At 39.8% G+C, this 288,358-nt stretch overlaps 5 protein-coding genes across 15 annotated transcripts; 2 read left to right on the top strand and 3 right to left on the bottom strand.

Annotated features, from left to right (window-relative positions):
• Nucleotides 1-26,296: 26,296 nt before the first annotated feature.
• usp46 (ubiquitin specific peptidase 46) lies at nt 26,297-41,093 on the bottom strand. 2 transcript variants are annotated; one of them, XR_003271239.2, is made up of 10 exons: nt 40,680-41,093; nt 35,944-36,024; nt 35,348-35,561; nt 32,950-33,188; nt 32,396-32,472; nt 32,211-32,294; nt 31,932-32,129; nt 28,776-28,854; nt 28,478-28,685; nt 26,297-28,380 (listed from the first exon to the last, which is right to left on the bottom strand). XR_003271239.2 is itself a non-coding variant. In XM_026159230.2 (9 exons), the coding sequence occupies exons 1-9, from the start codon at nt 40,713-40,715 to the stop codon at nt 28,584-28,586; spliced, it is 1,110 nt and encodes a 369-aa protein (XP_026015015.1). In that variant the 5' UTR covers nt 40,716-41,092; the 3' UTR covers nt 26,297-28,583. The 2 variants fall into 2 exon arrangements, 1 of the variants encoding a protein (XP_026015015.1); XM_026159230.2 differs by having other exon boundaries at nt 26,297-28,685; nt 40,680-41,092.
• Nucleotides 41,094-58,973: 17,880 nt separating this feature from the next.
• rasl11b (RAS-like, family 11, member B) lies at nt 58,974-61,311 on the top strand. The gene is made up of 4 exons (XM_026158723.2): nt 58,974-59,311; nt 59,403-59,459; nt 59,558-59,634; nt 60,103-61,311. The coding sequence occupies exons 1-4, from the start codon at nt 59,197-59,199 to the stop codon at nt 60,598-60,600; spliced, it is 747 nt and encodes a 248-aa protein (XP_026014508.1). The 5' UTR covers nt 58,974-59,196; the 3' UTR covers nt 60,601-61,311.
• Nucleotides 61,312-62,240: 929 nt separating this feature from the next.
• scfd2 (sec1 family domain containing 2) lies at nt 62,241-162,592 on the bottom strand. The gene is made up of 9 exons (XM_026158720.2): nt 161,779-162,592; nt 160,181-160,349; nt 150,226-150,350; nt 142,968-143,143; nt 113,517-113,814; nt 79,357-79,502; nt 70,938-71,072; nt 66,209-66,328; nt 62,241-62,549 (listed from the first exon to the last, which is right to left on the bottom strand). The coding sequence occupies exons 1-9, from the start codon at nt 162,590-162,592 to the stop codon at nt 62,457-62,459; spliced, it is 2,076 nt and encodes a 691-aa protein (XP_026014505.2). The 3' UTR covers nt 62,241-62,456.
• A 154-nt stretch (nt 162,593-162,746) lies between these two features.
• Nucleotides 162,747-186,787, top strand: fip1l1a (FIP1 like 1a (S. cerevisiae)). Of its 5 annotated transcripts, none has more exons than XM_080297926.1 (13): nt 162,747-162,886; nt 163,200-163,276; nt 164,626-164,663; nt 165,152-165,247; nt 165,348-165,445; nt 165,592-165,677; nt 167,982-168,078; nt 168,376-168,484; nt 171,657-171,693; nt 174,659-174,699; nt 175,145-175,316; nt 186,421-186,537; nt 186,632-186,787. In XM_080297926.1, the coding sequence occupies exons 2-13, from the start codon at nt 163,224-163,226 to the stop codon at nt 186,747-186,749; spliced, it is 1,062 nt and encodes a 353-aa protein (XP_080154052.1). In that variant the 5' UTR covers nt 162,747-162,886; nt 163,200-163,223; the 3' UTR covers nt 186,750-186,787. The 5 variants fall into 5 exon arrangements, with proteins under 5 accessions (XP_080154052.1, XP_080154054.1, XP_080154050.1 ...); XM_080297928.1 differs by having other exon boundaries at nt 165,176-165,247; nt 186,629-186,781; XM_080297924.1 differs by having other exon boundaries at nt 186,629-186,781.
• Nucleotides 186,788-187,080: 293 nt separating this feature from the next.
• lnx1 (ligand of numb-protein X 1) lies at nt 187,081-221,336 on the bottom strand. 6 transcript variants are annotated; one of them, XM_026158714.2, is made up of 11 exons: nt 221,027-221,336; nt 215,675-216,188; nt 198,361-198,614; nt 196,152-196,307; nt 194,229-194,437; nt 193,739-194,152; nt 192,836-192,970; nt 190,247-190,424; nt 188,916-189,162; nt 188,185-188,343; nt 187,081-188,079 (listed from the first exon to the last, which is right to left on the bottom strand). In XM_026158714.2, exons 2-11 carry the CDS (start codon nt 216,127-216,129, stop codon nt 187,944-187,946), a joined length of 2,343 nt encoding a protein of 780 aa, XP_026014499.1. In that variant the 5' UTR covers nt 216,130-216,188; nt 221,027-221,336; the 3' UTR covers nt 187,081-187,943. The 6 variants fall into 6 exon arrangements, with proteins under 6 accessions (XP_026014499.1, XP_026014501.1, XP_026014500.1 ...); XM_026158716.2 differs by having other exon boundaries at nt 188,916-189,123; XM_026158715.2 differs by having other exon boundaries at nt 198,367-198,614.
• Nucleotides 221,337-288,358: the final 67,022 nt, after the last annotated feature.

Here is a 288,358-nt window from a genome sequence, read left to right as displayed (position 1 = left end):
CTATAATTTAGCAGAAATACTATGTTAGGCACAAATCCTATAAAAAGCAGAAATACTATAATTTAGCAGAAATACTGTATTTAGCACAAGTACCGAAAAGTACCAGAAATACTATGATTTAGCAGAATAGTAATAACTTATTGAAACACAAATGCACAGAGGGACACACAAACACAGGCTCTAATCCAGTCAACCAGTCTAACTATATTCAATTTAAATCCTACAATGACATGCTGCCAAATAAGGGCAGGGTCCTCTCTCTCCCACTAAACACACACACACACACACACACACACACACACACACACACAGAGGGAGAGAGCTGCCAAATTTAAATCCACCAATCAGAGTGGCTGTTTACGTTTTCCCGCCAAAACAGGTGCATCTTTTTACACACGCAGCAGCACAGAGAGGCACAGGATTATTGCAGCCTATTTCTCATAGTGAGGACTCCCCTCAAACAAATGACCATAATTTCCTAACCGTAGGGGCTAGAGCGGTCATTCTTACACTGTTTTGTTCAGAAGAGATGGGGGAATCTTCCAGTGTTAACAGTTTATCATTAAAATGTGAATTTTTAGAGATATATGACATGGATGACTTGTTGACTTAGAAGCCACGAATTCCCCAATATGCAAATATGAATGCCTGAGACCACATATATGATTGGCTGGCTGGGAAGCCGTGCAGGCCCTGATTTGTGGATTTGAATTCCTCAGCCCTCAGATATGATTGGCTGGCTTAGAAGCCATGAAGGCCCCAATATGCAAATTTGAATGCCTCAGGACACATATATGATTGGCTGGGAAGCCGTGCAGGCCTTGATTTGAAAATTTGAATTTCTCAGTCCTCACAGAGGATTGGCTGCCTGGGGACCTGGCAGAAATATATAGAAATACTATGATTAAGCATAAATACTACATTTAGTAGAAATACTATGTTTTAGCACAAATACTATAAAAAGCAGAAATACTATAATTTAGCAGAAATACTATATTAAGCACAAATCCTATAAAAAGCAGAAATAGGATGATTAAGCATAAACACTACATTTAGTAGAAATACTATGTTTGAGCAAAAGTACTATAAAAAGCAGAAATACTATATTAGGCACAAATCCCATAAAAAGCAGAAATAGTATGATTAAGCATAAATACTACATTTAGTAGAAATACTATGTTTTAGCACAAATAGTATAAAAAGCAGAAATATTGTAATTTAGCAGAAATACTATATTAGGCACAAATCTTATAAAATAGCAGAAATAGTATTATTTAGCACAATAGTAATAAGTTAAACAGAAAAATTGGAAAAGCAAAATGGACAGCTGAAAAAATGCTGAACATGCTGAGGGTCCCTCAAATATACTTGTTAAATGAAAAAATCAGCAAAAAAATGCACAGGGAGAGAGAAGTAAGTTTCTAGGTCAGCCTGGGAGCTGCTGAATTTGAATCCACCAATCAGAGAGCCTGTGTACTTTTTCCCGCCAAAACATGTGCCTCTTTTTACACACGCAGCACAGAGAGGCACAGGATTATTGCAGCCTATTTCTCATAGTGAGGACTCCCCTCAAACAAATGACCATAATTTCCAAACCGTAGGGGCTAGAGCGGTCATTCTTACACCGTTTTGTTCAGAAGAGATGGGGGAATCTTCCAGTGTTTACAATTTATCATTAAAATATGAATTATTAAAGATATTTGACTTGTAATGCACCATAACTGAGTAGAGCGAAGCAAAAACTGCCTTGACTTGCCCTCAAACAACGCTTTCTAACTCGAAATCTATTTGGAGTATCGATATCATTCTTTCACCGTAAGAGACAGCAGGCTTTGGTGAACAATCATGGAAATTTTCAGGTCTCTGTGGAAATCCAACAAAAAGTTATGACGAGAGAAAAAAGTGGTTCATTTCCACAGTTTGAAATCTGAAGAAATCTGAGCGAAGGACGAATTTCCTACCCTCAAACAAGTCCAACTCATTTCAGAACGGTAATAGGTGAGAAAGAAATTCTTGAATTGTGAGCGTCAGGGGTGTCTGAAGATATTCGGGGACAAGCCTCATGTCTTAACTTTGCTTCGTTAAGGAGATATGACGATTCGAATATGCCTCTCATTACAGAAATCCAGCAGTGATTTTGAACAAGCTCTCCATTCACTTTATATGGAGAGTTTTCTGACCTTGTGTTAGTCTGAGGAGATTTGCAAAAATTCTATAAATCCCACAACAATGATGGTGACATTTTCTGAAAGCCAGCAAAAATACCTACGTTTTGATGTATAATTTGTGGAAGTTGAGTGAAAATTGAGCAAGTAGCAGGAAGTTGTTCGGACATGAAGTGAAAATTGCAAAACCTTCAGTGGCACACTGGAAGCCAAGAGCATAGCAACCATAACAACACATGTATTTTGTGAAAAATCACAATTTTGCAACTCAAAACTTTAAGAGGCATAAAAGTAAAACAGTAGAAGATTTGAAAAAGCTGAATCATACCTGAATAGCCAAATAATTTGTGAACATTTTAAAATTTGAATGGTTGTTCTAGGTGAAAATATGAGGAAGTAGTTAAGTTTCAAAAACAGGCAAAATTTAGCAGAATTGCAGAAGTTTCCCATTCATTTCAATGGGACAAATTAAAGGAAAAAAGCTTAATATTTTAAAAAGTATAATAGTTAAAAATAGCAAAAATCATAGCAGGAATTAGCAAAAATAGCTGAATAGTTTAAAGTTTGAACGGTGAAAATAGCACAAAAATTGTGGAAGTAGTTAAACGGCGAAAAGTGTACGGAAGCAACTAGAATAATAACTAGAAAAATTTGCATTTCCTGCGAAAATGCAGTGTGGATGCTTAAAGCTGAAGCTGTATGCAAAAAGTAGCTGAAAAAGCTGAAAAGTTGCAGAAATTGTAAAAACTTTGCAGAAGCAAAAGAAGTTTGCTAAAATGGAATAACTTAGCAGAACTGCAATATCTTAGAGGAAACATAATACTTGGCAGAAATACAATAGCATAGCAGAATTTAGCAGAAATATTGTAACTTACCAGAAACATGATAACTTCTCAAAAATACAAGAATTTAGGAGAAATAGTATAAGATAACAGAAAGAATATATTTAGCCAAAAATACTTAAACATTACAGAAACACTATGATTTAGAAAAATAGTACAACAGAGCAGAAATATTGTGATTTACCAGAGACACTGTGATGAACTATGAATATTGTAATTTTAAATTGAGACTATGTTTTAGCACAAATATTATAATTTGGCAGAAATACTATAATTTAGCAGAAATACTATATTAAGCACAAATCCTATAAAAAGCAGAAATGGTATGATTAAGCACAAATACTACATTTAGTAGAAATACTTTGTTTTAGCACAAATCCCATAAAAAGCAGAAATACTGTACTGTGATTTAGTAGAAAAACTATAATTAATCAGAAATACTAAATTTAGCAGAAATACTATAAAAGCAGAAATAGTATATTAAGCACAAATCTTATAAAATAGCAGAAACAGTATGATTTAGCACAATAGTAATAACTTAAACAGAAAAACTGGAAAAGCAAAATGGACAGCTGAAAAAATGCTGAACATGCTGAGGGTCCCTCAAATATACTTGTTAAATGAAAAAAATTAGCAAAAAAATCTATAACAGCCACACAATCACAAATATGTACACATAAGGAAACACACATGCACAGAGAGACACACTACCAAGATCAAATTCAGTCACCCAGTCTAAATATATTAAATTAGAATCTTAGAATGAGATCATCCCATTAAAAGGCTTTCTCTCTCTCTCTCTCTCTCTCTCTCTCTCTCTCTGTCACACACAGACACACACACACACACAGACACACAGGGAGAGAGAAGTAAGTTTCTAGGTCAGCCTGGGAGCTGCTGAATTTGAATCCACCAATCAGAGTGCCTGTTTACGTTTTCCCGCCAAAAGAGGTGCACCTTTTTACACACGCAGGCACAGAGAGGCACAGGATTATTGCAGCCTACTTTTCATAGTGACGACTCCCCTCAAACAAATGACCATAATTTCCTAACCGTAGGGGCTAGAGCGGTCATTCTTACACCGTTTTGTTCAGAAGAGATGGGGGAATCTTCCAGTGTTAACAATTTATCATTAAAATATGAATTATTAAAGATATTTGACTTGTAATGCAGCATAACTGAGTAGAGCGAAGCAAAAACTGCCTTGACTTGCCCTCAAACAACGGTTTGTAACTTGAAATCTGTTTGGAGTATCGATATCATTCTTTCACCGTAAGAGACAGCAGGCTTTGGTGAACAATCATGGAAATTTTCAGGTCGCTGTGGAAATCCAACAAAAAGTTATGACGAGAGAAAAAAGTGGTTCATTTCCAGACTTTGAAATCTGAAGAAATCTGAGCGAAGGACGAATTTCCTACCCTCAAACAAGTCCAACTCATTTCAGAACGGTAATAGGTGAGAAAGAAATTCTTGAATTGTGAGCGTCAGGAGTGTCTGAAGATATACCGGGACAAGCCTCATGTCTTAACTTTGCTTCGTTAAGGAGATATGACGATTCGAATATGCCTCTCATTACAGAAATGCAGCGGTGATTTTGAACAAGCTCTCCATTGACTTTATATGGACAGTTTTCTGACCTTGTGTTAGTCTGAGGAGATTTGCGAAAGTTCTATGAATACCACAACAATGATAGTGACATTTTCTGAAAGCCAGCAAAAATGCCTACGTTTTGATGTATAATTTGTGGAAGTTGAGTGAAAATTGAGCAAGTAGCAGGAAGTTGTTCGGACATGAAGAGAAAATTGCAAAACCTTCAGTGGCACACTGGAAGCCAAGAGCATAGCAACCATAACAACGCATGTATTTTGTGAAAAATCACAATTTTGCAACTCAAAACTTTAAGAGGCATAAAAGTAAAACAGTAAAAGATTTGAAAAAGCTGAATCATACCTGAATAGCCCAATAATTTGTGAACATTTTAAAGTTTGAATGGTTGTTCTAGGTGAAAGTATGAGGAAGTAGTTAAGTTTCAAAAACAAGCAAAATTTAGCAGAATTTTGGAAGATTTCCATTCATTTCAATGGGACAAATTAAAGGAAAAAAGTGGAATATTTTAAAAAGTATAATAGTTAAAAATAGCAAAAATCATAGCAGAAATTAGCAAAAATAGTTGAATAGTTTAAAATTTGAACGGTGAAAATCGGCTGAAAATTGTGGAAGTAGTTTAATGGCGAAAAGTGTACGGAAACACCCAGAATAATAATAATAATAATAATAATAATAACTAGAAAAATTTGCATTTCCTGCGAAAATGCAGTGTGGATGCTTAAAGCTGAAGCTGTATGCAAAAAGTAGCTGAAAAAGCTGAAAAGTTGCAGAAATTGTAAAAACTTTGCAGAAGCAAAAGAAGTTTGCTAAAATGGAATAACTTAGCAGAACTGCAATATCTTAGAGGAAACATAATACTTGGCAGAAATACAATAGCATAGCAGAATTTAGCAGAAATATTGTAACTTACCAGAAACATGATAACTTCTCAAAAATACAAGAATTTAGGAGAAATAGTATAAGATAACAGAAAGAATATATTTAGCCAAAAATACTTAAACATTACAGAAACACTATGATTTAGAAAAATAGTACAACAGAGCAGAAATATTGTGATTTACCAGAGACACTGTGATGAACTATGAATATTGTAATTTTAAATTGAGACTATGTTTTAGCACAAATATTATAATTTGGCAGAAATACTATAATTTAGCAGAAATACTATATTAAGCACAAATCCTATAAAAAGCAGAAATGGTATGATTTAGCAGAAATACTGTATTTAGCACAAGTACCGAAAAGTACCAGAAATACTATGATTTAGCAGAATAGTAATAACTTATTGAAACACAAATGCACAGAGGGACACACAAACACAGGCTCTAATCCAGTCAACCAGTTTAACTATGTTCAATTTAAATCCTACAATGACATGCTGTCAAATAAGGGCAGGGTCCTCTCTCTCCCACTAAACACACACACACACACACACACACACACACACACACACACACACACACACACACACACACACACACACACACACACACAGGGAGAGAAGACTAAGTTTCTAGGTCAGCCTGGGAGCTGCTGAATTTGAATCCACCAATCAGAGAGGCTGTTTACGTTTTCCCGCCAAAACAGGTGCATCTGTTTACACACGCAGCAGCACAGAGAGGCACAGGATTATTGCAGCCTATTTCTCATAGTGAGGACTCCCCTCAAACAAATGAAAATAATTTCCTAACCGTAGGGGCTAGAGCGGTCATTCTTACACTGTTTTGTTCAGAAGAGATGGGGGAATCTTCCAGTGTTAACAATTTATCATTAAAATGTGAATTTTTAGAGATATATGACATGGATGACTTGTTGACTTAGAAGCCACGAATTCCCCAATATGCAAATTTGAATGCCTGAGACCACATATGTGATTGGCTGGCTGGGAAGCCGTGCAGGCCCTGATTTGTGGATTTGAATTCCTCAGCCCTCAGATATGATTGGCTGGCTTAGAAGCCACGAAGGCCCCAATATGCAAATTTGAATGCCTCAGGACACTTATTTGATTGGCTGGGAAACTGTGCAGGCCCTGATTTGAAAATTTGAATGTCTCAGTCCTCACAGAGGATTGGCTGCCTGGGGACCTGGCAGAAATATATAGAAATACTATTATTAAGCATAAATACTACATTTAGTAGAAATACTATGTTTTAGCACAAATATTATAAAAAGAAGAAAAACTATAATTTAGCAGAAATACTATATTAAGCACAAATCCTATGAAAAGCAGAAACAGTATGATTTAGCAGAAATACTGTATTTAGCACAAGTACCGAAAAGTACCAGAAATACTATGATTTAGCAGAATAGTAATAACTTATTGAAACACAAATGCACAGAGGGACACACAAACACAGGCTCTAATCCAGTCAACCAGTCTAACTATGTTCAATTTAAATCCTACAATGACATGCTGTCAAATAAGGGCAGGGTCCTCTCTCTCCCACTAAACACACACACACACACACACACACACACACACACACACACACACACACACACACACACACACACACACACACACACACAGGGAGAGAGGACTAAGTTTCTAGGTCAGCCTGGGAGCTGCTGAATTTGAATCCACCAATCAGAGAGGCTGTTTACGTTTTCCCGCCAAAACAGGTGCATCTTTTTACACACGCAGCACAGAGACATAGACCTGCTTCTTTCAGTTTATTTCACATAGTGAGGATTCCCCTCAAACAAATGACCATAATTTCCTAACCATAGGGGCTAGAGCGGTCATTCTTACACCGTTTTGTTCAGAAGAGATGGGGGAATCTTCAAGTGTTGACAATTTATCATTAAAATATGAATTTTTAGAGATATATGACATGGATGACTTGTTGACTTAGAAGCCACGAATTCCCCAATATGCAAATTTGAATACCTGGAGCCCACATACATGATTGGCTGGCTGGGAAGCTGTGCAGGCCCTGATTTGTGGATTTGAATTCCTCAGCCCTCAGATATGATTGGCTGGCTTAGAAGCCATGAAGGCCCCAATATGCAAATTTGAATGCCTCAGGACACATATATGATTGGCTGGGAAACTGTGCAGGCCCTGATTTGAAAATTTGAATGTCTCAGTCCTCACAGAGGATTGGCTGCCTGGGGACCTGGCAGAAATATATAGAAATACTATGATTAAGCATAAATACTACATTTAGTAGAAATATTATGTTTTAGCACAAATACTATAAAAAGCAGAAATACTATAATTTAGCAGAAATACTATATTAAGCACAAATCCTATAAAAAGCAGAAATAGGATGATTAAGCATAAACACTACATTTAGTAGAAATACTATGTTTGAGCAAAAATCCTATAAAAAGCAGAAATACTATATTAGGCACAAATCCCATAAAAAGCAGAAATAGTATGATTAAGCATAAATACTACATTTAGTAGAAATACTATGTTTTAGCACAAATAGTATAAAAAGCAGAAATATTGTAATTTAGCAGAAATACTATATTAGGCACAAATCTTATAAAATAGCAGAAATAGTATTATTTAGCACAATAGTAATAAGTTAAACAGAAAAATTGGAAAAGCAAAATGGACAGCTGAAAAAATGCTGAACATGCTCAGGGTCCCTCAAATATACTTGTTAAATGAAAAAATCAGCAAAAAAATGCACAGGGAGAGAGAAGTAAGTTTCTAGGTCAGCCTGGGAGCTGCTGAATTTGAATCCACCAATCAGAGAGCCTGTGTACTTTTTCCCGCCAAAACATGTGCCTCTTTTTACACACGCAGCACAGAGAGGCACAGGATTATTGCAGCCTATTTCTCATAGTGAGGACTCCCCTCAAACAAATGAAAATAATTTCCTAACCGTAGGGGCTAGAGCGGTCATTCTTACACCGTTTTGTTCAGAAGACATGGGGGAATCTTCCAGTGTTTACAATTTATCATTAAAATATGAATTATTAAAGATATTTGACTTCTAATGCACCATAACTGAGTAGAGCGAAGCAAAAACTGCCTTGACTTGCCCTCAAACAACGCTTTCTAACTCTAAATCTATTTGGAGTATCGATATCATTCTTTCACCGTAAGAGACAGCAGGGTTTGGTGAACAATCATGGAAATTTTCAGGTCTCTGTGGAAATCCAACAAAAAGTTATGACGAGAGAAAAAAGTGGTTCATTTCCACAGTTTGAAATCTGAAGAAATCTGAGCGAAGGACAAATTTCCTACCCTCAAACAAGTCCAACTCATTTCAGAACGGTAATAGGTGAGAAAATAATTCTTGAATTGTGAGCGTCACGAGTGTCTGAAGATATACCGGGACAAGCCTCATGTCTTAACTTTGCTTCGTTAAGGAGATATGACGATTCGAATATGCCTCTCATTACAGAAATGCAGCGGTGATTTTGAACAAACTCTCCATTGACTTTATATGGAGAGTTTTCTGACCTTGTGTTAGTCTGAGGAGATTTGCGAAAGTTCTATGAATACCACAACAATGATAGTGACATTTTCTGAAAGCCAGCAAAAATACCTACGTTTTGATGTATAATTTGTGGAAGTTGAGTGAAAATTGAGCAAGTAGCAGGAAGTTGTTCGGACATGAAGTGAAAATTGCAAAACCTTCAGTGGCACACTGGAAGCCAAGAGCATAGCAACCATAACAACACATGTATTTTGTGAAAAATCACAATTTTGCAACTCAAAACTTTAAGAGGCATAAAAGTAAAACAGTAAAAGATTTGAAAAAGCTGATTCATACCTGAATAGCCCAATAATTTGTGAACATTTTAAAATTTGAATGGTTGTTCTAGGTGAAAGTATGAGGAAGTAGTTAAGTTTCAAAAACAAGCAAATTTTAGCAGAATTGCTGAAGTTTCCCATTCATTTCAATGGGACAAATTAAAGGAAAAAAGCTTAATATTTTAAAAAGTATAATAGCAAAAAATAGCAAAAGTCATAGCCGGAAAGAGCAAAAATAGCAGAATAGTTTAAAATTTGAACGGTGAAAATCGGCTGAAAATTGTGGAAGTAGTTCTACGGCGAAAAGTGTACGGAAGCAACTTGAAGAATAATAATAACTAGAAAAATTTGCATTTCCTGCGAAAATGCTGTGTGGATGCCTTAACGCTGAAGATGTCTGCTGAAAAAAGCTGAAAAAGTTGAAAAAACAAAAAACTCTTTCTCACAAAGAAGAGGTGGAGAGACTGACAATTGTGCTGAAATGAGCAGAAGAGGCTCAGAATTGTGCTGATAAGAGGTGGAAAGGCTGAAGACTTTGCAGAAAAGAGGTGAATCAGAAGAATTTCTGCTGAAAAGAGGTAAAGAAGCAAAAAGATGAGCTGAAAAGAGGTGTAGAAGCAGAAGTGCTTGCTGCAGATGGCTGTATGTGTAATGACACACTGGAGAGTGTCAAGAAAGCAGAGCGCATGCAAGCAGGGAACATGTGTAGCAACTGTCACAGGTAGGATTCGAACTTCTGCCACCGGGTCTCACGGCAGCTGCCCTACCCTCTGAGCCAAACGAGTTCTGGTCACAAGCAAAGATATGATGAGACGGAAAATGTGCACTGTGGAGCAGAAGCTCAAATTAGCAGAAAAGAGGTGAAGAGGAAGAACTTTGTTGTGAAATGAGGTAAAGAAACTGAAATCTGTGCTTAAAACAAGTGAAAAAGCTGAACTCTGAAATCCTGCTAAAACAGCACAAGAGGCTGATATTTTTCAGCTACTCATTGAGCCAAACTGGTTCTCACGTAACTGAAAAAAGGTGGAAAAGCTTCAAATTCTAATGAAAACAGCAGAAGAGGCAGAGATTTGTGCTGATAAGAGGTGAAAATGCTGAACCAATCAGAGGTACTGCTTCTGTCTGCTTCATCAGGCTGTGTACTTGTATGTATTTCTGCCATAGACTGTTAACAAGAATCTGAGGTCCATATTAGAAAAGCTGCTAAAATTATTAAACTTTGCAGAATTGTAATAAATTATCAATATGAATTACCGGTCTGTGATAGTGTATAAATTTGTAGTTAAAAAAAAACATGTGGGCCAAAGTGGAATCGAACCCATAACCTTTGGTCTGAAGAGCCGTGTCATTACCAATCGCGGCGCCTCTAAGGGGGCAGGGCGCCTCGAAAAAAAGGGTGATGAGGAGTCAGAATTAGATCGCGGTGAGATGCGAAAAACGCCGTTTTTTGGAGTTACAAAACGTTGTGTAACTCAAAAACTAGGTGGGATAGAAGCATAATTCTTGCACTGGGTGAATCAGCGGACTTTGGTGTACTTTGACTGCGATTTACATAGCTCTTTGTATATCCGTCGCGGAGATATGACGAGAGAAGAAACGGCTTCATTTTTGGAGTTTGAAAAATGAGAGGAGGACATATTTCCACCCCTCAAACATGTTTTTGTGTTGTTATAGCACAAATACTATAACAACGCAGAAATACTATGACTTAGTAGTAATACTATAACATAACAGTTCAATGTTCTTGCACAAATACCACAATATGGCAGAAACACTATGTTTTAGCACAAATACTGTGATTTGGTATAAATACTACGATTTGGCACACATACTATATTCCGCAGATACACTATAACATAACAGATATTCTACGACTTAGTAGTAATACTATAACATAACAGAATTATTAATTGGGCACAAATACCACGATTTGGCAAAAATACTATGATTGGGTACAAATACTATGATTTGGCAATAATACTGCATTTTAACACAACTACTGATATTTGATTGAAATACTATGATTTAGAAGAAATACTATTACTCCATACAAATACGATGCTTTGGGACAAATACTATGTTTTGGTTCCAATACTATGATGTGCAACAAATACTATGATTTGGCACAAGTACTATGATTTAGTACAAATACTATGATTTGGCAGAAATACTATGCCTTAGTAGTAATACTATAACATAAGAGATATACTATGGTTTTGCAGACATACTATGTTTTTGCACAAATACCATGATTTGGCACAAATGCTATGATTTAGCAGAAATACTATGATTGGGTACAAATACTATGATTTGGCAATAATACTGCGTTTTAACAACAACTACTGAGATTTGATTGAAATACTATGATTTAGAAAAAATACTATGACTCCATACAAATACGATGCTTTGGCACAAATACTATGATTTGGCACAAGTACTATCATTTAGTACAAATACTATGATTGGGCAGAAGTACTATGTTTCAGTACAAATACTATGATTTAGCAGAAATACTATGTTTTAACATAAATACTATCTTTTGGCAGAAATTCCTGCTAAAAAGGACTATTTCTGCTTTTTAGCAGAAATACTGTAATTTGGCATAAATACTATAATTTGGGATAAATACTATGATTTGGCACATATAATATATTCAGCACATATATTATAAAATAACAGAAATATTATGATTTGGCCTCAAAACCATAATTTTGCACAAATACCATGATTTTTGCAAAAATACTATGAATTAGCAGAAATACTATGATTTAGCAGAAGTACTAAGATGTAGTAGAAGTACTTTGCTTTAGCAGAAATACTATGATTGAGGAGTAATACTTAAACATAGGAGAAATACTGATACACAGACACACATACATAGACAGTAAAGGGAACAGGAGCTGTGGAGAGTCTGGGCTTGGTATATGTAGGTCAGTTAAATTAGCTGCACCTGCTGTAGTCAGCCCTTACACACACAGACACAGAGAGAGGTGTGAGTTTTCTTCAGTGTATTTCTGACATTCAGGATTCCCCTCGAACAAATGGCCATAATTTCCTAACCGTAGAGGCTAGAACGGTCATTCAGACATCGTTTTGTTCAGAAGAGATGGGGGAATCTTCAGGTCTTCATAATTCAGAGATAAAATATAAATTATTAAAGATATATGACTTGTAATACATTGTAACTGAGTAGAGGCGAAGCAAAAACTGCCTTGACTTGCTCTCAAACAACCTTTGGTTACTCTAAATCTATATGGAGCATCAAAATCATTCTTTCACCGTAAGAAACAGCAGGCTTTGGTGAACAGTCATGGAAATTTTCAGGGCTCTGTGGAAATCCATCAAAAAGATATGATGAGAGAAAAAAGTGCCTCATTTCCAGAGTTTGAAATCTGATGAAATCTGAGCGAGGGACAAATTTCCTTCCCTCAAACAAGTCTAACTCATCTCAGAACGGTAATAGGTGAGAAAATAATTCTTGAATTGTGAGCATCAGGAGTGTCTGAAGATATATCGGGACAAGCCTTATGTCTTAACTTTGCTTCGTTAAGGAGATATGACGATTCGAATATGCCTCTCATTACAGAAATCAAGCGGTGATTTTGAACAAGCTCTCCATTGACTTTCTATGGAGAGTTTTGCGACTTTGTGTTGGTCTGAGGAGATTTGCCAAAATTCTATAAACCCCACAACAATGATAGTGACATTTTCGGAAACCCAGCAAAAATACCTACGTTTTGATGTATAATTTGTGGAAGTTGAGTGAAGATTGAGCAAGTAGCAAGAAGTTGTTCGGACATGAAGAGAAGACTGCAAAACCTTCAGTGGCAGACTGGAAGCCAAGTGCATAGCAACCATAACAACGCATGTATTTTGTGAAAAATCACAATTTTGCAACTGAAAACTTTAAGAGGCATAAAGGTAAAACGGTAAAAGATTTGAAAAAGCTGAATCATACCTGAATAGCCCAATAATTTGAGAACATTTTAAAGTTTGAATGGTTGTTCTACGTGAAAATATGAGGAAGTAGTTAAGTTTCAGAAACAAGCAAATTTTAGCAGAATTGCAGAAGTTTCCCATTCATTTCAATGGGACAAATTAAGCTTAATGTTTTAAAAAGTATAATAGTGAAAAATACCAAAAGACATAGCAGGAATTAGCAGAAATAGCAGAATATTTTAAAATTTGAACGGTGAAAATCGGCTGAAAATTGTGGAAGTAGTTAAGTGCCAAAAAGTGTACGGAAGTCCCAAGAGGAACTCAATAGTGTGGATGCTTAAAGCATCCACACAATAAAGAATAAAGAGAAACAGGAACTCAATAGTGTGGATGCTTAAAGCATCCACACAATAAAGAATAAAGAGAAACAGGAACTCTATAGTGTGGATGCTTAAAGCATCCACACAATAATAAAGAATAAAGAGAAACAGGAACTCAATAGTGTGGATGCTTAAAGCATCCACACAATAATAATAATAATAATAATAAAGAATAAAGAGAAACAGGAACTCTATAGTGTGGATGCTTAAAGCATCCACACAATAATTGTTGCTTCTCAGAGTTCAAGGCCACGTAAAATGCTGCCGTTAGACCTTGAGCCACATTTTTTTTTTAAATGTCGGGAAAAATGACTCACAGAAAAATGTCTAGTGATGAAATGTGTACCTGCTATATTTGATGGCACCACTAGATGGCAGTTAGACACTATAAAATACTGACGGTTAAACTGTGGCGGACAAGAAATATTGGGGTCCTCTAGTAAGGTGAAAATAATAATTCTGTAGTGTTAAAAGTTTTACACTGAGCCATATATACTTAAAGAATATATCAACACACTGACACATTTTACAGCCTTGGGTAATACATACATTGCAGTGTAAACATTGCAGTATTGTAGATGGTTGAGTTGCAGCTATAGATGCTTTGCATTTAATCTTTCAACGTGTTAATGTGTCAGCTTGCAATTAGAAGCAGTGAACAACAGTCGAGTGTTTGCCTCTGAGTTCTTATGGATATAGAGTGAAGTCATTAAACAGTCATTGAATTATTACTGTACTTGAACAGGGGGCTTACACTGCATTCACTGCAGTGCTGAATGCACAATGATAAATAATCTTCTCACTTACGGGGATCTCCTCAGTTAACATGAGCTTCCTAATTGCACCAGTGGGATAAACATGTTCCAGCTCATCTCCTCTGATATAGACATTCTTGTCTGCTTGGGGCCTCTGAAGTAACACAAGTCTGTGTGGTGTCCAGGACCTCCTCACCCCCCATATTCCCAACTGTTCTCCATAGTCGGTCACAGAGAAAGAGCAGCAAGATGGGAAAAATAGAAGAGAAACAAATACTAATATTTGCTTGGCTACAAACACAATCCGCTCTTTGTTACCGGTCTGCCACCGACATTTGCTTGTCCTAGATTAAACCTGCAAAACATACTCTCAGACAATGTGAAGTGAAACGCTTCTATTTGTGTCCTTGTGCGTCTGAACCCGAGACTTCTGCCTTGTTTATTTTTGTGTTGTGCGCTTTATATTTGTGGCCTCATTTCTACTAAATTATCTTAATGACCTTGAATGGACTGTAGCCATATTTGAGCTCTTCTGGCGGCATTTCAATGGCTGAGAAAAAAAAAAAAGTAAAATAAATGATAAAAATTCATAACTGAAAGGCTTGAAACCCCTCTGCTTTGAAAATGTTGGAATGAAAATTATTCACATTTTAACAGTCTCAATGCCACTCTGCACGTGCTTGAGAAGCTTTTCCCTTGAACAAGCTGTCGCTCATCATTTGTCTGCATAAACAAAAATGCGCTGCAAATCAGGACAAAAATGCCACGTGACAAAAAATAGCAACAGGACAATAACATAGAGATGCAATTTTAGGTTTGAGGGTTTTTTTCTCCTACTTTACATTTCAAAAAGCCCTTTCATGGACAGTAAACTTGTTTTGTTTGACTGCACTGTTTTCAAAACCCCATTTGCACATCATTCTTTGCAGTATTTCTCTGTGGCACATGCTACTGAAGCCTTCAGTGCTCTCATTTACAAGCAGGGAGACATGAAGTGCAAAATATAACTGTTGGGTATTTGGGTCAAAGAATGATTCATGCACTGTTCTGTATTAAGTAGTGTGTCAACACACCTACAATGCTGATAAAAATAACAAAACCGCTTTCCCAGAGATCACTTAAAACTAAACCCACACAAACTATTTACAGTTTGTGTTCAGCATTATATGTAGAATCTCTTCTGTTGTTTGTGTTTCCAGAAATGACTCAAAGACTATTTTTCATCATTTTCCATGAAATAGGGAACGTTTTTCTTCTCTTGATTTCTTCAGTAAAAGTGGTCCATCAGAGTTCCTGCTAATATGACTAGTGGCATCATTCATCAGTGACAACTGACCAAAATTCTGGGTGAGATCCTATCTGTTTACTCTAACTACTTCAAGTTCCTTAAAATGGCATGAAGGAAATTGTTTATGGATGTTTGTCATGCTCTTAAATCATGCGTGCTTTGCCATCAGATAAGGGTTTGCTACAAGTAAAAGACTGTTACTCCACCCAGATGCTTGGAGTTTAACTAGGCAGCTCTAATTTTCTTACATACTGCACAATGAGCATTTTGAATTCAAGAAAATTAACAAATTTCTAACAAAACAACCAAACAAATAACCCCCCCCCCCCCCCCCCCCCTCTAAAAAGAACATATCAGATGTTGGTATACACTATGGGGACAAAAGCACTGGGAAACCTTGGCCGTTAACATCCATGAAGCTCCATGCATGCAGTTATGTGTTTATCAGGCTCTGATGAATACGTGTGACTCTGATTTCTATAGTTAAAACTTGCAACACTTATGCAACTGTGTCAACTTAGTTTTTAAGGTTGCGCAGATAAGGAGGCAGCTTGGATCTGATCAGACTGCCGGTAATGCTCTTACATCACCACATCATTTAGTGATGTGGTGGTTAGAAATGATCTGATCTCAAACCGTTCCATAACTGCTCCCACTGCCTGCAGGCCTTCGGTGATGCGCTGAAGATTTCTCCTCTGTTCACCTCTTCTTCTCTCCCCCTTGTTTATTCTCTCTGTTAGTTTCAGCCATGTCCTGTTTATCGTCTCTTTAAGCAGTTTTCTGGGGGTTTTTTTGTTATTCGCAGCACAGCAGATGGATGACCTCACTAAAAGTGGATTCATGTTTCTGATCTACACTGTAGGTACACTGCAATCTGACTTGCACCTTCCTGGAAACGCAACAGCATATCATGTAGATGCAGCCCACAACCACTGTGATTTCAAGTTTGGTAGTGTCATTTTCTCCTGTGAATTCTTCCTCTCCATCCCCACATTGTGCTTGGTAATACTGTGGTTCTCTTTATAAGATTATAAGTCCTTAAACTTACAGTTTAAAGCACTTGGAGGTGGCTCTTGCGGTGAACTGGTCCTGTATAAATAAAACAGAATTGAAAGTAAGTTGAAAACTAGGTCACGGGACAACAGAGGCAAGAGTTTATGGATGAATGATAAAGTGAGTGTGTGCTGATGAGGGCAGCTCTGGCTCCCATTAAAAGTTTGTGTACAAATGAATCAAGACTCTAAGAAATCCCAAAGTTACGCATAAACTGTTGTGAAGAGCGGAAAGCTCTTTTTTTCATTATTGTTGCACATCAGTTCAGTTAGTGCTGGGCGACTCCTTCAGCTATACTGATCAATTTAAATGTAGATTTTTAGTCTTTAATGTCTTCTGTGAGGTATATAAGGGAACGTGGACAGAAAACTGGAAGTTGCTGAGGCCTGTTTTGGGAATTTTCATCAATCTACTATTATTAGAGTACTCCACCAATGAGGTTATTTTAGTCATTTTTTTGATATAGTTGCTACCTAAAACAGCCGTGACTAAGGACTTAAGATTGCGCTGCATGGTTGCTTTCCAGTTAAGTGTAAATCAGGGTGTGCACTGTTATTTTCTGGTATTTAAGGGAAGTTGTGATATTCATTACAAAAAAAGGTGTATACACAGGAAGAAGGTTTGGATGAATGAAGATTAAGATACAATAAAAACATGTAAGTGTAAAACTAAAAGTTTGAAAGTTAAATTTAGTGTGAACAGGAGGGCTGAACACATGATGTGATGTAAAATGCTGAACAAAAGACCACGAATCTCAAAAAAGAAACCTGTCGAAAAGCAACTTTCAAAGCAATGTTTTATCGCGTCTTCTGGGAAACACAGTAATAAAAAGCTTGTGTAATAACTGCTGATCCTTTATAAAATTGCAAATTGTATCCTTTTTGTTTACAGACAGTGAAAAGAAAGCTGTTACCGCTTGCTTCCGTTACACTGACAAGCTCATTTCTTCCATTTCTGGGAAGACGTTGAAGGTCTCTCAAAATGTGCTGATAATCAAGACACTGTCATTTGTGTGTGTCCATGTGGGTGTGTGCATCCTTTTGTTCAGCTCTCTGTAGGAGGTGAAGTGTTTCCCAGAAGTGGCCGGGATCTTTTCGTAGAATCTGTGAGAGGTATCACGTCGGAGACCTCATGCGGGGTTTCGCCGCATCTTCTCCTCTAAATCTTACATCAAATTACAGGAAAAGACAAACACCCTCAGTCACCCCTTGTTTTTGTTTTGCCTCATATAAAAGCCAGTGGTTTCATAACAGGAAAGTCCACAGGCAGGCTGTACGATAACACTGATGGTCACTGATGCCACAAGTTCTACAGGTTTGTTAGGAACAGGGTCACTTTGGGTGCTTATACTATCCCATTAGATCATCTATGAGTTTTCCTATTGACAGCCTTTGTGTAGTCCTAAACTGGATGTCACATAACATCCTTGCTGATGCATCCCATCTAATGGCTAAACTGATTCTGCCATCAGGTGGTTCCCTACTGAACAATATTCTTTCTTTTATTTCAAAATTCAAAGAAAGAACTGTTACTTCTATTGGACCTTAAAGATCTCAGAGACTTGTAGTCCAATGAAATACTCGGGGTGGGATTACCTTGGCCTCTAGCAACACTGTGAGGAACCTTGGGGTCATTTTTGACCAGCATATGCCCTTCAGTGTGCACATTAAACAGATATCAAGGGCTGTCTTCTTTGATCTGATCAATTCTGCTATAATTAAAAACTTCCTGCCTTTCCAGAGTGATGCTGAAAACTAGTTACATCTAGACTGTTCTGAAATCTCCCTGAAATCCTTCAGCTGATTCAAAACACTGCTCTCCAAGAAGGAGAAATCTTATCGCTCTCATATTAGCTTTTTCAAGCCTGACTTGAATTTGAAATTCTTCTTCTCAGATAAAAGAAAACGCTGAATAACCAGGCCCCATCATATCTTAAAGACCTGATGGTATCACATTGTCCCAATAGAGCACTTAGCTCTCAGACTGCAGGTTTACCTGTGGTTAAAACCTTTTCTAAAAGTTACAGGGAAGACAGAATCTTTAGCTGTCAGGCTGGAACAGCTCCCAGTGAGACAGACACTTACTGTACTTTCAAAATTCAAACTTTATTTTATAGGCCAGATCACTGACTCTGAACTATCCCTTACTTATCCTGTTATAGGCTCAGACTGCAAGAGAACTTTATAACTTTATATATGCATACACATACATACTTGTTTTTAGTTGTTGTTCAATTGAGAACTGTACAGAATTCAGCTTCAGGTTCTAGGTAGAGGACTAATACATCAAACTTCACGTATTTATATACATCTTTATGTTTTTAAAATGAAATATAGCTATACAAAATGTGTATGCGTGATTATTTTTTGCTTATCAGAGGGAACATAATCTTTTTTGGAACAGGAAGGGATTATTTCCCTCTACAAATTACATATATATCTTTGTACTATCTACATGTGACTCCTATTATATAATGAGGATTATGGACACAGGCTGCCCACAAACAAAATTATTCTAAATCATTTATCATTTCTCTTGTATGAGTAGTTCATGTAATTTATCTGTTAGTCTGATATGCAGTGGGCTCTTCCTATGCGCATATTATATAATTATGCATAATTAAATAATTTGTGATTCACCTGTGTCCTTTGAAGCTCCGCAAAGGAGAAATGATGACGCACATACAACACAGAACAAAGGCTGCAAGAAACAATGATCAGCTTGAGTGGGTTTCAGCGTGAAAAAATAAATACTGTATCTATTTATTTAGTTTTGTTAAAGTGGATGCTTTTTAAAAGTTTTCTCTCCCTCTGTTCTGGATATTTTTGCTCTGTTTCAAACAAAAATTCCTTGGATGAGAGCAGGTTAATAAGAAGAGAACAACATCAATCTTCAGTCTGTTTAAGGAGTATTTTTTAAAATAGCCTCACTACATGTAGGTAGATCTGCTCAGTTGTTCCCTAACAAAGTATGTAATCAGCCAGTCACAACAATTCAGCACATTTAGGCAGGGTCAAGACAACCTGCTGAAGTGCTGAAACCTGCTGAAACTGAGCATCAGAATGGAAAAGAAAGGGCATTTAAGTGAGTTTAAGTGAATGTGGCATGATTGTTGGTGTTCTGAGCATTTCAAACTGTTGATCTGTTGATTTTTCCACAAAAACATTTCTACGATTTACAGAGAATGTCCTGAAAAAGAGAAATTGACCAGTAAGTGGTAGTGAGTGGGTGAAAATGTTTTGTCTTGTTGATGGCCAGAGGAGATATTGCCAGACGGCTTCGAGCCTATAGGAAGGTAAGAGTAACTAAAATAACTGTTTGTTACAAGCAGGAGAGCTTTAAAGAACACGTTAAACCTTGATGCAGGGCTACAGTAGCATATCACTTGGAGTGTCATAGGAAGGTGAGGCTAAAGTTCACACCAAAACTGGAGAACAGAAGATTGGAAAGATTCTGCATTATTTGGATAGAATGGTCAAAATCTGTTATGAATGGATAAACCATTGTTTAAATGGCACAGCCTGGCTGAATATGGTTGCTGATCACGTCCGTACCTTTATGACCACAGTGTTCAATGCCTGACTGAGTGGGATAACGAGTCGTGTGTCACAAACCTCAAATCATCTCAAACTGGTTTTCTACAATCAGTTCACTGTACTCACGTGTCCTCAGCAGTCTCCAGATCTCAATCCAGAAGATCAGCTTCGGGATGTGGTGAAACAGGAATGTTTTCAGGACCTTGTTCAGTCTTTGCCACGAAGTATTAAAGCAGTTCTGAAGGTAAAAGCTCTGTACATAAAAGTGGACTGAGTATTACTCTCTGAGACGGCTTTTAAGCCCTGAAAATAACAATTTCTTACCATGTCTCTATTTTTAAAAATAATCTACGCTTTTTACCATCGAAATTGCTTCTTTTCAAAAGATTTCATGGTTTTAAAGGTTTTATGCTTCCGCAGACAAAACCGAGAAGAAATGAAACCAGGATTGAACAGGACATATCTATGTGACTTTCTTTAAAATGGAGAAATCAATTCCTTAACATTAATCCTATGATTAATTTAAAGAATATAGATGGATAGATGTGATGCTGGCTCAAAGACACTCACTTTAAGTGCTAATTGTGCTGTTTATCACAGAGCATGCAGTGACTTTCTGTGTAAAGAGTGAGAAGGCTGAAAATGTGATTTTCTGCAGTTCTCCTCCTGTTGCTGATTTCTGTCACCTGTCAGATTTGTTTAACACATTTGCTGAGAGCTGTGACAACAAAGTAAACAGTACTGAAGCAGAGGAGGATTTTGATCACCACCTGTGAGAAGACCCTGGAGGTAATAATAGCAGGACTGCAATCTCTCCAAAAGCATTGCAGTTTAACTTTCACTATTTACTTAGCTTCTAGCTTTTAGCTGCTGGAGCAGAGCTGTTGAGCAACACATCAGCCTCCAGACAGGAAGAGAGGGTCAACACGGTAGTCCCAGAAAGTCTGGAAAGGCTGGTTTGTTGAAGGCACGGTGGGTGGCAGGAACTACCATTAATTTCTTAATGCCTTTTTTGGCCAGTAGATAGTTTCTCAGCAAATAACGACTATTAGACAGTCTTAAAAACAGAAGGCATCACTACCAAGGCAGCAGCGTGTTCTTTTATGGCTTTTGCCACCGCTTTAGTGCAATGTGGACTGTTTCAGCATTACAGGAGGAATGGTGTGGATGTGTTTGCTGTGGTGCGAGCAGGAATTCTCATTTGTCTTGCACAGATTGAGCAGCACTTTTCACTGCTTTGTCTCAGGAAAGAAGCTGCAGAGAGGTGTTTGCATGGCTCCTCAGTTTCATACCCCCATTAGTTTCTCGCGGAAAAGTCATGCAGTTACTTTGACACAAATATGAAAAGTTTCCACTTTCTGAGTCAGTGTGCTAATTTGCTTTACACCTCATTTTAAAGTCATTTACTCTCTTTCTCACTAATGCTTTCTGCGTCCAGGCTGCGTTTGTTATAAAAACACAACTGATGCCATTTTTGAAGGTTGCCAGCACATTCTGAAAAGGCCACCTACCACGCATATGACTAAAACTGATGTACGATTTGTTGAACTTCATTTCTACTGAACAAAATTTTGTAGTTTTAGAAAAGGTTCAGTGTCACCGGCTCATTGTTTCCTGGCTGTTATCAACTTTCATATTTAGACTTTCAAATAGTAGGTTACTGAAATTATCAGTATTTTATGGAGATTTTCATAGCAACCTCTGGACTGGTGTAATGTATAGTGCTTCAAAATTCTCTCAAGTTTCTGTCGTTCAGATTGTTCATTTGCTATATTAACAGTTTTTAGCTGTTACTGATTAAATCTGATTTTTGTTTGATGAGAAAAATGAAATAACCAAACTCTTAAAGGGCTTAATATGAGACTCTATGAGAGTTGTTGTGAGTGACCATCTAGCACAGAAGAATGTGAACAACCAGCACAAAAGAAAGCATCAATTTTAGTTTTTAATTAAAACATTTTTAAAATTTTTTAGCTCAAATTATGCACTAAATCAAAATAAATGTCAAACAGCCTTGAGACCAGTTTAAAAAAGAAAGAGCTTTTTGTCCTCAAGGATTCATAAACACCATCTAATATATTATGTAACAAATAGGCTGCATTTGTAGAAAAGCCCTTTATTATGCCTTTATTATTTTTGTATGTGTTGTAGTATTACGCTGCAAATGAATTTGCTGCTCTGCATCAAGTCACCACAAAATAATCAGTAAGCGCCTACATGTCATACCGTGGCAAGATAATCTCTGGAAAATAAGAAAGTTTATTAATCCCATTGGGGGAAATGTGCACGGCTGGATAAATTCTTGTACAGGCAGAAGTTATTTCAGGTGATCCTAAATGTAAAACAAACACTTGGAATTTAATGGGTATGTGCCAGTGGGAAATGACAAGCAGAGGTATGAGGTAAGCCAATTAAACTAATTAACAATAGCAATAGAATGTGGCAAGTGGACACAGATTAAGACAATTAGTATCATGTAGTCAGGATTGTGAGACGACTACATCTGGAACTGTACACCAACGGTTATGAAATACACAATTTCAAAAAGCCGTTAAGGAGACTTATCCCGCTAATTTTCTGCTCCCTGCTATTGTTCTTAGACTCTACTATAGCAGCTTTGCATGATTCATGGTGAAAATAATCCGTATTTATCTTATACTTTGATGCAAAACTGACACTATATTGCCAAAAGTATTTTCTCGTCTCGTCTGCCTTCACACATGTATGAACTTTGGTAGCAACCTATTCTTAATCCATAGGTTTTAATATGATGTCAGGCCACCAAAACCAAAAGGAAAGAGACATCCCAAAAACGGTTCCCACAAAGTTGGGAGGATGAAATTGTCCAAAATGTCTTGGTATGCTAAATCATAAGAATTCCTTTCACAGGAACCGAGGGGCTGAGTTAAACTCCTGAAAAACAACCCCACACCTTAATCTTCCGTCCACAAAACTTTATACTTAGCACAATGCAGTCAGACAAGTACCGTTCTCCTGGCAACCACCAAACCCAGACTCGCCACACGGAGAAGCGTGATTTAATGACTGGACTTGGTGCATCCTGAAAACAACCCATTCTTTGAAAAATGTTTGTAGAAGCCGTCTGCATGCCTAGGTGCTTTATTTTATATACCTGTGGCCATAAAAGTGATTCGTTTGGATGAGTGAGTGAATACTTTTGACAATATAGCGTAGTTTGTCTTTTAGTTCCATTCAGCTTAAGCAAACTTGTATCGATTGGTCAACCTTAACAAACTGAAGACTTGAACAGCAGGTGGGTGGAGGTGTCATGCTTACAACCAGAGCTGTATGCATAAGATTATTGAAAAATTGAGCAAAACTGAGCATTTAAACCAGTCTGAACCCTGAGCTTTGAAGGAATACCCGTCTCTCTGTTTATCTGTCGCATTAAATGTCTGAGAACCTCAAGTCCACACCAATTCAACAGAGGTGAATACACAGTTAGCTTATTAATATCAGTGTGTCATATCTAATAAAATACAAATGTCAAACATTTTATATAAAAGTTAGGCAACTGTGACACATTAGGCTGAACAAGTTAAACACAGGTAAATGCTGCAGCTGTCTCCTGTGTTTCCTCGTTGGATGCAGACTCACTGAAAGCAGGTAGGGAGGCAGAAGGAAACAAGTGAAAATATAAACAGAGAGAAGACTGTGCCAGACTGCTGACAGCAGCTGTACTTTGCCTCCCGAGGGATTAGCTGAGATTTCAGGGTGACTGAGAGGACACTGAGCTGATAGCTGGTTAGACAAGCGCACTGTCTAATTTTCAAAGAAAACCAAAACAAACAGGAAGTTTCGTTCAGACTAAGATATGATGTGGACAGAGCCGGCTACTGTAGAGGTGATGAGTGATCTACCCAATTAGTTTTTTCTTCTGATAAATATGTGGTATACAGGCCCATTGATCTCCGGGCTTATCTCATCGTTCATACAAACTGTTATCAGTTCTGTGGTCTCATATTAAATTATCACGTAGTAACAAATTTAAAGATGATCCTAATATTTTGCTAGATGGTAATTGCCATACCGCGCCATCGGCCCCTCTGGCCATCAGCAGTAGGCAGTAGGTGAAGTGTCTTGCCCAAGGACACAACGACCAAGACTGTCTGAGCCGGGGCTCGAACCAGCAACCTTCCAATTACAAAACAAACTGCCAACTCTTAAGCCACGATAATAGGTATGTCTAAGTAGCCTAAAGGGAATAAGTGCTTGAAAAAAGTGCTTGTATGAATGGGTGAATGGGGCAAGTAAAAAGCTCTTTGAGTGCATTTAGTATTATGACACCAGAGGAGATTTATTTTCCTCTCCTTCTGTAGAAATAACCGTATTTGTTTTGCATGTTTGTCCACCACTCTCGAACATTTGCTTGCTGAAATATTGAACCATGTCTTCCATGCAATAGCCATTCAGGTTCAAGATGTTTGGAGCTGTTATGCATATGCTGCCAGTCTGAAGCCTCTCCAGAACATTTTAGTCAGATTCAGCTGAGCCGAATCCATGACACTATACCTTTGTTCTGAGGTAGTCATAGATTTACAAGTGTGTACAGAAGTATGATCTTGCTGACTGTTTTTATTTGCCCATCTTTGCAACAATACTATTGCTCTGGTGTTATATTTATCCAGTTCAAATGACCTGAACTCTTGTGATATCTTGTGACACTTGTAATACAATACTGTAATATTTTATTTATGTTAATTCCAGACATCTTTTTTTCCTGAAACAACCTACCTGAAGTGGGATTGGTGCATGGGAAATGAGTGGGATGTTTACTGAGATGTGACTCAGAGTGTTTATTTTGTTATCGCGGCAAACGGGGTTAAGGTTTTTGATATCGTTAGCGTGCGTAAGTGTCATTCTGTGTGTAAACACGATAGCCCGAAATGTTTTGAATCAATTCTGATAAAACTTTGTAGAAGCGTAGAGTGGGGTCATGTTAACAGTCCGTTAAAAATGGCCTTACATCCAACAAGGTCTTCAAGTTCAATGTGATGATTTATTGGTCAAAGATTGTAGATTTTTGTCATAGCTTGACAAAGATTTTATCAAACTATGATCCTTACAAGTGTGGTGTGTGTTGTCAACATATAGAAATTACCATGTAAAGATTTGATTTTACATTTGACCTCTCCTTAAGGGTTGATTAATTGAGCCGAATGTGAAAATGCTAATGATATTTAGAAAAAAATTAAAACTTGTTTACTTACTTACTGCTTGTATTTATGTTAAGAACATATAGGCCTACAGGGAGTGATATATGGGGATTCTAAATACAGTATTACGCAGGACCTCTGACCTCTTCTTCAAGGTCAGATAAGGTCAAACTTTTTTTTAGTTCAAAATTTTATAAAATATCTGATCTTTAAAACTCTGCTTGAAATTCTAGTGCCGTTGTCTTGTCAACATGGAAGAAATATATCTGTATGTGGGAATCCTAAATATCATGTCACACTGGACCGCTAATCTCAGTTTTACATTTCATATGCCTCTCTTTCAAGTTGATGAGTTGCCTATTTAGAAATATATTGTAGTGTGTTATATAATAGGCTCAAGTTATGTATGTCAAGTTATGTAAGAATTGATATTAATCATCCATTACCCAACCCTACATACTGTTATAGTGTAATGAAAGTAAAGATTTTACTGCACTACAAACTTATTAAAGTACATTTTAAAAAGAACTAAGAGGACATAAATAAATACAAAATTAAATACTATTACCTTTAAAGTAAATACTGACCAAAGAGCGAGCCATCTTACAGGAAGTGTGTGCTCTCTGGGTGCTTCTTGTTATAGCCTTTATGAATGCCTTATTTCTACCTCTGACAAATCATACAATTTAAGCATTTTCTAAAATAAAAACAAAACCTAAATAAGCAAACATACTCAGGAAATCCAAGTAAACTTAAGAATGGAATAAAAACTGATAAGGACTGGTCAGCTGACACGTATAGTGATGCAACAGAAGAATAAAACCAAACAATTCATAAACATTGTTGATAGCAATTTTTATTGAACAGAAGAAACTAACTCAAAGTGAGTGTGTTAGACTGTGGTTCATCATGTTAAAGCATTGAAGCTCATCATCGTCTAATAAAGTGCACTTTCAGTTAACTGCCAAACGGAGAGTCATCTCCTTCCCTCACACAAGTTCAGTCAGGTCCCACACGGTGCAGGACTCTCTGCACCTCAGCTCTTCTTGGTAGAACACCATCACAGTAAGATACATGAGACCAAGTGCAATGACTGAAAATCTCAGTAAGGGCGAGTGCATAAGTGTTAATGGAAGATCAGCACGTGAAAGAGTCTCTCTCATCACATCCGGGTCTGAAAAGTCTGCTATTCCAGCCACCGTTTTCTGCCCTGGCTCAGTTTAACCCAGTCGTTATCATAAAGCAGCAGATGGTGGCTTCTGCTCAGTACTCTGATTATGTAATCATGATTGTAAAACAGCACAGTATTTCTTTATTAACGGTTAACGCTAAGCTAAAATCTTTGCCATGAGCGTCTCTACATTATCAGATCTCAACTTTAAAAAAATATTTAGCTATTCCCAGAAGTGTTTCTCTACATAATATATATGTACAGCTGCATCTTTACAAAGAAAATAATGTTCTGTTAAAGACTGTTGCAAGGTCAGACTCCAGTTTTGGCACGTGTTCGTCATGACTTCACCCAGAAAACAGACTACGTGGATGAGACAGCAGAAACGAGCGCATTCAACACGCCTCTCATGTACAAACACAGACACTAACCTAACATAAATCCTATTCCTACGTCTTATTTATAACGAGATGTATTTGCAATGGTGATTCCCTCGGATGTGGAGCAAACAGGAATGTTGTTCACATGAAAACAAAGTGTTTGATGTTGCGCTCGAGAAAAAAGCGCCAGAGAGATCATTTACAGTACTGGGGATATCGTATCAATCACCATTAAATTTGAAGAGATTTTCAGGATTGCAGTGTGCTACATCAGACACGCACACATCATCAAAGTCAGAGACAGATTAAAAGGAAAATGCCTAAGCCATAATTCACCATAGAAATGGAAAAGAAAGGACAATGCAGTCCAAGGTTGCAAAGGGACACATAACAGAGGGGGAAAAACCAAACCAAACAGCACATCTACTACTCACAATTAAATGTACTGTATTTTAATCTCACCAGGAAACGTCACACTGGATACTTTCACCTCATATTGCACCGTTTTAGCTTTTTCAGTCGAAAGATTAGGCAGTAATGGGTCGTGTCTCTCTTGCGTCAAGTTAATCTCTTATTCCACATGTAAAATACAAAATTAAACCTAGCTTCTTTTTTTTTTTTTTTAACCTGTCCTATCAACTTGTGCGTTTCATGCACTTTATCCTTAACAGCCAGAGCTTAAACATACAGTATAAGCTCTCAAAAGAGCCTTTCACTTAATTACATTACTACTTTGTTACCAGCATTTCATATAAAAGTAATAAATATACAGAGTTCAATAAATTGGGGCGTTCCATGTGAATAACGTATAAAGATTCAGTGGATTTAAGTGAAAACAGCAGGAATTTTTTTTCCCCAATGTGTAGTGTTATGCGTGTAGTGTTTAAGTACTGATTGCTTCTGGTCAGACTAACAGGACAAAATAAAATCTACTACCGTCAACAGCTGACAGCTTTATATTTAGGTAGTTTAAAGCTTGCGAGTTCTCTCCAATTAGTGTTCAGATATTGCTTGAGAAATTAGAAATGCGTGAAATCTCTCAATGCGTATTATACAGTGTTTGTCTCCATCTTCATACATTTCTCATGCACCCACTAAAGACATAAATACACCGAAGCTCAGTTAAGGAAGGGGAATAGCCCTAATGGAAGGAAGTATGATTGGGTGGCACATCATGGAAGTAGATCTTATACATAATGTAGATCTTATAAAAATGATAAAGTACAATTTCTGAAACTGTCTATATGTGCACCAAATCCTTCCTGGTTGAGAACACCAAGTGGCTGCTTGATGCAATACCTTTTCCTCCCCGATCATGCTGTTGAGCATTTTTGCTTTTCATATTAAAGTGCAGTCCAAATGCAGGTGGCTAAAAGACAAGAATCAAAATAAAGAGAGTGACAGAGAAAAGAAATAGACGAGGTAAAACCCAGAGGGTGAGACTGGGGCAGAGGATTGGCACATACTTCAGAGAGGTCTGACTTGAGGAGGAGCAGGATGGGATGGAGATGAAGAGTCTGTTAGGCTGAAGTTTAAAAAACAAAACAAAGTCCTTCCTATCCTTCTCCAGCGTCACTCCCTGGATTGGTAGAAGAGGATGTATCCCGACTCAGAGTTCTTCGAGATATCTGAGGTAAGACCGTAAAACTCCTCAATGGCCTGGGCATCAATTTTCTGCACAACAGAGGTAAGATGAGATTAAATGGCAGTGCAAACAAACAGAGGAGTCAAGGAACAAATAGGCCAACACTAACAGTCACGCACCTCCACAATGTCATCATCAAACAGCAGCCAGAAGCCATGACTCTTCACTATAGTGATGTAATGACCTCGATTTGGGCCGCTGAGGAGACAAAAGACAAACATTGAAATCGTTAACTCTGCCCACGCGTACTTCCTCCTGTCGTTTGCACAAAATTAACCACAACTGGCCACACGTGCACTCACTGCCATTTAATAGTGATTTGGGACTTGGGAAATTCTGAGCAGCAACTTTATGTGGTTTGAGAGCTAATACCTTAAATCTGTGAAGATCTTGTAATAATATGAAGGAAGTGACTGCTCTTGGCCAGGTGCAACCACCACTTTTCAATTCATTTCTATTTATATAGTGCAAAATCACAACAACAGTCGCCTCAAGGCGCTCTATATTGTAAGGTAGACCCTACAATAACACACGCAGAGAAAAACCCAACAATCGTATGGCCCCCTATGAGCAAGCACTTTGGCGACAGTGGGAAGGAAAAACTCCCTTTTAACAGGAAGAAACCTCCAGCAGTACCAGGCTCAGGGAGGGGCGGGGCCATCTGCTGCCACTGGTTGGGGTGAGAGAAGGAAGACAGAATAAAAGGCATGCTAATCTTTTAGGACACATTCACGCCAAGTTTTAAAGTGTTACACTGTCCAGTTTGATCGGAGTAACAGGAACAAATTCAGTCTTTACAGACGCAACAAATTTTAAATGCACTCGACAAAGTGTGCACTTCTACAAAGAGGAAGGAGAGAGCTGGTGACGCAAAGATTATAAAAGATGGACATAGGCACTGTGATGTAAGGAAGTCAGATTTTATTGCCTCAGTGTTAACATTTTGACCATCACTTAGTTTTCTGGAAAAAGAAGTGGTTCAGTTACCAGACAATCTGAACTTTGTGCGCCACAATCTGGTGGTGAAGCCCAGCAGAGAGTTCCCATTTACAGCTGCCTTTGTGGACAACCACCTGCCAATTAAAGCAGCTACACCCACAATATTGCAAACAAGAAGACTTGACAGATTTTAAATTATTAAATTATGCAAGGTCCTTAACAGCTGCTGAAGAGGAAATTCGTTGCAGGGTGCAAAACTGTTTCTGTACAAGGCTGTAAACATGTTTACATCTGCTGTTCACTCCGATCAGCTGAGCAGCTGTTGCTCTTGGTCCCTAAACTAGCCGAGCTTTCTCTATTGTGGTCCTGAAGCTTTGGAATGATCCTCCTCTTCACATTAGGCAATCTACTTCAGTGGTGGTCTTTAAATCCAGGTTAAAAACTCGTTTTTATTTGCTGGCTTTGGACTCAGTGGATAACTGACACTGCTAATGCTTTGTTATTTTATTTATTATTCTTATTTTGCTTTTTTTTTTATTGTTTTTATTTCTCGTGTACAGCACTTTGGTTGGCCATATGTTGTTTTTAAAGTGCTATATAAATAAAATTATGGTATGTTGTGAAACTGAGGATTTGGAATGGGAGCCTATGGGACTGACTCAGTTTTAGTTTTTACTTCATATTTCACTTTTCAACTTGTGCTGGTTGAAAATTATGGCTGGGCCATATCATACCGTTCACGGTAATACCGATATAATGTTGGGCAACAATAAGAAAATGAAATATCGCGATAGAATATGGGTAAAACACGCATGCGCAGTGCCTTTGTTTTCATACGCATATGGCAGAAAAAGCATGGTGGAGAATGAGAAGGGTGAAAGCGGGTCGTTGAATGAAACGGATGAACCAGAACTGGTTTGTAAAAATGCTGCAACTTCAGTGGTGTGGAACTGGTTTAGCTTTCGTCACAACAAAGCACTATTTTTGGTAGAGCATGCTAGCGGGCCGTCGTTATTACCGCGTTTTTTGGAAAATACCACACACCTTAAATCAATCCTTTGATTTTTCTGAAAATCGGCAGTGCCCCTTATAATCCCGTGTGCCTTATGTTTGAATTCTGGTTGTGTTTACTGACCTCGAAACGATTTTATGTACACGGCGCTCGAAAATCTGTCAAATGTTTTAGTGTGACTTTGCTAAGCTACGAACCCGCACAGCTTGATGGATTGTCGGAGCATTACGGCTATCGTAGGCAGGAGCCTCACGGAGTGATACGTACTGTGCTTCAACATAATATTACCGTATTGTGTGTGTATAACCTCTTTTTAAGATTTATGGATATTACACATGGTTATCCTGAGGATCTGTCGGCCAATTTCCACTGGAAATGCCTTTTGGTTAAACTGTCAGCAAGGAATTTGCATTTTCACTGTTAAATTGTATATAACTTTAATGCACATAAAAAACAGCTGCTTGTTTAAGTTAAAATACATTGATGGTTTTTTTGCACTAATAAATTTGTGGAGTTGTAAAGTATTTTGTCTAGTGTCAATTATATCGTCAGCAGACTTCTTTTTTTTTTTTATAAATAAATACTTTATCTTAGAAGTATTTTAATTTTAAAATGCAAAGTATGCTTTTTAAAATAAAAACCTATTAGTGTGGATTTACCCAGAGACCTGAAGCCTGAACTATAACACAGGATGTGGGACTTAGCGAGGTAACTGCAGGTTTAACCCCTGATTTTCAGAAAGATGGTTCACTTTTTACTGAGGTACATCTCTGTGGTCATTTGTGTTGCAGATGTACCCAGCTCTGTAGAAGGTTACGCTGGCAATAAGCGATCAACAGGCATGAAATCACCTCCTACTGACCAATTGATTCACCAGAAAATAACATCATGATTCCTGGAAGATCCCTCAAACGTCTGAGCGAGGATGTCAGCAGGGTCTAAAGTTTTTCAGCAGTTTCTAAAGTCTCTGTCTTTCTCTGATGACGCAGATTGGGAAAGCCTAGGTTGACTTACGAAGCTCTTTGAGTAACTGCTTAGCCTGATTGCTAACGTTGGGGCAGGTGAAGCCAGATAAGGAAAAATATCCTGGCAATGTTGAATTTGTTTCATAGTGCGGGGTTCTCGTTCCACTGCCTTTATGGGTCAGCTGAAAAAATGTAAAGTCTGATCAGTGAGTTGGTAGAGGCTTAAAAAAATGAACAGTGTTATTTTTTTAAATTCCAAAACATGACACAATAACAGCCTTACATATCTACTTTTACCAGGTGTGACAAGATCCATCACACGTACTTTTGCTATATGTATAATAATCAGTATACTATACCTTCCACAGTGCACCACCACAGCTACTAGATCATACATGCGATCCAGGTTGACTGCATCCCCAGACGTGTTAAAGAGACGGAGTTCTAATGGGAAAACCACCCGATAGGACAGCTTGGTGTAGCGGTGCAGCTGCTCCATGTACTTAAACCTCTTGAGGTGTAGTGCCAGGATCATAGGAAGTTTCTTCACACGCATCCTGCAGTGAAGAATACATGCTTAGGAAGGAGCCTTTCTGCAGGAACATAACACTGGTGGTCAAACGGAGTGCTTTACTGACCGTTTCTGTGCTTCCTGCTTGCTGCAGCATGTCTCACAGTAGTATTTGTATTCACTGCACAAAGTCTCTGTGTTACTAAAGTCCCTGGAGGAACAAGCAGACCACAGGAGGCTCAATTACTGAGTCTCACTCACACCAAAGGGAATATGTCAGCTCCGTCTGAATGTATAATAAATCAATACTACCTGAGACAGTGTGTTATTGATGTGTTCTGCTCTACATCCACAGAAAGATCCAGAAAATCCTCATCTTTGCTGCTCACCTGTCAGACAGCGAGAGACACCGATGTAACTCATCTGTTGTTACACTGACAGAGTCAGTGAGACTAAGCCTGCTGTTCTGTGACAGAACAGCCACCCACTCACACCTACACACACTCAGCCAGTCTTTGAAATGCTTATTTGACTGAATGGCTTTTGTCTCTGCACCCTGCATCGCCTTGGTGTTTTGCAGGGGTTGTTCTGGGGAACCTGTTTCACTCCTTGCCCTCAAAAAAGGTGAGGACAAAACCTCAGACGGCCCTGACGTAAACCGGGTGGTCAGAGCTCCTCAGAAGCTCTCACTGATTCTCTTTTTTTTTTTCTTCCCATGTCTCTCAGCACCTTTGCAAAGAGCTAATCCCCTTTTCAGACTTATTCAGGTGAGATCTCTTGTTCGTGCACCAGCAAATCCATTACCAGATAGCACAAACTACCTCTCTAATAAACTCACGGTGTAGAAAATCCAGGAGCATACATACTGTTTCACAGTTGAGGCAGCGCGTCTCATTGGTCAGTGTGCCTTGAAAGATATCGTGAACCCACGTGGGCTCCGTCTTGTTCTCCGTCTCAGCCTCGGTGGTGACGGCGGTGCCATTGTTCTTGAGGCGCCCGTTCTGCTTTTCCTGCTTTTTCTCCTCTTGCAGAATATCAGCCACGGTGTTCAGCAGGTAGTTGAGGAATTCGTGTGCATCTTGTTGCATGTAGTTGTCAAACAGATCTGGAAGGAGACAGAGATAAATGCATACAACTTCAACTTCCTGCAGAAATAAATAGAAATACATAATATTTCTACCACAATGGGCCTACAGGAGGCTGTTATTTAAACCTATGCATCAATTTAAACATCTGAAAGCTTAATAGATCAGTGCTACAGATAAAGGACTGGACCACAGCTATTCAATGAGCCCCCTAAAAAAAGGACCAATAAGGTTGTAACTGTTACCATAAAGCAGGCGCTTGGGAGAAGCAGCTAGCCTAGATCTGTATATATTAACAAAATTTGCCCTAAGCCATCTCTAAAGCTAGCTTTTTAGCAAATTAAACCTTATTTTAAAAAATACGTTTCTGGAGCACGTTGCTCCTAACCCCTCAAAATATACTTTTTTTCTATAGAATACAGTAAAAACTGTGCACCAGTATAGATAAAGAAGTGGTAGACCAGTATCGACTGGTTCTTTCTATGTTACATCAGGGGAAGTAACAGCTGTTGTAGTTCTGAAAACTACAGGTGTGTTTAATAACAGTAATAACTGCTGGTTCATTGGCACAAGCAGAAAACAGCTGTCATTACAGTGATTTGTTACACCTGCATTACTCTCACTGCGATGCTGCACTTTGAAAATGTCTGCCTTGACATGTTGTAAGTAAAATCAGCAGGGTTTATTTATAATAAAAACATCCATACACATTCTTTGTTTTAACAGATCTGTATATAAAGGGGGAAATGAGAAGGGAATGGTGGCGGCTGCCGAGGGGGAAGAAAAAAAAAAAAAAAAAGCGTCCAGAGATGAGCCAGCTGACCAAAGCTGGGTCTCAACAGAGATTGCATTGTTCATGCACATAAAGAGCTTCCTCAATATGGACAGCAGTGAACAGTCAGCCTTTCTGTCAGCTCTACTCTGAATGACCTTACCACCAACACGCACCTGCCTTTCACTTCAAATATTCAGACTGTAATGTAGCTCAAAAGCACACTAAACTAAACCACAGCACTCAGCTCTCCATTTATGGACACGTGTGTGTGAAAGGATCCACATGACGGACACTTAAGTCATTCTTCAACACACTGTCTTAATGTTTTGAGCATATAAATTTTGACAAGAAAAATTACTCTTCTGAGAAATTATTAATGCGAGACTCTTCTTCCAGTAATCCAGCACATAACACCAGAACACTAAAACTGGGACACCTCAATGGGATTAACCCCTTTTTATTTATTTATTTATTTTTAAACAGCACCAGTGGCAGGCCCATTTTACAAGCACTCTATAAATGACAGTAACTCAGTTACCATTTGTGCTAGAGACACAATTCAAACGGTTTCAGGAAGAAGAAAAAGTGACCTTTAAGGGGATATTTGGCGTTTCATGGCAGCACAAAGCATTCACAAAGCACTGCTGTCTGAACACAGGAAGAAAAATCAGCTCGGCACAGAGATTACCATGTGCTTTTCATATTACTGTAACTCCTCAACTATTTTGAGCTAAAGAGAAAATTTGAACGGTTCCTGAAAGATCAGAAGTACTTTGTAACTTTTACAACCAAAATTGCAAAATAAGTCTAAGCAGCCTGTATGACACAAGGTTCATAAACGATTAACTGAGATGAGATCCAAGTGCCCTTAAACCCTGTATTATCAGAATATGGGGGTACTTGTTGCTTTGGGGAAGTGACAAATTAATTAGCAAATATTTATAAGGTGCTTCTCTGCAAATTAGCCAAGTACTTTGTGAACAATAACTAAAAAATATGCTGAGCTGCCTCTCCAGTGAGGTTTTCATCCCAGGAACAAACTCCAACTGGGCTGACGGTAGTCCTTGTTCAGACAGGAAGGGTTGGCGGACTTTGAAAAGTAGATCTTGAGGACTGTCCACTACTTAATCAAGAGTACATCTGGACATACATATAGAAGAATAAAGTGTTTATGCAATTCTTGGCAATCGGGAAAAAACCAAAAACAAACACACAAAAAAACCAAACATATGTTTATATTTTTTACCACAAGGTCCATTATCCAAAATATAAGGTTCGTGTAACTTCCTGCCACTGTAGATGGCGTAGACCTCACAGTTCTTATTCTTTTTCTGTGTTCATACAATTCCAGCACATGATATAACAAAGGCCGACTGTAAAACTTTCATTATGATGTATGCTCACCGTTCTCCTTCCGTAGGCGGGAGATGAATTTCTTGGGCGGTATGACGCCAACTTTTTTCTTCTGCGTGGCAATGGAGTGGAAGAGGTCAGCCAGGCACGTGAGCAGGTTCTCCTTCTTTTTCTGCTGGGCTTTGTACGCCAGCACATTCTCCCGGAAAGGCCGGCAGAAGTACAGAGCCTGGAGCACTGAGTTACAGTAACACGTGTTTCCAAACTGAGGGAGAAAACCACAGGGAGACATCGACACAAAACCGTGATGAGGAAGCGATTTAAAACAAGGACTCGAATATTTCTTTTAGATTATCTGTTAATAGCTCGTGGAAAAACGCCAGTGTGTTCTATTGTTGTTATCCATTTGGCAGACACAGTGTCTAGAGCGTTGAGAAACTTGTGTGTTTACATAAATGTCTCATTAAGGAAACAGAACATCCCCGTTTGGCCAAGAGTCTCACAAACAACATTGTTACCTCGAATACCCGCTGACCAGCCGAGGACATGACTCACTGCGGTCCCGTGGCATTTTGTTTTGAAAAATGACACCACTGTTGTTTGGCAATGGCTTTTGTTAATGCAAGCGAGGATTTAGTGATACTCACATTGACCAATCCGAAGTAGTGTTCGTTGATTGGGAATTGCTCCGGGCCGATGTCTTTCTCCAGAGCAGAGGCATTGGTGCCCTGAGAGGACAAAACACGAGACGCTCTGTCATCGTAATCATCTCATATTCCATTTGAATCATTTCAGTAGATTTCAGTGACAGACTTATTTGCTTAGTCCGGTGTGTGAATATACAGGCAAATGAATATGGAAATGATGCATAGTCAAGGGCCAGGAGCAGCTATACATCTGCAGCTATGAGGCAAAACAAAACTGACTTTTTCTGTAATTAATAAAATTATTATTTCTGGAATATGTAAAGATCTCAATTTTCTGCAGAAAGCACACACTTCTGCACATCTTGCTTCCTTTCGTCAGAACAACAAGTCATGTCAATGTAGAAAACGGATATAGTCTAAACAGGTAGACCCGTATCAAAAGTCGGGACTCTTGCTGCACCCAATTGCTGAGACAGAGCACTTATCTCTTGTCAGAGCTCAAAGCTTTTTCAAATGAATCACAGCTTTGTTGAGTGAACACAGCAGACAATTTAGGTTGGGGAAGGCTTTGACTTCTAATGACTGTCATTTCTCATCTGTCAAAGCAAACAATGGATACCCGTCTGTCCGGCTTACCACTTCCAGTCTCCAATGTTTTGGGAGACATGCAGGTCCCAGGAGAGACGAATTACCAAGGAGAATCCACACATGAAATATCACATCCAACCTTTACTGACATCTGAAACCACACTTTGAAATTTGAGCTCCTCCTGATAACAGGAAGCGGGCAGTGGTATTGTTAATTTAGAAAGGAATAAATTCTTAAAGGAGACATATTATGCTCCTTTCTACATATTTTTTTGATTAAGGCAGAAGCTTGAAATAACAATTATTCATCTAACACTGAAGGTGCACTGTTGCTTCACAGCAAGAAGGTTCCTAATTTGAACCTGTTGCCCTGCATGTGTGCAGTCTACATGTTCTCCTTACTCCTGCACGAGTTTTCTCCAGGTACTTCGGCTTCCTTCCACAGTCCAAAAACGTGCAATTTAGGTTAGTCGGTGTTAAGAAAAATCCATGGATACTAATAATAATAATAATGATAATATAATGACTGGTGCAATACACTGCAGCATTTTATCGGCCCATATCCATCAGTGCGTCCTTAACTTGTAACATCTCGATTAGATTACTTAGTTAAGATTATTTAATAAATAGGGTTAGGGACCTACTGACTGGGGGATGCGCCGATCTGATATTTCGATCAGGATAAAAAAAAATTATTATTATTATTATTTTTTTTAAATTCACATGATGATGGCTTCCCTGTGAACTGCTTGTTCCTGCTTTATGTTTGGTGAAACATTTGTTGGGAGGCTTTCACTAGTGTAGTTATATATTAGGGATGCAACAATACTCGTATCGGTATTGAACCGTTCGGTATGCATATGTATCGAACAATACAAAATTTTTTATTTATTTTATCAACTTTTCTTCTGACGATGCTGTCTGTGTTGAGCGCTCAGTGAATCTGTGTTCGACTACTCCGCCTAGGCTGCACTGTTGAGTGCAGATCCACTAAGCGCAGAGTAAGCTAGCAAGACAGAAGCTAAGCTCGAAATTGAACCTCCCCCACCTTCATTCAGATCTGGCGTTTGGAACTATCTTGGTTTTCATGTGAAGCATGACCCTGATGGTAAGCGCGTCATGGACAAAATTAAAACAGTATGTCGGATGTGCCACGCAATGCTCAATTGGTGGGAACTAGTGCGTTAGCGCAGTTAGCTTGTTAACGTGTTGACGCCGTCCAGCCCCACGCACGGGGCGATCCGCGGTAACTCGTTAACGGAGATTTGCTGCGTTATGGCGTTAATGTCATTTTAACGAGATTAACGCTGACAGCACTAGTGGGAACACAACGAATATCACTGCACATCACCTGATGGACAACATCTCCCACCCCATGCAGCAGACTGTGACAGCACTGAGCAGCTCCTTCAGTGGGAGACTGCGGCACCCACGGTGTGGGACGGAGAGATTTCGCAGGTCTTTCCTCCCCACTGCTGTCAGACTCCATAATAAAGACTTTAACTGATCAAGCACACACATCCATACATATGCAATAATACTAAGTGCAATAATCCTTTCTGTCATCGTTGTATTTTTACTCAGTTGTATATAGTATTTGTATTCTATTTTTATCTTATTGTATATTTATTTTATTTTATTCTACTGTATATAGTATTTTATTTTATTCTATTCTGTACAGTTGTGTACTGTATTTATTCTTATTGTATTCTAATTTTTGCCTCATAACTTTTGCACTGTCCACTTCCTGCTGTGACAAAACAAATTTCCCACGTGTGGGACTAATAAAGGTTATCTTATCTTATCTACGCCGACATCATCCTAAATTCAAATTTTTCAAATTCAAATTTTATTTGTCACGTACACAGTCATACACAGTACGATATGTAGTGAAATGCTTGGACAACTGCTCGTGACCTAAAGAAAACAAAAAAGGAAAAGGCTATGAATAAGATAGGAAATAAATATGAAAAATTAAAAAGGGTAAATTTAACTAGGAAGGAATAGAATATAAATTAAGGTTAAAAATGAAATAACTGTACAACACAAATTAGAATGAAGGGTAAATTTAACTGGGAAGAATAAGATAAAGATAAATATATAAATTAAAGTTGAAAATAAAATAACTGTACAACAAAATACACAATACACAATATAGAACTATATAAGAATGTATGAAGAAATCTAAATCTAAATAAATATATACACAATAACAGCAGCTGTACAAGTATTAACCGGAAATGAAGAATATAGTGACCAGTGTCGTGCAAAACCAAAGTCCAGAAAGTCCAGTGTGTGTGTAAGAACTGTATGTGTGGGTCAGTGCAAAGACAAGTGGAAGCAGACAAAAACAACAAGCACGCATGCTACAAACTTTACCCGAGTCATTTAGACAGCCGTTAGCATATGATTCTCCGTATGGGGACCTGGTATGTTTAATATGCTGCTGAGAATATAGCCCAGAAGAAGCGTATAGTATAGCTTTTATTTTGGAAAGAGACATTTCTCTGTAAACTCTCTTTTCCAAAGATGAGTGATTTCTCGATCAGATAGATTTATTTTTTTTATTTTAGCAACATTACATTTAAAAACCGCATTTGGTTTCACTGAAATATACAGAGGCTGCTGGAGGCTTCCCATGAGTGTTTCTTCTTCACTCACCTCTTTTCACTCAGTGTATTTATACAGCACTGTTCATTTACCCATGTCTTATTATTAATCTCAGCTCTCTCTTTCACAATGTGTCTTTTGTCTTGTCTTCCTCCCCACACCCCTCAACAAGTTGTGGCAGATGGCTGCCCTTCCATGAGCCTGCTCCTGCTAGAGGGTTTTTTTTTCCTGTTAAAGGGGAGTTTTTCCTTCCCATTGTCACCAAGTGCTCATACTGTCTTTGCCTTACAATATAAAGTGCCTTGAGGTGTCTGTTATTGTAATTTGGTGCTCTATAAATAATACTGAACTATAGATATGGATATGGATATGGATAGATAGATAGATAGATAGATAGATAGATAGATAGATAGATAGATAGATAGATAGATAGATAGATAGATAGATAGATAGAAAATATATATAGAAACAAAAGAAAAACACCACACATCCTGATGAGATATGGATTAATATATCAGTCTGTGCAATCTAAGAACTCTAGCAGCTCTGACTGACACTGCAGGCTTTTCACATTAGCATCTAGTCTAAATAAAGCAAAGGCCACTGGCATTAGGCAGAGCCGTTTAAGTCTGTTCTTACCCACTCTTCACTGCCCCTGAACACACCAGGAGCACAGATTAGTGCAGATTCCTGCTCTATGCTACCAGGATGTAACCGGTCCTTTGCTGCAGCACCACATTATGCAATCACACCAAGCTGTCAAAGGCAGCACGCTCCCCCATCCCTCTTGTCAATCACCGGTGACAACTATACAAACTGTACATTGTGTTGTCTCGCCAGGATGCAACACACAATGCAAACGCTCCACGTGTTCTGGGAATCCATCCTACCTGACAAACCATCCTACCCATTGTTTCTGCGTATGGGCACAACACAAATTTAAGTGGCGAACCGTCCTACCTTTGTGAATGTGACCTACAAGCATATTTTAACAGCTAAAATTAAGTGGCAAATCGTCCTACCTTTGTTAATAAGATCTAGAAACATACTCTGATGGGTAAAATGAAGTGCCAAACCATGCTACCTTTGTGAATGTGACCTACAAACATACTTTAACGGGTAAAATGAAGTGGCAAACCGTCCTGGCTATATGAATATAAGCTACAGCATACTGTGATGGGCAAAGTTAAGTGGCAAACCATCATACCTAGTTAAATTTGTGGTGGAATTACTCTGTGACAGCAGAAATGTGCATAAACTACTTATGGTAGGACGTTTTGCCAAAGGAGGATGGTTTGTCAGAACACTGGCAAGCTTCAGCGTGCAAAGGTGCACAAAAGGGGCCCTGTCTGAGCGACAACTAACTAAAGTATGGGGCCACGATTTAAACTACTGTGTATACTCGTTTTAAAAAAACCCCTGCAGTGTGCACATTCTCTGGGTGCAGGTGGGAGGCGACTCATCACACACACACACAGGTTCAGCACAGTGCCTGCAAGCGGATCGATATCAACACGGAAAAGCAGCGAGTTACTCACCATATTACAAATGGAGGCGATGTTTCTGACAGTCATTTAGTTTACAGTGTCCCCTTCACCGCCATCTTTATAAAATAAACATAGCAAGGCGACGCTGAGCAATGAAGTTAATTCGCAGTCGCGGCTGGAGGCCAGACTGCAACCTCAAGCGTCAGAAAGCAGGCAGAGAGACACGGAGCACCATGCAGCCGGCACGGAGCTGAGGGGGACTCTCAGTGTGGACACGGCTGCATCCTCGCGCACATATCGAACACCCCTCAGCTGGAAAACGACAGTGCACGAGGAGACAGGCGAAAGTTGCAGGCAGCAGGTTGTTAGCAACGTCTAGGAAACGAGCCTGCTGTGTGAGGAAGCACTACAGTCCCGCCCACCAAGGGAAACCCCCGGACCTGATTGGTCCGGATTTAACCGAATTGATTGACGTGATTGAAGAGCCATATGCAGACATGCACAGTGGCGTTTAAGTGAGCCGCAACCAATCATCTGCGATGATTTTGAGCAGGGATTTGTAGTTCGTTTTGTGATTTATGAAATTTAAAAGGACTGAAGGGTTTATGCAAAAAGCCTTCTGGTGACATAAAAACATATATTAGGCTTTATAACACATACAAGTAATTCCCCCATAGAGAAGTGGTGTGAGGCAAAAAAATATGTTTTCAGGTCTAAAACCAGCAGCTTTTTTTTGCTATATGACACCTTTTGCTGCTGTCAATACTAGGGGTGCAACGATACACAAAATTCACGGTTCGGTTCGATACTTTGGTGTCACGGTTCGATATTTTTTCGATACAAAAAATGTTCATGCCTTTTTTAATTTGCCATTTATTAAAATTATAAATATATATTTTAACTCAGAAGTACAGTTTTTAAATGTAATGTTGCTGAAACAACATAATAATAATAAAAATAAATCTATCCGATCGAGAAATCACTCATCTTTGGAAAAGAGAGTTTATTACAGAGAAATGGCTCTTTCCAAAATAAAAGCTATACTATACGCTTCTTCTGGGCTATATTCTCAGCAGAATATTAAACATACCAGGTCCCCATATGGAGAATCATGTGCTAACGGCTGTCTAAATGACTCGGGTAAAGTTTGTAGCATGCGTGCTTGTTGTTTTTGTCTGCTTCCATTTGTCTTTGCACTAGGATGATGTCGGCGTAAATGTGCAGTGATATTCGTTGTGTTCCCACTAGTGCTGTCAGCGTTAATCTCGTTAAAATGACATTAACGCCATAACGCAGCAAATCTCCGTTAACGAGTTACCGTGGATCGCCCCGTGCGTGGGGCTGGACGGCATCAACACGTTAACAAGCTAACTGCACTAACGCACTAGCTCCCACCAATTGAGCATTGCGTGGCACATCCAACATACTGTTTTAATTTTGTCCATGACGCGCTTACCATCAGGGTCATGCTTCACATGAAAACCAAGATAGTTCCAAACGCCAGATCTGAATGAGGGTGGGGGAGGTTCAATTTCGGCTAGCGTTGAGGCAGTTGCCATGTTGCACCGAGCTTAGCTTCTGTCTTGCTAGCTTGCGCTGCGCTCAGTGGATCTGCACTCGACAGTGCAGCCTAGGCGGAGTAGTCGAACGCAGATCCACTGAGCGCTCAACACAGACAGCATTGTCAGAAGAAAAGTTGATAAAATAAATAAAAAATGTTGTATTGTTCGATACATATGCGTACCGAACCGAAAGCACTGTATCGAACAGTTCAATATCGATACGAGTATTGTTGCACCCCTAGTCAATACATATGTTTTAAGAGTAGTCGCTGTAGCTCAGAAGCTAGAGTGGTTTGCAAAAGGTCAGTGGTTTGATTCCTGCCTCATCTGGTCTGCATGTCCAAGTATCCTTGAGCAAGTTACTGAACCCCGAGTTGTCCCAGATGCATCCACCAGTGTGTGAGTTAGTTAAAAGTACTTAAGCATAGAAAGAAAATTATGAATGGGTAAAGACACTGAATTTGATTCCATTTCAATGCAATTTGACATTATAATATTAGAGAGAAAACCCAAACAATCAGATATGTATCTATGATCAAGCAACGGTGAGAAGGAAAAGGTCAATTTTAACAGGAAGAAACCTGCAGCAGGACCAGTGTCAGGGTGGAGCAGCCATCTGCTGTGTCCTGTGGAAAGGAGCCAGAGTTCATGAATTACTAATGATTACATACAGTACTGGTGTATAAACACACGGGGAGTAAAGAAGACATCCCCATTGCATCAAGAAAAGTACCTTAGCAGCCTAAACCTATTGCAGCGTAACTTAGTGATGGTTCTGGGTCACCTGATCTAGCCTTTACTATATACTTTATCAAAAAGGAAAGTTTTAAGTTTAATCTTAAAAGTAGACAGCATGTTTGTCATTTCCAAAGAAGAGGGACCTGATAGCTGAAGTTAGTGCAGCCTAGAAGCAATAAATGCATGGACCAGCTTTTCAGCATCAATTTGAGACAGACTGTTTCTAAATATTAGAGATATTGTGCAAATGAATAAAGGGAGTTCTTTATATTTGTGCAATATAGAAGCCGTAAGAGATCATTATGTACAACATTCACTAGTACTGTTTCTGTGCTATGATGAATTTTAAATCCTGATTAAAATGCTTCAAATAAACTGTTCCTTTGGAAATGATCAGTTAAAAGTCACAGTGATGGTTTAGAGGAAGACATTAAGTTAACTCAGAAAGATTAATTGGACAGAAAGCGTCTAAATAAAGAGTCAGAAAATATTGCGAAGTTGCACGATCATTTAAATTTTGAGAAAAGTAAATTAAGTCTAATTAAAAAAAATAACATTTATGTCGAGACTTTCATTTTCACCATCTATATCTGTGTTAAAATCATGTATAATAATGATTTTATCAAAACGGAGCACTAACTCAGATAAAAAAAAAAAGTCTGAGAAATCAGATAGAAACTATGAGGTGAATGATAGATAACAAATAAAGCTGTTTTTTGAGTTTTCTGGGTCTTTGGTTGATCAATAACAGGGAGTGAAAGATTGCAGCCACTCCTCCTCCTCGGCCTTAGCTTTGAGGATTCTGACAGTCAGTATGACTCATTTAAGCTAACGTATTCATCCTACATCCTCTGCTTCCTGGTTCCATTTGACTATGAAGCCCACATCATGTTTTGGACACCCAGCATTTTAAGGAGAACATGTAGCTAACCATGTCACTCCTGGCATGAGGCTCAATATTAATTTTAGTGACCTCCGATTGATGCAAATGGGTGTCATTACTTTCACTGTGATTTGCAATCTCACTGAATATATGCTTACTTTTAGACAGCAGTATCAAATTGTCTCCAGTGTTGTCTGTTCTGGCCCTGGAATACAATTAACTATGGTTACTGGAGTCTCTAGCTTCACATTTCTAAAAGTGCTTTGACTGCTCAAATGGAGCAGAAAAGTCAATATAAGTATGAGTTCAGTTACTAGAATTGCTGTTTCGCAATTTTTCCAGTATTGTAATTTACACCCTTGTCTGTCCTGTCTCTTATATAGAGATCTGCCAGCAGAGATTACTGTCACCAGTTCAGTATCCAAAATAAAATATGATCACAGTCTCCCTTATTTCAAGGCTGTGAAAAGTGTTTTTACGTAATATTACAATGCAACAATTTTGACCTCTTGGTCAAAATTGCAAATTTCTTCATCATTTTATCCTGTTTTACATTTCTGGAAAATGTTGCCATTGTCATTAATTTAGGAATTCTTGAGTTATGGTCAAAAAGACAAGGTCACAGGCCCTTACACGCAAAGTTGTTTTCACATATGCACTGGACATTCCCGGGCAGAGTTAGGAATCCAAATGTCTGACTCACTTAGTTCAGCCACTAAATGGATTTTAACCTGCCAACTCTCTAGCATAAAGACTGAGATATCAAATTAAGTCCATGTGTGAACAAAGCAGGTCATTGTCTTGTAAACTTACAGTAAGCGTATGGGTGTCATGTATTCTACCTCCTGCATATGCTGCTCAACTATTCAGCTTAAATTAGATGAAATACTTCCAGTAGTAAAAATGCATCTGAAGCAACATTCTTTTTCTGCGCAAAATGTCATAACATTAACAACTTGAAAACAAGTAAAAACAGCCTGGGTGAATGTGATCATATTTAAAGAATTTCTACCCAACAGATATTGTGTTCAACTTGAAAACATACGAAAAAAACCATCGAACAAGGTGTACAAGAAAATTAATATTCAAATTTCATAAATATATGGCATTCACATTGAGTTTGTTTTATTTGTCCAGGAAGTGAAACTCTTGAGATTAATAACCTTATTGTAGGATCCTTCTGGGGCCAAGATAGTAGCGGTGCAACAATACTCGTATCGATATTGAACTGTTCGAACCAGTACGCATATGTATCGAACAATACAAACTTTTCTTCTGACGATGCTGTCTGTGTTGAGCGCTAAGTGGATCCGCGTTCGACTACTCCGCCTAGGCTGCACTGTCGAGTGCAGATCCACTGAGCGCAGCGCAAGCTAGCAAGACAGAAGCTAAGCTCGGTGCAACATGGCAACTGCCTCAACGCTAGCCGAAATTGAACCTCCCCCACCCTCATTCAGATCTGGCGTTTGGAACTATCTTGGTTTTCATGTGAAGCATGACCCTGATGGACAAAAGTAAAACAGTATGTCGGATGTGCCACGCAATGCTCAATTACATTGGTGGGAACTAGTGCGTTAGCGCAGTTAGCTCGTTAACGTGTTGACGCCGTCCAGCCCCACGCACGGGGCGATCTGCGGTAACTCGTTAACGGAGATTTGCCGCTTTATGGCGTTAATCTCATTTTAATGAGACAGCACTAGTGGGAACACAACGAATATGACTGCACATTTACGCCGACATCATCCTAGTGCAAAGACAAGTGGAAGCAGACAAAAACAACAAGCACGCATGCTACAAACTTTACCCGAGTCATTTAGCACATGATTCCTGGTATGTTTAATATGCTGCTGAGAATATAGCCCAGAAGAAGCGTATAGTATAGCTTTTATTTTGGAAAGAGCCATTTCTCTGTAATAAACTCTCTTTTCCAAAGATGAGTGATTTCTTGATCAGATTGATTTATTTTTTTTATTATTATGTTGTTTCAGCAACATTACATTAAAAAAACTGTACTTCTAAGTTAAAATATATATTTATAATTTTAATAAATGGCAAATTAAAAAAGCATGAACATTTTTTTGTATCGAAAAAATATCGAACCGTGACACCAAAGTATCGAACGGAACCAAACCGTGAATTTTGTGTATCGTTGCACCCCTACAAGATAGATATATTCCAAGTTGGCAATACTTATTTGTTCATTTTTTTATTTAAAAAAAAGAAGAAAGCACTCCTGAATAAAGTCCAGACAAGCACATATGGAACATGTAAACTCCGCATAGATGACCCTGCCTGAGTTTGAACAAGCATCCATGTACTGTGAGACACCAGTGCTAACCAAATTCACCAATCCAAAATCAGTTTGGAAATGGTAACATAAGATATCCTGTTTTCATGATGCATCCCCTTGGGATCTTTCCTGGAACGCTGCTTGCCGTTTAAACCTCTGCTTCTTTTAAATTTCAAATGGCCTGTTTGCAATCCAGGCCTTTTCTTTAAAAAGTAGTCCCCAACTCTTGATAATATCATAAAGAGATTTCTTTAGACTTCAGAGGAATCCTTTCTGAAACTGAGAGGCCTCAGAGATAATCCTTTACACTTTGAAAACGTATGTTGTGCATTCTTTTGCAAGGTGACATTCTGTAAATTATCATTTAATTTCCAGTTATTTGGTTCTCTATCTGACAATTAGTTGACAATGAGGAAAAGAGAGAGGGCATTATGAGGTAAGGGCACCTCAGGAGTCCTGGGCCCTCGGGACTCTCTCATTTATCAGCAGCTTTGTTTGTGCTTTCAAAACATTCCCTCAGCAATTATCCCCTTAGCATTTCAATATGAACAAAAAGAAAGGAAAACAACAAATAATTATGACAGACATACTTCAAAAGGGATGGGAAAAGGAGAAAGGAATAAAAGTGTTAACAGAACAACAAATAACAGAATAACAGGGGCAGTTTGAGCTGAGGAGGATGGGAGAGCCACATTGTTGATCAGATGTTTTGTATGCACCATGTACTTACTCAGAATCTTGCTGACTGATGTTCTCATGGTTTATCTGTGAAAAATGTTTGATGGGTGGGGAAACAGTTACATGTGGTTGAAGCTCCTGGCTCTTGACACAAAACATTCCCAGACTTGCTTTCTATTTTGGTCCAGTCAGTATTAATAGGACAGAGACCACAGCAGATGCAGATGCCATGACTCATACTGCTTTTATTGTAATTTTTCCTGCTCTTTATGTTCTCAGTAAGTAACCATAAGAGCAAGAAAAATATGGTCATTGTAAAAGCATTTACAATGAAACCCAGCTCCTGTTCTGCATCTCTGATGATCTATTCCCGGCCTTGCTGATGAAATCAAATCAGTTTTATCTCCTATCTCTGTAAGCTTTGCAGGACAGCTCATGTATCGTCAGAAGGCCTCAGGTGAACCGAAAAGGGGGGGGGATCAATCGATCTGCGTTTATCTGGAGTTTTAATCTCTCTCATCTAGTGTTTTCCTCTTCATGTTTAGGTGAAGCTGAGAGGACGTCTGTGAAAATGAACCTCAAAGAACCTTCCCTGCTTGCCTCATTTGAGACCAGAAGTGGGGCTAAATGTTTGGGCAAGCGAACACACCAAAAAAAATTTTTAATGTTGGGTTTCAAAAAAAAAAGTTGCCAGTAAAAGAGGCTGGCTCCGCCGCTAAAAGCACTGATGACCTTCCTGTTGTTTAGCCGCTACAAAGAGAGGCAAAATGAATTATGCATCACGAGGAAATAATCCTTCAGTTTAGGCACATTGGCATTGGCACAGGCTTCTGAAACATCAAGGTTAGGAACAGTTTATTAAGATTGTTGTAGAAAAGTTTAATCCCCTCCTCCAACCACTGTATGTGAGACACAGTGTCTATCTGTTCCTGGGGACTGACTATGTTATGATGACTGCTAATACCAGATGAGTCATAAGTCAAGTTTTTACAAACAAATTTTGCATGTTCAGAATGATTCAGTTGGTGTGACATTTCTTTATACACTTGTAGTATTTGAAGTGAAAATAAAAGCGTTTTGTGACAGACTTTTGCTCTGATCTCAACTTGTCTCATGTTTTAAGCCACAATTTGCACTTGCATCCCCAAAAACTAGTAATTAACAAAACTATCCGTGTGCATTCAAACAGTTTAGATATACATGTCAAGTAAATGTTGCTCCATCAAATAAGGAGCTAGACGTTCAGCTTGTGTGACAGTGATAGTGCCACGTCATATCGATGACTACTATTTCTTTTATTTTGTGATGGTTTCATGTTCAGAATTGAAAGCAGAAACAAAGCAGGTTTTAGTATCTTTCTGCAGCTGCAGGGCATCTGAAATGGAGAGGCAGGTTATAGTGTTTGCTCTATTGCATGTCAGAGCTCTGGATCTTATGTCCTGTCTCAAAAGCATGAGGAAGCCTTTTTCTTATTTATTATCTTGTTAGGCTTCTCAGTACAAAGATTTCAAAGTTGGCAAATAGGAAGAAGATGTATTAGGTGGCACCGCCTTTTTATAGTAATACAAAACATGGTGGGAAAGATTATGATGTATTCAAAACATGTGCAGCAGTATTAACACTTTGACTTTAAGGTAACTGATGTTCTTCATATTGTATCCAGCAAGAAAATCCTCTGCGTGACTGAATTCTATTATGATTAATTTTTGTCCAATCAGACACGAGCTCCCGTTAGAGTTTGTATCCCGGTCAAGTTACGTTCCCCGTTCCACGTTCGGAACACTTGAACCTAACAAAATAAACCCTGCGTGTGTTATATTAAGGGAGATAGGGAGAAAAAAACATTAAGAACTTGGCCACAACAGAGAGAACAGCAAAAACAAAGGGGGGTGAATTGGTAGTTGTGCACGAAAGCTTTGGCACGTTCATTGGCTTTTCGTACACACTGTTCCTAAAAATCTCTCGTTTATATGTACTACCCCCTCCACTATAAACAGAAGAGAAGGGCATGCTCATGCGCTCTCTGAACCACAACAGGCTCGCCACTGTATTATCACACAGGCGTGTAATATTTTTTCTGTGTAATGAGCAACTGAATGTGTAGAAATACTATGAAAAAGCTGTGTAGTGGTGTAAAAGTACACTAGAGCTAATATCCTCATTATTGATTGATCTATAGTCTCTATAAAGGCTAGATCAAAAGTAGTTTTACACACCTCAAACTGCATATACTCCAAAAAATATCATTTTAATTGGTTGATTATTGCCTTAAAATTTGAATCATGCAGCATGGAGTCACCCTGTTGACACTTTAATATTAGAGGTGAAAAGACCTCAAATGTAAAACAAACATGTGAGCCTAATTTGATATCTGCACAATGTTCATCTCATTTAACCATCAATGAAAACCTAAATGTTTACTTGAGTTTTAACCAGTTAATTAACTTCTTGTAAAAGAAGATAATTAGATAACATTCTAGCTCATCTGTTTCATCTTATAACTGCTCTGCTTGTACTGCTGCTCTTCGTCCTGCGTTCCTTCTACATGTTTGTGGGGATAATCACTCTATAATCAAATTCCTTGTGTTTCCAGGCATCGCTAGCTAATAAAAAATGTTGTGCATTAAGCAGAACAGAAACTAAAACAACACATTTCATTTACCAGAATCCTGAAAATGCAAATAACAAAAATGTTCTTTTAGATTATCACAAAAACATCCACAGCCTTTTACTGCTGTCACCATCAGCGAACCTAAAAATTCACCTGTTCTACTCTGCAACTTTCTGCCAGATACAGCAAAGCAATAGCTGCACTGTTTTCATTACAAAAGGCAGGAAGCAGTAATTGTTAACTGTAACCATGTAATTCAGGCAGCCCTAGATATGGTCTGCTTCTATACTTGTGTTTGCGCACGAGCACATTAATGTACGGGTGAGTCATAATACAATCCAATTGATGTAGAGTTTAGAGTGGGAAAATGGAAAGGATCGCAAATATTGTTTAGGTAATATTCACTTGGCAGTTCATTTAAACACTCAGGTTTATGGCAGAAGATCATAGTGCTAGTGGATGATTGTGGTAGTCTGACTATATAAAGGGCTGACCTAATTCTTATGGACTTTTCATCTTCTCCCACAAGCACAGTGGCATTTACAAACTTGTGTGATATCAGGTGACGGGTAATCCTGGATAATCATAAAATATGTGTGACTGTCGTTTATTTGGACATTAAAAGGAAAGTGAACTAAAAGAAGGAAACACAGGGAAGACAGATCATGCCCATATAGAGCCCTAAAATGGGTAATATATCACAAGTATCATTTGGAAGATAGCACATGCGTTCATATACCATATCGCCTGCATTTTTTTCCCCTTACATCTCTCTGAGTGGCTCCAGATTCCTGGGCTGCCTTCCTTCTCACATGAAAGGTTAGGAGCACATTGTCCTGATCATGGTCAATAACAATAGATCTGTTTGTATAACTGGATGTCTACAGTGAGCTGAGCATGCTGCAGAAAGCACTCGAGCTTGACCCACTTTCCAGTCCTGTGAACCGCATTAAATCATTCTGCCAGGTGCTCTGAAAGCTGCAGGTCCACTTAGTGAAAGTACTATAGCCTTCTTCTGCTTTTTCCTCATCTTTTTTTCCCCTTAAACATAAGTTTTGGATTTTGATGTAACAAGGCATAATAATACAATAACTTTACGCATGTACAGATGTTTGGGACTTTCAGATCCCCTCCCAGGACGTTCGAAAATGTAAAAACAAAAACGAAACACACAAAAAATACAGTCAGTTAAAAGTACAGCATGTGCTATTTTTTTCATGTATTTACAAGCAATGTTTGAAGGGACAGTAATACAACTTAAGAAATCAGACTTTCCTAGTCTCTCGGTTGTCTTGTGACCGATTTCTATATGAAATTCTTGAAATCTAAGCATCATTGCCTCTCTTCCATTTCCCTACAGTGCAAATGTCAACAATGAGCGAGTCCCAGTGCAACATAGACTAAATATCACAAGGAAAACTAAACAAAAACTGATCTGGCTTCAGATAACATTTTGATAGCTACTCCATTAGTGAGAGAGTAATGGTTAGCCAGATAGCTGTACAGTATGTTTTTTTTCCCAGTGGCCCATTATGGACCTATAAAGTCTATAGGTCTATCAGAGTCTTCAGAGGATGCTGCATGTGCTGTGTTCAGGTCACTGTTCGAGAGAGACACGATGCAAAACTTCCCGTGGGACATCAGTCTTTTTTGATAATACCTCAAAAGCTTTAATAGATGTTTAAAAACACTTTTCCTACCCTGACATTGATACAAACTCACACACGTATTCTGTAATTCAGCTAATTTAGACATCAAATATCGACCTTTACTCTATTTTGCCTCCTCTGCTTAGAGTACTGCAACCTGAATGCTTCTTTTCAGTTCACTGAGTCAGCAGGTGTAATTGCTTGGAGCATGAAGATGCCTGCAAGAGCTCTTTAGCTGTGCTTGTGTTTTTCCATTCATGTGGTGTTAAAAAATAAAAAACGATGTGTTTCAGTGTACAATTTGTGCCATGTCCTGTGTGAAAGCACCTTTGGGAGGTTGAAGGGGCGGTGATAAGCATAGATTGTAGCTTTGTCAGACAGGAAACTGTGTTTTGCACTTGTTTAGCTTTTCATTTCCATTTTCCTTTAGTTTCTTCGCTTGATTTATACTTTTACTGATTGGAATAGGCAAAAAAAAAATCTACATAATTGGGTTTAAGGACTATGAAATGCTCGGTTTGGGAAAAGATTGGGGTTTTTTTGTTTTTGGAAAAAACACAGAAACAGTAAGCAAACAATGGCCAACCAGATATTGATGCCAAAGGACTCAACCTGCAATCGAATTCATGTTAAGTCAAACACTGCCGCAGTAACTGAGTACCACAAGGATTATCTGTTTTATTCTACTTGCAGCATGTTTTAAGACAGCCCTGACTACAAAAATTCAAATCAAACCTTAGCAACTTTTGATGCTCCAACAGCTGTGATGAAAGGGAAAGGAGGGATTTGACATTTTTGTGGCCTCTTTGAAAAATTGGAGAGACCCTTTAACACACGTGCATATTTTTTGCAAACACATTCCTTCTCTGAGGTTTGCAGGACGTAAACACCACTCAGTTCCAGTGAATTGATTTAAGTGCGCAGGAATCTCCTTTTCTGCAGCACGCTGAGCTCCTCTCTGACGCAGCTGCAGAAAAACATCTTTTTTTTCATGCGTTGGAATGAAAACTTTCCTTAGAAAGAAATAACCGCACTCACCTTGATTTTCTTCTATGCCTCAAACCAGAAGAAAATCTGCCACAGAAATGAGCTGCACTGCATCCACTACCCATCAGTCTGTAACACATCAGGCAAGTTATTTTTTTCAAGCATGTTTATAGGAAGGCACAGCTTTTTGTGTATGAAGGCCTATTCAGTAGTTTAATAATGGGACATGATGTTGTAGTACTCCTTCCTTCAGGAAGTATCTGACGCACATCTTTTTCTTTTTTCGTTAAGCTTAGTGCCAATTTTCACGCTGAGTACAGTGTGTACCCTTCAAGAACACTGACACGTATCCTGCATTATTGCCCAGGGCTGTTTGGTCTAACTGTTTTTCCTCTTCCCATTCTGTGGCATCCTAATGGCCCAGCTACACCACTCCTTGTATCTGAAGGAGTCACAGTGTGTTTCTAGAAGTCAGGCTAGGGTTGGAGACAGTGTGTACTAACCAGCATCCATGCAGTGTTTGTGGTGAGAGAAGCAGAAGACTCGTGGAGCCTTCATGATTAGCTGCTTGTTAGAGAGACAATTGGTTCATCGCATGGAGGAAAACAGAATGCGATGCTAAAAAAAAAAGTGTGCAGGATTTTACTGAAAGTGAAACGCAGTGGTACTTTAAAAGAATCATCTTTACTCTGTATGATGACAAGAAGAAAGGATGTCTGAATACAGTCATCGCTAGCTGTGAGCACAACGCTTCACCCACCATACCTTCTGTTTATGGTGGGCAAGAGCTCAGAGGAAAATGTTTTCAAAAGGAAGGTGGTCTTAAAAGGAGAGAGTATATAAAATGACCTTTTTCAGAAAGAGGTTGAACTAAGGGGTTGCACCAAGGCCCGATATAAGATGAATAAGGATTATTGTGAACTGTGAGTCACGCAAAACAACCCAAGAACAAAATATAGAGGTGGAAAACAGCACGCTGGATCACCTTTGAAATATAAATACCAACAAACACTTATGAAAAGTGTCCTGCCTTCATATATTTTTCATCCCATCAGTTTACACGTGAGATGACAAAACGTGGAGAGATTCTCACGTTTTCAGCGTCAGAACATCAATACGCTTCCGCTAACGCACACACTAAAAACACCAGCAGCTGTTGTTTTACATGCTCTCCTACCGGTACATGCCCACACAAAGGAGAGCTGCTTCACACAGAGGGACCTTGAGAATCCGGGAGACCCATCTCCGCCAGCCTCTGAGTCACACACGCATATTCAATTGGAAGCGTTTTAATTTTTTTGTCTACGACATCTGCGAGCGGGCTGCATAATTTCCGAGGATGCGCCGAAGCACTGGTTTCTGAGTGGGTGTGTTTGTGCTTATGAATGAGAGCTGGGCGTTGAGTCATGAGCGTATATTGTGTGAATGAACGTGCCGGAAGGTCTGTCTGCATGTGCGCGGCCTGAGGGAGTTTTCCGGCAGACAGTGAAGGTAAGAAGATCAACTCATCCTGTAAACTTCACCATGAAGAATACGAATGTCAAGCTTAAAATGATGCAAAAGCAGCAGGTAAACCACAAACATTAGCAATTAAACGCAAATCCTAACAACAACACGAAGACACTTGTTCCCATAAGTGAGGTCAAATGCATAACTACCTCACTGACTCTGTAAAGGTCTTCTGAGTCAGAGCACACACACTTAAGGAACAGAGACTAGATTTATTTCACTGGGGAATAATTAAGCGTGCTAAGGAAGCACCTTAGAGTTTACCTAATGAAAAAAAAAAGAAACCTTTACCATGTTTATTTTGTCAACTTTCAAACTGGATAAATGACTAATAGCTTCCAGTTTAGCATGCCATCATAAAAGGCCTGCCTGCTTTAGTTTCTGTGATCATATTTAACCTAAATGAAAACAGGACAAGACTGAATTTAAAGCAAGCTGATTACCATCCAGTATTTTCCTTTGCTTTTAAGAAAGCACTGATGCTATCAGATTTGTGTTCACAGGTGTCTAATCTACCTGCATTCAAGTCCATTCTTCCCCCAAGAGTTAGGTTAAGCACATAATGTTATCAGTATTGAATACTGATGCTGACAGAAGTCGGACACAGGTCTGCGTGACCGAGAACATAATCAAAGCAAATATTTGGGCGCTTATTTTCAACATGCAAATGGTGCATCTCTCGTTCGTGTTTACATTCATATAATCTACACCCGATTCAGGCTGCACGTGCAGAGTGACATCTTCTTTTCCCTATTCATCACTGAGCTCTTGTTACCTGCGAGCTGATGAGCTGAACAGGTCACAGTGTCCCACTGTGAGGAAGAGAGACGAACTGTGATAAGAGTCACATCAGAGAAGGCAGAGTTTCGAGCCAGAATCACACCTGAAACACATATTTCAGTCCTTTTTGTAGCACGCGCACACACGCACACTCACAAATCAAGTCCACCCCTGATACATTATGAGACGGAACACACAGTACTATGCATGGACTTCTCATTGCGTTTGTGTAATTGCCAGTATGTGAAGCAGGACTTGAGGCCTGGCCCTGACTCAGCCCCCAGAGAAGCTGCTCGTCTTTATTAAGCCACCGCAGAGACCGATCCTCACTGCCTGGGCAGTAAACCAGGCTAGACTAGAAACAAGGCCCAGGGGGGGAAGTCTGAATTACTAACGGAGGCTCCAAACCATAAATCTCAACTAGTGAACGCTGTGTCCCAACATGATCTGTCCACTGCTGTGTCCCCATCCCTTTGTGTGTCATACTCCTGAATAGAAAGACGAGTTTCATTTCATTGCCATTTCCCAGTTTCTGCAGAAACTTACATTGTAAATAAATGAATATTTGTTCCCACGAACACTCATGATTCATGAAAAAGAGGCAAATAAATAAACCCACCTACTCTCCTCTCTGTTTATCTACTATGTGGTCTAATTACACCATTATTTACTGTACACTTTAAATAATGGTGGAGAGGATGATGCATTAAATCTAATTACTGTGGTAAATGGTGACTTTCTGGATTTATTGGTTTCCTTAAAATCCTTATTTTGACACTGACAGCACTTTTTATTGTACAGTTGGTGTTTAAGGCCATTTGTATGTGATTAAGCCATGCACAGGTAAATCTACATCAAAACAAGCAAACACTAAACCAAACCTGCCTTTCTCAGATCAAAACTTTCCTGATGTCTTTACCTAAAATAGCAAAGAGAAACAAGACCACGTAATTTTTCTTATTTGTATTTCCTTTACAGGTTATGCAAGAATAAAAAGACTTTAAACAGCTTCTAAATCAGGAGAAGCAGGATAATTCCTGAGCTTAAAGTCTTTTACCTTATATACCAATATCTAACAGTCACATGCATGTCAGACTAAAACACCCCTATGCTCTGTTATTGCTGCAGCACTTACTGTTTTTTCCTCTCTCTTCTCTTCAAAACATGTTGGCACACACACCCCATTTGGTGACTGACATATGCATGTGAATCCAACCGGTGAAAGCCAGAGATGAGGCGCGGCATGAATGAGAGATGGCCACTCGAGATTTAAATATTTTACATTGTGCTTTCCAAAAGGTTGGCAATGGGCAAACTGCTAACTTCTTTTTCACAGCTAAGCGCTGTCGTTCCCCGAGTGGGAGGAGGTGCCATGTGCGTGTGCGGCGGTAGTGATGGTGCTGTTAGGGAGCTATTGTCATTGAAAGCCAGTGCCATTGCAAACACAACTGCAAAAAACCACTGCTGCCGTCGCCCTACGACTGCTACCATTCAGAGGAATGCAAATGCTGAAACACGTTGGAAGGTTTACATTTCAATGAGAGAAAAACAACCTTTTTGCCACTGAGCAGCTCAGAGCTGCTTGTGCTGGCAGGCCATTTCAATTTCCATACATCAGTGGAAATGGAAATGTGTTGCTGATAAACTGAAGAGTGAAAAGATGTGTGCTTTTCAGAGATAACTCTGTTTCTGAGTTTAAATTTGAAGTAGTGAGTATTGTTTTGTATTACACAGCTTTGAACGTATTTCTGAAACTTGTGGCACTAAATTAAATAAAGTGAATAATTACTAACCAAGCAAACAGCAGGCCAATGGACGATTTAAGTGATGAAAGTCAAATATTTTTGCAACACTTTTGGTGCTGCAAACCCAAACGCAATCCTTTTTGTTGTTTGAGAACCGCCTTAGCAGAAGCATCTTGAGGTATTTTTAACAGATGAATAACAGAAGGATTGTCTATGTGATGCATTAATTTAAGCTTTGCACATTAGTACACTGCAGCTAACAGCGCCTTCAGTTAAAGGTACGGTCAGAGTTCACTCAGTTTTGATGATGTTTTTAACGGTTTTTAGCGTGCAAAGTGTGGTTTTTTTGGGTGGTTGTCTTTTTCTAGTCTTGGAGTTACTGTCCTTCTGCATTTTCTTATGTTTTTAGTTATTAATGAATAGCCTGTTATAGCAGACAGCCCAACTTTGACCCATTTTTATGGGGCACCTAAACACGCAAAAGACTTTTTGTTCTAATTATATGTTTTGTACATCCACAGTTCGGGTTATGACATGACATCATAACACAGAACAAGATTAAAAGGAAAATTTTCCCTTTAGTTTACAGTCTTCTAACCGTCATAGAGAAGACTAAACCTTCACGATACAGATCGATACAGCTAGTGTCAAGAAATGTGCCATCAACCTCACTGTTTCAAAGACTATAACTTGACACACAATTGATAGCTGACAGAATAAACCACCATCCTCTAAACAGACATTCATTATTGTTTTTACGAAATGCATTCCCCCCCCCCTCTGTCTAGCCTTCAGGTATAAGCTGGCTCCCTAAACTGTCATTCATTTAATAAAATTTGAAGAATCCCAGTTTTAAACCCTGTGTTTCAATTCACTGACATTACAAAATGACTGTCTTATAAGATTTGGCTCTGGAAAGCCTCTTAACCTGGCCTGTGCTTCTCTAACATCCCAAATGACCCTCTTTTGTGGGCTCGTGCCCCGGGCAAAGTGAAGGCTGCCTCTTGTCAGCTTTACTGCAAAAGGCGAGGCCACCTTGGGAAATCAGTCCACGCTTCTGTGTCAACAAGGACATCCTTCTGCGAACACCACCCTCCTCCCCTCCAGATTTTGACTGCCCTCCCCTCCCAATTAACTCCACATTCCTCCGTTTGCAATAAATACCCCAAATCCTCTCTGACAATTGCCCACACCACAACTAAAGGATTAGCCCCATTCTACCCTTTATAACCATCTATTGTCACCTCTATGTGAGTGACACCCTGATCCCTATAACAGGCCCTCCACTGCTTTGCTGTAGTTATAAATATCTTTCACTTAAAGGCATTAATTTGCCTCTAAGAAGCAGAAAGGAACAACAACACAGAGAGTGCACTTTACTGCAGTCACTGTGCTTTCGTGTCGGGATAAATGCTTTTCATACAGACTGAGTTATGGTGCAATGTATCATTCACAAAACAGTTTAAAGTCGTGTTAACAACCTGCTTTGCCTACCGATGTGAGTCACTCACCATTTTTGATTGTGTCAAAAGAGTGAACCCTGGCTATCCATTAGGCTAACAAATAAAAACACCCCCACAAGCATCCTCGTTTTATTATCTGTCATCATTAGCCTTCTCCCCTGATGTCGAGGAGAGAGCACCAGTGATGCTTTTAATTGTTCTGCGCTACAAATGTGCTGGTGTGTGGGCTAAAATTATGAAATTGCACCTCACTCAAAACATTCACTTAAAAAGGTCAAACCTTGGGCTTTATGTTTAACTAAAGCCCTGCACTGAGCCGTGGGGGTGAACTCCAGAAAATCCTGCATACACGCCATCAAATGTAAATACAGTATTTATGCACTATTAGCAAGAAAACAGGCACTAGCATCACAGCCAGGGTGGAGTTCACCACATCGGCTGTGATGTGGTTAAAATGAACAGCTGTGTGTGTGTGTACACCTTGCAACGATGCCTGCTTGTGAATCATGGGCACTAATTTCATATTTCAGTGCAGCTGCCTGTCATCAGCACTCTTATCAAAAATACATACCAGACCGTAATCACGGCGCAGGAGAACTGGGTGCCAAAATACCTCAGAGCACATGAGCATAAATGAAAGATGGGAGAAGGAGGAAGGGAGGGGTGTATGACAGGAGGCAAAAGAAAAATGGGACAAAAAAAAAGCTAAAATGGATTAAATCACAATGGAGAGCAGCTTCAAATTGAACTTGTCATGTAACTTGTGCACAAATGTGTACCTTTAGTGGCACAGCTGGCACTAAAATGACAGAGATGAAGCGCATACGCTTGCATGAGTTTCTGTAAGGTATGCGTGAATGTGTATGATGTGTGGGAGGGGGTGTATTGATGCAACATCAACAGCCATTAACCCCCTGTGTGGACAAGTTTAGGGGCATGTCTTAACAGGTCACCAGCTGCAACGCAACACAACACAGGCTGGGAGGTTGAACAGCAACGTGTGCATTCAACAGAATAGGAAATAAAATATGATATAAAAATCGTATTTAAGACATAAATAAAAGTAGTGGGTTGAATTTCAAGGATTTCTGGTAACGATGGCTCTTATACATGCGGGGTATTTGTTGTTTATTTAGGGGAGACATTTCACCACACAGCTAAAGCTTTGTTTATGTCGTTTTCTTTCCCAAATCTGTGTAATTCATAGTGACATACCTGCAGAGGACAGACAACCTTTCCCCGTTCAAAAACAAAGGGTATTTTATCAGAACACCCAGACAGAGGTCTCACCTGTTGCAAAAGCTTTCCTGCTTGAGGATAGCTTGAACATCCACGTGTAGGCGGGGACGCACGAGGAGAGGAGAGGAGAGGAGGAGGGGGGGGGGATCACCGACACCCAATCAGATGTGGCCGCTTCTGGAGCGCTATAAAAACTCCGTGGTCTCCTCTGCGCCAGCATTTACTCGCAGCTTCTCCTTCTACAGACTGTTTTGACTTTTCCCTCCGGTTTTTACAAGAAGAAAATAATTGACCACCGAACCACTTTGCGAGGAAAACGGAATTTACTAAACTCACTTTATTTAAAAGCTCGCTTTATACTTGGACTCGAAAATAGTTTCGTCTCTGCTTTGGATTGTTTTTTCGTTTTTTGACTGAGCTGACGGGCAAAAACAATGCGCCTCATCCAGAACATGACAACCATAGCGGAGTATCCAGCTTCTGAATACTCGGCCCCCAACCGGGCCATTAAAATAGCCGTTATAGGAGGCAGCGGTGTGGGGAAGACAGGTAAGAGGAAACTGGAAAAAAATACGCAAGCATTGTAGGTAACGTATACCCTGGCGTATATGTTTAATGTTGTTTTCTCGCTTCTCCTCAGCACTCGTGGTGAGATTCTTAACAAAACGCTTCATCGGAGACTACGAGAGAAATGCTGGTAAGTTGAATATCTGTATTTTTATGAATGAAAAACGCTAAAATTGAGCTAATTGTTATTTTGTGGGGTACTAAAGGTTTTGTTCCTCCTATGTGCAGGTAATCTCTACTCCAGAGAAGTCCAGGTGGATGGAGAGCAAGTGACCATCCAAGTACAGGACACTCCTGGTGCCGAGGTGAGCAGAAAGGGACATATTATAATCTGTCTGGGCTGACTGGAGGGTAACAGAGTGGACAAAATAACCGTTTGGTTAAAAAATATCTAAGCGTCTTCAGGCACTGCTCCAAAACCGAGCATGTCTGTTTTCCTCCTGAAGTAGAGCCCTTTGTTTTGCCTGTCTAATCTTCCATTTAAGCTAATGGATGTCTGGGGCCAGAGTAAATGATACCCTGATCCACATCCAGACTTCTCAATCACCCACACCTCTCTCTTCTGGAGGAGTAATCCTATAGCTTTTGTCTGCCTCAGCTGGCATTCCAGACATTACAAAAGCTCAGTTTCATAACATGAGGAACATTTAATCTTTCCTGAAATTTGATTGATTTTGTGCATCAGAACAAGAATGCTGGAAATGTTTTTCAGAGGAAGTTGTGTTTTAATCATTGTCTTCTTTTTTTTTTTTTTTTTTTTTTTTTCCCCCCAGATGACAGATAATGGCATCAGTCTACCTGACCATGTGACCTGCTCCATTCAGTGGGCGGATGCTGTGGTGCTGGTGTACTCTGTGACTGACCGCAGCAGCTTTGATTTGATCGATCAGTTGCACCAGCTGGTTGTTCGCAGCAGCGGTGCCAGTATGCCCCCAGTAATCCTGCTGGCCAATAAGGCAGACCTGTTGCACCTGAGGCGAGTCGACTCCCAGCAGGGTCCCATTCTGGCTGGAAACCTGGGCTGCTCCTTCTATGAAGTATCTGCCAGTGAGGATTACAACCAGGTACACGGGGCTTTCCACAGGCTGTGCTGCCAGCTAGCCAAGCAGCCACCCCCTGCCTCTAGCTCCCCACCCACCTCTGCTAGTGGTGTCACAGAGAAGAGGCGCTCTCTCCTCATCCCCAGACCAAAGTCTCCCAATATGCAGGATCTGAAGAGGCGCTTCAAGCAGGCGCTGTCTGCCAAAGTCCGGACTGTCACCTCAGTGTGAAGAGCGCTACAAGCTGAAAGTGGTTGAGAGTGGCCACAGAAAGTACTAAACGTTGGAAAAGAGGATGGAAGATTCACGCTTCTCCAGTGAAGTCCTGCTCCAGTTCAGCTGGTGTGATATGAACAATATAGCAGGAGGCAGATGAATCTTTGCAGAGATAAATGGCGTCTTGGTGAGATGGAGTCTGTCCTGTCAGATGACGCAAAGAGCAGCGGTGAAGCAGTTCAGGGGGAGAAAATTTCCCTTTGAGGACAGAAACAGCCGATTGAAGCTGAGAGAACTAAAAACTGAATATAAAAATTGTACATAAAGCCCTCCTGGCAACAACAGCTCTGAAGGACTGCTTATTTTTAGCTGTACTGTGCCTGTTGTGGCTGTTCTTTATTCAGACTGCCACTTCATCAAGGCTAAACGCCGGCATTATTATACCAGCCACTTAAGCTGGGTCTCAGTGCAGCTCTCGGTGTGTTCACTCTCATATTTGAATATCTGCAGTTTATTTTTTGCAACTTACAAAAGCATCATTGTGCATGATTGATGAGTGAGGGAAGGGTGGGGGTTGAAGTATCCTTGTGGGGTAGCAGCCACTATGTAGCATGTGTTGGTGATTATCACTGATGCACTTTATTAAAAAGAGTCCAAAGGGCCTATTGTTATTTATTTGTTACAAGTTCTTTTTCATAATAAAAATATTAAGAACTTCCAATAAAATGTCTCTGGAGCATTATTCATTTTGCATGTGTGGAATAAAGTTTACAAACAATAGATTATAGAACTTCTGAGTCACTGATGTCCTTGGGACTGTAACACTAATAAACTGCATTCATACTGGGAGCAGATGACGCACACAGAACAAGGTAGTCTGACCCATGAATACAGCAATTCTTAAAAAGGCTTAGATATCAGACTAGTGATGAAAAGCATGGACACAATGGAAGCATGACTGTACAGCCGCTTCACAGATCTTGTGAGCTGTTTAAAATTAAAAGCTCTGTGCAGTCCTTGACCTCCCAAAAAGTATTTTGACTAAAGAATGAAGCTGCTGATGCGACTGCAGCCAAATCCTTATGGGGTTTTTTTCCCCCCTCTTTCAGACCTTGTTTTCATTAGAGACCTCGAACAACTGCACCGGTCCCAAAGATGAGGTGAAAATTATATTAAAACATCCAATTGCATCAGTTTACTGGCAATTCAGAACCTAATCAGGGAATTCTGTTCAAGCCTGCCAGACGAGGATTTGCTGAATTACACCTGTGTTTGACAAAATGAGGGAGATTCGAGAACGGCCCCAGTTGTGGGTGAATTTCTGAGCTTTAGCTGTGATGATTCATGTTGGAGAGAACAAAGAGAGACAGGAGAGTGGGAGGGATGGAAGGTGGAGGTGAGGTCTAAGTGTGAGCAATTTATCGGCCTTGGCAGGCAGTGTGAAAGGCTTTGTTAATTATCCTGGTCTTATTTGTCACCATATGATGTTTGCGAGGGGATGATGTTAACAGAGAGTGTGTATTCTTCCGGCCACAACAGCATGCTGTCCATTGTTAACACTTCTAATGGGTTCACACACAGAGACCTGCTTTAAACAGCTAACTTGACCTCTTGTGTCCTGTGTATATATGCAAATAAAAGACATCACACATGGGTGTCTGAAAAGTGACTTTATTGCTTTATATTAACATTTGATGGAATTTTACGCCTCACGCTTAGAGAGGTGGCTTTTTACAGAACAGGAATGTTGCTTCATTTGCATGTCGTCTGTTGACACGCCATTTTAATTTCTCATGCCCTCTTCACACCTCAGTGTTTAGATGTTCGAGGTGCATGTGTTCATCCGCGTGTTAACACCTGCGTTTCCGTTTTTACACACCGATATCAGGTACCAGTCTCTGGGTGCCGAAGAGCAGCTCGGGGATGTCTGTCGGTCTTAGTAACCTGGTGGAGAGAACGAGCACCTGGAGTGGGGAACAACACACTCGTCAGAGTTAAAGGATGTCAACATGTGCAAGCCGACACTTATAAATGAAGCACATGTTGAGAAATTCGCAAGGTGGAAATCCAAGAGCTGGCTTCTTTTGGGGTTTTTTTGAGCTGTCAAACAAATGATGTTTTGGTTGGTGACTCGCAAACCAAAGTTGATCTTTTCATTTTAAAGTCTTTGTAAGGGTGATGTTAAATCAAAGACAGCAGTTATCCATACATTTAGTTTGGAGAATAAATATGACTGGAATAATTCAGTAAGTTCATTCAGACATAGGGAACGAATACAATCCTGCCATAACTTTTACTTTATAAGTACGTTACTGACAAAAAGCTTTATAAAATCATTTTGCAGGTTTTTGTATGTAAAGAATAGAAGCACTGAAAGTTAGGCAACAGCTGAATGAGCACAGGATAGAGTTACAGCGTCGATCCAGAAACGTTATTTATTTATTTTCACGTAAACTTTGGCACAGGTTTGGATGCGAAAGATGGAAATAGAAAATGCAGGAATTATGTCAAGTGCATCCAGTTGCTGTGCAGCACGTGTGAGGCTTTACTTGTGGGTGAATTTGGATGGCTGGCTGCTTGGCTGCCCGTCACATTTTTCAGTTAATAAGAAGCTCAATAAGATTGTAAAATATGCTCAGTAAAATTCAACATCAACACAGTATCACACTGCTTTGTGAGCCTGTGTGTTTTGTGATCTTTAATACTTTGCAGCATATCTGTTAAAAATGCAGTTGATATGAGGTGTGTGTGCGATGACTAAGATGACTGTTGCTTGTTGTGGAGAAGCTGTTTTACAGCAGTTGGACCACGAAACACAATCTCCTCCCAGAGGCTGATAAGGTGCAAATACCACTCACATGCTGGAAAGCATTGATGCGTCATTGATACGTAATCTTGGGTGTCATTGTCGATCTTTAAAGATGATAAGAAATAAACTCGGCCTCCTGGTCTTCTTTTCTTGGGCGTTTCTCATGATAACTGCTTTAACTGAGTTTTCTATGACTGACAGCAGAACAGCTGAATACAGTTAGAGTGTGGCGTCTATGCTCAGACACACATAGAAGTTAGGAATTGATGAAGCAACCCCCATCTGGGAGGATACAGGTGGATGCTAGGATGGTGGAGCAACAGGTTCTCATCCCAACACGTTAAGGGGCATGAGAGCGGGTTTGCATGAATCTATAAATGTGTTAAGGTTAGGTTCAGGGCTGTAATAGAAAGCCGCAAGCGTTTCATAAGGACGTAGAAGGGTACATTTAGCGTTACTATGAGACGCCTAGGGGCACGACAAATCGTTGATATGTTACGCACTGGGAATGATAATGCTCTGGCTGGAGGTAGTGATGTAGGGCACTAAACCGTCAGAGGGAGAGGTGGGACATTTTGCAGCTTACATAGATTGCCAAATTGGGAGAGCTTATTGTGTATGACCTAAGTTCTGATAAGGCTCATTGTTAAATGAAATCCATTACGGGTGACAACCCCATGAAGCGATTGCCAGTAGTGTGCAATATAAGGCATTTTAAGGTCTGTCTTTTTGCTTACTGCATTAACCCATATCTGCTTTTTGATAATTTTTACCTTGCGCCTGTCCAAATTCTTGTTTGGTAGTGTAATGGATGTTGGATCAGTGGTTGTTTTCTCTTACGCAGCTCTGGATTCAGATGCAGCTTTCAAAAACGTAACTTTAAAATGACAGAAGTACACAGCTGAACGGCTTTAGCTGAAGTATGCACTCCTATAGTTCTGCAGACCTCTTCTGATGTTGTATAACAGAGAAGCCCTGTTTCTTTGCAGCAGCGTTGACTTAACTCTGCGCCCTTAACTGCCTAGAACAGCAGTGGCTGTTTGTGGTGGCAGAGTGACTGTATTTCAGAAGAATTACATCCAAGTGCAAAAGCAAAACGTCGCTGTTTGTTTTCAGTGTAAATACTCATGAATGTCTGGTCCAAACACATCACATAAAGTGTGAGCACATCTCTGTGTAAGGGTTAGAGTGCGTGTGGCCCTGCAGGTTATTATATAAGCTGGTCTTTATTCAGTTCTTCTGATTACAGATGGGGGGGCTTTGATCTTTGCCAAGCCTTTCATTGCCTCTGGCCTCTTTCTCGAAGCCTTTTATTAAGACGAGCCTCATGTCCCTCGCGTATTTCTTGCACTCCTCTCATCCAGAGGAAATGCATCATCTGCATGTTTTGTGTGTTAGTGTTGATTGCATATGCAATAAGCACTCAAACCACCCAAACACACAGACAGGCAGACAGACTCAACATCTTGTGTATGCAATTAGTGTATTAAAAGGTGTAAAGATCAGATGACATGCTCACCTTTATGCCTGATCAGAGCCACCTGTTTATGTAGGTCAGTACTTAGGTTTGCTCATGCAGTCAGTCTTTGCTTGAAATTCAGCAGATACTACTGAGTATGGAACTTAAGGATTGCTTGATACTGTTAATGTTAAATTTCTAATAATCTTTTATATCACCAGTGGCTTTTGTCACAGGAGAGGGTAACAAAGCTTGGATAGCTATAATATAATATAATATAATATATACTCACTAGCTCCTTTAACAGGCCCACCTGTTCAACTCTATGTTAACACAAATATCTAAACAGTCAATTGCATGGCAGCAACTCAAAGCATTTAAGCAAATAGAGATGGCCAAGATAACCTACTGAAGTTCAAACTAAGCATCACAATGGGGAAGAAAGGTGATTATATGGTTGCTGGTGCCAGACAGGCTGGCCTGAGTATTTCAGAAACTGCTTATCTGCTGCGATTTTCCCATACAACCATCTCTAGGGTTTACAGAGAATTATCTGGCAGGAAGAAAATATCCAGTGAACAAAAGTTCTCTTCATAAAAAAGGCTGGTTGATGCCTAAAGTCAGAGGAAAATAGCCAGAGTGCAGAAGAGGATCTCTAAACGTATGACATGTCGAATGCTGAAGCAGATACGCCACAGCAGCGGAAGAACACGCCAGGTGGCACTTCTGTCAGTTAAAAACATGAAACTAGGATTGTACAGTCAGAATTTTGAATAAACAACATGAAAGCATGGATCCAATGGTGTAGTGGTGTAGGGGATGTTTTCTTGGTATACTCTGTGCCCCTTAGTGCCAACTGAGAATTATTTAAATCCCGCAGACTATCTTGTTGCTGACCATGTCTATCCCTTTATAGCCACAGTGTATCCATATTCTGATATATTTTGTTAGCTTTTCAAGTTAAAACATCTCAAACCCGTCCACTAATAAAGTGTCCATTCAGTGTATATTACTATAAACAGTTCAACATAAAGCAAAATATGGAGCTCAGGCATTAGGTTTCTGAATTAAATGAAACTATATTTTTAGTTGTAAGTTTAATCACTTTGTATGGCATCACTTTAAGTGATATGACGGTAAAAGTTATTTCAGTGCTCATTCTTGAGGTTAAAGCATGCAGGTAAAGCTTGCTAGCATGGATCTCAATTCTGCTTTAAAACATGATGTGTTTCATTTAATTTTACCAGTGAAGCCATTTGTAGTTTGAACAAAACATTTCCCCAATTATTGAACTGGACTGGAAGCAGAACTGGGAAAGAGCAACGTCACCTGACAGCGACAGGCCACAGACTCACCTGGGTCCCCGGTCTGTGTGTGGCAACAGTCTCTTTGATGAGACGAAGTTCTGATGGTGTGACTCCACCAACCATGAAGAGGAGGAGCAGAGGGTTGTCGCCAGGATGTGGACGGCTCACCTGGAGTTAAGACGAGACATTTTGACAGGTATTTTTAGGCCACTGGAGTTGTTTATGCTGCTTCTTTCCTTCCTTTAATAAACATATATTTTTGTCCACTGAACACTTTATATCATCTCTTTTCTATATAACACCTCTGCCATCTCTTCTGTATTATTGCTGAGTCACCTCTCAGCTGGATTCCTGTGATATTGTGGTGCCACTGATCACAGTGCACCTGCTAACAACACTCGGAGTGAGACGTCTCCTCACACTGGTGTCATGATGGCTAACACGTGGACATGTAAGCTCTACACACACACTTACACAACACACAGACACCTAAATATCCCACATCACCTGTGTCAGGGCGCATCTCACAGACTGATATAAAAAAAATTGTGCTAGCACATTATTAACTGTCATTTAAAATGCTGTTTTAACACCAGGTAATGTCTGGTGCTTATGGTGGTGAGCAATGGCTTTGTACTATTGGTCAGCGGGCAGCGGTCAGGACGAGCCTGTGAATGCTAACCAAGCAATCAGAGCTGCAGGGGGTGGACCTAAGGAGAGAGTGGCTATCCACGTGAAGCAGCAGCAGGCTGGGATAAAGCATGTCAGGGATGATTCAACATGTGTTCATGGGAAATTTTGGGAACTTGCTCAGCTCAAGCTGTATGTTGTACATCTAGGCAGATCTGGTGGGACTTCTAAACAATGCAGACATGGCATCCTCATGTGTAAGTAAATCCCCACTAGTGTGTTCCCTGGATCTGAACCTCACATGGTGAGGGAGGGGCTGTGAGCTGAAATGTGCTGCAGAGTGTGTCTGAGGAAAAGAAAACATACTTTTAGACATCATCTGTGGACTTCTTCTACAATGCCACTCACCAAACTGTTTAATGTGAATTCTCAAAAAAAAAAAAATTCTCAACATTATCTGCCTCTGTCTTTTGCTAGACACCAGCTATTAATTTCTTTAATAAAAAAAATAAATGAAGTTGAGTTTAGTTCAATTTAAAGCAGTCCATAAAAACACAAAGATGAGCACAAAACACAGAATCATGGCAAATATCAACTGAATAATTAGAAAAAAAATCTATAAATATATATAAAATTATTAAGCAAAAATAAAACTTTTTTGGGATTATGGATATAAACTAGTGCTTTCAGCGTTAATCTCGTTAAAATGACGTTAGCGCCATAACTGCATTAACGCACCAAATCTCCGTTAATGAGTTAGCGCATGTGTGCCCAGGAGTGTGGGGCTGCACGGTGTTAACGCGTTAGCATGGTTAGCTTGCTAACGTGGCGCTAATATCATTTTGACGAGATTAACGCTGACAGCACTAATATAAACCCATTTTAGGTTTACATTTCTCAAGTTTCACTACTGCTTGGTTAGTAATATGTTGGCATCAAGATGGTATCATCCATCCAAACTACATGTGACTGCAGCAGTCTGCTAGCAAACAGAGAAATCACAAAGAGGTTTTTGGTGAAGCATCCTGTTTGCACCCAGTTTCATTCAGCTGCAGCGGGCAAACTCCATCAACCACCTGGTTAATGCACATTTTTGTCTAGCAACCAGATGTTAATAAGTGGTTGCTGAGTGGTCTCCAAGCCTTTGTGACTGATGCCTTAGCTTGACTTGTCCTGCTAACTAACTAATCAACACTATGCTTAATTAGTGTAGATGGACCCTCTGGGCTAAGATTTCCCCTTTGACATCTGGTAACCATTAATAGGTAAACCAAAACAAAATAGGATCAGTTAGTTTATCTATTCTGCTTGTCAGAGAATTCAAGTAAAGAAGCAATCTGATGTGCAGAAATAATGGAAACCCTTCACAAACGAGCCCCGAACTTAACTGCAGAAAATCAAACGTTTACTGTTTTGGATTTTCTGTTCTGATGAGTTTATTTAAATGCTTCTAATAAAGGAAAAAAAAATAGTTCCCATGCAGAGATCAATAAAGATGTCCTTATCTTTATCACAAAAACCGTTCAGATTTCTGATAAAATGTAGCTGCAGGGTGCTCACAAACAGCAGATTTCAATCTACACAAAGTGAAGAAGTAAAGTCTTCACTACACTTGTAGCACACAGAACAACTTTATGGCTTGACCAACACGATAAGGTCATCAGGGTTATCAGATGACGACCATGATGAGGCTACAAGCTGAAACGCGCCAGTCAAGCAACAACGTTGTTCTATAAAATACAAGTGTTGTTGTTTTGACCACTCCAGACTTTCTCCTCTCCTCCATGCACTATTTGCATTTGTAAATTGTGCAAGATAAATCACTGTGATTCTCTGGTGTCAGTCATAGGCAAGAACTATGGTTGCATTAACATTACAAGATCGCTTGTACAACTGGGATTCTGTTTAAACAAAGACTAAATATGGTACACCAGACACACAAATAATTTGGTTACAGACAGTTTAAGATGACAGTTTGAAACAACACTGCACAGGCTTTCAGCAGGTCACGGTCCAGACAGCAGGGTCCACTGTGTTTTAATAATGTAAACTGTGTTCACAGTAAACTCTTTGGCTGAAAATAGAAGTTTTATAGGAGGTGTTTTATGGCATAAAGGGTGTGCACTGGGCTCCTATAGACTACAAGGTCAGTTTTATAGGTTTAGGTTGTCTGACTTGGTGGTTTCTTGAGCCAAGTTTCTTAATTTGAGTGAAACCGGGCCACAGTTACACAACTTGTCTAATTCCTTCCCTTCTGGGTAATCATCAGTTTAAGCGGGCCCAGATGTGAGACAATCAGACTGTGGAGAGTGATCCACTCTGCAGGAAATGTACATTATGCATAGTGTTAGAAAAAAAAAACTCAGACTAGTGCTAAAATAATGAAAGAATAATGAAAGAATAAGCCAATTATCAACGACTTTTAACAATTAAACGTTGCAAATCCAACTGCATTACTTCTTTCTTTTCTGTTTCGGTTCCCATTAAGGTCTTGCTCTTTAAGAGCCTCAATATCATACTGTGCTGCTGTCATCTGAGGATTATTTTCTGCCTTAAAATAAATGTGATTCTTTGAAGTAGTGACCTGGCATAGCTTCTACTGTGAGCTGGATATCCAATTTGAAGGCTTTATGACCAGATCCAGGCAAAAACGTTGGGGTACGGCGGCAGACAACAGTTTCAGTTCTCATATGTGTTTTTTCTGCAAATCTTTCTGCAAAAGTTGCAAATTCATTGCTATCCTAGATATCCTAGAAATATCACAGATATTTAAAAAAAAAAATCGTATAATACATATTATGGTCACCTACTGATCGGAAGGTTGCTGGTTTGATCCCTGACTCCTCCAGTCTGCATGTCAAGTATCCTTGGGCAAGATACTAACTACAAGCCAGGCTTGTAATATTGTAGCATCAATTTCTACCAGGACAACTTTCTACAACAAAATCACTGAAGCGTTCTTTGGGTTGGTTTATGCCAGTGTGTTGCACTGTAGCATAACATTTATATTGTTAAGTAGTTATTACATAACAGTACATCTTGTAGAGTTAAAGAGTAATAGAAAAGCAGTAAGGAATTAAAGAAACTAATTAAGTACCCCAACACTGTCGACAAATGTAATGCCATTAGGCTGGAAACATTGTGGAGATGAGGCTAATACACATATAGATCCCAGAGATCAAAAATCACCCATAGGTGACAGGCACTGGAATATCATGAAGATATTCATCTCCACAGACTATAAGGCTTCATGCTTTTTCATCAGTAATCTCTGATTTTCTTCAAATGAGCTCCCAAAAGTGACTCATTTTTACCAGTTATACAATAAAGATGTCTCATTCTTGGGAATCAAGAAAAATAGTCAGCAAACCCTTTCTAGTTATATCACTGGTTGATATGTATAACAGACTTGAGGTACAGCACAAACACTTTTGAAAATGTGTATAAAAAGTATTAGTTTGGCGGTTTATCCTCTGAAGGGTTGATTTTTGTCCAAAAAGTATAGTCATTTCATTCAGCTTTGTGTGGGATTTCTGAAATCTGCCATATCCAAAAAATTGCGATGCAATATAAGATTTAAATGAAAATTTGTTTAAAACTATATTTGACTATAAACAAAGTACAAAGACATCGTAATAAAAAGCGGAAGCTGAAAAACTGATAGTTTATTTGGAACATGATGCTAGCAACATGTTGGTAAAAACTGGCACAGGAATATGGTACGACATGTTTATCACTGTGAAGACTGACTTTTCTTTTTTATAACTGCAGTCATTTAGCAACCAAAGAAATCAGTTGCTTTCGTGTGAAAGTGAATGGTAAAGGGTTGACATCGGCTTTCAGTGGCTTGACAGTTTGGGATCTACATTGGGATTTTCTGTTTCACAGTATACCAAATGTCTGGAATGCAGGTTCCGCATGCACATTTCAGTATAAATGATGCCTTCAGAGAGTGCATGTTACCAGAGCCATGTGTACTAATGTAACCCAGTTGTAAAGTTTCCATATTTAATCTTTTATGTATTCGTCCATTCATACATTTTCTTAACAGTTTATCCAATTTAAGTATAAATAACTCAAATCAGGTAATTTCTTCTGCGACAGAGCTGACTCTGTTGCATATAAGTGTTTGTGAGGAATGTCTAACCTTCATGAACATGCTGAAGCCGGTCTTCAACAGGTCTGTAAGACCTCCAGACATGTGCTCGATGTCAGGACATTCACGTCGATCAGGGTGAAAGACTTCCTCTAGAATCTGCCGCAGGAAAGGTCGATAGGTCGCCTGTAAAGCATAAATATCAAACCACACAAATAAGCATGCTTAACATCTCCAATGACAGTGGAGGTTTTTCTTTATAACAGCCTCTATGCAAATATACAGATTGCTACAGGTGTTTAAATTGGGGGTTGAGGAACTGTTGGTGTCTTTGTGGAGTCCATATTGTTCTGGGCTTTTAGCCCCTGCGTGATTATGTGAATGGCTCTGGGTGTTAGACAGTGAAGTTATAAACAGCCCTGTTCAAGCTCTGCACAGGCTGCTGACTTATGAGTCAATTCAGGAAGAGCTTTTAAAACAGCGCAGTAAAGAACCCCACATGGTTATATGTGGCTAAAAAAAGCACTCTGGCCAACCATGTGGGTGATAAAGGGATGAATCAAATGAAGAATGTGATATTCCATTAACATGATTCCCAGAAACTAAGATTATTCAGACAGGGATATTTAAGTTCATGCTGAAAGTTTAACTATTCTATGTCCAGTCTGAATTATTATTAGCAGCAAATGGTTGTGGATGGTTTACTGTGAACTTTGGTGAACACATCAATCCCCCCTTTCGCCTTAGACAGCTTAGTGTGTGATGTAACTTGCTTCTTCAAAGTAGACACCTGGCCCACTTTTCCAAAGTTTCAGCAGCCTTGCTTTTATAATAACCGCAGCTTATGTTTTGTCCCACTTCACAGAAAAAAGAAGGTGTTTCAATAAAGTGTGTGTCCTTGGAGGAGCTGAATTGCACAACCTCAACTAAAGCTTCATAAATGTCTTTATTTACAGTGATCCATGGAGGAAAAAAAAAAAAAAAACTCTAACAGAGGACTTTTTCTGCCCAGTGACCCAGGACAAAATGAACCATTTATAGCCCTCAAAGCTAGCGGATCAAGAATTCAAGGCGGATTTTTTTTTCTCCAAGGGACCAAAGCTTGCTCTCTCAGAGAACAATAAAGACCCAGATAAGACTTGGCAAAGCCTTATTTGAGTACTGTGAATAGCATAAGTGTCTAAATAAACATTGTGAACATGTTCCAGAACTGAAAGTCTCTTTTTTACATGAGGTTATATTTGGTGGGAAGGAGCGGATTATCCTTTAGATCATTGGTAGATAATTTAATCTCCCTAGAGAAAAAAAAAATATTGAGCAGAACAGTTCCAGTTTCTCATGTGGACCCTTGAAAAAACTACTTGCCCACCCCCGATTTAGATCTTGCAAAGAAACAAGCACTAAAAACACACACCTACACATACAATACTGTCTAAATGTTAATGCGTCCAGGTGTTTCTGCCCACAGACATCCTCTCAATATGCATCATTCTTAACAGACACCTCAGAGCCTCCCACTCCTCAACAACCTGCAGGAGAATCCAGATTAGGCTTGGGGAAATCCTGCTGTCCAAATGATATAAACTAACATACACCTCCACCAAAATGACTGTGCAGCTTGGGTCACTCTGCACAAACAGACCTTGGAGTAAACACAATAATGATTCACCTCTGGCTCAAGCATGATCGTGCATGTGCATACGCAACATCAAGGCATAAACAACAAATCCAACCCGCAGTCACGCACTCTCCATTATCATCTGAATTTGAAAAACCTAAAACCAATACCATTAAACCAACACCCACATGTTAAAAACAATATTAGAATTAGTCATATGATAATGTCAGCGCTTAAATATTCCCTTGCAAACACAAACATGTGAGGGCACATACACACCACCGTCAAATGTGAGTATCAGGTTTCCCCATGGGTTTTATTGGCTTTGAGGTAGATGAACGAATTAATGTTCCAAAACAACAGGTGATAAAATGAAAAACACAAATGGAGCATGGAAAACTACAGTCTGGCATGTCCCTGGAAACAACCCAGTCCAAAAATATGATAAAGTTGTACTATGCATATCATTTAAATGCCTAAAAATGGTGTTGTTTAATTCATCAGCCTGTGGACTCTTTTCTTTTTGAACATTCCTGTCAAAATATGAAACCTTTTAGCGAGTCATGCTAAATGTTAAGTATGTAAAGGAATACACTCTCTATAGCAGGATGTAGGTAGTAGGAAAACTGATGCTGCTATAGAATATATGCTGTAATTTCTTTTTAATTTACCGCCAATTGATGGCAAAACATTCTCAGACGTGGCTCTCCCCAAAACTGGGCAACACACAACCATGAGGCCATCTCCTCCCATTAATATATCAATATACTGACTAAAAATATCCATCCATCCATTCGCTTCCGCTTATCCTTTTCAGGGTCGCGGGGGTGCTGGAGCCTATCCCAGCTGTCATAGGGCGAGAGGCGGGGTACACCCTGGACAGGTCGCCAGTCTGTCGCAGGGCCAACACACAGGGACAGACAAACATTCACGCTCACATTCACTCCCACATTCACACCTAGTGGCAATTTGGATTAGCCAATTAACCTATCCCCACAAGCTGCATGTCTTTGGACGGTGGGAGGAAGCCGGAGTACCCGGAGGGAACCCACGCAAACACGGGGAGAACCCTGGCCTGATGGTGGAATTGAACTCAGGACCTTCTTGCTGTGCGGCAACAGTGCTAACCACCGTGCCACCGTGCTGCCTTGACTAAAAATAATTAGAAAACAATTGAATAGTAATAATTTTGAAGCAACAAGGAGTTTGCTTGACCTGTTTCCTGGCAGGAAACAGTAGCTTCCTGAACTAGAAGGCAAGAGCTGATCAAGAAACAGAAACTGTATGTTAGCAACTTTACTTATCACAAAGTAGGGCAGCCTTAAATAATACCCTCCTTTATTATTTTTTTCTATGTAACATCTAAAAATTAATATAACTGTATATTAAATAACAATTGAAATTAATGTTTAATGTTCAATAAGAGTCATTTTCAGTCACTGCCCTCGCTGGACATTAATTTTCGTTTTCTGAATTTCATTTTTATTTTGGATGCACTTATGCTTTAGACTGCTTCACATCTCATGTAGGTGGTAATAGATTATATCTTATTACCATGTCAATGCAATGACTGGTCATAATAGAAAGAGAAAAGATATTATATAAGGCATAAAAACCTGAGTAAATACCTCCGAAAGCCTGTGCTCAAAAACCCACGCAAGAGGGAGGACAGTCTATCTAGTCATAGGTGTGTATGCTCACCCATGTGTCACAATCTGTTCAATGTAGATGCAAATGATTCATTTTCTCGTTACTATGGTTTTTGGTTGGTTATACAACTCTCCCACCTTGTTGCTAGTCTCTGAAAGTCTTAAAACTTTTCATCATGATGCAGATGCTTGCTACTAAGAACATTTTCCACCCAATTTCAAGTGTTTCCCACAAAAGCAATAAAATCAAGCCCTTTGTTGAACTCGAATTCAGTTTTTTTTAGCATCTCGCTGTTACAGCTTGATCACTTATAGCCCACTGTTTTCTTTTCTCGGAATTTCAATAGTGCTCAGTTACTCACACCATGACATGCGTGAGTTTTGTGCGCCTCTACAACGAGAATACACGTGACCATTCAAGGCTGTGAGTGTAGCTGTCTGCTGGTCAGAATAATTATGGTTGTAACAAAGAAAGCCTAACTGAAGCAAACAAAGGAGCTGCGGTATTTGATTTTAATTTGAAATATTTTTATGTTTAGTGTTATAATCACACAAATGTAGTTACAACACAACACAAATGACAACATGCAACGACAGAGCTCAACCCCAAAACAACCCTACTTAAGCCACAACTTAATTCATTTGCTCTTGTTCACCGCTTTGATGAACCCCAAAACACTTGATTACTGAAGCTGATGGCACACAACACTCATTCCCTCACACTAGGATAAAAACATATGATTCCCATGAGTCCCATCACAGAGTCAGAGCAAGAGATTCTGACCCATGTCAAGCCAAAGCCACAATCATGTCTTTCCACATATTCTTTTGTAAAGGGTGGGTTATATAACATCATTACACTGGATTTACAGGTACCACACGCACACAACAGGAGTAGATAACACAGAACGACTTGACTCCTCTTCAGTGGCCTTAAACATTGGAGTGAGGACCTCTGCATATTAGGCTACGGCCTAATAAGAAAACGTCAGGTGTCGGCTTCACTGGAGGCAGGGGTGCATCCTCAGAGAGGCTGGATGATTTCTGACGTTTCTCAAGAACAAGCAGTAGCTGGCAGATATCATACTGTCCTACTTTCATATGAAATCATTTTATAATAGTCCTGGAACAAGAACAGCCAGGTCTGGCCTAACACAATGCTTCTCACATGCATCCAAAATGCTTGCTCAGTCAAGAGGCTACTGGCACATTTTCACAGACACTGCATGATTATTATTATTTTTACAGTGTTATTCAGATGCAGAAATGAGAGACTGAGTCATGAAATGTATTCAAACTTCTGTGTTAATCAAGAACATAAGCCTGAACTGGAACAGTTACTAGATATTTAAGTTGTCTGAGAAAGAATTAGACTCCAGTCTTGGGGCACACCTACGAATCTGAATTGCACATCAGCACAAAATTTGAGCACTGGGAGCTTCAATGCACAGGCCACCTACAGTAACATGTAGATGGCCCAGTCCATGCAGACAATTTATATAAGGTAATTCTTGTCTAGTTGGGAGGACAGAAGAGAAGAGAAGAGAGCTGCAGAAGCACAGCTGTCTATTTTCTACTTATGGTGGAGCTTTTTATTATTTTCTCTATTTCTATGCACTGAAGAGTGAATACAAGAAACATTGTGTAAAAATGACATATTACATTTTTTGTAGTTGTTATGTCTAGATTGTAAATTGGTTGAAGATGTTTAGACTGCAAACAGGCAAGACTTCACGTCACTGATCCCAGTCTTTGAAGTTAGCTAGCTGTGGTTTGATTTTCTGTGAATGCATGCAAGCCAGAGAGAAAGAGAGCTCTCATTCTTGTCAAGAAACTAAAGTAAGTTATTTCACAAAGTAATTACATTTTCCTATGACTATAGTAACTACTTTATATTAAATGTCATTTACTTTATACTGTGGCTAAAATGTTTGAAAAAGCATGTACAATGGATAAAAGATTGCAACATTCAAATGCATTTCAACCATATTATCTCACTATTCTGACGAACTTCATCTCCAAGGTTTTCTACATCATGGCTGTGTGATTGGTTAAATTATTGATGTAAGATTTGAGAGAATCACTCAAGAAATAAACCTCAGAGGGTAGAAGGAGGAGAAGTAGACAAGAAAAAGACTAAATGACAAGGACACAGAAGTATTGTTAAATGAAACTTCAGCAAAAGCTTAAGTTCCAAGAATATTTCTTTTACTTTCAATCGACTGACCTTAAAGCTCCTGGCCTATAATTCTCTGACAAACTGCCCAATGAGAATGAAGGACAACAGCAGTGAAGCCGCCACTCTAGAATGTCACTGTCTATACCAAAAGGACAAAGCTTTCAGATGCACTGAGAGGGCCTTTGGAGTTACATAAGCTCCAAGACGAGTGTGACGAGGCTCTCGCAGTGAAGTCCCATGTGCCTGCATGCTTGCATGACGCAAAAGGGAAAGCAACAAAAGCAGGAGAGGTCAGAGGTCCTCTGGTAAATCTGTGCTTGTGCTACAAATAAGGCTGGGTATCGTCACTGATTTCTAGAATCGATTCGATTCCGATTCACAAGGTCCTGAATCGATTCGATCCACGATTCGATTCAATTCGATTCGATTCTATTTGAATCTGGGAAATTTTGCCTCAGACAGTCAGAAATATTATAATTCAGATCAGTACATTTACATATTTTTGTATCTATAAAAAGGAAGCTGACAATTTCCAGACTTTATCAAAGGTGTGAGCGTCACAGCAGAGGCCTTTGTGTCAAAGTAGCTGAAGATAAAACACATAAAAACATGAAGGTGATTTTCCTGGCCTGGGATTTTATAAAAATATTCTGCAGTACATCAAAAACAAAAGAAAACCATTAATCAACATATGAACATTACCTCTGAAGTTACAGTGGTTTTATTAGAGACACGGCTAAGCGTTTTGCATTTTGTATAATTTTAAAAAGTTTATAAATTTGTTCAGTATTGAACGGCAGAAATGAGGTTTTCTTTTCGGAAGTAAGTAAAAGGAAAAAAAAACATCGGCCGACAGTGCTGTAAACAACGGTAGACTTGTGTGTAACAAGCAAGGGAATAATGCAGAAAACAGATTTTGGGGATAAACGGGAAACTGTTCTTGAAGTATACAGAGAAAGCGAGAGAGAGAGAGATGTGCATGAAGTGTGATTTTATCGTGTTCGAAGCAAAACAGCAAAAGTAAGAGGGAATTCATGACGATGTTTATGTGAAGCGTAGTTTGGATCTTCTTTTGCTGCTGGTTTGGTCAATATTGTTTGGAGAGAGATAAAACTAACAGCTTTATGATCAGCGCAAAAAGGACATAAACACAAAGCGCAGACCCGCCGAAACATCAGAGTCAGCGAGCTGTCGGCTTTCAGCCCCGACCGTGTCCGTGCCGTCGGGTGAGAAAGGCGACATCTCACTGATTCTGATCCGCGGGTCCGCGCTTTGTGTTTACGTCTTTGTGCAGAAGCCGTGTACCTGCTCTCATTTACTTTTTTAAATGTTTGGTGGTTGTTGAAATTTTGTGACGTTTCACCTGAGATTCTGGAATTTTGGGCAAAATATATTTATATAAAAAAATCGATTCAGGATTTTAATGAATCGATATCACGTTATCCAAGCCAGAATCGATTTTAATCGATGAATCGATTATTAAAACCCACCCCTAGCTACAACCACTGCAAGAGTGAACATTACATGGAGTAGTTAAATAAAACACAAAGTAAAAAGTTACATGTACAGTGCAGTGAAAAAGTGTTTACACCATCCTGATTTCTAAAAGATATTTGTAATATTTACGTTCATGATCATCAAGCAAATTTTAATATTAGACAAAGTTAACGAGAGGAAACATGAAACCCAGTTTTTAATTAATTATTTCATTTCTTAAGGTGGAAAAAAAGCTTTCCAAACCTATCTTGGCTTATGTGAAAAAGTAAAATGTCCCCCTTGTTAAATCATGAATTAAGTGTGATTCACCACAGTTTTCAGAAAGCTGAGTTCAATTACACAGGCCAAAGCCGGGCCTCATTAATTCCTGGCCTGTTGAGAAAGAAATCTCTTAAATGGAAAGTATCTGACAAACTGAAGTAGGCTAAAAGATCTCAAAAAGCAATACATCACACCTTGATCTACAGAAACAGTTCAGAAACAATGTCACTGATATCTATCAGGCTGGAAACGATTTGAAAGTAAACTAGTGAGCTACGGTGAGAGCCATTATCCACAAATGGAGAAAACTTGGAACAGTGGTGAATCTTCCCAGGAGTGGCCAGCCTACCAGAATTACTTCAAGAGCGCATTAATGGATCATCCAGGAGGTCAAAAAACAATCCAGAATATCATCTATAGAACTGCAGGTGTCAGTCAGAGTAACAACAATATGAAATAGACTGGGCAAAAAACATCTATCCATGGGAGAGTTCCAAGGAGAAAATCACTGCTGACCAAAGGCTCATCCCACATGTGTCTAAAAACATCTTGATGATCCTAGAGACTGACAAGACACAAGTGGAACTTGTTACAACTGGTGAAAAACTAACACAACATTTTATAAAAAAAGAACATCATACCAACAGTCAAACATGGTGGTGCTGGTGTGATAGTCCAGGGCTGCTTTGCTGCTTCAGGACTTGGAAAACTTGCCATAATTGATGGAACCATGAATTCTGATCTCTACCAGAAAATCCTAAAGGACAATGTCTGGCCATCAGTATATACCCTGATGCTCAAGAGCACTTGGATTAAACACAAAATGATGATTCTGGAGAGGCTTAATCCAAGTCCAGACTTAAATCTGATTAAAATGCTTTGACATGACCTTAAACACGCTGTTCATGTTGGAAAACGCTCCTAATTAAAACAATTCTGCAAAAAAGAATGGGCCAAAAATCCTCCACAGCAAAGTGAAAGACTCATTACCACTAACACAAATACTTGACACAAATACAGTTCTTCCTGCCAAGGATGGCACAACCAATTATTAGGTTTAGAGCACAATTATATTTTCACATCAGGCCAGGTAGGTTTGGATATCTTTTATCCCTTAATAAATGAAATCATCATTTAAAAACTGTATTCTGTATTAACTTGGGATATGTTGAAGCTGTGGTAGTGTTCATACTTGATACGGGTAAAGCAAACCACCCCTGTAACATGTGTTTTGAGGCTGGCAGTCAGAGTTTGTGTGCCTCCAACCTGGTGAACTCCATCGCTGGCAGTGTAGATGGAGCGTAGCTGCTTGAGGTGGTTTCTGGTGCTGCTCAAACCTCGGAGGGTCTTGAACATCTTCTCCACTGCAGAATGAACTCGCTCTGCGGTCAGCTCCTCAGGATTTGTACAACCTAATAAAAAACAAGCACACAGTCTCATTAACAGAACATTAAAAACCACAGATTCATCTAAAAGTAGACACATTACATTTTGCTTCAAAACTGGCCAGAGAGGAAAGCTAAATAGGCAAAAACAACCCATTTGATTCTGCAAAAACAATTGGCCATAAGATGTGGCATGTTCATTTTTGTGGGTAATTTTCTCAGCTGGGTGTGTACTGAAACCAATTATCAAGGTAAACGCAAGGGAGTGAGAGGACAAGAGCTCCTTTATTCCAGCGGAAAGCACTGCAGCCTAATCAAAATCTAATGTTCCCTTCTTTCTAAAGAAGTGCCTAGGGAAGCAAAGGCTTGCTGTGAAATAAACCCGAAATGACAGCGTTTAAGAAGAAAGAGAAATGGCAGTGAGAAAAGGAGAGTGGGGCTTAAAAATATCAAAGACAAGTAAACCGAGTGAGAAGATAGTGAAGAAGGCTAAACGATGGCGCCCAAGACGTCCGTTTAGAGCGCTTCTGGCAAAGTGGGTTGAGGGGCACCTGCAGTTCCACAGCACACAGCTTGGGGATTTGCCTGCCTTTAATTAACAAGGAGGTCAGCTGTGTTACAGAACACAGACCTGAAAACTGAATCAGCACTACAGACTCTGAGAGGCTCGTAACAAAAAGAACAATGATGACTCCACCATTTGTACAAGTAGTTTACACATAAAAGTGCTTTTCACGCAGCGGCGTGACTCCAACATTAAGCTACAGTTTCCTTACAGTCAGGAACTGGCTCATGTTCTGCTTGGACATGTTGGTCCACTCAGTGATAAAAATGCACAACCTATATCATATAAACCTGACGTACATTTTAACCGGAATTACAACAAGATCTTATTGCACGTATTGAAGCACGTATTAATGCCGTGAACGTCACTTCACTCTTGTTTTATCTGCTTCATTACTGAAGTAATGAGCAGTTGCACACACAGTGAAAGCCAGAGAAAGGACAAACTAGTGCTACCACAAATTACACCAAAGTGCAGTAAAGACTAATTGAACTCAACTGAAATGAGTGCAAATAAGATAAACACATTTTTGTATTTTTCATTTTGTTCATCTCAGTTCTGTTCTGTTTTGTTATTATCTACTATATAACCAATAAATGCCAAATCATTACGTTTATATACTCATAATATGTATTTATAAGTTACACTTTGTTTCACAGTGTTAGGAAAGCAAAGTTTAAACTGAGTTTAGTAGGAAAAATGTGTATTCCCCAATCCCAGCTGCTTAGCCTTTAAAAATTGTGATTTCAATTATTAAACTGTTGCTGGAAGTCACAAGAAGGTTGCCAGCCAGGTTACAGGCTTGTGTCACTGGGGACATAGTCCATGCCTCTCACCCTATTCACAGCTAGGATAGACTCTAGCATTCCTCTAGCACTCCTGAATAGGATAAGTAGTTCAGAAACTGGAATGATGAATGGGTGAATCCTAAAAACAACAATAACGCAACAAGACTAGTCTACAGTTATTCTGTTGGCTCGGTAACACTTAGCCACAATAAGGGCCAAGTCATAGTTTCTGCATGCAAATGTGCATTTCATAAATGTTTTATCTGCTTAAGTATGTTCGGGTTCATGTAGCGCCCCAGATTTAATACTGCATGGACTGTCAAATAACAAACAGGCAGCTTCCATTCCTGCAGGTACAAGGTTTTCATCACGGTTTCTAGCCCATACTCGTGGTCTATGGCAGCATATGCATACTTCTGGCTACATATATTTACCACACTTACATCCTGAAGTATGACAAATGTTTACATGATTTCATAATATCAATGGAAACATTCTGATGTTTAGCAGGTATGACCCACAACAGCACTGCTGCTGCACAGTAAAAAAAATCCCATCCATCGATCCATTCATCAGTAAAACCTGCTTGTTTTTTTAATCCCTCAGTGATAGGATGATTCTTCTGGTGTATATTGTAGTCACCTGGCAAAACGTCAACATTTAGACCCTTTTAACTCCATTTTTGGTATCTCCCAACTCCTGCGGGACATAAGTGTGTGTCTGCCGTTTTGGTTCTAGACATGAAGTCTACAATGAAATGAAACAAATGAAAACAGATGTCTGCTACAGACAAAAATATTGTTCCGAGCCATGTGAGTGAATCAAAACAGTTAAGTTGCACAGTGAATACAAAACACTGAGCTGAAATTAGAAGGGTTTATAAAGCTGAGAGATGAGGGAGTTTCAGGCAATTCTTTGTGGACCCTTCACTACAGAGCCTGTCACGTTGTTCTGACATAGGCATTGCCAAATGATGCACAGTTATTACAAAGATATTAATTGTGGCTGCTTTAACAGAACGGTTTACACCCAACTCTTGTTTAAATTATTTTTCTCTGGCCTTAAGTAGTATTTATTCATCGAGAGTGTGAGTTGTGCAGTTTTAAAGACATGAGCAATAGAAACAGGCGTTTTCACTTGAACTAACGTAGCATCTGTTTGTTCTTTCACTCGTGTTTCCCGGCACACTTTACAGATATCCACTAATCGCGTTACACGCAGGCAAAAGCGGACAGCTTTAAGGATACACTCACTGAAGGAGTGTGTGCATGTGACTGTGCACAGTGGACAGATTGTGGGATACAGCTTTATCAAGAACCACTCATCCAAAAAGATGAGTAAGTGATTTTAGCCATCTTTCACAGGAAATGCAAAAACAATAAAAACAAATAAATAAATAAAAAACTAAAAAAAAATCATGACCAGCTATCTTTTGAGCTAGATTGAGTTCTGGGCCATCAAAAAGATTAAATCTTTGCAAATGTTAGAAGTTTTTTGGCCTGTTTTCATTTTTTTTTATCCACATCCTGTTTTGGGGTTGAATTAGGTTTAAATTGCACATTAATTTGTTAAGGATAAACCTTACGGGTAAGAGGTTCAGGAATGTCAATGAATGCCCTCACAAAGATAACCAAACACTCACAGGGAGGCCCAAACAGCAATCACTGTAGGAAACCAAAGACCACAAGAATCCTGGGAATTGAGAGCAATTTTAGCCACAATACACGAACCACGCATCCCAACTCGGGTCTGTAACAATAAACCCACCAAGTGTGAATTGTTCAGATGAGCAGCTGTCAATATAAAAAATAAAAACAGCTGCATAATATATACATTTGATTTTGTGGACATCACTTTAAAGCAAAAATTATATTGTTGAATGCAGAAGACACTAAAAAACAAGATATCTCTATTTCTCTGAAACACTCACTACTGCTCTCAGCTAAACCCAACATCGGTCTAATTAAGCAGACTCAAAGGGCCATGCATGACTTCTACCACCACAGGGTTACCATTGAATCCTGGAAACTCTCTTAAAGCTCTTACCTAAATATTACATAACAAACCATGAGCTCATGTCTTACACAGACCTACTTCTGGAATGAAAGCAAAGCCAGATGTATACATTGTGTGTTAGGAACATGTGAGTTTTGAAGATAAAATCGAACATTCGCAGAACATGTGGTAAAAATCGCCCTTTATGCACAGCAAGCTAAATTGATGGAGTGCAAGAGCACCTACGCCACCTCAAACTCTTATATCTTCAGGAGGATTTTCACAACACTAAAAACAGACCTGCAGAAATAGTTTGCTTTATGGTATTTGGCATGCTATATATGTAGAGCTATACATCACTTTCAGCAGTTAGAGTGAACAGCTTTACTTTTTCAGCATGCTAGCTTGGGTTTTTTTGATCTCTGTTAGTTCCTTTCCCCATCCCATATAGATGATATCAAATTAAGCAAAGCGTGTCTTTGTTTTGATTTGCTGTCTTCAGGAATGTAAAAGTGTCTGGTCCGCTGAATTTGCTCTCCCGCGTTGCCCAGGCTGAGCGGTAAACTCCTACAAAAAAAACAGCGGGTCTATTCAATTGAGCTGAGCGTGAAGCCTCAGACAGATGTGGGTCTTATCTTTCCAGACACCCGCAGAGGGGGAAAGCGTCCTAAAAAACACCCTACTACAAATGTTAGTCACTGAGCATTTCTACAGTGAGAAGCAAAAGAAAAGGGGGATCAGGCAAACACGCAGTAAATTTTACTGATTTACTGAAAGCAATCAACTAAAATACTGTCTGTGCATAGTGGGTGTGTTAGTGGTGGCAGTCCACTCCAATATGAGGGTGAGGTAGAGGGAGATGTGTAAATCTCTTTGAGCGCTTGCGTGTCTGCCATGAGGGAGCTGCTCGACTTGTTGCCAAAGAATACAGTACACGCCCAGAGCTAGGAGTTGGATGCAGGTCCCACCCCGAGCAACCTGTGCTTTGGATGTTGATCTGCAGACACCGAGCAGGAGCAGGACCAGGTGCTGACCTGGGAACATCCAGTTTGGCGGCGAGGCTGAACACCTGTGTCTGAATTCATCTCACGCGGCACAGTCACGCCACCCACCATATCGGCAGCACACGTGTCTCACATGCAAATATGCAAGCTGAATTATCTTTATCCCCCCGTTTCTTTCTCTCTCTCTTTTTTTTAAATTAAGTGAACAACATTGGACGATGATGGAAAATAAATGAGAGCTGTCATATGAACAGCTCTGCCATTTCCATGTATGCATTTATATCCAGAAACAACCCATCTTAACAGACACCAACTTGTTTAGTAGATAAGAAAATATTATTCAAGTCTGACTCATCGCTACACTACACTGCTTAGAGACAAAGAGATTAGGTAAAGAGTCCAGTCAGAGTCCAGGCAGGAAACAGCTGACTGAGTGTTTCCTTAATTTGATCTAACAGAGCCGGAGGTGAGCAATAAATTACTAAGAGAGGTGCGAACATAACCTGTGACACTCACAAGGTGAAAAGAACCAACCAGAGGAGGATGTTAGGTAATAAGCAGAGCTGGAAGATGATGCTGAAGACTTAAGAAATATTAAAATATTCATTGTTGAAGTAAAACTACTATCAGGTTGAAAAGATGGGATTTGATGAGTTCTCATAAAAGTAGGTGTTGCTATTTTTTTGAATGTGTAACGCATTGATTCACATAAAAGCTTGGATGATTCAGATGACAAGCTTTTATACCACAGCTGTGTGGGATTGTACATAAAGAAAAGACAGGCCTTCTTTTTACCACTTTATACGACAACCTCAGAGGCTGAAAACCAAAAAAACAGGCTAAGTGCCAACGACTGAAGTTTCCTCAGTGGGTAGTTGAGTCCCTTTAGATTCCTGTGTGTCAAAGCCCAACTTTAGTGCGCAAAGAAACATGTTTGCAAACTGTTATGAAAAAAACACTGTTTTGTCTCAATAGCTAATCTCTTTGTCATTATAACTGTACAGGAAATTGATTTTATAGGATATCTCAGTCGTTTAAATGTTATTAAAGTTGTCTATTGTTGCATGATGACACAAAGGGCTGTAGCTTGTTTGATGTGTGAATTGGTATTTTCTTTACATGTTTCTTAGCACTAATTAACAGATGAGTAGATTTGTTTTTACAGATTCATCTTGGGCTAACAACGTTAGCAAGAGTTAGCGCATAGTTAAACACTCGCCTATCCAAAATAAAGAGGGGGAGTGGTGACATATGCGTATTATACAGTTAAGATCACACATTTACATGAACTCATCATTGCTGTACTGTACATTGTACATCTTTAATGACTTTAAACAAACAAGAATTGGGTGTACAAGTTTGAAATGATTATATCATTTCAAATTTGTGAACCCAATTACAGATTAAAGATGTAAGCTAGTACAGTCCTGGAAAAAGAACATAAAAAAGAAATCATTAAAAGTACCACGATAATTCATGTCCACGATAAGTATATAAACCTCTGACCACAACTGTATTTAGTAGAGACTGTGATTACATAATGTCATAAAAAGAAAAATAAACTTTACGTTTTTGCCCTATAAGCACAAACTAAGCCACTTTTCACATTCATACATCACGTATTCTGTACAAACACGCCTTTTTATCGCTAAGTAATTGTCTATATATACATATTTTAGATCACCCATTACTGAAACAGGAGGTGTATTTGCTGGGGACTATTTTCAGCCATGATTTACCCTCTACTGAGTTATTATGGCAACAAGACAGTGTATGCAGGATTGAGTCAAAATACAGGAGAGTGCCAATTCTCATGCTAGCAAAGAAAGATGTCGCCTAGTGCAGGCATATCGGACAGATCAGGCTTTGCTTATACAGGAAATAATTGTTACAAGGATCAGCGCATTAATTACCGGAGCCTTTTTGTGTGTTTTCTCCACATTATGAAAAATTCCAAATGTACAGTTACAACTGAGGTTCAAGAAAAATATTCTCTCGAGCATATAACAGAGCAGCTGCACCAACAAAGACTGAATGCACTGTGCACGTAAACAATCAAGTAAAAAAAAAAAAAATCATCAAAGAAGAGGAAGTAAAAAATGTGGAAGCATTTGTGTTCATTACCAATGCCACACTATTCATCTCACAAGAAATCCACTCTCTGCTAAAGAACACAGGGAACATTAAATTAGAAAAACACAGTCTGTTTCCTCAACAACCCTCAAAACACTGAAACTGCACTGCAACAGCTCACTGTCTATGGCTGACCCCACAATCAAACTAATCACTCTGTACTTATCAGTGGAATGTAGACAACCCGACTACTTATAAATATCACAGCTTATTTTGAAACGTGATCAAAAATTCTATTCTGGTCTGAGAAAAGAATGAGAGTACGTGATTTTTAAGCGAGGGGGAGAAGGATTCATGCTGCCGAGCACAACTTTCTAAAAAGAGTTTATATCAGACGTGGTAATCCCGTGTGGAATGCTGAGGAAGAAAATCTTTCCTGCAGAACGCCGGGATGAAAAAGGAGAGACGGAAGTAGTGGGCTTTTTGAGCTACATGCTTGTCGTGCCTCTTTTACCTTACATGATGATGCTTCCTGACAACTGAAAAACAAACACTGTATCCAGCTCGGTCAAGGTTAACCTCAGACAGATTTGCAGGTTAAAATTAACCATAAAATCTTTGATCACTGAGGTGGATCTTTTGATATACAGGGATTTGTGTACTTTCATTTGCTAACACAATAATAAATATAGGAAAATCATAATGGACTTTTATGCAAATGAACAGCAAATCAAAGTTATGAGGAAGTTGAAGATGATGCAAGCATGTGCATGTTCATAAAATCTGATAAAAACAGCAAATTACATACACCGTTAAGAAGAATTTCTAACATTTATGAATTCATTTTCCAAAAGCTATTTCTCTATTTCCCTGGAGGCCAACCAAAGTTTGGCCACAGCACCACTGACTAAAGACCAACACCAGTGGAAGGACATTAAGGGAGGGTAACTGCAGCGTTTCTCAATGGGAGTTGTTCCCACACAGACAAACTTTTTAAACAATTTCATGTGAATATTTGCAATTTATTGAGTTTAAATTAATTAAAATTTAATAGGTTGATAAACTTTTGTTTTTTTTTTTTAACACAAAAAAAATGTAAATGTACCAGCGGCTGCCAGCTCTACCCTTCACTCTACTAGTAGATGCACCAATTTGAAATCCCTAGGCGATCTTCTGAAAAGTTCACCTTTGGCCTTGACCTTGAGATCAGACTGAGAGTCGAACCAGACTACAACTTTGAAAATCCAAAAGTTGCATCTTTCCCAAGTTACACCGTTCACAAGATTTTCAGAAAACTTGATTTCTGGTCAAGGTCACTGGGCTTCGGAGTCGCCTGAGAAATGGTAGCCCACAAATCAATAGGGGGTGTTATGGAGGCTTTATCCACCAATTTTTCTTAACAGTTTAGCTTTTTCTTCACTTTACACTTTTAAATACCTGAATGATGTGTGTCGAACTAGTCAAAAGGACCACTATTTATTATCACTTAATGCAAAAATGGCAGATCTAAAAGGACAAAAAACAAAATAGGACGTCCACCTTTAATCAGTGATAAACTAATTAAAGCTGAGAGCTGGATTGCTGTGTCAGCATCCAAGTTGGAAAAAGTTGGGCATATACTTGTGTGAATTCCACTGTGAGAACTTAATCCTTCTCAGAGTGGCCCACTTGACAAAAAACACAAGACCTGTTAATCTGAGCTGCTTCACTGACTCTTTAAGAAGTACAGAACAATGCCACACACACACACACACACACACACACACACCCACACACCCACCCACCCACCCCTTAGGCCATCAAGCACTCACTTTTAACTCCCACCTCCCTCACTGTTATAAGACCTTGCAAAGCACAACTCTTAGTGTGGATCTGAGTTTCTATATTTATTTCCTCTTCTTGTCATTTCCAAAAAGGACACACACCTCTGCTACAAGAGATAGTGCGAGGCAGCTAATGTGATTAATTACATGCTGGGGAAGGTGTGGTCTCCACTCTGCCACTTATGGAGAAAACTATCATGGTTAAGCAGCCCGCAGACAGCATAACTGTGGAGAGCAAAAGGATCTGCCTTAATAACACAGAGCACTTTCATGTCAGCTTGGTGGCTATGTTAGATGACAGGAATGTGGGATGCAGTGGCGTGGCAACCCTCAGATGTTATGCTGTTTGCTAACAGGTGTGATCAAACAGTGAGCACGCAGGACTCACCCTCTGATGGAGAAAACACCCTGTCACCACTAAAGGGAGTTTCTGCCAGTATGCATGAGTATAATAAATGACTAACAAGGATAAGGGTACATGTGTCTAATGCTATCTCTGAGCTGAATGTGAGGACACCAGTTTAAATCATAGGGTAACATACCAATCTGCTAATTCAGAGAATGGCAGGCCCTAATTTTCTCATCTAACTTGAGGTCTTTAAAAGCAGATCAGATGGGTAGGCGCACAAACACTCACACACTTTCACTGTGTGAACAAAGCTGCACAAAAACTACAGCTTTACCATACTTTGTGAATGGCACATTACCTCTTTTCATATTAAAGTCAGTACTCAAATTCTTTTCCTTTTTTATTTAAAACTCTTCGATTGTGCCAGACATCAGCTGACTCATGACTGCAGTGTTAAATAAGACATAAAAACTTCACTGTAAAAAAACAGTGTTGAAACTTCTCTTTGATATTGCTCCTTATGAGTTGCGCTTTAGCGTGCCGTCATGTGCTATTAGTTGAGATGTCAGGCATGCTAAATCTGTCTTTGATCCTTTGTAATTACAGTGCTGTGTGTTTGCAAGTGTGTTTGAATGGCGGAGTGTGTTATAATCACAGCGGTTGCAGTGTTTCACGGTTTTGGGGTAGAAATCTTAGAAATCTGGAGGAGAGGTACACAGAAATTACACCAATTCCAGACAAAGTCAAAATTACAACTCTGCACGCAATGCAACCCGAGTCCTCTCTTTAATATAGAGGGACGAGGGGGAGCAGGGGAAAGCAGTGTGTGTTGTATAAAGTGTTATGTTGAAGATGTTGAACAAACTCCCCATATCCACATCAGCTTAACTGTGGCTGCCTGACTGAATGCATATGCAGCATGTTAGCTCTCCTGTCTCATGAATTTCTCAGTAGTTACATAACTGCATCTGAGCGAGACTTAAGCACATGCAAAATATTCTTCTCGGAAAGAATTATTACATGCACACAAGTCTGCTGAGTAGTTGTTGAATATTTCATGCGTTTTGTAATCGGATCGAATATGTATTATGCAGTCATTTGTGTCAAAACTACATTTATCATTGTTCACCGTAATCCAGTCCAAACAGGGCAAGTCAAATCTGCTAGATGTTACAGCAGGAAAATGTAAAAGCCCTGAGCTCCACATCTTTATTTTATAAAGTGCAGCAAAATGTAAAGAACAAGTTGTGTAATTAAATCCAAATCAATAAATCAATCGCAATCAGACTGGAGTGATCATACCAGTTTAATTCAATTCAATTTTATTTGTATAGCGCCAAATCACAACAACAGTCGCCTTCAGGCGCTTTATATTGTAAGGTAGACCCTACAATAATACACACTGAGAAAAAACCCAACAATCATATGACCCCCTATGAGCAAGCACTTTGGTGACAGTGGGAAGAAAAAAAACTCCCTTTTAACAGGAAGAAAGCTACGACATGACCAGGCTCAGGCTAAAGACATGCTGTGGAAGAGAGCCAGAGATAAGTCTCGTCTAATTACCTGGTACAGTGGAACCCAGACTTACGAATAACCCGTTTCACAAAAAATTCAAGATACGAAGGCACTGAACGGCAATATTTTTGCCCGTGTTACGGCAAAATGCCCGAGTAACGAAATCCGCTGGCTCTGACTGGCTGAGCCTACAATGCCCACAATGCCTTCCGAAACATGTGACAACCCCTTGGCTTCTGTACTTGCGCTTCGCTGTTCCACTTGAACCACGTATTGTTGTTCTAGTTAGCAATTAGCCTATAGCCTATCGTTCAGCATCACCTCAGTCAAAACGCGCGATGGGTCGTCGTGGTTCCACTGTATACGTTTTAATTTAATCTAATTTTCAATGTGCCATTAGCTTTGCCTTCATGGAATCAGCTTCCTGTGTGTGACAATGATGCTAGGAGAGCACTGGCGTTAAAAAAAAAAAAAAGGATAAAACATGTCCGAAATCTGAATTATGAGAGTTTATTTTTAGTTATGCAAGATGGAATAGAATACCTTTAAAAACTCATATCATATTCTTTCTGAATTTATCCTATTAATATTAAGTTTCTTAAACTTTACCTCCATATTTTTGCATAATTTTAGAAAATTTCAGGAATGTAAACTTTTTGCTACTATATCTCCACTGGTTTTAACTAAAATTTTTACAACTATACATGGAACATGCACCATACTTGTAAAATGCAACCAGTAATGTACATCAAATTGTAACGGATACAATGCTGTGTAGTTAAGTAGCAGGCACTTGCAAACACACTGGGAGCAAAGTTACTTACGGAATGCTATGAAAACTGTATTCACTCTCAATTTGGGTGTCTGAGTTCATAAAGTGTGTCAATAGGTGCTTGCTTATCTGGACAGTTTGCAGGATCTGAGTGTCTGCGGGTAAGTGTTAAGTTGACATAAGAAGCCCTTTAGAAATGCTTAAAAGGCTCCTTGCAATGAATAGGCACAGTATATCTCATAAAGGCTCAGGGTCTCTTTCATTTGTGCATGTGTGTGCACTAAAGCGTGTAAGTATGTGGGGTACCTGTGCATATGCAAGCATGCATGTGTGCATGAGAATGGCTTCTCTTGCCATTTGAAACAACTGAACTTTAATTAACAGTGAGCACGAGGGATTTGATTACAGGAGCCAAAGATACATCATCATGCAGCTGGCTGGCCATTAAAGCGTTATGTAATACAGAAAAAAACAAAACACTCAACACCTCATTAAAAAAAAAAAAAAAAAAAATCCTAATTATAAATTATTTATTTGACAATCCTAAATCTAGTTTTGACTGTAAAATGTGCACATTTGGAATCTGTAACAGTCACAAAGTCACAGTGCAATCCCCTCTTGTAGGTCACATACTGAACCCAACTGAACCTGCTGTGCAATCATAGCTGCATGTGTGTGAAAGAATGTCATTAGCACTGTGATGACTGAGTGTGTGCATGTGCCAAACCCGGACAGAGAGGTTTTTAAAAAAAAAAAAAAAAATTGTATTAAATATGTTGTGGTTGTGTGCACGTACTTGGATAAGCACCGTGCACACGTCAGCAGATGGTAAGGTGCAGTTTTCATCACTCCTCAATTCCAGATCATTCTAGAGGCCGATCATCAGCGGCTGCAGACATAAGGCCATTCCACAGTAAAAGTGCTCACAGTGTTTCCTTTTCTAATCCTCCAAATTGCTGACAAAGACTTTGACTGTAGGATGGGCAGTGAGATTGCATATCTTGTTTAAGAAAACAAGAAACACAGACACACCATGACACAACAGCTCCTTCTTCCACAGGCAGCGGTGAGGGCAGTGAGGCCCAACCTAAACTAAGGCGTGCTGTGAGCAAAAGTTGGTTTAGTCTGTCCCCTAGAGGACGACAGCAGCAATGCAGAGAATAAATTACATGCATCTTGTTTTGGAGCTAAAAGAAAAAAAAGCTGAATGCATTGTGTCTATAAGGCTGCAGTTCCTTCAGCAGTCTAAACAGTATAAAACTTTATGACACTTAATTTGCAATAGGCAAAACATTTATAAAGTCAAAGGGTTGTAAACATCTTGTAAACATCTTTTTCCATGAACAGAAAGCCTGTTTTTAGTCAAAACAAACATAACCGCTGTCTGATGTGCAGCTCTTAAATGAGTGTAAGTCATGAAACTGTAGTTTAGATGTCATGGCCATTAATCATACGGGCACACTCTAAAATAAGGGTAAAGATGTTTTGGAAAACAAGTTCTGCTTAATTAACATTGTGGAAAATCTTCTAATGAAGCGCAACTAAGTTTTCATAAACCTCAATTCTTTTTTTTTTACTCAGCAAACATTTGCTCATTTACACATCCTGCAGTTAGGGGGCAATATTAACATTAATTTGGCATAAAATCTTTGACCAACTGGCCTGACTTGAATGTTTGTCTGATATTCACTATTTTGTTAATAATGTTTTTGGTCTCCTAAAAACATGTTAGAGAAAATATTTGGTAGAATATCTCCTCCCTGTTAATGTTTTTTGCAGTCAAGAACAATTCTAGCCTTGACCTTATTGCCAAATTCACTGCAACGCTCCATTAAAATAGGAGGAGGTACAGAGTCGGGTAATAAGAAAACATCTACTACCAAATACTGCCATGTTATTTTCACATTTTATACATTATCATTAGACAAAGATTAATTAGAAAAACTTGTCTGGGAGGCAGGTAGTGCTGTTTTCTTTTTACTACAAATTTTATTTCAACTGTCACAAGTTTGAGATGAAGTTCTGTTAATAATAACAAAGTTTACTGGTGTTGTCAGGTTATACTTAAAGGAATAAAGCAAATAAAGTCAGGTCTATAAAAGCGGCATGATTTTAACTTTGAACAGTCATGAACATTTTATTGTAGCCAGTACATGATGATATTTAGAGATAAAAGTGCACAACAGTGTAGAACACTGTATCTACACAAGCGGGATTTAAATCTGTGTTAACCTCGGATTTATAGAGATGTTATGCAATCTTTAAAAAAAAAGTGCTGCTGAGACACCTGCACTGATGTCATCACTTTGTGTTTCAGTGTTCGCCTGTGACTGGAATGTAGCTGTGGTTTTGGTTTGTAACAAATACAATTTTGTTTTAACATATCTGAGTATATAATATCAAAGTCCACCGGTTGAGTATCATTAACATGTTGCGGAGCAGTTTGGCTACCATAGCAGAACGTCCGTGGGGTCAGAATGCCTTAAAAACAAGGGGGTGGGTGGGTCAGAAACAAGGTTAAATATGAGTAAACAAGGACTTCCTCCCCAAGGGTAAAATCTGCACCTGGACTTCTCATTACTGCTGTGCTCTGAGTCTGCTCAGCACCGCAGAGCACATGTGGCTCAGAGGAAACAAGCTCATAGCACTGCGAGTCTCCAGCATTGCATCAAACACAAACACAGAGTTCTGGGAAAGCGTGCCGGCCAATAAGGGTTCAATGGACCACCTCCTCAGTCTTGATGAGCAACCTCAGCAGCGTTACCGTCTCTTAAAGTACTGACAGTATTAAGAGTTTGCACATGCAGTTATAAAGATTCGAGTGTGTTTCCTGATGCTCACGGAATCAGTGCAATGCAACAGCCTGTCCATCTACCCACAGGGAGGGACCAGGATTTATTTACGACTCGCTGACACTTTGATCCTCTTCAATTTCACAGCTCACACAGCTTGTTTTCTTCTTTCCCCTCTGCTCTGACTTTATCACACCAATCTTCTACTACTGGCACTGGCACAAAACGCGGGTCTTTTCAGAAAAAGTATATGCTCTCATTTTGAGTCTCATCATCATCATCATCAGTGTGAGACTGATGCATGTGTCAGGTAAAACAAAAAAAACAATGATATCATCTTTGTAAAGCTGAAAGACAAATGGCTGGCCTATGACATGCAAAAAAGAAAACAGCTAGCCCACCGTCTCATGTTTTTTCTATTTTTTTCCCCTTCCATTTCGGTCTCCCCAAGGTCCTCACCTGGGGCCCTGTAAGGCCCCGGTGGAGCCTTGCCATACACTGTAGAGCACGAGACATCAATCAAATGCGGAGCAGAAAGAGGAAGGCAGAAGGAGGAGAGGGCGCCCTGCTCTCCCACCATGACTTCTCTAATCCCCCTCCCTGGACTTTAAATCTCTCTCAGTCTGAACCATCTTCACCTTCAAAGCTTCTCCCCTGTGTGCCACAAGAAAAATGTGCAGTCCAGAAGCATGTGCAAACAAATATTTATAAAATTCAAATGTAGAAGAAACTCTGACCTAAAACTAACACATGCAAATGCAGGTCAGAGCGAGTAAGGAACCTATGAATAAGAGTCTCTGTTTCAGGGGAGATCCAAGGGGGGGGAGGCTCTTATTTTGACAGTCACTCTGTCCAGGGAGAAAATGGCCTCTCTGTTTGTTTTCCAAGGAGAAACATCTGAACATCTGTGGTGTTCCTCTGTGCAACATGCTGGGCTAGAGTTACAAGCTGCACTGGTGGACAAGAACGCATAAACACATGTGCGCTGTTGGACACATTAAGACGCACATACACACTGGAGAGCAACACATAAAAGTGTAAGGGCATTTTGAAGTTGATGGATTTTATCTCAGTTGTAGTATATGACTATTATATATTAAATATGCTGCAGTGAAGTTGTGCACAATTTAAATCTTTTTAATTAGATGAAAAGTAAATACCACAAACTTCAAAGGCAGGCTGAGGAATGCAGTCCTAATGTCCTGGCTGTCGGGGCACTGTGAACGTGTGAACGTGGCAGATACGACTCTCCAGTGAAAGCTGCACCGAAGAGCTTATTGTCTTCTGGCTGTGTCTGACGTTTTTATTGCATTACTACATATTGAACCAAGAAATCCAAGGCTAAAAAAAAACAGCTCTTAAGCAAACATTGTGTAAGCGCGAACATATTTCACTTGGCAAGAATATCTGGCCTTTGTGACAGGCCTCCCTTTTTCAATAAAAAGGTTATGTCTCCAGGCCCATTTTACTCTGGGAAATGCTGCAGAGCTGAAGATACTCTAAAGAATTTTTGCATAAACCATGCGGGATCTTAGAGCAATACTTTGTTTTTAATCTTTTCAGTTTCTCACAATCTTGTAACGCTGCAGCTCTCAATATGGTCAAAAGGGTGCACTATTACACCACTGAACCCTGAACTCCAACACACACAGCCACACAGACAGACACACACGTTCCAACTCTCACTGCTGCCACGAATGAACTGTTTTCTCTCGTTCTCCTGGGGGAGCTCGACGTCATTTCTTCTTTTTCTGTGACTCAAACTTCTCAGATAATACACGGACGTTGTAGCCCAGACGTGGGCGCAGTGTCTTCAAACCTGCGAAAAAACCAGAACCACTTTCCCTCCTCCTCTGGTCTCTCTGCCTCTTTCTGGTCGTTCTTTTTTGCTGTATTTTGAAGCACATTGCATATTACTAGAACCACAAAAACATTAAATTAAATTTTTGCTTTTGTGGTTCCTGCTGAGTAAAGAACAGTTAACGTGTATGATGTGGAAGAGTAGAAAAACATCCAAAAATACAATTCAAAAGTTCAAATTTTAACTGTTTTAACAGTGCATATTACAGCATGCATTTAAATTAGTTGTTTACTCTGTGTGTATGATGACCCTCACACTAAAATGCATGAAGCTGTATTTACACCCACACCTGACTTTTCTTTTAAATCACAGCCTTAAGGGACAGTTTAAGGAGCTCCAGTAGTTGGGAGTGACAGGCAGGTTGGCTACAGTACATTTCTCAAACCACATCTAGGATGTGCAGGACCTCACACAGAAATTGTGACCTGTAACATGGTAATGATGGTTAAAATAGAGGTTTGATCTGCTTTCAAATAGCATACATAGTAGTAATACACTATCATCAACATGGACAGTTTGGTATTTCAGAGAGACACTGAGGTGAAACAGCAGTACCCAGCTCTTTGAAAATAAGATAAGGTAAATGAATTCCTAGAAAACCAAACCAATTCCAGGCTGCCATAGAGATCCAAACCTAGTATTTAGGTAAAAATAAAACAACCTCTGCAATAAGAACTCCATGAGAACAACTGAGTAAAGAAAATGGGCTCTTCGATAGTGCAGAGCCCACTAAGAGGCTGGTGAAGAGTGCTGAAGTGCCAGTGAGCTAAAATTAAACAAAAAAAGATAAGGATGGTTAATCTCACACTTTACTTTTTACCGCTAGTAGCTATTTGGGGTCATATTTTTATGAATGAATAGCTTGTTTGGGTCTACATACTAATTTGTGGATTTGTAGTTTATGCAAAGAAGCAGCAATGCAGTGACAAGGAATATTATATTTTAATTTGTGGAAAAGATGTTTAATGATATTTTGCACTAGATTATAACAGAGAATTACGGTAGATGGAATAGTTCCTGTATTGATTCAAGGTAGCAGTTTAGTTTTGCATCAAGACAGAAAATAGGTGGAAACTGCTGGCACAGCTGCCACTTTTTAATAGGCCAGCGGAAACTTAAGTTACCGCTGGCCTAGGATTGATCACTCCAAAAAAATAGCCCTTATACAGAATCCCACCTAAACCACTTTGTTTATATAAGAATGAATTAAAGAAATATAATGTGCTAGTTGGTAAGCCTTAAACATGCTGGTAGGTGGGTTTTGCAAACCTTGAAAGAAGCAGTATAACTGGTTTGTTCCAGTGTTTTTGCTAAGCTAAACTAAGATGTCAGTTGTAGCAAGCAAATTTTCCAAAATGAGTGTGCCAAGTGCCTCTGCATTTGGAAATGGCCAAATAAACCCCCAATCCGACCCAGTTCTGTTTAACACACGAATTATCAGGAGACGTCATTAAATCCTTTCTGTAAAAATCTAAAAATTCGACATATGGTTGAGCCAGAGGAGCTGTTGTTATGGTACAGAAAAGTACACTGCATCAGTTCTAGCAGAGAAAATTAGCAGCCATCCACAGGAGAGTAGGACATGTAGCAGCCTCCAGGAGCAGCAAATGAGGGAAAACACAATTATTAACTTCTATATATAACTTTTGTCTAACTTTGTCGTGGCACTGGAGGCAGTTATATAAGCACAGCTCATAAGGGCCTATTAATGTGGAGTCGAAAATCCTAAAAGAAATAATCTATTAGCTCACTAGATGTTAAAAGCTTATGAAACCATGTTAAGTATAAATTTAACCCTGAGGAGTCTGGGGCGATCGTGGCTCAAGAGTTGGGAGTTCGCCTTGTAATCGGCTCCGACAATCTTGGTCGTTGTGTCCTTGGGCAAAACACTTCACCCGTTGCCTGGTGGTGGTCAGAGGACCCGGTAGCGCCAGTGTCCGCAGCCTCGCCTCTGTCAGTGCGCCCCTGGGTGGCTGTGGCTACAATGTAGCTTGCCATCACCAGGTGTGTGAATGGGTGGATGACTGGATGTATAAAGCGCTTTGGGGTCCTTAGGGACTAGTAAAGCGCTATATAAACACAGACCATTTACCATTTATTTGCTAAAGAACGTATTTATTTGATTACGTCTGCTACTACCTATTTTTTTGATGAACAGCAGAAATCCACCACGAGGATTATACTTTACATAAAACACAGCAGAGTCAAAGATATGCATGCTGCTGATTTAAAAATAATCTACATTTACATGTAGGTCGCAATGACATCAAAAACTCTACAAGTGTGTGGCGGATCAGCGGGTAAAAGTGCTTAGAAGCCTTACGGCAAATGTTCAATCCCACACACTAGGAAGCATAATAATGTGATAATATGCATGGCAGCCTGGATTGCCCAGAGTGCAGCCTGGCTGCTCTGAAGCTCAAACCCACAACACCGTGCTAATGAAGAGCTGGAGGAAAGGGACGGCTTGTGGCCAACCTCACTGATGGGGTTATCATTAATGAACTATGGAGCAAGGCTGCTTGACTTCGCAATGAAAGTCAGCCAGATGCAACAAGAAACAACAGTGATAACGGCTAGAACGCAATGTGATTTACATATGAAGTCTTAAAGATTGCACAGACACACACAGGTCTACTTTCTTCAGCTAAATAAAGAACTGTAATTACAAAAATAAGAAAGAAATTGGTTTTAATAATAATTGCAAACCACTTTGGACAAATTCATACAGCGCTAGGAGGAAACCGTTAACATACCAGGTTTCATAGTCTGAACGTGTTCCCAGACACTGCATAATTTATTTCTATTTACTTTACACACACACTGCCTTAAGTGTTGATGTTGAAACACACTCTCACAAGAATATTTCTAAATACCAGAGATAATTATGAAGTTTAAAATTATTGCCACAAGAAAAGCTTAGAAAAAAAACAACACAAAAATATCCACTTGCCAAACTCATACTCGAGCACTTATTTTGGAAGGAGGAGGAGTTCTCAAGGTTTACTGTGAATAGTGTTAAGACGTGTTGTTTTCCAAAAAAGAGAAAAGACTTGAATAAAACTTGAATACCTCATGTCTTGAACGTTACAGTACTCTGCAGCCGTATTGAACCCCTGACCCACAAAAATTTGAGGGTGCAGAGAAAGAGGTTCTGTAAACGTACACCTCGAGAATAAGTGCACGCTTCCTGCTTTAGCCAGGACTGGGGTTCACACGGGGGGGTTAAGTTGTGAAGTACCCCACTCTCTCTCTCACTTTTTTATTTTTAACCCTGAAAGAGTCGAGAGCAGGATTTTCAGTTCACTTGCAAACTCCTAGGCATGCACTTTAAAATCTCACATACTTATCAAATTATAGAAAGGCTCTGTTACAGACTTTATTGGAGCATACGTCAAATTAATAGCCAATTTTACAACTACAAAAGAAACACTAAGTCTCCCATTAATCGCTTAATGCAAACAAAACTGTAGTTTCATAGGGGGGAAAAAAAACATCCAGGAGATGGAGAAAGATAGAGGAAAACAATGGAGGAGGACAGGACTGTTTATTTACTGTGTGCAAGGAAAAAAAAAAGCCTCTCCAAAACGTCGCCTGGTGAGGACAGAAATGCTCCCACAACCACAGACAAACGTCTGCTCGTACTCATGTACACATAGCTTCACACACAAACACACAACCATTAGACAGGAGGAGGACAGATAGAGTAGAGGGTGGCGCAGCTGATGAAAAGTGATGTTTAACCTTTGATCTTCACTCTGTAGCGTGCGTTTGTGTGTGTGTGTGTGCATGCAAGCATGTTAGAGTGTGCTGGAAGAAAGAGACCGAGAGTGAGTGCTGCATGATAAGTGTGCAATGTGCTCGGCTGCTCCCATGGGAGACAGCCGATAGATAACGCTGACGTTGTTCAGATCCTTTGATAATGGCTGCAGGGATGGAGCAGGAAAGAGGCAGGGGGGAACGAAGGCTTGTGGTGGCGGCTGTGTATGTTTGTGTGCTTGTTTGATGAGTGGGTGACAGTTTGGTCAGGTGGTTGTGTAGTCTCTATCCCATGGTGGTCACTGGGTGCTGCTGGTCTGAATTACATACTGCAGATGAGGGGATGGAGGGTCGGACAGCAGATCTGTGTGACCTTTAAAAGCCAAGTGTGCCTAGGGACAAAGTATGGGAATGCAGAATACTTCTATATGTGTGTATGTTAAAACGAGTGCCGGAAAAAGTGAGCAGTAGGGTCAAAGAAGGGAGAAAATGTGTTTTTGTCTGTGGGAAAGCAGAAAAGAGAGATTAGTTTCTATATGCGCTGGAGACAGACTTGTGTATTTGTGCGAACAAGTTCTTGCATGACTGTTTATTGATTCTACAAAGCCATTACTGCATGGTCAAACTGAGGGGATACACATACGATTGTGAGAGAGAGTTGCGGGTTTCACTGGCTTCATACCTGGAAGCCAAATAAACAACTCGGAACTGACCGATCTAAACGCAGAGCAATAAACTCACTGATATCTGAGACGCAGGGTCTGTTTACTGGCTCATCAGTCAACACACTACAACGGTCGTACTATACCTGTTTGTATGGACTACCGCTGCGCAAAACTGGATTTTTTGCTGTGACGTATTCCGAGTCATAATGAAAGAAAAAAAAAGTGAGGACAAATCTGATGTAAATTTCAATATGAAATGACTTGTTTTGAACCACAAAGACGTCTTCGGTGGTCACAAGTTTCTGTAAAGGGTAAAGGAGGGGTGGGACGGAATAGAGAGCAGAGATTGAAGCCACATGTGGAGGAGTAGCACACATCACATGCACGCACACAGACTGATTGATTAATCTGGATTTTTTTTTTTCTTCTCTCTGAAAATTTCCACTGCAAAGCCAAAACAGACAATACTGCAGTGCACATTCAGACTAACATTTCAAGGGATTTTTTTCCAGTCAGCCACTTGCTTTACTTTAGTGTGACTTAGTCATATGATTATCTAGGTGACTCACAGGATTTTTCTCAACATGGGAGACTGAAGAGCTGCTGCACTGGGCTTTGCTCACAAACTAGAGCTGCAGAGAACAAAGAGACTGAGGTACTCTTCATCTTTAAGTCTCAGTTCTACAAGAGCACTGTAGCATGACAGAGGAAGTAGTTGTGTTCTCCCCACAGACAACTATTCTATGAAGACGTTTCTGATACTTCTCTAACTGTAGGAACAGTAGCACACGGTAGGAGGGATAGGTTTAGTCTCTGTGTAAGCCCGTGGTGATGAAGAAGGTGGAGGCTACAGAGGGATCAGAAGTTCAACATGGGACCTAAAAACAAAAAAATGGGAAACTTGTGAAAATACATAGTTTTCAGATTTCTCTCATAGGAGGTTTCTGCCACTTAAAACTGTTTACATGGGTGTGAGGATTTCCAAGGGTAGCTGGCATGTTGATTTTGGAATGATAGGCATTTAAACTTCAATTTCAGTTCTACTTTTCAGTGCCAGGTAGCCAAAAAACCCCAAAACAAGGAACATGTCCTTGTAAAAAATACAGATAACACACTGGAAATGTTGCATGTAGTTCAAATGAGGAAAAAAAAGAAGTTTCAAAGTAATGGGGACTTTTAAAGCATTGAAAAGCGTTAATCAGCTTTCTGCAACATGAACATTATGGATAAAAGAAAGTCATATTCTGGGCTAACGGATTACAGGAATCTCATTTCTGCAGCAAGATTTCTCCTAGAGAACAGCGATTTGTTGTGCAACTGAGTTTATCAAATGCACGAAACAGGACAAAGACTTGTGACAGCAGAGCTGTGGGGATGATGTAAAGTGATGCCAACACTTTTTCACGATAATTCGAAGAATTTATAAAAGGCTAAAAGTGAAACTAAGTCGTTTGTTACAGAGTTACCAGAGAAAAAATACCCAGTAAGCAACCACTCGCTGGGGAAAATGCCTTGTTGATGCCAGAGGTCAGAGGAGAATCGCCAGACTGCTTTAAGTTGACAGGAAGGCAACATTATCACTCATTGCAACCAAGGTATGCAGAAGACAATTACATGACATGCACAACATGTCAACCTTGAAGCAGATGGGCTACAGCAGCAGAAGATTACATCGGGTCGTATTCTTGTCAGCTAAAAACAGGAAACTGACACTTTAATTCACACAGACCGACCAAGGTTGGAAAATAGAAGACTGGAAAATGATGCCTGATCTGAACATTCAGAAGATTTGGTCAAAACTGGGTCTGAATTAGGTCTGCCTTGTTTCAACGGTTTAGGCTGCTGGTGGTGGGGATGTTTTCTTGGCACAGTTTGGGCTCCATAGTACAACTTGATCATTGTTTCAATGCCACAGTCTAACAGAGTATTGTTGACGACCCCATTATCCCTCCCTAACTCTATCCCTCTTTTGATGGTTAACAAATCTTAAATGATCTCAAGCTAATTTCTTGAACATAACAATAAGTTCACTGTACTTATATGCCCCCCACAATCACCAGATCTCCGTCCAGTGGGACATCTTTTGGTTTGGTGGAAAGGAGCCTTGAATCATTGATGTGCAGCTTACAAATCTGCAGCAACTATGTGATGCTGAAGACACCCGAAACTGGTATCCAGGAAACGTAAATAGCAGCAAATCTGCTGGTGTGGCCATAAACACCACATTCACCACAGCCCAGGTCGTTTGGGGTGACTATCCTCTGTATGCTCCTTGTCCGGCTCCTCACCTTTTGTGCCTCCACTGCTGGCCCAACCACTGAAAAGTGCTGTTCTGTTTCTGAGTCATGTCTGGAACAAGTGACGATCCTTGACATGAAAGTTGGGTCAGCTTCACACAGAAGTTAATGTTTGCTTTGTGAGCAAGTTTGGTGAAATCTCAAATGAGATTCTGTAAATGATCAGAATGAGACTTTTGTAAGGCGATCCAAACTTAGCAGGAGCACTTGAAATGGTGAAGAGGTGCATTTGACCCTAAAGAATACTGGGCCAAATTTGAATCAATTACAGTTTTTTCTGTTTTTATGGGAAAACATGCAACTTGTATACTGTCCAACTTCCTCCCTATCATCCTCCCCATCTTCTTTTTTTATTCATATTTATGTATTCGAGGTTGTTGTTAGTGCTGCTTTTTTAAAAACAGCATTTCTCAATGTTGTGAGTTACACATACTATATTTCTTTGCACTCATTATCACTGGCTGGCTGAAACAAATTTAAATACAACTAAGATTAAGTGAAAAAAATGTTTTTTAAAAAAAAAAAATTGTAAATGATGCAAATTGAACTTCATTTATAAATAAAATATGAGGCTTTAACAGGAAACATGTTTGCGCAACCGTGAGCAAGAAAGGAATGAATTTCAAGAGAGTAGTCAACGCCAGATAGAGAACGGGGGGGGGGGGGAGATAAGAAGGTGAGTCCCAAAGACACAGAGGAAACCTCGTATCACAGGAAGCTTCTCTTGCAAATGTCAGATCCTCCTAATCGTGGCTTCGCTTCCCTTTTCAGTCCCTGGAGCTCGACATCATATGAGCACTTACAACGATACCCACAAACCAAAGGGAGTCACATGTATACTTACCCATACAGGCAGGCATCCTACATAAACATCACATCCTGCTGGGTTTTAGGTCCACATCAAAGTGGATTATAGGGTGGACGAGCGCTACAGTGACCGCTAGCAGACATAGCACTTATTATTACTGACCTTGATATGTTGACGCCACCCTTGTTTTAAGGAAATGTTGCAATGCTTCATCTTCACAAAAAAGTGCACAAATATTTAGTCGTTTTATATGCCTGTCATTTTCCATTATTTTAAGGTTCATTTTACTTTTAATCGTATACCGTGCATGCATTTTTACCCGCGTCTGAGGGCTGACAGTCTTACTTCTGCTGAAGACATGCATTATACCTCTTATAAAAGTGAGTCAGCAAAACCTAAACAACCCAGTGCACCAGTTTTATATGAACCAGTCCTGCATAAACACTCAAAAGAGAAAAACCAAAAAAATCCCAGCTAATCTGTACTTCCATGCTGCAACATAGAGCTGTCACGGATTAACTAAGAGTAACAACTTCATAGTCAAGTTCAAGTGAGAGAGTGAAGTGGGTGTTGTGTGTGTTGAACCACTTGACTACTGCAGCGATGCAGAGGCCTAGCAGAGGCTGGCTGCTCCCACCTGAGAGTTTGTGTATGCGTCCAAGTGCCTACGCGGGTAAAGAGACCTGCCAATGCAATGCTATTAAATGCACATTAGTGTGTCTATGACAGAGTCTCTCAAACATTTTGTGCCCAAGGCACACCTAAGGAAAAGCCAAAATTTCAAGCACACTTATATGCATATGTGCACAAAACCACTTCTATGTGATCTGACACATAATCCGTTTGTTTGATTGTATTGTAAGCCAAAGGCACTTTAAACAGCTCGTTTGTGGCCGTCTGAGGTTTCTTTGTCTCTGTAATAAGCTCCACTGCAGCACTGATCTCCGCTGCCTTATCAGACACTTTCACACAGTCCAAAAAACAGTCTTACTGCCTCTTGTTGAGATCATGACCTCTTTTGTGGTTTCTTTGAGGGGGAATGTTTGGTTTCCAAGTGTCTATTGAGCTTGCTTGGAACCATGTTAGCATCAACCACCTTGTCTCAACAGATTACACACTTGATCTGAGTAATGCAGACATCCCAGGTGCACTCATAGTCACACACAGGGAGTTTCTGCATACTCTTTAATGAGTAAGATTGTTGATTAACTGAAGTGGTAGTTAGTTTTTGGTTGCATCACCCAAAAAAGTTTCTTATCTTCCTCTCTGTCACTTAGGACCTCTGATAAGTCATGCTCTCATAATTCGTACCATTTGCAACAAAGTGAACAGACTGGGGTTCCTCTTCACAGAAGTTATTTTTAAGAACTTGTCCAGGGCATAGAGCTGAATCCAAATGCAGATTCAGTGAATTAGCATTTCATTGCAGTTGTATGTTGCAATAACAACTGAAGTATTTGTGCTTTGAGGCAGAAATGAGCCGGCCAGTAGTGGCAAATACTGGTCTAATAGTACTTCACACACTTAACACGCATATATTTTCATTTTAAGACTATCTGAAAAGAATTCTTTTGCGATTGTGCTTTATTTCAGTCGCAATTCTGAGTCTGTTTAATACACCAACATGCTGCATTAATATCACTTTGTCAACACGTGTAGCTAAGTGAATGATTGTTTCATTGGAGAGGAGAGGTTGCATACAACTGTGAAACCCTGGAGAGATGCTACTAAAAGTTGTGTACGCTTCCAGCAGCAATGCAAGGAGAAAGTCTAAAGAGGGAGGAGGTGTGGAGAAGAAAACAGGAAAAGGAGAAAATTAAAACCATACTCTATATCCCTTCCTGGAAATATTACACCCCTTTCAGAGGATTTTCTTAGAATTTGCTTTTGCTACTGTATGGAGAGGAAAATGAAAGCACAGTCAGAAATAGTGAGTTCTTTCAAAGTGGAAGCAGTAGTTTGTATGTTCTGGGTCAGGGATGAGAAAAAGCTGTATTACAGGAATAGTGTAAAATAGGAGTAGGTGGGCTGTCTTGGCTTTAACTCAAGAGTGCGACAGTTATAAAGGAGGTGTGTGTGTATATGTGTGTGTTCTAATGTGTTTATTCTGGGGGGGCGCTGAGTTTATACTGGCCTTACTGCAGCAATACTGGCTGTAGAAGGTCCTTATCGCTGTCTATAGAAGGTCCTTATCGCTGTCTATACGCCTACATGACGTGGATGACCATGATTAATGGCAGTGGTAGTGCTCTCTGCTAAAACGGTACTCGCTTTGTGAAGAGACTACACAGAAAATGCTAAAAGAACCAGTTCATTCCTCCTTCCATCTCTGCCAGTCAGAATGAGACGTTTACCTGGACAGAGAGTCGGATGCGATAGCGCTGGGCTCACAGACACAGCGCAGATGCCAAAAAGCTGTCGGCAACAGAGAAGTTAACACAAGTCCAGTGTGTGTGTATGTTTAAATGTCTGCAAGAAAAACAGAATAAGAATCAGTAAGAGGGGACCAAGAAGCAGACTGAACTAAGAGAAGATCAGATCCAATGATGGAGAGGCAGACATAAGATGTGATGATGGAATAACGCTCTACTGACAATAAGATTTAAAAGACATAAGATATCTTCCCCCAATGCCATTTACTTTATCAGACTCTGTCCCACAACAGGGACACTCATCTACCAAAGGCAAACAACTGGAACACTTCACATTTTCGGATTTGTTTTAAAACATTAAGTACGTATTGAAATGAAGTGTGAACATGAAGCAAGTGTCCAAATAAACACTCTCGATTTCAAATGGTGCTTGAATTTGTTAGTGCCACCAATTGCTTGGTTTCCTAGCAACTTGCTGGCTCTTGTGTTTTTAACTACAAGTCTGAACTGGTCATGAGAACTAAATCACTTATCTGATAATACAGCTTTCTCCTAGTTTAAAAGTATACAATTTAAGTTAACTCATGCCTCTAATTTGGCTGCAGGTGAGGTACCTGCTTAAGTGTGTGGAAGATGCGCTATATGAAAAACTAAATTGCTTTGAGTGATCCTTAAGGGCAGTCAGTTCTATCCCAATGATAAGGAAACATTAATGGATTATTACGTGTCTAGCAAATTTCAAATTTAATTTGTTTTTCATATTTAGCTTAACTGAATTTTCTCTTACTGGATTATGTTTTTATCTTGAATCAAAACTAGGATATGTGAGCCACACATGAGAACCATGTATCTAGGCTCTTAGCGCATGTACTGTTAAATAATTTCCATGAAAAATAATCACATCTTAGCCGATGTGTCACAAGACAAGGCACGTAGACCATTAAGCAATTGAGGAAAACATAGCAGGAATATAAGGAGAGACGGAGTTCAAATGTTCCCTAAAACTGAGGCCCCCTCTCATTTCTAAGGCCTGTGTCTGCTCAGTCGAGAGGTCAGCTGAGTAGGTGGAGCAGGAGATAAGCCTATCTGTGACTGTGTCCATCACACTCCTGAAGACACCAACAGACACAACAGAAAATGACCAGACACCAGATGGCAAGTAAAGAAAGACTCCTTTTTACTCATTCCTTACTATCTCCTTCTATCTATTGGCTGGACCTGCAGTTCTCAGTAGGGACACTTTGATAACATGATTGAAGACCAACTAAATACACCCCGATTGTAGCATGTCATAAACTAAACAAAGCTGGGGCATAGCATGGAAGACAAAAGAACAGAAACTAAAGGGGAAAAATGGGGGAGGAGAGAGAAAAAAGTGTATTTTCAAGTCTCTTTGCGTGATGAGGGGGTGTAAGAGGAGAGGGGCTGTAAAAAAGAAAAGGAGGAGGTGGTGGGGGCGTTCCTGTTGGCTCAGCGCTTGATTAACACCAGGCCTGACAGGAAATAACCCGGCCAGTTCAGCTCCAAGAGAGCTTCCATCTGGTATCGAGGCTGAGTCCTCCACCCAGGAGAGCTCCGAACTGAGCAAAAGTGAATGAAACCGTTTCACTTCCAGGACTGCTGAGAATAATTCCACTGCTTGTACAGGACACTGCTGCAAACACTGTCATTCTGTTCCTGTTGTTTGAGGTCAAATGAGGCAAAAGCAGTGCAAGGCTGCGGTCTTTCAGTCTAGACCTCGATAATCAAGATCACCTTCTTTCTATCTATCAGTACTCGGTGTGGCTATTTGGTTACTTGAACATTCAGTGACATGATTGAGGTGAAACTTAGACTCCACTGATTCAAAATGTTACTTAGGATGGTTGTGGAAGGGAGGAAAGGGGACAGTTTAGGGAGGAAAGCGGGTACATTAGGAGAGGTCATCTTTCACTGGTGACTGGAATTCTAAATGTAAACAAGTTCTTCCGCACCAACAGATAAAACGCAGATATGCTGTAAAACCGAGTGGGTCTGGTGAAAAACTGGTGACTCACATGCAGGCATCGTGAACCACACTTCTACACTTATTCATGAATACTTTTTGAGCTATGGCCATGAAACTGCAGAAAAATCGCACAGAGACCTCCGCAGACTCAAACGAAAACATCCTCTGAGGCCTTATTTAAATTCTTCTGCAGGCTGTAAAGCAGAAGCCCTATGTATACAAGTACAGACCCAAAGATGTGTTTGTGCAGAGAGGCATGCAGGTTTCGATCAGCCTCCTCAGCCGGCTCGCTGTCCAGGGGTCAAAGCGCAACCCACGCCTGCACTGACGCGTGCGTAGAGGCCATGGGCCGCGGGCTCATTTAGAGTCCCTCAGGAGCCAGCCTCTATGCGCCTCTGGTATGTATTTCTTCCTTTGCTTTGTTTAGCAAGCATGTGCGTATGTATTTGCAAATCTGTGTGGGATCTCGATAGTCTCCCTTTTCATCAAGCCTAACTCCCAGCAGAGAGATAAGTGCTTACAAGCCTTTTATGATGTGCATTTCCTGTCATAAATAAGAAGCAGAGGGATTCTCAGACGAGCGCTAACACACTCCATAAACCAAACAGAGGTGTAAACTCCATACTGGGCCAGTTCTGTGAAATCCACCCAACAAACAGCAGCTACTGCTGACTAAAATGATTTGCTGCCGAGTGATCAGATCACAGGTATCATTTATAGCTCATGCAGTCTCAGAAAAAAGTCTTAAAACTGTGATGCCAAAGGACTTTTTGAGTCTTCTAATGTGATTAAAATAGTGGATTTTTGAGTATAATAAGTACAATAATAACAAAAAGTATAATATGCAGCAATATTCAACTGAATGTGGATCCATCCATCCATCCATAGATAGCAGCGGCAAGTGAAACACCAAAAACAGGATTAAATACTTAATAGCTTTGAAAAGAAGGTTTACTAGTTTTGAACATAGAGACCAAAAAAATCCAAGAAAAGAAAATCAAAGTAATAAATAGTTTATATGAACAGGAAAGCAGTTGATTAACCCTGAATGAAAGTTGCATGATTGTAGAAACTTTAAACATACCACGAACAAATTCTATGAAAATCCATGAAAAGGTCTACTTTTAAAATATTTCTTCTTTTTCCCATTAACAAGTATAATCACTTTCAGCCTGCTAGACATTATGTCATCAATACGTTGTTATTTGAAACACAACATATCCTTTCAATTCAATGGACGACACGCCAAGAAAATGTTGTGAGAAACTGAAGCGGACAGACAGAAGCGCTGGGCTGATTTGATTATGAGTATTATAAGTATGTGATTCATCATCATCTACACATTTTCCCTTTAGCCCTGTCAAATGGCAGGTATATTACATAGCTAGCAGGAAATAAGAAAAGGTATAGTATCTGGAGGCAGTGCTGAGAAGCAACCACAGTGTTGACTTGGGAACAGATTTCTTGGGTGCGAGACTCTGGGGCTCATCAAGCTCTGTGTGTGGCCCAGCCTGCTAACCAGGCCTGCCAGTGAGGACTCTGATGAGCTTTTGCTAATTAAAGCCTGAACTCCAAATCTTGAGCTTATCTGATGAAGTGAACTAGAGAGAACAACACCACAGGCTGCTTTGTTCACCCTGGGGCGTACGGTTTTCACCTCATATATGTATGCATATGTGTTTGTATAACAGTAGCGGAAGTAAAGAGAGACCACCAATTAAAAATAATTGGGACTAATTTCATAAACATAGCGCAACAGGGGGAATATATTTAATCAGGCGTAATCATTAGACTAACTTATGCTCCGCTTCCCCCCTGCAACCAGCTAGGTGCTTAAGGGAGGAGAAGAGAGAAAGGAGAGATGCAAGGAGGCAGAAAAGAGAGAAAAGGGGGAGAAATGGAAAAAGGAAATATAAAAACAAAAGAGAAGTAAAGTTTAAAAAGTAGGCAGAGCGTGTTGGTGGCCAGAGTTATGCGAGATCCCTTTCATGTCCGGCCCATGCTGCTGTGCCAACCCAAACAGCAGCATTGGGGAGGTCCGAGTCTCCGACTGCTCCCCTCTTCCTTACCCTGTGCACACCCCACTGACAGGATGAATAACAAACAAAATGTGCGACTGAGAAACAGAGTGAGAGAGAAGAACATGTCGTGTAACCATTTCAGTTAAGATTTTCCCTAGAAGTTCCCTAGAATACTGTGACTTTCTTTCCTTCTTCTGTCATCGCAGTGAGTAAATCATAAGCATCAGTACAAATTGTGGATTGCCCGCCCTGTACGCCCCCACACTGACATAAGTATAGACAAACTACGATCCATCATCCGTAGCCAGCTAGATGTCATACAAAAGGGAATTAAGAACATTTGAATCGGCCCGATTTCTTTTTTTGTCTTCTGCACCCCAATGCTGAGAGAAAAGAGGGAAAAAACAGAGGGAGTAGGTTTGATTCTGAACCAAAGAAAACCAAAATTTACCAGGGCTGACAGGAAACAAATCCATAAAGCACAAAGTAATGCAAATTTTTTGCTCTCTTACCACAATAAATGTAGTTTTTGCCACAACTGAATGAGGGATTAACAGTAAATGCTCAGAGCTATTTACAACCTACACACATCACACACACCACATCCACATACACTACAGTCTGCCAGCAGCCAATCACATTCTAGACTTCAGGACAAACTGGGCTGCTTCTCCAATCCCATCATTTGCTCTCTGTGTGCGGCGTTGCCTACAACCAATCCAGATCGTTCCAGATGTGGTGTTGGCTGCGGAGCATTTGGTTTAAGAGCTCATTTCCCAGTCTGGAATAAGTGGAACAATTTTCTTGGATGAATACTGTTCAGCTCTTTAATCAAATCCATACCCTAATACAACAATACATGCTGCACACACACTGCAATATGTCTATAGTATATAGACACATGCTAACAATGAAAACAAAGCATTGCTCTTTGCACAAATCCAAATTTACAACTTAAAGAAGCGCTGCTACAAGAAATTACTGGTGTTATTCTAGCCATTATATTAATTTATATCTATTAAAAGGTCTTCAAGGGCTTTAAATCATCCCCTTGCACTGGCCAACATGTTCTCTCACTACCACAAACATTAACACTGCAGTTTATTTTGAGCCAGCCCCATATTCATGGTCCAGCTGCCATAAATATTTAGTAGTGTGCCAAATCTTTTGCTTAAAATAGCCCCTCAAAATTATAGTATTTAATCCAGTTTGAGTAATTTTACTAAAGACAACACTGGCAAAATGAAATTATTTTCATAACCAATTTTTTAAAAAGGGTTGGGACATATGAACTGGGGTCTCAGTGTCACAGACTAAATGGATAAGTGAAAAATTATTACACATTGTTGGTAATCATTTTCTGGGATTTTTGATGGGGTAACCACAATTAAAATAATTAAAAAAATAATAATGTTTTTAATTTCTTTAATTTTTGGTTCATAGAGCTTTGTGAATCTGTGACACCTTAATGGGCTTCTTGGTCAACTGTTGCAGCTGCAGTGCTCATTATTAAAATATAAATGTGAGCATAAATAAATTTTGGGTCTGACAAATGAAGCCAATAAGGTAACCTGAATTCTTTCTAATGGGCAATTCCTCAATCAAGAAAACTGATTATACATAAGGCTTCTTTGCTCTATAACCACATTAAGCACTTCCCACAATGAGTTTATGGTCAGTACTTTTAAGACTTACTGAAGATATTCTGTTCGTTTTATATGGCACCCACTAAACGATGTCCTCAAATAAAGTAATTTGCTCATTGTGCATCAATTATAACTCAGAGCTGGCTGCTAAAGGACATTCCTGACTCCAGTTATGCAAGAACCCCTAAAATGTGTTGACAAACTGCTCATACAGTATGTCAGTAAACTGTAGTCTTGACTCCCATTGCTAGTTCATTTGATTTCTGGCCTTAAAGTTGAGTTTAACTCATGACCTCACCTTACTGTGTCACTAACATTTAAAAAAAAAAAAAAAAAAAAAAAGATTATATTTCGTTGACAGGACTGAAATGTTAGGGTGGTTCCTGAATAGCATTCAAACATTACTACTATGGTAGAATTTAGCTTAAGCATTTACATGACATTATTAAATGTTTTAGCCAATGGAAAACAGCTGATCTCACAAGTTGAAATGCTCATCTAACTCTTACTGCCTTTCTAATCAATGAGTGTGGGGGTGGGAGCTAACGTAGCAGTACTGCCTAGCACTAGCACTGTCAGTTCACGAAGAATTTTGGTACGCATAAAGAACAAGTACTGTCGTTTTTAGCATTATGGTCCTGGTTACTTGCCTATGGCCGGCTAGCTTTATCTGCTTAGATGACAACAGTAAGATAAACCACCTTTTTTGGAGTACATCATTCTCAAACATATGAAGCTAAATAAAACCGATGAAACAGCCTTTTCACAGCTAGCGTGTTCTAGTTTAAAAAAAATCAGTGGAAAAAAAACGTAACAAAACAAAAAAAAACGTATTTCATATCCAGAAATGGGAAAAAAAGTATATTTATGCTTTTTCATGTCGAGAATGAAACCTCACCTTGCAGAATCAGATGTAACATATAAACATGCCAAATCTATCATTGACAGTTTATCTATAAAATCATTCAGTATTTATCCAAGGACTAAATAAATGAGTGTGGCAAATGATAATGTATGCTGACTAATATGAGAAGATTTAACTGCAAGCTTAGAATTCCCTTTTGTTTGAAAGACGCCGAGTTTTCTCAAGGTACACATATATATGCTACTGTAGAACAGTCTCTCGCTGCCCCGCCCCCCCAAAAAAGACAAGAATAAAGTCTGGAAGCTTGTTTACTCCACCATGGACTCTCGAGCCCTCAATTTCTTCAAATGTTAACACTGTCTACAAGGCTTGATATTTGTCCCTGATGCAAATTTGTGAGTCGAAATTCACTCAAGTCATGGGGGGAAAGTTTTTACCACCCCCATTAGCATTAATAAAAAAACCACACACACCAAACATCCACCTTATCCTAACAGAAACATTACTCAAACGGGGCTTTACTAACCCTTGCCACACACATGCTGTCTGAATATATTTAAAAGTTAACAGGAGTTTCATGAAAACTAAAGTCCACGGGGGCTGGCAGCAAACATCGAACAGAAAACAATTCCACACGAGGAACACCATTTCCTGAAGATGCTCTTTAATTAAGTTCCCAGAAGGAGGTAGTTAGAAGGGTTAGGGTGTGTTGCTGCTTACTATCACAAACTTATTTGTCCTTATTTCTTACTCCCTTTCACTGGCATTCTGGCTTGTGTATATTATTCTTGTGTTTCTGCACTATGTTTGTGCATGCGCTGTGTGTTTCTGTGTATCTGCATCGTGTTAGCTAAGCTCTGGCTGTGTACTGTAGCCAAGGGGAACAAAATAAAAGAATTTGTAAAAACATTGTTCTCATGGCGACCAGGTTTCTTTGAATGTCTGGTTTTCATTTGAGTCCTTTAATTGGGGAGAATGTCACAATCAATGTTTTGCTCTGGATGCTGAAAGAGACGACCTCCCGACTCATGTTACCCCAGCCAAGCACTTCATCGACTGCCATAAAGCCTTTCTCGCAGACATTCGTGCACACACACACAGACTCAAATTTAAAAGAGTGCACACACTGCCAAATTACACTGAATGGGCGAGACGTGCGCAATGTGAGTACATACACACATTGTTTTTTTCTGTCTAAAGCACACCTGGCACACCATGACAGGCTAATTTGCAATGAAGTGTTTATAACAGAGAGTCAGGTTTTTAACATGAGCCACATCTCACAGCCTGTGCCTGCCAAGAGGCCCCTCGCCTCTAAACTGCATTGGCCAAGTAGAACAGGAAGAAGAGAGAGACCGAGTATAAGAAGGGAAAGAGAGAGAGAAAGAGTAAAAATACAAAAGATGTATCACTAATCTTTATTAGTGCTTTACATAGATTTACCAACCCTATATGTACACCATATGACCCCATGTGCCATATAAGATGAAAACCCCAATCCCAGTGTAATATTTCAGGGCGTGTGCTAAGGTACAGCCAAAACTAAAAGCAGCGCTAATTATGAACTATGTGGTAGGGGAGGAGAGGCTCAAGGTTAAAGACGCCATTACTCTGGGAGGTACAGTCGGCTGTGGTGTGGAGGAAGACTGTTAATTCATCTTATGAGCTGGCCTTGATCTTCTCTGCCACATGGTTTCATGCTCAGCTAAACCAGTGAAATGTCTGGTAAAGTACAGAGAAAATCAATATACTCTCACGGACTCCCATAGATGCACACATTACAGGTAAATCTTAATATTGTGGAAAGGGAAGCTGTAGGGGTTAAAGGTAGAAGTAATTTCTCTCTCACACCTATCCAAATATACAAAGTTCCCACAGCCACTTGGCCAACTGACTAGAAAATGCGTGTAGGTGTGTGTGCACTATAGTGTGTGACACGAGAAAAGGATGAAGTGTCAAGACAATGATAAAATGACCCCTATTCCAAGAACTGGGGCAGCAATAAACAAACCATTTGCTCTCATTTTCCAACAGCGCTTCTGCAAAACTGAACAACCGCAATGGCAATAACTTTCTCTCACCAGTCAGTTTCTGAAGCAATGGGCTGAGTTCTTTTTCTCGACTGATGACTAGGGTGAGCGCTCCTATCAGGTCCCTCTCCAGCTTCTCCAGCTCCTCCTCCTCCTCTGTATCATGATCTGCAGGCTGGGTCTCATCAGCCAGGGAGTAGAGATAGACCAGCAGGAGGATCAGCTCATCGGGACCCAACTCGTCCTCCCTGAGCCTCGACCCTGAGGCCGAGGTGTCCTCGACTCCACGGGGCTTCATCAAAGGCAGCAGCTGCCTCAGCACAGCAGGGAAGTCGGCGTCTCCAAGAGCCTGTGACACGGCACACAAACACGTAAAAAATAAAATAAAATACAAATAAAAATAAAAATAAAGGGCTTAGTCGGTGGAATGCAGTTTTTTGAACCTTGCTGGTTTTATTATTTTTAATGACCATACCAAGAAATGACCACTGGCTTATTAAGGATGTTCGTCATAGGAATCATTGGACATGTTTGGAAAACATATTTTCTTGCTGGAAGTGAAATTAAAATATCAATACAATTTTGCATGCCATATATGAAGCCACCACAATTAACCTGTTAGTTTAGCTTAGCCGAAAATCCAAGACTTCATTAAATGCTGTTTAACTCTTTAGCAGAGGCTTATATTTCCAGAATAAATGACTTCCAAACACACAATTACTTCACACTTTTCAAGAAGTAATTATTTTCTTTGTTTCTTTGTTTTAAATGAAACTAAAAAATTTTAATGTGTGGTGAACATAAAATGGCTAATGATAGGACATATAGAGTGCTTTGAAAAAGTATGATAATCAAATTTAAACATTACACAAAGAGTAAATACTAAACTAAACTCAACTAAATTCTATATTTAACTGGCAACTATAAAGCTAATAAGCTTTAGCAAGAGCATAGCTGTTGCCTTCAAGGCAAGGGTCATATGCAGGGTAGCTGAGTTAGCATTACAACACCCACGCTAATCTGTAATCGTGATTACTGCAAGATGTGCTGGTTCTTACGTTTTCTTTTCTAATGAGCATTTATGTAAACAGGAGATTTACAAAAAAGTTTAAGATATGACAGGTAACATACAGTTCAACAGTTACATTAGAATCCTTTAGTTAACGCTAAATTTCATATTATTTAAATGCATAGAAAACAAAGTCATCTCTTTAATAAGAAACTTGCTAATATGGACAATATAATCAATATATCTATATAAATTACACAGAAATGAACATTGTAGAGCACATCATCTTAGAAATGTATTTTATTTAGAGAATAATAGAAATGTGTACTTCAAGGAGAATATTGTTTATAATAAAGTACACATCACACTGACTATATGTTTGACAGTATTGTTTTAAGGGTAATTTTTTTCAATGGTACAATGGGAAGTAATAGATACCCCATCACTATAATATAATATAATATAATATTGTATAATATTTACAGTCTGTCTTACCTTCGGATTTTTTTGTTTATTTACTGCAGATTTTTATGTGTTTTTTACTAATATTTATTTTTAGTATTTTTATCATTTTAATATAGATATGAGACAAAATTCAACAAGTTCAGGACCCTTTATGTTTATGTTGGTTATTCAGTCACCGTCACAAAGACATCCAAGTCGTAATAAACTGCACTGAATCCTCCTTACTCTTTTAACTACACTGGAAAATATCCAAATGAAATAAATTTCCAGAATAAAGTCTAAATTTTATTTTTGTTTCAGTTTATTACTTCCACATACAATACTATGCAAAGTCTCGAGCCACCCACACACTCGAAGAGGATAAAGAGGTGGTCCAGCGTGTTCCTCCTGAATCTAAGATTCAACTAACAGATGAGCGCTCCTTTTCAGGACTTTGGCATAGACCTTTTTAGGGAGGCTGAACAGTATGACCCCCCTGTAGCTGGAGCACACAATTTAAGATTCTCCCTCTCTCAGAGTGAAAAAGCTGCCAATGTCAAAAGAAAAACTTTGAAATACGTTCAGAAAACTTGAAGAACTTTTGCTCAAAACCACTATAAAACTACAAGTAAGTCTGGCACCTTGGAAGCAAAATATAAAAGTCACTATTTTGACAGGCCCCCATTGTTCTGATGTCCCAGTTACTCATTTCTACTCCCAGTGGACATTTTACATAAACAAAAATCAAGAATAAACTGCATTGGGAGATAAACTATTTCGATCATTTGATTTAATTAAACCACAAGTATACATTCTTGATGACTGACATAAGCGTAAAAATACTGTGTTGCGTTGTAAGTGTTTAAAAATCACAGGGACAGTGTGAGTGAGCTCATCGTTCCATTTGCTAATTTTACAACTCTGGGTGGCTGATGTAACGCTTAATTTTGTTTTAGTCTTTTTTTGGATTTGCTCGGGTACCGAACTATTTTTTTCCCTCTCTTTTTATCACAAATGCACACATACAAAGACACACACTCACAAAGCCAACATTTGGAGCAATGTTTAGGTGCAGTGACCTGTTTTTGTGAGCCTGTCTGAGCAGGTCTGAATAGTCGGGCCCTCACGATGGTTGGATGGCATTCTGATCCAACGTGCTGCAGATCACGGGACCGTTTACAGAACACTGGCTACTCTCACAACAAGGGTGAGCTCACAGACCTATAAAACAAGGGTGTGGATCTAATCTGTCCGATGAACAGCATGAAATTCAAATGGGAAAAAAAGGGCTGAAGGCCCAAAAAGACAAAAACAGAGACAGGAAAGACTCACAACAGAGGGAAAAGTCAAAAAAGCAATGCAAAAAAAGATACTAAGGTAATAAATGAGTAATTAACCTTCAGATGATAGCATAAAGGGGGGGCTGAATGTTAACAGAGGATATTATGTTTGTGTTGGCTGTAGCTACAAATGCCCACATGGATACATTTCATTTTGACAAGAGATTCTTTTGTAAAGACATTTGTGTTTCTTTCACCAAGACAAACAGGCCTTCAGAATGAGCAGCTCTCGATGTTGCGGTGGGCCCAGTGGGGGGATCCTGTATCTGACCCAGAAGATCTCCTCACTGAGCCAAAGATCCAATACAGTCCAGAAATGGTAAGCCAAAGCCACAGAGCTGACTGACTGTCCCTTGTCACACCAAACAATTATCTCAGTATAAGGTCACCTACGATGACGCCAGTGAAGTCTTTGATTTCATGCATCATAAATAACTTAATATGAATGAAAGTGGCAGGAAAAGACGTTGAAGGTGAATTAATCAGTATCATTCACGTCCTTTAAACACGCAGGTATCACAGAAACAGAAGTCTCTTCACTCCAACGAGGCCCCCTTCCTGCATCAGACCCCGGCCAACCACTCGGCCCTGGGGACCGTTCAAACACAATCCCACCACACATTTTTCTTCTTAAACATTGTGAAATCAAATACCTCTCCAAGCTGCTCTCATTTGAACTGCCAAACAATGCTTTCCCTCACTCGTTTCACTTGCAGACGGCAGTGAGGAAAGACAGACAAAGAACATTATGGCTTTCTTGTTGAAATGCAAACTGCTGAGCACTTTCACCCTCCTCTCTAACCTTAGAACAAATATTGATTTCTAACACTTCTGTCTATACCACGACGCTCAACCTGATCTTTTAGGTTTGAAAAGAAGCGTGCCACTGTCAGCAAATTACATTTTCATTTTGACCACAGTTGGCTTGAAAGGTACCCGTTGTCATGTAACTTTGGCATCAGAAGCTTTCAGCATATGGTACTGCAGAGAAAGCTGAAAGGGGAGCTCTGGAGTGTTTCTGGGGCCCTACAAAAACTACCTCACTCAAACAGTGTACTACAAGTGTAGAAGATTCAGTGTTTTTAGTGTTTGCTCCTGCAGTTAAAGTTTCAATTTGACACGCTAAACAGTCTTATAATCATTACAAATGGCTCACTTATGGTATTTACACTACAACAGAGGATGTAAGCATTTGATAATATTATAACACAGAAAATTATTTAGTTTTTTAAATGTATATATGGTTCCCATGTCGCACTCTTGCTTCATTTTAAATAAGCTTTCTGGCTAAGGTATTTCTGTTTGGAGTTTCCGTGTCCTCCCATCTGGCTTCTCCCCACAGTCCATGAATGTCAAAGATATGAATGTTAGGTTAACTGGTGATTATGAATTTTCCATAGGTGTGAAATTGAGCAAAAATAGTTATTTGTCTCTCTGGTTTAGTCCAGTAATAGAGTGGTGACCAGGGTGTATCCTGCTTCTCATCCAATGACAGTTGGGATAGGGGCCAGAGCCACCATGAGATGGAAAAGCTGAGAAAAACGGATAGACAGATGAACATGCGGTTACCAACCTTTATGGCTTGTGGCCTTTTCAAATGGAGCAATGGCCACTGTGACAGATCGTCATACGTTTTGGCCACAATGTGGGTTTGAGTTAAGAGCATTCGAAGTTAAGAATGAGGTTTTGTTTCTTACATTGATATATTTGGATGAAAAAAATTGAAAACCCCATCCATCTTCTTCCGTTTATCCAATTTGGAGCTGTGGGTGAGGGATGTGGGAGCCTATCCCAGGTGGCATGGAGTAAGAGGCAGGGTATACCCAGGACAGATCGCCAGTCTGTCTGGGCTAACAGAGAGAGAGACAACCATTCATACTCATATGTGAGCTTTCCCTTAGAGAAAGGGCAAGGACCTCAGTCATTCAGGAGTGACTCAAAGTAAACCCGCTGGGCATCAAATGGGTCAGTTGGGGTGGTGTTACAGGTGTTTCTGGCATGTGCAACCCGGAAGTAGCCCGAAGGATTGTAGCTTTTAACTGGCTTGGGAACACCTTGGTATTTCTACAGAAGTGCTGAAGGCAGGTAGGGAGGGCCGGACATTTTTACTTAGACTGCTGCCCCCTGCTGTAGAAAATGAAAGGATGTCCTGATTCCCTATTTGGAGCTCTATTAGCTCACAAGAATTACACATGATGATTTAGAAAGTCAAATGAAATGCACACTGTGTATTCATCCAATGAGCTTCTGATTTTTAGATACCCATTGATATCATGGACTTTTGACACATCTTATTGGAATTAACACAGTGGCATAGATCACCTATAGACAGTAAGGGACAAAACATGTTTTGGTACATAAGCAGAACAGCAATTACGAGATATCAAAACTTGTGCCGTCTAAACTTGCCCCAATTTTCAAATTTGTACAAATCAACCAAGCATTCCTTCCCTAACCATATGTATAAACTGTGTACTGCTATGTGCATGTGTTTTCACATGCAAGACAAGTGTGCACTTCAACTGAGTCCTTTCAAGCGCGCTATAAAAGCTGCTGTCAGCTGTATACCATGGCGCCAGATAGGAAATAGAAGTCTTGGTACAGAATTGGGACTGAGCTGAGTGAAGCTGAGTGGGACCTCTGAGTAAAACTCTCTCCAAGTTAAATTCAACAATGGCCGACTCACAGCTCTGGCACACAGGATAAGTGGAAATGTGGTGGTGAACTGTACACCTCTGTGAACATGATGGAGTGGAGTAAACCATGCTTTCAGCAGAAGTTTGGGTCAGACAGAAGTGTTTCCCTCAGATTATTCCAGAAGATAATTTAGCCACAAAGGTGTAGATTAAAATGCAAAGTAGGACTTTATAAAAGAAAAAATAAGACAGTGAGCAGTGCAAGTTCCAAGTTCTGGATCTCATAATCACAGCATCAGCAATCTAACGCTCTAAAAATGACCACCTAAGCTCATTTTATGCAAAGGTGTATTTAATTTAAGTGCAATTATCAAGCATATGGGTTATAAGAGCCCAGTACTTATGTAAACTCAGAAAAAAAAAAAACAGCACCTTCCCAGGAAATCCTGCAAGATATACACCCAATGACAGAAAGATGGCTAAATCTGTGACACGCATGTCTGTGAAAGAGTGTAGATTTAGGTGCAGTCTTACTACTGTAATAGCAGGAAACTAGCATTATTATTATTATTATTAAAGACAATTACTGAATCCACGGCCTCTGCTGCCATGCTCTAATGCGACCATTATATACAATTATAGAATAACAATGGCATTACTCTGTCAAAACAAAGCTAATTTTAGGGCTTGCAATTACTCAGAGAAAGCCATTACTTTAAATTACTCTAGTTTCTTATCATGACATAGTATTTGCCTAAGAAAAGCTGACTTTGGATAAAAATATAGAAATTGTCTTTGTTCTCCAAATGGACTCAGGACATTGGCTAATGCAACGTTTGCCAGTGAGGCTATTGGTAGAAAGCTGAAACATCACTGGCATCTTGCTCAGACCTTTGCACCAATCATTAGCTCGCTCTTGCTTATGTTCTGGTTTAAATATGTCTGCCAGTGATTGACAGATTACCGTTTGGCAACTCCAACAATCCTGGAGTCCATAAAGGCTCAATCTCGTCCAATCACAGAGTCGGGCCAAACTCCGCCCAAGCCTAGTGCCTGCACAGGAAACCAGCTCCAGATGCAGCCCCTGGAGGAAGGTGAGTGTTTCAGATGCAGTGCAGTGCACTAACCAGAACCAGGCCTCACTTGCATTGCTCCCTGCCTGCACAATGAACCTTTTTCTGGGCCTGAAGGCAGGGGGAGGGGGTGGGTGTTGGAGGTGTGGGTCCTTGTGGGAGCATGAACCAAGTTGGCTATAGGTCAGTTGTTCTAGTCGACCAAAGACTCTCTGGCCAGAACTCACCTCAAAGGGTTTTCAGACAGTTTATCATTACCATAGGAACCAGGAAAAAAACTAATTTGAATTATTTTGGAAAAGCACACATGTGCTTCATTTGCAAATATATAATCACAACCAATTTGCATTCACAAATAACACGCAAAGCTGGAAGGGATACAAGCAAACTTCTAAAAGCAAAACACATAAATCCTCGGGGAATGAAGACAGCAACTAAAGTTTGCCTCTAAATTATGTAATGCAAGCTTACCATTGATTTGTAATAGAACAGCTGGAAGACAAACAAAGTTTTTACCCTTAGAGAGACTGGAAGGATTCTGCACATGTAAACAACACCAAAAATGAATGCAAACTCACATTCTGTTAATGAGCATGCCTTATCCAAGCCTGCTGGCACGAGTGCACGTGTGCAGTATCTCAGCGGAGACACCTGGTCATTGTAACCTGCTGTGATGACAATGACGGATCCGAGAATGGGTTTACCGTTTATTAAAAGGCGGAAATTTGCCTCAAGTTAAGGAGGAATGGAAAAATATAGTTTATCTCTGGATCTCTTAACAGCCATTATTCTGTCTTGTGTGAAAGGTTGTGGACATTGTATCAGATTTTTAACCAGAACAACGGAAACAGGACTTTAAACACAAAGAAGAGCAAGTGTGCACATAAGATCATAGACATACTGAACAGTGGAAGATCAACTTAAATCACTCTGTTTTCTGCGAAATGAGGTTGGATTTTATTTATTCATCCCATCCTTGTCTTCCTAATCAGGAAACAAGCAATAAATTAGCCATAGAAATTAAGTCTGATTGTGTTTGTTTATATACAAGAGACATTTAAAACCGCTTTTTACAGTAAGATTTTTATCAGCAAACATTTGCAGAGTTTATTTGTCTTTGTCCATTTTTTGTTCTCACAAAACATCATTCAATTTGGCTAATTTTTCAGAGGTTGAGACAGGCCAAAGACGTGGATTGTGCTAACTACAACATCTGAAAGCCTGAGCGGTTCCCTACCTTCTAAAGTGTGAGGCTTCAGCTGTTCAGAAGCTGTACGAAATTACAAATACATCTTACTTTTGCTGCTGGCTGACTTTGATGTAAGTCATGACTATGATGTACAAATGTAAATTGAAAAACAAGTAGCTTCTGAACGTTTTGTGTACTCAGGTACTACATACAACTACAGGTATTGCCACATACACCAGGGCTGAAATTTTAAGGATTACACTTGTCACTTCTCTCTTCTCTAGACGTATCATCATCCAGGTGACCTGGTAATGTAACAAAAATGTTTGAGGGGAAAGCAGACCGAGATTTTCTTTCATGCAACTCCACCTGTACAGGGTGGATTATGGAACGTACACCCTGATCGCAAACATGCATGTTGTCTATCAGTGGGCCAACTCATGCATGTCTCTGACTGAGGGGAACATAAATAGAAAAAAGGAGTAAAGGAGAAAGACATGAGTACTTTATTGATTGCCTGATGGGATAAATGTACAGCTGCCTGGCAGCTCAACGCACTGGAAATTGTTTTTTGTATTACAGTTCATTCCTGTATTTGTTTTATTTTTTTCCTGAATGCTGCACCTGCAATATCAAATTGGTGCAAATGTTTTCTTAACATTTCTTGGATTCGTATGCATTTCATCAAGTTGTATGTACTGAGTTCTTAGGCCGCTGTACAGAAAGTGAGCTTAGTAAGCTCTTATTTGTAAGGTGACCCCCCCAGTCTAGATCCAGCAGCTTGCCTGTAATGCTTGCTGGATGACAGACACGTAAAACTTTTGTTTTAAATGAGGTCTGAATAACCACACAGTGTTTGAGATGTGTGTGATTCCATTCTGCCCAGCCAAGTAGACCGGATGCTGAACTGCACGCTACACTGTTGGGGGAGAAATCAATGAACATCTGCACAGAGAGGGATGGATGGTCAGCTGCCTCTCTGTCTGTGCAAGTAAAAACTTTCAGTAGTTTTTACATCAGTTTTCGTCTCTTTCACCTTTTATCCCCTTTAATCGTCTGTCTCCCCATGCAACTCTCGGTCTTTTATCTTTTCCTCTTTTGCTCCCTGTGTGTCAAAAGTTGGTTTGGCACAGAGCTTGAGGACTATAATTTAGAGGAGACATGAGACCCAATCACAGAAACAAACACAGTCCCCGCACTCCACCCTGTCACCGCCAGTCAGCCACATGCTGGTCAATGTGGCTGGATTCTGTCTGCCCGGCACACGACACCATGCCTGCTTATCTCACTTAGGCTAAGACCTGCAGTTCGTTTGCGGTGCTGGAAAAATACGGAAGACAGAAGTCGCACAAGCTTTTAAGGTAGTATACTCTCTTATGGTTGGAAACATAAGGAAATTAACAAGGCTTCTTTTTTTTGCTGCATGGGCTGCAACAGATTATGGCGCAATTCTCCAGATGAGAGAACTGCAGCCACAAACCCCAGGGCCATGTAAAACCTCCCGCATTTTTCTCACACTGAGGAAAACCAAATCATACAAAGACACATGCACACAGAAACACACAAACATCCCCCTAATACTGCCAAGGATAGTACATTACATCCACTACTAATTGACTCAGGAGGCTCCAGCAGGGAGAAAACATCCTGAGGTAAACACACGGTTTCTACACGAAGCAGAATGAAACGGCCACAATTCGTCCAATGGGATTCAAAGCAAAACAACTGTGTTTGACATTTTACTGTTGCTCAGTTTCACTTTTTCCTGCATCCATTCAGAACAGACACAATATACATATTCACTTTTCTTTTCATGCATCTACTTTTCTTTCTTTTTTCTTAAATCAAAGAAACATGAGAGATTAAAACAGCCCCTCTGAATCCAGGGTCTGTCTCACACATGGATGAGAAGTTGCATAGTCGGTGGGGGCAGAATAGTTGGGGGTTTGAGTATAGTTAACCAGGAGGTTATTTCAAAATAAGAGCTTGGCTTATATGGAAAGAGTAGGCAAAATTCAAATGTGTAAATTCTTACTTGCAATTAAGCATGATCCTTCAATATGTTTAAGCTTGATTTATGATTAAAAAAAAAATTTTAAGTTAATGAGTCTGTTTGTATAAGGGAAGGCTAAAGTTGCTGCCTCTGAGAGATGTTGCACTTTGATTCAGATCCAGGGCTTGAGGAAAATCACAAACATTAGGGGGCACTGCTGCACCATGACAAATCCCATCCATGAATGCACCCTGCATGGACTGAACTGTGTCTGTCTGTTTTCTTTCCCTCCAAAACTCCATTCTGGAAAAGGCTTCAAAAGACAGGAAATGTGCGACAGTTGAAATGAATATTTTTAAACTATATGCTGCATACTGCCGGTCAGAGCTGTGTGACTGTGAATCCTGCATATCTGACCTTAAGTCTGTCCGTGCAGTAACTTCTAAATTCAGCAGCGTGTCATCACTAGCTTTGGCAGAACTCTGTCATCAATTAGTTTGTAGTAACGTTTGAATAAAACATGAAATTCATTATGAATAAACTAAGAGCTGCATCACGTACTGGTGTACTATGACGCGAGTCATTACTCTGAGGAGCAGCAGTGTGCTCTCAGTCTCTCAATGGACGGAGCTAGTGTGTGTGTGTGTGTGTGTGTGTGTTGAGGAACTATATCGTGAGCCGCATATTGGCAGTAGGCAGGGCTTCTTTTCTGACCTCACGTTAACACAGAGGTCAGAGGCAACACTGTACTTACCAGAGAGGACTTCAAAATGAGAAAAAAATGGTTATGCACACATCTGTTTTAAAGCAATGGGTTTCAAGGCTTGCCGAGGAAATGTGAGTGATGCATGTGGGTTTTTTTGTGTGTGTGTAAATAAGGTCTACATCATAATCTGGACTGTCTAGCCAACCTGTGCATATCTCAGATAGACACAGACAAACACGCCTACGCGTGGCAGCTCTTCCCTAAACATTTATAGAACACTCATTACTGCAACGGGAAATGGAAAACAACTAATCTCCCTTCATCCCACTGTAAAAGCACTCTCATACACACACCTGGCTGGATGTTGATGTGTACTGGAAGACTTTAACAACAAACAAAACAATCTGGAAAGAATATACAATAAGCATAAATATAAATCCAAAGACAGACAGAGGAAAAGTTTGGAATTATGGGAAGTGACTGAAGAAAGACCTCCTCTAAGAGATGCTATTAGTGAGTGAGCTAGATCCCATGATGCTCTCTGATGATCTATTTGGTGATGAGACTCAGACCAATTTTTTATCAGTCAATTATGATTAACCAGGTCATTTTACTGTCTGAGCTGAGGCTAACTTTAGATGTCTGAGTATTTATTTTTTTTAAAATCAGCAGATTGTGAAAGAAGACCTGAATTTCAGTGTGTGCATACAAACACTTCAATTAAAGATTTGAATGACCGCATAATAAAGAGCTACAGGCAGATTCTTCAATCCGTTTTTTATTGGAAAGCCATGGTTCACACATAAAGGAGAAGAGAAAATTGAGTTAGGAAACTGGAGCCACAGTCAGGGCTAGTGATGAAAGGAACTTTCAAAATAAAAGCTGAGAAGAGATAAAATGTTTATTTCTAACTTCCAAAATTTGAAAGCGTTACTGACAAACACATCTTTGCAAGATGTTTTTTTTTTTAAACACAGTAACTTCTCTGTCTGTGCTCAGCATGTCAGAGCAGTGGACCATAAAAAGAAAGCTTTTTCTGTGAGTAACCCAAGTCCTGTGTCTGGGTTGCATTCTGCACACACAACAGTCCTCTGTCACACACACATACTAGCATGTCACCACTAATACAAGTTTAACTTTGCCTTACTAATGCAAACATACACCAAATTATAGCAACAGAAGCATTTTGTGCCATGCTTATGTTAACTGACGTGTCACAGGAGAAGCTATACACAACATAACATGCAGGCAAGAGCGCGAGCACAGACATACAGCGATTTGTTTGCAGACTACATGTCTGCACATTAACACCCATCACCCTCCATGAATTCCATCTGTTATAACACTGAGTATCAGAGGGCTTAACAGGATCTCTTTTTGGCAATTCATTTGAGCCTGACCCACATTTCATGAAAAGTGGCAAAGACTGATAGCCACAAACAAGTACAGGGGCTGAAGGAGACAGAAGTTGGGGTCAGGATGGAGACAGGCAGGGTGATGAGCGCATGGCTGACTTCTCTTTATGTATGAATATATGTGTGCGTCTGTGTGAAAACGAAACAGTCCTGGTCTGCTGACTCTGGTTCAAAACACATTCTGAAATGGAACAATACAAACAAAATCAGCCAGGATTTCTACTGCGCAAACATTCCCAGAGCTTTAAGCTCATGGCTCAGCTAAAAACACTAACAGGAGAAGTACTGAAGCAAGCTTAAACCATTAATACTGGCTAACACCTTTCCCCACCTCCCAAACCTGGTTTTAGACGCAACACATCCCCATCCCCATTATTCTCTCCCCATTCCAAGATTTATGAATCCATCACATAGTGTATCAGGGATATCAGGAGTAATTTTTAATTGACTTCCAAATGCATATACAAAATGACATGCCAACTATGCTGAGAGAAAATGAATGTACTTTAAAAACTAATGAAAATAGAAATTTAATCTACAAAAGAAGTATCAAAGCTCACATTCCAATTTAACCAAACATCAAGTATTATATAAACACATCCTGCATTGGCTAGAAACCTGTGAAAAACTGGTTGAAAATTCAGCAAGTTATGATGATTTGTGGATAGATCTCGTACTTCCATAAATATGCAACATAGCACAGAGATGACTTGTGCTAACATGATTGGTGTACTGACGCACAAGATTCAATTACAAATCACAAATGGTGAAATCACAACTGCCAACACTAACAAGTATTATAGCATTAATCAAGTAACAGCTCCAGAGGGCTTTTGCAAGAAAGTTTAGAATGACTAAGGATCAAGATGGTGTTGGACAAATGAGTCCAAGTGATTCACTAAACTTGAACACTGAACTCCCCTTCATACATTATACCCAAATCCTTATCATACTCCTCCTAGAGTTCTTATGGCTCTTCTTCACTTCCCAGAATTCTTGGGTCACGTGCTGCGTTCCCCTCACGCATCACACATCCCTCACAACAACTTAAAGACAACAGCTTGCTGATGTTTCTCACACATTCTATTTGGGTGGATAATTTCTCAACTAAGGAAAAGGCTTAAAATGTTTTCAGCTGTTTCAAATTTGACTATATCCCTTGCACCTCTTGGGCCCACAATCACTGACCATCTCTGGCCTTTATTCCAAGTTAAAGTTGACAATGTGTCACAGGGTGCACGACGTTTGCCTGACCTCTGTGATAACTGATAACAGTAGATGTCTGGCAGTAAATCCTCAGACACCATTCATCTCTTCATACACTGTGAAAATAAATGTCTCTCTTTTTCATCCCTTCCCATCATCTCTGTCCTTCCTGAACAGATGGTAAACACATCACTAATGTCTTGTCTGTCTGTTTGTCTATCCTGTGACGCTGCGCAGAGCCTCGCTGTTAAACAAGAACTAAACACATCACACTGGCAAAGAGGTACATCTTCTCCAAACAGCACTAAGACTGTGAGAACTATAGTGTCACTTTGTGCTTGATGACTTAAGTACTAAAGTGCACCCAAGTATACCAAGTATATTATCCAATTTGTACCACAACGCCTGTATTCAGTAGTCTGTAGACTTGCGCTCACCACACACTTTTTGGTATACTTTGTTAACAAATTTCCACTTCAGGACTTCATAAATCTGTAGATCAAAATATTATAAAGTTTTATTCCATTCTAATAAAATGCTGTTATACTTTGATTTAATCTCCTAAAAAAAGTTCTGCAACAATTAATAGACTGATAAAAATGTCTGATTAATGAGTATCAAAGCAATTAAAGTTAAACAATTAAACTCACACTTTTGTGCCAGTGCTACATGGCACAGTTATCTTTAGACATAAAGGGCAAAAGCTAGCTGAAAGAGGACAAATTGTAAAAGCCTAACTGTCCAGAAACCAAACTGCAGTTTGCTGCATTTGTATCCATGTGGTACAAACCTTAACTACTTAGGTCACAACAGTCGAGGGATTTTATTGTTGTCATTCAGATGTCTTTAGTCTCACATGATATTGGACAAAAGAGTTAATGTCGATTTCTGTGCCACTGGAGAACAAGAGTAATTATTTTTTCCTTTTTCTTTATAACACTTGCAAAAAATAATATACTATGTAAATTTAATGTAAATCGGATGATTCTGACACATCTGACACTGCTCCCCCCCAACTAAATGCACTTCTACAGTGATTTAATACTGAAATGATGATCTGGATCTGAAATACATAAAAGTACTGCTTGACTGACCCAAAACGTTGGAGTGCCACAGAGCCATTTTGGCACTCCAATGTCCATGAGCCATAACAAAAAATAGTCTTTTTTCTCCTCCTTTTGAGTCAGTTTCCATCTAATTGGTTGTTCGTTGCAAATGGAAGGTTTAACCAGCAGGTCGGTTGCTTCTACAGGGAGTGCAGAATTATTAGGCAAATGAGTATTTTGTCCACATCATCCTCTTTATGCATGTTGTCTTACTTCAAGCCGTATAGGCTCGAAAGCCTACTACCAATTAAGCATATTAGGTGATGTGCATCTCTGTAATGAGAAGGGGTGTGGTCTAATGACATGAACACCCTATATCAGGTGTGCATAATTATTAGGCAACGTCCTTTCCTTTGGCAAAATGGGTCAAAAGAAGGACTTGACAGGCTCAGAAAAGTCAAAAATAGTGAGATATCTTGCAGAGGGATGCAGCAGTCTCAAAATTGCAAAGCTTCTGAAGCGTGATCATCGAACAATCAAGCGTTTCATTCAAAATAGTCAACAGGGTCGCAAGAAGCGTGTGGAAAAACCAAGGCGCAAAATAACTGCCCATGAACTGAGAAAAGTCAAGCGTGCAGCTGCCAAGATGCCACTTGCCACCAGTTTGGCCATATTTCAGAGCTGCAACATCACTGGAGTGCCCAAAAGCACAAGGTGTGCAATACTCAGAGACATGGCCAAGGTAAGAAAGGCTGAAAGACGACCACCACTGAACAAGACACACAAGCTGAAACGTCAAGACTGGGCCAAGAAATATCTCAAGACTGGTTTTTCTAAGGTTTTATGGACTGATGAAATGAGAGTGAGTCTTGATGGGCCAGATGGATGGGCCCGTGGCTGGATTGGTAAAGGGCAGAGAGCTCCAGTCCGACTCAGACGCCAGCAAGGTGGAGGTGGAGTACTGGTTTGGGCTGGTATCATCAAAGATGAGCTTGTGGGGCCTTTTCGGGTTGAGGATGGAGTCAAGCTCAACTCCCAGTCCTACTGCCAGTTTCTGGAAGACACCTTCTTCAAGCAGTGGTACAGGAAGAAGTCTGCATCCTTCAAGAAAAACGTGATTTTCATGCAGGACAATGCTCCATCACACGCGTCCAAGTACTCCACAGCGTGGCTGGCAAGAAAGGGTATAAAAGAAGAAAAACTAATGACATGGCCACCTTGTTCACCTGATCTGGAGCCCATTGAGAACCCGTGGTCCATCATCAAATGTGAGATTTACAAGGAGGGAAAACAGCACACCTCTCTGAACAGTGACTGGGAGGCTGTGGTTGCTGCTGCACGCAATGTTGATGGTGAACAGATCAAAACACTGACAGAATCCATGGATGGCAGGCTTTTGAGTGTCCTTGCAAAGAAAGGTGGCTATATTGGTCTCGCTGATTTGTTTTTGTTTGGTTTTTGAATGTCAGAAATGTATATTTGTGAATGTGGAGATGTTATATTGGTTTCACTGGTAAAAATAAATAATTGAAATGGGTATATATTTGTTTTTTGTTAAGTTGCCTAATAATTCTGCACAGTAATAGTCACCTGCACACACAGATATCCCCCTAAAATAGCTAAAACAAAAAACAAACTAAAAACTACTTCCAAAAACATTCAGCTTTGATATTAATGAGTTTTTTGGGTTCATTGAGAACATGGTTGTTGTTCAATAATAAAATTATTCCTCAAAAATACAACTTGCCTAATAATTCTGCACTCCCTGTATGCTCACAGCCAGAGCTAAATCATACAGATCCAAGAGTAGAAAAATCCCCAGTTTTAAACAGAGCACTAAGAGCTGCCTATAGCCTGAGCCTTGCACTGACAGAGATTACTTGTACTTGTTTCATATGAGCATTGCGATAGCAGTATATGTATGACAGAATATCCACTTTTTTCTGATATTCATAGTATACAACGGGTAAAATATTTAACATGTCACCAATTTTGTAAGTGCTACTGACATGAACCAGATGTCGGTAACAACCAATCCAGTCCACACATGAAAAGAAATCAAACCACAGATGTCCATAAATTAGGTGTAATAATAACACATGAAGCAAGGGAGGCGCAAAAAGGCATGGAAAGTCATGACGCCTGCTGAAATCCATCAGTGATTAGAAAGAAATCCTGCCACTTAGTGCAAATTAATATCAGCTGGTTGAGTCCCAACTGATGGACTATAAGAAGGTGTCTCATTACCAAGGTGTCACACAAAAAAATCTCATGATGGGTAAAACAAATGAGCTCTCTCAAGACCTTTGCAACTTATTGTTGCAAAACATACTGAGGGCATTGGTTACAGAAGAAACTTTCTAAACTACTAAAGGTTCCAATGAGCATTGTTGGGGTCATAATGTGGAAGTGGAAAGAACATCATTTCACCATAAACATACCATGAATCAACTATGACCAGGTGCTCCCTGCAAAATTTCAGACAGAGGAGTAAAAAGAATTATCAGTCGAGTTGTCCAAGAGTTACAGAAAGACCTGGAAACAGCAGGTGTAATTGTTTTCAAGAAAACTATAAGTAACACACTCAACCAAAACATTTTACCTCCACCTCCAACACTGGTTGAAAAAGAGTACGACACACACACACACACACACACACACACACACACACACACACACAGCAATTTTTTTTATAGTTGATGTCAAATTATTTTAAACTCACTGGGATTTATTGATATTTATCAAAATGATAAAGCACTATGAGCTAGGTGTATATAATATTTTGTCCACCACTACTGACATTAATGGCAGTGGAAAAACTTCTGCAACCAACTTTACTATAATTTAATGGAGTGTCTCTCACAATAGCGTCCAATATGACCAAAGAGCTGAGTCAGAACCTCTCTGGCACAGTCTTAAGACAAACTGAATATGATAAGCTTTATAAATGAGATTTATTGCAGAGTTTCTGTGTTGGAAAAGATTATAGTTCGATAGTAGGGGTGCAACGATATTCGTATCGATATTGAACCGTTCGATACAGTGCTTTCGGTTCGGTACGCATATGTATCGAACAATACAACATTTGTAATTTATTTTATCAACTTTCCTTCTGACGATGCTGTCTGTGTTGAGCGCTCAGTGAATCTGCGTTCGACTACTCCGCCTAGGCTGCACTGTCGAGCGCAGATCCACTGAGCGCTCAACACAGACAGCATAGTCAGGAGGAAGAGCGCAGGGCAAGCTAGCGAGACAGAAGTTAAGCTCTCCTTGCAAGATGGACCTCCCCCACCCTCATTCAGATCTGGCGTTTGGAATTATTTTGGTTTTCATGTGACGTATGACCCTGAAGGTAAGCGAGTCATGGACTAAAGTAAAACAGTATGTTGAATGTGCCATGCAATGCTCAATTACATGGGTGGGAACTAGTGTGTTAGCGCAGTTAGCTCGTTAACGTGTTGGCCGTCTAGCCCCATGCACGGGGCGATCGGCGGTAGCTCGTTAACGGAGATTTGCCGTGTTGTGGCGTTAAGGTCATTTCAACGAGATTAACCTGAAAGCACTAGTGGGAACACAACGAATATGACTGCACATTTACGCCGACATCATCCTAGTGCAAAGACAAAAACAACAAGCATGCTACTAACTTTAGCCGAGTCATTTAGACAGCTGTTAGCACGTGATTCTCCTTATGCTGCTGAGAATATAGCCCAGAAGAAGCGGATAGTATAGCTTTTATTTTGGAAAGAGCCATTTCTCTGTAATAAACTCTCTTTTCCAAAGATGAGTGATTCCTCAATCAGATACAGGGCTTGCAAAATCGCTAGCCCGACGTCCCGGAGCTAGCGATCTTTCCAGTCGGGCTACAAAAATCTCTCTGCCCTGCCCGTCGGGCTATTGTAGGAAAAATATATGTCAATGCTTTTGCATTCTTTCAGAAATGTAGCTGGGTAATTATGTCATTGGCATCGGTGAGCCACTGTCAATATGTGACATATTGAAGTCGCGTTTGAATTTGCGCTTGTTTTTTTGCTTTCACTTTGCAATGACAGCACTGATCTGTGAGTGATGATAATTTGTGCACCAATTCCTCTGACATCGTCTTATTAATCGTTAGCTTACTATGCAAACATGACAAGTGAAATCTCCCGCAGCAAGCTTAAACATGTGAGAGGTTGATTGCGCAGAGAATCGCTGAGCTTATGTGAGTCGTGTGTAAAAGTAGCAGTGTATATATATTTTAGTTCTGCTGAGCCAAATAAGACAGGTCAGGGTGAAGAAGTGACAGCCAAAGAAAAGCTTACCACAAAACGGAGAAGTTATGACAAATGAGACTATAAGGCAAAAAGAAAGTGCAGCTTTATGGTTTCATGGACAAAAGAATTTCTGTGGCTGCAATATGACGAGCTAAATAACCAGGGGTGCACATAAGTGGTCCGCAGGTGCGCATTCGCTGTCAAAATAAAAAACGCGCACAAGGGTTAGGGTTAAATTTAAAAACTGTACTTTTGAGTTAAAATATATATTTATAATTTTAATAAATGACAAATTAAAAAGGCATGAACATTTTTTTGTATCGAAAAAATATCGAACCGTGACACCCAAGTATCGAACCGAACCGAACCATGAATTTTGTGTATCGTTGCACCCCTATTCGATAGGTGTATCTAACTGGCAACACAGCCTGGCTTAAGGACTGTGTTTTTCTAAACTCAGTCATGTTAAAAATTGCTTTATTTCATGAATGCATTATGACATATTTCACCAAATGTGTCTAGCAAAAGTTTTGCCTGCTCAACAAAGTAAGGGAAAAAAACAGAGACAGCCAACTGCAGACTGGAGTCATGCAAACTTGCAAAAATAAAAATTGGATTCTGCAGTTTAACCTCTGTACTGTTATGCTTTAGACAGGATGTGGAGAAGTGGTTAGTGCAGTGTGAACGAGGACATCTGAACTTCAGATCCTCACGGCCAGATGTGCAGTATGTGCTTAATGTGTCATTTGACTAAATGCTTTATTTTTTTCCTATGATCGTATCCTCATACTCACAATCAGCAACTAAAAAGGCAGATGCTTTTGACAATTTTAACACCAACATGACCACCTAAACAGAACACAAAATCATCAAATCATAAAAAGGTATGAATTATTATGCCGCACAAGCACAGAACATAAAACTTGTTGCTGTCACTGGCACCCGTCGTGCAGACATCTCTGCTGTGTTACGACCCATGGTGCTAAAAGCTCAGAGAGATCACAACTGCACACATGAAAGACACAGCATCTTAAATAACTCAGAACAAAAGCAAAACAACAAAACAGTAGGGTGGAGAAGATGGAGACTTATAGCTGGAGATTGTGAGAAGGGGGAATGTATATAAGCAGTCCTCTCCTCCTCCTCGGGCCCCTTCATCCCTCCCCCCGCTCATAATTAGCGGTTCGGCGTCGCTGCTCGTTTTGGGTTACTTTTATTCCTTGCCCCATTTCCACGAAAACAGCAGTGGGACAAACAGACCCACATGTGTCTCTAAATGCAGCGAGAACAATAGTAGACAAAAAGTGGGGTGTATGAGTTCACTCCAGATGAAAGCTAGAGTGGGAAAACACAGGAATTAGTGAGGTTTTCGCTCACATGTTTTCAAATTGAGTTCTCGTATAAAATGCAGCGTGGAGGGCTGGAACAGCTTAATTTTGGCCTTGGTTGGTATACACCATGACAGTTAGTGGAAACTTTTCAAGAACGCTCTGCAGGCATTGTGAAATGCACTGTTGTCCAATAGCCAACATGTTTTAGTTATTTCTGCAAATTCAATGCATTTATGTAATGTGTAGCTCATTTAAAATACTTCTACTTACCTTTGTGTCACTTGTATCTAGCAGCTATTTGGGCAGTGGTTTCTATTTGTCATAATTCTACTAAACATATCCAGTGTTTTGGCAAATGTTCTAAGGCATTTCAAACAAATTCATTAACAAATATTTCATCAGCGTGTACTTCTTCAAGTTGGCCATTCTGGTTCCAGTGTCTTACAGGCTGTTTCAGCACATGGCTACAGTTCTTTTTTACTGCAGGACCAGATACTCCCCTTCTACTCCAGATAAAAACCAAGATATCGTCAGACACATTTGTACGAATGAAGTCCAATTGTTTAAAAAATTGAAAACTAAAGGGTTAGAGGTGGAAAAAGATGGACACTTGGATGAAACAGAATATCTAAACTAAGAAAGAAAACACTAATAATATGGAATGAGGGGAAAGGAGGACATTTAACCATCACCAGATTCCACTCCAGCAGAGAGCCTGGGGGGTATTTCCCTATTCTTTGCACCCCTATGTCAATCATGTTACAAGGCAAGCAGAGAGATTGTTTCCCTCCACAGATGAGTTTCATTTCTAGCTCATACAAGATCAGTCCAAGAACAACAAAAGGCAACCTTCCTAAACACACGCACGCACACACACACACACAGAAGGGAAGCTGTGCAGCATGCAGTTTTTCATCTCCATAACGCCTAACAAATGCAAATACCAGCTCAATTTGAAAGCTGAGCTCTAAACCAGACACAGCAAGTGTTGTCACAACCTATAAACACTGAACCATTTAAAGTTGGAGAGGACTGGGTTCTGTACGCTCTGGCTGCTCAAATCAAACTAAATGCCCACTTCTAAAGAACAGGCTCGCACAACACTGAGATGACGCTGGACTTAATCAAATCAACAAATAAAGCCTTCCTCTAGAGTCAGAGGTCTCTGTAACATCACACAGGTCGTTTGTGCTCTTATTGCTAACATGACATATCTATTTGACACATTAGTTTCCAAACACAGTCAGAGGTGGAAACCCTCTCTTGGTTCATAATAAAGACAAGTCTGACCCTGTCACAGATAAACGTATGAAATGAATCGGTGAACTTCACCTGACCATCCACTCAAACCATTTGGATCCAAACCTTTCAGCTTTGCATTACACATGGAGCAGTGCCTGGGGAGGTATACGTAATTAATGACAGAGCAGGGATGGCAACAGTCTGTCTCTGATTGACCTGGTTTGACCCTCACCGCTTAGTTGCCATAGTGATTGGTCAGTCTCGTTCCCTATGGGTGACTGGGCAATTCCCTGGGGCCACAAGGTAGCCCACAGAACGGGCATGAGGTAACAAAGTGTTGGGTGCAGAGGAAAGAAAATTGTGCAGACTGGCGTCTCACAATTACACTCTGAAACAAAGAGAGGTTCTAGTCGAGAAGGTGGGCAACATCATTTCAAGGGCCACACTGGCTAAGAAAAAGTGAAGGACCACATAATGGAAATGTGAACTGAAACATGACAACCATAATGCTGAGTACTGTTAAGCTCCATGAATTTCAATGCATGTTAATTTAGGCTGAATATATATTATATATTATAATATAATAGGGCAGCAGCACTATAATAAGTTGGTTAGCACATTGCCCTATAAAAAGAAGGTCCTAAATTTGACTCCATCATCTGACGGGGGCCTTTCTGTATGGAGTCTGCATCTCCCAGTGTTTGTGCGGGTTCTCTCTGGGTATTCTAGCTTCCTCCCACAGTCCAAAGACACGCACTTAGTTGGATTAGGTTGTCGGTCCCTCTGTGTTAGCTCTATGTCAGATTGGCAACCTGTCCAGAGTGTGCAGGTATCAGATTTAATTGTTAAGCTAACTTAAACTCTAATATAACTGCAGTAACAGACTTGGATATGCAACAAATCTGACAAGTTCATTTTTATGCATTTATTTACAGTTTGTTATCGATAATCCCTTTAATAGAGTGAATGACATCATAGTCTTTCAATCGTGTGATACTATACAACCTGAAACATCCTAAAACTACATCACATTTGTTATTTGACTTAAGTTACTGTATCTACAGCTGACTTGTGGTTTATTAAAACATTGACATGTTTTACAACTACAGAACACATTAATTCGCCTTCATTCCTTTTTGCTTGTTTGAAAATTAATGTAGCCAGGGTAACATTAACCCCTGGCTAATATCCTATAATAAAGTCTCAAGATGAGTATTTATGCTGTGGCCATCTTGGTGCATGAAACACGACGTGATGGGATGATCTACACTCTTTGGTTGATGACTTGTGATTGATGAGTTGTTAGCTAATGATCATATCCTGGATGATCCTCCATTATGTCTCTAATAATTACTATAATTGTTTGCTATCATACATCCTTTATACTGTCTTAATACAGTCTTTGATTCTAATAAGATATTTATAAGCAATCTCACAAACTTGTGTCATTAAGCCTTTTGGGAGCAACTGGTCACATCTCTTTGCAAATTCATCACAATCTGTCTTAATGTCAATGTTAAAATACACAGCACAGAGCAGGCATGTTTACCCATTACCTGTGATCTGTAACACATCATTACAGAAGAAGAATGCCAGACACTTAAGTAGAGGCATTTAGGCAGTGGTACAGATTCAGTTATTCACCTTGAGTTTTATTAATGTCTCTGGCTTTTATTGATTATGTTTCATGTTGTTTTCTTTTCCTTTTATGATACTGAGGGTGCGATTGAGATGGTAATGTGTAATTTACCCATGTTTGTCCTGGGCCTTGATTTTTATCACGACCAAAGTGGGAAGATTGTGTTTGTTTAATGGCTCACAAGTCAGAGCATTCACCTTTACTGAACTTATGCACAAGCCTGCATGATTAAAGACAAGCTGAGAATGCAAGAACTAGCAGTGAGGTTTATCGTCCGATTGCTGATATGCTTTTTCCCATTAACTGACCAATAACAATAAATCTTCAATCTGATGAAACTCTTTCATCTACTTTTAGTTAAACAGTATCCAAAGAGGACAGTCAAAGGTCCTGGAATGTTCTTCTGTCTCTATTTCAAATAAGAGAAATTAACACAAAGACGTATGTCCTGTGGGCTCTGACCTTCCCTGGCCTGTGCTCAGCAGGTAGTGACAAATGACCTGATAGTAAATCTGTCCTGAGGTGGAGCTTTTCTACAGCGAACACAGAGCCTGTTTGTGACAACAGGAAGTTGAGACAATCTCACCAGAATAAGCACATTAAGGGATGCACACGCATGAATGGTTGCACGCACACATAGCTGTGCACACACGCACCTGCTTACAAGAACATCTGGATATAGTTTCAGATGCACAAAACCATGGGAAAAAAATGGAACACCAACAATGAGCAGTGACACGTAAAACTGAAGGCAGAGTCTGTGTGCCAGTCTCAGGAATATAAAGGTACGATGCGGTTCGTTGCTCGGATCCATCTGGGACAGTGGGTCATTGTTGGGCCTCTTGCAAACCCCCGCCATCTTCCCTAATGGTCAGCTTTTTCTACGGTCTTCCCTGTTAACAATCCAAGGATGAATGCTGTGTATTGTGGGATTTTTCCCAGTCTGTGGTGTCTTTTTGGAGCATGCTCAAATGAAGTCTGACGCCAGAAGGCCAAGTCAGCAGACCACACTAACCTGATTCACCACGGATGGAGAGTGTTAGTGGAAGCTTTATGAGCCCCCCCCCTTACCTTCTGATCATGTTCCCTAGACCACCTCACCTAAACACTGCAAGATGACAGTGCACCTCAGCACAACAAATTTCGGGAATATCAAAAGTGTGCCTAAGTGGAGAGAGCAGTGTAAATGATCTTCAAGAAAGATCAACGATTTCAGCGCGATGAAAGTTTGGTCTGAGCAAGGGTGAGAAAAACGAGTTTCCTTTGGCCAACGCTGTGAAAAACATTCTGCAGAAACCTCAAAACACACACACTCGTGGGGGAAAAAACTCAAGGCCACATGAAAAATCCTCCTGACATGAAGGGCTTTGAGTCTGCAGTTTAACAGGCGCAGTAAACAATAGAAACCAGAACAAAAGATATCCGCAGATGTACATATGTGACAGTGCAACTCTGCCTCGATACAGAGCGAGGGGCGCTTTAAGTAGAAGAGAAAATGTTCAGTATATCAAAACCTTATGAGACCACCTTTAAATTTTAGAGCGCTGCAGCGTTGTAATTCTACAGCTATTAACATCAAAGCAATAAAATTTCAGTTCAGTGGGCTGAGATATAGATTTAGTAGAAAGACGTAGAGCACTTAAAACGCAGCACATGCAAATGACTATTGAGCTGTGAAGTGAATGCAGCAAGGCCTAATATGAAGCAACTTGATTGAGCCTTCCTGTGTTACTTGATTTTCCAGGGGAGGCACAAACTGAACACAATTATAGCCAGCAGGATGGCGAGGCGATTAAGGATAAGTAATGCAGAAAGCCGGGTGAGTCAAGCACCTATCTGTCTGAAAGAAGAGAGGTAATGATAACAGGAAGTGAGATGAGTTGATTTTGCCCTCTGGCCTACCAACCCATCACCTCTGCTAAAAAGCCCCCCCCTCTATAAACAGACCTCTCTCTGCCTATTAAACAGATAGTACATTAAGGCTGAGCTGTGCAGAACAATGTAAACACAGCCGTCTCAGGATACTGGTGCTGGAAAGGGGGGGGGGGGGGGGGGGTGTTGGCTTGACATGGGGGCTATTCCTGGGTCTTCCTGGGAGTGATCATCATTGCTCTTCCCCCTTACTATAATCCTTTCCAACTAAACACAGGAAGGAAGAGATAGGTAAATAACTTGATCTTCCGATAAACTAATTTCTTTCCCACTCTACATTTTTATAAAGCTTGTTATGCTTGAAAATACAGAGCCGTGGACTTTAGTGGAGTACAGGAGTTCACATGGGCCATGTGAGCTTATGCTGTAGTGAGCCATATGTTTGTGGAACGCATCACAGAGAAACAGTAATCCTGCTCAAGACATATTTAAAAGGAAGCCTGATGAAGTTATAGAAAACAATGGGTAAGGAAACAGGAGCTGAGAGACAAAGAGTCCACTTTGTAGAGAAACAGACAGGAGTTGATCCTGAACCTCCTGTGGTTTCTTCTGTGAGCAAATCTGCATTGCTCCAGGGCTAACAAACTCACAGAGAGGATAATACACGGGCTGGATGAGGGAGAATGTGGTACAGAAAGTGGATGGATGGGGAGACGGTCAGTCCAGGTCAGTACAGATGTGAGGCTGTTAAACAGTAGGGAACTAGAGGAGGTCAATGGTGGACATCTCAGGGCAGCACCCCGAAGTCATTCACACCCCTTTGTTACAATCTGGAGGAAAACAGAGAAAACAGCAGGGACACAGTGGTGACAGAACATAAGGGGGAATGTCTGGGATGTGGGGATAGTCTCCATACCCTGGGGAAAGGCCAATTACAGGCTTAAAGCCTCCTGCCTGTCTCTGGCATGCAGCTCAGATAAGATGAAAGTTACTTGGGACCAATATCAACATTTTTCCCCTCTGTCACCATAAGAAATGATGCAATCCAGATGTTGCATATATAACTGCATGAGCATACGTATTGTGGGTGCACTTTCTTACAGCTTTATATAAAAGGAGATGACATGGGTTTTTATTGTCAAACTACTAACATACTGCAGACCTGCAGGTTTGATTCTCTGCAGATCATTGTACATCCAAGAGTGTCAAGGGATAAAGGTTGAGGGTCACGAGTCTTTAGGGCAGAGCCCACTGACACTGTCCTGGGGGTTATTAATGGAGTGTTAGGGTCACCAGGCTCCACCCTGGCTATATAATAATTTATAACACAGACGTCACCAAATGCATAAACAAATAATAATAAAAAAAAAAACTATTCTGGACTTATCTTGATGAATTAACCATGCCTCATGGTGAACTGTAGGTTTTCAGTGTGCTTGCAGAATAATTTGTGGACGATTACGAAAGAGGGTCTCACAGGTTGGGCATTTTTAACTAAATTGTTTCTGTGGAAATATTGCACAAAAGCCCCATTTAAACAGATTTTAGGATAAGACTGATTCAACACTCTGTCAGCTCAAAAGACCCAACTAGAGAGCAGCTGCAATCAAAAAGTAGCCTTTTATGTAATTTTTCCTGAAATTTGCAGGTCAAACTCTCTGTTTAATCTTGATGACAGAAAATAATTACACTTCATCCTGGTGGTTAGCACTGTTGCCTCACAGCTAGAAGGTCCTGAGTTCAATTCCACCATCAGGCCAGGGTCTTTCTGTGTGGAGTTTGCATGTTCTCCCCGTGTTTGCGTGGGTTCTCCCCAGGTACTCCGGCTTCCTCCCACAGTCCAAAGACATGCAGTTAGTGGGGTTAGGTTAATTGGAAACACTAAATTGCCCATAGGTGTGAATGTGGGAGTGAATGTGAGTGCGACTGGTTGTCTCCTGTCTATGCGTTAGCCCTGTGACAGACTAGCGACCTTATGACAGCTGGGATAGGCTCCAGCGCCCCCCACGACCCTGAAAAAGGACAAGTGGAAGCGAATGGATGGATGGATTTTTTTCCAAATGATTTTGATAAAGAAAATGAAGGCTGATATCCCACTGAGGCACATACACTGACACTCACACCTGAGACTGAAGTCAGTATGGTGGGAATGGTGCAACTTGTGAGGGATATCTAGTATTAAGTCGGACCAATTCAGTTCATATTTGTAGTTGCTCAGATCCTGCCAACAAAAACCAACAGATACTTACATTTTCAATCTTATCTGAACTAATGAAATAATGGGGGTTATTTTTTTTTTTTCATATCCTGTACATAGAAGAGGTTTTACAATGTTATCTATCTGCCATAAAGTAATGTTAAGGGTACTGGTTTTGGATTCATAGCTCAGTTTTAGTCATATAAACACCATTTCAGACTACAACACAAACATGCAGCTAAAGCAGAGACAGCGATAAGAACCAGGCAACCAGTTTGAGTTACCCTTGGGAGATGGGGACATACAGCCGAGTGCAGCTTTCTGTCTGAGCAGCGCTGTGACCAGCAATAACTCTGAGTTTGAATGTTTGCAGAGGCATGCCCTGGTAATCCCAGCAGAGTAAAGCAACAGGCCGGGGTGAAAGAGGTTAGCTCCTCTCTATTGCACTGCTGTCATCACTTCCAAGTTCAGTGATGTGACAGACTAATCAACAGTAGGCTGGACAGCACGCTATATAGAGACACTACGTACCTTAATAAAAATCGGTCTTTTAAAAAAATGAACTTGCAAAGTCTACTCTCCGTGGGAGGGATGTACAGTAGAAGTGTGCATGTTTAGTTTGGGAAGGCTGAGGTCCTGGCTGGGATGGTGATGGGAAGGTAAAGCAGTGAGTGTTCCTGGAAGTGGTGAAAGAGTGAGTCTGTTGAGTTTTGCCTTAGCTGCCCCACCCCTTCTAGCTTGCCTAGTACTACACATTCTGTGGACTGGAGAGCCTCCAAGCCTGTTCAATCTGAACCATTCAGATGAAACCCCAGTCTTATGTCAGACAGCCAGGGCCAAGAACAGTGAGGGAGGTATAAGAGCAGGCAGGGTGGCACTGCCAGCCAAGATGATATCTAGCTCACACACACGTAACAACTCTATTAAGGAGGTAATAAATCTGGTGGCAGTATAAATACTAAGTATCACACTAACCACATTTATTTCACAGTCCCACTAACATGCTGACCTCCAAAACCACATCTGTACCCTTTTCTGATTAACCTCCAAGCAGCAAGACCCTCACAAGTACTCAAGCATGACCGGACCAGAACACTATTCTACAGCAGCTCAGGTCACATAGTGGATATTACGCAGCATCTTACACGACGTGTGTATTTGAACCTTTATTTCACCAGAAATTGATATATTTGAGATATTAGAATCTCTTTTGTGTGCTTCTGTGTTTGTAGCCAACTTTTGGGAAAGGCATGAACTAGGCTAGGCCTTGAACTCATTGGTCCTTTGCCTCAGTTCGGTCACTGCCCATCCAAAGCCCCAGTGAACCACAGAGGTGTTGGCCTGAATGAAGTCACACTGTCCACCAGCAATGGAGCGTCCAGCTCTGGTCGGTCATACCCACAGCAGCCCTCACACACTCAGGCAGAGCAAACACATCCAGACTGCCAGGCAGAGCTGAAAGGCATTTCATCCCGCCATTTTATAGAGTAATTAACTTCTCTCTGACCATGTTGAGCAGAGGGGGAAAAAACGGACTCATACGAAGATTAAATAAACAGAGGGGGCACAGAGGACACACAACTCATTTCCCTTAATTCCTCAATAAAACTCAAGCCAGTTTTGATTGCAAACAACCCTCAAATCGCGCTCAAGGCCTGCTTGTGAGATTTGATTCTTGAAGAATGCAATTTTGAACTTGGGGCAAGTGCCACGTATCTTACACTGTTATTAACATAGTCACCATCAGCTTAATGAGACACAGTCACTTTAATGAAGTTAGTTCTCATAAGATACAACTAAAACTAAAAAAAAAGTGTGGTGAGAAATTATCCAGGTATAGCAGACAACCATGGGGCAGTGGATCAAAGTGGGTTCATGAAGTAAATGGATATTGGAACAGTAAGCCCTAAAGTCTTCTTCCTTTATTAAGTAAAACAGGGATGGCCCCAGCTGAGGATGAAGGTTTATGAGGTTGTTTTCAAATTCTAATTTGGCATGGGGCATGGCTAAGAGCTTGTTTTGTTTTTCCGTGCTTTAGTTTAATAAGTTCCTAAATACTCGGCTGTCTTACTGCTTGCTTTACAGCTTCAGGAGTATAGAGCGACTCAATGAAAATACCAAGGTAAGAGAAGCAGGAAATGGCTTTGTATTAGTGAGCTCATAGCTTGGCGCCATTAAGATTGTGTGTTAGAAAGTACAGAACATGTACTAATCACTGCTGTGGAGGTGAATGAGTGATGACTGACTGTGCTCTCATTTTTGATTTATTCGTTATACTCCGCCTCCTTCCCCCGACTTATCCTGCGACCTTTAAAAGCTCAAAGACACATGTACATGTGCCTCCACCATAAAAGACCTCCTGTAGATTCAAAGGCTCTACACGAAATCATGGCAATCTAGCGTTTTCTCCGTGTTTACTTGAACGGAATGTTTTCCCTACAAGCAAAACTGACCTTGTTTATGACAGAGAGGAATCTGTTTTTTCCTGTTGCTGTCAGTTTAACACAACATTCTTGCCACCATCTTGCTAACCACAAACACACACCTACCTCCTGTGCACTGGTAATAACATATTTTCTAACAGGAGCGATGTTAATTAAAAATGCTAGCGAATATGCAGTTTTCCAGTTTAGTTAAAACTATCAGTGTCGCTTTATTTCAAGTTATTATCTAACATCGATATGTGTTGTTGAAGTTATTTCAGTTACACTTCTCACACTCTAAAAGAAAACTACTTTCATCTGAAATAGGCTACTGTGTTGCAGTTGAAGAGCTCAAAAATGTGTCAATCTGTCATAGGTGGTATCGCATTTTTAAGATGTTCACATCTCATTTAAAAAGGAAAACATCAAGTTTTCATCGGCTCTAGCACATATGGATAATAAGGCCGTGTAAGATGAGCGCGCACCTGCAGCAGCAGCCTCTCGAAGGCCAGACAGGAATCCCAGCGAGGCAGGCTTGGGTGTCGGAGAGTCTGGGCCGTGGCCAGGCCCAGCTGAAGCACCCCACAGTGACTCTCTAGCGCCCCTCTACTGCTCCGGAACAGCTGGATGTAGGAGCACAGCTGTTCGGGGGTCACACGGCCTGAAAGGAGGGAAGATGATACAGTTATCATCTAGCGAGCAATTTGGAGCCGTAAGAAATTAATCAATCAAAATCTGGCAAAGATCGTTGTATACAGTGCAATCAGAAGGTTTACAGACGCCTTGACTTTTCCCACACGTTTTACAGCCTTAGGATGAAATTGTTCAAAATTAATTTCATCCAAACATAATAATGACAAAGTGAAAACAGAATTGTTGAAAGGTTTGCCAATTCATTAAAAAGAAAAATCTGAAATATTACATTGACATAAGTATTCAGAGCGCTTGCTGTATTTGGCTCAGGAGCCTCAGAACATGAAGTTATCAACTTTGATCGAATTCCCTCCTTCCTGATGTTTTAGGTGGAAGGAAGGAGACCTAAACCTGGTGGTTACTCACACTGAGCTACAAAGATTTGGGGTGAAGATGGGAGAAACTTTCGAAAGGGCAACTACCTTTGAAACACTAAACTTTATGGCAGAGTGGACCCTCTACTCAGTAAAAGATGCGTCAAAGCTGGATTGTATTTTACAATAAAAAGGAATGAAAGGAATCCCACACTCTAAGCAACAAAACTTTGGAGCCCCGTGGTTATCGGTTTTTAGGGCGTAAAAACCCCCCAACATTCCACCATTTATAAAATCTCCTTGTCTTTCTCATGAACCTCAAACTGAGACTTTGAATTCTAGCATTAGCCCACTTTCTTCTGGGTCACAACTACTATAAACCTTTCTGATGATGATTGATGATGATGACGATGACGACCATGAATTGGAGACACAATTTGTCATAAAATCATCCAAATCATTAAATACTGAGTCGAACTGAAGTTATGTCAACTAATTCCCATGAAAACATGAATGAAAACTTTAAGTTCTAGTTACTTTTTTTTAAAATTTAATTACTAAACGTTTTACTTTTATTTTAGTCAAAAGATACATACCAAATGTAACTGAAATACTGGAGTACTGATAAGCTTCAATTTTGAAATTCATCAACTTCTAAAAACTTAAGGCAGTTGGTTACCTTAATTTGTTTAAGTTCTGCTAACTTTTTTGGGTTTACAGTGTACAAACATATTCTATACATACAGCATTTTAAGAATTATATTAAGGGAAAATGATTAGACTATACAGTGGTCCCTCGCTATAACACGGTTCACCTTTCGCGGCCTCGCCGTTTCACTGATTTTTTTTAGTGCAATTTTGTTTTGCGTGCTTTTGTGTGTGTGTGTTTTCATTGTGTTCTGTGTCCTGATCGGCTGTAGACCATTGTCAATCAATCTCTTCTGTGCCATGTCTCCTGTCCAGTACAGAATGCGCTGGCCTTGTCAAATTTACATAAATCTTCGATTGCTAGCACTGTGACTCTGAAGTTGGTTTCATTCTATAATACTGGAGTTATTTTTCTACGAAGGTTTGAACTTTGAGAGTGTTTAAACAAGAGAGAAAAGTGTGAAAATGTTCATGCCTGTCTGAGAAAAGTGTATAAAGTGTGTAGTGAGAGGTTTTACAGCCTTAAAATATCTATAACAATTGTAAAAAAATAATAATTTGCAGATTTCGCCTATTGCGGGTTATTTTTAGAACGTAACTCCCACACGATTAACGAGGGAACACTGCACACACATAGAAGGGAAGAGCCAAAAGCAGAAACAACAATAACCTTTTACCAAGCATAACAGCATTAAAAAAAAAAATCTAAAAAAAAAAAATCATACACTTATCTTGGGGCAGAGGGGAATGACTGAGACTAAAGTAGAGCATAACTTTATCTTAACAGGCAAAAACTCCACAGGGTGAGAGAAAGCAAACTGAACGGCTTGCGTGAGTGTTGCCGTGTGACAGTCACAAAGGAATATTCTCTATATGTGCTTGTTCCTGCGTAGAGTTTCTGTGATTGTTGTTAGCCAGTGACTCATAAATGTTGCACTATGTAAGCATGTGTGTAGGTGCTTAAGCATGTCTACATATAGCTGAGGTGCAGCAACACTGACAAGAGGCACTGAACCCGTGTTGAGTATGACTAATAACTGTAAATCAGAAGTTTTCACTGATTATTTATAGAGGTAGCAGAAAGAGTCCAGACTCCTTTTACTGTTTAGGAACCTCTGAATCTCCCCTAACTTCTCCCATTTAAAGAGACAGGAAAAGCAGTGCAAAGGGTGTAAAGTCCAGGGGTGGTATGAAGCGCGGCTTAGAGGTATGAGAGGTTGTGTCAGGGGCTGGGATAGACAAAGGGCACACATTAACTTGCCATAAAGCCTACTTCTTTATGTTGATGTTCTGAACCAGCACCAGATGTGGGAGTATTTCCTGTTGGACTACATGGCCAGTGTTTTCTTTAGTGAGGCAAAACATATGACCAGAAGAGAAACAGACAGGCAGGATACAAACGAAACAGAAATCTAAAAAGACAGAACTAGAAATGCAAAAAGGCACATGTTAAACTGGACGACAAAATGTGTAGCTTTGTACTATTTTCAGGAGGGATACTTGGGAGAGCCACACAAAGCTGCTACCAAAGTTATATTCACAACAGCTAATCAGTAAACACGACAGGAACATATATTTCCATATGTATGTGTTGGGAAACACCTTCTGAAATGAACTGAAGGACTGAGTGCACTGGGTGGCATTTAAAGACAAAACAGAGCAAGCGCCTCCGAAGGCGAATCAAGTTTCTTGTTGAATTTAAAGTATTTTTAAAGAATAAGCTCCAGTCCAGACAGAATACTGAAAAGCTCTTTTGTGAGCATATCCAGCCATAAAAATCCTGGCAGTATAACTAAAGTTCACAAAGCTTCATGTGCCAACCATAATTCAGCACAGAACCAGGGAATAATTTCACCCAGAATGGTATCCTGTAGGCTAAAGGTAATCGGAATTTACAGCTACAGCAGACCAGATGAGAATGAGAAAACGTAAAACATCGGAAAGAAACACGGAGAAAGTACTTTAGCCAAGAAAGCCTCACAAAGGCCTCCACTCCATTACACAATCAAACAGTCCTGGTTCAGCCTTAGCTCTTATCTGTGTCTCTAAACTTCCTTCAAAACAGTGCTATGATTCTTCAGGCATCCTGTTGCCAGATGCAAAATGAATCTGTTTTACGTTTTCTCATTGTCATCTGATCTGTCAGCTGAGCTCTCATTTTAACTACCATAGCTGCAGCAAAACAGAAGAACTGTTTTAAAACGAAATGTTTGCATCTGTAAATTTGAATGCATTTCAAGAACCGTGCATTCCTTTCTGGTGGTGACAAGCGCCAAGTATAGAAATATTTCCATTCAGTCTTCAGTGCATTGGGTGTGCATGGAATAAGAAGCGATTCAAAATAAATATAAATAACATCAGTACTTCAGAATGTCAGTTTTGTTAAGAAGAACCCTACATACATATGAATCAGCAGTACTGCAGTTTCTGTAGCTTTTCCACACAAGATGGTAGGGAAACCTGAACCTTTTGGACATTGCAAGAATCTTCTGGGTGCATTTATTGCAAAGTCAGCCATAAAGCAAATCACATTTTTAATCTCTTGCTATAAACATCTGGATCTTCTGCGCATTTTAGCCTGATGTGCAGAAGTGGCGATTGAGACTTGGCTATGATCAAAGTCTTCAACAATGTAAGAAGGGGCAAGGGCCAACAATGATTTAGTCCGGTTACTGGAAGATGACTTGAGTTCTAGGTGCACAGGGTTACTCAGAGGGTAAGTGATGTCTGATGTCGGAGTGAAGCTGAGTGGTAGCCTGCCTCAGCAGCTGGACAGCCTCATAAGTAATTCTGTGTGGATGAGGACACAGGAAGGCTCAAAGATTTTTATTTATGCACTCCAAGAGGAGGAACATGTTGGAGCCTTTATCTGAGGATGTATGTTAGGGACCCTTTTAAGACTTTACTGTACATTAGAGCAGAGGCTACAAGTGGGCAGCTACACAGTCACAGCACTTAGTGTCTTCAGTGTCTCTCCAAAAAAAGCTTTTATCTCTGGCTTTTCTTTAGTTCAAACTTAAAGTAAATTTCAAACTGAATCTGTTGGGGTGGGAGACTTCATTCAAATTCAAGAGTGATGTTTGAAGTGCATCACTGGAAATTTTGATTGTATCGTTTCTGTGGTTAACACGACTAATAGGACAAATCTATGTTTACAAATGAAATGATTCTCATTCCTTAAACGTAAACTAGGATGCTTTGAAATTTTAAAAGATCTGAGTGTCACAATATGGCTCAAGGGCCATGACAAATAATGGGAAGAAATCACTTGAAACAAAATCTACCAATTTATTAACTTAATTAAGTAGAAAAGTATAGTACTCAATGAGGGGTTCTAATCAGTGTGTCAATAGTTGGATGACTGAATGTTAATAAGTATGCATAGTGTTGTGCATTTTAAAAAACCTAAAATGACAAACCCAAAACCAACCATACAAATAACATGGTGCTGGATAAATGGAGAAAAGGGATGCAAGAGCTAATAAGCCAGCTTTTAAATGCTCCAGGTAGACTGGCCCTGGCTATCATGAAGCTGCAAGACAACACAGCAGGCTCTGGCTAAGGGACACAAGTTAAACAGTTTGTGTGGATGTGACTGGTAGTAACATAATGCAGACCTGCAAGAGCAGAAAAGAGATGATATACAGAAATTAGAGCGACATTTCCTAGGACGAGTCATTCACAAAGGTCAATGTGCAATCTTGTAATTTTGAAGAAAGAGATTTCTATCTATATTTTGGCTTGTATCTGCCATGGTCCACCTCTTCACAAAATTTCACAAATACATTCAATATAAAATTCAACAATTTTTCATAGAAACAGAAGCAAATACGACTAAAAAAAAAAAAGAAGCTACGATCAGGTCTTCATTTCATTTGCTTTAAAAGGTAACGTGCAATTTAAAAGGTTCCTTGTTCTGTGTGTTTAACTCATTTAAAATTCACTTCTTAAGGTAAATTTATGAATTATGCTACGTGAGCTGGTGACACTGTTGGGACAAATCGATCAAATCAATCATAAGCATCTACATTGGTATGGGAACCCTGGTATAAATGCAGAAAAGCAGAAAAATAGACACTGGAGAGAATCCCAAATTTGATTTAACACTTGGCAATTCACCTGCCAAGTGTTAAATAAATCCGACGAACATTTGTTAAACAGACAAAAAAAAAAAAAATTGCTCCTTTATGGTGACAGAGAATCCAATTCAACAAAAACAAAACAAGAAATGAATAGGCCCGCCTTAATTACTAGATAAAATATAACATTTTTCCTCTTACTCACATGTATACATGTGAGTATATAAATGTAGTTTTCAAAAGGGAGAAATTACACTGCTAAACATAAACACATCTTTGCTGTTACAAAAATGTATTTTTCCCCAAATCAACTGTCCGCTTGACTCACGCTCCTCTGTCGTTAAAAGGCCGGACTGTGCCACAGGAAGAAAGGTCCTGTCAACACATCCCATTTACCGCACGGTGTCCGTGCACGCAGCACATACACAGAGGGTATAAACTTGTGACGCACGCATATCCACGCATATATACAAACACAAGCAGATGGATGAGATGAACGCACGTTTATGGAAGATGAAACCGAAGCTGTCCAGCTAATTCCCTGCAAAGAGCAAAAACACCAAAGATAAACACTGGACTCTGCAAAACCACATACTGTACATATCCCTACACAGAGCTAGGGAATTTCATCATTCTATTGTGCTGTGAGAAACCTGACGGGTTATATCAGGCGCTGAGAAATTGATTATTTTCTGTTTCTCACAGGATGATCTTATCCTGCTGAGATGAAAAGAAGCCAAGTTGGGTCAGTCTGTATGTGAAAATTTAGGGCCTGGAATACAGCGATATCCTCTTTTCTCCTCTGATCTGCATAACCCCACCAGAGTGAGAACACTCTTGGGTGCAGGGGGAAAATTTTCCTCTCCTAGCGAGCGAGTGGGCACTGAGAGAGCAGATAGGTATTAATGCTAAGTGTTTTGTGTTACTCGGTTTAGCTTGGTCTCAGGAGCAGAGCATGATGGATTGAAAACTCTGCTGGTGGGCAGGATGGGAACTGTGGGGGGTGCTATGGGAGCTCAGGGGGTTTTGTGAATTCTGGTCCTCTGCCAGCAGGGTATAAAGGTTCAGTGTTAAGGATATTACAGTACCCCCTTCTCTCACTGCTTCTCTCGTTTTCTCTCTCTCAGCAAAAACATTAAGTCAACAGGCTGTCAGTGAACCAGCGGGAGAAGCTTCAGTGCTATACCTTCTTTATACATTTTTCTTTTAGCGTCACTTGATGTTGCGTATTTCTCTCAATAAAATCTAAAAGCCTGCACACATCTGGAATTAAAGGGACTGCCCTGTGTGAAAGGAAACAGCCATGTGTAGATTTGGACGCCAGACAGAGTGCCTTGGGTGTGAGCATATGTGTGCGACCTCCAGCATATTACAACCTGCCTGTTACGAGAGACAAGACCTTCTTTACCTCATAGATTATAGGAGCTAAGGGACCACAGTGCCCCTCCCTTTTACACCCCCTTTTTTGCCAGATGCTAACCTGCATATTAGCCATGAACGGGAGTGTGTGCGTGTGTGTGTTTGTGGGAGTGTAGTACATCCATTACCTCTTTAAGTCAGAGGGTAGCATAAAGGTGAACGTGCACAAGGACACGCTACACTCGTGCACGTAATGACTTTATTTGTGTGCCTACGCATATTTTTATCCCTCGATTCAGTCCCTTTGCTTCATTAACAAACAACAAAAGTTTTCGAAAGCAGCATGTGTGCAAGCAGCATGTGTGTGTAAGTGTGTGTCACAGAGCCAACATGTGGTTCACATTTCCTTCTGTGGCCACATGGGCAAATACACAGCAAGGCAAAGAAGCTTGATTTCAATAGGAGGTGCTTTTGTAATGTTTTTGAGAGTGCTGAAAAACATGACAGAAGTAGCACATGATTCTCTTTAAGCAAGAAAAATTCTACATACTTTATATGATATGACTGTTCTGTGTTTTGTATAAGTTAGTCTTTAATTAATGTGAAACATGATATGGGCTCTGCTCCTTCCACGGCATAGTGGTTCTTACCCATGCTCATCTTGATTGGCAGATTCTCTTTACTGGCTGCTTCCACTAGTTGCCGGCGGACCTCTATCACCCCCTCTTTGTGTTTACTGGTCAGCATGGCGTCCCACAGAGACCTTGCAGATGACCTGATAGGTAGAGCAATCAAAACAGGTTAAGTTTAGTCATGAGGAAAACATAACACTGCAATAGAAAGTGAACTGTGTTTTTTAGCACTAACAAGCTGAGCAATGGTTACTTTTCTTGCTTGTTTGTTCAGAGTACACAGAACAAGATGAGCATGATTGAGCTCAAGCCTCAGTGATAGAGAGCCTACTGGTTGGGGACTGGTGACTCCCCGATGGGAGCCCTCACAGGAAAAAACTGAAATCAACAGAGGGAACATTAGGAATGTTTTGCATCCACCTTAAAGATCTGTGTGCCAACATTCCTCTGGACTGATAACCACCGTCCTTACAAAAGTAAGTCTGGAGACTGAGACTCGTCTTTGTGCCATCTCAGGCCCTAGTGGGTTTTTTTTTTTTATACGCTATTACGAAACACGCTCTAATGGGAGACTGGCGGCAAGGCATGCGTTTAAGACCATTACCATCTGCTTGCAAGCAGAAACGCATTCAAATCTTTCCCCAAAATAATCTAAGAGTGTCACTGAGGAGCCTCATCATCATTAAATGAATAGAAAGTGACATTTTTCTTACAAAACAGCCTCTATATAAGAATTTCAGACCATATTTTATGTCTCTGTACAAGTTGGTCTAGTTTCTTTTCTTTTTTCCCCCCTCATGATAAGAAAACTTAAACTTTGCTGGTTGAATAAAAGGACATAAAAAGCTTACATCATTGTCTGTGCTTTTGATAGCTATTCAGACAAGCGGTCATGATCTTCCACATACTCAGGAGTGCCCAGAAACAAAGTAGAGAAAGAGACTACACTGAGAAAATGAACAGAGGACAGAGAGAAGGTAGGAGGGACCTAGTTGACAAATCCACTCTGTTTTTCTTTTCTTTCGTCTTTTTTAAGAACTTTTTTTTCTTCGCTCGCCTTTTCTCCTTTCTAACTGCTGCCATGTGTTTAATATCAGATGTAATCTGTTCCAGACCTTGGGCAGGGGCTAGATGGGGAGAAGAGGGGCTCACAATGGGACAGCCGCCATCTTCACACTAGAACTAGACACAAAGACCAGCAAGTACGACTCAGCCGACGACAAGTGTTAAATACAGCAAGACTGATACAGTAAAAACTTTGGGAAAATAAGGAAAGATGAATCAGATAGAATCATAATAATTACCTGATTTTCTGAATACTTTGCAGATTTTTCTGGTTAATGAAGAGTCATGGCAGGGGCCCATTCCCTGAAAACTCGATGATGCATTAAAACTGCTAAGACTAATCAAATCACGTCCCACATGCTTGTCATGGCTGAAATACCAATATTGTGACTTGACCGGGCCATATGTAAGTAACCACAAGTTTGTTTGAGGGTGTGTGCATGTATATGTCTGTGCGCAACCTTGCACATCTGCATGTGTTCTTGTAAGTTGGAGGGCCTCGGCAGAGTACAAATGAAATATGGTTCTCATTTGGCTTATTGCCCACCCAACCCCCCAAAAACCACAGACGTCCCACTCCCCTGATGCTTTCCTCAGGCCATTTGGTCAGACGAAGGTGGGGGTTTGAGCTAGAATAATCCCCCCGGGGGTGAAGTTTATATTGGCAGGGTGTGAGACAGAATCAGCCAGAAACCTTATTGAGTAACTAGTCTACTATGGAAAGGGGTAGGAGGTGGGGTGCTGGGAAACTGGGGTTCGCGTGTTTGGTCATCTGTTTTTTTGTTTTTTTTTTCTGAGTGCGAAGTGCAGAGTGAAGGCTCTCTTAGTTGAAAGGCTGCTCACACAGAGACTGAAGGGGGCACTCTTGCACCTGACTTGTGTACATCACGTTGAACGCCCTGTCTAGCTTGCTTGGATATGTTGAGTGGGGGTTTAAAGTGTATGGGTGTTTGTACCCAAAGTAAATTCCATTAGTAATGAGTTTTGTAACATTTAAAAATAGCTAAACATCAAATACTTGCTTGAAGAAAAATCTGTGTACTATTTTAAAGAATGGCCATGTAAATGTCTGTTAATGTTCCTCCTACCACATCGAACCCATTAAAGAAAGTGGGGTGGGTGTGCGTGTGGTTGGGGGGGGGGGGGGGGGGTTAACATTCCTGGAAGTATGATGCAGCATAATAGGATAGTTTAAACCATGGTGACTCAGGATTTCATGAGCCCCCCCCAGTTCATTATTTTGCCAAACATGTATGTGCATGTTTGCCACAAAATTCAGTGTTTATGATTCAGAAAGGAGTCATACTACTGATACATGTGACTGATAAAGCCTGAAGGAAAAGTATTAGATGGTCATTTCATTCGCCACCTGGAAACTCCCCCCACATCAAAACCAAAGCACCCTTATTTCCTCACTTACCTTCACTGGTAACAGTTACAGGATTACATGTAGTGAGTATGTAGTGACTTAAAACTAACGACTGACACAATAAACTCATTAGGTACGTTTCTACTGAGATTTTAGCTAAGTGAGCAATGAGATTTTATAATCACAGAATTCTACTGAACTGGACCCCTCAGTAGCCATTAACAGAGTGCAAGTTAGGTCTCCTTCACACAGGCTTAGACCCGTTAGTGTCCATCTGGCAACTACCAAGCATACTGTGAAAAGTGTGTATTCCGGAACTGGTTGTTTTCTGGAGGTTGCTGCAATTACTAGTCTGAAATTGACCACAATGCATTATACATTTCTGCACCAAAATCCTTTCTGGAATTGTTGTGATTGCTAGCAGTTTCCCACAGTCACCCACAGTTTGCATGGAAGTCATCAACTTGACAGCAAATACTTGCAAACTACTTGCCATGTGGTAGAAATGTTTTGCATTTGTATTTTGAAATGCTGGTTGCAGTGGTGAGGCATAATTTTTACTTTGAAAGCAACAGTTTCCACTTCTGACTCCATCTTTCATACAAAATACAGGCAACCAAAGCAATCACAACAAGAGTTCTGGTGCAGCACTATCTTCAAGACTGATTTTAACCAAACACCAGCCAGTAAGCTCTATAGACCACTCATCAACCAGTGGAATATAGATTTTTCTCTAGTTCCCAGAGATTGTCAGGCGGGTCATAGGCCAGTCTCCAGGCTTGTGTGACTGAAGACTAAGGCAACCAAACACCAACTTCCCTTATCAGTCCTAAAGGGTATGCCGATCTTTTATATAAGATCTATGAAAGTACTTCATAGAGTACGCTGGCATCTCTGCAAAAAGTGACATTAACAAACTACATTACGCTCTAGTGCAAACCAACATTACTAATCCCAATGTGTTAAAGAGTATTGAAGTTTCACACTCAGCAGACTGCAAACCCAGAGAGTAATCCATTTCCCATCACACCTGATTTAGATGATCTGTGCATTTTCCAGTAGAACTGCACGTAATAGACATGGACTAACAGAATTGTGCAAGGTCATACCCATTCCTTGGTGAGTTAATTTATGGAGTGTGTTTAATGGGGTAAAAAACACTGTTGGTTTTCTGTAAACATCCCCATCTAGCACAGGACATGACACGAGAGAGAAAGAGGGCGGGGGAGTAAAACCAGACCTGGCCTTGAGTGTCTGTGTGTTCTGGCGAGAGGGACAAATGACCCAGTGAATTTATGGAGAGAAAAAGAGGCAGAGGAGTTTTGCAGGAAGCGGGGAAATGATGGGAGAGGCACACCACAAACAGATAAATAAATAAATAAATAATAATTAAAAAAAAACAGTAAAATAAAACAAACTGATGCGAATTTGAGGGTCAGTTCTATGTGTCTTAAAACTGCACTTCTTTAATAATGAGTAAAAGGTTTTTCCTTTTACTACAACTAAAACAGTGAAATACGCAATCGTTAAAGGAAAGGAAGCTTAAGAAATTTTGCACAAAAGTCATCTCCCTATAGGTGTTGGCTGCACGTGAAGTCAAATAGAATGAAATGTCCTCAAGTGATGTTGCTTAAATCTGTCCTGATTGGAGCTAAAAACTAAAATGTTAATATAACCTATAGATCCTGGTCCTTGTGTTTACATAAGCCACTGCTAGTCTAAAATTTCTGAATCTGAATTGAATCGGACATTGTGGATAACGTAGGTTCGAGGCTTTGACATAAAATAAAATGCACGGAGTAAAGAAATGTCGGAGTAATTTCATTCATAGAAATAATGTACATTTAATTTAACACGTCAAAGACAACTATAAACTGCTACAGCAAATAAATAATATCAAATGCACCAAAATAATTAGGAAAATGAAATGTGTCAATTCATAAAATGTAAAATAAATGGGCGCTTCTGTGGCAGAGGTGTGGTCCCGGGCTCAGCTTCAGGGGAGGTGTGGTGTAGTGAACACAGGGGGATGCCAGGGAGGTTGGTGGGATGTGGGGGTGATTTTTGGCTAACAAGCTCATAATCATTTTCTGTGATTTGTAATTTGTGAGGCCGGAGAGTAGAGAGTGTGTGTCAGAGGTAGAAATCTGCATGCGTAGGTGGAGAGGCAAAAGTGAAAAAGAAACTATCAGTAGTGTGTCACTGAAATAAAGGAAAATCAACATAGACAGCGTGCCCATTTGTTGTCCGTTTCACACCGTTTTATTTACTTTTGTACTGATACTTCTATTTATCTACTTTCACGTGTAATTTTTATTTGTATTTATGATTTCATTCATTTTTCGTGGTTAGTTTCCATATTTACATCTCTATTTGCCATTGCTGCTTCCTCCATTTATTTCCCCAAACTTATTTTCTTTTTGTATGCATTTCTTTTGCAAGAAGCGAAATGCATTTATCGTATTACTTATGAATTAATTATTTAATGATGCTACAAAAGCCAAATAGAGTGGCTGTGAATTCTCATGTGGCAGTTTGAGCTTTCCATTTAACAAAAAATAAATAAATAATCACATTAACATTAAAACATCCATAAAAGATGTCGATTAAATCTTTATGCCTAAGTGAAAGAAAGTCAAGTCTTCTGAACAGGGTTATAGTAAAGACATGTTAAAAAGTTTCTTTTTTGCAGCACTGGCAGAATGGTAAAATGTGGGAGAAGGTTAAAAATCAAAGGATCTTGATGGGGGGAAATGGAAATGCAGGAGTCTTCCTCTCCTCCTCTGTCTTGGCTACATTCACATTTCAAATAAAAGCCAGCAGTAGGGGCTCTTTGAAGGAATGGGCCTGGAGGAAGTAAAGTACCATTTTAGGGAGATGTTTTATCAACTCAGTTAACAAATACACACAAAGTTTCCTGAACAGCTCTTGTGTTCTGCAGCGTAAATTAAACCACAGAGTAGAAGACAGCATACAGGACTGAAAAGGTTATGTTATCTCAGTCTTGATGGGAACACAGAGTACATGTTGTTCAGGTGCACGTAATCTATTTGATTGATGTACTCTGAGTTTCAGCTTGAGATACCTTCTTCAGAAGAGTAAGCAGAATTAGGGAGTGAATGAAACAGAAACAACTTAAGAGGAGAACCACAAGACACATCAGCTTACTCCATCCTTAAATGTATTATTATGGCTAAAACTTTGCATCTTAGACACTGATATAAACTTTATTTTCCAAATCAGCTTTATCTGTCATTAACCTTTAGGAAAAGTGAAAGTGAATAAAATCAGATTGAAAACTGGCTCAATTTTATTAAAGGATAAGAAATTATTTTCACAATTTAATGCAATAATCAAAAGATACAAAGCAAAACTGGTTCTCACTTTGGATCGACTATTATTTTCAAGAAATGAAAAAGTCATTTTCCCTTTTTGTGTCTTTTCCTTTGGGCACACTTTCTGTATACGAAACATTTATCATTAGTTGTAAAATCAGCCAACACTGAAACCAGTTACTATAAATGTTCATTCAAATACAAAGGCAAAAACCTCACATTTGACCAGAAGCCACATCCTATGCAGCATAGTTCAACTATGCTTGAACCTTCTTCTTGTGTGTCTACTTTATGCAGGACTGTATAGGAACTCATACTATACTGTTGGCAAGGAACAGAATGGTTGCTAAGCTTATAAATCACTGAAAGACTCATTCAGCTGTTCATGCCACTATTCACTGTCTAAGTATAGAATAACAAAACAATCTCTAACCTTTAAGGAGAAACCGTAGAAGAAACGTGGTGACTTTTCATACTCTACTCTTATTCTTGGTAGAGTAAAAACAGGCTTGGCTATCCTCAACTGCCTGTCATTTGCTTTATCCTCTCCACCCTTTACTATCTAGGCTGTTTTTGTTACTTTTCTCATACTGTTCGAAATCAGTGTTCATGGCTTTTATTCATGCTCATATTTCCCAGCTGGGACAGAAATAGGTGTTTTCCCTCTTTTCTGGTGGTATGCATGAGGGATCTGCAGGCCAGATTTGTGGAGATGGCAGCCATGTAGTGTTTTCTCATGGCAGGGTGCGGTCAGTAACACTGCTTGGCTCAATCTCTACAGCTCCCAAGGCAGGCCCAGTTCACCTTGGCCACCCATACTTGCTTCTGCCCACACTGCACACACTCCCGCCACAGCATCAAGGTCCAAGGCGGCCAGATGACGGGGGTGCAGGGTTCAGTCTGAGACTGAGGAAAACTCTGTGCCTTCTGCCAATGGGGTTCAAATGTCCTACTCAGGATCAAAAGGGCTGTGAATCCAAGCACAGCAAATTATACAGACGGGACTCGAACGTACTTGACCACAAACACACACACACACGCGCATATAAAACAACACTTTGACTGCCACTTTCACTCATCATCTTTCTATATACACGAAGTGGCGCACCCTGGTGCCGTTTAATGGCTGAAAAAAAAGGACAGTAGTAGCATAGAAATAGCAAATATACAAAAACACTGCACGAAGAGCCTAGGTTTGCATGTGCACTCACCCACATGCTGTATGCTTTCTTTCTGGCATGATTACTACAACCACAGAGTCAGGCTGTAGGATATGGAAATTCACACCAGGTTATGAAAGACAATACTAGAGTAATTGCACAGTAAGTGTGGGGTCTTGCCTGTAGAGCTAGAATCAACAGCCACCCACAGAATGTTTAAGACATAGTAATCTATAAAAATATCCTGGAATTACAGAGGGAAATATCATACAAAAGGTCTAAATTAAATCCACACCTAATATTTAAAGGGTTGAGATGGCATACATAACAAAACCAATAAAAACACTCTGTTACCCACGCTAAAAATAGCTAAAAAACATCATGGGTAAATAAACATCCAGTAGGAGGGAAGAACAGTAGACCTCTAAAAACATGCATTTAAGGAACTCTGTCTTGAACATATTAGAATGATTGACATAAACACTTCCTGCAGCGAGCTGTGCACTTGAGGCCAGTTAAAGAAAGTGGGAATTCTAGGCATCTCCCTTGCTCTGCTTCAGCAGCATTTCAATCTCCTACACATCTGTGATAAGGCTCAGCTGGATCATCTGCTTAGAGATAGTGTAGGGAATAACTCTCCTGCTGATCCAACTGGCTCTGATCACAGATATTCTCCACCGAGACTGTCGTCATTTACTTATTACTTTCAGCAATACTTATCTGCATTCTTTTTTAAAAAAAAAATCTGAGCTCTTGGCAGAGCTTGTTCACAATATCTGAATGGATCATCTAAATGTTTTAAGATCTGGTGTTAGGCTGGGAGTCTGGTCATATTTGGTGAAAAGCTCAGGAACAGTGATTGTGGTTGGTACCTTCGTTTCTGTTATCAGTTTTCCTTGGGGTGGCCCATTTATACCATCATAAAATTAACAATGAGAGGGCAACCTTGTTGATGCTGTACTTGTAATTATCCAGATTTAATTCTGATGTGCAGCTATTCAGAGCAACTACAGTAATTTGTGGGTATACCGTAGTTATTTGGTAGATAGGAATCCAAACTTGAACTGTACATCCAACCACATGTTGGGGTAACCCTGCCTAGATGTCCTTAAATAATTACAAGGGGAACACCAACTAGAAAAACGGGTTCTCTTACAAGAGAATCTTTACCATAGCTCAAAAAATTCAGTATGTGTGAGTCCATTCATGAAATCACCGCAGTCAGACATGCTGCATGACAGCTCAGTCCACTAAACTCTTCTTCTCAGTCAAAGTCTTTTCCTCCAGCAACCACATAAAGGGGCAAATCCAGAATGGAACACTTGATGTAGGACTAATCCTTGCCATGGATAACAGCACCACCGCAGGCGCCTAGCATGTGCATCTGCAGAGCTAAGACCAGAGGCAGGTTTCACTCAACTACTGGCACTAATGTTGATCATGTGCTACTTAGGCCACTTGATGGAGTGGGTAGCTCTGGCTGGTAAGTGTGCATTTGTCCATAAGTATGCCTGGCTTGGGGAGAAATCTATTTTTAGGTTGTGTTAAAGGATGCCTTTTTACTCATTGCCAATTTATAGAAGACAGTAATATAAAAAGAGACAACAATATAATTGTGTAAAGTCTCCAATTAATCTAGCCAGCATGTCTAAACTGCGGTAGGAAGCTGGAGCACCAAGAGGAAAACCACATTAGGACAGCAAGATCATGGAAACTGGAAACACAGAAAGGCCCTAAATGGTGTAGAGTTCAAATCCAAACATAGCTGTTACTCTATTTCAATTTAACTTACTTGTGGGATATCAGCCTTATTTATTTTCTTAAAAAAATGCTCTCCTAAATGAATAGTCATGCTTTCACTGTAAGAAACAGGGTCCGTTCTTTAAACAAAAGTACATTTTTTCCATAACATATAAAATTAGGAAAGGAAAGCTGGCTTTATGAGGCAAGAGAGCTGACCTGTCTAAACTCTGTTTAGACAAAATGATTTTATCCATCCAACCATCTTCTTTCTTTTCTTTTTTTTTTTTAACCACTTATCAGTGTCTGGGTTGTAGGACTAGCAAATTCCCTCTCCCTGGCCACCAAGGTGTTCCAAAGCCAGCGGACAGACTTAATCTAGCATGTCATGAGCCTGCACTGGGATCTCATCCCAGTTTGACATGCCTGAAACGCATCACCTAGAAGGCATTCTGGTTATATCCCCAAACAACCTCAGTGGAACAACCTCTACATAAAAAGGATGTAGCAGCACTACTGTCAACCTCTCCTCAATGACTGAGCTCCTCACCCTACTACCGAGGTTGAGCACACACAGACATCAGAGGAAGCACATTTCTGCCACTTCTATCTGCCTCCTTATTTCTTTGGTCACTATACCACTGCATGTAGAGAAACCAGTAAATGGACAGCTTTACCTTTGTGTACCAGTTTATTGATTTGGACTGGCACAGCCACAGCAGCTGTAAGTCTCCAACTCCACTTGCGAACAAAAACTTTAGATACTTAAACTCATTAACTCGGGGCAGCAACTCATTGCCAGCAAAGATTGAATAAACCGTCTTACGCCAGAGAACCGTGGACTCGGAATTTAAAGTGCAAACACATTGTATGAAATGCCAAAATAAAATATTTCAGATCTTCACTTGAGAAATATTGTTGCAGGTAGGTTATGGCTATACACGGCAATACTGCACAAATACTGACATTTATTGTTTTAACAATTGGCTGAAATTAGGTGAAATGATTGATCAAATGGTTATAATAAATCAGACAGCAAAAACAATATCAAAGTGCTACGTATGTCTTCAATATGTACTAAGATGTATATAAGTGATATGTGGTACTTCTGCAAGTATTGTAAATAATGGGGTCAGAGTAGCCCTGTGGCAAAAACTAACACCCCAAGCTGGTCATTGCTGTAGCAACACTTGGATGTTGCCTTTATGATGTGACGAGCTATTTCCAAGTCACCCTTATTAGATTCTACATGACGGGGAATGTGGTGAATGCTCTAAATTAATAGAAAAATTAAATACACTCACTGAATCTGTGCAAGACAGCCAGGGGCCAGGATATTCTTGGAGTGAGGGGTTTTATGCAGACTTGTGAGCTCCAGCATGTCCACCTGCACGTCTGTCACATGACCCGGTAAGAGTTTTAGCATAGTCAAAACTTTCTCTACTAGGTTGTCACCATGATGACCAACAGCCCCTGTAAATGAATAAATTTGGGATTTAAAACAAGAACAAATATGTGTTGAGTATGTAGCAGCAGTCATTGGTAACGCAACAAAAATATGTGCCTTCTATACCAGATAAAAGGTAAGCAATTAATTTTCCCAAGGAGCCACAAAGAAAACTGGGACTGTTGTGGAAGGCCACATCAATAAGCTGAACATTCCCTGGCTGCTTGGGTTACTTGGTGTAATAGGTAGCTCTGGCTGGTGAGTGTACTGTTGTACATATGTATGTTGGTCTTGGGGAGAAAAGTATGGAAAAATATATGTGCATCAGAGGACAACTTGATATAAATATTCGTTGGGAGGTGGCTAAGGTAATATCTGCAGTGCTCTGCAATAACTAATCTCATCGTGGGTGGTATTTAATTTTAATGATTGCCAAATTACAGAAGACAGGAATGTAAAAAGAGGCAACAATATAAATGTGTACTCAGAAAGACAGAAAGATCATAGAAACTCGACACAGAAAGTTCCTAATTGGTGGGGATGCTCAAACCAAAGCATCTGTTCTTTAATTTCAATTTATCTATAGGATATCAACCTAATTTGTGAGGAATTTTTTTTCTTTTTACATTTTCTCTTTTACATGACGAATCATATGCTTTCACAGAAGAAAGAGGCTGCTGCCAGTAAACAAAAGTATATCCACCAATCAGGCATAACATTATGACCACCTGTCTAATATTGTGTTGGTTCCCCTTTTCTTGCCAAAATGGCCCTGACCCATCAAGGCATGGTCTGCACTAGACCCCTGAAGTTGTGCTGTGGTATCTGGCACAAAGATATTAGCAACAGACAGTTTAAATTCTATAAGTTTTGAGGTGGGCCTACATAAATCAAACTAGTTTGTTCAGCAGATCCAACAGATGTTTTAGTGGACTGAGCTCTGGGGAAGCCAAGTCAACATCTCAAACCTGTTGTTGTGCTCCTCAAACCATTCCTAAACCAGTTTTGCTTTGTGGCAGGGCTCAATATCCTGCTGAAAGAGTCCACAGCCATGATAGAATACAGTTTCCTTGAAAGGATGTACATGGTCTGCAACAATGCTTATAAGTGGTGCACATCAAACTAACATCTAAATGGACGGCAGGACCCAAGGTTTCCCAGCCGGTAAAGCATCACATTGCCTCCATTGGCTTTCCTTATTCCCAATGTGCATTCTGGTTCCATGTGTCCTCCAGCTAAATGACCCCCACACACCAAGCCAGGCAAGTGAAGGTAAAGGTGATTCATTAGACCCATCTAAACTTTCTTTAGATGAAACCCTCTTGGGAAAATGAACTGCTTATCTTTGTGCTAGACATTTACTTGACTCTTACCACTCTCATTGTTATGATTCTGGTGTGATTGGGCTTATGCAGCATGCAGAAAGGTCAAACACAACATGGTCACAAATATTACCTGTAAGATCCATCGTTCGGTCTACAAAGATGATCGATGCTTTATTAGGGGCTGTCTTCCTTCGGTTTTTTGCTTGAGGAAGATTGGCGAGTTCCCCTGCTATGATGCGGCTCATTGGACCCAGAGCAAAACTCTCCTCTCTCGTACCTGTAGCCTCAAACATTGAATTTAACGCTGAAGCTAAGGATTTGACTTCAATTTGCAGTTCAGCAGGGAGACAGTGCATGTCTATATCATTCAGGCTTGCAAATCTTCTCTTCTCTGGTCGTTTTTCATTGATGGCCTCCAGGTCTGGCGAGAGAAGAGGGAACAGGTGCGCAAACGGGGGTGCAACTATCAACTGCTGTGACACAGGGGCGAAGACAACTGGAACATGCATGACCTCCGCCGTGTAGTTCATATTTCCCATCCACTCGCATAATTTCTCTTCAAACTGCTCAAACACAGGGCTTCCTTCCATTTCTGTCGTAACTTTGTTGACGAGCAGGTGCACGGAGTGAGCAACGGTGGTAAAGACAACGCAGTACTGAAAGTGACTGAGGGATATGATGTCTTTAATAATGTCAACTGTCCTCCCTTTCAACAGTGTGCTGACAACAAACACGGCTTTAGGCTCATTGACACCGCACGCTTCGAAACTCGAAAACTGCTTTAAATTCCTGGCTCCAGCTTCCAATAACGTGGCAGCTCCTCCACTCCAGTGGAGAGCCTCTGCACATTTGTCATCCATGAAAACAACAGATTTCTTTACCTTCGACAGCACCTTCTCCCACATCAAGAGGGGGAATCGCGTAAACTCCTCAGTCGCCAACATTTTCCTAGTTACGTGTATCAGCTAAATTCACCGAAATCAAAGACACAGCAGCAATTTCAGCTTAAGTAGCTCCAACAAAACAAACACACGTCTCTTAAAGGTGACGTGGCGCTAACCCGTCGCTTCATTAAAACGTCACCCAAACGTCGTTGCTATGACAATAAGCAGTATCCCGAGAACAATCGTTACAGAGTTAATAAAGGAAAACTTTTTATGCAATATTCTCACGAAGTATCTAGACTTTCACTACCATAACCAAGAACGACAAGAGCTAAAAGGGGGAAGATCCAGCGGGTAAATTTAATCTCAAAAATGATGTTAAACATGTGAAGTTTAATTAGTCTTGATGGATTTTAAGCTAATTGAAATTAGTCATGGCGATTTGTTGACACGAGCTTCCTTCATTAAAAAACGAATTTAAATGACAGTTGGCACAAACAATTAAACCCCTAAAAATGTTTAATGCTTAGAGTTATGAGTTCCTCTTTATATTTGTTTAAATCACTTCCCCCAGCGTTTAACGGAAAGATACCATAGCTTAGTTTAAAGAGGCCAGCTGTTTCTTCTGTTTTCAATAGAGCCACTTTGATTTTAATGTGCCTCCAAGTTCCTTGTTTTAGGGGTATATGACATGAACGCCACAGATGACCGACACGAGATACAAAGGGTTGGACTCTCACCCAGGTGTGTAGCCAGTGCCTTAAATAAATAAGTGTGCAAATTTACAGTTGTGTACAGCCATTGTTCTGGCATTGCGCGTGTATATATATGTGCATATATGTATATAAGGCGTAGTGGTACTCGACACTGGACCAGTAAGGGTCCCCACGCTAACCAAGCAGGGGACCCTTTATATGTCAAGACAATATTCTAAATAATAAAAAAAATATACATGAAATGTTGTTTAAATTAAGTTAAACCACTAAAAACTAAAGGAAACAATTCAATACAAAAGAATACAAAATTATTGAAAGTTACAAAGCAATATTAATTTTGTTGTCATGAATTAGAAGGAGTTAGATACTCGTCTCACAGGCCGTAAATTGCAGTGAGCAGTAGACAAATTGAAAATAAACTGTAATGGCATGATTATTTCCAACAGTATTATACTAATGAAGCGTTCAGGTATAATACAGTTTTCACAGTACGATAATGACATTATAGTTGCACAATACATGTGACGGCACCTTGTGTGCTGCCCGAAATGTGCAATCAGTCATGTCGAGCATTAAAAAGAATTTGATGCTCATTAACTCGCTGTCAGGCGAGAGGTATTTGTTTGTGAGCTGGGAAATGGGGATGTTAGCAATCATACAACTGGAGCCCTGATTTTTTTTTTTTTTTTTTTTTGTATGTTTACACCAGCCTTTATGCCTCAGAATAAATGTAGCATAACATGCCAATTACAGTTAGTGACTGTAAAGGATACTAAGGCTTAAACAATGTTGTTTTTTGGGCGGGATAGTTTAGTTGTTTTTGCATTTGGGAATTTGTTTGAAATCATGCAAGCAATTTAAAGAACAACAGTGTCACTTACGTTGATCAGTGCCTAATGGGAAAAAAAATACCCACATGAAAAACCTGAACGTGAATAGACATGGTTAAATGCCATTTTTCACTTGTACCCATCAAGGTTTAGTGTTCTTGCAGTAATGTAAAATCATTCTGACAATTATCTGTGTGAGTGGAAATTCTTTTCTATTTTGATGATTTGATATTATTTTCATCCCTTTCTTTTGTTTATGGGACAATTTGAAAGCTGTCCAAGATGATAATGACATATTATTTTGAATTTTTCCAGCTTTTTATTGTGTTTTTGTAGCTGTTAGGTATGTTATGAATGGGCCTTATTTGTCAAAAACCCCCTTCTGTCAAAAATTTGCTTTGAGATATTTTCATAGTGTTTAAGTTAACGCGTTGTGTCATCAGCACTCAACCCAGACAGAAGTGTTTCTTTCTGTTATTTAAAGTTACTAATGATGATGATAGAGATAACAGTGGTGATGATGTGAGGGCCTCCTTATTTCTTGCAGTACATTTATGCATCTTAGGAGGACACAACATGTAGGTGGTGAGTAGTGACAACCCTTTTGAGATTTTTGGGCAACACAAATGACAGTGAAACATTAAACAAAACAGCCACACAAAGACCAGGCTTTATTGTAAACTTGGTTTAAGAAATAAGAAGACTATAAGATATAAATGTCTTATATCAGTTAACTGATATGCATTCAGCTTCCAAAGACACACAGTGACTATATTTCTCCTCAGAGTCAGCCAAGAATTTAAATATAGAATTTTACAGTGAAAACTATCAGCCTATTAGAGAACCCAGTGACCATTTGACATTTAAAAAAGTACACTTTCAGTCATTTTACACATATTCATAATTAGTTCACATTGAGAATGTCAGCTTCATTACTGCAAATCAGCTGACTTAACTCAGATCTTTATGATTTAAAATATTCCTTATTGAAAATAAATGAGAAATGACGATATATGTGACAAATATATGAAATGTATGTGACATCATTATGTCTGCATTGGGATGATTTACAGGTACTACAAATGACCTATTGTTAGAAAAAGTCCAAGGAAATGAAGAAATTAACCAGAAAGTAGAGCTTTTGGAGAAAAAGCCATGGAGAAAAGCTGGTAAGTATTGTTGTTTGACCTGACACATCAATGAGATTCTTGTATGCATTCAGTAATTACATTCAGACCTATTCATTACCATTTAGTGTTTTTATTTTAGGTGCTAACATCTCAGATTACTTTAACTATGGTTTTGATGAAGAAAGCTGGAATGCTTACTGTAGGAAACAAGCAAAACTTCATGGCATGATAAGAAAGGTAAATGCTAAAGACAGGGTAAGATAATGCTATCACTAATGTGATTTAGTCAGCCTTCTTTTTAAAGAGACCCTTCACTTAAACAGGAGAACATAGTTAGGAATAATAAATCAGACTGAAACTTGAGAAATTGTTATTCTGCTCAGGCCCAGAAGAGGCACACTGGATATGAAGAAGAGGAGGTGTTTTGTGCTTATTCTTCCCCAGGCAGACCATCTATTGTAGCTTTCAGGTCAGTAATATGTCTTCTCCATACTGTTATATTTTGTGCCTTCAGTCCTACACCCTCTATCCCATTCTATGCTACTGCTCTGAGCTCAGAGCCAGAAGAAGCTGGCAGCTGGTTTTTTCTGTTTGTTTGTGACACGGCAACTATCTGCCTGATGCCATCTGTTTTCTGTGATCCTAAGATGTGCTCAGCATATTAGGGTTGTTTTGGCAAGGGATTGCAAAATGTTGAGGTAAACACAGACTTATGTTCATCTGTTAAAGCCCAAGGCAAAATTTCATCGAAGGTTAAAGCTTTTTAAAAAATTTTTAGGCTTTGTGCCATTCTTTTTTCCCGTATTTATATTTCATACATTTATGATTTATCTGCTAACAACAGTGACACTACTTTGTGATCATAGCTTGTCTTGGGCACAAGTCAATGCTTATTTACAGTTGTGCTTTACTTGAGCAGGGTAAAAGGTTTAAGCAGAGACTATTTAAACCACTTTTGTTCATTTGAAGATAAGAAGACTTATCTGAACACAAAATAACTGTGTTAACATTCATAGGCCAATTGGAGTCAGGAAAAACCCTGATTAGTATTTCCATTTTAGGTTCTTTAATGTAACCCTATGCCAGCAGAAATTAATGCAGATTTTTACTCCAACTTTAACAGCCGCTGTAGTTTTAGTTAAAAATTGTAGTAATTCATTAGAATTTAGTGTAATAAATATATAATTGTAGAACTGATTAGGCGAATAGCGTCTCTGTTTACTGTATACTGTTCTTTTGATACATTAGATGATTTAGGCACTGCTGGTACATTTACAAAATGGATGAGCTGGAGGTGCCATCCATCAGTGTGGGAGCATTGGACTTTTAGATGACACTGTATTTGTGGATCGAGACAATAGAAAAAAAAAAAGAGATTTTCAGCTTTCTGTAAATGACCTCCTCTGTTGCTATTCCAGGAGTGTAGCGGTGTGTTTTTCCAAGCCATGACTCACTAATGAAAAATGCTGCAGACAAGTGCAAATATAAAAGGTTTGGCATTTTGACGTCACAGTTTGCGATTGCAGCGACCAATTCATCAAACATAACTAGATTGGGCTTTATAACCCAGTTAGTGCCAAATCTTTATGTGTAGACAAGTGTGTTTTTCCTGCAAAGAGATATTTTTGGTGCATTGCTAAACAGATTTCAATTAAAATTTTTAACAAATCCTGTTAATTTGGTTTTGATTTATTCGAGGTCATAAATAACACTGTGAACAGACCTCTGTCAAATAGGGTAACACAGTTGCAGGGGTTTTGCTTTATGGATGGATTGTGCTTAGATGCAAAGTAAGTCATCAACGAATCAAAAAAAAAAATCGTGTACACACTCATGAGGGGCCTGTTTTTTTTTTTTTTTTAATGCTAGGAAAAAACATTCACTCTCAGCAAGCACTTTGCAGCTATTTATAAAACCATGCTTTCAGCCATTGAGTGAAGCTGTCCCATGCAAAACAGGTTCTTTACCACTGCTTCTATTCATTTACTTTAATGGTGATTAAGATGTCTGTTGGATGCCTTGACCATCATCTGAGACTGACTGACAGAAATGGCCAGCCAGTTTAAGATCTGTCCTACTTGATGTCATTGTTCTCCATCGGCAAGTTTACCCTTAGGAGGAGGACACAGATCTGAGTCATGTGTGTGTCATGTCTCTCTCCCTATGTGACAGCGATTGACCAAGACCCTCTTTATTCAAAGAGGGTCTACTGTTTGGTTAAGGAATTTACTAGTGTGTTACATGATAATGTAGTAAAGATTTTGGTTTGTTTTTGTGCAGCTCAGGTCAAAAGTGTTTGTGTTCTCAGATCTGGAGCAAAGAGACATTAAGGAGCTGCAGGCACTTCCCTATTGAGTTGCCATTAGATGTAGGCGTTTTTACTTTTTTATGTATGCTTTTCTCTACTGTTGATAAAGTCCTTGTGACAGAAGCGGGTTAACATTCCGCTTGTGTGCGTATGTGTGTGTATGAGCTCACTCGGGGTGAGTGTAGCAGGGTTTAGGGCTGTAAAGGGCTGTTTTGTGAAGATGGCAAGATGACCCAGATAAGGAGGTTTAATGCGTTAATGGACCTGCAGGGGGTTTAAGTAAGGACATTGAAAGTGACATTAGGATAAATGAATGTCCTGTTTTTAAAAATGTTATATAAGTGCACATCAGCATCACATTAAAAAGAAGGATTTATGTATGAGAACCCCCACTTGCCTTTTTTAGGACATTATCAAAACATTGTATGTATTTGTACAGTCTTTATCATATTACCTGATCAACAGAGATTCAGATCCTATCACTAATTTGGCTGGAGGACAACCTGAATCCAGCAGAGAGGATGGGCACCAATGTCATAATGATGGAGGCAGCAACACTCAGGTATTATGTTAGTATGGGTTTAATAAGGATGGGCACCAATGCAGGAGGACCTGAAATGATCAGTCTCGGAAGCTATAATTAAACCTTTTGGCATGAACCAACCTGCAGACAATTGATTGAACTATGGGAATTTCAATTAACATAGCATTTTTATTGTGTTCCGCACAGAATTTTTGTAAAAAAAAACTATATGTGTATTAAGCTACTGGTTCAGCCTACAACTTTATTGTTGATAGTTTGTCGCTGTCTTTCTTTTTATTGTTGTCATAAATAACAGTAACTATCTTTATTTTTCAGGTTGTTTGTGAGATGTGCCATTATGAGGACAGCAGTAATACTAATCAGCTGCCACCTCCACTCAGCAAGAACTCTTTCTTTAAATTTATTAAAAAGAGAGTTCCACCACGTAAGTCACTCTGCTATTGGAATGCAACACATTTACTTATATTAATGCTTATTTACTATATTTACAAAACTATTTGAGAAAGGTTCTTGTATGTTCTTTTTCATGTGACATGATAATTATGAACATGTGAGTTATCTGCGGGAGAATATTTAGATTTAATACTAAGATTTTCAGGTGTTAAGGCCCCAAAGAGAACCCTCTGTTGGACACATCATGCATCATGCAGCTGCACAAATGACTAATAGCAATCAGACCATGTGTTTGTGAAGCTGCAACACGTGTCATAATAAATTATCCTGTGGAGTTGAAGGACAGAGGTGAACTTAACTGTGTGTATACGTGTGTATCTCTGCACCTGCCTGCATGTGTTTGAAGGCACTGTATGGATATATGTCTTCCTGCAGTCAGGTATCTAGTGCTGTCCAGGTGGGAGTCCATCAGTCTTTAGACTTCCTCTTAGTCTTTGCAGTGAATCATATTGAAATCCAGGAAGGCTCCCTGGCGCAAGCACACAGCTGAGCACATGCCATATCTTCATCTTCAAAGGCTCTGAAATAGAAATGCCGGCTTAGGCCTGCTTGCCCCTTACCCTCCGAGCCCCATACTGCACAGCAAAACCCGTGCCAGAGCCACTAATACAACCAAAATATCAAACATCCTGCCGGCACCAGCTTTGAAGTTATATGCATAGCTTTAATGCCGACCACTCCCCTTTCTTTAAGTTATAGGCCCTGCCTCCTTGTGTGAGGCAAATGTGTAGCATGATAAAAATAGCCCCTGGTAAAAAAAAAGAAAAAAGTTGCTGGGTCTGCAGATTGAGGCACGAGAAAAGTGCTGAACAGACCCAACTGTGGGGAATAGGGCAGAGGAAAAGAAGGGGCTGTTTTAATTTTTGGTTTGTTTTTCAGTAAGGTCACATTAGATGCCAAGTGTTTTTCATAGGTGCACATTTTGGAGTGGAGCTGTGTCATTACAGGGTTGTACTTGTGTCATCTATCAGTGCAGCACAGTGAAGGTGATGCTGCCTGCTGCTGTGCACTGCAGCTAATCTTCCATACAGCTGGTTACTGGGTCACTATAATCACTGTAGCAACAGAGCTTGTATGTGAATGTCCTCGCTGACTGAACTGAGCAGATTTTTAAACTCTTTTAAAAAACTGACTATGCAAGTAAATGCCCCGTGATGAACAATCAGAGCAACATTAGGACTATTACCAATAAGACTTTTAAAAAAAATGCTTTTTTAACCTTATAATTTTTTTGTTTTGTTTTGATTCATAACATAAAAAAAATCTGTGCCCTGTATTGATTTTCAGCTTTAGAGTGGAGAATGCTAGTTTTCTTGTAAAGAGCTGATGGCTGTGCTTTTAACAGGTGACAGTGTAATGACAGGATGCTGTCACTGCAAGAAGATTTATGCACATCTGTCCTTGCAGATTGCTGCATCTGAGAGTATGGGAGACAGTAGCCTTTACACTAACAAAGATCACTTGGGCCTGTGCTGCAGTGCAGAACAGCAGCCAGTTGTCCCATGTGAAATATCAGCTCCATCTAAAACACTGCAGCCTGTAGCTCTGTAAAGCATTAGCACGAGACTCAAAACCACGCAAAAACAATCAGATGCAATTAGCCCTCAGCCATTTGCTCTCTCATATGCTGCCAAGCATGCAACTCTAGCCTCCATCAAACACTCACTTGAGATCACCACAGGTAAAAACAATTACTCACTCACGCTAACCTTGATGGCATGTTTATGGACAAGCTGCTGTGTACTTTGTGCATCTGCTTGTGTATACAGTATGCATTGCATAGCATTCCATTAGCAAAGTTACTAATACTGCCAATCACATTTTACAATCCACTTAGATTTTCTGTAGTATAATTCATTCTACAAACTCTTTGTGATGTCTCATGCAGTGACCTCATCTATTTGCAGTAATGAGAGCTTGTCGCAGATGTTTTTTTACATGCTGCACTCTTCATGTTCCTGATTATTCACATCATGGAATCACATTAAAGGGAATTACCTGAAGACCCTCCAGGCTACACTCTCAGACTTCGATGTCTTGAATTTTGAGAAGTTTGTACGTGTATGTTAAATTCTGCTCTTTTCTTTGGGTGTCCAGGTGTCTCAAGTATCAAAAACCACACTCCTCCATGAGCACTTTGGGCCATCTCAACTCTGTGGAACTTGTATTTGAAAGGGAAAAAACAGTGTTTTAGATTTATTCACAGGACGGCATCTTGATGTTCTTTTCAAATTCAGGCAGCTCATATGTACAGCACACATAGCAGCTCATATTATTCTTCCTCCTGCTTCAACCAAGCTGTTTCTAGCCACTCTCACGTTAGGGGTCTTTAAAAAAAAAGTAGGAGATGGTATCCAGATGTGAATGTGTGCTTGTGCCTTGAGTCTTCAAAGGAATCTCTCTATATATGTGTGCTTGTATGTGTGTCTTTATGTGTACACACATTGGCTCCGTACAGCAAGTGTGAGAGCTGATTTTGCAGCTTGGTCACGTAAAATTTGAGCATTATAACAAGTGGGTCCATTAAGTGTGCACTCAAGCATTTGACTTGTTCTGTTTTATTGATGGAGGAAAAGGCAAGTAGCACTTGCTACATTTTGTTGCACTGACATTTTGAGGCTGATCTAATTTCTTAAGATTAAAAGATGCAGCACTATAAATTATGAATGCATGTTCCTGGTAATGGGTTATATTTTTTCATATTCTTTTATATTGTTTCTGTTATTTGTCTTGTGTTTCTGTTATTTGTCTTGTGTTTCTGTTATTTGTTGCTATATTAATAATAACAAAACATCTTCTCACGTTTAATGTGTGATTTTAGACTATTTCTGTTTCCATTTGATTAAAATATTTGGCCTGTGTTGGACAAAATCTGCATTTGGAATACGTATAATATTCTAAACCTTCTAAACTGTTAAGGGGTACAACCTTTAATATGCAGCTTTTTCGTGAATTTTCATGCAATAATTAAATAATTATTTTCTTTGCTCTAATTAAAGCAGCAAATTATTGTGGGTATATTATTATTTCCCTTTTGAGGTTGAATGTAGTTACGGTATTAAAATCTTTTTTTTTTTTTTTTGGAATTTCAGTATTACTGAAGAGAACAATAGATAACTTTGCTGTCTTCTTTTCCTGCTCAGGTCCCCAACCTCCCTCCTCTACTGCTACTTCGGTCAGGTGAGCCCTATAATGTGTCTATCTTTATGCATCAGTTGTAGGTCAGCTCTATATGTAATGACCGTAATGAGGAGAAACTGAAGGTTACTGTGTCAGTGAAAAAGTGAAAACCGGACTCCCTCACAAATTCAGCAAATGTGCAGGGAGGGAAAGAAAAATGTTACTCAGAGACTGGACTAGAAATCATTAGTCAAGCGATTATTACGTTAGTGTGAAAGGAAGTAACTCAAAAGTTTGATAAAACAACTTCTGAAACAGACCAGGTGTCTCTAGTTAGACTCTAAAGATCAACTTGGATTGGGGTTTCTTTTCTGTACACCATGCACTGTTGCTCATCTTCCAACTGAATCAATGGCCATATAAGGTAGAAAGCAAGATAGCAACCTTGTTTGTTCCTCCAGTCTCCTGTTTATCAGTATTCCAGGCACCCCCTCCACTCTGCTTTTCCGATCTATGTCACAACCTGTCTGCAAACTCCCACATTTCAGCAGTAATTTACACAACTTAGATCACAAGTGGGCCACGTTGAACCCAAGGCTCTCTTGCATTTTCTTACACGTTAATGAATGCAGCCCTACTCCATTTGTGTTTGCTGCTGTGCTTGTTTCACTTGGATGCTGTCTGTATCCAGCCTTCCTGAGTCCAGCTCTGTTTGTCTGTCTCACTAGCTTCCTGTTCCTTCATCTTTTCTCTCTTTTCTCATTCCTATTTTTTCCCTTCCCCCAATTTGCTGTGTCTGATGTGTGCCTAAATGTGCTCAGTACTTTGTCCATAAAGATGGTTTTTCTCACATCTCAGTCCATCTGCCAAATCCTCACATCCTTCAGGGACTTACTGTTCCTATGAACTCTGCCAGCCATCTCCTGTGTGCTTTATGAATAATTTCCTTTTAAACTTTTAAAAAAAAGTATACACATGTGCAGTGATAGTCCTGGTTTCACTGTTGCCTTTCCCTTGGGGCTATTAGGAACAGCAGGTATTTCTGGCATCATCTTGGCCTTGACATGCCATGCTGCAATGAGGGCCAAGGGTCCTGAGGGCTTCAAAAATACTTAAGATCTGATTAGACTGTGGCAATTCTACAACATTGTTCCCTTATAGTGACAGGATGTAGCAATTAATCTCAAAATGAAAATGTCCCTTTGTAGGAAAATTAACTAACAAACAAAAATCACTGGAAAAATTATTCAAAATGAGCTAAATTTTAATGTGGTAAAGTTAACTGTTCAGGCAGTGGTAGTGTAAAATCATGTTCATCTATGTTTTATACATATCTCACAATAATATTCCTTTAGTCATCCTAGAGGGAGGCCGAATCAGTATAAAAACTGTGATCTATTAATAAAGGAACGTTAGAGCATGATAATGACTTGCATGTTTGCCATATCTTCCATAGAGTTTTATCACACATCTATAACTTTATTTTGGTGTGTGTTCAATCAGTCTCCTCGACCAAAGCTGTTGATTCTGAGCATTATCAACCTTCAAGTGTATATTACATTACCAATCTTTTTGGGCTTTGCTACCTGTCACATGCTCAGAGAACCAGACTCCCTCTTCCATTCATTGATTCTTCTCCATTCATAAGTAAGTCTTTTAACTTCTTGTGCATCTGTTGAGCCAAAAATAAAATTCCTCAGCGATGGAACTGTTTACTTTTGGATTTATGGAGCAACATAACTGGGCTCACACCTGTTGGAAAGGCGTTCATTTGGATGAGCTTCAAACAAAAGCCAAGTTCACATTCAGCTCATTCGGAAGTTTTCAGTTGGAGGCAAGTGTGCCCTGGCCACGTGGACGGACAGAAGACCCAGATTTTATCAGTAATATGCCCTCCATCCGTTCCTCTTGCGTTGGCGAGCACACACTATGCCTTGACAATGAGCCAGTCACTTCAAACACTTGGAGAACACAGCTGTGCATTTGTAAAAGTGCTTTGATCCTTTTGCAGACCCGCTTCTTTTATTTTTTCCTTCACTGATTCATCTGTAAATTTGTTTGCTCATGCGGTTTCCTTTTTTAGAATGCACATTAACATTCCTTAAACATTAAAGACAGTAAACAGACAATTACAAATACAATCTGCCAGAAGCAGATAAAAAGAGACTGTCGAGGGTCATCTTGTAGCTGGATCCAAATTGAGGATGCAGGAAACAGGAAATAAGCTCAAAACTCAGCTTCAATGCTGTAGGGAATAAAGAAATCCAAAAACATTACAGAGCAGAACCAAACAATCCAAATACCAGAAACTTTCTGGGAACACATGGCAAGGAGATACACAGCAATCAGGGACAACATAATAAAGGACAAAGGGAGACGTAGACGATAGACACAAGAAAATGAGAGTGTGGTAACAGGTGTGAAAACAGCCGAGGACCTTTAACATAATGACACAAGAAGAAAAACTTGACACAAGACACAGAGAACAATGGTCACCAAAATAAAGCAAAGTGACCCACAACAGAACAGGGCGACAAGAATAAAGTGACACAACTAACAGGAGAACAAGAACGAGAAAAAGACAAATTCCGAGACAAGACTGAGAGAACCAAATGGCATGACAAAAGGGAATTATCTAATAAATGGCACAATAAAACACATAGTATACATAATAACTATAAATAATACAGAACTGGAATATAAATCACATTTCAAAACCAAAAGAATCATTTATACAGTTCTCAGAACTCTGGGCCTCAGACACATACAGTTGGTGTAAATCTATGTGTAATGTATGTTGTCCTTTTGTTAGATCTGCTAATACTACTAATTGTATGTTTTAATAAATTCTGCTCAGTAACAGTAATTTGTCTTTTTAAAAAAATTCAAAAATGCTATCATGAAAGCCTTCTTAATGCCATTTATGGAAACTGAAGTTTGAAAAAAAGAATGTAAACTTGGATCATCTGTAAAGGTCTGATGTAAATATAGGATTTTCACATATTTCTTTATTTTCTATTTTCAGTGGGAACTCTACAAGTTTTAACAGCCCATCAGCTTCATCAAGTATGTACATTTGTCCATAAGAGATAGTGTTTCATATTTATTAACTGTTTCAAGATAGATCAGTACTGTGTATTACACTGTCTTAGTGAACCTGTTAGGTATGGTGTCCAAGCACTCAACCATTCTGAAAATTACCTTAGGCCGTGCTCTCTCATTCATATTTCTCAGCTGTCTTGAGTATTGGAAAACTGAATCATAATCCTTACTATTCAGCTCCCCTACATATTCAGTTTGAACTTCCAGTATGTAAATATATTTACTAGATCTTTTTCTGTGTTAACCGTTAGAGAAAAAGAAATAGGTGAGAATAGGTGAGAAGAATTGGTTCAAAGCTCAGAGCTAATTGCTAAACAAATGGTAATGCATGTGGTTGTTAGTTGCTCTCCCCAATTTTCTGACCTGGTTTGGTTCTGTTCTTTAATGGGTGTATCATTTTTAATCCCAGGAAGAATCACCATCAGCCCTGGAGTGATTGATACCACCAAGGCTCGGGAATGCTACATATTGCAGGAAAAGCATGACAAGGATAGAGACAGATCCAGAGCGCATGGTCAAGATAAAGAGAACAAAAGAAGCAGAAATAGAGAGAAGGAGGGCTGCTCCTCTTCCTATTATAGGTTGGTCTATGTGAACTGATGATGATTTTATTTAATGTATGTGCTTCAGTTTGCGCTTTGCATTTAGCATAGTGTACTCTCTCCTTTTGTTCTTCCTTTCTCCACTGTTGGGTGCCTCTGCAGTAGTTGAATTTGAATGTCTGCTGTGCAGCTGTGGCCTTCTGGATTAGGCAACATATAATATATTGGAAGTAATCCAGATATTCATTCTCTCCTGGCCTTGTTCAGTATGTGTGTATTTGCAGCCTGCCTGCACACACACACACTGAGGGAGAGAGAGGGCAAGAGAAAGAGAGCAAGAGAGAGAATTTTGCTGTAGAGCAATTGAAAATTTTAGATAAAAGACAAAAACAGAACCAAAAAATGATCATGAGGTGCAGTGTAAAACTCTGTAGCTCTGTTTTTTCAGGTTAGACCAGACAGGGACAAGATATTAGTGCAATATATGGTTGTGAAGCCGCTTCTGTGTTATGTTTGCTGTCTTAGATGGCAGAGAACCGAAGAACCAAAGTTGCTCAAGACAAGTGTTAATAAAAAAATACATTTTAAAAAAGAGTTGCTTTTTATAGATTCATTAGTTCTCTAAATAATTAAGTTTGTGCTTGAAAATACAGACATAAACGACATTATTTTAGTATTTGAACTTACCCAAAAATGTTTCTATTAACACAGCTAAAGGCATTGTATTTGTGAGTGGTTACCCTCTTGGCTCTCCAGCTGATCGCTATAAAATAAACACACTATTGTGAGAAATGGCCCTAGTGAAGAAATGCATACTATTGCAAAAGAGCATAAGGCCATTGTGACAGAAATCAAGACTATTGCAAGACAAGGAAAAATTATTGCCAGCACAGGCATAACTATTTCAGTTTTTCTGGTGCAGTGAGATGAGGGAATAACTTGCTATATTTGCCAGTTATTGCCAGAGAAAGATTGAGTTTGCACTCCTCAGCATGGAAATTGTTTTTTCTCTCTCTCTCTGAGGCTCACAGCTGATCGGAGCAGTATAATTTCCTCTCCAATTTTCACATAGTGCCCTACTACCCTATAGTGTGACAGCCTGAGCGCCTGCTGTACAAGCACTCATACATGCTAACATGTGAACAAGCCAAATCATGCCCTACATTTCTCAGTGTTGACCATTAGCCAAATTTCTATTTAATTATTATTAACTTAGACAGCTGTCAACTGTAATACACACAGGCACATCTTTTCACACACTCCTCAGCTGAAGCTCGTACTATAGGAAAAGGCAGGCTTATAGTATTGTTAGGTTGCGTGGGGTTTTACCTTCTGGAATAGGAATAGGTTCATGTACAGTTCTTTTCTAGTCTACCAGACATACAAGCACTCTTTCGTGTATTATCCACGTAAGTGCTTTCTATCTAACATTCACACACATTCATTGAGAACATCCTGGGGTTAGTAACTTGCCCAAGGATATTTGACATGACTGGGACAGTCAGGGGTCAAACCACCATCTTCCGATTAGTAGATGGCCTGCTATTGCTCCTGAGCTACAGCCAACCCCTTTTGCCTCTAAATACTTGAAACTACAAATATATGCAATGCAGGTGAAATTCTTCTGTTTCTTTGGCTTCAAAAGCTGTAATGTTGTTGATAACAACAAATCCCTGCATCAGCTACTGTAAAAGCGTTGCTGGTAATTAACTTGCAATTAAAATAAGTGCAAAATAGCAAAAATGACAAGCTGAAGTATTTCTTACTGTACTGGGCTCTGTTAAAATATCCTTACATGCTTTTCTGTGCTGTTCAGCACTTTTCCTACTTGAAGTGGTGAGCATTTCATTGAGTGTTTATGCCCTAGATGTTTGAATTCAGGTTTATACATATAGCACAAAGCAACATTTTGGGTCAAATAAGGGAAGTGGGACATGGGACAGATGGGAAGTTATAGGCTAAATGTAGAAGATCTGAAGAATGGGAATCACATGTGCATGACAGACACACAAGAGATTTAGAGTCATTCTACAGATTTGGTCCCAGCTGACAGGACTATTCCTTTGGCCCAGTGTGTGCTCCTCACACGTTAGTGGCTCTGCTGACGTTTTTGTCCTACATTCTGGTCAGATGATCAGAATTCAGATACGCACACACACACACACACACACACACACACACACACACACACACACACACACACACACACACACACACACACACACACACACACACATGCATATGTACAAGTTCTATGTTTTTGTTACGCTGATTTATTACTGGGCTCTAGATTATTTTTAGAGTAGGCCCAGGGGGATTTATTGTTAGTGTGTGTGTGGGCAGGACAGAGAAGCAGATGGAGACCTCCATAGCTTTGCTAGCCATCCTTATTGTTCACTGACTAAGTCAGTGGGAGTGTTACATGTATGTGTTATTCATTTAGAAACTAGCTAGCCTATTTGTCCTTTGCTTACTCATGCACACAGGCAAAGTGTGGCAAGAGGTTTTCTAAGTATCAGCTACTGGTTATTAGCTGTGACTGTGACATCATGCCTCGGATTTAACCCCACTACTAATAGATTCCACAAGGCTATTGTTCACCAGTACATTTATTCAGACCGAGTGATATATTGTACTTTTCGGGCACACATTCAGTCTGAGTAACTGATTGGCCATTTGGTCAACACTTGCCCCCTAACTGTAAATTTTAGCTTTGGATGATAAACGTAACTTTTTCCAGCTGGCAGTACCTCAGATATTCTTCATTTCCTTCATGCACACATATGCCCGACCTTGCACAACACAGTGACGAATTGCAATATCCTCTTTTTCTTGACATCAGTTCACACAAGGCATAGATCTAATACCTCTTGGATAATTCGATCAAACCTGGATAATAACGGAATTAAGAAATTCTAGTGTGATAAGGAAATTAAAATGATAATTATCTTCTATTAGGTTGGATTAAAAGCATCATTATGCTCCAAGACTCGCTTCAGCGTTAACAGAGGGTATGGCTCACATTTTATTAAAAAGGAGCTAATAGCTGAAAAAAAAAAGGTTTGCTGGTATGTTGTGCAACCAAATCAGGCTATTGCTAATTCGGAACAAAACTCCTGAAAGCTTAGCACGTTATTACCTTTGCACTTAATTTATTAGTTGAATTATTTAAAGAATAACATTTCAAAATTACCAAAGTTTTGCCTGTGTTAGGGGGAAACAGTTTTTTCATGCAACTTCATTTTCATCATTTTTGAAACATCAGATTTGGATTTAGAGGTTAGAGCATAGTCTAAATTCCCATGTATTTCTTGATTTTCCTCGGCTACTCTTGTGCCTGATGCCACACTTATCCTGGCCTCAGGGTCTGTCTTGGGGCCTGGACATTCTTTCACCTACATCTGTTTTTACTTTCCTTTCACCAAAGTTTTTTTTATTATCTCTTAGTGTGACATGTTTTTGTCTTTCTCTTTCAGTATCATTCAAGAAACTCATTTTTTTCCCAGAGCTGGTGCCTGTGCCAGATAAATTTTAAAATTACTTCTACATTGTTTGCCTGTCAAGTTTCAAGTTTTATTGTCATGTACAGATAACAGTGTAGCCACATTTATCCATAATGAAATTCTTTGCCTCGTGCTCCTCAGCTTTACATGAGCATATAGAGAGTGTGCAGTTATATTGAGAAGAAAATAACAGAAAATAGCAGTTTATTAGTAATAAAATAATAATAATAATAACAACAATAAAAAAAGAGAGGAAAAAGTATTAAATATTAGAGAATTTAGTTGGTATTTACATTTAAGACAAGTTGGTATTTACAAGTTTGTGCAAGAGTATCTGCAGGTTGTACAAAGTTGTGCAGTGAGCATTTAAGTAGCATTTGTTGAAGTGACAGTGTGCAGAGTCCTGTAATTGTAGTGAGTGTGTAGTGGTGTGTATGGAATGTCAGCAGTTCAAAAGTCTGATAGTTTGTGGTTAAAAACTGTCCCTGTGTCTGGTAATGCGGGTCTGGATGCTCCTGAACCACCTGCCGGACGGCAGGAGTGTGAAAAGTCTGTGGCTGGGATCAGAGAGGATCCGCTGTGTCTTCCTCATGCAGCGCTGTGTGTAAAGATCCGGTATGGCTGGCAGTTCAGTCCTGGTGATGCGCTGTGCTGATCTCACCACCCTCTGCAGAGCTTTGCGGTCCAGAGCATTACAGCTGCTGTACCAAGTGGTGATGCAGCCAGTCAGAATACTTTCAATGGTGCATTGATAGAAGTTTGTAAGTATTCTGGGGTTCATGCCGAATCTTCTCAGGCGCCGCAGGAAGAAGAGCCGCTGCTTTTGTGATCACACCAACATGGTGTGACCAGCTCAGGTCCTCGCTGATGTTGATGCCCAGGAATCTGAAGCAGCTGACTCTCTCCACCTCTGCTCCTTCGATGTGGATGGGGGGTGTGGTCTCCTGTAATCCACGATGAGCTCCTTGGCTTTGCTGACGTTAAGCAGCAGGTTGTTGTCGCGGCACCATGATGTCAGGGCTCTCACCTCTGCTCTGTATGCTGTCTCATCTCCATCAGAAATGCAGCTGATGATGGTGGTGTCATCTGCAAATTTGATGATGGTGTTGGAGCTATGTGTTGCTGTACAGTCGTGGGTGAACAGGGTGTACAGGGGGCTGAGCAAACATCCCTGGGGGGCACCTGTGCTGAGTGTGAGTGTGGATGAGGTGTTGCTGCCGATCCGAACCACCTGAGGTCTGTCTGTCAGGAGGTCCAGGATCCAGCTGCACAGGGAGGAGTTGATGTTCAGGTCACGGAGTTTCACGATGAGTCTGGATGGTATGATAGTGTTGAAGGCGGAGCTATAGTCGATGAACAGCATCCGCACATATGTGTTTTTCTGGTCCAGGTGAGAGAGGGGCAGTGTGTAGTGCAACTGCTATTGCATCATCTGGTATCTAAATTTCAACCTCAACCTGGATAAAAATAGAACAGAAATTATTTTATTTGGGCAACTCAACACTTTCGATGAGTATGACAGCACCATTGGTCTTTTAGCTTCTTACTGTCACCCAGTTCAAAGAACCTTGATGTGATTTTTGACTTTGCTTTTAAGATAAACAGATTAGCTCTGTTGTTACCTGTGTATTCAAATGAGGCTCCACAGTAAGGTGAAGGCCTACCTCCCTCCACATGACATTGAGAGAGTAATCACACCTTCATTACCTCTCAGTTTAACTATTAATAATTCTTTGCCTTTATCAGTTGCTCCTAGCTTCTTCTGCAGGCTGTACAAAATGCAGCAGCTCGCCTTTTGACAGAAAAGAATGGTCTAATCACATTACACCTGTACTGGCCTCTGTACTGGCTTCCAGTCCATTTCAGGGTCTGTTTTAAATTTGTATTACTTGTTTATAAGAGTATCAGTGGTTGTTTTTACAGCCCTACATTCTTACTAGAGCCCTGAGGTCTATGAAACTATTGCTCTTGGACATTTGTCAATCCAGGCTCAAAAACAGAGGTAACACAGCATTTTTGGTGGTGATCCCTAATCTTTTTGTCACGGTCTGTGTCGGCAGACTGTGGAGAGGTGGGGAAACAGGACCCAAACGCCAGACTCTTCAGTGCAAACAGTGTTTATTTACAAGGTGGTGAAGTAAGCAGCAATAAATCCCCTAGTGTCCCAGACTCCCATGTCGTGTCTTCTTCCCAAAAAGTCCCAGTGTAGTGCTCTCTGCTCCAGTGTCTCTGCACTCCCCGTGCTCACTGCTCTCTCTCGTCCCACATTCCTCCTGAGGGAAAACAATAGAGGCAGCCATTAACACACTTTATCCCAGCAGGCATACACTCACAGACTTTCCGACTACGCTAGAAGACTGACGTGAAGTCAAACGCAATAATCCAGCGTCGGTGGAAGCTCCATCGCTCTTCTAAATAGCTCCCCCGACGAGCCCAGATGAGGAGCAGGTGTGTGGCAAGGACTTCGGGTGTGGCCAGTCCTCAAGCCAGGCCACGGCCTGAAGGTGCCTGTAACTTCGCCACAGAAAACCGCAACACACACACACACACCTGCCTACATACAGATGCGGACAGAGACCAGAGGCAGAGCAGACGACACACCAAATGAGAATAATAATAATAATAATAATAATCACAACAACAACAATCATAGTCCCCACTGCTCACGGACTCCGAGTCCCCAGAGCCGGTCTGTGACACTTTTAAACAACCTAATCTTTGACAAAACAGTTGCACAGTCACTCAATCATTTTGAAACACTGCTCGACACTTTGCTGAGCAGGATACCCGGATGTTTTTATTGTTTTAGTGTGTTTTTTAGTGCATATTTATTGTTGACTGGTTATTGTTAATTATGTATATTTTATATGGCATGAAATTTAAAATTTTAAATGTGCTATAAAAATTTGACTTGACTTTAACTTACATATTTCTAGATGCAGGCACTATAATATCGGCTATAACTCATAGTGACCATACAGCTTTTATATCTTTGTTTTAGGACTTTCACTCATTGCCAGAAACACTTGTGTGCTTGCTTGCTGTATATTAGCTGATCAAGTCATTGCATACTAGTTATATTTTACGAAACATACATGTTTCTCACATACAATTTATTTAGTCTTAGATTTATACTCCAATGATTGTAAAATGCACTGACCCTGTCTTTGTTCTCACATACTAATATACAAAAACTGAATAAGGTGAGATTAGAAAGGGTTAGAAGAACATAGCGTTTTACTATTTAAATGAGTCTGATTTGATTTGTGCCTTTTATATGAACCTGTGCAGAAGTAGAGCATAAAACCCAGAGTTAGTCAGCTAATTACTCATTTTATACCACCGGTTATCTAGCAGAGAACATTGAACCAATCCTACATGTCAGTTAATCCAAAACAATGTAATTTACCATAATGAACATATGTAGAAAATTAAAAATAAGGACAACTCTTTCTACCTAAATATCAAATTTCTAAAAAGTGTGTGAGCTTAACACTATGTATAAATTCTGCTATGTGACCTTGATACAAAGAATCTACATGTTAATCAGCTCTAATATGCAAAAGTCCTGCATGTTTATCACAAATTCAAATAGAAGACGTAAGCTTGACAACCCCAATAAAGATTGCATTATTTGGCCATGATTGTGTTTTAAATGATAATTACTACAAAAGAAAAAAAAAACAAATTTCTTTTTCACTGCAAAGCAGTCATCCCTTGCTATACAGGTTGTGTTAATTGAAAAATTGTACTTTGTGTCCACAACACCACTCTCTGAAGAATCAGGGTTTCTCAGTCAGGTTGTGAATTCTACGGTAGTGCTCATCCGGTCAAGCTTGAGCACTAATTTTGAATAAAATAATACAAAAAAATATATGTGAAAGGAGGCTTTTATGCTATAATTTACTCTTTCCTCTGGAGTCATTTGAGTGTGTTTATGGTATTATGTGTGGTGAGATGTTTCTGTGTTAAAACTAATGGCTTTGAGCAAGAACAAATGTGGGCCTAGAGTCCTAGTCCCTGCTGCTAACACAAGAGCTGTCTACAAATATTGAATATATTTAGCTTTTTACTTGCAACAGTTGCCCCTTAAGGCTCTCTCTCTCTTTCTCTGTGTTGTTCAAGTGAATGATAATAATTACTCCAGCTATGTGTGAGCACACTGTCTGCATAAGCAGCGCATCATCTGTACTTTTCTATAGACTTTTTGGAAAAACGGGACGTGAACAGTGCCTTTAGTCTGATGATTCTTAAAGGTCAGGCTGATTATTTTAAAATTACAGACTATTGCTGTGCCAAGGTGGCGAGATGAGCAAGTTAGATAGAGAGGGGAAAAATTATTTTAATACACTACTCATTCACTCTTAGCAGTGGGTAAGATTTTCGCTGTAATAAAACTAATGGTGCTGGCAGACTGAAAGATGTAGAACACTGAAGCAGAAGGAAAAGATTTTATTTACAGAATTCTAAAATAGGAAACAATGTTTCTTTGAAGGCAGAGAACTAGTTGGTCTCTGTCTGATAACATAGTTGCCATTAAGGTGGGCAAGTAATTGGTGAGGATCCAAAGACTTGATGCATAGAAAGCTTGCTGGTAAATATGGAAAACCAAGAGCAGACAGAAAACCCAAATATAATTACGATAAATCAGTCCTGATATTCGGTAAACTGGTGACTGGGAGATGAAAAAATGTATGAATATGAGTATATATCAGAGACCATGTAAAATAAAAATACAGTAATGAAGAATATTTCAACATTGCTGAGTTAATTCATGTGGTGGAATATAGAAAAAGAAGAAGAAGAGGCAATGAAAGCACAAGATAAAATTCAAACAATCAAACAAAATCATACAAATTTAATTTGGAGGAGATAAAAAAATATGTATCCACATAAATGTAAAAACATAATGATTAACAAACTATGTTGGAGCTAACCCATGTTGGGTATAATGTGTTAGAAAGTAACACGTAAAATTTTTTCAGAAATGGAGTAATGTAACAAGTTACTGCGATTCAGTAATCACATTACAGTTCCACTTATGTTGTTACTTGCATTATAAAGTTATAAAGTTATCTGCATTCAGGACCGATAGAAAGACAGAAAACATCAAACGTCTATATTTCTACGTACTTGTGTTACAGTCAGCCGATATTGGTTCAAGGCAGAAAATGATGCATGGGTCTACAAATTTTGATGAATGGAGATATGGACACTACTTTTATTTTTATTGCATGAAAAGACAAGAGCATAAAGGTAAAGTGGAAACTGCATCCAGGACAGAAACAGCTGCATTTTACTTCTAACTCAACATCGGCACTTTGGAAATATCTGCACAGACAGCATGCTAACACAAAGCCAAGAGCCCACATTGATGTTAAAGCTGAGTGTATGCCAACCTGAGTGCAGCGGCATTTTTTTGAGTACCAATACCTTCACTGGTGTGGATGATTTCACAGCTGTATTTAAATGAATTATAACTACTCCATAACTTCGCCTCAGTGGCCGTCTTTATTACCACATCAGTACTGCACCCAAACGCACTTTTCTTGCCACTCAGTCCACATTCTTTCATGATGCTTTCAGGTATCTGAATAATTTATCACTCAATGTTCTTCCAAACACTTCATTGCAGTAGGCAAAATCCTCCAGTGTTTTCCTTTCTTATAAGTGGCAAGATGATGAGTTGAGGTACATTTGCTACTTCTGTTGATTTGTTCTAATAGAAAATACGTTTTCTCGCAAGAACACTATCTGAGACTAATATCATCTGAAAGTTATTCATGTCCCTCCATACTATGACATTGGATCAAGGAAGAGCTTTTCAATTTGTTAAATGCCCCTGGCCTTAAAAGAGCAACAACAATTTTTAGCATGGTTTCTTGCATTTTTGCTGTGAACTGAATTACAAAATGAGAAACTATGCTAGCAGCTTAACCCTTTGATATTTACAACCAAGTCAAGTTACTTGAAAATAGTAATTAGTTACTAATTACTGATTACTTCTCCAAGAAAGTAATCCTGTTACTATACTAATTACTTATTTTCAAAAGTAATTAGCAACTTTATTACTTAGTTACTTTTTAAAAACATAATCCATCATATAATATTGAACCAAATGAAAAAGCCTCTTTTTTTGTTTTATTGGTTTTATTCTTTTAACTACATGCACATTGCATCAAGCAAAAATTTAATTGAATGCAACAGTCTCTGAGTGGAGATTATTTGTTTAACATTTAAACCTATTTTCTGCATATTCCAGCATATAAAAAAATAAATAAAATTTTTTTGTGTTTACACTCACTCTTTCAAATAGATGCAAGTAAAACACAGCAAAAATGTGCCGCAGCAGTCATGTCACTGGGGGGATCTGGGTGTTCCTCTGTGAATTTCACATTGCTGTGGCAGCGTGATAGGTGCTTGCTCAGATTTGAAGTTAAATTTTTCGCTGTAGAAAGAAATTTTCTTACCACGCAGAATGTACAGGAGATGCTAATGTTCTTGTCACTTTTTACAGAATCAAACTTAAAGTAATGTCAGTACTTCCAATCTTTAAACCCTGCATGGTTGTACTCTCTCCCGCACTTTATATTATCCATTGTTAATCTACACACGTCTGTTGCACACGTCGCATGTTCGTACATCATTGTCATGAGACACTCTCACAAACAAACTCACGGTTTAGTAACGCAGCATGTTTATGGGAACGTAACAGTAATCGAATTACTTTTTTGCAATAGTAATTACTTACTTTACTCGTTACTTGAAAAAAGTAATTGGATTACACTAAGGTGTTACTGACCATCCCTGATAACAACAGAGGAATTTCTCATCATTTTTCAGTTGTAAGCAGTGTTCTAGGTGGTTTGACCGACAGTTTAACAAGCTGCCAGCATAATGGGATAAAATCCATGACATCAAATATTACAAAACAGAGCCATTACATTGGTCCAAAGATGTAATAAGTACCACAATAAAATAGGTTTACTGGCCAAAAAAAGCAGTGCGTAAAACATGTTTAAACATCCTTTTTTCAGGCATTTTTAGCTATTTTTAATAGGATATTTAGTACCTAGAGAGAAAATCAGGCAGAGAATTGGGGAGTGACACGCCTGGATCAGCCTTTTCCTGGTCTTTAAGGTACCTCAAGGTGCTCAATGTAGACACAGAAAAGACCATCTCACTCACTTATAGAACCATTGGACTATAAATTTTAAACCATACATGTTTGCAGCTGCTTTGTCCAATATGTCTCCAGTGCTGATTTAGACTGATTTCACCATGTTTTTGCATGTGTGTTTCCAGAGGTCATATGAACACTAGAATTTAAAACTTATAGGTAACTGCAGTGTGGATGTGTGGCTTTTATGTAAAAGGCATGCTGTGACACTTGTATTGGGCTCTTTGTTACTCAAAGTGGAAGCCGGGGGGAGGTTATAAAAGCTAACACAGTGGTTACAGTTTTAATCCCTTGAGTCATGACTTATCTCTCTTTCACTGGAGCAAGAGAGCAGCAGTCTTCCTGTGGGTCAACAGGCCTTTTCCCCCCCCTTTTGTGTTATGTCCCAATGAGAAACTCTCAAGTTTTATCAGTAAGTAATGTAAGAATAAAATAAAAACCATTTTGTTTTCTGCAACAGGGAAGCGCAAATGAAGCACAGGGAGCCTAGGAACCAAGGGTACAAGTATTGCTATGACAGAGGCAGTGGAAAAAAGAGAAAGAGCAACAAAGATGGATCACGAAAAAGATCAGAAAGGTCTAATGAGAAACAAGCGCACTCACATATATGTAAAAGGATGAAAATACTAGAACTAACCTTAATGATCATTATCTTGTGTCTTCAACAGCAGCAGTGTCAGGAGCAGCAGAAGTAGCAGAGATGTTGGTGGGAACAGGGACAGGAGACACAAACAGAAAAGAAACAGAAAAGCCAAGACATGTAGGAAGAACAAGGAAACCAGCAAGTAGTTCTCTCCTAACAAAAAAGGAAATTAAAATCTGACTGACTTTCAGTCTCCCAGCCTGATTAACAGAGAACTGCCCTATGGCCTCTTACATTATATTGTTTCGGAAAATTAATTAATAGATAACATCATTCACAAATTAATATTTTCAGTAGTAATAATTCATTTAAATTAATAATTTTATTTGAAAAACTAAGGATAATTTCATGAATGTTTAGTACACTATGCTTTCATTGTTTCTTTTTCTGTTGATTTTCTTCAGATGAAGGGAATGTGTACATGTAGCTTTGTGAATCCCAGGGTGATATGCTTTTAATCATCTTTGTCACAGCAACCAATTTTTCAAATGATTTTATTGATCAGTTAACCAAATGTACCATCAGATATACTACACAGGCCGAAGCGTGACAGATAGAACTGCAGTAGATGGGCCTCAGCCCTTCCACTGATACACAGAAACCAAGTCATTTTTTTTCTTAAATGTAAGAAAATTAGTAAGGCCTCCACACTGTTATCTAATTAAATATCTTTTAACATGTTATGAACACATTAATCCTTTATTTTTTCAGATATTTTCTTTGCCAGTGGTTTGATAGTTTAGCCATAGCTTCTGACATAACATAAAAAACCTCACAGACTACTACTTGGCAACGTGTCTTCAGATCAACAGATGAAGATGACAACCACTGTCAGTACAAACAGAATAAAGCCTACATTAAAAGGCCATACAACAAACAAACAAAATAAACATATTACAAGTGCTTGGATCTTTTTTAGACACCCAACAGTTACAGTAGAGAAATGTGAGTCCAACTTAACGCATATCCTAACATATAACTACTGGAATTGGCAACATGTTGTGTCTCCTGTCGGTACTCCCACTCGATGCCAGAGAATGATCATGTCCTCTAAACTGATAACACCCAACATCTTAGTTAAAAGTGTCTCAAGCCTGGATCCTCCCAGTTCAGCGTTTTCTGAGGGGCACGTTAACCTCTGGTAACAATCCAGTCTTATGTCCTTCCAAACTCCTGCCGAAGTCACGGCTGTCCATCAGACGTGAGGTATCCAAACAGCTACACGACTATTCTAAGCTTCTCCCTCACAGCAAAATTAGGTAGTCAGCCAGACTAAAGCTCTGCCTTTGACATTCCTTGGTCACTGCCACCGAAACAGTGCTGGATGGCTTAAAGCACTGCTACAGCAGGCTACCAGGCCAGGACACTATGGTCAGGGTGATTCTGCCACGGAGCTCCTTCAGAAGGCGAACCAGTGCTGTGTGTGTCATCCCCCAAGTACTCTTTCCATTCACCTCAAGCAGGATGTCCCCACACCTACACAGACAGAGAAATGGGAATTGAAAATGATCTTCTTTGACTTCTAAAACATTTTGCCCATGGGCAATTGTGGAAAAAAAGTGATATCCAACGAGCAGATACCTTATCCTGCCATCATTGTAAGCTGGTGTCCCCTCCACAATCGAGCGGATGAAAAAGGATTGATTGCAGTTGACCTCTTCCTGACCTCCAACAATACTGAAGCCCAGGCTGCCCGAAGTGCTCCGCCGCAGGACGATGTCTTTGCAGCAGTAGAGATGCCTGCATGAGCCAAGAGGGAGATTAATCACACTAATCTCTCAACGGCATCTTTAGATTACACATACTGTGCATCTATACTGAGCATGTGTGCTGTAGATAGAGTGCTGAAATGAGCCCCACTCTAAAGAGAAAGGCCTGGCTAACCTTTGAATGCAGGTGTGATTTGGACTTTGTATCAGTAGTGCACCAAATCACAGTCCAAAGCTAAATTTTCACTGTGACTTAGTGCTTGGTTTCTTTGCATCTCTGTTTCATCATACTTTATAAAACTAGGAGCAGCAGTTGTTTGTCGTTATCAGTACACAGCTGTCTTTCTAACACACCTTCTAAATTCATATGCTAAGAACATAGAGAAAGTTTAACTGATATCTTAGTGGTAAATATTTAAGCTGAAAGGTTAGTTTTAAAAGTATAATGAGCATTCCTTTCCCAGCTGGCTTTGTCAAAATTTCAGTTGGCACCAGCTGGCAGAGGTCACAAGGACCGGTGTGAGGGGTTTAATTTATACTGGCCTCAGAAAAAGCATACAATTGTACATGGAGATGATGCAAAGGCAGCAGTGGGTACTCTACCTGGGTAGCTGCAGCCATGACACCCACAGTGGGGAGTAATCGTCATTAGGCACCGGGCTCTTGATGCTGTCTGTAGGTGATGGCGTAAGACAAGGTGGCAATGTGCAATCTTGCACAAAGTCCTCTGGAGGACGCATCTCCAAAACCTTGAGCACAACAGGAGAGGAGGTGTTCTTCAAATTGGCCACGGCCTCACCTCGTGTTACCCCTGTCAAATCCATGCCATTCACATTTAACAAAATGTCACCTGCAGGGGAAGATATAGACAGCACAACTCAAGCTCTGCCTGGGGCTGATACCCTCATAACAGCTTAAAACAAGACGTGGGACACATCATCTGCCTATTTAATATTCATCAACCTCCACGCTAGAAGACAAAGAGATGGAAACTAAGCACCACCTGTGCTTTAAAAAGCCTCCTAGTGATGAAAGTGGTGCAAAGATAAATTGATAATCGCAGAGTCCATCTTGCTAGTAAGCAGCTCAAAGGACACATTTGCCCTGTGAGGATATGCAAATACAAATTAACACTCCATTACAAAACGCAAACATGTTTCATAACCGTACAAAAGGAGGCAGCTGCTGCTGCTCTGTCCCTTATGAATACAATAATGTGCACCTTGAACCATGAATAGGACAACAGACTCAATTTACTTCTATTTTTATTAAGCCTTCATACTGTACTTCTTATCACCCATCTCAGCATTTCTCTCAATCCTCTCATAACCAGAGTTTAAGGCATTGAGATTGAGAGTAATGAAAGGCCTAATATGGTTCTATTTTAAGGTGAATATGCAGGAATCAGCATTTGGGGCTAAAAATCTTCCACTCTCCCTGCCTTCAGTAGCATTACAGGATTTTAAGGCTGCTGCTCTTCCATACAGCTATTGTGTGTCTCTTCATGTTTTGCTGGTTCGGTCTTGACGAATTTCATGTAGCAAAATAATTAGATACTTGACAAATTCTCTTCTGCATTGCAATTGGAGTTCAAGTCTCGAGCACTGCTATGCTAATGTTTGTTTGTGTTTTTGTTTAAATCTCTTAGAGCCAATTTGCGGAGCACTGAACCACAGCAGCACCAGAGTTTTCTGTTGCATGAATAACCTTCATAATGAAACATGAGCCTTAAATGTTCATCAATCACCCCATCTGTTCGTTACAAGTATTCATCACCAAACCCACATAAATACTGACAGAATTTTTATGCAATGAAACTCATGCTTAATCCACTATATGAGTAATTATTTGCACAGATTACAGACATCACATTTCTTCTGAAATACATGAGTAATATTCTAATGATTACATAATTAGATGACAACTCATTTTACCTTTGCGTATGGAGCCCTCTTGTCCCACCACTCCATCAGGGTCCACATTTGTAACGTAGATGGGGAGGTCCCACCCTCGGCTGGACATGCCGCCCGCCACTGTCATACCCAGAGAGTCATGCGGCTCCTTATTTAGACTTACTGTCTTCTCATAACATGCAGGCTTTTGACAAGAGTCCTTTACAGGAGACAGAAAGCAGACAGACAAATAGTTGAAGTAAAGAGTTTTTTGTAAAGTGACTGATTTTAAAAACAACCAAGGTTGTTTTTTATTCCTTCCCCTAATATCCCGTTTTCTTTTCCAACTGTGATGTTAATGGACATACCACACATTCAGAACTGATGCTGTCACTGTGGTGTTTTGAGTGTCCGCATGCACCGTCACTCCAAACATAATAATGACTTACACCAAGGGCATCTTAAATAAATTATATAATGTAATTAGATTTAGATGTAGTGCATTTGCATAATAATGAGGAGCGTTTTCTGTGAGACTTGCAATAATGGTAGAAGTCACATGAATGCCACCCATGCTGGGTTATGGGAACAAGAGCCCAATAACATAGACACAGTTAAAAGCTGATTGATGAATGACCTCGTCAGCATAATTGGTTAATGTATAATATATGGTGGTTATTATGGTAGAACATTAGGCAGCTCAAGTGCCTCCTCAGTCTTTGTCCATGTTGAATGCAGAGATTCATACACAGAGTCGTGATGTGTTATTTGATGTTTTGAACGAGGCATTGCATGGGATAAAGTGAATGAGGTTTTATTCATAGCAAGTGTGTGAGTCATATGAGGCAGAGTTGAATACTAATGAATAACACATGGACACACTGAGGTTGGTGGGATGTAGCTTGTCCTGCTTTGCTAATGTGCCACATTCACACGTTTTAGCTGCACTCACAACAAGAGATCACTTGACTGACCTTATGGCATGACAGTGCGAAAACTGAATACATTACCTGGCTTTCATATTAAAGCACTGTCAATTCTGTCTGTTTTTTCCCAGATTATTTGATGGCTTTTGATGAACAATAATGCTGTGTAATGAGCAGAGTTTGTTACCTCCCAGCACAGCGAGCTCACATAAGATATTTTGTCATCTCTGTTCTTTATGCTTAGCCAAGCAGCTAGCTATTTCGTGTGGTGATTAAAGAACAACCACCTGGAGTTCAAAAGAAGGATTTCTTCTGTGGCATGCCAGTTATTTTTACCAGGTTTGTTTTAGGCAAAATGCTGGATAGTTGTTAAATAGACTGGCTTATCAGTATGTACACAACTTAAAGAAGAATTTAGAAGCTGGTGCAATCAGTGTGACATGACCCACTGGTTAGTGGGCAATGTGCAATCTTGAAGCTTCTGGTTGAGCATTTTGCTCAATCCCATCTTGGTGTTTTTAAACCTGATGTGACAAGTAAAGCCTGAATAAGTAGCTTACAGACACTGCATACAGTGTTAACCTAAAGAACATCCTGATTTATCAACATTTTTTACACTACTGGAGTAATAAAACAAAAAGACTTGAAACTAGCACTTAAGATGTTAAACTTACCAGGAATGTATTTAGTGAGGTCATAGAACAAATGAGGTCATTTTCCTGTAAACTTCTATGCATTCGGATGAAAGTGAGGATATGGCCCCTGATGGCCGCATAATGAAGCAGAGTATTGTACTTCTCATGTCTTGGAATATGTCTTGGCCAAACCACACGAATCCCTACTATTATAAATTAAATCACTCAGGTATAACATATAAGCTGACACTGGGAAAAATATTACGATTCAGTTAATATTGTGCTGTCCTAACTGGACTATTACTGGTTTGTCAACACTGCCCTAGACCACTGAACAATGTCCCCAAAACTAAAGATTCATGAAGCAGCATTATCTTGCTAGATGTCACCTTTGGTTTGACAATGAATAATTTCTTATCAGTCACTTCTCAAGCAGCCGCATTAAAGATATAATCAAAGATATATAAAAATATATGCATTTACATGTTTTGATCCCGGTGACATTGAAAGAGGAGGAACTCTCCACAAGATACTGTACTGTATATGCAAAATATCCCCAAAGTAGAGATCTGTAAGGAAGTTTGTGATTATAGTGATTAAATATTGTGGCAAAGACAAAAAGTATCGCAAACTTGCATTTTTTTTTGTGCCAATTACATTCAAATTTGAAATCAGACAAATTCTACTTATAGCAGGAAGCCAAAACAATTGCCTCTTAAAAATCAAAGGGAATTGATCAACCTGAAATTATACCATGAATTTTCACCTTGGCTCTGTCGTAGAGCAAGATAAATTGCTATGTTCAAAAAAACAGTAAAGGTTGGGATGTCTTCTTTGTGGTGAAAAAAATAGGAGATCGATAGGGGTGCAACACAAAACAGCTTTCCTGCTGTACTGCTTGAATGACATACTCAGCTTTGACTGGAGAATAATACCTCCATGGATCATTTGCACCTGAAAGCGAATATTTATCACGGGAAGGGGAGTCGGGGGAACAAAGCTCCTCTGTGTATCAGTACCGTCCTTGTCTCTTGTGTGTGTATATATATGTGTCTGTATGAGCTTCTCACCAGCAGTGTTTGCTCTAGATCCACAGGGGAATATGGTGGGGGACCATCCATGCCCCACGGATCTTCTTGTATGAGGTCTGGAGTGGGCAGGCAGATCTGACGAGACACTATGAAATGGACGCGCTCTTCACTTGCCTAAAAAACAACCACAGAAAAATTTGACATGTGTTGCAGTTAAATGGGGAAATTAATTTTATTCTGAGTGAAATTTTCTGGATAGCTAATCTTCACTGCCACTTTGTCGTAACTCTTAGAACTATACTCCAGGCTGACCTACACGCATTCACACATATGCAAGCATACAGCCACACAGACTGGCTGGATACATCCCTCTCCCCATGCTCTCATTCCTTGGAGAGTTCCACGGGTCTTTCTAGCAAAGAGCTGAGTCCTGAATTAGCCAGTCCAGCTCATTATTGCCTTAATTGAACTAATTTAATTTCTATCCTGGCAGTTCTTAATCTCCGACAGAAAGTGCCTACTCTGAGAGGCCATCTTGGCTCCACAGAGACCCAGTAGAGCCAGTCAAACAACCCAGACAGGAACTTGGAGCCCAGAGACCCTGCACAGTCAGCCGCAGACACACTGCAATTAACCACTATTAACCAAAAACACACCATCGTTGACTGGCATCAACCAGGATACAGAGGCAGCCACATGGCCCAGTCCATCAGGGAGTAACCACAATTAAATACTATTAACTGCACTGAATGCAGACACAACAGCACAGCACAACACAATTAGCCTGAATCACCACAATTATCTTTAATACCTCAGGGACTCACATTAAGATCACAACACAGTTGTTTATGGTCTGTAACAACATGAAGGTGAATTTGTCACAACTGTGAACTTTCTATGTAATGCTAATGCATGCAGTCTTTCCTTGACTTGCTAACAGACCTGAATGAGTAGAGCAGCGTGCTCTGGTGCGCCATAACGTAGATCGTGCCCGTTGATGGCAAGCACGCGGTCACCAATGCACAGTTGCCCATCACGTGCAGCTAGTCCACCCTCCAGCAGGTGAAAGATATACACTCCATGCTCCTCTGGCCGCCTCACGAGCTTAATGCCCAGCTGTTCCTCTGGAGCACTTTTGTTCAGGACCACATGGATGCTATCATCTCTCAAGGGATGATGGGGTAGGCCATGTGATGGGTGGCCCCCAGTGATGTGGCCATGTGGGTGGCCATGCGAATGCGAACGGTAGCGATGCCGCTGTTCTCTGAGCACGGTTAGCCGGAGGAGTTGGCACGGCTGTTTGAGGGTGGTCACAGCAAAGCAGTGGGGCACGTTGCTAATGTCAATGCCGTTTACCTGAAGGACAAGTGGAAATGTAATTTCACGGAGGACTTTTTTATCACTTCCAGCTGCTTTGTTAAACTCACTATACCTTGAGGATCATGTCCCCGGGAAGCAAGCGTCCATCCCGAGCAATGACACCTTCTCTGTAGATATCCTGGATTAGAATGCGAACTAAAGGGGTTTCATTGCCACCGACGATGCTAATGGCCAGTGGCTCTGAGGGATCCACCCGCGTGATCTTAATACTGGTAACTTCACCATCAGGGATCAGGTGATGGAGCTGAGGAAGAGCCACCACTGGGGAAGAAGGAAAAGGCTGTGTTAAGTTCTATTGTACAAAGATCAACAGCCAAAAAGACCCAGCCAAATAAAACAAGAGAGGAAATGGGAGAAAAGGAGAGCGCTGAGAAGGAAAAGACAAACACATCTAGGGAGATGGAGGTATACCGTAGTGTAGAGGTTCAGCAGTGGAGCCAGCTGTCTCTACTCCCTAAGGTTACTAAAACAAACTTGTAGAAGTCAAGAGGGAAAATTTGCTTGGCTGATTATCCTCTGTGATGTTTGTATCATTAGTCACATACATCTGTAGCAAGTATGCTTGGGAAAACCCTCAATTTCACATTTCCACAAAGTTATTACTAGGGTGGGGATGTAAGAAAAGTTGTAATACACACTAAATTTGTACACAGTCCAACTACTTTGATTCACAACAGATTTGTTCCCCTTGTTTTCACCTCAGTACTTGATCATCTGCAAAAAATAAAGGATTCGAGTATAATGCAGACCTCATTATGAGCCTCAGCATTTTTAATGAAAGAGTATGTCTCTTCTAGTTTTATGTCATTCTTTTGTGCAATCCTCCCACATACCCACTGTTGAATTTGTTGAATTTTACTAAATGGCAGAATGATTCATTCTGAACAGGACCATGTGGAAATGGGTGGGGGACATTATCTTGGCTGACAGCCTAGGCCAAAGTCTTTAAGAAGTTGAGTTTTTCATTTCATTTCTTATTCCTAAATGCACTGTTTCCCCTCGTATCTCTGTCTCTGTAGCCTCAGACACTTGTTCCACACTTCGCTGCACTTTTTCCAATACAAAGTCAATATTTTGTCTTTTTTGCAGCAGATTGCTTCAAGGGTGGAGAGCACATTAAGAGAGACTCACAGCCGTTATGTAATCCTCCTTTCTCTCCATCATTCACCTTTCAACCTCTGTCTTGCTTCATCTTGTCACATACTTTTTTTACCCACCCCAATGGGACTGTATGATGTGTTTGCTTATTTATTTGTTTTCATTTTATTTTACTCTGCATCCACTCTTCCTTACATTTCTCCAGGATGGAACTACGTCTACTTCACTTTTGCATCCTTCCCGTCTATCTTTGTCTCTCAGTGGCAGGCAATGAATATTTAATCTTTTCTCTCAGCCCCGTCAGTGATGGCCTCTGAGAATAATCTACTCCCAGATCATTCGTCATCCTTCATTCTTACGCAATCCCACGTTCCTTCGTCCAATCACACTGCAATTCTGCTTTAACGTTATACTCTATGGTTGGCTATATTTCCACCACAAGTGCCAGTCTGTAGAGATTACATTAAATATCACTACGGCACATTTTTTTTTACTGCATACATACATCTTATGGTTCTACCACGTCTAGAACACTGCTTTCCCAGGTGAATATATCATCAAGTTGGTAAGGAATGACAGGATATGGTAGAGTTGAATAGAAGGATGAGATAAAAAAGAAGAACAGGTAGTGGAGACAGAAGTAGGAACATCATCTGCTTTATCTTCAGCGACCTCTGGCCATCCCATCCCTCAGGCTACCATTCTCCCATGATCTGTCTGCACAAGCTTATGCAATCCACAGCTGAATTATTAAAGAAACATATACTACTGTTACACTGTGGGACCCAGCTGTGTCACCCTCCATATAAAGCTGAGGAAACAAGTATACACATTCAGGGAAACACAGAAACACAGAAATAAAGGTTTTAATCCATACCTTCCTGTGGCACACTGGAATTTCTGGCATTGTCTCTTTCCTCAGATGTCTCATTGCTAACAGCGTTGCCACTCTTAGTCCTCCTCAAGACGCTGAAGGCCCTGTTCAACCTTCTGAAGGAGCGACTCCTCACTGAAGAGCGATCAAAATTTCTGACTGCAGGGGTGAAAGAGAGGCACTTTAAAGATGACCTCACCCTCAACATGCCCAGACATGTCTGAATCTCACTCACAGCCAATGGAAAGCTTTCTCAGAGCTGCACCAAAGACATTAAGCAATCTGTGATTCTGTTGCAATTACCTGTATAATGCAGGAAGACCTGTTTGAATAATACCCATAACCCTTAAATCTCTAAAGGATCTAAACAGTGCAAAGTGATATTACTAAAGAAGAGTGTCCAGTTTTGTTAGGGTTTTGGATTAGCTTCCCTTTTTTTGTGAAATGAACATAAGAATTACATTGTTCAAAGCACTGTGTATTGATCAGCACAGTGCTTTTCTGTGTTGTATCACTAGTTGTGTTTTTGACTCTTTCTAAAGTGAGCTTAACACTCCACCTTGCATACAAATGGTGGGTTAGCTTTGGAAGCCTCAATCCCTAACTCTGATTCAACACTGGATTAGGGGGACTGTGCTTGATATTTAAGGAACTTTTTGAAGCTTCCACACGCACTTCAAACTTGCAGCATGGAGGTTAGCATTCAGAAACTGAAATTTATTTTTGTAGTACAAACAATTAATGGAATTTCTTATATGAACCAAGTGGAATGTCATGGTTGTCCTGTAAAAGAGACCGTCTCTTCCTTCTACATTTCAGTGTGTCCATTTGGTATTTTTATTTCCGCTGTGGTCAGAGTGCATGCCTTATCAATGAGTTTCGAGAGACCACAAACTGCCTCTCAGGCTGAACAATGCTTTTTTTTCTTTTTTTTGCACTGTTAAAATAGAGAGCTCAAAAAGAAAAAACGCATTCCAGCTGCAAATTTCACCATATTCAGGTAATGTGTGAGTCGAGGCTTTAAGAAAATACTACTACTCCCCCAAAGAAACAATGATATTAGCAAATAAAATACTGATACTCAAGTCAAGGTACCTCTTGTTATGAATCCAAGTGTAGCATATTAGAAACTGGAAGCAATACATTAATTAATCGTGCTTATATTTGTTTACAAGTAAAATTTTGGGGAAAACACTGGGGCCCCATTAATCTTTTTATTTTTTCTTATATAACAGAAAACTTTTCTTTTCCCTCTTTGGGCTATGTTTTTGGTTTTTTTTGGCAAGTTTTAAAAAGTTCAAATCTTTTGAAATGCGTTCAGCTGATAGTCCTTTAATTAATAAACCAAATCCGTGCACAGTAAAGTTACATGGTTGCGTAACAACAGTAGTGGACTCTAGCGACTGGTACCAAAAGAGACCCTCCCAGAGAGGCTCTTGTCTGTACTTGTACTTTGCTTTTTAGGCTACAGGAGCTTCCATTGAAGACAGAAGCCCCAGCCCGGCTGCTCGGAGCACGGGACAGCAAGCTTCTGCAGTGCCCCTCCCTCCCTCTGCAGGCCCATGGAGATGTGAAGGCTCCTGACAGCCACATTATTCTTTAAAAGCGCGAGCCGCTTCTGGAGCTGACAGCTTGTTCAGCAGTAGTGGTGCTCGTGGTGGTGGCGGAGGGTGCTCAGTTGACCAGACCTAAAGTGCTGGTGCAGCGTCATTTGGTTTCCCCACTGCCTATGCGCTTACTTTAGCAGAGCAATGGACGGGCAGATAGGAACACTCGTGACTGCTTCCTGGTTTCACAGGTGGGAGAAATGAGGGAAGAGCTGCGATCACGTCATTGGGCATTAACACACACTTGCACAGGCTATATTTAACCTACCTCTCCTTCCATTTCTCCTTGACTGCATAATGTGCCTGCATCTCGGTGACTTTGTCTCTATGTGTTTCTCTGCTTTTTTCCACAGAGAGATTTTATAGATTGGTGAAACTGGTGTTATGTGTCATGTCATTTGCGGGTGTAAATATATGTATGAATACAGATCTTTGGTGCTTGGTTTTGACTGCAGACCGTGTAACTGTGACTGGAGATCTCTGTACTCTGTTGGTTTTCAGTCTGTCACTATGGCAAACAGACACCTTTTTAGCTCTTTCTCTTGCCAGATAACGTCATATGGCATTGAACATGAGCACACACAAACATCTATTCGCCCACTCACACTCACTCTTCTTTGTGCTACTCCGAGCAGCCAGGCTAGTCGTGCTGCCTGACTGACTATTATCCTCCATGCTGGGGTCAAAGGCAGGGTTGACCAGACCAGGTTCATCTGACAGGAGGGCCACAGCAGCAGAAGTGGGGCCATCATTGGGCAGGGTGGCAATGGTGAGTTCTGAGGTGCTGTCAGTGCATTCGCCCTCCTGCGAGCGTCGCTTTCTGTCTGCTGAGAGCCCATAGTGAGAGGCTCCTTTACACCTACACACACGAAAAACAAAATGTCAGTAGCAAACTCAAATTACAAAGTGGCTGCAATTATTACTAGACGTGTTCATAAATAGATGACATTGATGATGTTTTAAAACATGCTCCAACTCCCTAATAAACTGAATTCTGAAGCAGTCAGAGTGAAAGTCAACACATTTGCGTTAGCAGCCAATGAAAAGGTCAGACTCTCAAGACAAATGCAAGCAGATTTCAGCATGTCCTCCACCCTCAGGCTTTATTCATGCCGACCTATATCTTCTGCTCGGGGATGGCCTCACACAAAGGCTGCTTATCTGACCTTAACACTCAGACAGCACCTCTCTGAGATACCACACAGGCTGTACAATAAACCACAACAACATATGGTAAGGGAAGATACATTTTCTAGTGCTCGCATTTAGAATTCATCTGTCACGCCATCTGAGGTTGGTCTAAAAATTTCATACTTACTCTCACAAAAAGAAAAAAATATATAAAAAGAGTTTTTGTACCATCTTTGTGACAGTATGTGCAATCACATGTAGGTTGGGTTTTCTGCTTTGAGTGTGAGCGTCCCTGACAGATGATTGAATACAAATGCAAGAAAGAGAGCGGGTAACTGACACAACATGTGAATATAAAACAGAAGTCGTTTGATAGTTGTTTTTCTCAAAAACAAATCTAATTCCTAAGTTCCAGCTGTCAACAACACAGCCGCAACACATTTCCACAGTCTGTCATACATAGACACACATACAATTATACACACATAATGCTACAAGCCACGAAAGGCTTTTCACACTGACAATATTAAATTGGGAATGTTTGTGTGCGAATTAAAGATATCCCTACAGAGCATGGTATTCTATTGCTGCAGAATTTTCTTCCATCTGAAAGTCATAAAGGCTTTGAGCTGATGCTTCATCAGACGCAGGAATAACTCTGGCTTGTCTCTCCGGCTGTCTCTGTGGAGCCATCAGCACAAACATTAACTGGGTTTTAATGAGCTGGATCAAACCCAGGCTTTGCTTCAACAGTAGCTCAGAAAAACAAGAGAAGCAGCACCCATTCTCCTGTGCTGTGGTCTGACAGGTAGGATATTAAACCAAAAAGGAGATGTAAATGAAAGCAAAGTACAATCGTGGGCATCATAGCAGTTACAAAAAGAAACTAGATTACTCACTGAGCCAGGTAAGCCATCAGCCCCTTAAGGGCACCACATCACTGGAAGTGGTATTTTGTCTCTATAATAAATATGTCTCAGTGGGGCATGCTGCTTTCTGTTCATATTTGGCAAGGAAAATAACTGAATCCTGAAGTAGATTCTACTTCCGAGCTGTAGTCAGGTACAACATTACACAAAGCTGAAATGCCCATTGATCTTCTTCTGACCTCAGAAACGTGCTACTGCGTTACGTCGCATGTGTTTGCCTGTGTGTGGGCTGTGCCACGGTGTTATTCTTGTTCATTCAGTTAGTAAATTGAACGCTATCAAGCATGTCCATTCAGCAACATACCACTTAACTGAGTGAAGTGGCTGAATAGAGTAATATTGCAATCAAGAGGAGAGGAGAGGGCAGCTCTGCAGTCTTGAGGGGCAGAAGCTTTCCTCACGTCACTCACTGTCAATTAGAAAACTTAAATCTAAATTCAGCTTGTGCACACTGCTCTGAAAGCAGAAACTCCCCACCTGTGCACGAATATACATGGAAACAATACATATATGCACATGGTACAAAGTGAACCTTTCTCTTAAATGCAACACAGAAACTGAAAATTGCAAAACAACTTGTGAACATAAGTGACAATTTTAGATGTCCTATCATTGTCACCTGATTCTATAAACAGATTAGTATTTCTAAGACTCCAGAGTCCAGAAGCTCTTGTGAGATATTATGTGTTGCAAATAACCATGGAAAACCTTCTGGCCTTTATATTTTTACTGGCACCATTGAAGGGCAAAGCCATGCAGCACTAATCAGAGTGAGGAGAGCATTAGTCATCCTCCTGTATGTTAGTATTGCTTTAAAGACGGCATTGCTGGATTGACAGTTGATCAGTGGCTAATTTATTATTCAGATGGTGCTGGTTGAAATATCCCTTACCATAAGAAAACATTGCTAGGATCAGTGGTGAACTGACCAGTGTAACCATTTACATACTGTACTGAAGTACAACTTTTATGTATTTCTATCCTATGATATTGGTAGTTTCTTATTCGATTCCACTGTATTCTGGAGGCAAATCTTGTACTTTAAACTCCGCTAGATGAATTTCATGGCCATAGTTATCATTAAATGCAAATTTAGATTAGAAATATAAAATATAATCACACTTGCAAATGATACAATATTATTATAGATTAAGCTACTCAGCAGTATATAAAGTAACTACGGTTATTTCCAGCTGAAGCATTAACCTTACATGAATTAATGAATGAGTGATCCAGGAATTTAATGAACCCTATATAACAGTGAAATTGGACATTTTGCATTACCAATAACTATGCTTTGATATTAATTAAATGGTATTTTGACTTTTCCTTTGAACTTTTTAATACTGTAGCATTACTGCTTTTTGTTTTGAGAGATCTCAGATATTCTTTTCAACAGTGTACAAAACAGCTTAATCAAAAATGTTTTTAGATTTTAACGCAGTACAACTTTTCCTGTAATGCTATTTGTATTAAGGCACTGGGCGCTGGACAACAGCCTGAAAATCGTGCTCGATATTTTCTAAGCCAATTTGCAACACTGGATTTATTCCTGATAGAATTTTCTGGCTTCCCATGGTTCCCTCTTAACTACTTCTTGGTCCCCTGTCTGCCATCACACAGAAAAAATAAATACATCCTGGAATCACTCAGCCTGCAAAAAAGACGGGGTTGTTTGGATGCAAGAATCAGTATCATGGCGTTAGATTCTCAGTTAACATCGATGCATCATGCATTAGTCATACAGAAAACTACTTAAAAGGATGAAAGAAGAAGACTTTTAGTTAGGCCTTAATTTTCGTAATATTATAGTAGGTATGTTAATGCAGCTCTGGCTATTTCTGTAAAACAATGTCCTTTTTTATTTCAAGTGTTTCTGACTTACATGTGTGACTGCTTTTCTCCACACACCCACACACTGATTTCACAGGTATTGTACTGTGTATAAGTAGTGGTCATGGCGAATATATGGAGTTCAATACTTAGACAACATTCTCCTGTTTTAGCATGAGTAGTGGAAAATGGAAAACCAAAGTCAGCCTGTGGAAACGTGCAAATACTATTGAATACGGGTTCATTCAGTTTTTACAGACCACCCAAAACTTGGAAAAAATGTCAGAAAAAAATTAACGAATGCCGTCTACACACCAGCTTTGAATGTGTGCGTTGCCAACAGATCACCTAAGATCTCGAAGGCTTCATTTCTTGCGCTGTGATGGGTCTCAGATAAAGACGTGACAGAAATATATCGAGACCCCTTACACTTTGAAACTTATAGGCGTCATAATACAAAGTCTGTGAGATAGCAGCATAGCGCTATTGTTTAGTTCAGGACCAGTTTATTAAAGGCTTTGTCTTCTGTTAATTAAAACCTCCTCTCTTTTCTTTAGGGAATAGGAGTTGCCTTAAAACCATAGCCGTATCTCTGCTGCTTAGAGTTTTAATGTCTGTCTTTTAATGCTAAGTCCAGAATCTGCACTACATGAGGTTGAAGGCAGGGAAGCATGATAGAAAGCCCTTGTCTCTCTCACCAGGGTGGTCCTGCAACCTTAGAGCCAAAGAAAATGAGCCAATTAAGTCTGTACACTGGAGAGGTGAAGTGCTTGCATATCCACAGAGAAATACACAAACAGCATACACTTCTCTTTATTTCCTTTTTTTTTTTTTTTTTTACATAATATCATGAAACATATCCTTTTATTTTAAAAATGGGACTTTGAGTGCTTATGCAAAGCTGTTTTTCAGCATCATGTTTCAGGAGATGATCACTCAGCTTAGAGGATGCTCATTAGCACTGCAGTATACTTGTCCTGGTCAGCCTCAGTTATCACATCATCTCTCTAAACCCCAGGATCTGTGACAAGATAAAGAGCGAAGACACCAAAATACCTTAGCGCTCAGCCCCTCCTGCTCCCTTTTACGCAACTACCCTCCCCTCCTTTTTCCCGAACTCTTTCCAGAGCAATAACAATTACCCATGATGCTTTCGGAGACACGCTGATCGTGCCCAAGCGCCCTGGCTGTTCATGTGATGTGAAATAAACACCAGCTCACAACTCATCAAAGCCCTTGAGATTCTCCAATCCTCTTTAGGGGTGAGTGGATTATCCTTTCTAACCCAAATACTCTCTCCGCTCCCTGACTGCCACGGACAGTCATGTTGGGCCACAGTCCGCATACAACGCAAATTACCTCTGATAAGGTGACAATTCCAGGTCAGACAGTCAGCTACAGCAACTGGGCTCAGCGCATACTTTCAAATGTAGGTAACAGATTATAATGATACATGCAGTTTGGAATCTAAAGCACTGTTTAAACACAAACTCACACTTTAAGTCTGTGGTGACACAGCCTCTGTTGACCTGCCTGTGAACTACAGTTTGACTGGCGTTGCATGACTAATGTGCCTTTCTTCTAATTCTTTTATTAATGTTAAATGCAGCGGCAGGTAGTTGTTCTTGATGAGTGCTGGCTCCTATTGCCAACTTTCAGATGGGTTTGAAAATATAACGAAGACATATAACGTGTGAGAACCCAGGAGAAATAAGCAGACGCTACACTGTGAGCCCGGAAGTAGACTGCACATGTGTGCGTATGTATATGTGTGTACAGAAGGTTTTACTGTGATATGTAAACAGTATATATACAGTTTCATAGTCATTTTATGGCTTAAAATGCTCCTGTCTGCCACACTGTAAACACAAAAATAACCAACTGATTGCACAAAAAGGCAAAAGCAATATTTGTTTTTGCTGTTTTGCGCCATTGGTATGTAAGGTATGTGCTCAAGAATGTTTGGCCACCCTCCTTATTGCGCTGGTCAAGTGGATCTATTAGGCTCTTTTCCCACTCCATAATTTTAGTCTTGGACTTCACTGACACTTCACTGTCTGAAACAAGCCATATTAGCTCCTTTCTCCCTCAATTCTAATTGGCTGCTTCTGGTAAAGAGGAGGTTTGAGGCTGAAGAGGTAGGTGGGGCTTCTGTATTTGAAAACAGAATTGTGGATGTGGATGGGATGATGTTAGTTTTATCTGCTCTCTTTGACATTATGCAGGTATATATATATATATATATATATATATATATATATTAAAAACAGAGCATTTAGGGCAGTCCAAAACCTGAGCTTTAAACCCTGGCCATGTTCAGTAAGAACATTCATCACTGTAACAGTATGTATGTGCCAAAAAATAAGGATTCAAAATTATAATCAGAAAATCAATCATGGAAATCCAGCAATTATGCATAGACTCTGGGCTTGGTGTACATCCAATCTAGCTGATAGAGGGAGTGAAAGCTGTCTATCTCTAACAGCTCTTGGCTGAATCCCAAGCATAACTTGTTTTAGAACAGTCTGAGCTGAAATAAAAACACAAGGCTCTGGGGAAGCACCTGTGGTCACAACACACATAGACACACAAAAAACGGCTGCACAAGAATGCTAGCGCAGTATCAGTAGGAGTGGCCGCCAGTAATTGAATTTGTGTTGATAAAACCTTGATGCAGAGTTGCTTCCTTGATTAGTGTAGTGAATCAATCACACATAAGGTGTGCATGCCACATACATAAAGTTTGATTTGGGGGGAATGGACAGAGTGATGCATAGATGCATAGATCAAGTGAAGAGAGAGTGACATAAAGACAGAGTAATCCAGTTAATGATGAACTAGAAGAGTATTAATCAGAGGATGTGCTGGTGTGTTGATTGGATCCGCCTGCTGTGAGGGGTAATCCCATCTGCCGCATGAGGAGGGGATGAGGCCAAACCTAGAAGGGGCCGCGTCTCCCGTGTGAGGACAGTTGGGATAAGCTTGTTTCTAAAGACGGATCTGCTAAATTGAAGTAGGAGGTGAGCTTCTGTTGGGCGTGACTTCTTACCGCATTTAAAGATAAGTGGGTGTTGAAAACAAAAGGGAACGCATACAGTAACCGATAAATCCCGTCTTTCTGTTTGAACTGTCTATTGTGCTCCTGTGCAGTGAGCAGTGGCTCCGCAGGTTTGGCAAGCTTAATGCATCTGAGCGTTCACAAGCGCAGATGAGAAGCCAGCACAGTGTCAGTCGAGTCAGCCTGTTACAACAGCCCGAACTCTGAGTCATGGTTTTTGACCAAATCAATATGTGTGATTATCAGTCGAGCCACGACCCCATGATCAGGCTTGAAGAATATTTATGCAGCATTTACTGTGTCAGTGTCTGGTTTCAACCAGGAGAGCAATCACATACTCTTTTTGTCAACACAGAAGAAGAGTTAAAGTAGTACTAAAACTGATTTATTCTCTGCTGTGTGTGGCTGAGCTGGATCTCAGCTTACTAATACACCTTACGTATGTCCAGCTCAACTGTGGCTGTTTTCCAGTGCTGCAGTCAAGCACGATGTGTACGTTGATGTGTCGACAACTCTAACTGTAATCCCCTCCACGCTACGCTGAACTGCATAATCATAGAGAATCCCCACCAGGCTGCTGTCCCACATTGCCTTTGGCACCTTTTAGCCTATATTTTTCACTCTATGCCATCCTAGCCCTTGGCAGTGTCCTGGTTTCTCTACCTCCACGTGCCATGGTACAACAGCCTGAAACACAGCCAGCACTGGTCAGCCCAACCAAAAGCCCTGACACTTAGTAGGCGACGTTCACGTGAGAGATTAACTCTACGCTGCTCTCCTCTCTGCTGTCAGTTACACTCTGTTAGATGCGTGCTCTGCAGTCTGCTCATATGGAACGCCTCCTGCAGATAAGCTGCTGCAGACAGGACGATGCAGAAAGCATTTCATGTCATACACGTCATGCATCAAAACCCATCAACAGCAGCAAAACTTTGAGTCAGTCATAAGCAAAGGTTAACTTATACTAATCTTTGTAATACACCTAACTTCTATCATGTAGCTAAGAAAGAAGGGCATCTGAATTAAAAAATATTAGACGTTTAAATTTACTTAAAGTCTCTCCTAATGAAACACCACGGTAAGACTCATCTTCAAACCTTTCTGCATGCTGACAGTACCAGACACACCTGAGAGGAAAGCTCTGCTGAAGTAAACACACTGATCTGCTACTCACTGCTGTTCATGAATAAATGAATACACACACCTGTTCTTTTGTGACTGTGTATTTACACATGCATGGCGTGCACTTCAATTATACAACATCAAATGCGTCTTTGGTGTGTTGATTAGTCCATATTTGTTTTATGTGAACAGTAATGTGCAATTTTAGATTAATGCATTAGTCTGAATTGCTTCAGTGTGTCCTTTGCATGTGTCCTTGCCCCATGTCTCCTTGCATGTTTAATTGTGTTGCTTCTGTAGACTTTGCCCACCTTTGCATATAAATGCTTGCATGGTTGATTCACTGAATTTGCTTCATAAACTAGAATCCCATGCAAAGAAATAATTAAACTGATTTAATTTTTGGAAAGCTGTGCAAGTACTTCAAGAGGTGGTAAGCATGACTTTTATCTTTTGGCTTCACTCCCACTGGCCTGCACTGTATCACTTGTATCTGCCTTGCTAGATACAATGAGACAGGGGGAGCTGCATGACTACAGAACAAAGATTAATATTTAATCCAAACAAAATTCTAATTAGTGAAGCCTGCCCCACACTAGGTTCAGACATGCGGCTAAAGGGGGCATGGAATGGCATGGCGCGCTGCCTCTGACTCGAGGTGGACCTGGTACAAACAAATGACTGGTATTGTTCAGATCCAAAGAGTGAGCGGCGGCTGGGTGTCTAAGCCTGTTAGGATGCGTTCATGCTGAAGTCGTCTGGAGCAATAGGAGTACGTATTGCTCGTTGTGATCAAACACCTCCGAGATGAGGTCTGAAAAGACGGAAGCTAAGCTAATCATAGTGTTTAAGACATCTCAGCTCAAGCCCAGAAATGAACACAGATTAATCATTAATGCTCTACAGCACGACACTGTGATGATCAGGGGATGCCACGTGTGCTGGGGGAGGGAATACGCAAGATCCAATGACTGGTGTGTGTGTGTGTGTATGTGTGCACTGTTATGATGTGGGCAGTAAATATCACACCCGGTTGCTGTGTTGCGTGTACCAGCGTGGTGTTTGTATTGGCTGTTGATGACATAATACAATGGCAGTAAACCTATTAAGAGTTTCATCACAGAGACATTAACTCTGCACTTGCAATGTTGGTTACACTTACTCCCTGTGTATAGCAAGTATAGTGTGTAAACAAGCCTGTACAAGCATACTGATGTGTAAATAAGACAGATTATAACCATTCTCGCTTTTCTCACACCATACAAACTCACTGAAGCAATCGCACACACACAGAATGACATCTGTAAGCGAAAGAACAGACTGAGAAAGACGAGTGGAGAGAGGGTGTAGGCTGAGGCGGTAGTCGCACAACGGGAGCTGGAGGCTGCTGCTGTCAACAGTATGGATAAAGACAAATGGTGTTCCACTGCTCACTAGCCAGGCAGAAAAACACCACGTCCGCGATTGTCTGCTTCTAGTTACTCTCTCTGTCATGTCATAATCAGCAAAAGCTCTACTGTCACCGGTACAGAGACACGCTCCAACACATGCTGTCAATATTTCTCACTTAGTGAGTGTCAGAGAGAAATCATATGATTTTATTTACAAACAAGCACTCGCTGAAAGGACCTGCATACTGTGCCTGCTGGGTACCATCACCATGGCAGCCGTATGTATAGCCAGATGGAAGGCAGGCACAGGAAGTGACCTTATACCCTCCTGTCTCCTCTCATCTCCCCTCTACTCTTTTCTGTGCTCTGCATGGTTCATCCACTCTATTCTTCTTACATCCTCAACCACTTCTTTCTGTGTATAATTAAATCAGTTTGACCTATCTAATATAATAAATCTGTTTTACTTGATTTGCAGTATTTACAGTGTATCACCCTTCTTTCCTCTCCTCTTTGGCATCCATTGCTGCCCAACACGGGCTCTTGCTGTCTGCAGGAGCTAAAGCCCCACTCAGTGCAGAGAGCGCATAAAATGAAATGAGGGGATTTGCGAGGCGGTCCATTGTTCCATGTGTTCATGCAATATAATGGGACATTTCCGACAGACTGGAGAGAAGAGCAATTGCTGAGCTCCGGGATCACAGAGCTTTGAGTTCACACGGAGCTAGTGAATGTAGTCAATGCTTACTCCCACACAAAGAGAGACCGAGGAGCCAAGAAGGAAGACGGTGTGACGTACAGTAAATGTATTAAATGTTAGATTATCCATCAATGTCAATTTGCAAGCAAAAAATAAAAGTATTTGCAACTTTTCTCTGGTCTAAATGACTTGGATCAAACTATTGGCCAAACAAAACAAGCACTACTAGGACATTACATCATATGACTAATATTAACTAGAAGTGTATTCTGCAGATCAGGTTATAATGAACACAGAAATGTTGACACAGATGTTTCCATGTGCATTAGTTCTGATATAATGTTTGATGCAGAATTAATTAGAAGGAAATGTGCAGCAACAGGTGCATTATTATGTTATGTTGTTTCCAACACAGACAGATTTCTCAATTTGTTCAGTATAACAAAATGAATGTGTGTATAAGTGAATGTGTAGTTTATTTTCAGTAGATGCAAACTGAGAGTAGCCAGATATGAAATTTTAATGTGGTGAAAGTCTGTTCCACAAATAAACACAGAGTAGTTACAACCGTCCGAGAGCCCATACAGGCTGTACACACACAGTGTTTGTGTGTGTAAAAAATACTCGCTTGTGTGTCCAAATACTGTATTGCTCCAGTCAATACAGTAGTGACACACTAACACACATGCTACTAAAGAGAATGAGATAAAGGCAGAGATGCCATGCTGCAGTGCCGCTCTGTAGCATCCCAACCGTCCTGGACAGCATAAAGCACAACCTGCTGGCTCTGCTGTGTTTTAGCGCCACAGCAACCAGTGACCAAAGCATCAGGAAGCAACTGACTGGTTGTTTTCACAACAAAGAAGAACACCCTGACTCTTCAAGCGATGATCCGAATGTCAACATTGGAAGTAATATACAAATATGCATTAACGCTCTGAATGCAGACACAAAGAAATGGGTTTTAAAAGTAAACAAAATGCACGATTACACATAACAGCTGCGCTGATGGAGGGATAGGATGGGTAGATGTTGATGAAGAGGATGCAGGAGGAGGCTGAGTGTTGTACTCACAGTTCTGAATAGAGGATGTGCAGGTTGCCCAAATTGTCTGTGTAGTTGGCCGGACTGAGCCAGGGCAAAACTAGCAGCAACAGAGCCTTCATGATCAATGCTCTGCTCCTTTTCCTCTCTTTTCTTCCCTGTTTCCTCCTTTCTGAACTATAGCTCTCTCCTCTCCTGTTCCCCCCTCCTCCCCCTCCTCCTCCTCCACCTCCAATTCTCCGAACCTGGCCGTGCTGACCTACCCCTCCTCGCCTGTCTTTCTTCTCAAGGGGCGCTCTCAGATTTGAATTAATCCTCGACTTCCTTCCTTCTAGCCTCTCTTTCCCCCTTTTGTTTTCCCTTCTCTACTTATGTCTGTGTGAGTTTCTTCCTCTGCCTCAGGCTGGTTGCCTGGTCATCTCAGCTGCAGAGGCAAACGGGCCAGTTGCCAGAGGTTGAAGACGTAGTGGAGGAAGAAGAAGCAGCAGAAGCAGGTGCAGAGAAGTCCCGTTGGTGCACAAGAGGAAGATGTAAAAGTACAAGAAGAACAGGAAGAAGACCCTTGCAAAGGTGGCACATTTGGAATACAATTTGAGATGTACGGCCCCTTAATCTGCTCTGGGCACTGGCGAGTTGTAAGAGGATTTGTGCTCGTATGCGTGTGTGTGCATGTCAGTCTCCCTCTGTGTGTGCGTATGTGTGCGCGTGTGTGTATGTCAGAGAGAACAGCGCAGGCTGTGACTTATACTGCAGCAGAAACCACTGAGGTGGGGGGGATGGAGCAGACCAAAAAAGAGACAGCAGGGGGGGAGAGGTACCAGGTGCGCTGTGATTGGCTCTACCCTCTTCACATGCGTACTCTCACGTACACTCCCATACATACATACCCACAAGTACAATCTCTGCATTCACCTCCCCCCTGCCTGCACATACATTCACCCGTGAAGGGGAGGATAGAGAGTATGTTGCCTTCCAAAACCCTCGCCCCTCCTCTCTAACGATGGACTAATCCCAGTGCAGCAGATTGGTCTGATCGCTCAAAAGAATCTGCCTACATGTGTGGAAACAAAAAAGACAGAGCATGACCAAAACACACCGGCAAATCAATATTCTCTGCACGGGTGGAGCCTTGTTATCCTGAGTGACATGAATGAGAAATATGGGCGAAAAAGGAGAAGATTTAGAATAAGTCTTTACTGACACACTGTCCATTTTCATTCATTCATTCCATATTAATTCAATTTTGCAATGTACAAGAGCTGGTAAATGGAAGGGGAAAGGTAATTCATAATAACAAAGGATGAATCCATTCACCAAGACTTCTCCACCTGTTTAGATTGATTGTGGAGAAGCTGTGGGAAACATGGCTGGAGGAGAGCTGTGTGCTGACAAACTGTATTAGGTGTTGGTGACAGCAGCCAGCATTAACTATTGTGATTTGATTTTAAATATGAGTAAGATATATTTAATCTGCTAACTGCACTGATGGTGTTTGGGGTATGCATGGGGCTTCTTTCATCCTCTTCTATCTTTTCATTCATTTGTAGTAAACAGAGTGCAATGGAAGTGAATATGAAATGCAGGAGGACATCTGATCTATTTTTATTCCGTTCTATCAAATCTCACCCTCAGTCGCGTTTCCGTCAGTTTATAATTCATTTATTACTCAAAGTAGAGCAATCAAGCCATATTCTATTCATGTAGTCCAAAATTACAAGTCTGCCTTTGCTTTCTGTTTTCTATTTTGCTCTTATATTTTCCACCCTTATCCGATTTTCATAGTGTTGAGCTACACTCAAAAAACACACTTGTAAATTGTGGTGTAAATACCCTGTCTGGATGAATTTCTCATGGATGGAGGCAGTATAGTTACCGGCTGAAGTTTTTCCTCAATGCGTTTGTGCATCTGTGTGTTAATGCATGCATGCATGCAAACTGAGGCATAAGTTGTCCGGCAATATTTGAACAGTACGCACAGCAACAAGACCACAGGGCACGGAGGAAATGGAAAAGTAATTGGATTGTGACAGGATGCAGTTTGTGAACAGAAGCCAGTCTGCCCCACAGGACTCATTTCATTCTCTTGCACATTAACTTGGAGTCACAAAAGAGGCATCATAACATACACATAAACACATACTCCAACCACATTATTACTTTTCATTTCTCACTCACAGCAGCCAATCCATCATACTGACACAAAGTCATAATCTTTAAAAGTTTTTACAGAATATTTTTGTATTCTTGACATTCTGCTTTAAAGTCAGCTTACAAACCAAGGCTGTTTAAGCGCTAATAAGTAACATGTAAAGGAAACAAAGAGATGGTGTGACAGTGTTATAGCGTTTATCTGTGTTGCATCTTTTTCCCAGCTTCGTGATATTCTCTATTGCAGGAGCTTGCAATACAGTAGAAGTGCCTACTCTCTTTTCCTAGAGCTCTTTTTTAAAAATAAATTATGCAGTAACACTTTATGTATTTCTTCTCTCTGCTACTATGGTAGTACTAACGAGAAACCGTGTCCTGAAAAAGTACATTTATCTAGCTCCTTCAGTGGTTCACTCTCTGCAGATGGTGAAGCAATTGAATTAAAAATCTTTGCAATAAAGACTGTGGTTGCTTGGTTATTTAGTTAGGTTTCCAAATAAGTCAGTTTCTTTTTTTAATCTTAGCAGTTTTACAAAGTACTTTCTAATTCATCCACTCAACCAGACACATTAAAAACTCTTGTCTGCCATTGGTAGCAGCTTGGGCACCTCCACTAAGACACCTGTCCCATGGAGGTGTCAAAGACTGAACCATTCACTCTGCAATTAGGGGCTTAGTGCCCTTTTGAAACAGAGACCAAAACCCAATAATAACACATCAATCCAGATAAGAACCACTAATGTATTAAACAAAGAATCAGAATCAGAGACATTATTTCATATGTCTCAGATATTAAGGTTACCTATAACACCCTTCTCTGCAGAGTGTGTTATGTCATCTAATATCAAATAGGTATATGTAAATAACTATAAATCTGCTATAAGAATTACATAGACAGGTAAAACACTTTTCCGCTTCCCTCACTGGGTGGCTTTTCTCCCTCTATGAGTGTCTATCTAGTGAAACACTAATTCGAACATGTTCACCAAAACCATAAACAGAACAGTACAGAATGAAATGAAATAAAATAAAATAAGCACAGAATAAAATAGAAAATGTCTGCATGCATCACATGTATTTACATAAGCTTTGAACTACTCCTCAGTGGGCATTGGAGGCATACTTGAAAAACAAGGTAGTTTTCATAAAAGGAAAAAGGAGATGAACAAAATGCTGTCATGCTCAAGGCAAAATATCATCAAAACAGAACTCTGGGTAAATTGGCTAATATGAAAAACATGAGAATGAGAGACCTTCAAAGCAGAAAAAAAAAGATTTTGTGCATTATAGATAGACACATAGCTACATGAAACTAGCGAATGAAAAGAAAGAAAAGAAAATACCTGGGGGATCACATAAGGAGGCTATTTTTTTTTTGCCATATCCTATATATTCATACAGGGAAAAGTAATAGAAAACTGAAAAGATACTGAAGATTACATAGTTGAGATGTTATTCTTGATTGCAGAGATGTGTCCAGGATGGCATTTTCTCTATCCAAAGGCCAATAAAGGTCACAAATGATTAGATTAGTATGAAATCAGCTCTGAACAGATGGCATGGCTGTCTAAGTCATTAGAACTCCTGACACATTGCCAGATTTTGGGGTAGCAACAGCCAGAAACAGTCCACCCATCATTAGAACATAAAATACAGGCAGAGGGAGGAGCAGCGTTACACACATGAAATGGGTACTGAAAGCACATCTTGACTGGCTTAATTTCCCCAAATTCCATTTTGAGTTTTTATAAAATTTTAGGAAATTTGTTCCAATCCTAAAGCATAGTTAAGTTTTGTCTTATTGCTATATACTTGGAGGGCCATAAAACAAACTGCCATGGCACTGATTCTACAGCAGAAAGCATTTTTAGGTTTCTAACCCATGCAAAACAACGTGGATTTACTCTCACATTTTAAAGTGCTATTCTCACATTAGCTATTTAACCATCTGAAGGACAAAAGGATATAAATGAAGAGTGGGAGCAAAATTAATAAAGGTGCTTACACATGGAATGCACAGGAACAGCTTGACAGGCAAGAAAATATATCTTTGCAAATGAAATGATAAAATGATGAAATTCACTGTTTGGAACTCCTCTCCAACTCACCGCTGAGTGAGTTGTTGAAAAGAACTTACAGTATTTGTATATAATTTCCTCCTGTGTCACTTTTGTCCTGTTAAAATTACACGAAGGCGTTGATTATACTTGCTTGCGGACATGGAAACAGACAGCTGGAGATAGTTTCTGTTAAACTTCTTTAAATCTGCTGCCCGGAGCGCTTGTGTACTTTATACATTGTACACATGTAAGTGCAAGTTCATAAAAAACAAGCAGGCTCATAGACATTTGCACAGATGCTCGCAGTCACTGTCTAAAGATGACATGTGTCATGTGACCCAGGGTTTTGAGTTTCCGTTCTGGACTTATTTTCAAAAGTTTGAAGGAATGACGTTGGGTTTTCCAGGTTATCATACGTTTTGGGTTATCTAGTTTCTGAACATGTCTCTTTCCTGTGCCTCTGAGCTTGTATTTATAATTCTTGATTTCTGGTCAGTTCATGTCTTTCCTATTCTGATGTCCATGTCTGTTTCTCCCCTGTCCCAGTGTCTAGCCCATGAATCTCAGTGTTTGTTACTTCCTGTCTTATTTTGATAGTCTCTCATCCTGTGTGTGTTGTGTTCTGCCTCGTCAGTCAGATTAGTTTCAGCTGTGTTCCTACCTGTGGTCTGTTCCCTCGTTATCCCTTGTGTATTTATGTCCTCAGTCTCCCTTGGAGTGTGGTTTTGTTTTTTTCAGTGAGGTCTATGGTTCCTTAGTAGTTTCCTAGTTTCCTGTTCCTAGCACCTAGTTTCTTGTTGTGAGTTTAGTTAATTCTCATTGTTTCCAAGTGCTGCACCTGCCGAACCTGCCACAAGGCTGAATTGTGACAAAATGACACGGCCATTATGGACCCAGTAGCTCTCAACCCCTTAGATGAGTTGAAGGAGGGCATGATTTTAAGGTGTAAGGATATCAGGGAGCAGTTAGTTATAGGCTACAAAGACTGGTATCCACCATTCCTTGGTTACTGGACTTACTACATGAGGGTGATTGAAACTGACTTTCTCTGTCTGGATCAAATAAAGCCAGTGAAACAAGACTGTTTTCAATACAACGGGACCTAAGACTGATCAGTGTGCAACAAAACAGGCTAAATCAAAAGACTGTTAATTCAGTTTGTTTAGTTTCTTGTGTATATCTAAGCCAGTCGCTATCAAATATGAGTTTATTGCTCCTGAACTGACTAATAATGAACTCTCTGTTCAAAGTCCTCTGTTTCTGAGCTGGCAAGTAATAAATCAGTTAATTTTGATTCTGTGCCCACCAGTTGTGAAAATAACATGTCTAGGGGTTCAGAGCCTGTGGATAACCCGGTCTCAGGGTCTGCTCCGTCTTCGTCTTCAGCATCGCGGTTGACCTCCAGATCCTCTTTGTCTCCACCGCTAGAAAAAGCCCCTGAGTTTTGCCCCGAGGCATTGTCGATTTCCTGAACTATGTGTGGTTTTTGGTTTTTTTGGACTCTGTTTGTCTCATGCACCCTGTGTCTTAGTAAGGACTCATAAATTATCTCTGTCTTTGAGTGGTGCACCTGGGTCCTTACAGACTTACGGAGATGAAAAGTATAATCCCGACCCAAGACTACTAGTTTCCTATAGTTTATAATTTAAATATACTTGATAGATTCAATATATAGAGAATATTAACCAACATCTTTCAATAAAAACTCAAAGACGCCATGTACCCACTGGACCCTGATGGAAATGTTTAAATCGGCATTTCACTGAAACTATTCTACATTCCTGCAAACAGTGGGTAGAGTCATCTTTCTGAAAGCAGTCTCTCACCTCTACAGCTGAATCCTTCTGGGAACTGGCCTCAGAGAGCCACACCTCATTATAACATTCACATTACATGAAGGAAAAGACTAGGGAAGAAATGACAGGCGAAAAGATGAGCAAGAAAAGAAGGTATAAAAAGAGCATAAACAGATGAAACGAGTCTATGTTTTGGAAATGGGAAATAAGATTCAGGGAGGGACAAAATTTTTAGAGTTTAAGGCGTTTTAGGCAATTTGATTTTTCTAAGTTTTAAGTGCAAATGAATAGGAAATACTCCTGGTGCTTATGTGTGGTGTGGGGCAAGATTCACTAATTATCCCAGCGGCCTTTGGGCTAAGGAAGTGTTAATGAGCATTAATGAAAACAGACCCAGACTGAGAAAAAAGGAAGTGCTTTCTTTTATAAACAGAGGATCTGGGCCTAGTTTAGATGGAAGTCTCGTTGGAAGAACTCTAGCCTTTGGGACTGGAGCTGTGGGCTAATGATGACGGGAGGAGGAGGAGGGCGGGAGACTTGGAGTGTGTACTTACTTCAGGTCATTGTAGAGTTTAGTAGACACATCAAAACCAAATAGAAGAAAGGAAAAACCAGGAGCTAAAGTACTTGCTTACTTTAATAGCAATACTAATAATATCATTTTTAAACAGGGAATTTAATGGTGCAAACTGTTTCTACCAGCCTACCTGAACTTGATGTGGTCTTCCAGTTGACCACGGGGCATTGTTTCAGTGCAATGGTCAGTGAAGGGACAAGCCACGGACAGCTTCTCCAGCAGCTTGTGGACCAGAAGGCTGGGCTTCCTGCAGGTCTGCAGCATGAGGGGTTCACGGCACACAGGACAGAAGTCACTCTCCAGCAGGAAGCTGGTGAGACACTCTTGGCAATAAGTATGTCCGCAGGGCGTGTCCAGAGGCTTGATGAGTGGCTGCAGACAGATGTGACAGATGAGGTCATCGTCCACTTCATCCTCGTAAAGGTACTCATGGTTCTCTTCCAACTGATGACTGTGGCCACATGATGCGCACAGTTCAGGAGTCGGAGACAATGATCCATAGTCTGAAGGGGAAAGAGGTGGAGCTGATGCTTCAGCCATTGCCGTGGCAACTTCAGGGTATGTACTCTGCTCCTGGATACTCATTTGGAGAACACTTGGGATGCCATGTTAGAGCTGGTAAGGAGGTCATTAGCAAAAGAGAGCTGTGGGGAAGATAAATATAATGCAAACAGACAAAAATGTAAAAAAATATAGTCTGTATTCAAAAATCAAGTGCAACAGTGTTACCAGCAATGCTTGTAGGGTATTTTCACATTTCTGTAGATTATTTACCTAACAACAAGTAACTGTTGTTGTGATTTGGCACTATATAAATACAACTGAACTGAATTAAATGACTCCAATTATATGAAACTGCTTCATGAGTAATACTGATGCATCACTATATAAGCCACATTTACCTGTTTTAGTTGCTCAAAATTAAATCACTTTGAAGTACTATAAATTTCAGGGTCACTATTTGGGTCCAAAGAGTGACATATATCTAAAAGGGCGATTTGCTCATCCTTTTTTTGCTATGAAAATACTCATGATATCTTGGAGGAGCCGAGCAGGGACACTTTTATTTTTATATTTTTCAAACACAACTACAGAACATGTTGTGTGCAGCAGTCCTCCAAACCTGTCTTTTCTCCTCAGTTTGATTTTCTGCACTGACACAGAGAAGAGAGATCGAACAAGTGAGATTTCTTCTGTGGATGCAGCAACATCAATACTACTCATGTCAGCAGAAAGTGCAGAGACAGATAGAATCAGATAAGTCTTCAGCCTCCTGCTCAGTGTACAGCCTGACAAACATACATCACTGTTAATCCACAGCAATGTGACATGATTTTAGACGTGCCAAGTCTTTTTTTTTTCTTTACTGATACACAGGTTTACATTGTGAGTGTGCCAATGAACGCGTCATATCCAAAACCCAAAACAGGCATGCTATTTGGGCACATGGACACAAACAGATGGGCTCAGTGAGGCACACGTCACCTTGGCATAAGCCATCTTGTTGACTCTCCACATGCTTTGTTTCTGGACCCACTGCTGGGTGTTGGCTGCTTAATGAGACACTAGATCAAGTTAGAAAAACAAAACAACAACAACAAAACTTGTGTTTGGAGCCTACAAAATATTTATGTAATCCAAGCCCTAGTTCTGTTTTAATTGGACAGATTCCCATGCTCTTCTGCTAAATAATTTATTTCTAAAAAATTATAACTAACAATAGACTTTGATGTGGATTCCAATATGGTAATACATACAAATCTGTCCTACCTCTTTGTGAATACATGCAAATGTCCAGATTAACCACCAAGCTGCAGAATTAATCAATATAATTTCTTTTTACAGTATGAAATTGTTGGGTGGCAAGTTGTGAGAGCCACAAGCTTACAGTCTTTTGGTATGCCGGGTAGCGGAAGGCTAATAAGTAGAGGCTTAACAGTCTTAACAAAGATGAACTTTCCCTCTGAGAACTTGTGGTGGCACAGCTGATTCATCACACACTGTGGCAACGTCTGACTTTGTCTATGAAGCAGAGCACTTTCATCACTACACAGGAAAAGCTACAGACAGAAAAGGGGAGGGAAAGAGACCAAGTACCTGTCAGTAGGTGATGAGAACAAGAAAATGGTGATTCATAGTCAAAGTAAATAAAAAATAAAGCTTGTCTAATATTCTCTTTAGCTTACGTCTGTTCTCTTCTCGCACTTGACGCAAAGCTGTTAAAAAACGATTCAAACTAACAATAGTATTAAACAGTGATGTGAAAAAGCAAGAGCACAGAGAAATAAAAATGAAATCTGGCATGCACACCCTAGAGTTCGGTAGCACGGGGGGTGCTGGATCAAAAAGAAAATTCTAATATGTTAGACCACTACAGAGCTCGCGTATAATGATTTTATAACATTCCAAACAAGAAGAAGAGCTCCAACTTCTGGCTCATCAAATGAACATTGATGGGGTTTTTTCTTATACATACTAACAAACGAATATTTCAGCCTCGTTGAAGTGCTGAAACTGAGAATCTCAAATGATACCACAAGGAAATGTAGTTTTTTGGCTTTAGAAGCCAATATTGACCCATTAATAAACTTAAAATGTAATTATGTATCTATGTCCGTTTGTATCCTATCTTCTCCTTAATGTGAATCTAAGAGGGTACACGGTCTATTACAACTGGGATTAAATTATTGAACTTAAATTATTGACCAAAGAAATCAATACATGCTCTTTGTCACTTTGTATAAAATATAAAAAGTGTTTAAAATTTCACAAATTGTAATGTCCAGAAGAAATTTATCAAGAGCTAAAATTGATATTGAGTAGAAATGAGTTAAGCCCATTGATGCAGCCCTTAACAACAGGCCAAGTTTCTCATGTGGCCCCCTGGGAAACTTAATTGCACAAGGGGCCACATGAGAAACAGGTAGCACTAGGAGCTACCTGCGGCTCCTGGGACAACACTGGTGGTTCTCAGGAAGGACTTCCTTTTGTGTCAAATGCGTCACTGATCTTGGCATGATCTTGACTTGGCTCAGTCCTGCGCATAAGAACATCTTCCAACAAACGCAAGATATTCCAGAGAGAGGAAAGACAACTTTCACCCAAAGATGGGAGGCCCTACCTTTCTCTGGAAATCGGTTCTGTTCAGTCAAGTCAAATCACAACAGCTGCCTTAAGGAACTTTACATTGTAAAGTAAAAATACTACAGTAATAGTGACAAAAACACAGACAATCAGATGACCACCTATGATCAAACATGCGGTGAGAGTGGGAAGGAAAAATTACATTTTAACAGAAAGAAATCTCCAGAAGCAACAGGCTCAGGGAGGGGCAGCCATCTCCCGTGACCGGGTGGGGGTGAGGGGAGGGAGACAGGACCAAAGAGACACCGTCAATCAAGATATATAATTCCTGTTTGTGCTGTTTGTCATTGTGCTGCAAATTTTTCGAACTTTTAAAAACAATTTCTCACAGGGATCATTGCATTTCTTCTAACTTACAATCAAAGATAATCTTATGTTCGGTTATTCCAACAGATCGATGATGTCTTCCATTGGGTGTAGTTCTTTTTTCTCAAGAATTTTACAGTGGAGAAGTTGAGCCTGACATGCATAAATAACATCTATACAACATGGCACAATAGCAGGGATATTCCCAGTGCTGCTACATGTATCTACATGCAGACATTTCATGCTTTTGCACACCTTTTTTTTTTCCATGCAGGCATATTCAGTGGACACACCCGTGCCTGAGGAGCATTGGCTCATACTGGATCATTCCTAATCTCTGAAGTGATAAGTTCACTTTGTCACAACAGTCCTGTGGGACTGCTGCTCTTTCCTCACAACAAAATCATTCACGACAGCTAATTGACTGAACCTTGACTACATATTGTTGACGTTTAATTATTGACTACACCGGCCATCTAGTATCCAAAGAGAATGAGAAAGGTGGGGCTGTCAGGCTCAAGGCTTTCAGTTTGGACTACAAAGTAAAAAAGATGTTTACATGGTAAATACAACACTCAGGGTAGTCTTTATTTTCATCTTTGAACTATAGTTATGCCAGTTGTTGGCTGTCTAGGCCTTATGCAACTGAGTGCAAAGAGAGGTGTTTATTTAGCATAGCGTGAGCCTTCTTTCATACAGTTTGCACATTGTCTTTAACTACCATTGTTTATTCACTCTCAGGTTTCCTCTCCTGTGATCTGAAATAACTTGATGAGTTAATAAAGAGACACGGCCATGCCAAGTCAGCTTCTTTTCTTAACAAACGATTGTGAAGAATAAGCCATTAATTAGGTAATTTCTGTATCAGCATTCTCATTGTCCACACTGAGCTAGCTTGTTGCTATGTACAAATCCACTCCTCATTTCTAGTCACAGACATCAAACCATATTTGTATCGACCAAACAAAACACACCCTCAGCGTAAAAGTCAAAGCCTGAGAAATCAGACAAAGTATGAGTGTCTGCAAAGCAAGTTCATGCTGCAACATAATGATCTCTCTGTCAAATCAAAGCACCGTGTTACTGTAATTGACAAGGAAGACACCTGTTACAGGTGTAGCTTAAAGACCGTGAAGATAATAAACTGATCTGTGACTCGTGTTAGGAGAAATCTCACTTAGAGAGTGGAAACAATAAGTTCCTCATTGACAAATGGGTTAGTCATCATATCATAAAAATATTTAAATAGTACCAGATAACCTGCTGACAGGTCAATAATCAAGGACTCTAAGCGTAACATAGCACAAGGCAGGCTGGACTCAGGCACAAAAGTTACGTGTTGTAGAGCATAGGCAGTTGTGTTCAGACATGTCCATGAGACAGAAAAATTCCAACAAGCCATTTTTTCTTTTCATACAAACATCTGTTTTGCAATCACACAGCGATAAACATTGGAAAAACAGCAACAATCAGCCATCTATCTATCTATCTATCTATCTATCTATCTATCTATCTATCTATCATTGAACTGTACACCAAATGTAACACAGCATAATATTTTTGATTTCTTCAGCGCATTTTGTTCCTTTTAGAATAAACAGGGGATGTGCAAATCAAATATTAGTATAATTTCTGCCCTTTTACTAATCTCTGCATTAGGCTCGTGGGTATGTTTGTGTATTCTGGCCTCTCTCTGAGTTCATAGCAATCTGAACGTTGAGTCTGAGCCAGACCTGACACCTCAATCTGGGAAAACAGCTGAAGCCAGATGTGAAACCCCATGAAGCGTCACTTGTATCTGAATGGCTGAGTGGGTCAGCACAGACTATACTTAACACCAGTGCACATAGGTAAGAGAAAATCGACATACTCTACACTCACATATAAAATACAAATTTAATGCAAATTCTTTCCATGCAAACACCGGAGCAGCAATAACTGCTGGCATGACGTTTTGTGTAACTTAGTGAAGCATTTAAGATAAATAACAGACATGCTTCTAATAAAATGTAAAATAGGAAACTATACTTACATGGCTTCATTAGCAACATTCACTTTCGGCAGTGCAGTTCACCTGAACAGGTAAAGTCTGGCAGGCAGTGTAACTTTAAACCATTCAGAGAGGAGGTGGAGGGGAAGGACAGGAGAGTTAAATGACTCCGTAAAGAGGACTTTGTCCAACTCAAGCAAACTGGAGACCGGCTGACAGTCTTCATGTAGAAAGAGAGAAATTTTATCCTGCTGCTGGACTTTATAAAATACGGAATGAGTCCAAAGCGGAGAGGATTTCTCCTGTGTGAGCCCAGAACCTGCTCACCTCTAAACAGGCAAAGGTGATCAGGAAGTGGGCAGAGAATAGAGGCGTGGTTAGAGAAAAGGTAAATAAGAGAACTGCCCAAACCTGTACTGGGAGTTCAGCAGAAGCTGGATTTTCTTCTAAAACAGTGTGGGCAGAGGAAATGAAACCTTGAACTTTGTGTAAAAGGCAACTGAAACACTTCAAAAGTGACTAGTGCTAATAACAAAAATATTTTTAATGAACTAAAATGTCATGCAAAATGCCACCAGTGGCTTAAACTACAAGTTCAGACAGGACCTTTCTATAACATGGCAAAGATTTAATAACCCACTAAGCATTTCAAACACCTACATGATTGATTTTCTGTAGACCACTTACTGAAACAGAAACACTGTGCTCTGTAGTTTAGCAGAAAGCCCATAATCTGAGTAAATGACAACATGTCTCAGGTTTTTATAATGTTGCCAGGTACTGTAGAGTAAGCATTTAAACCTTTCTACAAGACAGGAATCGGAATACTTGCTAGTTGTATGTGACTTTCTTTCTTATCATTGTCTAAGCTTTCCTTTAGAAAAGCTGCTTTTAAATCCATGCGTGTGATTCCAGCTTTGCACAAAACAGTTGTTATCCTTTGTGTTTTCACGTGTGGCTTCCTTCTTTGCTTTTCCTACCTCAGGCTGCTCTTTAAACACAGATACTGTGAGCCACAGGTGCTCCAGACTAACTGCAGACATGAAGTGACAATTCTTTATGAGTCACTCAGTGACGCAGACAGAGCTGAATCATTTAGCTTGTTTATTAAGAATATTCTCAAACAGTACACACTTGTAACATATTATTATGCAGTACCTGTCAGAGCTTTTTTTCCCCCCGTCATCTGAAGCTTATTTTGAGTGCATGAAGAGAACAAACAGATGGGCTACTTAAAAGAAAATAAATGACTGAAGTGTAGCAAAACAGTTGCAGTTGGGTCAACCAAACAGGTAAGTAAAATTAAGGTACAATGTAGGCTGTGTCTCTGTGTATAATATTTGGTTTTCATGAGGCTAGAAATCCTTTATTTCAGTACTGCAATAAAGGCAAATTCCCAGGTGACAAATGAACAGGAGTAAATCTATTTAACGATTTTAAGATTGTGATAAGTAAAGTTCAATCCTTTCTCATGTTCACAGTATCAGCAGCATTTGTTTAGTCCATTTTTACCTTCAAGCATAGTTTATTCCAGTTGCAGTTCACATGGAGCTCACAATCCTGCAAATGTGTTGTTGTTGTTGTTGTTGACATGAACTTAAATGTTCTTGGATTCGGAGAGATATTTGCCAGTCTTATATTTTCACAATCACTGTAAAATTACAGGATGAATAATAGTTTCTCAACTAAATAAGTGCAGTCTTCTCTTCTCTTCTCTTCTCTTCTCTTCTCTTCTCTTCTCTTCTCTTCTCTTCTCTTCTCTTCTCTTCTCTTCTCTTCTCTTCTCAGCAGGACTCTGGCAAACAGTATGATATGGCAGGATGTACTAAGAGTCAGGAACGCTCATGAAATTCGCCTTATGCTAAATTATACAGTGTGTATTGCTGCAGTGAATCAAAGATTTTAAGTTTCTTGAACTCTTAAGTTCTCTTTGAAGTGCTGAGTTGAACCTGCATCCTGTTTCATTTCTGCTGATTCCTCAGCTCCCTGCTGCTGGAGCTTATCTAAACACTGTAGTGCAGGTGAAACCAATCCCCACCTTCTTCCTAGCAAACTTCCCTGCCTTTCTCTTATTTCTCCATCTCTCAGAAACACACACACCAAACAGTTTTACTGTTTTCTCCATTTTTTTCACAGCTTAACTGTTTCACATTCCTCTGACATATTTCCTCTAAGTACCGTGCAATGATTTGAATTCAGATGGCAGATGCGAATGGAGAAAAAAAAAAAACAACACAAAAAATCTGGCTGACAAAAAAGACAGGGACTATTTCTCTTTTAACTCAGTATTTGAAACAGCCTTTATTAAGTTCTTTTTTTATCCATTCTCATGTGGCAGTGAAAGGTCGGTTGTCTCTCTTTTCCTTCCACAGAGCATCCATATTTCATGGTATCAATGCAAATGCCTTGCCTACCATGAATAATGAAGACAGGAAAGAACAGAATGAAAGTAATCAAATAGATGCAACCGAGCCAGCTCCAACATCACCAAGGAGATGGCATCCTTCTTGTCTTTCTATTGTGGTTATTCAACGCAGACGTTGTAGGAGTGCAGGTGTGAGTCAGTGGCGTTGCAAGCATTTTGGTATCATGAGCATACCACTGGGTATCAGGCCAAGAAAAAGAGCCTGTGTGGCTTTTTAAGGTCATGCGTTTTGCCTGTTCCAAAAAAACAAACACTTAACATTTACACTAAAGCACCAACTCAATGTATTTTAAGTTTATATTTATATTACAATAAAGATGTTACATTTAGCTATTACTGCACTTGGTATCTTCTGTTATTCTGTGGCCAAAATACCATTTTTGTTGTAGCAATATGAGACATGCAGGCTTTGGCTGGACAAAATAGGGGGAAGAACTGCAAACCTCTCAAGAAAAACAAATCAAAGTTCAAGTCAACTTCATTGTCAGTTCTGCAATATGCACAGGGCATAAACAGGATTGAAACGAGCCATGATGTGCAATTAAAATAAATATAAAAGATGTAGATATAATAAATAAAAAAGGTAGAGAGCTATGAGATTATAATATGCAGTTATGAAAGATAAATAGTATCTAGTATAAATATAAACCGCACAAGATATATTAAAACCCATCTGCTGTTACTACCAGTGTTGGTCAAGTTACTTGAAAAAAAAAAGTAATCAGTAACTAATTACTGATTACTTCCCCCAAAAAGTAATCCCGTTACTTTACTGATTACTTATTTTCAAAAGTAATTAATTACTTAGTTACTTAGTTACTTAGTTACTTTTTAAAAACACGATTTACAACCTGAATAGGTGATAAAGTGATAGATCTTTCAGCCCAATTCGACTTTTTCTACATAATCCATCATACAAAATGTAATCAAATGGAAAAGTCTCTTTTTTTTAACTTGTTTTATCAGTTTTAATCTTTTAACTTTATGCATCAAGCAAAACATTTAATTATATGCAACATTCTCTGACTTGAATAAATTAGTTTAACATATAAACCTATTTTCTACACATTCCAGCACATAAAATAAAATATTTTTTGTGTTTACACTCACTCTTTCAAATAGATGCAAGTAAAACACAGCAGAAAATAAATAAAGTCAAAGACTCAGCGGTCCTGTTGCTCTATTTTCACCTGTAAAGCAGGACTAGGGTAGGCGGAGGTTTACCCTGGTGCAGGTGTGCCGCAGCGGTCAGTGGAAGAATCTGCGAGTTTCTCTGTGAATTTCCCATTGCGTCGTTGCACACTCGGTGCTTGCTTGGAAGTTTAGGGGTTTTTTTCGCTGTAAAAAGAAGTTTTCTTCCCACGCACGATGGACACTAATGTTTTTGTCACTTTTTATGGAATCAAACTCAAAGTAAGGTCAGTACTTCCACGCTTTAAACGCTGCACGCTCATACTCTCTCCCACAATTGATATATTATCCATTGTTGCTCTGCACACAGCTGTTGTCACTAACGGCGCACTCGCTTACGTCACTGTCGTGAGACATTCTGGCAAAAAATCACGGTTTTAGTAACGCAGTAACGCAGCGTTACTACGGGAAAGTAACAGTAATCTAATTACCGTTTTTGCAATAGTAATCCCTTACTTTAGTCGTTACTTGAAAAAAGTAAACAGATTACCCATCTCTGGTTACTACTATATATAAAAACATGAGGGACATTTTTAATACAAAGTTTTAAGCACAAATAAAGTTCAAAATCAGAAGTCCAACTAAAATCCCAGTGGCATCCCTGTAGCTACTGCAAAAACAAGGTGAAGTCATGTGAAATGGATTTACACTTCCCAGTGAAACTACAGGATGACTTCCCAGCGGCATTCACGAATACAGATTTGTTTACGGGTGTGGTCAGGTTGTGAATTGTGACTTGGCAAGTAAGTGAAACTTCAGATCTGGTACAGCAGGAAAAAATGACTCACCAAACCTCCCAAATATACTGTGAGCTCCAGTAAACGTCTTTGGGAATGTGCTATGTGATAAGCTAACCAGGGATCATTTGTTAGCTGTATTTGCTAGTATATAAATATAAAATGGGAAACAGTGTTGGGGAGTAACAGAATACATATACCGCTGTTACATATTTAAAATACAAAATATGAGTAACTGTATTCCGTTACACTTACCGTTTAAAAAGGTGGTATTCAGAATACAGTTACTTTGTTGAAATGAATGGATTACTCAGCGGTATTTCCTTGTTTCAAAGGCTATGTCCTGTCTATTTTTGGTTTCCACGCCGGTGGAAACCCAAACAAAACACACAGAGGCTCTAATGCCTGTGTCTCAATCTCGCGGCCCATGTCACCTCTACTTGCGGCCCGCATAATGACGTGAAGCAATATTTAAAAAAATTATTCACAAAAGTTATTTAATATGAACGCAATAAGTAGAGTGTTACAGCCCTAAAGAATGTAGCCTCATGGGCAGTGTAGTCCGTGCTGCAGGGAGAATGGACTGCCATACCCGTTATTATGTGTCTGTGAGCGAGAGAGGGAGAAAAAGGAAAGTGGAAAAGTACGAGTTGTCATCGAGCAGAAACGGGAGATGGAAGCATGTAAATATAATAATAACCACTGCAGCCAAGAAGAGTGCCTGACGAGCCCAGTTGTAAGTAAGCTATTAAGACTCGACTGTACACTGTGTTCATGTTTTCCTCCGAAACAATAAGTCCCACTGGAGCACCCTTTCAACGCCTCTCTCTGTCTCTCACTAGCAAAGTTGACCCAGACAACAAAGTAGAGATGGCACGATACCACTTTTTTATGTCCGATACCGATATCATAAATTTGGATATCTGCCGATACCGATATGAATCCGATATAGTGTTTTTTAATCAACAAAACTGTTTTTTAAAAATATCTTGCTGCATTTTGTATAAGTTCATACTCAAGTTTAAAACAACAACTACACTAAAGCTATTCTGTTATACCTGTATGCAAAAAAAAAATGTTTCATAGTTCAGCAATACTGATCAATCTAATAAACTTAAACCTACACCATCCTCCCTATTCTGGTATTTTAAAGAGTACTTAGCGTAAATATTAAGCAACCTAACTAATAGGGTTCCAACTCCCAGCAACAAAAATAAATAAATAAAAAATAGGGAACCACCCCTCACGCTCCACCTCATGATGCTTAATCGATGTAATCAACCTTAATTTGATGCAGTGTGAAAAAAAATGCACAGAAATCAATTATTTTTCAAGAAATATTAAATAGATTCAACATCTTTCTTCAACAAAATTGCAGACTGCACAGATGGTACCTTCCCAAAGGAAAAAGTGCTATAGCTTACTAGGGTATATATATTAGACTTAATAGTCACTATATACAGTAATTGACTTCTACATTTTACATCAAATTAAAACTTTGGGTGTCAGATAATTATTTATTAAAAGCTTTTATTTATTAGACATTTTAAATGAGAATAAGAAAGAAAAGTATGTCTTTGTGCCCCCTTTTCCCTGTTAATGCCCTATCGGCCCCCCTGGCTAAACTTTGCTAGATCCGCCCCTGCTCAGTTACCAGCGTCAGCTACGTAGAAAAAGATTCTCGAGTAGAAAGTAATAATAAATAAATTCTAACAACAGCTGATCAAGCTTAAACGTGCTGCTGTTGTTCAGCCGCTGGTTTCCTCTTTCTGGTGCAAAGTGGGCCAAAAACAAACAAGACAGACGGACTCGCGACAGAAAAGCCGATCAGCTGATCATTAAGCAGTTTCATGATTGAAGTAGCAGCAGGAGAGGCAGTTGCTTGTTAAGCTTAACGCAGGAATGCTTTACATTCAGAGATGGACTTACACACTTGCTTTACTTCTCTCGGGGATAACTTTGTCGGAGATGAAATGCCGGGTTGCTAGCGAAGCTCCACATGCTATCCAGACCACCACAGGTCCCGCATGCCACAGCCGCTCTATCACGTGATGCATACTGCTCCAACGTGCTAACGTTCTGAGGCGAGTTACGGCGTGTTGCAAGTTTTGTGAGGTGCTTTCGTGATATTTAATGGATCGGATTACATTTTTTATTTTTCTCCGATATCCGATCCAGTAATTTAGGTCAGTATCGGACCGATACCGATACGTAATATCGGATCGGTCCATCTCTACAACAAAGTAAAGCTAGTTTTCAGCTATGAGCCCGACACGGAACCCAACGTATTAGCCAGAAGCTGCGGACCTGTTTTATATAAGCACGGAATAGTTTTCTGTACGAGATCGCTGCAGAAAGTGCAGCCTTGCCTAATGTCCACCTTACTGTTACTCATTTTATATTAAGATTTTAAAATCTAGTTGGTATTGGTATGGCGAGTAGTCTTCAGTAATAGTAATAAATCACACAGCAACAGTACACTCATGTAGATGTAAAAAGCATGATTATATATTAAGTAATCCGTATTCAGAATACTCTCATTTAGTGACAGTGAGAGGAATGAATACTTTTAGATGCCATACTCCTTCAGGGCTTTAGGCAACAAAAGCTGTAGGTTAAATTTAGAAAAAGGTCATGATTAGGGTTGAAAAATTAATCCTTTCAAAATCATTAAGCACACCTTACAAAGCTAGTCTGGCAGAGAGTGTCTTAGAAAAAATTTTGTTTGTCGTATTCTTTAACGAAAAACACTTGCAGCGATGCAGGCACACACACACACACATACATTCAAATATTGCAGAAAAAAAGGAAAGTGTCACTGTTCATGCAATTCCAATTTGCCATCTACCTGATGGTTTACCCTCAGACTGCTTCTGTGCCCGCTGTTTTGCTCTCTTCGGTATGTCTACTCATTTTATTCAGTCTCAGAAAAATAGTGCTGCCATTGTGTTTTTCACTCATGAATTCATTTTCTGAGGCAAATGCTTTCAATTTCACCACGTAATCTTCAACCACCTAATTCAAGGTGGCATCTGAAATACGCAAGTGTTCCTGTCTGATATTGTTTCTCTCATCTTTCACTCACAGCGGTAATAGATTGTGACTTTTCACTGCTCCTGTACTCAAACACACCTACAAACAAATGCCCGTTAACATATACTTGCTTTAACATGTCACACATCAGAGAGGAGTGTGTTATAGTCGCTGCCTTGACACTGCTGGTTCCCTGCCACCTTTCTAAATCCCACCCACCTCTGACACACTTCAATCCTGAGCTGAGAAATCTGAAAGGATGGGTTTTGGAGCATTTTCATCTAAGTGTTTCACTTCTCTTTTATTACTGCTACACTCGTTTGCACAAAAAGGCACGCTGATAAAGTAGGGCAGTCGATTTTAATTTTCCCAACCCTGATGATATAATATGGGGAAATAATGACGTATTCAATAAGTCATTAGTTTAGTGTCACAAGAGGCTCGTTTTTACACAGGAAAAGGAAACTTGCGCAACAGCGGTTGCAGATCATGCATGTGTATGTGTGCATTTTTGACAGCTGCTCTATAAAAAGTGATCGCTGATGTGAATATCATCATTCAAAGTGCAAAGGACAGATACTGCAGATTGTTATGCTATTTGTCAAATGTCACAGTGAGACTCAGCCAGGCATTTGAACATGCGGGACAGTCAGGGAGGGTGCTAAGCAGAATACAGAATCAGAACACAAGGAAAGAGAGAGAGAGGAGAAAGAAAATGAGATATGAAATGAGCGGTATGTCTGCTTCAGTTTTCAGAATCACATCGGTGGTCTGAGTCTCAGGGGGAAGTAGAGCATTGCTGTTCCAGCAGGTAACACAGCAAACGCCAGCCAACAAATGAAGATGAATGCAGTTAATCTCTCAGCTGCCAAAACTACACATTCACATTGAGACACATACACGCAGACCAAGGCCTCTCAGCCCCTCCAGTTTACTCTCTCTCGCACACACACTACTCTACTGAAGTTCTTTCATTTTTTTAAAATTAATTTTAATGTTTCTGACTCATAATGAATAAAATGTTCTATGTGACCGTGTAAATGAGACTGAATGTGTGTGTGTATGTGTTTGTTTGTGTGGCCTGAAGTGTGTGTTGAAGGAAACTAGAGCAGGGCCACAGATGCTTGACAGCGGGACAGTCTCATTATCCTGGTCCAGTGTGAGAGGCTACCGGCGACCCCCGCCAACCTCATATGTCACTCAGAAGTTGCCTTCGCTAACGGCACATTAGCCTGATTGGTTTCACGTTCTGTAACAGGAGACGGCTGATTAACATGTCCTCTAGTGTGAGACAAAATAAAGAGAATACACTACAAAAAATGGAGAAGGTTGCAGGAAAGAGTGAATGATCAATTTTGGGTACTAGCAGGTTTTAACAGCTGCAGGTACTGTAAGCTGCAAGGATAAATCACACCAGTTGTTAAATCCCTGCATACCTGGCCATACCCCAGCCCCTGACAAGCCTTCAGGCTCTCAGCAGGACCTCCCTGCTTCTGAAGAGATGTGTAAAGACACATTTCACCCAACTGAGAATAGATGGCAAGTAGTGACGAACCACAGTCTAACTTTGCATGACATTTATGTTGTGGTTTGTGTAGAAAGGCTTTCGCTGCTTTAACTTAACATCTTGTCCTATCAAGAAAACCCTCTTCTTAAAATTGTTATTTGAGTCCCTCCAATTCTCATTTCAGATATCTTTCATAATGTTAGTAATGGTTATGTAAAAGTTGTGTCAGTTGCAGCATATTATTAACAGGGGCCCGTTAGGACAGTGTTGGTCTTCCTCCAATCGTTTCGTAGTATTTTGGAGTGATTAAATTGGGCTTATGATGCAACAGTCCAGATGACCAGGACTTACAAGAATATGAACAGACGGGAGTCATTCATCATGACTGTAATGTAATCCTCTCATCCTTTTATTAGACAGTCACTTTACTCAGCTGCCATGTAACCCTGTATCCACATACATGAGCATGATACCAGCACACAGTCAGTGAAGATAAAGGATGATGCAGAAATCCAGGTGCAAAAGCTTATGTGAGATGATGCCGGCTTAGGGCCTGTTTTTGTTCAGTGTTTCTGAAAGCAAACATTCCTTTTGGGAAGAAGTGTTGAACGCGGAATGAATTAGGCTTTATAAATATTCAGAAATCTCTCCTCCTCTCTCTCTACCCTACTGTGATCACTTAGCTGAACGGCCAAAAAGCCTCAGATCTTTGCAGGCGCTAACTTCCATCGGGGCTCTAAAATCTTATTAGTACAGTGAAACTCAACATGTTTATTTGTTGATAAAAATGTTCATGTATTCCAAATGAGATGTGTAATCTTGGCAGGAAAATACTGCACCAAATCCTATTAGCACAAAGTTATATTCTTACCAGAACAGTGTATTTGTTCTTTTTGGCAGTCCTACCACCCATTTATGACTTTATGATATTTCTTTTTCTTTTGCTTTCATCCTTCTTATTACAATCTCCCAAGATGCAGATCAGTTCTTTGGATTCTTTTGTTGTTTACTGACTAGTTGCTTTGCATGTCCATGGCTCTCTCTATGCAGTATTTCAGGCTTGTATTGATTTTCACAGCACACCGCCTTGTCTCCTGTGATGTCTATCCGAGTCTTATATATTTCTCTGGCCATTGTCCTTCGTGTGCCAGTCACAGCAGCTGCTCTGCTCTTAAGCCAGCTACCAGTGGGAAACTGAGTCATTGATGTGAAGCATCTTGATGGCTCTCATTCAGCCTCAGGGCATAGCTATACTACTCTGCACAGACCCTGACAAAGCACATGTTGAAGAAACACTGTAGACATAAAAATACATAAAAGACAGCTTGTATACAGTAGCATCTGTATTCCTACAGGAATACAGATGCTACTATAGGAAAACTAAATTGGATACTGAATAAGTACTAAACTTGATTTTGCAATAATTTCCCAGATTTAGGCTCTACTTCAGTCAGGACCACAATAAAAGTGTATCAGTTTAAAATGCAGTAATTTATGCCTGATGGTTTGTCTCTGTTGTGTGAGAAAACACCTCCGTGCCCTTCTGTTCGCATATGTGAAAAGCTAACAGTAGGGTGAGCAGTGCCAAGACCTCCGTTTAGAAGAGAATAAGCATCAATGACAACACATTTGACACTGATTTTGTCAGATAGAGTGTGAAAAGGTGGAGCTGAGGTGAGGGTGGATTCAGAGCAACCCTGCAAGTGCACAGCAAATCTGAACAGGCAAAAGCAACTTAAACAGTGCATGAGATTTTTCAAATGAATTAATAGAAGGCAACTGGCTGATTCATCAGCTGGCTGTGTCATGGTGTGCTGTGTGGCAGGCAGAATGTAGGACCCAAACACAGGACTCAGAGACAGAAGGATTAACTTAAAGCGGCAGCCTTTATTGCTAGGAGAATTTTCCATGAAATTAACTCACAAACCCAAACCAAAACCTCGAGCATGGAAACTAGAAATAAACTAGATTCAAGAAACTAAGTGACATGAACTAGGGAAATGTACCAGGAACAATGAACTAGACTAAATCAGGAACAGGAAGGGGAGAAAACACAGCATGGAGAGGCTACAGCGTGACAACAAACAGGGGAAGACTGAGGACTAAAATACACAGGTAGGATCACGAGATGATGGAGGAACAGGAGGAAACACAGCTGGGACTAATCTGACATGATGAGACGAGGACAAGCAAAACTAGATACACTGACGAAGGACAAGGACTATCAAAATAAAACAGGAAGCACACAGACCGAAACTCAGACTCAGGACACCCAAGGTTAACAGAGTAACTGGGGAGACATAGGAAACATAGCGACAAGGGTGACTAGACATAAAACATGGGATACAGGAAAAGCATAAAGTAGACATGGGAACAGACACTAAAGACAGGCTAAGATAACTACTAAGGGAGGAAGGACTACAGTCACTAAGAACTAAAGAAAACCAAAACCATGAACAACAATAATCAAACACTATAATATTTACAGAGTCAGAAACACAAATACTGGGCCGTAGACCCAGTACCAGGAGAGACTGATCTGCTAAGCTTGCGACTAAGCTTGATGTCTTGGCCTGACTTTAGCACCTTGAGGCGACTGTTGTTGTGATCCTATATAAATAAAATTGAACTCAAATGACTGAATTAAAGCCATGTTCCAGTTATACTGAGTTATTTCTATTATAAAATATATATAACTGAGGCAGAAGTCAGCTGTATTAAAGTGCTCCTTATGCAACAATTTCTGAAGATATTTAATTTAATAAAACAATCCATTAAATATAGCTAAATTTCTAAAAACATTTTGCTGAATTTGAGCATTATTCACTTTCATTCAAAAAAAGATTTATATAATGAATGAAGCTACAATTCTTATCATGGCTGACTGCATATAACTAAAATGAACATACCAGCTCCTCTTGAGATCACAAATGAACAAATTAAACACATTATTATTTTAATATTCCACTGAAAACTGTAGCAATAAATTGTGTCACAGTACACCACTATAAGCAAGAAACTTCCAAAAATATTCTTCTGTAATGATCTGCTCTGTTCAGATCTCTCCTACGTAGGGATGGGAATTGATAAGAATTTAGCGATTCCAATTCCTTTATCAACATCACCTATCGATTCAGTTCCTTATTGATTCTCCTATCGATTCCCATAGGATTCTCATTGGCTCCATTTTGAAAGTCACTACCACTGAGCAGCAATAAATAAACATTACGTACATGCTAATGAATTACATGCTTTGGGTCAAATGCTTGTGCATACCTTTGTTGAGGTATTTCCCTCTTTGTTGAGATCAGTTGGAGTCGTTACTCAAAAAAGTCATTATAACACATATTACACAGAACACTTGAAAGTAATGGATTACATTACTTAATTACTCCCGGGGAAAGGAATTTATTATACTACTCGTTACATTACTTTCTTGTTACTCTGTAAAACAGATGAAACTCGCTGTCTCATAATCACCATTTAACAATATAACCTGAGGTACAACCCCACATACCTACGCAAAACCCTGATGTGGACACAAATCTCTAAGATCGTTAGTAGAACGCAAAGCCGACCGCACAAAGCAAAGATGAAAACCAGCACAAAAAAGCGATCACTACATTGATTCTGCTTTACAAACGTGAACAGGTAGAAAGGGAGGCTGCAGGCTGCTTGTTACCTGTTGAAGTTCAGGGTCTGGCTGCTGGGTTCTTAGCGTTGTGTCAGCAGCATAATGCGGTTGTTTCTGTCCTGGATGCAGTTTTCTACTTTACCACGTATCTCGTCCTTTTTGTGCAATAAAAATAAATGTCCATATTCACACTCTAGACTGCGTGGCTATTTTCCTCCTCTGACAAGTGAGCTGAAATCATCTGATTGTAGCGCAAGAACCAATACGCAGGATTTATAGGCAGATATACCAACTATTCCAAGGATCTGTACTACTAGCTTCCCGATTCCTACTCCTAGGGAAATATCTGGATCTTCAGCTGCTAAATTTTCCACTTTTTTCAGCAGCTATTATCTTATTGTCACTGCTATTTGGTGCTGGGTAATTGCGATAAAGTTTTTAGAATTAAGTCAGTCAAATCTTAAAAAGCTTATTATACATATACTTATTGATGTTAAGGGAGAATGATTAGACTGCTTTGAGTCGATAGGAGGCAACAGCAGTAGCAGTATCAAATAACCATTCATTGACACCGAGGTATGCAGAAAAGCATCTCTGAATACACGACACGTTAAATCTTGAAGTAGATGGGCTCTAGCAGAAGGAGACCAGGTAAGAACAAGAAACTGAGGCTACAGTTTACATGGCCTCACAAAAATTGACAATAGAAGTTTTAAAAAATGTTGCCTGATCGTAGGAGTCTTGATTTTTGCGGCAACATTTAGTTGGTAGGCTCAGAATCTGGTATAAACAACATGACGTTCTTGCCACTCTTAAAGCCCCTTAGTACCAACTGAGGGTCATTTAAAGGCCACAGCCTGCCTAAGCATTGTTGCTCACAATTGTCCATCCTTTAATGACCACAGTTTACCAATCTTCTGATGGATGCTTCCAGAAGGATGACACGCGATGCCACTAAACTTAAATCAACTCAAACTGGTTTCTTGGATATAACAATGTTCAGTGTACTGAAATGGCCTCCGCAGTCACCAGATCTCAATCCAATAGAGCCCTTTATGATGCGGTGGAACTGGAGATTAACATGATGGATATGCAGCACTAAATCTGCAGCAACTGTGTGATGCTATCGTGTCACTTTGGACCAAAATCTCAGAGAAATGTTTCCAGCACATTGTTGAATCTATGTCACAAAGGATTAAAGCGATTCTCAAAGCAACAGAGCTCCAACCCAGTATTTGCAAGGTGTACTTAATAAAGTAACTGGTGAATGTATGTTCTTTATTGTTTTTTAGACTTAGTTTCTCACAGAAACTGAAGTACATATAAGTATATACTGAGGACATTTTCGCAAAACCCCTATAAAGCAATAAGCAATATTTGAAACCCATGACAATGATCTACAAATTATATTAATCCGGCTGTTTAACAAAAATCTCGCTGTATTTTTCTTTATTGTTTATTGTAAGTCTTCTTGTGTGTCCCAGACGGGGCTCTGTTTCCAATTTTCCCAGTATCTGCAAAACAGACTTGGCTGATACAGTTTTCATTACCCTGAGGGTGACGTAAGATGTTCAGGCAGTACTGTTGAAACTCTTGAGAGAAGCTTAGTAGAAAAAGGGTCAGTGTCAGATAAAGAATAACAGTATTTGAATCACAAGTTATTATGATGCTTGGGAGACTGCGGAGGAGAGTTGCTGTGTAGAAGTAAAAGAGAGCTTTCACATCACAGAGCAGAGAGAAAGCCGACATGGGAAATAAAATGAGGTGAGGAGGATGAGGAGTGCAGTGAGAAACTGAAGGCTTTTAAGCCAAATAGCTAGTTCACGGTGTAAAAGAAGGAGGGAGGAGATGTCAAATGGATGAGAAGAAAACAGAGCCAGGGATTAATGGATGTGTGTAAAATGAAACTAGACTGTCACAACAGTAGGAGTCAACCAGGGGAACTGCTTAGGTCACACTTGGAACTGTGCCCCTTTTTTTTGTCCCTTCCCCTCTCTCCTTGTTTTCCTGTGCTCTTTCCAACACCAGCTCCTTTTTCTCTCCTCATCCCTTCCTTTTCATCCCCTTTCCCTCCCTCCCTCGCCCAACCTCCCCTGTGGCTGTCCTGTGACGTTGAACAGACGTGGAGGTTAACATCACTGAGAGGATAAAGGGGAAGGCGCGAAGCAGAGCTGAGTGTGGGTGCGGGCTCAGACATAAATAGAAAGTGACCTATCGTGAACACGCGCTGCTGCATAACATTAATAGACAGACTTAGGTAACATAAGTGCGCACACATCTGTATCTTTTAAGGTTACATGTTGCATTAACATAAGCTGTTTTCTGTGCATTTTGTCAAAGGATTAAAGTAAAATGCCAACAACTGCAGCTTAACTGTCTATGATGTCTCTGATGAGTCAGTTAAGCAATGCGCTCCTCTCTGCTGTCTACTCCCTTGCCTGTCTTTCCCCTCTCTTAACAAGTGGACGTGTAATCAGACATCGCAGGTTTGCTCTGCATGGCTCTACTCTGCTTTATCCACTCGCAGGTGCACAGCTAGGGACAGATCAAGGTTAGGGGTGTAATGATAGACAGCATTCATGGTGTGGTACCGAGCTTGCACATGTGCAAGTTATCAGAGGAAGACCACCTCCAGGTGAAGTATGAGTATGTAACATCAACTAGCTTTGACACATGTACGGAAGATAACCTACGTTTTTTGACCAGAGCAATCACAGGTTCAGGCAACGGAGAGAACGATTAAAACGTGTAGCATGACTTGACCTATGTCTTAAAGAAATTTTCAGAGAATTTGCAGAGTTCTTAAGGCTAGAATGTTGACTGTTAAAACATTCCAGGTGGAACGTGAGCTCTGTTGTTGATCTGGAAATGCAAGAGTATCAACTTCTTAATCTGTCTCACAGTGCGTATTGAGCCGAGGTACAGTTAAAGCCTGTACAGTTAAAACCCTTAAACAAGGTTAACATGGAACAACACTATTATGCAAACCCATATTAAGGAGCACAAAGCATATAGATGCAAGGTATAGTAAACAATGGATAAATAAGGCAAAGAATGTGATTTTCAGCTATTTTTTGCATTTAAAGAGACAAAACACTAATGTGGAACTTAAATTATTGATCTCAGAGAGACTGAAAGAGTGAACAGCAAAGGGGTCCTTGAACTGCTGTTAATCCCATTCAGCTGCCCCCTAATACTGTGGTATAGATGTCCCGAGCTGGGTAGACTATAATGACAAAATGCACTGACTGCGGCGAAGGTCTATTTTTAAACTGAAATTGTTACATAATTAAGAGTGAATCAATAAGTCAATTGAAGGAGAAAGAAGAATAGTGACATAGGTCGGATGTAAACATGTTAACAACTCCCAAGAGGGCGGTGTGCATGCACTCTCATCACCATAAACACTTCCCTGTTTCTTCCCTCTCATTCACGTGCACATGCAGACGCACATGATAACAAACAGAGCTTCCTACTTATTAACAAGAATGAAGTGAACATGAATTCCAGCGTCTAATATTCACTTGGAGCAGCACACAGTAAGAATGGCCTTGAACCAATGTAAACAAAGCAGTGAACTGGTGAGGTAGGAAATTATGTGCATATTCAACTCATTTCAATCTCTTTTGTCATTTTATTTTCAAGAAGAAAAAAAAACATTTGTGTTTATTAATTATTCCCATTATGCAAAGTTATTCAAATGAAAGCAATGAACAGCTCCAGTTGGTGTTGTGTAATCTGTTTCAGTCTTTTGAAAATGGACGGTTATTGACAGCATTATTTGAGACAAACTGACAACAAAATGATTAGGCAAGAGTGGATGTGGTGAAAACATAACACATTAACAGACAGCTGTAACGCAGCGCCTGGTTTGTTAGAGGTGCAGTTTCATTGCTTGCCATTGATCTGTGTTGCAAGCACTGCTGTAAGTAAAGCGTTGGTGAGGTTTTTGTTGAGTGCACATTTCTTTATGAGTGCAGTAAAAATGCATTGTTGCTACGAGCCTAATGATGCACCGTCTTAGGGAAACCATACATTTATCAAGTACACTGTATGGTCTGCTGTATTTAACTTTGGTATTTCAATTTCAATTGTCTTTTTTAAGCTAAGCTTGAAGATAAATGACTGTTCTTTTTAATGAACAGACATGTGAGGGATATTGATCTTCTTATTCAATAAAGCTCCAATAACTGAATAAGGACTCCCTAAAAAGTCAAACTAACCCTTTAGAAAAAAAGAATCAGAAAATGCCAGACAATGAAAAAGGAGTTAGGTTACCTTTTGTAATGTTACATTTTTCACATTTCTAACACTGACAGAAGAAAAGGTTATCAAATAAAACTTGTCAAAGTTAACAGAATAAAAACACAAATTTAAAAAAATGCATGCTTATATTAAAATAAAGACTTTTTTTTTACTTTTAATGAATCAGTTTTAATTTTCTTTTTCTTCTTATTGCATGAAAGCAACGGACGGTCAAGTTTAATTTGGCCAGAAACAAGTATGTATTGCTGTTAACATCAAAGCTTGTTGCAAGGATCAGCAAAGTCAAAATGCTAACGCAAAACTGCAGTAATATTAAAACTTACTGTATGCCAAGTCCAACCAAACAACCAAAACTTAGTTTTCAAAAGTTAACAAAAGAAGTGACTCGCAGGCTGTGGCACTGGAGCAATGTCAATGTCTTTCTGTGAAGTGCTCTTTCGTTTGTTTTCAGCTTTGCTGTTGGCTTTGTGTTCACACTTAAACACTAAAAGTAATTGTCACTATAATAGGGATTTGTGTTGGTATTTGGGACTGTAGCCTCAGGTTTATATCCTTAACAGGTAATGTGGCAATGACTTGCTGCCTACAGGTATCAAGTGAGTAACTTGATGCTTAATATGGTGAACAATAATCACAGCATCAATATAAGGACTCACAAATATCAGCAAATCTCTGCTGACACTATTGGGAAGGACAAGAAGGAATGCACAAAAAACAGGAAAATCTGTTACAGCACAATATCACCCAGAAAATCTGGGGAAAAAAATCTGGAAAATCTCAAATAAACAAAAATGTTTGTCCATGAAAACAACTGACAACAACAGAGAGCGGGGACCAGGAGGGATAAGAGTCCCAGCATTTTATTTCTTTCTATCAGCTGGCACTGGATATAAAACACCAGGACACGACCACAAGGTAATTAACACATAATGCTCCAACACAACAATAAATGCTAGCAATTATGTCAGCCACTAAAATAGCTTATGTCGAAGGCACTACAAAGATTCACTCCAGAAGTCTAAATCCTGTCTAAGTCTGTCCTAAAATGACAGCATCAAGAACAGCTGTGGCTAAAACGTAACCAAAAGAGCTTCAGTTTGCTTGCAGCATTTTATATTTAATACTGCCTCCACCACATTCTTAAATCAAATTATATGTACATGTAAAATAAGCCATAATCATTAATTTTGATAATAAATGCAAAATACATGCAGAATTGCTGATGAACCTCTTCGCAAGGGTTATCAATTCAAGTGCAATTTTGAGCATATAACTCTGTAAACAGACATATCAGTCAGGTAGCTGCCAATGCACAAAAATGATGGCATTACAACAGAGTGGTAGCGCATTGCTGTTTGAGTCATCAAGATGCAAGCAAAGCCAGCACACAGTATTTAACTCTAATGAGCCTCTGACTTTGAGGCACATCAATGAGGCGCCTCATTCATAATAAAGAGCTTCAGTCCCGCGGGCAGCAGCTAAATGAACTGGGACCAAATGCAGGCAAACAGTTTAGTCTGCTCCCTCAGCTCTGTGAGCACTGGCTGTGATAATTAACCACACAACCAAATTCCAGAGTCATATTGTAGGTAGCTTAGCAGACACCGGGGATACACATGGGGTGGCAGCATGTAAGCACATGACACAGGACATTTAGGTTTATAGATGACCATTCACTAATACAACCAGCTTATGAGGCAAACTGGGATAAAAAGAATTGAGATTAGAGAAACAAACAAACAAACAACAAAAAAAACCTCTTTCCTTCTTGTCATGCTTGCAAAACCACTGATTAAATCTCACCTTCAGCTGAGGATTCAACCCAGAGAAATAAGAATCTAACACACGGCTTATGGGAGATAAATCTGGGAGTTAATCAAGACATAGCAATTAAAAAATTATCTTACACAACAGACAACTTATATACAGTGCCATGTGGATCCCAAAATAAATTTAACATTTTGTAACATGCTCTCTCCAAATCCCCTGAGAAATGATCAATGGATCAGCTTTGCAAATCTAATACCCGGAACAAAGCACACGGGAGGATTAGCAATGTTTATCATTATTATCCTAACAGTCTCCATCCAAATGAAAGGAATTCTGGGAACTTGGCTGGCTGTGCCGGAATATGGGCACACAGCACTGAAGAGACCATCACAAACACCTCTGAAGCAGTAGTGATGGATGACATCCATGCAGGTCAGTGCTGATGGTGATTGATCAGTCTCTGAGGCCAATGATGTGAGTCACAGCCAATGTGACAGAGATGGGAGGAGACATACGTGAGGTACAAGTCAGAGCATTTATCATGCAGGCGTCACGTGGATGTGGATATTTAATGCCTTTATTCATAGTTCCTTGATTTCTAATCTAAATTTGTTCAAAATAATAGTATTGGAATCTGCTGGACACTTTAAACTAGTGATTTTGATTAAATGAAGGTAAATAATTAATAAGTGAATACTAACTAAACTAACTAAACATTATTGATTATCTTTTCTTCAGTTGGGTAGTACACAGCTTTACAGATTTCCATCAGTTTTCCTTGTACAGCACACAACAGTACAACAATATTGCTTACCTTTATTGAATGTCAGCTTATTGTGGACATTTTTTACAGCTTCACTAGACCGGCTAGAGCAGATTGCTTTCCCACAGTGCTGTGCTGTTGCTGAATAAACTAGCCCTAAATGTTAATCTGACAATGTTGCATTAAAAAAATGTGAGTGCTCAGTGACTTTTGCAAAAGTGGTAACAAGACAGAACTGAAACTGTCAGTGGCCTTCATCTTAACAGTAGAGAAGCAGAATTTAGTGTTCAACTAAAATCATACATGGTTTTAGTTTATGATTAAAATTCAAAATCAGTATTTTTTAATGTAATCAAACCTGAGGATTTAAAGCTGTTTCCCTGACTCAACTATTACAAACTGCCTTCACTTCTCTTTTATCCTCACCCACCTGAGCTCTTTACTGTGGTGACTAAGAGTGTGAAAATCTCAGCCTACCTTGACTCACTAATTGACCTCAATGTGGGGTTTCAGAAAATAAGGTAAAATTGCTCCATTAGCAGTTCTGGAAATGGCAACCCTGCTGTGATTAGTGTTATTTTGTTCTGAAAAGTCCTTTCAGGGTTCTGTTTCTGGGAACATTTCGGCATGAGTAATCCATTAATCAGAGTTTACATAAGTTTAACTTCGCACCAACTGCAGAGGTGTTGTCATGTGAGGAAATGTGGACCTAAGATACCATGGCATCAACGTGGGGAAGGTTTTCACAAAGCCTGTATTTAACATAGTTTTTTTTCTCTAATTTGGTATGTTTAGTCTGATAATAGTATTGCTATAGTATATGACTAATTTGACAGATTACCTCTTGCATTTCAAGAAAACTTAAACTGACGTTAGATTTAACAAATGCTGTATAAGGAGGAATTGTTCAGTTTGAGAGTGATACTCTAAATATGCTTGTACTTTTAATACTTCAGCTACTGGTTTTGTTTTTCCAAGTTTTATTTAGCTACTTCTATCCTCAAACACATTTGGTTGCCTTTGGTACAGACCCCCAGTGATACAGTCAATGCAATCTAGCAACCCCCTAAACTACAAAGGGTTTTGGCAACAGTGGGAAGAAAAACTCCCTTTTAACAGGAAGAAACTTTTGGCAGAACCAAGCTCAGGGAGGGGCAGCCTTCTGCCATGACCGGTCGGGGATGCTGGGAGGAAGACAGGACAAAGACATGCTGTGGAAGAGAGCCAGAGATGAAGATTAACTAATGGTTAAATACAGAGTGGTGTACAAAGTAATAGAGAGTGAGAGTGAAAAAAGGGTGAGTGAAAAAGAAGTACTCATCATGGGAAGCCCCCAGCAGTCAGGACCTATTGCTGTGTAACTGAGGGAAGGTGTAGAGTCACCTGATCCAGTCCTGACTATATGCTGCTCAAAAAGGAAAGTTTTAAACCTAGTCCTAAAAGTAGAGAGACTGTCTGTCTCCCAGATCCCAATTGGGAGCTAATTCCACTGAAAAGAAGCCTGGAAGCTGAAGGCTTTAACTCCCATTGTACCTTTAAATACCCTATGAACCACAAATAAGCCAGAAGTCTGAGAGCAAAGTGCTCTATTAGGGAAATGTGGTACGGTGAGATCTCTAAGATAAGATGGGGGCATGATTTCAAAGAATTCAAATACTCAATCAAATTCTTTACACACTTTAACCTCCTGCATTTAAACTGCACACACATATGATCCTGCGGCTGTGACCCAGTACTCTACTGTTCTGATATTGTAAACCTCCTCTGTCAAATTGAACAAGAACATTTGGGACGCAACAGTTTAAAAAAAAAAAAACTGCGCAGAGGCTGAAAGATTCAGGTCAGGTCTGCAGACGGAACAAGGAGGTCTGAATCTGATATAAACTGGCCCAGCAGAGGAGAAAGATACGCTCAGGTTGTGCTTTCCTGAATAAAATTTGTCAAGTCATTCTCAACACAAAACTGTCACCCTTCATTTTAGCATTCATACTCCATTAAAAAATATTTTATATCATAGCATTTGTATGGTGAGTGTATGATATGTATATATATGAACTTGTAATTGTCTTGAGCCATCAACATATTAAATTTGCCATAAACATTAATCTGCTTAATAACATAATCACAGTAATAACATTGTAATAATGGCTTATGCATGCATGCTGTTGTTTTTCTCTTCAATTCATCATACAAAACCTCCCAGTACGTTATTCAGCTGATTATCTCTAAGAGGAGGAGAGTGTACCTTCAAAGGTAGTGTTTCAAATAAATAAAGATTTATACAAACAAGCTTCACAATTACACTTACGTCTATGTGGTCACTTAGACCTAAAATAGCATGAATAGGCAGAAGATTTATGAAGTACAGGGCCTTCGCTTTCCTCTCAGAGCAAGTCCCAGTTGAAGGGCTCGATAATGGGAGGATGACGTTACTGACCTGAGAGAGACCTTTACATATTTTTATTATAAATCCTCATTTTGTTGATCAAATTCACAATTAACCCTCACAAAATTGGTCGTGAACAGACTGCCTTTTTTTGGTTAGTGTATGCAGATTTGATGTCTTTTCAAAAATAAAGCTTGTGCCAACTCTACCGATGGACCAGTATGAATAATTCCATTTCTGTTTATTCGGCTAGCTTTTATCTCACCCAGACATATGAATCACCCTGGGCTCTGGTCCCCAAGTGAATGTGTTTTTATCTGCCCATTGTTCTTCCTATTTTTGAAATTTCTTCCCCTCTCCAGTGGTCCCTAATCTCTCTCATCAGTGTTCCCGGTGCACTTTCTTCCTCCCAGTCATAACCATCTCCCTACTGTTGGTAGTAATAGGTGTTTTGGGGCAGACGATCCCCTCCACAAATGTCATCCTCTCATGTTGTCACGTGGCATTTGGAGCAAGTCCTCTGGAGCTGGGCTGTTTGAAGTATTGATTGAAGTGCCCTCGTCCCCGGAGTCCCATTATGTAACAGAGATGCAAAAATCCACAAAGTCACTGAGAGGGAGGGACAGAGAAGTGTGAAGGGAGATAGCTGGAGGAAAGCTCAGAGGAGAAAATGTACCGGAGCTAAAAAGCGATACAGGGAGAGAGGGAAAGCATTGGAGCGGGATGGGGAGACAACTGTAGAGAAGATGAGAGCAATCTCTAAATCTGTGGCTCATCTATCATTAAATAGCAGAAACCTGGACAACTGCAAACGTGTGTCATAGATCATGAAGCTGAAAATAAGCCTATGAAGGAAGCTATCTTCACTCCATTATTACTGTTGTGTCTCATCATAGGTTTGCAGAAATTCTTGTTGCAGAAACTGATGATAAAAAAAAAGTGACGGATGCTCTCTAAGGAATAAGGTTTTTATTTAACAGACGTGCCGCAGAGTCAATAATCTGAAAGCTTTTCATTTTTTCCAAGTTTTCCCTCAAAATGTTTAATGATGGCTGAACAATGCAGAGTCCTGGAAAGTTGCATGAGTGAAAGTGTACAGAGATTGCTGTATCTCCACTGTGGCAGAGGTGGCAACTATCCTTCTTAGCAACTTCATATGCATAGTGCAGCTGGTTAGCCAAGCAACCAAGTCACATGACAATTACTCTGGGAATAAAAATACTTTAAAATGAACAAATTAAAAAACATTCCCTCAGTTCACATGTCAGAATTTAGCATTTTATCTTCTCACTGAGGTACACGAAAAATCACATATTGAGAAAATCTCTGTTCACACCGGCAGACACAAACATGAACTGTTATAAGCTAAAGACCCTTACAGGAAGAAAAAATATAATAGCTGGTGAAATAATGCAAGATTTGGGACTATTTACTGGTGAATCACTCACCAAACATACATGCACACACAAAAGCACACATACTAAAAACAGGAAGGATGGCCCGTTCTACACAAGGGTTTCGTTTGACACGCAGGACTTCCCACCGCGATGCACGACCCCTCTTCAAAGGTGTCAGAGATGAACGCCTGATGAGGACAGACTCAATATGTGACCTTTGATCCAAGTCAGACCCTTGAGCAGCACATTATTCTCCTGGTGGATTGTGATGAACATGCATGTGTGTGAGAGTGTGAGAGTGTGAGCTGATGCCTCTGTCTGGCTCTGACCTTAGTTACCTGTGCATTTTTTCCTTTTTGTGGAAGAGAAAGTGCAGTTTATCCTGCAGAGACTCACATTCAGCTTGAATATGGATGAGATAGTTTCCAGACAGACAGTATTCAAGTGGTCAATCACACCGCAAAAAACAGTTGGTCCAACAAAGTTTGTTGTGAACTGTTGTTGTGAATATCTGCTAACCTTGTTGCTAACCTCCTGAGTCATGAACACAATGTTCTAATTAGTGATTAAGAAATTTGGGTTTTCTCATGTGGACACATTGTTTTGGAGGAAGGAATTTCCTGTATTGGAAATTTTTGCTTCTTCTATTATTTTCCAATGTTGGGACATATTGTACTACTTTTTGGCTTTTGAGTAAATAAACAGTGGTGCAGTGGTTAGTATTGTTACTTCACAGCAAGAAGGTCCTGGCTCTGCTGGGGCTTTTCTGTGTGGAGTTTGGATGTCTTTCCGGTGCCTGTGTAGGCTCACTCTGGGTATTTCAGGCTCCTTTCATAGTGCAAAGACATACTTGTTAGGTTAACTATCATTTCTTGCATTGCTGGAGGGTTTGCTTCTGATGCTCACATGCCCAGGGGTTAGTATGATGATGCTCTGCCGCACCACAAGCACCAAGTTTTGACACATTTATAGTCATCATTAAGGTTTTTCAAAGATTTATGCTGGAATAGCTCAGGTCAGCCTCCCCCCCGCCTTTACTTTCTTTTTGTATAGGTTTTATGACATGATTAGGGACGGAAATCTTCAACAGTAAAGTTATACTTTCTTTATACACAGATAAAAATATGTAGACTTGTCAATTATTAGAACAAACTTTAATTCCTTACAACAGGTGATCTTAGGTTTACCTTAAAATAGCAAATTGGAAATACCTTCCACAAAAAACCCCAAAAAGGTCTTTAACTTCTTGGTCCTCTCACTGCAGGTAGAAGAAAACTAAAAGTCTTTGTCCACTTGTCTGTTTTTTGTTGCTTGGTCTGTCCCTCAGCTTTTATCTGAACAGTGTCTTGTTGGCCTGCTGTTTCTCCTCTAAAGAGAGAACAGACCTTTCTCGTAATTAACTCCAGTGACTTTGGCCTACCCAGAACCACTCCACTGCCAGCCAGCACATGAGGACAAGGGAAACTCATCTTTGATTTTATGAGTCAGAATTTTCTCATTTATAAGATGAAATGCAAACAGAATGTCCAAAGTCCACTAGAGCTAACCAAGTTGTGGCTAAATATACCTTTATAAAACTCCTTCCTATATGATGGCTGCTTGACAGGAAGCGATGAGAGTTTGTTGAAGGGCCTTGTAAAAGGCTTTCCACTCTAGTGCTAAAAACTATTCATCTGCCTCCATGTGTGAGGCAACTGTGTGACTTTGTCTCTAGGGGAAGAACAAAAGGACTCATTCCATTTATAGAGCTTTTAGAGCAGCCTACTGTCTGATTTTATCCCTGGAAATTTGAGCAATTACCTAAACGCACTTCATGGTAAAAGGTGGGCTCTTTTCTGTCCGTGCTAGTGCTGTATGTAAGACAGCTAGTGCCAATGATGGGGATGCTGCAAGTGATGAATTTTAAAAGGGCAAATTAAGTGATTTCAATGAGTTTTAATTAGAAGCATACATAATGCAAACATTGCTTGAGTGTGCCATTTGTGATCTGGGTATCTCAGGGTGCAGAAGGAGCTGTCATCTAATTTCTCTACCTGGCTGCAGCTGTGAAATTATATATTAGATGTGTATCAGATAGTACCAACTTCCAATTTACAAATTGGTGTGCCTAATATTATAATCTTCAGTGATTATTCGTGCCTGAGCTTCTCTTTTTGAAGTCCTCATCATACACATCTCAGTATAAACGTGTCTTTAAGCTATCTCCTTCTGATTTCAGAGATAGGATGAGCCAGTTTGCCAACTTGCTTTCCCGTCTGTCATAGGATGCTTACGTAACATTCCCACCTTCAGCATGGATGGCGGAAGGCATCTGCGTGCTTGTGACGGAGCGGGGACGTGCCTGGGCTGATGCCGAGGGACATTTTCATGAGTGTCAGGACTCACTTTGAAGATTAAAAGGGGAGATATCATTATCCTGCCATGCACATAGGAGACTTGAGCTGCTGCAGTGAGACACCGCAGGATAAATGCAAGACCATCAGCTGAATCCTCACTGCTTGTTCATAGCAGCGTTTTTCTTGTGAATTTTAAAATCAATTGCTTTTCAAACAGAACAAAAGCAATTTCTGCTTGTTGCTAAGCAATGATCACCAGACACCTGCAAGTTTCTGTTTTTTTCTTCTTTATTCTATAAAATTGAGATTTTTTCCCAATTCATCTAACCCAAACAAAATGCCAAGAAGCTTATTTAAACACATGGATTGTTGAATTAATCAATGCCACACACACGTAGATAAACACCAATCTGAGGTCAGGTGGCTGAATCTGTGTGGGGCTGACTTAGCTGACCTTGTGGCTCATGCGTTACCATCCATCACAGTCCATCATGCCCAAGGTGAGTGTTTGTGATCACGAAGCCACAGCCAATCAAAAGGAGCCTCAGCAGGGAGGTCAGAGGTCAGAGGTCCCGTCTGTTCCCACAGTAGCACAGAGAGCTTGTCTCTGTTCACTGTCACCTCATCAACGTGGTTAAAATATTGATTAATCATTTTTTCAATTAAAAAAAAATGAATGGAAGAAAACCTTGTAAACGTAAGCTGATTAATTCTGATTGGAGAGCGTGTCATTGCATCAGACCCACTAGAGTCATCCAAAGTGCAAAGACTGTTATTTTTAGTAAGTGAATGACACTGTTTGAATCTCTGACACTATTCAATCTAATAAGTCACTGTAATGACTGAATGGCTAATTAGTTCCCTAATTAACTCTCTAAATTACCAAAACCCTGCATGGAGCTACATTTTTACTGACTGTACACCAAAGAAGATATGTCACTCTGTCAAAGCTTCAGGCTGCACAGTGGACCAGCTCCAGCTCTGGTCTGCCACATAAGAAATGGCGATGTGAGCATGATAGAGGCTGACACGTGGTTGCGAATAAGCTGGGACCCCAGTAAATGTTTTAAATACTCTAGGGTGGGGTAAGCTGTTGTTGACTGGGCAGAGCAGCAGTAGTCACAGCCCCATGGGAGCGGCAGGATTTTTAAGCTGTAAAAAGTGTCAGAGCCAATTTTGAAGAAAACCACTTGAAAAGACAGAGAAGGGACCTTCCTCTGAAAGTGTTGTTTATTTCTATCCTTTTATCCTCCTTCTTGTTCTTATTCATACCCCCTTAGAAAAAGTCACTTTTAAAAAACAAATTAAAGAGCTGCGTTATTTAGTATTTCTGTTTTATATTTTTATACTAAGCTTAGCTTCCATTATTACTGAATGTTTGGACATGATATGAAATACATTTTGGAGGTGGAAAAAGTTAATTCTAAGAAGTACGTTTACAAATACAAATCTGGCCTAAATGCATGAGGCATTTTATTTGAAGTCATAGACTTTACATTGGCTTCATTTTTCAGACCAGGGTGCAGCTTCCCAGTCTGAAAAATGAAGCCAGTGTGGAACTGTCATACACCTACATTCTTGCAAATGGCCATGCAAAAAGAAGTCAAATTGTATTGTACTACGGGGAAACTAATCTACTACTCCCTTGATATATGACCTTAGAAAACACTTCCTTGATTAGTTTTTGCTCTAAATCACTTGTTGCGGGTCTGTCTGAATACAACATGATGCTCATTTTGTAAATTATGGTCCTCATTAGAAAAGAAAAAAGGAGGGTAAAATAGAGGATGCTTTGAGGTGGGCTGACTTTATGATGAACAAGTCCTAGTATGTGAACGTCAAGTCTTTTTGTACCAGCAAAAAAGCGAGCTTGAACTGTATGACAAAGTCTTTGTTTCCTTCTGTGCAATCACTACACTAAAAGTAATTTTGTTGGGAATTGTTTTCCCAAATTAAACGCTATGATCGCCTTCTGTTATGAGTCTGTAGTCATTTTTATTGTATCACAGCAAAGTGACAGTGAAATCCTATTTCATATTATCAGGCTGTATTCCCTCGATTCCTTTGTTTGCTCCAAATTGGGTTTTTAATAGTATTTCTAGTCTCTTCAGTACTAATTTTCTCAGGATGCGTACATAAAGAGCTGGGTTGTGGCAATCAAAGCACAAAAATTAGAAATTGGTGTTGAAAGACACCATCTGCAGACATATGCAGATAGAACACTGAGTACAGGGATGTTGTCCGGTTCAGCCACGAGCCAGGCGCTATGTCAATGCGGGCAGCTCATCAAAATGAGTGGCATGTACTGGGGCGCAACCCAAACTACCTCAGAGAGTGAAGGCAGGCATAACAATACATTCCATGCCTCAAGAAAAGAAGCTCCCTTATGTTCTTTGAGGTGCATATTCTGTTCTTTCCTTGTCCTGACCTCTATGCCCCTGCTTTCACCCTCTCATCTACATACAGACTCTCTCTGGTTACAAACTCCAGGCTGAGGGAAGGGAATCTATCATTTCCATCAGTTGAGAGAACTCTGGGAGTGTTATTACTTTGAGCCAAGCCATTAAGCTTTTACCCCGAAGCGATCGATGGCAGATGCTGGAGGGGTTGTTTATCTTTTGTCTTCTTATCAGAGCTGCAAGGAGAGGTGGGGCACCTGGAGGGGGAGAGGACTGGTGTGTGAGGGAGAGATACAAGAAGAAAGGGAGGCAGACTGACAGAGAGAAGGAAAAGTAGAAAGGCTGAACACCTGTTCCCAGAGAAGCAGCAACTTTTACTTGTAATTCAGCGTACAGTCCATGTGCCACCTTTTGATTTGCCAGAATTCATGTCAGGAGCTTGACACTTCTGATGTGGGAGATCAGTCATTAGACAAGGTTATGTGAAAGGCTCACAGCCTACAGGGGAATAACTCAGTATGATAAGCAGATGATCTGAAAGCCCTGCTTCATATCATTAAGCACACCAGCTTAACAGGTTTGCTACGTTCTGCAGCACTCAGAATCTATCTGTATGTTTTTAGGTTGATTTTTCATCTGATGCAAACCCTTCATTTGCTCTTCTTGGCACTGAATCATATTACCTGGCTTAAAGGCAGTGTGAATGACTTTTAGAAGGTGGCTTATAAAAGAGTGGAAGTCATACACAAGAGAAATACCTTTTCCAAACTCAGAGATGTGAGAATTTCTGATGAAAGCCGTGTGAGTAGCCCCTAACGAGGAAGATGGACGGAGCATGAAGCAGAACGATGAAAACCAGCTGTCTGGAGGAGGTTTTTCCCTCGCTTTCACTCTCCCTTTACTTCTCCCTGTCTTTTGTCGCTGTTTTATGAACACACAAACTGTGTTCATCACTGAACTTCAAAGCTAATTTCTCTCCACAAACAGAGTAAAAAAAAAAGTCAATTAGTCTTTATGATTATGAGATTCTTACATTTTTACTTCACATATTCACCTTTGTCTTCTCCTTTCAGTCTAAGCCCTCAGTTAAACTGCTCTCCTTCATCCTCTGTCTCATACAAGCATTCATTTCCTCTTCTCTTTGCATCCCGAATTAGCAATGCGTTCATTAAAATAAATATGATGTTTTATTTTTACCAAGGCACCTCTGCCTACAGGTGTGGACAAAAAAATAAATAAAAATCAGTTAACTTCTAAGTCTGGCTTTGCTGAACTAAACAACAAAGTTTCCTTTCACAGGTTGGAAGCAGATGGTGCACTCAAATAAATTTACAATTATAGCTGCTTTTTTTTTTAAGTCCGGTTAAATGAGGTATTAGACCATGCATGCAGGATATCATAGCATCAGTAAATGAATGTGCACTGAGACTGTACATTTTGAATTTACGTGGAAGGTGTGACTCGTATTTTGTTTACCTGGCTTGAACACTGCTGGTGTGTGACTGTTGAAAGGGTCTATTGATAGTCCTGAAGCCTGGGCATTTCCTGCTGAGCAACTGCTGACAGCACTAACGGTGCTCTTGGGAGTTCCCTGTCAGCAGCTTCTACTCTCCATGAACCAGCAGCTACAGGTAGCTAAAGTATCAACAGCTTTAGAAAATGCCTTTGAGTCAGTGTGAAGGTGACCAGTGTTGCTTGACCAGAACACTCTTTCCCCCCCATTCTGCTGTTTAACTCATAACTATCTCATACTGTGTAAATCAGTTATTTTCATATCATGATTCATACATATATCTCTATACATACATATATACACTTATACCCCCCCCCCCCCCCCCCACACACACACACACATATATATATACATATATACACACACATACACACAAGTACCTGGAAATCCCACAGGCAAATGGGAACCACAAAGAGGCTGCTAGGAAAGCTGCAATCACAAAGTACCTGCAGTGGGTCAGGCAATCAACACCTACACCCTGACGGTGATCAGGTACCCTTCTGGGATAATAAGCTGGCCAAAGGAGGCAATAGAAGCCTCTGACATCAAGACATGGAGGGTTCCACCCCAAATCCAGCACCCTGAGACTGCACGCCAAACGTAAAGATGAGGTCGAGGACTGGTGAGTGTCAGAACTACTGTCCAGGATGAGACAACAAACATCCATGAGTACCTCAGGCAGATGGCTCCAATTGACCTTGTGCTTTGTGAGTACCTCAGGTAGGAAGTACCAGAGAAAGAAGAGGAACAAGGAGAAGAACAATCATGGAAGGACAGTCCCCTGCAAGGTATGTGCACCAGCATATAGATGAAGTGGCTGACACCCAGAAATCTTAATAGTGGGTGGACAAAAATGGACTGAAAGACAGCACAGGGGCACTAATCGTGGTGGTACAGGAACAAGCTCTAAGTACAAGATCTATAGAGGCTGGGCTCTATCACACCAGACAAGACCCCAGGTGCAGGCTGTGCAAAGATGCCCCAGCTCATAACAGCAGGGTGTAATGTCCAAGCAGGCAGGGCATACATGGAATGCCATAACCAAGTGGCCAGCATAGTCTACAGGAACGTCTGTACCAAGTATGGCCTGGAAGTTTCGAGGTCAAAATGGGACACGCCCCCTATTGTGTCGGTCCGTATCTGGAAGTTCGGTGGGACTTTCAGATAAAGGCAGAGTGGCTCCAGCAGATCCCAGGAATAACATCAGAGATCTCTGTCCAGAAGAGCGCAGTCCTAGGAACAGCTGTTTACTTTTATTGGCCTTGCTTTTGGTTAAACTGTTACTGATTAGAGTGTAGCTCTGTTCACAGGTAATACAACCAATGTCCCAGAATCTTTAACTCTAACAATTAACAAGTTACTTGTTTATTTAAACTGCAGAAATAGCAGAAAGAAAAATGAAAGCTTAATGTTGTACAAAGATTCATGTTTTAGATTATTTATTGTCCTGGAACAGTCCTTCCATATTTCACGGTATGCATAACAGTGAAAAAGCATATTTCCAAAAATGTCATACTATTACTAAACTCTTTACCAGATGTTCCAGATGTATTATTTTATGTGTATTTGGCAAACGCCTGAAGCAAATGAAAGATACTTTCTATGTGCATGTTCTAAATAACTACAAGTGAATGACCACCTGAACTCATGAATATAATACTAAAAATAAGATATGTTGTTTTTATTTGCATTGATTTATTTATTGATTTATATATGGCAGTATGGCTCTCTTCTCAAAGGAACAAAAGACAATAGAGTGAATAATAACCACAGAATAAGTCAGACATATGAAAAGAAGAGCTGCAAAGCAACTTGCAGCTGCACAGCTAGTGTTAGCTGGCAAGAAAGGTGGATTCACAGAAAGGATTTAGCACAGGGGTGTCAAACTCCAGGCCTCAAGGGCCACTGTCCTGCAGGTTTAGATGTGTCCTTGATTCAACACAGCTGATTCAAATGGCTAAATGACCTTCTCAACATGTCTTGAAGTTCTCCAGAAGCCTGGTAATGAACTAATCATTTCATTCATGTGTGTTGACCCAGGGTGATATCTAAAACCTGCAGGACACCAGCCCTAGACGCCTGGATTTCGACACCCCTGATTAGCAGATCCATCATTATGGTCCAACCATGAAGTGGTGAAACTCCGGAGTCACTGTCTATGTAATATCTTCATATATTCATATCAAAAGTGAATAAGAAAACTTGGGAAACATGTTGAGTCCTGGTTGCATGTGTTAAGGGAATTTTCAGCCTTGGCAAAGGTATGCAGTCTTGTTTAATATTTGCCAACTTCATTCGCTGAGAATCATGTAACCACTGTTCAGTGACACTAAGACCATGTCCTTTCAATTCAACAAACAAGCATAAAACAAACAAACAACAACAAATAAAACTCAGTTTTTTTCTTTTAAAATGGTGTAGCTACATGCTGATGCTTCCACTGAAGAACCTAGGAGGATTCAGCCCCGTGACACACTTTGTACTTTATTTTTAAGACCCATTCATGCTATACCTGCCAGTAGGCATTCTCAAAGCTTCCCTGCCTCCTTTAAATCACCTGACTGCTCTTGTGATCAGCCACCTGCTTGCACAGCTGCTGCTCGCTTGCTCATTAGCTCCCCAGGATATATAGAGGGCATTTAGCTTTGTGGTTTGCTAGGTTGTTTATGCTGCCTTGCTGCTGCAGAATGGGACTTAGTCTTGCTTTGTTGTACCTGTTGCACTTTTACTGATAACTGCCTGTTGCTGATGTCAGGCATGATTTTTCAGTTGCTTGGCAGATCTTGACTGACTGAAGTTGACCAACAGTGATATATTGCTTTCTTCCAGCAATGGAAGAAAAATAGCCTCCAGCTTGTACTGTTTCTCTGGATGGACAGGTACAAAATCATATACTCAGGAACATGGACAAAATATACTGTGACATTTGCATCACCAAAATAGGTAAAAAGGAGCAAATATTCTATTTGTTCCTCATTAAAAGCAAGAATTAAATGTATGCCCGTGATTGCATGTACAGTAAATTGTATCGGTGGGGTGACTTGATTTTACAAGAAAAAGAAATATAGGTCCCAAACTAGGGTCAAGAATCAGGAGAGGAGTTGTTCTGATATTATGAGGTTATTACAGCTGATAATAACATCAACATAACCTGCTGTTAAACTCTCTGTGTATTTACATTAAGCGATTAAATCTAGTTTAAAGTGCTGAGGTTTTACATGCTTTTGGCTTATGGATTCATTTTCAGCACGAGTAATACAATAGTTGAATTTCTTTTTAAGGATTTGTCTTTTTACAAGTCATTTTAGGAATAATATACATCACATTATTAAAGATAATACTGAATAATTTTTGCATTGCAATCTAATGTTTGATTCTTAATAATATTGCGAGGCATTATTTAAGATTTATTTAATTAAAATTCAGTTACAAAATATTATCACCACTCCTATGAGTCAATATATGAGCCTCAGATGATTCTCATCGCCAAATCAGTTTCATCATAATCGCTTGAGTTTGCGCGATCTCTTGACTTAAAAGAATGGCTAGAATTGATTTTCTAGTCTCTGCAGGTACGGTATATTTTTTCTTGAGTGTTGACAAAAACTTGCAACTTTTTTTTCCTCTCGCTTTTTTTTCACTTTACAATTCACACAGAAGTGCAAAGGTAATGTACTTTAACTATTCCAGTTTCTAAGGTGTGAGCTGATGCAATTTAATGCAACATAACGCAATACTTGTGTGAGGAGTAAGAAGGAATTCTGAAAATTATGCTTACCGCTGGATAGTGCATGAGGTAATGGTACTGCTTTAGGAGTAAATGACAACACAAATTTATGAGGGCTAAAGGGAAAACAATAAAGTCTACCAGGATCAAAAACTGAGGAAATATGTTGTTTTATACAGCTTTACATGCAGGATTACTTTTTCCCGTGGGATTTTTTAAATCCCTGTAGTCTAACACTGTAAAGCTCCAAAATGTTCTTTCTATATTTACTGTCATGAAGAATTAGTACTGTAAAAAATCATGAATTTGTGAGATGTTTTGCTAGGCGATATTAATAGCAGATTCATTACGTAACTAACAAGCTCCTGCCAGTATCAGAAAATGAACAGAGATCTGAGAGTGGTATCAGTCTCAGAGAGAAGGAAAAAATAGTCTAACAGGCTGCTATAGTTTTTGTGAAATGGCCACAGCCTGCTACCTTGGATTTTTTTTCCTTTTGTAGCAGCTGCATCCTGTGTGCAAGCTAAAATCCCTGTCAGATAACCCAGATTTCAACCTGTTGAGCACTGACACACTCCTGCCGGCTGTCCACCCTGTCACTCTCTATGACCCTTATCACTTATCAACAGTCTCGTCCAGGCATACACACACTGAAATGCATAAACACTTCAAATGCATACAGATGGCTTCTCACAAGACCACAGGCACACTTGTATAAACCTGCAGTCACACACATACACACACTCGTTCTTATACTTTCTCCTGCTTATAACACACACAGAGTGTCACTCTTTGATCACACTTGTGTTTACTGAAGCTTTCAGCATCCCTGCTCATTTTCATGGTATTAAATGGCATGAAAAAAAGGTTGTAAATACATCCTGGTTTAATAATTCAGAATGTGCAGGTGAATACATTTAAGCGATTAGGATTAAAATGGGGTTGTGCTCTGCATCGTTTGGCTGTCCGATAATGAGAGACCTGCATTCAGAGCATCTCATCCCTAAAAGGATCAAGATTGTCTCTGATCTGTTTCACAACCTCGCCGGGCCTCTGGCTGCTTATATGCTCATTACACCATGCAGGGTAGTGTGGGTGGAGGATATTTGTGGTGTTCGGTGAGTGTGTGTTGTGTTTTCAGCTATTAATAATGAACTTCCACAGCTAGCAGGTGCTAAATTACAACATTAAAATTACACTAAACATTAAAAGTCAGTCAAGAACTCAATAAAAATTAAAAAAATTGTCATACTTTAAAAAAATATATACATATTATTATTTTTTTAATTGTCCTGATCAGTTTGTGGTCTAACTCAAGTCTAATAAAATATAACAAAATGTGTATTTAAAAAAAATAGGGTTTTTTTTGTAATTTTTGAATGTTGTCCAAAGAGACTATCAGTTATCCTTATTTGTTTTATTTCATATTTATCTCATCTAATTGTATTAATTAATTTATTTTTTGGTTTTGATTTTGTCTATTCTATATATCTATATTAAATCACAATCCTAAAATATCTGGTAGTGTGTTCCTTCAAAGAAAGTGGTAGTTTTTTACAACAGCATCTATACTTAGTTGAATTTTGTTTTTCAGAATAAAAATGTGATTATATGGCTACAAGCTACAGTTCCTTGAAGCATGACAAGGAGAATTTCTCTTTGAAGGTGTCAATATACCCAAAACAAGAGCAGACATGAGGCTGCTGCACTATTTTAGATGCCCAATGTACATGATATAACTTTATGTGGGATAAAAGTTTTTTTTATTATTTATTTATTTATTTTTGTTACTGCTAATAATCCGATTTAAAACTTTCACATATGCATGTGTGGTGTGCGCATGTAGATAACAGTGTGCGCAACACACTCCTGTGTTGGAGTAAGCGGACTAATGCTGCCCATAGTGGTGGTGGGCTTTAGATAAGAATGTCTGTAATCTCAGTTCCTCTTATCATGCTGGTACAATGACATGACCCTAATCCTACACTGCAGTAAATACATTCTTTAAAACCTATATTTGTTCTGTAGCGAAACACCGAGTTCTCTTATAACATCGTGTGTGCCCCGGAGGACCCCAGTTTCTTGTCTCGTCTGTGTCAAGAACTAGTAGAAACATTGTCTCGGTGCCTCTGGGCGATGCTATAGGCATGGCAGTCTTATCTGATATTCCATCATCTTGTCAGCTTGTTCTGCTACCTTTACCTGCTTTATTCATCCAGGGTACAAGAAAACATTTTTGACATCAAAAAACAGTTTGAAGATGTGCTCTACAGGTCAACCTTGTAGCTCTCTTGATTCAAAGTCTTCGTGTGTGTGTCTTTAGGCACATATGTAGATGTGTGTGATGTTGAAGGAGTTGCTGGCTGGCATCAGGCTGAGTCCTCAGAGAATGCTACTCTGCATTTGGAAGATGGCTTTCTGTCTGGTCAGTTAAAGATTCAGCTCCATAAGGGTTTGAAAAAAGCTTCCTTATACTTAGACTTTGTCCCTGCACTTGTTCCTTTCCTGTCTGCTTCCTCCTTCTTTCCTCTTAGATGTGCGCTTCAAAGTGCGTCACAGATCCGGGTGTTTATTCCCAGCCTTCCTTCAGGCATCTCTCCTCCTGAGCATCGCTTTCATTTGCCACAGCTACTCTGATGGCCTGTCAGCTCTGCCACACATGTCCTGACGCATACTGTAAGTGCACACATGCACAGAAACCCAGGCAGAACATTAAAAGAAGAGATGTGCCAGTAAATGAAGTCGGTCTGTGGACTTAGCAGTTCACTCGCATGCAAGTGAGCAAGGCAGCAAAGGAGGTTTTGACAAAGAAAAAGTGCACTCACATCTGCAGCTGTACTTATCCCAGCTTTAAAGCTGCCTTTGCATTTTGCTTGTTCTCCTCTGAGAAACACTCTGGGTATAGCTGAATGCATTAATTACATATGCACTGCTATAGATCCACTGTCTAACACTGCTGATTGCCTTCACCCTCCCCATGTCAAACCTAATTGCAACTGTTAACCTTAAAGTTGCTCTCATAAATGAAATTGACAATCTGCCAAGTTCGATTAACTTGGGTAATAGAATGGATTGTGTTATTTCCTTTACACCTTAGCACACCTTCCACATTTCACATGGCTCTTGTGAGACTGCTCTGTATAGGCAATCCATTTAACGGATTAATAATTTGGACTTTTTAAGTTTAGCTGAGAAGTGAAGCTAAAACAGTCTAAAGTCTAAAGGTCCTCATCTTAAATATTCATCACTCTTCTTATACTCTTTTTCCCAGGAGATGTCTTGTGACCAGAACTTCTGACAGACTGAATATAGCACCAGTGGTCTTAGGATGCTGTATTGCATAATAAAGTCCAGAGTGTAATCTCATTCATAATTTAAGAAGAAATGTTACACAACATGGAAGGAAAAAGTCAATGAGGGACAAGTCTATTGAGTGACAATAGACTGAAAAGTGCATATGAGTTACACACGTACACTGTTTCTTCACTTAATGTAGAAAAAACACAGTGTAGCCTGAAATGCAGCTGGAAGCGTTGGATTGATGAAAGCCTTCATTCTGCAGCATTTTAAGCATCCCCACGCTTGACAATATATCAATAAATTTTCAAAAAGAATGCAACAGCACAGTTCAATGTGCAAATCAATTACACCATAACTTAGAGAATAGTTATTTCCATCAATGGAGGAAAAATCAGAGAACATAACTCTAATCATTTGTCACAAAAATTGGTCTCCCGCTCTCTCTTTGCTTACTGACTAACACTCTATCCAACCCTACAATTCGCCCTGTCATTTCTCAGACAAACTATGGGTATAGTCAGGCTTCAATGTATAAAAAGGCTTAGTGTTAAAAATGTAAAAACAGGAAGGAACCCGAGGAACCCTCAGGGTGCTGGAGATGGATGCACACAGCCATCTTACTCATAGTCCTGGCCGGAGCTGACAGAATACTAAAACACTGCAATGTGTCAGAAAGCTGACTGGTGACATGAAAAACAGGAGTGTGGATGGTGTGCCAAAAGTTACTGGTGCAGTTCCATGTGAAAAAATGGATGACGGTTTATGTTTGAAGTTCTTTATGAACAATTGCTTGTGTCTTAAACCCACGGTAAAGGCATAAATAATACAAGTCGTGTTCTTTCATGAGAATAGAACAGAGAATACCAGCATTACTTAAAGTTACAGTCATTTTAAAGAGCCTCTGTCGACAGCTCAGCTTTACATGTCAAAGTAATTACATTTGTGGACACTGATTTTCATATTTTTAAGAAACATTTCTGGTGGCATGAAATCAACTATTTTTTTCTGCTTGCAAAAACCCTTCGAATTAAAAAATAAGACACAATAGTGATAATAAAGTTTGCAAGAAGACATATTGTTGGAGGGATTATTCCTCAGCACAACTTTCATTTCTTCCCAAAGGTGTCAGATAACTGACAGTAACCAGGGTGCAATATAATGAGCAGACTGAGGTGAAAATACTCAAAAGAATGAAACAGTGATTAAAGACACAAACTCTGACACGACCAAATTCATAACTTCATAGTCAATGTGACATATCATCTTGCTCAGGCTATTTCCAAGCTGTGAAATTTGATTTTTATTATGTGTGGCAGTAATGACAGAGAATTTCAGACAGAAATCCCACTTGGGTTGCCAAATTTAACTTAATGTCTTGTTGTGCTGGTTGCTTATACTTACCTTCAGGAATAACGGTAGAGGCAAGAACTTTTTTTATATTATAATATTATTAATAAATAGTAAATTAATAGTCATTTGAATGTAGCGAATTTCATTTTAAAAGACAGTGTTTACAATATCATTAATAATTACTTTATTTTATAAGCCATTGTAAATATTAAGTGGACAGTTATTGTAAGAGTAAAACGAATCTTTATGAAACTTTGTAAATGGTTAACAAACAATTTAGTGCATTAGCTGATGTAGCTGATGATTATAATACTTAACCCTTGTATGAAAAACTTGAGTGTGTCTCTGAGACACCAGGGACTTTGACCAGAGTATTTGTTGCCATCAGAACGAGGGTGGGTTCACCGATTAGGTAAAAACCTCTAAAACATTTGGTAATCAGTAACAACTGCATAACATACAACATATGATGTTATATGTGGGGTCATGGGGGGATAGAATTAATATCTTCTCTTAGGAACAATAAAAGAAGATATAATTTATAAAACTAGTAATTTTATTATACTATTAAACTCTGTTTTCAGCAATTGCCGCAACCATTTATTCATTACAGATTAATTACATGCCAGCAATATTAATAGCTAATTACAGTGACTTATTCCCAGTACTCACAGTAAATGAGGACCTTTACCCCCGGCCACACTCATACATTTCAGATCAGCTTGTCAGCTGAACAGAGTAACCATGCGTTTAAAACTTGCTCATGGCACAGCTCTAAGAGGAAATTCACAAAGATGTAATGTAACAGCAGTCATTACAATACTGAAAAAAGTTCTCTGCTGATGCACATGTAATACAAACTGATGTGCACTGTATAGTCACAGAGAACAGAAACACCATCTACCTTTGCACTGAGCTTTGCCTCAAACTCTGATAGATCTGTATCAAAGCATGATATGATCAAGGTGCCATCAGAAAGACAGAGCCTGCAGCTTCTCTCTCATTTGCCCGGCGATGTCTTTTGGAGCAATCTGTCAGCTGTGGGCTAAAATAGGGACTCCGGGGTTGATGTCAGGAGCATCATATTGTACCAATGAGAAAGGACCCCCCATGTGATTCCTTCTATTTCACTCCTTATGTATGTGCAAAGCATATAAAATGTGATTTTTTTAATGTTTCAGATTAGACTTTAATACCCATACAAGCTTACTGTATCAGTCAGATGAATACACAAATCCAGTGCTGATAAATAACCTTGGCGATAACCACCAGATTAATGATTAGTAAGTCTTTCTGTTTCTGGAAACACATCTGAGACATATTAATGAGCAGCTATCCCGGTTAGCTCCCAACACGTATCACATGGACCATACTGCAGCATACTTCCAGCACTAATGGCTCACAGGGCTCTTTTATCTCATCTGTGGCGGTGATCCAGATGATGTAACAGCTCAATTGAAATATCATCATGGGAGAAAGACAAGCATGAAAAAATGCAAGAAGCACCATCCCCAAAACAAACCTTAAATATTAATTCAGTGATGCCACTTATGTAAGCCTCAGCTCCACTGGGAAGGAGGCAGACACGTGTGCATGAAGAGTGTGAGAGACGTTACAAGTGCAGTTATATATTCTCTCCTGAGTGTCTGACTCATAGTGATCTCTCCCATGCATCTTTATTTCTCGTTTTACATTCTAATTCATATCCCTATTTTGTGTATTTTAAAAGTAGAGGCAAGACTTTTGTTGAGTTTTTTAAAGCATCATTTTTATTATAGGGCCAGGATGGGCCACCAGATGGACAAAGTGATAAAAAAAGAGACAGTATTCATGGGAAAGATGAGGCAGGATCCATATCACAGGAAACATCTAATCTTTCAAGACAGGAAAGGTTACCCAGAATCTGCAGATGTCCTAAATATTTAGATAAGGTGTGCATAGGCTTTCAATCTCCTTTTGCTCCACGCTTCCTCTCTTTCTTGAGCTGTTAAATAGTTTATGTCCTTCCTCTGAGGTGAAACACTGGGGAAACAGTCTAAACAGTTTTATTACATGTATCAGGGGAACCTAAATATTTGTCTAACGGGATGGGCGAGAGGTTGATGTATCATAGGTGGAAGCCTGTATAGGGCACAAAAATGAATCTGAATCTTTTGCTGCTACTCTTTCCTTGCTGATCTCTTATCCTACAGCTGAAACACTTGTGATAACAACATCTTTTGCCATGCTTGGAGCATGTCACTGAAAATTGCATTTTCAGCTTGATCTGCCAGTCTATTCCTTTCCGTTCAAACAAAAAGCTTCTCAGAAACTGCAGGGTGGATTGACATTTTATTTTTGTAAGGATATTAATGGTTCCCAGGGGGTCCATTGTTAGTGTTTTTAGATGATCGTTGTGGCACTGAGTGGAATTCATCAACAATTATTGGGCAGATTGGCACTCAGTGCAGTACAGATCTTGACCCCTCTCTGGGAATATTGTGTACTTTCTTTCATCCAAATTCAATATCGGGTATTGGATTTTTTTTCACCTTTTCTTCTAGTTCAGTGATGAGGTCAGAATTTTGATTTGTCCAACTGTTTTTTCTTTTAAAAAATGCACTGTTCTAAGGTACCTATAAAAATGTGTTTTGCTTTTTGCTCACTGTAAAAACATCCCCTGGAGAACCAGAAAGGTTTTATGATTCTTCTAGACATTCAGTTTTGGCATCTGTGTAGCTTCAATAACATGTATGAACATTATGCTATAAGAGACAACCGTTTACACCAACTAACACTGAAAACTTTTGAACAGAATTAACAACTAATCACATTTCAGTGTCTTGAATGTCTATTACCTCCACAGACATCCAAAATAAAGCCTCCTAGCCAGACTGTTAAATACTGGAATTGAAGTCTAGGAGAGGTATTCAGACATTCAGACAGTGAACCTGATTTGCATGAGATATAATCCTGGACCAACACGATCTTCCTGTCTGGCAGACGTCTCCTGTTCCCTGAGATATTGGCTGGATGTCGGCTGCCGTTTGTCCCGTTTTCTGTCAAGATGATCTCACACAGCATCAATAATGTTGAGGTCTAGTCTCTGTTTTTCTACCCAGGTATGCTTTTACTGCACTGGCAGTGTGGTTGGTATCATTGTCATGCTGAAAAATGAAGCTGTTACCAATCAGACGCTTTCCAGAGCATCTGATTGGTACTAATTGGTCAATCAAAATCTGACTGTAGTTTTTTGAGGATATAATTCCATCAACTTTGACATGATCACCACTGGCTGAAATGCAGCCCCAAACCACGTCAGAGTCTCCATCCTTTTACTCTAATCCATCTTTTGGCTGTAGATACTGACTGTTGCACCTCTCTCTTGAACTTTCACATTCATGCTACCAACAATTTGAACCAAACATTTCAAAAACTGATTCATCACTACATCAGACCTGCTGCTACTGATTTTCAGTCCACTTTTTGTATGAATTAGTACCCTTCAGCCTTTTCTCCTCACTTTCTCTTTCTTAAAAATAGCGCCTCGACAGCCACTCTTCCACTCTTCCACTCTTCCACTGAGACCTTTTCTGATGAGGCTTCCTCAATCCTTGGATAGGGTTTCCTTTTATGAACATCACTTTCATACACTGCTGCAGATAGGTTTTTAGGACTGCCAGTTTCATTGTCTTCCACTGTCCAGCCTCCTCAATTTTCTTAAGGAAACATGCACACCTTGCTGAGACATACCCAGTTTTCAGCTTATAAGTTTACAAAAACACAATTTTATTCATGCTAAACTCTGTTAAATAAGGTATTTTTCATTGATTTAAATAAAGAAATGGGAACAAACTGTGTGTTTATGCAACAGCCTCCAAAAGTAACAAAGTGCCTAAAGATACAAGGCTCTATGCTAAGATTAGCGCTTAGCCAAAAGTATGGCTGTGCTAGAATCTCACAGTGTTTCAAGCACTGTTGGAAGTTTTGCAGGCTTGTTTCACTTTGAACCAGATTCTTTCTAATCTACGAGAATCCAGCTAATTGACAATAATCTGCAGTTTCCAAAAATGTGATCTATGTTAACACAAAACAATGCCGAATATTCCTGGCATGCCTCTTTTAAGTTTCCTCTTAAACACCAGAGCAGTAATTTTGTTTAATCAGTAATCATTTCATCATTGCTGCTTAACATACTTCCTCCTAGGCAAAATAAGGGAAAGAAATTGGCAGACTAAAGATAAAAATGACCTGCATTTACCAGTTCAGCTGTAGTAATGGACACACTGCCATCTGCACCTCGGGGATAATTTGATTTGGGCTGACATGGTAAATTACCCTGCTACAGCCTGTCCATTTTATTTGCTAATTCAATTCAGTGTCACTTAACACCCAGAGCCCTTCCTTCGACAGGGCCCCAGAGGCACAGAGAGTCTGGTTTACTCTAGTGTAGGTGCTTCTCTGGGTTGGTTTACTAATAAGTAGAATTTGACCAAGGGGTGCTGAGGAGGACACCCTGAAAATCTCAGAAACAATTTCATCAGCATGACCTTGACATAGAAGGGAAAAAACCTGATACAACAGCATAAATTCATGCTAACTGGGTTGGCGACACTTCTCAACTTGACACCTGACTAGATGATTTAACACACGCTGATACATGTGTATCAGCAATCTGCTTTACTAATATATTTAATGATGCCTGCTGGTTTTCTTAATGCCCCACCCTCCTTCTTAAATATTTGATTCTTCCATATATTTTAAGACTCAAGAGGCCTATATGTATCATAACTACAGACATGTTTAGAATGTTTCCTTCAGAAAAAGATATTCTCAGGGAAGCGATCTAAGATAAGTCCTTTTATATTTTCCATGTGGTTCATTAAAATAAAGATGCTCCCTCACAGGGTGCTGGCCCCATTTTTCCCAGCACAAATTATACTTTATGAACAAACTTTTCCATTTTAGGCCCTCTGCATAAATACATAAAGAACAGCTTTGCTAAGAAACTAAAGTTTTCTCAAAGTAAACATCCATGTTGTGATGGCTTTTTAGAGTTTATGTTCTTGAACAAAGACTCTTCCCCAGCTGACTAAAATATTTCTGCCAAAACTTTCTTCTTAAGGAACAAGGGTTCTGTTCCCTTTATCTTCTCATTCACCAAATTTTTGTGTTCAGTCTTTCATTGTTGATGTTTTTCCAAACCCAAAGCCCACTCCTCTGAGCTTTCCTGTAGACTAATATTTGTCTTTCCACCTCCTCCCTCTATGTGAACATCTGGACTGGAGCTTTGCCGCAGCACAAACTTCCTTGGCGAACTTTCCTATCTTTTGATGCTTGCATATATAACGATCAATAGTTTACCTTGGCCATAAACAATTTGCTCTAGCCACCAACACAACAACACTCAGCTGACTGCTGATTTAAAGGGAGAAATACTTCTCTGCATGTCATCTTGCTGGAACCTGTACCATACTGGAACTCCATAATAGGAATTTTACTCTGTGACATGTTTGTTCTCTTGTATCTGGGACAGTTTTGCCAACAGCAGTGAAAGGTTTGATCACCTACAGATCACTAAATCCATTGAGGTCCAACTTTGAGAAGTTTTCTTTACTGCCTTATCCCTTGATTTCGATAGGATGGACTGCAGGGGGTTGATGTGTTTGTCACCCCTCAGGGATAATTGGATTGGTCTGAGCCGTAGATGAAATGAAACACGTGACCAATCCTTTATTTTGAAGCATCTTTATTCTTGCTGTGTTGCTGAAGTAGTGATAAGAGAAATAATAACAATGGATTGCATTTATATAGCGCTTTTCGGGACCCCTCAAAGCACTTTACAATACCACTATTCATTCATACACTGGTGAAGGCAAGCTACAGTTGTAGCCACAGCTGCCCTGGGGCAGACTGACAGAAGCAAGGCCGCCATATCGCGCCATCAGCCCCTCTGGCCAACACCAGTAGGGGGTAGGTGAAATGTCTTGCCAAGGACACAACGACCGAGACTGTCCAAGCTCGAACCGGCAACCTTCCGATTACAAGACAAACACCCAACTCTTGAGCCACAATCGCCCCCTGGAGAATAGAAATGAGTATGAGCTGCTTCTGAACACCATCTCTCTCTCTCTGTGTGTGTGTGTGTGTGTGTGTGTGTGTGTGTGTGTGTGTGTGTGTGTGTGTGTGTGTGTGAGAGAGAGAGAGAGAGAGAGAGAGAGGCAGCCCATGCATACCGTTCTGATTGTGTGTTGCTACATGTCACAAAGTCAAACACTGCAAAGTTTGGTCCAATTTCCGCATGTGATGGAAGTCATTACAGCTCCGGCTCACTGCTCTGATTGAAGTCTCTTAGTCACAATGGGCCAGAGTGACTTCGTCTGAGGCAGGGTCAGTGGAAGCCGGCTCAGTAATCAGGTGGGATTGAGGAAGGAAGATGTGTTCAATCAGGCATCTTACAGATACACGCTGCAGGTCACGAGAACAGGAATTTCATGTGGTGTTCCATCTATGGATGCCATTGTCAATCAATGACACACATATATATTACTAAATGCACAAACTAAATACACAACAAAATCCATAAATTAATATGATCGCTTATTTATTTTTTTTAAATTCTGCCCTAATATAAATATGTATTACGTTTGAGTTGACTAAAGAATTGGCTTGAAATGATGAGTTTACTTAACCTGTTAAACCTACAAGACAATGGTGTCCATTTAGTAACAGCTGCAAAACTGTAAGACCAAGATAAATAACCTTGGGTAAAAGGGTTATATGGGTAACAGACACTTGGGAGAATTTTAAAACATTATTAGTCTCCTTAAATGTATCACCAGCTTTAAGCCAGTCATGAAATTCTACAGCATTTTTTTTTAATGTCTGCCTGATTGATAGCTCTGTGACAGTGAGTATATATTGATGTTATCAAGCCCCTTCCAGAAATCCTCCACTGCAAATTTTCATGCAACAGAATTGAAGCATATACCGCATCTATAGTTGTAGGAGACGGCTTCTTTGGTAAGTCTGTTAAGCTCAGCAAGAAAATTTTTCAGGGCTGAAGGGAGGGTCACATTATCAAATTAAGAAATGTGTTTAACATAAGAGCAAACTATCATTGTGATACACTGCATTACTCGCCAACTCCCTTGCATACATTAACACATGCAAACTATAAATCTGCACAGACTACTAAATTGAGAACTGATGTGTTAAATTAAGAGCTAAATTATTATAATGTGAAAATAAAATTTGCTTCCTTAAGTTAACTTACTTGGATATTCTTATTATTCATTAGTCTTTAAATCTTAAAAACTCATTAAATTGTAAATAAATACACAAAAAATTGTTAATGTTTATGACACAACATATATTACACAAATTTACGTTAAAAATGTATATAACACGGGAAAAACAACAAGAAAAACTGGAGAAAACTTAACTTTATCTCAGGATTGTAATTTTTTTTTACACCAGTTTAAGAGGTACAATTACAAATCTGTGCCAGCTCTGGCAAAAGCGTTGTCAGTCATCCTGTATACTGTTAGCTAAATTTCTGCTGACTTACCTTTACAATTATTACCACCTTTTAAAGGTGCCCAAATGATAAAGTGGGTCTAAATCCTGTCAGGGGTATCACTTTAGCTTTTTAGAATATATGTTATCTTCTCCATGGCTTTGCAGTGACTCATTTTCTTAATCTATTGGGCCACCTGTGAACTAAAGAGTCTTCCATGATAAGGCAATCAATTGCTTTGCCTGGAGTAAACACATTACCATAAGTATTTGCTTAGATAGGGCTAGGGTGACTGGATATAACCCTAAAGTAAACACTGTAGGTTGGCTTTACTTCCAGCATTTTGTGCATCATTTATATTGTATATTATGTAATCATAATCTTCTTTTTGTGGCTGGTGTATATACACATATTACTTCCTCTAATCTAACTTACATGTACAGCTTGTTTTCAGGCTTCTAACTGGTCAGCATAGAACTCAATTGAATTGATCAAATCCAGCTTTTACTACAACACTTTTCAGAGATTGACTGTTCCCTTTTAGAAAAAGGTGGTTGAGTTTATAAATGCCTATGAAATGCTGTTTTACAGCTTCTAAACAAATGGCAATTCACATGTTCATATTTGGCTATTTATGCAACATCAAATTTTTTTTTATCTTCAAATATGTTTCCCATCTCAGTTACACCTTTAGTGGACAAAGACTGAAGCCTCAGTCTATTGTTCCATGTTTTAACTGATTTAACTGTTTCTATATAGAAGCACTTTAATTTATTTGTAACATCTGTAGGGATGAGAAAATTGCATATGCAGCAGTGACGGAGATGAACGCAGTGTTAATGTGATGCTTCAGGATGCTGTAGATGGCAGTGCAGCACTGATTTCCAGCACCTTTGTGTGTGTGTGTGTGTGTGTGTGTGTGTGTGTGTGTGTGTGTGTGTGTGTGTGTGTGTGTGTGTGTGTGTAAAATCCTATCCAAGCCACTGATAGCTAAGATAATTCCTTCTGATGGAAAAATCCTATGAATTCCAGAAATAGCCACTGCCTATGTTAACATATTGAGCTCACTTTTACATAAATGTGCAAATATAAAGCACTTGTTCACCTGATATGAATCCTGTACCATCAAACAGAATTATTCAATCAAATTAAGAGCTTTGATCAAAACCTAAGAGAAATACAGGATTATTTGCACATGTGAATGTCATCGAGGACCTTTGATAGAAACTGCAGATCCCTCTTCTCCCGCTACACGGAGTTGTCAGGAAAACAAGCCAGCTCTTTGAGCAAGAATAAACCTAGTCCTGCATTAATTTGCATTCATGTTTCCAGTAAATAAATTCCTCTGTAATCCACACACAGAGGCATCACTGTGAAGAAGCAGAGTATGCACAACACTGGCCACAAGCAGAGAGAAGGGTACAGGAAAGGGATGAAACATAGAATAAAGGAGTAGATTTGAACCAAATTGGCAGCGGAAATAGTAAATTTAGCAAATACAGTATTGATGAGAAGAAAGTGGGAAGAATGTTGCCAGGAAGGGCTTTGACACATACCGTAGTGTTGCAAAGAAAGAGGAGGAAAGAGAGGAATGACTTTATGTTGAAAGAAGGAGACGGATATGACCCAGCGGTTAGTCATGTCCCCTGTGGGGCCCTGGGGGGCCTGCAGCGTCTCTTGCTTGTGTACTCTCTTGCTGTCAGGCCGCTTGCACTGTTGTCCTCTGCTCTCCTTCAACATCTGGAGTCTGTTTAGCCTCATGAGCTCTGCAGCCCCCACCATGACACCTCTGCTAAAAATGCCTGATATGAGGATTTTTTTCCCCAAAGGTTAGCTCAATAAACACCCATGTTCTGATTAATTTCACAATGTATATGTCTTCATTTTTACTCACTGCATCCATTGTGTTATTCACTACTTATCATATTTCCACAAATCAACAAACCTCTTCACTCCAACTGTTAAATCATGGCTGACTAAATGCTTTGACATTTTCATTAGAAGAAAATTTGTTGCTGCAATGGAAAACACTTCCAGTTATGTGTGTGTCACTGTCGGATGCTTTGATGATCTCCGGTCAATTACCTGCAAGACTCCACTGTTTGTAGATGCAGTGATAGTGTAGCTGTTTCTGGCTTTTCCTGCTGGGTTACAACATGAGTCATGTTTAACTGTGAGGTTGTACATAAGCTGTAAACCACAGCCTAGTTGTTGTTATGCATGTGTGTATGTTTACATGGAACTGTCACAGTCCCCCCCTCCCCCCCGTAGCCACAGGGTTAGAGGTTAGCAGACACCTCTGTGAAAGTGTTTAAAACCACAATGACAGATTTTCCTGCTGGTCAATCAGCAGATGAGCACACCATTCATTTTCTGCAGTCAGTTAGATGACCTTTGTGTCCGCGCCCGGGCCATTTCCCTATGTCTGCTCGTGGGAAACAGGGCTGCTACGAGCTAGAGTTGGATGGGGGTTCAGGGGGGTCTGTTCTTTTCAAGGCAGAGATATATAGACAGAGGTGATACAGCTTGGAGTGTAGTTTCTCGGTTTTGGGGTGCTGACAACTGTTAAATGTATAATTAAGTTCATATGAGGCATATGTGTGTCGTGTGTGTGAGCTGAAATGCCTGATAGGTTATGCTTTGAGTTGAGATGCGTTTTGTGTCAGCCAGTGAAAAAAATGGGTATACAACCCACTAAGTATCCCTTGGGTATACTTCTTTTTTTTCCATGCAGCTGCACTTTGTGTGTACAAACTGAGGTTTGAATGTGGGGGTCCACATGGGAGAGGGCGGGAGTTCCTGGGCACTGAGCCTTTAACAGTAAAATATTTCAGAGGTTGTCCACCAGCAGCCTAATGACTTCAGCAGACAGAGCCTGGATTTTGGCTTTTCCCCACTGCCGACACCAAAAGCCATAAAACACTGCGTGTTTGGAATGCAAAACATGGATCCTGTGGAAGACAACAGCAACTCAGATCACACACAAACCAGAAAACTTGTTGGCTCAAACAACAAAGTGTGTAAAGCTATTTTAATACATTACATGCTGTGATTTAGAGTAGCTAACTTTGCTATCTGTTTGTACAGACTCAGAATACAAACTTATCTGTGCATGAAATCAATTCAAATTGAGTTTTGCCAGGATGCAGGCTGGTAAGCATCCAGCTACAGAAGGTCAGATTACTGAATGATTCATAGACTGGTATAAGTGACCGTGTTTACAGGAGGTCATACCAACAGACCGGTCCTCCTGACCTTTAACCCAAACCTAAAATATAGTGAGTTTGAAACACCCAAGAAACCAGGATCATTAACACCTCAAGAACTACGAAGGCAAGAGGGTGAAATAAGTTTTTGTCTTAACACACACACACAAGAAAGAAAGAAATGTCTAATCTAGCTAGAAATATAGAAAATTTAGGGATGTGATTCTAAATTTTGAGAAAGTGAAAAGAAGAATTTAGAAATGATTAGGATTTTATGAATCAAGTCACGCTCAACAGAGCCAAAAAATGCAACGCCCGGAAATTGTTTTAGCCCTCCAACAAACCATGTCAAATTCCCTTGAATGCTTCCTTATAGTCCCTTATCTTGGCCCACCTCCTTCACACACGGCTGAGGTGGAGTTAGGTTACTAAGCTGACCTCCCACATGGAGCCAGCAGACAGCAGAAGCGGTGGTTTGATGAGTTTTACATATACAGCCAAAGAACTACTAAATAACAGGTAAACATAAAATCTTTAAGTTGTATTTCAGAATCTGATCACTTTTATTGACTGAGAATATCATCCAGTTGCTCCTGGTTGCATTTATTAAAAGGTGCAGAAAAGTCATTACCACCTGAAGATGAGTTTTTCTGCAAGACTGATGGCTTTAATCCCCCTGCAGGCCAAATGACAGGTCAGGCCGATCGAAGAAATGACAGGGATTTTTCTGAGTGCCACCCTCAGGTCATTGTCATTTGTAGCTGGTCCCCATACACAGTAATAGGTCACCTCCCCAGGAGCTGCCACAGGCTAACACCATGGAAACCAGATGGCTGCAGGGGGGATTAGACATGATGAGCTGCAACCCCTGAAATAAATATAATGGTTATGAGAAAGTAGCCTGTTACTGACACAGGGAGAATAGTTGTCCTGGGATCAAGTGAGAGGACAGACTCATCAAAACTGAGTGTGGCTTGGTTGTTTTGTTCCAGTTTTGGAGTGCATCTGAAAAGATTTGTGATGAGTTCAACAGAAAACCACACGATTAGAGATCAGGCTATAAATGTTTTTTTTCATGTCTTGATTATAACTAAAGATTAAAAAAGAAACAAGTTTAGGTAGTAAAATCTGTCATGTGTTAGATGACCTTTTGTTTTTGTTTTAAATTCATTAGGAGAGCATTCATATCTTTTTCACAACAATTAACAGTGTAAAGGGAAAGTAATGACCCCTACTTCCACTTCACAATAAAACTATGTATTGCTAAATTTTACATGATTAGATATTTTTTTTAAAATTGGTGCATGATGTTTGTAGAACCAGTTTGAATGAGTTAATAGAGTAAAGTTCACTGGCTTGGTCTAGTGCTTTAGCCCCTCTAAATAAATCTGACATGGGATGAGATAATGAATGTTTTTGCAAAGGAAAGAAAAATGTAAATTAGCTCTTTTGGAAAGGGTAATAAATCATAAACACAAGTACAGTAAAATGTATAACATTCCTATCAAATGTAGTGTAACAGAAGTATAAAGAAGCAGAAAGTAGTACATCTGAAGTGCTGAACTAACAGCATTTCAGTGAATGCAATTAGTTGGTTTTCACAAAGAGACAAATATGACAATAACTATATATGAAACATATATATTTATCTTTACATGACTATGATGATAAAGTTATTCAGGTCTAAAACTCATTTAAATTATTTATTACAACAGAAGAATTTAGCTTGAATTTAGCATCACTCTTTTGATGCACAACAGCAGCCACACTAAAGAGGGAGGACTGGGGGAGTGTGTTTGTTTGACGTATTAGTGATTAAGTATGTATGACGCGGCACAGCTTGACTTTTCTGCCTGAGCTAGCTCGTAAGTTTTATTTGATTTTGTGCTTCTATAATGGCACCGAAGATAACGTATACTAAATATTTGATTTGAACTAAATAACACCTTGAGAGGGACCAGGTGTTGAGGAACATCTCAAGTGGTACTTGAGATGCTGCTTCTACATGCTTCTTCCTCACGACTCAGGATTTATCTGTAGGCAACTGTAAGGTGCCCATTGATAAACCCTCCTTTGGATTGATGTCTTCCCGTATTCGAAGGATTCATTTGTGGTAGTTGTTATCTGAAGAACTCATTACAGATTATGAGTGGGAAAAGTGATCTTAACTATAAGCTGAAAATGTCCTTTAAAAACAGATCATTCTTTTAGTAACAAATAATTAGTTACTTGTTATTGCCTTTTATTTGCTTATATATGTTTGGATGCATTTTTCTCTGAGTTCTGTAAAAGTATAAATGGATTATTAGCAGCTTCTCTTGCCTTAAACAGGTATTATTTTCACATTTGCCATTCAAAGATCAGCATCATACTAAAGAAAAGTATGAGCTTCATGTTTCTTTGTGTCTAACTTAAAGCAACAGAGTAACATCCTCAGTTTTATCCTGGATCTAATACCTTTTGTCCGTTTTGCCCTGTGGACTTTTCAAATGTTGTGTCTCCAAATTAACTCGCTGAAAAAAAAGTTTGTTTTGCTTACAAAAACTTTGGTATTAGAAAGTGCTGTGTGAAAATACAATATTGTGCTGATGTGCAGATCAGGTTGACAGCTTCACAATCGCTGTTTTTTTAGAGGGACCTGCTGAATGATATTTCCCTAAGGGACAGCCCCCAACCCCAGGTAAGAAAAAAAGACATCACATTGTCATTGGGCTGGCAAATTAAACTTTTTGGGTTCCTTTTAAGAAACAATTTACCGACTCACCGACCACACTCCTCACAAAGTCAGCTAAAGTCTCCCTTCTGTAAACAAGTGAGGAAAATGCCACGTGAAACTGTTGCACAAAAAATATACTATCATCCAGGGCAAAATACATAACTGTAGCTAGACATTGCAGGTTGTGAGCGAAGTCTGGCTGCATCACATTGTTTATAGATAGGCCAAATAAGGGTTTGTGATGTTCCTGTCTTTCCGCACAAAAAAGGTAGAGGGCAGTGTTTGTCTTTTCATGCTGAGGTGGTCTCATGGGAAACAGATCTGGAGGAGTCAGTTTATCAGCAACATATGAAAGACTAAAGCCTTAAAAAACAAGTACACTGGCCTTCACATTCAAAGATGCAACAGAAGCACCATGCAAAACTATATCACACCTTAGAACAACAATAATGTAACCTTTCACTCGTCTCTCTCCTGCACAGAGCTTGATGACGTTTCTACATTCACATTGTGGTTTGAATCTCAATAGCACTTTGTTGATACTAAAAAAGATTACTTACCGTAATTGGTGCTCTTATACTTTTGTCTCCTTTGAAGAGACACATTAAGAGAGTCTTGAGAATGGTTTCGAGTGCATCTGTCTCTCTTGAGAAGTTAAGAGTGGTGTGGTTTTTGTAAGCTGCCTCATTTGCCCTGAGAGTTCGTGTCTCCAGCAAGCGCTCAGTTTTTTCGATGAGAACAGTGCTGGGAAACCGGAGACTCTAGAACTATCATGGAAATAAATGAGGTTTGTTTGACTGTCAGAAACATGTTGACTGTGTCAGAGCCAGATTAAATGTGGTCAGATATACAGCTGGCGAAAAAAACGAGAAAAAAAAGACATGCTTGTCTGAAGTAGAAGCGTTTTAGAAAAACTCAATTTTTTATGTTTCATTTGGGTACGCAAATGAAATGTTATTGCTGTTTTAAATCCTCCTTCCAATTTCCATAAAGAGTAGGTAACCTAGCTCTGTGTTAACTCATGTAAATGATCTTAAATGACAGCCGAATCCCTCTGCTCAGTGAACGAATTAGCAATTGAATCTCCCTCCGTCTGCAACCTTGCATTTTTCTCAAGACAAATGTGTGAAGTGTCTGCCTGTTTTCCTGCTGTAGGTGGGCAAGATTACTGCTGTCTTCATTGGATAGCTAGTCTTTTGATGTATCAGCAAGACGTCCAGAAGAAGTCAACTGAGTGATTTATGAAGGTGCAGGAACACACACACTCTCACACATTCATGGCCTCCCCACAGAGAGTCTCAGTAGTAGACAGGACGCGGGCCAGGCCTGTGTTGTCGGATGGGGCAGACTAAACAGTAAACAGACACCTCACAGGGCATGGTCAAAGTTTACAGAATTGCCCAGCTGAATTGCCAAAGACTCAAACAAAACCTCATAATTTCCAATGCGGCCACATCACAATCATTCATATTCACAGAAAGAAGTGGACGATTGTCTTTGAAATTTATCCCCATTGTTATTGATAAACATTTGGACTGTAATTACACAGACATGTGTCATACAGGAGTGAAGTCATAAACTGAAAGGCCATCTGACAGAATCTATGAGACCTATGCGTAATTGTATTCATTGTATCTGCGTAATTCTTCTGTGTGAGATCTGTCAGAGGAGTCTTTGTGGCGAAGGCTGTATAATAGGAGGATCTGGCTTTATAATGGGACCCTCTCTATGGGCCCTGGCATACTGCCAGTAACCCCAAAATGCCTCTTATTGGCTGTTGGTTTAGCCGTTGATCCCTGGAAGTGGCGGTCGAGGATAGCGGCCATACTGGTGCTCATATAAATCAAGATATGACTGTTTTTACTGTGGTTGCTTTCTTCATCTTTACAATCTCTGACAAAGCTGAGAAGCTTCTTACCCAGGCTCAAAATAGCCTTCTGTCTTCAGACAAGCCTGTAAGCTAGCAGGCCACAATACAGATCAACATCTTTAGTGTTTCTTTAGCCTCTTTAATGTTAGTTTCACTGTGCTGTACATATAAACAAAGTTTCATGCAACATCCCTCCTATCTATTCATATACTAACCTCCTACTCAGAGTCACAGACAGACAGGCGGGCAGCAGACACGGTGGAGCTGCGATTAGCTGTCGGGGCTCATGGTCTCTAATCAGAAGCAGAAATGAAAACGTTAGATGCGGTTAAGAAAGGCTTACGCCACACTGGCTGGTACAACATGGCACATTATTTGTTGTTCACAGATTGCTTTGTTTTTATTGCACAGAATTTAATATGGTCAGACTGGTCAGACACTGATAGGTAAGACGACATACCTGAACTTCTACCTGAACTTCTAGTTCTCACTGATACATGTACCAAATATCATGACAATCAATCCAATGAAGAAATTTCAATAAACTAACAGTCTTCAAAGGAGACAGCCTGGCTGGAGATACTAGCAACCCAAATATGAAAAAATACTCCACCAAACATGGATGTAGCGGCAAATGTATTTGAGTCTGTCCCAAGGTGGTGGACATTCCCATGACTAGCTATACCATAAAAGACAGAAAGCTCATCATTACAGTGGGGCAAAAAAGTATTTAGTCAGCCACCGATTGTGCAAGTTCCCCCACTTAAAATGATGACAGAGGTCAGTAATTTGCACCAGAGGTACACGTCAACTGTGAGAGACAGAATGTGAAAAAAAAAAATCCATGAATTCACATGGTAGGATTTGTAAAGAATTTATTCGTAAATCAGGGTGGAAAATAAGTATTTGGTCACTTCAAACAAGGAAAATCTCTGGCTCTCACAGACCTGTAACGTCTTCTGTAAGAAGCTTTTCTGTCCCCCACCCGTTACCTGTATGAATGGCACCTGTTTGAACTCATCATCTGTATAAAAGACACCTGTCCACAGCCTCAAACAGTCAGACTCCAAACTCCGCCATGGCCAAGACCAAAGAGCTTTCGAAGGACACCAGGAAAAGTATTGTAGACCTGCACCAGACTGGGAAGAGTGAATCTACAATAGGCAAGCAGCTTGGTGTGAAGAAATCAACTGTGGGAGCAATCATCAGAAAATGGAAGACATACAAGACCACTGATAATCTCCTTCGATCTGGGGCTCCACGCAAGATCTCATCCCGTGGGGTCAAAATGATCATGAGAACGGTGAGCAAAGATCCCAGAACCACACGGGGGGACCTGGTGAATGACCTGCAGAGAGCTGGGACCAAAGTAACAAAGGTCACCATCAGTAACACACTACAACGGCAGGGAATCAAATCCCGCAGTGCCAGACGTGTTCCGCTGCTGAAGCCAGTGCATGTCCAGGCCCGTCTGAAGTTTGCCAGAGAGCACATGGATGATACAGCAGAGGATTGGGAGAATGTCATGTGGTCAGATGAAACCAAAGTAGAACTTTTTGGTATAAACTCAACTCGTCGTGTTTGGAGGAAGAAGAATACTGAGTTGCATCCCAAGAACTCCATACCTACTGTGAAGCATGGGGGTGGAAACATCATGCTATGGGGCTGTTTTTCTGCCAAGGGGACAGGACGACTGATCCGTGTTAAGGACAGAATGAATGGGGCCATGTATCGTGAGATTTTGAGCCAAAACCTCCTTCCATCAGTGAGAACTTTGAAGATGAAATGAGGCTGGGTCTTCCAACATGACAATGATCCAAAACACACCGCCCGGGCAACAAAGGAGTGGCTCCGTAAGAAGCATTTGAAAGTCCTGGAGTGGCCTAGCCAGTCTCCAGACCTCAACCCCATAGAAAATCTGTGGCGGGAGTTGAAAGTCCGTGTTGCTCGGTGACAGCCCCAAAACATCACTGCTCTCGAGAAGATCTGCATGGAGGAATGGGCCAAAATACCAGCTACTGTGTGTGCAAACCTGGTAAAGACCTATAGTAAACGTTTGACCTCTGTTATTGCCAACAAAGGTTATGTTACAAAGTATTGAGTTGTATTTTTGTTATTGCCCAAATACTTATTTTCCACCCTGATTTACGAATAAATTCTTTACAAATCCTACCATGTGGATTCATGGATTATTTTTTCACATTCTGTCTCTCACAGTTGAAGTGTACCTCTGGTGCAAATTACTGACCTCTGTCATCATTTTAGGTGGGGGAACGTGCACAATCGGTGGCTGACTAAATACTTTTTTGCCCCACTGTATATGTTTTCTCCATCATAGAACCCTTAGGAGCCCTGTAAGTACTGTATGAGCTAGGATTGTTGACGACTGTTAGTGTAAAAACCACACGCTTGCTTTTTAATTGAGTTCTTTTAAAAACACAAAGCCAGCAAGACACAAAAACTGTACCGGACAAATATACAAAACCTCTAACTGTAACTGACATGCAAAGTTACCGTATTTGGATTAGAGGGTACCGTGCTAAGCTATCAACTAACACTGGCAAACTCGGTTAGCAAGCTGTGGTCATAAAATGTATGGGTCTAATGCACACATAACACAACACACACACACAGAAAGCCCTTGGTTTTGTATGATAATTCCATTAAAAATGTTCTAAAGGGCACCGACAGGTCCAGTTCAGTCACTTCCGGTTCAGGAGGTAAGACCTAGCAGACGCCTGTCAATCAACATGGACACACTCGAACTTCCAGTATACCGACTGATGAAACTGTTTGTTGCATCAGGCTTTTTAAATGCTGTAAAGTTGGACAGTTTTTGTATTCTAATCCGAATCAGAGCTTTAAGATTAAGTGATTTCTATGTGTATATTTCACAAAAACAAACATACTATGTGAGCTCTACAGCACATAGGTTCAAAAGAACCAATTTCCATACTAAAAAACTCCACTGAAAACCGTTAGAGAATAAAAATCAACCTATCATCCAAACTCCTCTCATCAGGCCCACAGGCTTATCCGTCTTGTTGAGCTGTTTTCGCTGTGTGAGGGCGGCAGATACGCCACCCACAGCCCCACCCTCGATGTAATGAAAAGTGTTATGAATGTATGTGTCTTAATTCTCTTCTACTAATGTCTGTGGGTGGCAAAATTAGGGTGGGCTGTGCTGGAACCGCTTAAATAGAAAACCGTGTCCAGTTTAACCGAGCTGCTCTAAGCCGATTTTTTAAGGTCACATTGGCACAAATGGGGGATTAGTTTGGTTCAGATCAATGTCTGATTGGGATCTTTCACTCTGCCATTGCCTCCCTCTGTCCTGGGAGAATGCAGCCAAAGTCTTGCGATTTGTACTTGGGGAGAAGAAAGGCTCTCCCCTCCCATGGCGGACAAAGACACACATTAGCTCAGTTTTGCTGTTTTTTTCTCCTCCACCAGTAAAGTTCGCTGTCAAAAGGATCAAACGTATGAAGACATGACCAGTGATGGCACCCCACTGCAGCTGCTGTTGCTACTGTTGCATTGCACAAGTGTGTATCCAGTATGAGCATGCATATGTGTGCATTTTTCTTGTATGTGAGTTATGTGGAGGATAAAAACAGGTGGCTTCAGGAGCAAGTGTATGCATATGTTGTCAATTTAAGTCAGTAAAAATTACTGAGCCTGTGTGAGGAACTGCTTCTAAACAAGTGGTGTGCACATTGGTGGAATATTTGTCATGTTTCCCACAGGACTTAAAGATAAACAAACCTCCATCACCATCAACACCACTTGAAAAGAAAGCTTGCAACCATCCAGTGGCCAGTAATAAGGTAATTCCTACAAGCTACAACAGTTAAACAAAAAGAAAGCCACTGTAGGTCTGTGTGTCTCCTATAAATGAAAAATTTCCTTTAAAATCCCTAATTTCTTACAAACAAATTATTTTATCTGCATCAGACCCCAGAAGACCACAAAGTCACCAAAGTTTACACAGCTGGTTTGAACTAAGTTTCTTTTTTATTTATATTTGAATAAACCGGTACTTGTTCAGAGAAAGGCTTACAGCTCATCAATAAGCACAAAGCATAAAGAGATAATTCCTGGTGTGTGAAATTCGTTCTTTGTTCCCGTGTATGTCTCATTACATCTTAGTCTATCATTATCCAATCAAAGAGAAGACTAAACAAACAGGGCAGACCATAATTGACAGTGAAGCTGCACAGTAATCTTTATTTTCATCTGTTTCATCTCCCAAGAAAACCAGCATCAGTACTTAAATAAAAGATCACATCAGAAAAGTGTCAGTTTATTTGTCTCTTCGTTCTGCCTGCATACACATTATATGATTTATGTCAGCGTGACAGGCCATGCATGGCTAAACTGGTTAACGCCAACCAAGAGAGGTTCCCAGCAAAGACTAAAAATAAACACAGAAGCAAGAATATCGAAACGGAAATATTTTGGTACGTGTATTCTGGCCGACCTCATGAAGCGATTGATCTGTTTTTAAGGGGGTCAAAAATACAATGAATTAGATGCCTTATTCATTCAAATTATTTGGTAAATCAAAGCACCATTTCCAATTTGCACATATTATGCACCATTCATTGTATCTGCTGAGACAACAACAGTCTCAAACGACTTCCTACAAGTGGAGTACAAGAGTTTCGGGCTTTCTTTAGCTGCTGCTACAGAATGGCCTCTCCTCCCCTTCAGTTGAAGACTATTGAGATCCTCAGCAGCTGGGAGTGTTTGTCTCCTTGTAGTACACTGGTGCTAGTTAGTTAAACCAGGGTCAAAGGTCAGAGGTCAACACTGCCCCTGGTGTAGAACAGTTTTAATTGACTTAGAGACAACAACCTCAGGCATTCACCTGTAACTCTAATTTTATCTAACATAAATACACGTGTGGAGACAAATAACCACTTTTTACATTTCAAAGTGTTGTTTGCTGCCAAATTCCAAATCAAAGCTTTAGTTTGGAGTTACAAGCATTTATTAAAAGCTGGGCTTGGGTTAGATGTTAAATAGAATATCTTATTTTCATTGTTAATGCTGCATAAAATGCCAAATGATGCTATAGAGCTTTATTGAGCTGAAAAGAAGTGACAAATATACTGGGGATGGCGGTCGACCCCGCTTAAGATCAAACTGGGTGGGTAAAGTAGAATGCGTTTGAGACTCCTGGTCTAACTAAAGGATATACACCGCAGTTGGGTGTCAAAACTTTCCTGCTACAGCAGCCTGTGCTGGAGGCAAATCTCTGATTGCCTAATTATGCTAAACCCTGATGTTAATGAAATGGTCTGAAAGGTCATTATGTGGGGACACTTCTCACATTGCTCAGGGCTTAGATAGGTGTGTGTGTGTGTGTGTGTGTGTGTGTGTGTGTGTGTGTGTGTGTGTGTGTGTGTGTGTGTGTGTGTGAAAGGAGAAGATGAAACATGAAGCTAAGGGGACTGCACTGCGTCTGGTTGCATATGATGTACCTGTAAGCAGTATTGGGGTCATTACTCTAAAATGCAATGCATTACACATTACTTGTTATATTTCTTAAAAGTAATGCATTGTGTTACTTAATTACTTGACAGAGAAAGTAATTTGCTACACTGCTCATTACATTACTTTTACCTTATTCTGCAAATTGACCTGAAATATCTCATAATTACCAGTTAGCAATATAAATCAGAGGCTACAGTCCCACATACCAACACCTATCCCAATGAAGACACACATATGACTCTTCTTTTAGTTTTTACGTATGAACACAAAGCTAACTACACAAAGCAAAGATAAAAAAAAAACAGCCCAAAGAGACTTCAAAGCAATTGTCACAGTGATTCTACTGTAGAAACATGAACAGGTAGACATGAAGGCTACAATGCTACAAGCCTGTCTCCTCATCACTACTTTTGTTACCTGCTGAAGTTTAGGGTCTGGCTGCTGGTCTGGTGTCAGCATTCACTCTGGGTTCTTAGCTAGCCTTGTGTTAGCATGCTGTCTGTGCGGATTCTTTCCAAGAGTCGAGGTTGTGTTAGCAACAGTGCGGAAATGTCTATATCTCTACTCCTCAAAAGCTCATGTATATCACTCTAGCGTTGTCCTCTTTGCACATGAACTGAAGTAAGCAGGTTGGCGTGCAAGCATGCAGGAAGACAAAATGCATGTTTCTTTTCATCTTTTGCACTGTTTATGGTGGCTACCCATTTAACCATTAGCTCCAACCATCTCATAACTAAAACCACAGTAAAAGCAATAACTTGTAAGCCTGCTTGGTACACATGCTTTTTCTGTATGGTACACCCAAATCAGTAATTCCTGTCCCAGTAGAATAATAACAGTCTACATCCAAGTTCAAGTTCCACCCAAGAGGTGGAAGAAGCTGGAAGGCGGAGTGTTTTTAATAAACTATTACGGTACTGAATGACGATGACTCACACTGGGACAAAGCAATACCCAGTGCAAAAAAGTTTTATTGCCGCAGATGTGACCACACTTAATCACCGAAAACATCATAAACTAGTCAAATCATTTGTCACCGCATTCCAAAACAAACCATGCACTAATTTTTCAATCTGAAAACTCAGTAGGTTGTTTGTTGATGTTGCTCACTCAGTTGTTTTTAAGGAAAAACTGTGGAAATTAACATGAGCTCCAGGTGAAAGGCACAAAAAGCATACCCTGCCCTCTGATGTACACAAAGATAGACATAGTTGCCCAACCATCTGCTTTTAGTGCTCTAACATTTAAGGAAGTCAACCTATCACCAGACTTGAATGTCATTATTGGATAATATAGAGAGTGTGAAAGAAGAGACAAATGCCTGCAACAGGAGGCAAAAATATGGCTGACTGCGTGAAGGCTGGATTGGCTACATGAATAACTCACATTCACACCCTTACTTTCTGCTTCATAAAGCACAGGCACTGACTGTTCCCTCTGGATGTACACAATGAGCTCTATAACCGTACAGGATTCTTGGCTGGGACTAGAATATGATCCATGAAAACTTTACACTTTAGAAATGAAAAGGCGTGTTTTCTTAGGCTTCCTCACCGCATCGAAAATCTCCCATGATAACCATGATTTATATCTAACCTTGAACTGAATTGTTGTGCACCTAATATGGTGTGGAAGCTGGACCTCAAGTTTTTTTTCTTTTTTTTTTTGATGAAGGAAATAATATGTTTGTTTTACTCATGGGCTAGGTTTTGGATATAAAAAGAGAAGATTGGCAGTGCACCTGTGGGCTGCCAATGAAGGAGTGACCCTGAATAAAGAGATGGGGAAGAAAAGGGGAGCGGCTGCCGGACAAGTTCCTTAGCTCTGCAAACCACTTCAGCTCTCACTTGAGTGCCTCTCTTTGGGCCTTAACCCACACGGACCCCCACCTAAATGCTTCAGATTTAAATTCCTCTACTCGGCAAGACCCTGCGCACCCCTCCTTCCCCCAGTGCTCGGCACACACCAAGGGGCATTCAAAACGCATTAACACCAAATCAATGGGAAACAGTGAAAAAAAGCAAAAAAGAAAGAAAAAAAAAATCTCCTTAGCAACATAATCTAGACAGCCTGACGAGAGAAGAAGTGAAAAGAAAAAAAAGAGAGGGGTGCTGGTGCTGTTAGGGAGGGAAGAAGAATTGGACACAAAGGGTGGGCACACAGACAGCAACAAAATTGAAAATTAACACAGAAGAAACTGTTCCTTTTTTTCATGGGAACACAATCAGCTACATTAAACCCAAGCCAGGCCCCTCCTCCTCGCCTGGCCTTCTCTTGCTTGTGGAAGGAGGCTCCATCAGGATTTTGCCCAGTTCCAGAGAACTTCCAGAGAGAGTAGTTACCAAAGAAAAACATGTTTGTTTTCTAAGTTTCTCGTTTAAGATGGAACACATGCTGTCTTATTTTTCTCTTTTTCTTTTTTTAAAATCAACTTTCTCTTTAACAAACAGGTTACAATCTATACCATTTAAGCAGTATGTAAGTAAGTAGCATTAATAAGTAAGGGTCTGCCTGTGAATGTACCCTTAAATGGTGTTAGCAAGACCTTATCTGCATGTCAACAAACACTTGTTAGAGATTTAAGTCGTCTCGTCTAGCCTTTAGATAAACACTTAGGCTGGCTTAATGAACTCAGGTTTTGTGGGGGGATAATGCAAAAACTTCCTGAGAGAGACTGGCGGCTGTAAAAGAAGAAGCACTGGTGAAGTCATTCTAAGTCAACAGAGAAAAATTATACAAATAGAATTAAAAAAAATAAAAATAAATCATGCTTGGGAATAATATCGAAAGAGCCTCGTCTGCTGATTCCACTAGAAATCAGATTTACCATTATAGTTGATCAGAATGATCATGTGCTCATTTGGGTATATTGGAAAACAATTAGCATGAGCAGGAACTCTGGCCACCAGCGGCCCTGTAAATGACCTCTGACCTCCACTACATGATCAACCCTTTGAGAGGAGGGCCTGCTTTAATTAGGAGGTCATTAAGAGCCAACCTCTGGACACCACGGGAACACATAATGCCAGCACTCCCACCTGGAAGCACAAAATCTGGACAATGACTTTTAGTCAAACAGTGCTGAATACCTAAAAAACTTCATGTCTTGTTCTTGTCTGTGTTAATTTTATGCAAGGAAATACTCACCCTTTTCCACAGCCTAGAATTAAAATGTTATGATAAGTATATTAAATAAAAAAGACAAGCATGCTACTAAAATGAAACAGTTTTGCTGTCTGCCCCATGTTTCTTCACTTATTAGGACAAAAGTTTGTAGGAAAGGTAAAAGAAAAGTTTCACTCATACCAAGTTTCAACTGATTAAACAAGAAGGAAATTAGGGGGGGGAGGCGGGTGAGCACCACAGAGAAGACGAGCGTCTAAAGAGGTGCAACAACAAAGTCAGACAGAGTATAAAGGTGGAGAAAATAGATGACAAGGGAAAGAGTGATTCCAGCGCCCTTTATTCAAGCCTCTGATTTCACACTCGCACAAAGAGCTTTGGGGACGTTTCATCCTTTTCACATTTCTTCTGCATTTATTCAGTGTTATTCTGCAGTGCAGTGTCTCCTATATGGGAGAGGGAGTGCTGCCCGGAGAGGAGTCAGCTCCATTCACAGCTTTATAAATCACCTCAGCATGTGCAGACCGTGGCCAATCAGCCAATTACACCCCTCTGACACACCGGGTCTGATAAAGAAGGCCCAGGACAATGGGATCACAGGCCAGATAAACGACCCTTTAATGAAGTCGCCCACAAAACAGGCCAAAACCGCGCGCCCCACTTACGTATTCCATCATGCCGTTGCCCTTGCATTTCCTCTTGCTCAGCCGCCACGGCAGGCACAGCTGGGGAGAGGGAGTCACAGAGAAAGAGAGGCAGAGTGAGAGAAAAATGACTCTGTGCTCTGACACTGCTAAGCCCCCCACCCAAGGCCCCTTTCAGACTTTTGGCCGAACAAAAGCATCTGTTGCCATACTGTGCCGTTCAACCCCCCCTTAACACACACATACTCCAGTCGGGTAAGGAGCCTCGCAGGAGCTAAAAAAGGCAGCACTGAGCCGTATGCAGCTGAGGCTGCTCACCTTGTGGCACAGTCTATTGTGGACCCCATTCCAGGAGCTTCTCCATCCATCTTTGTGTCTCAGGGACAAATAGAGAAAGAGAGGGAGAAACTTTTTTATGACAGAGTGAGAGAGAGCCACAAGACTGCAGCTGCAGGATGAATAGGAGAGGGAATGAAGGGATGAGGTGGGAGTGAGAGAGAGAGAGGAGAGAAGGGGGCAGCTGCAGGGTGGTCCCACCCCTCTGTCCCTCCACCTCCAACAACTTCGAGAGAGTTGTTTGGCTTCTCCTAGGATTCAGAACACAAACAACTTTGTGGTACGTGCTATAAGTTCAGACTGCTCATATAACTCCAGTGAAAGAACTGAGAGGGGAGGAGAAAGTAGAGAATGTGGACTGAAAGGGGCCAATGTGTATACATTTACCTTGATGCTTCGGTTTCCCTGTCTTTCCCCCCTTCATTTATACAATCTTTTTTGCAAACTGTCTGACCACATCATAAACTATCTACAGCATCAGTTTGTTCCAGCTCCGCATGAGGCTGTATGATGTTTACACTGAGTGAAACGTGCAAATATTAGAATTCACATGGCTTCATTATCCCAACTAATGGAAATAATCTCGTGTGCCTTTTTTTTTTTTGGGTAAAATTCAGACTCATGTGTTTTCTTTCACTAAAGCAAAAGCAATAAAAAAAAGTTTTAAATCTCTCAGTTTGAATACAATTTATAATAGCTAAAAGTCTACGCTACTTAAAAGGACAAAACATTTATACCTGTTTATTCACACAGAATGTTTAATAGAACCAACAATGACCTCCGATTGAGTAAAACACAACTACATATATCAGCCTTGTTACTTGTATCACTTGTTAAATACAGTAAATATAAATAAATACAGTCCATTAACCCTTTCTACCCTGGAGGTTCCAGCATCAGGACCAGGCTGGATTTCTTATTGCATCATTCCAAAAGTTAATACAAAAGGTGGATTTTAATAGGATTTTTACTGGCATAGAAACAGTGTTTGTGCATGCTTAATAGTAAGCAGGTTTGCTGTGTACAGTAAAGGAAATGAAAGCCTTTATTTGACCAAAATCGATGTTCTGTTCCTGTCATAAGACATGAGTAAATTAAATCCTGGTTAACAACAAGACAAGACATTATATTACATTATATTATTATAATGTAATATAATTTCTAATGCTGTAATAATTATATTACAACATTAGAAAAGGGGTCAAATATTTGACTTTCGGGCTGGCTAAAAATATATCATGCTAAGAGAAAACCACCAAGGAAATGGGTGAAGTATTGTTAAGCACCGAGAAAATTTCAGAAATGTTTTATTTCACTTTATAGTTTTAAGTCATCTGAAGTAAAAATGAAAATAGTTGCTTTACTTTAATAAATCTCATTCTGACCGAGTGATGGGGCCAAAGAAGCTTGTTTCCATTTTCTTTTAGCAACAGATGCCATGTTGTTCATTTTCCCTTTGCTCTCAGAGTGTATTAAATAAATTTGAGGACATGTTTTTATCCAGGGGTAATAATTTTATAATTTTTAAAAACAAAACAAAAAAAATAGAAAAGTGAAAGAAGGTTAAACTTTGACTCAGATATAAAAATATATATAAAATAAACAAAAACAAAAGACTATGAAAGGCTAATGATACCTACAGAGAGAAAGTGAAACCAGAAGTCAGACAGAAAAAAAGGGGAAAGGAAAAAGTGTTTCCATAGCGATTTTATTCAAGCCTTTCACACAGAGCTTTGGGGGAGTTGCATGCTTTTCACATTTTACTGTATGAAATCAGTGCTTTAAAAATGAACCAGATTAAAAAAAAATTGGATCACTAAAAAGGTAGTTATATTCATTAATCACTGAAGTCTCTGGATCCTGGAGTATACCTTTAAAGAACTAATGAGGCCTACAGTTTAGTAGTCAGGTTTTGATTTAACTTTGATTATGATTTTGGAGGCTATCATCATTATTTAAACTGCATTCCTGGTATAAATGGGATGGATAAAGTAAAATACCTGCTAGTTTATTAACTGATTTAACTTACTGACTGCTAAAAATAGCCTTTTCACCTTATAATTTTAAACATAAGCATGCCTAAAAATATTGTTCTGTAGTGAAAAACTTCCCTTTCCAATTCTGGATGATTTAAACTTTTGAGAACTAAATTTTCTTTTTGTCTTCTAAGACTTTAAACTGATTTAAATCCACTGGGTTCTGTGAAAAAGACATCATAAAAAGCTGGAAATAGGGCTGGTTTTGCCAGATTTTAAAGAGGAAAAAAATCAAAAACTCAAGCAATTTATTTTTTGCTCATCAGGTCAAAATGATGCTGTAATTGTTTCCCTCAAAAACTACACAAACCCAATAAAAAAGACAAAAAATGAAGAATAAGTAGATGATTTTCACAGCTGCAGGTGCAGAAAGGGTGTCACCAAGTTCAAAACGCCTCCCCAGAGGACCGCCGCAGCGTCCAGCTGTAATTCTCTCTGTCATCTGACATCCTCGGGCCAAAGTGCCAGTTTCCTAACACTAACTCACTTCTTTGTCTTTCGTGTATGTAACCTTCGTCCTAAAGAAAACTCACACAAAAATACTCCTTGATTGAAAAATACCACTTTTTGATAAAGTACTTTTGCGTGAAATCCTCTTCTTTGTCATCAAGAGTCTCAAAGCCTTTTTTTAAGTGAAGATCCACTGAGGTTTGTGTGTTTTCCTGATTTATATGCAGATCAGGTCTCATCCAGAGATGCTCCTACAGTATCATCACTGTAGAGATATCTTTTCTTCATCCACACAAACATCTCTCACTCACACTTAAAACAAATTTACTCTCATGGGTATTGTCATGTGTCAGAATAAGACTTTTAAGAGTGTGTTTAGCATTCAGGTTTGGGCATTCATCACCCCTGTCTAAGCCAAGAAATCTTTGTTTGGTCGCTCCTCTTCAAACCTTTGAGTGTTAGGAGGGGCGGGGGGATCGATTTGATTCTAATCGGACCATGAAAAGAACATGATCTAACTACTTTCAGACCGGAGTATATTTAGGCCCACTTTTCTTTACACTCTCCCTCTCTCCATTCCCCCCTACTTTAGTGCGGGCACAATGAAGCTGGCCAATTTAAAAAGCTTTGAATGTCTCGTCAATTACTTTGTGAATACAGGGAAGAGAGATTTTGAGAGGAGAAGAGGGAGTGAGGAAAGTAGGGAAATGAGGGAGAAATGGAGAAAAAAAGGCCAGGGAGCACACATAAAAATTCCAAGAGTTGTTTAAGCGTGGGTGGGTTCATTTGCATGACAGCGCCATGTGAATAAGACTGACCTCTTGGACCGCCCCAGTGCTCGGCCGAGCTGCAGCCTGACGTGCAGGCTTTGACCCAGCTCATTGACTCTGAATGGATACTCTGTCAAAAGGAGGGACCTTGCAGCACTCAGCCGGACAGGCATCTGCAGACCTCCTGTTTGACACCCAGCTACCTCTATTTCAGTCCCTACTACTAACACAGTAGGTTGTGCACATGCACACACATTTACCAAGGCATTAGGCAGATATCCAAAACTCTCTTATCGCCGACCCTCAGACCTCCAAGAGGAATCACACGGACAGAAGATGTGAATACAGAGACGTAAACATCCACAGAAACCATGAAACAAGTCCTTTCTTTAGACACATTTATGCGCACACACAGACACGACAGGTGCAGCAAAGCTCTTGCACGTGCAGGCCCATCAACACGCTTCGCTTGATGGCTCTATGATTTACTGCAACAGGCAGGTGAGAGGACATAGAGTGGACCAGGGGGGCGGTTGAGCGATGTAGTCTGCATACAAATCTTAGTTAACTGCCCCGTACTCCCCCTCGACCCCATACAAAGTTGTGACTCTGTGCAAACACAAAAAGCTCAGACAGCTTATAAACACACTCTCCATTTATCTGGCTGGCACAGAGCTGGGATGATGCACACAGGCACCCTTACCCCTGACCTCAGCTGTCTATAAACGCTCAAAAGCAAGCACACCATACTTGGAAATGCAAACAAAGCGATGTCAACACTTGTTTCGTTTCTATGAATTCATTTGTTTCCAGAGAAATTGAGGGGAAAAGAGTGAATAATGACGGAGGTGATGGACAAGTTACACTGATCCAAGTTTCAAGTGTTGTACAAAATCTCTAGTTTTTTTCCCCTTTTTTGGGAATGAATGTGGTGAGAAAATGAGAAAAAGGAATTCAAGTGTATTTGTCATGATAGAGTATAATACTAAGTGGAATTGTGATGGCATAGCTGTGTGTGTATGTGTGTATGTTTAAATTTATTTGGGCAAAGTAGTATCTCATTAATAAATTACTATCATTCAGACATCAGATGCTGGACTGTATACAATTTATGTGTTTTTAAAAACCTACCTTACCTTAAATTTGTCTCAGTTTTTTTCTTTGTACTTACATCTATGTGGACAAGTTAGATGGCTTTGTGAAAAGAAAAAGAAAAATTGTACCTGACACTGATGAATTTTAAACCTCCTCTAATACTTTGAAATTCATGTTTGATATGGATATTCTCCTCTAAATGAATAAATGGTATTTATTTTTTGTTTTAGAATATATTTTTAGAGTTTATCATTTTCAACAACTTCAACTCATCATTCACTTGAAAGATTTTTCATTTATTTTGCAGTTTCATGTGTTATTGTGTATGTATACATCACAAACAACCATTAATACAGTTTTGAAGTAACTTTTACTAAATTATTACTTTAGAAATAAT

The sequence above is a fragment of the Astatotilapia calliptera genome, chromosome 23 (assembly GCF_964374335.1).
Source record: "Astatotilapia calliptera chromosome 23, fAstCal68.1, whole genome shotgun sequence".
Classification (NCBI taxonomy): Eukaryota; Metazoa; Chordata; class Actinopteri; order Cichliformes; family Cichlidae; genus Astatotilapia; species Astatotilapia calliptera.
The sequence above is the reverse complement of the archived record's forward strand: the minus strand, read 5'-3'. Positions and strand labels throughout refer to the sequence as shown.

Coding starts and splice junctions, on each gene's coding strand:
- usp46 (XM_026159230.2), bottom strand. CDS start 40,715: ATGACTGTCAGAAACATCGCCTCCATTTGTAATATG. Junction 35,562..35,943: donor ACTACTTCGGATTGGTCAAT/GTGAGTATCACT, acceptor TTTCTCCCTCAG/TTTGGAAACACGTGTTACTG. Junction 32,130..32,210: donor AAGCAGGAAGCACAGAAACG/GTCAGTAAAGCA, acceptor TCTTCACTGCAG/GATGCGTGTGAAGAAACTTC.
- rasl11b (XM_026158723.2), top strand. CDS start 59,197: ATGCGCCTCATCCAGAACATGACAACCATAGCGGAGTATCCAGCTTCT. Junction 59,312..59,402: donor CAGCGGTGTGGGGAAGACAG/GTAAGAGGAAAC, acceptor GCTTCTCCTCAG/CACTCGTGGTGAGATTCTTA. Junction 59,460..59,557: donor AGACTACGAGAGAAATGCTG/GTAAGTTGAATA, acceptor TCCTATGTGCAG/GTAATCTCTACTCCAGAGAA.
- scfd2 (XM_026158720.2), bottom strand. CDS start 162,592: ATGTTGGCGACTGAGGAGTTTACGCGATTCCCCCTCTTGATGTGGGAG. Junction 160,350..161,778: donor CCGAACGATGGATCTTACAG/GTAATATTTGTG, acceptor ATTCATTTACAG/GGGCTGTTGGTCATCATGGT. Junction 150,351..160,180: donor GGCTGTCTTGCACAGATTCA/GTGAGTGTATTT, acceptor TCTACCTATCAG/GTCATCTGCAAGGTCTCTGT.
- fip1l1a (XM_080297924.1), top strand. CDS start 163,224: ATGAACGCCACAGATGACCGACACGAGATACAAAGGGTTGGACTCTCA. Junction 165,678..167,981: donor CCATCTATTGTAGCTTTCAG/GTCAGTAATATG, acceptor CCTGATCAACAG/AGATTCAGATCCTATCACTA. Junction 175,317..186,420: donor TGCTCCTCTTCCTATTATAG/GTTGGTCTATGT, acceptor TTTCTGCAACAG/GGAAGCGCAAATGAAGCACA.
- lnx1 (XM_026158714.2), bottom strand. CDS start 216,129: ATGAGTATCCAGGAGCAGAGTACATACCCTGAAGTTGCCACGGCAATG. Junction 194,438..196,151: donor TTCCAGTGTGCCACAGGAAG/GTATGGATTAAA, acceptor CTTCTTCCCCAG/TGGTGGCTCTTCCTCAGCTC. Junction 194,153..194,228: donor CCGGGGACATGATCCTCAAG/GTATAGTGAGTT, acceptor CTTGTCCTTCAG/GTAAACGGCATTGACATTAG.